General features: G+C 36.9%; 13 protein-coding genes and 1 non-coding gene across 26 annotated transcripts in view; 10 read left to right on the top strand and 4 right to left on the bottom strand.

Moving 5' to 3' along the window:
* The window catches only part of LOC113113737 (serine/threonine-protein phosphatase 2B catalytic subunit alpha isoform-like), a 42,017-nt gene extending 10,812 nt beyond the window's left edge, over positions 1 to 31,205 (top strand). For 2 of the 3 annotated variants that reach the window (XM_026280180.1, XM_026280181.1), the window contains exons 2-13: positions 9,071 to 9,271; positions 12,708 to 12,832; positions 12,963 to 13,074; positions 15,225 to 15,370; positions 16,381 to 16,520; positions 18,714 to 18,791; positions 22,601 to 22,695; positions 23,522 to 23,647; positions 24,035 to 24,112; positions 24,405 to 24,489; positions 25,088 to 25,185; positions 29,661 to 31,205. In XM_026280180.1, the coding sequence (XP_026135965.1) occupies positions 9,071 to 9,271; positions 12,708 to 12,832; positions 12,963 to 13,074; positions 15,225 to 15,370; positions 16,381 to 16,520; positions 18,714 to 18,791; positions 22,601 to 22,695; positions 23,522 to 23,647; positions 24,035 to 24,112; positions 24,405 to 24,489; positions 25,088 to 25,185; positions 29,661 to 29,839 (1,463 nt within the window). In that variant the 3' untranslated portion in view covers positions 29,840 to 31,205. Of the gene's footprint in view, positions 1 to 9,070; positions 9,272 to 12,707; positions 12,833 to 12,962; positions 13,075 to 15,224; positions 15,371 to 16,380; positions 16,521 to 18,713; positions 18,792 to 22,600; positions 22,696 to 23,521; positions 23,648 to 24,034; positions 24,113 to 24,404; positions 24,490 to 25,087; positions 25,186 to 25,530; positions 25,579 to 29,660 lie in introns of all 3 variants that reach the window. The other variant, XM_026280182.1, reaches the window with a different exon arrangement.
* A 4,106-nt stretch (positions 31,206 to 35,311) lies between these two features.
* LOC113114474 (stimulator of interferon genes protein-like) lies at positions 35,312 to 39,898 on the top strand. Its single transcript, XM_026281398.1, has 7 exons — positions 35,312 to 35,345; positions 36,401 to 36,627; positions 36,935 to 37,109; positions 37,895 to 38,003; positions 38,359 to 38,582; positions 39,062 to 39,248; positions 39,370 to 39,898. Exons 2-7 carry the CDS (start codon positions 36,401 to 36,403, stop codon positions 39,645 to 39,647), a joined length of 1,200 nt encoding a protein of 399 aa, XP_026137183.1. The 5' UTR covers positions 35,312 to 35,345; the 3' UTR covers positions 39,648 to 39,898.
* Positions 39,899 to 42,738: 2,840 nt separating this feature from the next.
* On the top strand, positions 42,739 to 45,116 carry LOC113113736 (DNA damage-inducible transcript 4-like protein). Its single transcript, XM_026280179.1, has 2 exons — positions 42,739 to 43,027; positions 43,650 to 45,116. Exons 1-2 carry the CDS (start codon positions 42,865 to 42,867, stop codon positions 44,096 to 44,098), a joined length of 612 nt encoding a protein of 203 aa, XP_026135964.1. The 5' UTR covers positions 42,739 to 42,864; the 3' UTR covers positions 44,099 to 45,116.
* Positions 44,951 to 62,598, bottom strand: LOC113113734 (bromodomain-containing protein 8-like). Of its 4 annotated transcripts, XM_026280175.1 has the most exons (20): positions 62,531 to 62,598; positions 62,034 to 62,130; positions 60,387 to 60,456; positions 60,243 to 60,292; positions 59,768 to 59,890; positions 59,610 to 59,690; positions 59,313 to 59,377; positions 58,886 to 59,028; positions 58,611 to 58,802; positions 57,588 to 57,690; positions 57,176 to 57,301; positions 56,192 to 56,376; positions 55,355 to 55,846; positions 54,112 to 54,314; positions 53,951 to 54,043; positions 53,799 to 53,867; positions 51,191 to 51,473; positions 49,048 to 49,140; positions 47,101 to 47,145; positions 44,951 to 45,886 (listed from the first exon to the last, which is right to left on the bottom strand). In XM_026280175.1, the coding sequence occupies exons 1-20, from the start codon at positions 62,547 to 62,549 to the stop codon at positions 45,827 to 45,829; spliced, it is 2,592 nt and encodes an 863-aa protein (XP_026135960.1). In that variant the 5' UTR covers positions 62,550 to 62,598; the 3' UTR covers positions 44,951 to 45,826. The 4 variants fall into 4 exon arrangements, with proteins under 4 accessions (XP_026135960.1, XP_026135961.1, XP_026135962.1 ...); XM_026280176.1 differs by lacking the exon at positions 47,101 to 47,145; XM_026280177.1 differs by lacking the exon at positions 57,176 to 57,301.
* A 74-nt stretch (positions 62,599 to 62,672) lies between these two features.
* trnaa-agc (transfer RNA alanine (anticodon AGC)) lies at positions 62,673 to 62,745 on the top strand. The gene has a single exon. It is a non-coding gene; the product is annotated as a tRNA-Ala (tRNA).
* A 46,293-nt stretch (positions 62,746 to 109,038) lies between these two features.
* gfra3 (GDNF family receptor alpha 3) lies at positions 109,039 to 139,448 on the bottom strand. Its single transcript, XM_026280174.1, has 8 exons — positions 138,829 to 139,448; positions 130,406 to 130,690; positions 126,264 to 126,356; positions 124,810 to 125,158; positions 121,952 to 122,061; positions 121,405 to 121,539; positions 119,356 to 119,486; positions 109,039 to 113,882 (listed from the first exon to the last, which is right to left on the bottom strand). Exons 1-8 carry the CDS (start codon positions 138,869 to 138,871, stop codon positions 113,652 to 113,654), a joined length of 1,377 nt encoding a protein of 458 aa, XP_026135959.1. The 5' UTR covers positions 138,872 to 139,448; the 3' UTR covers positions 109,039 to 113,651.
* An 11,364-nt stretch (positions 139,449 to 150,812) lies between these two features.
* Positions 150,813 to 156,021, top strand: LOC113113732 (dead end protein 1-like). The gene is made up of 4 exons (XM_026280173.1): positions 150,813 to 151,422; positions 151,584 to 151,689; positions 152,905 to 153,366; positions 155,343 to 156,021. Exons 1-4 carry the CDS (start codon positions 151,339 to 151,341, stop codon positions 155,882 to 155,884), a joined length of 1,194 nt encoding a protein of 397 aa, XP_026135958.1. The 5' UTR covers positions 150,813 to 151,338; the 3' UTR covers positions 155,885 to 156,021.
* An 821-nt stretch (positions 156,022 to 156,842) lies between these two features.
* LOC113113731 (histidine--tRNA ligase, cytoplasmic-like) lies at positions 156,843 to 164,389 on the bottom strand. Of its 2 annotated transcripts, XM_026280171.1 has the most exons (14): positions 164,231 to 164,363; positions 163,244 to 163,547; positions 162,087 to 162,176; positions 161,895 to 162,014; positions 161,713 to 161,808; positions 161,296 to 161,421; positions 160,933 to 161,040; positions 160,323 to 160,421; positions 159,323 to 159,416; positions 159,093 to 159,220; positions 158,483 to 158,755; positions 157,564 to 157,680; positions 157,327 to 157,473; positions 156,843 to 157,071 (listed from the first exon to the last, which is right to left on the bottom strand). In XM_026280171.1, exons 2-14 carry the CDS (start codon positions 163,352 to 163,354, stop codon positions 157,018 to 157,020), a joined length of 1,563 nt encoding a protein of 520 aa, XP_026135956.1. In that variant the 5' UTR covers positions 163,355 to 163,547; positions 164,231 to 164,363; the 3' UTR covers positions 156,843 to 157,017. The 2 variants fall into 2 exon arrangements, with proteins under 2 accessions (XP_026135956.1, XP_026135957.1); XM_026280172.1 differs by lacking the exon at positions 163,244 to 163,547 and having other exon boundaries at positions 164,231 to 164,389.
* Positions 164,390 to 164,975: 586 nt separating this feature from the next.
* LOC113113730 (trafficking protein particle complex subunit 11-like) lies at positions 164,976 to 181,698 on the top strand. Of its 2 annotated transcripts, none has more exons than XM_026280169.1 (30): positions 164,976 to 165,116; positions 165,608 to 165,831; positions 165,966 to 166,135; positions 166,774 to 166,844; positions 166,932 to 167,046; positions 167,304 to 167,403; positions 167,683 to 167,756; positions 167,842 to 167,938; positions 171,144 to 171,277; positions 172,001 to 172,148; positions 172,239 to 172,332; positions 172,467 to 172,546; positions 172,760 to 172,838; positions 172,942 to 172,996; positions 173,102 to 173,247; positions 173,330 to 173,391; positions 173,544 to 173,676; positions 174,287 to 174,417; positions 174,505 to 174,660; positions 174,758 to 174,945; positions 175,146 to 175,294; positions 176,972 to 177,093; positions 177,200 to 177,319; positions 177,466 to 177,531; positions 177,757 to 177,913; positions 178,003 to 178,114; positions 178,294 to 178,385; positions 178,981 to 179,114; positions 180,929 to 181,096; positions 181,331 to 181,698. In XM_026280169.1, exons 2-30 carry the CDS (start codon positions 165,628 to 165,630, stop codon positions 181,370 to 181,372), a joined length of 3,399 nt encoding a protein of 1,132 aa, XP_026135954.1. In that variant the 5' UTR covers positions 164,976 to 165,116; positions 165,608 to 165,627; the 3' UTR covers positions 181,373 to 181,698. The 2 variants fall into 2 exon arrangements, with proteins under 2 accessions (XP_026135954.1, XP_026135953.1); XM_026280168.1 differs by having other exon boundaries at positions 172,449 to 172,546.
* Positions 181,699 to 186,669: 4,971 nt separating this feature from the next.
* LOC113113726 (storkhead-box protein 2-like) lies at positions 186,670 to 247,633 on the top strand. 6 transcript variants are annotated; one of them, XM_026280159.1, is made up of 4 exons: positions 186,670 to 186,901; positions 231,467 to 231,619; positions 238,091 to 240,344; positions 244,665 to 247,633. In XM_026280159.1, exons 1-4 carry the CDS (start codon positions 186,850 to 186,852, stop codon positions 244,852 to 244,854), a joined length of 2,649 nt encoding a protein of 882 aa, XP_026135944.1. In that variant the 5' UTR covers positions 186,670 to 186,849; the 3' UTR covers positions 244,855 to 247,633. The 6 variants fall into 6 exon arrangements, with proteins under 6 accessions (XP_026135944.1, XP_026135943.1, XP_026135948.1 ...); XM_026280158.1 differs by lacking the exon at positions 186,670 to 186,901 and adding an exon at positions 206,196 to 207,719; XM_026280163.1 differs by lacking the exon at positions 186,670 to 186,901 and adding an exon at positions 225,641 to 225,842.
* LOC113113729 (storkhead-box protein 1-like) lies at positions 186,895 to 187,931 on the top strand. Its single transcript, XM_026280167.1, has 2 exons — positions 186,895 to 187,550; positions 187,813 to 187,931. The coding sequence occupies exons 1-2, from the start codon at positions 187,223 to 187,225 to the stop codon at positions 187,914 to 187,916; spliced, it is 432 nt and encodes a 143-aa protein (XP_026135952.1). The 5' UTR covers positions 186,895 to 187,222; the 3' UTR covers positions 187,917 to 187,931.
* Positions 247,507 to 253,892, bottom strand: LOC113113727 (cathepsin F-like). The gene is made up of 14 exons (XM_026280165.1): positions 253,450 to 253,892; positions 252,627 to 252,746; positions 252,240 to 252,321; positions 251,987 to 252,045; positions 251,342 to 251,414; positions 250,935 to 251,048; positions 250,596 to 250,744; positions 250,361 to 250,457; positions 250,068 to 250,148; positions 249,869 to 249,988; positions 249,268 to 249,332; positions 248,837 to 248,927; positions 248,617 to 248,675; positions 247,507 to 248,415 (listed from the first exon to the last, which is right to left on the bottom strand). The coding sequence occupies exons 1-14, from the start codon at positions 253,684 to 253,686 to the stop codon at positions 248,341 to 248,343; spliced, it is 1,422 nt and encodes a 473-aa protein (XP_026135950.1). The 5' UTR covers positions 253,687 to 253,892; the 3' UTR covers positions 247,507 to 248,340.
* Positions 253,893 to 254,274: 382 nt separating this feature from the next.
* Positions 254,275 to 256,414, top strand: trpt1 (tRNA phosphotransferase 1). Its single transcript, XM_026280166.1, has 7 exons — positions 254,275 to 254,538; positions 254,903 to 254,984; positions 255,162 to 255,331; positions 255,470 to 255,647; positions 255,842 to 255,898; positions 255,999 to 256,109; positions 256,279 to 256,414. The coding sequence occupies exons 1-7, from the start codon at positions 254,410 to 254,412 to the stop codon at positions 256,299 to 256,301; spliced, it is 750 nt and encodes a 249-aa protein (XP_026135951.1). The 5' UTR covers positions 254,275 to 254,409; the 3' UTR covers positions 256,302 to 256,414.
* Positions 256,415 to 257,890: 1,476 nt separating this feature from the next.
* Positions 257,891 to 266,498, top strand: LOC113113725 (mucin-3A). Its single transcript, XM_026280157.1, has 2 exons — positions 257,891 to 258,211; positions 258,599 to 266,498. The coding sequence occupies exon 2, from the start codon at positions 258,690 to 258,692 to the stop codon at positions 263,016 to 263,018; it is 4,329 nt and encodes a 1,442-aa protein (XP_026135942.1). The 5' UTR covers positions 257,891 to 258,211; positions 258,599 to 258,689; the 3' UTR covers positions 263,019 to 266,498.
* The last annotated feature ends 21,860 nt before the right edge of the window (positions 266,499 to 288,358 follow it).

The following is a 288,358-nucleotide window of genomic DNA, read 5'->3' as shown; positions in this document are numbered from 1 at the left end:
GGTTGGAGCTAGAGTTGGCCAGTTCACTCAAAACTGCTGCTTCTTTCTTTTTTTCCCTGTCAACAATTGGATTTATTTAAATGCGGAACATCTTTATGACCATATTAAACAGGTCATATTTAGATGCACACTCCACTTTGTCTCAGTGCCAGGCATTAGTCAAATGGTACAGGTGATGAGGAGCTTCAAGACAGCAACAGTGAATTGCAGTGAGATGAGATGCTGTCCAGCCATATGTCAGTAAAAACTAATTTTCCTGTGCAATCAGCCATTATACTGTGCTCGTAGCATGTGCTCTTCAATTGCATACAAAAATCCGGTGGTGTGTGCTGTAGCCTGTATCATTTCATATTAACGTGTGAATGAAACTATGAGCATACATGTCAGATCCACATCACATCACAGCAGAGGCAGGTGTTAAAGTAATAGCAGCCAAATAACCTTATTACAGAGCCCCACACATGGCATGCAGGAGAAAAATAGGAGGCTAAAAGTCTCCTCAATTTAAAAATTGTGCGCACAATTTACTAATTCGTTCCCTCGATTGGCTAAATCCTGCACATGATTTTATAAATCGAAAGAACGAATTAGTAAAATGTGCAGATGATTTAGCAAATCAAGGGAACAAAATTAGTAAATTGTGCACACAATATATTTATTTTTTTCTTACATCTGCTGGCTCTGTACTTTAAGACCCAGCTGCTGCTGTGATGTCTGTTATTCAAAGAAAAGATAAAAGAGGAAAGCAGTAAGTTTTGTAGCTTTAAGGATTCATCTATATTCAGTTTAGAATTTAGTATTTGATAACTTTATTCAATTTCTGTATATTTCTTGCTGAGGGGTACAGGTCGATATTTATTATAATGGTTTTATGTGAAGATTGTTTTAAGTTCACTTAAATTAGATTTTTTTTTTTATCTAATAAATGTTGAAGTTGATAGCTCTTGTAATGTTGAATGGCTAGTCAGTGGTTAAATATTGGGATAAAAAGAACCATTTTCTAGAGACATGGAAAAGTAGTATTAGTATCAGTGTCACTCACCTTCAATCATTAAAAAGGTGCCATTAAATAAATATAAAAAATAAACTGAATTTACGTTTTTTTTTCTACATCATTAAAAATTATTGGTACTAGTGTACCCATAGTTTCTCCTCCACAGCAGGGGTCGAAGACTCCAGAATCAAAGGCAAACCTTTGCGAGTGTTTCCTGTAAGTGGGGGTCAGGATGGGGCGAGGGCATGAGTGAATGGTCAGGAAGGAGAGGGAAGGAAAGACTGAGATAGAGAGAGTGAGAGAGGCTCTAGCACAGCTGTGACCTGAATGAGTCCCTCCCATCGTACCTCTAGGGTCCGGGAACAAGCGCGAGCCAGTCAGCGGCCTACTTTCCCAAAGTATGATTCTAGGCCGTTATCTGTGTTACCACTGGTGGGGCTCCAGTGGGCCCAACGGATCCACAGAACAATCCTTTTCATTGCCCTGAACACATGAAGGAGGGCCAGCCGTTTGGAAGTGTTACTCTGAGAGGAACGTATCTTACAGGAGGGAGTCAAGGTGAGGTCGACTACTGAGATCAGGACAGGAGGATAGAGAAAGAGACAGAAAAAATAGCAGAGAAATAAAAGGAGAGAGATTATCACCCAACTACTGCACATTGTGATTAGACTGCTGTTCACTGATATTATTTTATATAATGCAAATAAATTTATTCATGCATACAAGTTTGACCCGAGTCTATAAATACATACTTTGTTCTTTGAAACACACAAAATGTTTTGAAAATAAATTGGATCTCAACAACAGTGTATACAATATATGTATATTTTTGTAATTACCTTTGTGTTCCACAAATGAAAGAAAGTCATTTGGAATGACATGAGGTTAAAGCGTTAGTTCACCCAAAAATGAAAATGATGTAATTATTAACTCACCCTCATGTCGTTCCAAACCCGTAAGACCTCCGTTCATCTTCAGGACGCAGTTTAAAGGGGGGGTGAAATGCTATTTCATGCATACTGAGTTTTTTACACTGTTAAAGAGTTGGATTCCCATGCTAAACATGGACAAAGTTTCAAAAATTAAGTTGTACGTTTGAAGGAGTATTTCTGTTCCAAAAATACTCCTTCCGGTTTGTCACAAGTTTCGGAAAGTTTTTTCGAGTATGGCTCTGTGTGACGTTAGATGGAGCGGAATTTCCTTATTTGGGTCCTAAGGGCACTTCTGCCGGAAGAGCGCGCGCTCCCGTATAGTAGAGCACAGACATTCACTGATCAGAGCGAGAGCGTCGTGAAATGTCACAAAAGGAGTGTGTTTTTGGTTGCCAGGGCAAGACAACCCTGCACAGATTTCCTAAAGAGAAACAGCATTAAGGGACCAGTGGGTGGAGTTTATTTTTACAGAGCATCAACAGAGTTGTGCAAGTGTTTGTGTTTGTTCCCTGCATTTCGAAGATGCTTGTTTTACAAACAAGGCCCAGTTTGACAAAGTGGAACTTTTCCAAAACCGCTAAGCAAATATATACAGTTTCAGTACATACCACATAGAGACGCTGTTGTTGCTGCTGCTCTTGTTAAATTTCAGCCTTTGGATCTGATTCTGGATCATAAATATACGCTGAATCTGACTGTTAGCCATGGTTTGTTTTGGTTGGTTTTGTCCTCACGTAATGTCACAGCTTCCAAACGCTCTCAACGCAAAAGCCTACTGGCGCTCGTGATTCTTTAGCTCCGCCCACACCTCACGCCTCCAGCCGCTCGTGTTTTTCTGTGAAATTGGTACAGACTATCTTTCTCTTATGAATATAATAAAACTAAAGACTTTTTGGAGTTATGAAGGATGCAGTACTACTCTATAGGTACTCAAGATTAACAGGATATTGAGTGAAAACGAGCATTTCACCCCCCCTTTAAGATATTTTAGATTTAGTCCGAGAGCTCTCAGTCCCTCCATTGAAGCTGTGTGAACGGTATACTGTCCATGTCCAGAATGTAAAGAAAAACATCTTTAAAGTAGTCCATGTGACATCAGAGGGTCAGTTAAAATTTGTTGAAGCATCGAAAATACATTTTCGTCTAAAAATAGCAAAGCAGTTTGTCATATCCGGTTCATGAACTAATCATTTGATGTAACCGGATCTTCTTGAACCAGTTCACCAAATCGACCTGAATCGTTTCAAACGGTTTGCGTCTCCAATACACATTAATCCACAAATGACTTAAGCTGTTAACTTTTTTAATGTGGCTGACACTCCCTCTGAGTTCAAACAAACCAATATCCCGGAGTAATTCATTTACTCGAACAGTACACTGACTGAACTGCTGTGAATAGAGAACTGAAGATGAACACTGATAATGACTCGTTCACTCAGTTGTGAAATATTAACATTTTTATGTCACAATATTGTTAATATATTGTCAAATGTAATTTAATCCTGTATTGCAAAGTTGAATTTTCAGGAGCCATCACTCCAGTCAGTGTCACAAAAAACAGCATTTATTTGAAAAAGTAAAAACATTTATAATGCTGCAAAAGATTTCTGTCACTGTTGATCCATTTAATACATCCTTGCTGAACAAGAGTATGAATTTCATAAAAAATAAAAAATAAATCCTACTGAATCCAAAATATCAAACAATAGTCAATCAGTTTAACTATCGACACGTTCCACTAAGGCTTGACAACCACAATTCTAATCCAGATTAATTTAGAAAAGAATATTTTCTGTTATTATCAAAGCAGTTATATCTATACAAATTAAAACAGGATGCAGGAACAACAGCAGCAACTCGATAAAAATAAAATAATAATAATAACAAAAATAAAATACATTTTGGTTTCCAGATGAAAATTGTGCTGACAGGATGAAAAATGGTAAACAGCAAACACAATCAAAGAGTTACATCTTCCGCATAAAACTGGGAGTACCAAGTGGCACTGTCTATAATGCACAAACTATTTCTACCGTTTGACAGATTTAACGTTTTTCAAGTTTTTGATCTCCATTTCCTTTAGCAAAATAGTTAGATGAATTTTTAATTAAGCTTCAGACAACAATAGCTCAAATTGAACCATATGGTGCTTTTCTTTTCTTTCTTTTCTTTTTAAAAGCTTTACAGCCGCTGTTGATTGTATGTTTTCATTGTATAGAAAAGAGCAACATAAACACTCAACAAAATGTCTCCTTCTCTATTCAGTGGAAGAAAGAAAGTCATACAGGAAAGTGAGTAAGTCATGACAGTTTGGTTGTGCAAAGATATGAAATTCTGCAAAGTATCGGTCAGAAATTAGATGTGAACAGTCAGAGGTTTTTTCATTTTTCAATTTTTGTGGATGCGTTTGAGGCTTTTGTGAGTGCATTTGAGTGAGAGAGAGGGATCAGAGTGTTTGTGTGAGTGTGTTTGGTCTGCTGCTTGTTTTTCAGTCTCTAGTAGATGCAGAAGGAGTCTCAGCATCTGTCTCAGCAGCTGGAGGGTGTCTCACACGCACACACACACACACACACACGCTCTCAAACGTAGGTCAGTTATCCTGACCTCACACTGCCGCTGCTTGTCCTGCCTTGACCTGCTCTATCACACACACACACAAACACACATGCAGAAAGCGTACAGGCTGTGAAAGGGCTAAGGAAGTTCGACAGAGAGAAGAAGAAAAAAAAGCGCAGCGAGTATTCATGAAATGCTGATATTACATTTCCATGCCAGAGGTCAAAAGGTCAACACCACTGTTGACACAGAGCAGATGGCAGCTCCGTATTGGCATTGCTGATCAAAATATGCAAAACTTGTGTATGTGGTATAGCTGACATGAAATATGTTTCATATTTTAGGCAGTGTTTTGCTTACTTTTATAATAATTTTATAATTAATTATTTTTTTTACTAATTGTTTTGCTTGGTTTATCTTTATATAACTTTTTTGACTAGTTTTCCACTAGTTGGAATATTAGATTTTTATAATTTTTTTTTAATTTCAGAACTTTTTACAATAAACTGCTAAAAACAATAATAGTGAAAGTGTATAACCTTAAAGTCCAACTTTATATATTTTTAAACGTTTAAAAAGAATTTACGTTTTATATTCTGCACATTAGGATGTTTGGATTTGACTAAATTCAGCATTTAATATGGTTGACTTTAAACTGTGTTAAATATTATAATAAAGAATTTTAATATAATCTATTTATAATTTATTGTCCAGCTTTTAATTCAAATTTAAAATGCTAAAGTTAATACTTAAAATCGTTAATGGATTAATAGTCATTAATAGAATTAAGTCATTTTAATTCTATACATTATAATGATGTGATGCCAAAACAGCACTAAATTCAGCTTTTAAAGTGGTTGATATAAAATGTGTGTTTTGATTTTAAATAAAAAGTGTATCACAAATGTTAATTCTATACATAGTGACAGGTTCATAGACACATGTCAGGTATACTCGTGTGTTTATTTTTTAGGCTTGTGCTGTATTTCTGCAACACTCATGTTTATATTTAGCTCACATTGTTTTGTGCGGGTTCGTTCCGCTCTCTGATTAATGATTCATGGAGTTTCAATTCATTGTTGTGGTTCATAATCCAACATGTTTATTTACATTTAAATGCCTGTGAAAAGAAGCACCACACGTGTGTTTATTGACATGAGAGGGTGTGTGAAGCCCGTCGCTCTATGACTGTGTACGAGAATAATAATTATGCTCATGTTCAGAAAGAGGACAGCATACAGTATGTGCTTATTCAGAAGGAACATATGCAAATATCTGTACTGTAAAATTGTGTGTTTGTTTTCGCTAGTGTTTTAGGTAACCAAAAGAAAAAGGTTATTGCTCAGAGATCACTTAATCTCATATGATAATTTCTTTCAAGTTTTAAGATGTTTTTTCTGTAAAAAATCAAAATCAACACAAATAGGACAATTGGCTTGGGGTAAGATTACTGGGTTTAAATTATTGAGAATAGCAGCAGAATTTGAAGAGAAACATCATGCGAGTTGATATTGAATCTCCTTTGATTGCAGACTTTAGGGTCTGCAATAAGTTTGAGACATTGTTGAGATCTCTTGAATCTTTAAAGGAAACGAGAGATTACTGAGGTCTTTTTATTTTCCTATTTTCGAGTCTTTTTGAAAAATATGTGCAAATGCATGCACAAAATAATTGCATGCACATGTCTGGCTTTGCACGAGTCATGCATATTTCTTTTTTCGTGAGCATGTGTGTGTGAGTGTGCATTTATTATGTGCAAGTGAATGTTTGTGAAGTTGGCAGTGTGTGTTTGTGTGTGAGTTCAGTGCATTTGCCTGAGGAGTCAGTGTTATGTAAGTTATCTTTGCAGCATACTGCACTTCAATAATATACCCAAACTGCTAAATAAAGACACGCACACATTCACTGTAGAGCTTGTCCTAACAAACTGAGCCTAGTAAAATGCCATAGTGTTCTTATCAGCAGGAAAGAAAAATCACACATGACATCTCTTTGATATCTCAAGTGTTTCTCCTAGACTGGAGAGATGCAGACTTTCCTGCTTCTCAGTTTCTTCTGAGTAAAAGACCCTAATATCTCCTCTGAGGGTTTTAGAAGACATCTTAACTGTTTCTCAGACTATGCTAATATTTGAGCAGAATCAGGCTCAGATGCGAACTCAGAGAAAGTCATACTCAAAGGTTGCCCTTTCATAGTACTTAAAGGAGACCTAATATGCCCCTTTTTTAGTTTTCAGTTTCAGCTCAAAATACCTCACAAATCTATTATTAAATTTATTATATCATTTTTAAAAATGCCTGTTTTGAGTGGAAGCAGAAACACACTGTTTTTGTGCATGTCTCTTTAAATGCAAATGAGCTGCTGCTCCCCACCCCTTTTTCTAGAGTAGGGCTGTCTTTACAGCTCTTACCTCAGATACTCTGACATAAAACATCTGTTTGGTTCTGATTATCATGTCTGCCATGCTGAAATGCATTTTAAACCATATTAGTTGAAACTTCTGATATACGGTTTTCTGAGTGCACACATCTGAAGCACGCGTACTTGTTTTTTCACAAGCTTACGGAGAAAGGATCACCACAAATTTACTAGGTTGTTCTTTTTCACAATTCCTGGTAAATGCACTAAGGACCCACTTATATAGCATTTAAACATGGAAAAAGTCAGATTTGCACAATATATATCACCTTTATAACTTAATGGGTCTTAGATGAATTTCATGTAAAATGCTTCAGTTCAGATATAAATCTTAACTCATTGAGACATTGCTACAATCAGTAGTCAGATATTTAAATATGAACTCAAACTTTCTCAACAAATTCACCTATTTCCATTGGTTTTTATAGCTCTATATTTTCTCTGTCAGTGTTTCTCTGTCTCATTTGAGTCTCGTTTTATTGCTTGCAAGGAATTTAAGAATCCCCTAAAACAAAGTTGACAATTTAACATGCTTGAGAACTCAATTAAGTCATCCGAGCAGCAAAAGAGAAACTTTTGGGCAATACAACTTTTCTCTGTGTATGATCTGATGTTCTGCATCATGGAAGTGACTCCATTCCTTTGTTTCTGAAATATGTAAATGTTATCTGACTGAAATTAAGTTTCTAAAAACACATTTTTTGGATGTGGAAATGGGTTAGCATGTGGGCTGCTATGACTCAGTGTGTGTGTGTGATACGCTTCACTGGTGGCATGCCAACCTCTGGCTGCTGTTGCCCGGTAACACTTTGCCACAGTTTTGCTCTCATTTCACCTTTTTACAGACTTTTTTGTCTTTTTCTCGGTGTATCTATTTTTTCCCATTTCATCATCATTTCCAGCATGTTATGTAATGCTGAAATTATAATAAACCAATATCACTGTTGTTTTACTGGGATTACTTGCCTGTCCTGACCTTTTCTCTCTTTTTAATCATCAAACTCTAGAGTTTGTGTGCGGTTTTAGAAAGTATTTATTACATACTTTCCTAAAATATACAGTATTTCCCTAAACAATTTTGTTTCTTTTTTTAAAATCTTGAAGATCTATGTCTTGTCTTGCATTGCAGCATATCTGAGCAAATTTTGAGACATTGTTGAGTTCTCTTTTGAAACTCTGGAGGAAACAAACATGAGATAATATGATCTGATTTCATCTGATTTCTGTCTGAGGAGTAAAATTTGAGAGATGAGAGGAGATTTACTTAGAGGAGTTTTTCCAAGTCTATTAAAAAAATATTTGTAAATAAATGCATAAAATCATTATATGTATGTTTGGATTTGTTTCTGAGCAAATTTGTTTGAAGTAAGTGTCTTTTATGGTAAAATCCCAGTTGAATTAGACTGTTAAAACATATGCTCAGTGTAAAAAAAAAGTGCTGTTTCTACTGCTGCCTTAAAATATTACTTAAAAATGTACTGTTATAGTAACAGCTTGGGTAGTTTACTACACGTTTTTTTTTACTTACAGTGCTCTAAAAAGTATTTTTCAAAATTTTAAATAAAGATTAATGCTTTGTTTTAAAAGAAAATACTATTTGAATCATTCTACTTCAATTTCATGTTCCATTCATTTTGTTACTTGCCATTTCTTTGTAATTATTTGTTTCAATTATTAATTGAGTTTCAAAAGTAAATTCTACACCATTTATTTTCCCAATGTATAAGTAATCCGTATAGATATTTTGGTCAGTGTGTGTTTTAATGTGTAATCAGTACAGTAACTTTTACTGGTATGCGTGTCTCAGTATGCCCAGATTTTATGATTCGATCCTTCCTTTGTTGGAATTATATTGGATTTTTTTACTTGTTTTGTTTCCTTTGTCAATTAGAATCAATAGTAGAATATGTTTTATCAATAATATTTTGCAGATTGGTGGATATTACTGAGATTTAAACAGTATAGTCAGTCTGGTCTCTCATCCTCATGTTCCTCACAAAGTCATCTGGAGGTTTTTCATTGTGTATGTTTTATGTGTTCTAGCTTCACTCAGCATTCTGGATGTGTCACTGTACAATGGATATTTTATTTATTTATTCTGTAATCGGGTTCCCTTTTGGTTATCTTGAACTCAGTTCTTTTCTCTGTCCTTCTCTTACTCTCTCTGCAGCGGTGCCATTTCCGCTGAGCCACAGGTTAAGCATGCGAGAGGTGTTCGACTGCGAGGGGAAACCACGTGTGGACCTGCTGAAGGCTCACCTCACTAAAGAGGGCCGCGTGGAGGAGCCCGTCGCTCTGCGCATCATCAACGAGGGGGCCGCCATCCTCCGCCAGGAGAAGACCATGCTGGACATAGAGGCCCCTGTCACAGGTTACTGATATAGACATCTCTGACAAGAATCAATAGACACAAACAGAAACAGTTATTGTTCCCAAACACAGCTTAATATGGGTATTACATCCTAAGTGAGATGTAAACTCACAAGTGACATATTTGGATCACTACAATCAATGCATCATACAAATAGCTCTCCACACAGGAGACTCCACTCGTAATAGATTACAATAGGCCTAGAGTTTGATGTGAGCATGACGCTAAGCTTGCAACTTGTTATTCTAATTGCAATAAAATATTGCATGCATAAGAACACAGTGTAATAGTACATTTTTATTTGTCATTATTAAATTAAATATAAAAAGCCATCTTGTATTTACTCTGAGCTAAAGACAATGCATTCAGGGATAGCCTTCACAAAGAATATGTGCGACACTGCATTAAAATTGTCCAAAATAAGGCATCCATGTATAATTATTTGATGTTATTTGATTATATTCACTGCTCTGTTAGCTCTATTGCAAAATCTACTGAGCTGATAATCCCAGAATGCATTGTGTTGCACTCTGTGAAAATTCGGCAGAGGTCCTTGAAATAAAATGTTGAATTTAATATACACATTTGATTAATTACTGAAAATATTAATATATGCAATATTTAATGTAAAGTTTACAGTTGCACTAGGTTGGTGCAATTTTAAGAAATATTTAAGTAAATATATTTATAATGATACAAAAGATTTGTATGTTAAATAAATGCTGTTCTTTTGAATTTCTTTAATGAATCTGTTTTTAACATTGATAATAAAAATGGTTCTTGAGCAGAAAATCAGCATATTAAAATGATTTCTGAAGGATCATGTGGCAGTGAAGACTGGAGTAATGATGCTGAAAATTCAGCTTTGCATCACAAGAATAAATGACATTTTTATATATATTTAAATATAAAACGAATAATTTAAATTGTAATAATATTTCACAATATTACTGTTTTTACTGTATTTTCAATCACATAAATGCAGCCTTGGTGAGCATAAGATACTTCTTTCAAAAAACATTCAAAATTCTTCCCAACCTCAAATTTTCAAACAGCATCGTGTCATATGTTTTTTTATTTATGACAACAGAAATGAACATTGCTGAATATTTACCTTTATATACCCATAATCTTGAACAAAAGGATTTATTATATTCATGTTCTAGAGAAAAATAAGAGACATTTTGTATTTTGTGATTCAATTTAGACATGTGTCAGATTATAAAAAGATACATACACAAATACATAAATATACATAATATGAATATGAAATATATCTCTAGAGACAGGGAGTTTAAGATATGCATGTGCATGTATTTATGCAATTACACTGCATACTCATTTTTTTTTTTTTTTTACCCTAATAAAGTAGAAAACTTTTGAAAAGACAGGCTGAGAAGACGTTATGGAATAAATGACATTGTTAGGAGAGGTCAGATAATGAACTGCTCCTCCTGAACTTAATTTCCCATGAGTCAAAGCGTTGTTTAACATAGACAGCAGGTCTGACGCAGAATGAAGATACCATCATTTAGCAGGAACGAGCACATTTCCCTGCTCTCGCTGTCCTCACACCTGAGACCGAACTCCTCCCTCTGTCCCAGCATGCATTTCTGAACCCTCATCAGCTGGTGGCCTGGTGAATTTCACACACAGGAGTCATTAAACATTAACTGATTTAATTCCCTGGAACCCATTACAGAGAGAGATTGTTAGCTATGTGTGCTTTCAGTCGTTCAGACCTCATGGCCTTTCACCCTTTGACCTCCCATTGGGAACACACACTCACATGTGAATAGTTCCAATTAGACGTCTTCATTAAATCTAAAACGACTCTTCAGTCGCTTACTCTTTTTCTCAAATACACACATTTCTGTCAGGATGGTGATCAGCTATACAAGATCTTACAATGGTGACAAAACAACCAGACTTTGTATATCACAGAATAATCGCAAGAGGCATTTTGATGTTCTAATATGTACTTGTGTTCTAAAAATGAGGTTTAATTATTAAAAAAATATATATATAATTTCTCCAAAATATATGTTTACATGTTCGTCACTGAAAATGTAAGCTCAAATACTTATTGTGTGGCAAATAACTGTATAACAATCAGATATTATTTATTTATTTAATATACGTTTGTGTTTAAAACCCTATTAATCCCACTGTGACCGTAAAAAAGGTTTTCATTTATAAATCTCTAAAAACCTTACTGACACATGTGTAAGTGTACTTCCTGCAAATATGAAAAAAAATAAAGGGTCTCAATTAAATATGTGCAGTTTCACGTGATTAATGCAAATCATCACATGACCAGAGCAGTTTACTTCTTGTTTGTACCTTGAGAAGATGAAGGCTGCATCAAAGCTCCAAAACTAAAGGCTAGTAAAGTGTCTTAACATAAATATATGACAAAGATGTTTGGTTCACATGATCTTTAGGGTGTCTAATATAAATATTTGCATTCAAATATATTTCATTTTGTTGAGTGCGGTTATAGAATGAGTAAATACGCTGATGGTCACAATAGTGACCAGTGGGATAACAGTGAACTTAGATATACAATATTAATCTAATTGCAGTTGCTAGTGAAAATGACAATAAAATGTTTCAGTGACAAAATATAACGCTAAATTAAAAATTCAAATGTTACAAAAAATTTACAATAATCATGTTGTAATACTCTAAGCATTAATATAAGTATGTTATATAAATATATAAATATATATATAATATATAACATAAATATAATATGTTATAGTTTACAAAAAAGAAAGAAAAAAAGTACAAAAAAGTAAAAAAAAAAAAAAAAAAAAAATATATATATATATATATATATATATATATATATATATATATATATATATATATATATATATATATATTTTTTATCTTAGTGTTCATACGAATGTTGCATAAGTATTTTATGCATAACAGTAACCGTAGAATGTGATCAAACAGTTCAAAATAGCTGGGTTAAGATATCTAACCATTTTTATGACTGTAGAAATATTTTATTTCAGTACACTCATTATCACATAAAACATAAAACACACTTTTTCACACACTTTTCCAAAATGTAAAAAAAATAATTACTGATTATTTCAAAGGGTTACTAATGAAACATCATTTGGATATTTTCATGTCTGTGAAAAAAATGGGATTAAATGGGCTAAAATTATTAGAAAATTGTATAAATTAATAAATACATCTAATCCTAAAATAATAAATATTTGTAAGGTTTCTATTCTAGTTTATTTAATGGAAACTCAACTACAGTTAAGAGGCCTCAATTAGAGTCGTTCTCTTTTTAAACCGTCACAAACAGCAATTCTGCTAAATTCTTCCTACTATTCTACCTCTATTCTTTTACTCTTTTGCAAGCACTACTGTTTCCTTCGGCTATTGGCAATCTTTTTTTGTGTTGTTGCAGTATGCGGGGATATTCACGGGCAGTTCTTCGACCTGATGAAGTTATTTGAGGTTGGCGGGTCTCCTGCGACAACGAGGTACCTGTTTCTAGGGGACTATGTGGACCGAGGGTATTTCAGTATTGAGGTGAGTACATCCTAAGGTTCTTTTCATCGCTGCTTAGGGACCCTAGTTTGTAGGACACACCACCTCTGTCTAAATATCTTGATTTGCTCTGTGAAAGCATCTTTCTTTCTGTCTGTATTCTGTTCTTCAGTGTGTCCTTTACCTCTGGTCGCTGAAAATCCTCTACCCAAAGACGCTGTTTCTGCTGCGGGGAAACCATGAATGTAGACATTTGACTGAATATTTCACTTTCAAACAAGAATGTGAGTACTGACACGAGGAAAACTCTTCCTTGTCATTCATGGTGTCTCTACACTTACATTTAAGGTGTGAAACTATTCAGTTCTTATAAACACAACATTTCCCTTCCTCTCTCCTCTGATGGAGGTCTTTTCTGGAGCAGTCTCTTGTCAGATTGAAAGAGAGATGCAGTGAGAGAAAGAGGGAGTATGATTAGCAGAAAATTAATTTGCCTGTTAATGCTAGGCCCAGGGAGCCTGTGAGTGTGATTTCCCTGATGAGGGGAGTGAGGAGGAGTGGGTGCCCTCCTTTACCATCTGCTGACTGACAGAACACACACAAACACACACACACACACACACACATTAATATGCTCAAACTTGTAAACAAATGTTTACTGTGCTTTCTAAATTGGGACACACCATACACCCAAAATTAGTTTAAAATAAAACTAAATACTACTACTTCTACTTCTGCTAATAAAGTATCATTTAAAATAATCATAAAAAAAACAATTAATGTATTATTTTATAAAATAAAATAAAAATTACATTTGTCATTATTTACTCATCATCATGTTTGCGATTGAAAGTCATTATTCAATAATTATCTTCCTCTCTACATGGAGTCTGAAGTGTCATTAGCATGATAAAAAAAAATGAATATTAAAATTATTAATTTGAATTAGGTCCAGCTGAATTAATGATATATACTGATATATATATATACACTCACCTAAAGGATTATTAGGAACACCATACTAATACTGTGTTTGACCCCCTTTTCGCCTTCAGAACTGCCTTAATTCTACGTGGCACTGATACAACAAGGTGCTGAAAGCATTCTTTAGAGATGTTGGCCCATATTGATAGGATAGCATCTTGCAGTTGATGGAGATCTGTGGGATGCACATCCAGGGCACGAAGCTCCCGTTCCACCACATCCCAAAGATGCTCTATTGGGTTGAGATTTGGTAACTGTGGGGGCCATTTTAGGACAGTTAACTCATTGTCATGTTCAAGAAACCAATTTGAAATGAGTCGAGCCTTGTGACATGGTGCATTGTCCTGCTGGAAGTAGTCATCAGAGGATGGGTACATGGTGGTCATAAAGGGATGGACATGGTCAGAAACAATGCTCAGGTAGGCCGTGGCATTTAAACGATGCCCAATTGGCACTAAGGGGCCTAAAGTGTGCCAATAAAACATTACACCACCACCAGTCTACACAGTGGCAACAAGGCATGATGGATCCATGTTCTTATTCTGTTTACACCAAATTCTGACTCTACCATCTGAATGTCTCAACAGAAATCGAGCCTTATCAGACCAGACAACATTTTTCCAGTCTTCAACTGTCCAATTTTGCTGAGCTTGTGCCAATTGTAGCCTCTTTTTCCTATTTATAGTGGAGATGAGTGGTACCCGGTGGGGTCTTCTGCTGTTTTAGCCCATCCGCCTCAAGGTTGTTCGTGTCGTGGCTTCACAAATGCTTTGCTGCATACCTCGGTTGTAACGAGTGGTTATTTCAGTCAAAGTTGCTCTTCTGTCAACTAGAATCAATCAGCCCAATCTCCTCTGACCTCTAGCATCAACAAGGCATTTTCGCCCACAGGACTGCCGCATACTGGATGTTTTTCATTTTTCACACCATTCTTTGTAAACCCTAGAAATGGTTGTGCGTGAAAATCCCAGTAACTGAGCAGATTGTGAAATACTCAGACCAACAACCATGCCACGCTCAAAATTGCTTAAATCACCTTTCTTTCTCATTCTGACATTCAGTTTGGAGTTCAGGAGATTGACTTGACGGAGGGAGAGCTGGAGAGAAAATGCAGAGTGCTGTGGTGATGTGGCTGAACAGATTGGTAGATTTGGAGCAGTGAGATTGACACAGCACAGACTGTCTCTCACACATGCACACACACGCACGCACATCTCAGGTTTAGTGTCCTCTGAAAGTGTAAATGAATGCAAGAGCTTAATGTACTAATTAGTTTCATACAGAGAAAATAAACTCTTCAGAAGAAGCTCACTTCATATCTGAGCTCTGGAATGACATTACTTCTCATCCGTATCTCTTCTGCGCTCTCTTTGTTTGTCTCTCTCTGTCTCTTGGGAGAAATCAGATGTTCCGTGCAGGTGTGTGTGATCTCTGTCTCTCTTCCTTTCAGGTAAAATCAAATACTCGGAGCAGGTGTATGACGCGTGCATGGATGCGTTTGACTGTCTGCCTCTGGCTGCTCTGATGAATCAGCAGTTTTTGTGTGTTCATGGCGGCCTGTCTCCAGAGATACACACATTAGATGACATTAAGAGGGTGAGTGTGAGTTTGTATATATTTTATGCTTGTTCTTTTGAACTTTCTACTCAAAGAATAAAAATGTGTCATGGTTTTCACAAAAATATTAAGCAGCATGACTGTTTTCAAGAAAAATAAAAAAATTTATTTTGTAGTAAATCATCATGTTAGAACCATTTCTGAATTCCTTAAGGATCATGTCACACTAAAGACTGGAGTAATGATTCTGAAAATTCACAGGAATAACAGGAATAAATTACATTTTAAAATATAATACAAAATAAAAGCTATCTTAAATTGTAATACTATTTATCAATATTTGTTTTTTTTACTGTATTTTTTAGCATAGAAATGCAGCCTTGGTGCATAAGAGACTAAACCACTAAAAATCTTACCCACCCCAAACTTTTGAACGGTTAATCCAGTTCCTGTTCCCCAGAAATTCCCTAACAAGCAGTCCTAGATTATTTCAAATGTTTTACGTGTTAAGACTGAGCTCTAACTCTTTAGCAATAAACAGGCTGTGCACAAACACAGCACATAACACTGTTTATTATTATTATTATTATTATTATTATTATTATTATTATTATTATTATTATTATTCTTGTCTTCGTTACTTTATACAGTATATTTTTATTTTTAATGCAAAAAAAGGAATGCGAATGTAAATAAATGTAAATGGAGTAAAAAAGTAGTATTAACAAATTAAAACAATATTGTGATGTAAAATAAGATAATAATACAGAAAAATATGGTTAAATATTAATAATGTTTTTAATTTCTTAGTATTATTATTAACAAATTTAAATAATATTGAATTTTAGTGATGTTGACACTGAGCATATGACTCACTGTATTAATGTAAAAACTTTTTCAGATTTTAATTGTTAACTAATATAGTGCCACTCTTTTGCATTTAGAATAAAATAATAAACATGCACTCATTGTTATGCAGTATTGATTCTCGAAACAGAGCACATTTCTTATACTACTTATACTAAACTGTCTCTCTGTTTGTCTCTCAGCTGGACAGATTCAAGGAACCGCCAGCATTTGGCCCCATGTGTGATCTACTCTGGGCCGACCCGCTGGAGGACTTCGGCAATGAAAAGAATCAAGATTACTTCGGCCACAACACGGTGCGCGGATGCTCCTACTTCTACAGGTGAACACACAGCCTCCTCCGGCATCTCAGGGATTTCTCCTAGACAGCAAACTGAGACTCTCCTGTTCTCACATTTCTCCTCAGAAAACCCCAGTAACCTGAAATCTCATTCTCAACAATGACTCTGATGATCTACATTTATTTTATCAGGCTATACTCTTAGTGTCATTTACGCATCTTTACATTACCTCTTGGGAATTTTAGGAGAGCCATCTTAAATTGTAAATCTTCTGCACTATGAACGAGCAACCACTGAGCAAACCGATGTTCCTCAGGGACCGTTTGTACAGTCAAATAAAGGTGCAGATGAAAGTCCAGCGCCTGAAGTGCTGCACGAGTTTAACTGGAATGGTAAAGCAGTCCAAACAGTGACCAACCTCAGCACAACACAGAATCCCCACAATCCCACGGGAATCTGCGCTCTGCCGTTACCATGACAACTGGCTACTACTGCCAGATCCGCTGAGATATGAAGATACAGAGATATTGTGAGAACCTGAGATAAAGACAGAAATGATGGAGCAAAAGGAAGAGAAGATAGAAAAGAGGGCCAAGCGATTAATCGAAATGAAACTGAAATCGTGATATGGCTTAGTGCGATTATCAAATCACAAAGGCTCCTATTTAATTAAACAAGTAGTAAAACATTTTGTAATGAGAAGCATTTTTAAACCTGTAGCCAACAAAGGAGAAGCAGTTTTCCACATGATGACTGAACAATGGTTTAACATTTGAAAATAAAGACATTTGGACATACATTTGTATATAATATACACTGTTAAAAAAAAAAAGACCCGTAAAAAAAAGTTAAACGACTGGCGGCTAAGGCTGCCAAATTAAAAACGTTAAATTAAAGTAAATATCTTAATTGAAACAAGGAAAAATCTGTAAAAATAAAAATAAAAATATTTTTTTTCCTGTAAAACCTTTAATAAAAATTTCTGTAAAATGATTGTTTTTGCACTTTATTTCATTTAAGATATTTTACTTTAATCTTATGTTTTTTCTTTATATTTTTTACAGTGTAATAGTCTATATATATATATGTATATAATATTATTACATATAATATTATTATTTTTCTGTTATATTTTACAATAAATTAGTAATAATGTAGAATGTATGTATTTCTTATTTTAGTTTATTTTTTAAATAATAATAAAAATATATATAAAAATAGTTAATGAAATAAATATTAAACAAAATATGAAATACATTCCTATTATATTTTTTACTATAAAATAGTATTTAAAAATACTATTATATATGAATAATACTACTAATAACAATTATTATTATTGTTGTTTAGTCATTTATATTAATATTTTGGCTAAATTACAAGGAGTCACAGCAAATCTAGAGGAATCAAATAAAAAACAGATAGTATTTTTACTTTTAAATTACTTTTAGATTCAGACTTACTTAAAAATATACACAGAAAAAGAGCGAGTGAAAGAGGAGGTATACCACAGATAACATTGTGCAGAATGTGAATGAGAGCCATGGGGGTGAAGATTATTACCCACAATCCTCATTGTTTTCACTTCTTATGAAACCTTCTGAAATCAATGAAACACAGAGTGTGTGTGTCTGTATGCGCTTTAGGTCTCTTACATTTAATATATCAGTATAAAATAAGAAAATAATAGACTGCTAAGTTAAACTAACAAATAACATGCAGGACTATTTTTCAACATGCAATCAAACACCACCGAGTCTGAGTGCTCTTCTCTTTACTGGTATCACAGTTAGACCCTTCAGGTATTTTGAGCAGAAAATGATGCTGATTTCACTGTAAGCTGCACATTTTCATCACTGCTCCCCCCTGGTGGATGATAGCGGAAAGACAATAATAAACACGCTAACGGGTGAAGTCCTCTATCATAAATATCAGAAGGCTGTGTAATCAAATAAAACCTAATGAACTGGCAATGAGGTTTCAACAGATATGCTAGATCTAAATCACAAGTGCTAACTGGACTATTAGTAATGACACACTAACATTCTGCTGGAAAAAGCAGTCTTTGTTGGTTTGCTGGGCTTAGCTGGTTTTAGATGGTCTGTTAGCCTGGCTAAGTATGTATTTAGCTAGTTATTTAGTCAAATGAGTTGTGTTATTAGTCAAGGACTGTAAATAGTGTTTATCAAGCCTCATTAATGTTGGTTTTATCTTCTTTTTTCTTTTTTTTACAGCTATCCTGCAGTGTGTGAGTTTTTACAGACCAACAACTTACTGTCTGTCATCAGGGCACATGAGGCACAGGATGCGGGGTGAGAAACCAACTTCACTTCTGACCTCTTGTCTCTTTCTATGTGGCTTTTTTCTTCACCTTCCTCACCTCCTACAGATATGCCTGATGAAACACCCACAAAAAAGCAGTATGTGTACAGTATATTGACAGGCTGGTGGAGTTTGTATTGATGGATGATCGAGACAGACAGACGCATAGAGCCATTGATTCTCCATAATCCACATACATTACAGTACAGTACTGTTTATTGATCTGAGATTCCTGTGATTCATCACCTCAGCCCCATGCCCACTTATCGGTCAGTGAAGCTTTGAATGTGCAAAGATACTCTACAGTACTCCACAATAGTGAACTACAGCTAAACAAATGTCAGTAATGCATCTACAATATTCAGTACACAGGGATTAAAGTTATCCGTCGCTATGGTGGATTTCCGTTAATTGCAACGAGTCATTTGGAAAAAATTATTGGAAAAGAAACATGCAGTGTATTGTTGTTGTTGTTAACCCACATGGAAAGAACCTATATGAGGATATATGCGCATATATGAAACCTATGTGCCGTTTATATGCATATATATGCTGCATATATGCGTATATATGCCACATAATGGTGTCAGTTAGAGCAAGAAGTACCAGTCAGGTAAGAAAATCTAAAGTTTTCCTTGTGTTAAGTCAAAGTTTAAGGGTGCTTTTGTTTTGCATTCTAGTATTGTGTAATCGGTTTATTGCGCCGTTAATAGATTGGGAGATGTAAAAGCGCATGACTCTCTGTAACATATTGACTTTAGTATAAATATACTAGGGCAAAAAAGATAAGTCGACATTATTGACCACGTCGACGATAAAACAAATTGTCGGCAAATGTTTTTGAGTAGTGGTTTGATCTTGTATCTACCTAATGTGAGAGCCTGCAATAATATGGTTTGACCAGTGTGGCGCTGTAGCGCAATACTGTATTACTGCTCTCCTGATTCAGTTCAAAAGAAGAAGACAGCTCTTCAGTTGTACATGTACATATCATATAGGAAAACTGCCAATTTTATAAATTGTCACATATTTTAAAAACCTATATTAAAACATATGTTTATATAGGTTATTTCCATGTGGATTGTTCTGCCTGCACCAAAATCATCTCGCCATGGCTGCAGCTTCTTAGTGACAGTGTAGTGTAGACAACACGGAGCAGAATTTGAATTTCTACGTGTGATTGCGGCTGTTAATAACAATTCTACTCATTCCCACAGGTTCCGTGTTTATAACGGGACGACAGATGACGAAATGTATCATTTACATGTGCTTTTAAGTCTTAAGAACTCACTTGCACACTCTCATTTTTTTTTGTGCGCCCACAGATCACGATAAGGAGAGTGACAACTTTTGCAAACAAGGGAGTTTGCAAATGTGATATTGATTTAATACAACAGATCAATAAACAAGTACTGCCTGATTTTGCTCTGTCTTCAACGAAAATAGTTCTAAATATACAGGTGCATCTCAATAAATTAGAATATTGTGTAAAAGATAATTTATTTCAGTAAGTTTATTTGTGGGTGTTTTGAGTTGATTAGCTGATTGGCATGTCCCCATATTCTAATTTGTTGAGATCGTGAATTGGTGGGTTTTTATTGAATGTTAGCCAAAATAATCACAATTAAAAGAACCAAAGACTTAATCTACTTCAGTCTGTGTTCATTGAATTTATTTAATACACAAGATTCACAATTAAGTTGAATTACTGAAATAAATTACATTTTCCACGACATTCTAATTTATTGAGATGCACCTGTAGTAACAGCTCAGCCACTGCTCATCTCTAAAAGCAAACACAGCAGAGTTTCATTCATTCAAGGAAAGTGCATTTTTGAACAGTCAGTGATTCATGATTACCCATTCATAAAGACAGTCACTTGCTTCATTCCTGAATGTATCAGCCATTACAACGAATCAATTGAATGCATGATTCGGTGATAAAATCAGTTAATTTGCCTCTACCTGCTGGTGGATTTAGTTTCAATTTTTAGTGTATAATTTCAGTTATTTAAACCCTTTAATATTTCTGTATTCAAACTTTTATATTTAAAACATTAATCTCCACATGAATGGATGAATTTAATTGCACTCATGCCACCTCTGAGCCTCATTAAACGTCTCAAGATGTACCTACAAGCCACTTTTGTGTTCTTCTGCCCCTCTTTAGTACAAATCATTTTTTTATTAATACTATCATATGATTGGTAACTTATTTGTTACCAATTCTAGTTCTTATTATATTGTTTTAAATAAAAAAAGAAGCTTATAAACATAATTTTTTGAATTTGACAGATGAAAATTATGCCTTTACAAAGGTAAAAAGAAAATACCCCTGTAAGTCACTTTAAGGAGTCAAACGTCACCTCATATTAAAAAGGATAATTTTTGATCATAATTTTTGATTATTGATCAGAAGGTTCTCCTAAAAAATGTTAATTATGAGGACAAGCACTCCTAAAAAGAAAATTAAGCATAGAGCCATGTGTAATAGAATATTATATTAGTGCATGAGGTCTTAAAGAGACAGCAGCCTAAATAAACCTCCTTCTACCTCAAACTCTCTAACCACTAGGCCATGACTTCCCAAGAAGAAAGGGGTCATATGATGTTGCTAAAAAGAACATTATTTGGTGTAATGAAATGTGTTTATGTGGTTTAAGGTTCAAAAATTATTATACAATTTAAATTCAGGTCTCACATACTTCAATGAACTTTGAATTGAACATATACGTTCGCTCCGAACTGGAATCATGACGGAATACCCTGTGGTGTCCACTTTGCAGGGCACTTACTTTCGAATAGAACGAACTGCTCAAAACTTGTGTTTAAATCATCAGTGGCAAATCCTTTACATATGTAAAAATACTTACAGACTGTGAGTCAGAACAGCCGGCAATGTAGTATTCTCTCCCAGGATCAGGAAACAGTCTTCAATAAAATGCGCTGCACACATCTGAATATTTGGGTTGAACTGTTCTGGAACAGTGTTGTGGATACAACTTAACCACTGATTTCTAATTGTGTCCTCTTTTGGAAGGCCAAACAAAGTATTTTCGCTTTCACAATGAAACTCCACAACAGCGAGGATAAAAGTTATGCTTTCTTTCTTTGCGTGAACATTTGGGCGGAGTTATGCAAATCTTCCCACATAGTGATGTAGAGATGTGGGGGCGTTTTAAAACGAGACGTTTAAGGGGAGCGTGGACGAGCCTTAACTTTTATAAAGAATATCTCTTTGGATTTGAGACTTTAATCTTTGCAACTTTACAGTTATTCTTTATGCACCAAGAGCTTGTAACACTTCAAAGAGAAAGGAAAAATTAAAATCGCATCATATGACCCATTTAAACTGGGTGTATGACAGGTATGACTGTATAATGGGGTTTGGATGAGGATAAAATTTCAGTCAAAAAATTGTTTAGTACAACAGAAGGCAACAACAGACAGCATGTTAGATGAGTACATTCATTTTACACAGACTAATAATATTAATGTTCTTTAATCAAATTTAAAGCATTTTATGTTTGTTGTATTGCACACCTTTGCACATTAAAGTCCAAGTTCTTTAAAATAAACAGTGAATAAAGGCTTCCGAACAATCATGTATTATTATGACACTATGCTTTGAGAAACAAAACTTTTGGGGGTTTTAAACGGGGTCCACCACAAATAAGTACTTAATGTCTAGCAAAATCTGAGGAAGAAGATTATTTTTCCCTCACTTATTTCTTGTTGTGATTCTGATTGCCATACTCTAATTATGTTCCTTCTCTTCTTTGTTTTCTTACTCTCTCAGTTACCGTATGTACAGGAAGAGCCAGACTACAGGTTTCCCTTCTCTCATCACCATCTTCTCAGCTCCAAACTACCTGGACGTTTACAACAACAAAGGTCTGAATTCATGGGGCTATTTCATAAAAGATGCTAAGAAAAGTGGGAATTAAAGTCCAAAACCTGACTTGAAATTATCTAAGAAATCAGTCGGGACTAAAGCGGTTTCATAAATGACAATTTAAGTTCACACAATCTCACTAATTCGATCTAGGTTCAGTGAGTCAAGATCATTTATTGTTAAGCAGCCCTTAAAGGGAAAATCCACCCCAAAATTTTGTCATTAATCACTTACCTCCATGTCGTTCCAAACCTGTAAATGCTTTGTTCGTCTTAAGAACAATATTTTGGATGAGAACTGGGAGGCTTGTGACTGTCCAATTAACTGCCGAGTAAAATACACTGTCAAAGTCCAAAAAAGTATGAAAGGCGTTGTCAGAATAGTCCATCTGCCATCAGTGGTTCAACCGCAGCGTTATGAAGTGAGGAGAATACTTTTTGTATGCGAAGAAAACAGAAATAATCACTTTATCTCCTCTGTGTCATATCACCATAGCGTATGATATAATATAATTAGGAATTATATATATATATATATATATATATATAGAGAGAGAGAGAGAGAGAGAGAAAGAGAGAGAGAGAGAGAGAGAGAGAGAGATAACAGTTGTTTATAAATCTCTCCTAAATAAACCTGTTTTTTAACATTTATAAACACTCAAGTATGTCAGTGGCCATTGTATGTAATTCAAGGTTGCAAGGCTTTGTGTTTTCACTGTGTAACAATCATTACACAGAAAGTAAATTACAGATGCTCATTACAGAAGATACTTATGTAAATATGTTTGTTTTGTGTGAATATAACTGCTTTAATGCCTCTCTGCAGCGGCTGTGCTTAAATACGAGAACAACGTAATGAACATACGACAGTTCAACTGCTCGCCACATCCGTACTGGCTGCCCAACTTCATGGACGTCTTCACCTGGTCTCTTCCATTCGTTGGAGAGAAAGGTGGGAAAATTATAGGAAACATGTTCTTGAACAGTGTTGCTAAACCGCTTGGAGACAGCCAGGCTTTGTGACTGCACAAATGCCTTACGTTTTCTTCATTCTGGGTGTGTGAGAAAAGTGGATGCGCTCTTCTGTTGACTTGTTAAAACAAAGCAGATGGAATAGATCTATTCTGTCCCAACAAGTCAAACTAGGATGAAGCAATTGACCCATCCAAAAATATTTGACTAGATAGAGATGTAGATCAGGTTTATCCAGGATATCAATATTACCCTAGCATTTCTTGTTTCGGTGTTGTTGTGAATGTATTTGTTCAAAATTATCATTGTTTATGCAAAAATGTCAAAAGATCTTGCCTCTTTTTTTTTACCTTTGACTCCTCTACAGTGACAGAAATGTTGGTGAATGTCCTCAGTATCTGCTCTGATGATGAGCTTATGAACGATGGAGATGAGATCTTTGATGGTGAGGACTGCACATTACTCATAAGTTTTTCCTCTAATGTTTTCTAAAACACACATGACTAGATCATTTCAATTATTACACCTATAAACTTATTAAACTTAAGATGTAGTTCTCTAACAACTTAAATTGTTTAGCAACTGGACAATAAACATTGATGTACTGTAGTTTTAAAAATAAGATTTAGCCATCCCAAATTCATAGAGGAACAGTGCTTCGTTTTTAAAATCTTATGCAGAATATTCAGCTTCAGTATGTTGTTTATGAAATCTGTTTGTTTCCTGGTTCCTCTTAGCTAATGCTGCGGCCGCTCGTAAAGAGGTCATCAGAAACAAGATCCGTGCCATCGGCAAAATGGCCAAAATGTTCTCAGTCCTGCGGTGAGTCTGGAAGGGGTTGTGAACACATGTTTGTGTTTTTGATTTGTAGGACATTTAAAAAAAAAAAAAAAAAAATATATATATATATATATATATATATATATATATATATATATATATATACATATACAGCCATATGTGTGTGTTTGTGCAGTGTGAGACAGTGTTGTCATTGCTACCATTAAAATCATTTTCATTAAATGAAAAACTTTAATCTCAAATAAAGATTAGAAATGTTGCCTTGGCTACCAACTGAAATACATTATATGGACAAAATTATTGGGACAGGTTTGACTACTTTTTAAATCATGAGTTAAAGCCACTTTTAACATTGGTTAACACTGATTTTAACTCACATGTCTAATGCAGTCCCAAAAGTGACCAATCACAAACTAAACAATTATTGCATCATTAAATATTCATGTTTTGTATTATTGTAGTACTTTTCAGAAGACACATTTCCACAAATGGACAAGCGGTTGCATGCTGAGCTTGTCCAATTAATGTCATTAACCTTTTAATTATGCTCCTAACAATGTTTGTGTGGTGTACAGTATATGAGTGTTTAAATCGCAAACGTGTGGTTGTATATCGACAGAGAGGAGAGTGAGAATGTGTTAACCCTGAAAGGTCTGACCCCCACCGGCATGCTGCCGAGCGGCGTACTGTCTGGAGGAAAACAGACCTTGCAGAGTGGTGAGTTACAAAAACAAAACATCACTCTTTTTTTCTCTCCCATCACAGCCTCTTTTCTCTTTCAAGGTCACTAAGACAATGACTTACAAACTCATGGACATGTTTGCTAACCCCTCTCTTTTAGTCAGACATTTCCGTTTATTCTCTTCACTAATTAAACCATCAGAAATGTGCACACACATACAGAGACACTAACCGGCTAATGCTAACTGCTAACTGTCCGAGGCAGCTACTTGGCAGCTAATGCTGGGGAACTGTGCTGCGTGCATGACTGTCAGAATAAACTCCCCATCCATCCTCTCCCTCTCTCCCTCTCTCTCCGTCTGTCTTTCTGTGCCTCCTCAGCTACCATCGAGGCCATTGAAGCCGTGGAGACGGTTGAGGATGGAGAAGGTAAACTGGCCGGCCTCTATCTCTCTGTGCTGCTCAGAGGTTTCATAGCGACCGCTGTAACATGCTAGCTAGCTAGACAGCGAGCCTAGCTAACGGAGCGTGTGGGGTGCTATGACTGGTCAGGGATTGTTTATTTTTCACAGACACACACACAAAGACACATTTAGCTAGATGTGTAAATGGGAACATACACCATTTAAACGAAATGAATACATTTATTAAGCAAGGATTCATTAAACTGATCAAAAATGACAATAAAAACAATGTTACAGAAGATTTCTGTTTCAAAAAATACTGCTCGTTTGAACTTAATATTCATCAAATGATCCTGAAAAAATAAATATATCATGGTTTCCACAAAAAATTTGAAGCTGCACACTTGTTTTCGACAATGATAATAATCAGAAATATTTTTGAGCATCAGATCACTGGAGTAATGATGCTAAAAATTCAGCTTTTCATCGCAGGAATAAATTACATTTTAAAACTAATTCAAATAGAAAACACTTATTTTAAATTGTAATAATATTTAACAATTTGACTGTTTTTACTGAATTTTTATCCAAATGAATGTAACCTTGGGAAGCATAAGAGTCCTCTTTTAAAAACATTAACCATAAGCTTATATTGTTTTTAAGCTACATTGATGTTAATTACAAAGACTACAGACTAGAAATGAAAAATTTAATTTCTAGATAAAAAAGAAAAAAAAGAAACATGCTTTATTTAATGATCCTATTTGTTTATTTTTACTGCTGAGGGCATTCCTAATGGAGGTTCAGGAACGATTTCATAGATTTATGTTTTCTCCAATTTTACTATACTGTAGTCATCTCTGTTAAAAGTTATGGCTAAATTGTCTACTATTTTCAACTAATAAGTCCAAATAAGATTATGTAGCATCAAGTTTGATTATCATTTTAAATAATTCCTTCCCATAATAATATACATAATGTCATAATCGTGTCCCCACTAAAAGAAACCTATTAAATCACCCTAAATAGCTTTTCACCTCTCCCATGCCAGCCAAGCTGATCTGTTTTGCTAGTTTTAGAGTGGTTTGGGGCACTTGAGAGGCAGGGAGAACAACTAGACCTGCATAAACCAGCCAAAACCAGCACAGTTTAAGCTGTTTTTTCAGCATGGATATAATTCTTAAACATTGTAATGACATCCAGCCAACAGAGAATCCCATTCCAGTAAAAACTAGATCCCATTCTTGTTTAAATCAGTATTATAAAATATGTCCTCTGTTGATAACTGTAACTCAGAGGTTGTTTAAAAAGCTAGTCTGAATAGTGTTTTATAGAAATACACATAACCACACAAACACCTGTGCCTTCCTGCTTATGCAAATGCTGGACTCTGCTCTGCTGTTCTCCACCTTTTTTCCAACGGCACACATTCTTATGTACCTAATCAGCAAAGTTACAGAATGACTCAGCAGACGACAAGAATCTGGGCCATGGGTAGGTGAGGGCAGGCGCCCCTGCCTCTCACTAATGAGCCAGTATTCTTACAGCAAACACTGATCACCCCAGCGCCGCTCCTCGTGCACTCACTCTGGGTTTGGTCTGTTATGACCATGTGATCTGCAGGGATCATGTGACCTCTCTATGATAGGGTTTGTTTTTAAGGCTCGTTCTAAATGGTCTCTGGTTATATCTGGTAAACATTGACTGATATTAAATGCCATTTAAAATCTCCATACAGCAAAACTAGCTTTAAATCAATACCATAGCCTTGTGAGACTGACCTCAAGCTCCAAGGTTGTGAAACAATGAAATACACTTTTTTTTTTTTTAGAAGTGACTCTTACTTGAAACCAAAAGTTTCACATCTGAAATCCCTTCATTATGTTGTATTCATGATGACAATATAATACAAAACAAGTTGAATTAATTTCTGTGTAGAGCTTTTATTTAAAAAAAAATATAATGAAATGGGAACATTTATTAAGAATTGTTTTAGGAACAGTAAAAATAAATATATACAAAATATATTGTTCTTCAGAAATATATATATATATATATATATATATATATATATATATATATATATATATATATATGTATGTGTGTGTGTGTGTGTGTGTGTGTGTGTGTGTGTGGAAAGATGTTAAGTAAACAGCAATTATTTTAATATTATTTTACTTCTAATGTAGCATTATAATGATAATAATCATTTTCATTTTAGTTTTTAGTAATTTGGTGTTATGCTTTTGTTATTTTTAAGTACTTCAAATTCAACTTATTTCAGTTAGTTTCCTAGGCAAAATGTTTTATTTTTATAACGTTTTTTTTTTTAATGTTTTCTAATTTATTTCAGCTTTGTTTGAATGAATTGAAATTATTTTTATAATTAGTAAAGTTTCTAGTTAATAACAATAGTGCACTGTCTGTTTTTTTATATAACAGTCAAATAGTTATTAATGTTTTAGCATCATTATTCATATCAAAGTGAGTTGGTTAACTTCAAGGTTTACAGATACTTATCAAAAAATACCTGTGGAGAAAATCAGCAGCAAAAATACTCCCAAAAATCTTTTTTTCTCTCAACACACAGGGTGAGATGAGAAGAGCTTCAATTATATTTGAAACCGAAAAGCATCTCTGTTGTCTGAGAACAAACCCAAGAGAGAGTCTCACATCATCTCTGACTGTGATATAATGCACTATGTTTCCATCAGAATGGATCAAAGTACATAAAAAATTGACATTACAAAAAAAATGTTTTTGATGCCGGTGAAATGAGTTTGTTTTCTAATGGAAACATTGACTGTGCTATTGGTCCTTGTGAGGTTTTCCAGTTAAACTGGGAGTGAAAGTGATAAGATGTAACATCCATTATCATTGCCACAGCTGTTCCCTTGTACATCACATACAGTGTTGGGGAGTAACTAGTTTTTGATTGTTCTGAATTTCAGGAGTGTAGGACATAGGACATTGTCTTGGCATTGTTACATGCCAGTGTTTCCTGTCATTGCTATGCAGTGATTTAATTTCAGAAACAGTATTATAGCTATTAAACTATTACTCCATCTGTTTTTAACCTCAAAGTAAACCTCCACAATCTCAAAGTAAAAATAAGTGCTGATTGTGGTGGTTGTGCTTTCAAATAAAATTATTATAATCTTAATTTAAGTGACGAGCGATTTTGAAAGTGATCAGTGTTGAGTTCTACTGTAAGGTTAACCTGCCTGGTTTAAATGTCTGAAAATGATTTAAAAATGTATACATTTAGAAAAGCAATCAAATGTGATCACCTACATTACTTTTAATAAAGCTATTCAAATAGTTTGAACTAATCTATTACATTTCCAAAATAAGCTTCCCAACACTGACCATATATTGTGTGTGTTACTGGTTGTGAAATATGTGCAGTTGTGAATTTGTGCTTATAATGTGACTATTACATGGCAGAGTGAAACCGTCGAGTGTTTGAAGAGATATCTGTGTATGAGTGAAATTTTAAATCATACCAGATCACATTTCACTCCAATAATCAAAAGAAATACGTTTTCATAGAGAAAATATTAGTGTATGCAAAATATTAAATAAATGGATATTTTTGCAGTATTATTCACATTATTTATGTTGCAATATAATGCCCCTGAAATATTAATTCATATCATTTGTCCAATATTATAAAACAATGAATAAAATTCGAAGAATAAAAAATGACATTACAGTAATCATATTGTGAGGAAATTTGTATTTATACATAAATACATGCATTTATTTATTTAAAATAAATAGTATATTTTTTAATATTGCTGGCTATATATTTTATTTTTGATCTTTTTTTCATATTAAAGTAAAAATATTTTTTCGCCTAAAAAGAAAACGCTAAAAATGATTTTGAAGTGAAATATGACCCAGACATGTGTATGTGTGTATCTCTGGATAAAGATATATCATCATGTCAAGAGAACACTCGGTGACTGTATCCAATTTGTAGAATAATCCACTCATCTGTCCAACAGTATGTGATCATTTGTGATTTGTCTGCTTGTCTGGTTTAGATTTTGCCTATTCACAATTGGTGACTGCTCTTATTCTCTCTCTCTTTTTCTCTCGTAGCTATCCGTGGCTTTTCTCCACAGCACAAGATCACCAGTTTTGAGGAGGCGAAGGGTCTGGACCGCATAAATGAGCGCATGCCGCCTCGCCGAGACGTGGTCAACAGCGTGGGGCAGTCGATGGGCAAGATGAACATGGCCGAATCCAATGGCACGGATGACAACAGCAATATCCAGTGATTCATCTCCTCCTCCTCCTCCTCCACCCATCCCTCGCTCGCCCCTGCTCCTCCTCCCATAATGCAATTCTCCCCCTCCCCTCAATTTCACTGCTACTGTCTATGTAGCAGATGGATTATGTGGTATATTTAGACAGAACTCCCTGCTTGACGTTCAACGGCCTCAACGACAAACACGAGACGGGCTGCGCGAAGATGATCATGCGTGAAAGTTGCATGATGGGATATGTAGTTTTATTGATATGGGGCTATGAAATGGAAATACGAACACGGAGTGCATTTCCTGTTCCTTTGTCCGAAGAGATGTTTATTTATGCGTGTTTGCACTTTGCGTGCGTGTTTGTGTGCGTGCGTGGGCGACATGAGATATATAATTACTATACGATGATGATGATGATTATGATGATAAGTAGGTTTTCACAAAAGCTTACTTTTTCTTTTCTTGGCCTGACGTGAAACATAAAACACAAGGCCGACGCACTATTTATTCGAAAGCGTCGGAGCACACGTTTGCGTATGTACGTGTGCAAGAAGCTTGTAACCATTTACTTTCACACTTCTCTTGCAGTTCTATATTTTGCTACTAGTAATCACTATATCTATGGAATAACTAATATTACACAGAATAACTTTACACTGGTTATCACGATTAACCTGCAAATAATAGAGAGGTTTGGAGTCGCTGCAATGCCCCTCATGCTGTGTGCTCGCTGTGTTGAGTAAATCCGCCGTTGTCACGTCCTGCTGCGGTTGCTATGGCAGTCTGACACTTTCCCGCCTCCTCTGGTGCTCCGGAGCTGAGCGGGGGGAAGCATTCAGTCAGCTCTGTGTGTGTGTGTGTCTGTGTGTGTGTGTGTATGAGAGAGAGAGAGTGAATGCGAGAAACAGGGGAGTGATTTGAGCTGAGGGATTGCATCTGGCTGTTATGAGTGGTTTCAAACAGGTCCTTGTCTTGTGCCGGCGCACTAGACAGAACGGATTCCCAGCCACACATAATTCATGGGAGTTTATTTTGTATATAAATGGCGTATATTTTTAAGGACGGTTTTGTTATCGCTTATTTTCATGTCATTTTATTTTGTATCCAAGCTGTTTATTTATTTATTGTCTGTTGGGTTCTTTTTTGTTTGTTTACATTGCTGTACAGTTAATTAAGCTCAGATGAAGTGTTAAACCTTTTGCGTTTCTTTATCGATGTACAGAAATTATCCAGTAGTGTGAAGGAACATATAATTCTGTGAAAAGACATCCGGGCTGCCAAAGCATGACTGCATGGTTATTTCAAATGTAAATCGAATATGGACACACCTTAACGTGTCTCACATTTTTAAGGAGAAATATATTCTGATCATTATTCTAAACAATATTCTGGTTACTTATGATTATTATTAAGAGTTCTGCTGGTTGATTCCACTTTGCCTCATCCTTGTTTTGGTTGCTCATTGTGCTTTACTTTATGAATAATGAAAACGTTCATGAGTTATTTGTGATTCTATATCTTGTATTTTTCTCTGGAGCTTCATTCTGAGCATCATGATTTCCTGACCTACAGTACGGACAGTGTGAGCATGCCCTATGGGTCAAATCTCTTTTTTACTCTTGAATAAAATATGCATGAACCTTTTGGATTTTTCTGATTTATTCAACTCGCATTGCCAGCGTGTCTCACAAACAGTAAACGATAAATTAGCAAGGACATCAGCATCTCCATCAGAGTATGTGAGCGGAGTGGAGCGGCAACAATTTCCCCTCCGCGCTCAGAACATTTAATAATCACTCCGCTCCAGCTCCGCTCCGGGTTCACAATTTCCCGCTCCCGCTCCACTCCGCGCTCAGTGATACCAGAAACACCACTCCGCCTTCGCTCCGTGGCTAAAGTATTTCAGTATGTTTGAAACGTTATGTTCATAGCGTAGCCTATATTAAAATAGAGTTTCAAAGTGGCTTAGACTGTTGTGTGCAAACTTTTTTTTCCTACCACATGCCAAACTAATAACATGGATGTCAGCATTAAAAGGTATAATTACTGTATTCTGCTGTGCAAATTTTGTTTGTGATGAAAATAACAGTACATTTTTATTTTATCTACAGATCAATGCATTTCTTACAGATTTATGCTCATTCAAAATCAGATGAAGTAACACTGTAAGATTACATTTGTTTGAATGCATTATTGCGAAAGCGACTGCGTGTGAATGTGCTGTAACTGTTTAAATCATGCTTTGACCCGAAAATATTCAGTAAAAGGAACAGACAAACTCCTTGAGAACTAACCTATAACTTCCCGCTCGGCTATTGTCGTCATTGTAACCTTCTGATTTGAGAGATCCATCTCTATCAAGCTATAGTTAAATATGTTTAACGTGAATACTTGCGATTTTACTGGCCGTTGGCATGAATTGTACTCGTGATGGAGCGGTGGTGGAGTGCTCTTGGAGCGAGTGAAAACCACAACGCTCCGACTTTTAAAAAATCCGCTCCTCGCTCCTGTCAAAGTCACACCGCTCCACTCCACTCTCCGCTCCCACACTCTGATCTCCATAAAACCAAAAAAAGTGTAACATATGCTGCATTAGTGAGTGAAATCATGAAGAAATGACAAGGTCACGTTGCATAAATCAGTGGATCCCCACCACATTCCTGGAGGCCCTCCAACACTGCACATTTTACATCTCTCCTTTGTCTGAAACACCCAGTACAGGGGCAAGTTCAAACTCAAACCGGTGTGCACCATTTTGCTACAGGCTCCGGTTTGAACAACATGTTTCCTGGAAATGGTGTGCAACATTGTGCAATGGGATTCGAGATGTGTTTTATCTTGTTTGGTGGTATTAAAATTGTGATTTACATCAAAATAAATTCACAAGAGCAAGTATATTGTTTGCACATTTATTTACATAAAAGGCAAGATAATTCAAATAATAAGAGCACAAGTATAGATCTGGAACTTCTATACACATTTTTATATATTTTGCTATTGTAAATGAAAACCATTCCAAAGAAAGTCATTCAGACAGTTGCTTTCATTCATGCTAGAAATCACCTTTCTAGATCAAATTAGTTGAATGAATGATTCAGGACTTATAAGAACAGTTGCTTGTTTGTTTCTTGAATGCACCAGTAATGTTTTGAATGAATCTGCTAAATGTTTGATTAAATGACTCTTGTTTCTGAATGTAGCAGCATTCGTAGATTGAATCGTTGAATGATTCAGTGACTCTTTTAAGGGCAGTGTCTGCATCCAAAAATGCATACTTCTAAGGAGCCTGTAAAGGGACATGGTGGAAAAAACATTTTTTAACTGTTTAGTGTTTTCTCGCAAAATATTTGAGATCCCTCGCAACATTGTTGCATTCTCTCACAAATATATTTGTGTTCCTTTCCAAAACTTTTTGTCCTCCAGTGTCACTGTTTTAAAACATGAAGCGTTTTAGAATGTCCCAACACTATTCCTTGAACCAAGCACTGACTGTTTTTCTTTATTCTTGACAGGGGCGATTCTAAGATTTTGATTTTAGGGGGGCTCAGCCCCCAAAAAGGGTATGATTAGAAAATATTATTTTACTATTAGGGTAGGGTTGTATACTACTAACCTTATTGCAATCCACTATTCCATTGTATTCCCTGTATTTCATATATGGGAGTAGGAGTACTGACTGAGCCATATATAACACTGTAAAAAAAACTAATACAGTTTTTTACATGTGACCAGTCACTGGAAAATTTTGAATTGGGAATGTAGATTTTTTTATTTTATTTTTTATTTTTTTTACAATAAAGACTTCCTGATTCAGTATTAGGACATTCATGTTTATCCTTTGATGATACCACTGCTTTTTCTTATGAAATGTACGTGGAAATTGGCAGAAAATTAAAACAACATAAGGGTTCAATGACTGCAATGAATCTTGGGAACACAGTGGTATTGTGTGTGTGTGTGTGAGGCTGTCTGTTCTATTCTCACCTGACTGTTGCTCATTTGCAGACCTACTCCCGCACGACAAAAAAAAATGTTGTATATCCATCTACAATGAAATATAAATTATTATATTTTATTTTTATTATTATTATTATTAATTTTTAGCTTTTTAGCCTTTATAATCAACAATACGGTTGGTTATACATCAAGTCAGCCCATGAACATTTATTTCATTTCAAATCATTTAACTAACCAGCTAATATTCATTAAGAATATAGACAAAACATGTATTAATGTAATTGTCTATTGGCAATATGTTTAATCTGTTCTATATTTATTTATATTTATTAAAAATAACATCATTATCAATTTGCCACTTCTATAAATCAATTACTTAAAAAAAAAAAAAAATCACAGATCCCTTTAGCCTACTCTTACTCTAATATATGTATCATGATACACTAATGATTAATTATTACTTAATACAAAATTATGTTTAATGATAGAAAACAAAATAACTCCACATGATGTTTCTCTCTCTGTGCCATTTAGTACTTTCAGACAATGATGTGTGTCATTAATAATTTATTTTGCATGGCTGCATAATGTAATGCCGAAATACACAATAATATGTTTTCAATTTCAAAAAGTAAATTAAAATAAATCATGATCGTTTTCTAAAGTATGTTTTCATGGGTGTTAATCGCTTCATTTTTTGTTGGAAGAAAAAAAAAATCTGTCACACTGTGATAAAGGCTGAAAGTGAACGCAGCGAAGACGTATTGGTATTGGATGCGAGAACACACACACGCACACGCACACACCACACGCACACGCGCACACGCACACGCACACGCACACACACACCTTGTACTCTCTGATGTTCGCTCTGCTCAGCGCCCCTGTGGATTGAAAAACGCGCTGAATCCATGCAGACTCAGATAAGGGGAGGAGCCGGAACTTGATGCAGCTTGCCACCGTCTCAAATGAGTTTTTAAAGGGGACTGAAGCGATCACTAATTAATTAATCAAATAATTTTTAGGGGGGCTGGGCATAAGTTTAGGGGGGCTGAAGCCCCCCTAAAAAGGGCCTAGCGACGCCCCTGATTCTTGAGTCCAAGTTCAAAATAAAACTCTTGAACCGCTCCACTGTGAACATACAGAGCTGTATGAACCACTTCAAGTCTTTCAAAGCAAAACACGAGTCTGTCTCCTACCACAAAAATGAATCTCTGGAGCTACATGAAATATAATACAATATGTCCTCACTGGAAGGACATCTGATCCTCTGTACAGTTTACATTGTCAGTATCATGAATTGAAATATTTTATTATTCACTTAAAGTGCAAATCATTGTTTTTTTTTTGTTTTGTTTTTTTCATACATATGCAGGTTTAAGTCTGGAGTGTGCTTTAAAAAATAATTTGAAACACTCACAAAACTTCAAACATGTTTGGACAAGGACTATATAGGCAACTTACTGAAAAGTGAAAGTAAATGAAAAAAAATAAGGTGTGCTTAACTAACCCAATAAAGACAGAGCGAGAGAGAAAGAGAGATCAGAAGATTACACGGAAGAGAGAGAAGGTAAGCTTTGAACATGTGTTCAATTCAATTTCTTATCAATATTCTGATCATTTCAAATATCAAAATCAAGCAGAATAGGTGAAGGAAAGAACAGGCATAGGCTACTTTAAAACTTTTTATCTGATGCACTAGAATTAATAGCTAGATTCAACCCCCAAAACTCACGCCACATTATCTGTAAGATAATGGCACTGGGTAATGACTGATAGATACTGATAGTGAACACAGATAAAGCCGTTTTGTTTGCACATATCAGGGTTAGATCGAGTAATTTCTGAAATAAAGCAACAGGTGCTGAGAATCTCTCACACAACTGCAGTGGGTGTTTTCCCCCTCACTTATGATTTGTGTTGTCTGCAGTTCTCCATCTATCATATCTGAAATGCAAACAAGCTCCGCTAAATTATGTTTGTATAACCAAATGAAGCTTTAGAGACGACAGTGGCATAACAAGGAGTGGCATTCATAATGGTAATTTAAAAACTTGTAGTTCCCGTAAGCCCAGGTCATCTTTATGATTAAATACATTTTTACAGCTGTACAGTAGCTATATAGCCTACACCACGTTCAAAACAAGAACCAATTCAGAACTGAAAGTAAAAGAAGGATTTCTCTGAAATTTAGAAGTATAAGTATAGTTTTATTCTCTTCACATTAATAGAAATCACAGGGGAATTCATTAACATTTATTTTTTCTAACAGTATTCTGTAGTGGAAATATTAGTGATGCAAATTACATTTTCGGAATAAAACGACCAACGGCGAACTGTCTTGCTAAATAACGATAGTTTAATAATATATAAATGAAAAATAAATAAATAAATAAAATGTAATAATGATAACATGATAATTTCATTTTAGATGTCCTTAATAATAATAACATAAAAAACAATCACATCAAAATCTAAGAAATTATATTTATAAAAAATATATAGGCCTACAGTAAATAATGAAGGCCTGTTAGTTTTGAGAAAAATCTCTCTCAAAACCTCTGTGGAATGAAAGTGCAGTATATGAGTGGAGTTAAGGAGTGGGTGTGAATGTGATGTGTTCAGATGTCTGGTGTGATGGGAGAGGACGGTCTGGTCCCCAGAGCGCGCAGCAGGCTGCCGGTGGTGTGTTCTGCTGGACTGGGGCTTTTCATGCTGCTGGTCGCTTGGCTGCTGGACCCTGCCAGGTTCAGTGATCGAGCTGGAATTATCATTTTTTGCATCACAGTTGAAACGTTCATTCACAGTATGTGCTTGCTTGCAGAGGAGTGGCTCTTCCATTCAAAGCAAAGGTTAGAAAACAATTTCTATACCATGTATGTCCTTATTTTATGCAATTTAATTGCAGAATGTGAAGACACGTTATCTTCACTCTTAAAAGTAAATATTATAAAAGGTTTTTTTGTCCAGCAATGGCACAGAAGAACCAGTTTTGATTCCTCAAAGAAACAAAGCATGAACACATGTTAGACTGCAGCCCATAAACATCAAGCCCATAAGACTTTAAGTTCATCATGGAAACAGGCGCCAAAAAATAAATAAATGAAAAGTTTATTCAAAAATGTATTGTTTCAATTTATAATATGCTTTTTTTCCTAGGTATCATGGCAAAATAAATAAGATCTTTCAGGCTTGCTTTAGAAGGCATGTCGTTCTCGGAATGTGTCCAATATGCCTGCTAGTGTTGTGGAAAATTTCATTCTCTGGAGAACAGAAGAGCACCATTGCCCTCATGTGTGCCGTTTCCCTGTTACTCAAAAGCTCGGGGTTTCTGGTAAGATTCATCACATGCCAGGAAAGCAATGTTTACATCAGATGATTATATGAATAATATTCAGTATATACTTGTTCAACTGGTTCAGTTACATGCTAAAGGAACAATATGCATTGTGGCACAGCCCTTTGCATTCTCAGTGGTTTTCAAGTGGTCTACACAGTTGAGTCTATTCGGATGCTCAAAAATATCAGATCGTCACACTCATAAAGCACAGTTTGGAAGCTAAAAGACATTCGGTCTTGATTTGAAAAGCTCCACTTTAAAGATAAAACACACCCAGTACTCATTTAACACAAGAAAATCATTCAGGGTACACTGCATTATATAATGATCAGCTTAAGGTGCTGTATAATCTCAGCTTCACGTTTGCCTTCACAGAGACTGGTGGGATTTATCAGGACACCTGATTCTGATTTGTAATACTGATATAAATAGCTCAGAGATGTTCAGAATACCCCTGTGGTTTTCTGATTGCAGTTTCTCTCTTCAGTTCAGATTTCCAACTAAAACCACATCTCATTTTTTATATTTATAAATTGCTATTAATATTAAATATTAAACAATGTCATCCTCCACGACACCTTGGTTCATTACTTGTTCATACATACAGGGTTACTGTGGAAGCTAAAATTCCCATTCCAGCCATACCTTTATCTCAATTTCCCTTCTTGTGTTTGTATGGAAACATAGCTGTGGATGATCAAAAAAGAAAAAGGAAAAAAAAAGTACAAATTGAACAAGAAGGCCATATATCAAAATTGTATATTTCTGTGCTTTTGCAGGGCCCTGCTCCGGTTGAGATCTCAGAAATTTGTGAAATGAAGAAGATGAATGTGGCACATGGTTTGGCCTGGTCTTTCTATCTTGGCTACCTCAGATTTCTCCTTCCAGGTACATTCGTCTGCACTTTACCTGTGAGACGATACTTGTTGAGGCCTCTAGGGGACAGTAATGACACACGGTTCACTCAAAGGCTGCTCACTAAACAGCTGGATGAATTAATCATGCCTAGTTGTAACTTCAGAAAATTCTACATTTAGTGCACAAACTAATTTTATGTTGGTTTCGGGTCATGGTAGTCCCTGATCACTTTATCCTTTAAGATGGAAGTGTACACAGTCATCATAATTTCAAAGTCATGTTTCAAATGTGTAATTAAATTATGACCCTGAGCTTTAAAACCATCTGATCATTTGAAAGATTCTGCTCACTTTCTATTTTCACGCTTCTGTTCTTTCACCTGCAGATTTACAGAACAAGGCGATTCAGTACTCCTCCACCAAGGGGAAACTGAGCTCTCCACGTCTACATATCCTTCTGCCCCTCAACGCCAGGGTTCCAACCAAACCTGAAGATGAGGACACTAATGTGATCTTCAGCGAGAACCTCCCCGAACTGGAGCGGGACACAGCAGGGGTGCGGAAACGTAGCTACAAGAATAGTGTCTACAAGATCACTCAGGACAGAGAGGTGGGCTAATGCTGATTGCTTATAATTGATGTTTATAAAGAAAAAAAGAAATCATTGCAAAAATATGATATACAGAGAATTCAAACTAGCACCAGTGTATCCACTGATTGAGAGATAGATGTGCCTGCTAATGCTAATGCATGCTTCTAGTCTGGACTTCTCTGGTGGTCAGTAATTCCATAGTTTTAAGTAGGCTATGTGGTAAGGTTATATGCCAGAACTGATGCAGAGGTTTGCACGTCATTAAATATATAGTTCTTTTTTGTTTCTTTACTGTAGTAGAAATATACTTTGACGACCCACCTGAAATACTAGACACCATGCTGCATACTGTTTTCAATGAGGTGCATTGAAATAGCAGGGTTGGATGCATAATATGCAAATTAGGATGCAGCAACACAAACATCTCCTTGTGGCTAAAAGCTGCAGTGGCACTGGAAATAAATCCAAGGTCATACCTTCTCTTTGTGCTGCTGTAGACTTTTAGCTGTGTTCTGGAATACGCCACACCACTGCTGACGCTGTATCAGATGTCCCATGAGAGCAGTGCAGGGTTTGGAGAAAACGAACGAAAGCAGCAGGTCCTGTTGTTCTACAGAACGCTCAGCCAAATTCTGGAAGATTCTCTCGAGTGCCGGAACCGTTACCGTCTCATCCTGCTCAATGGTCAGAATTTCATTCAAATTAGAGTTTGACATAGACTTTAAAATGGTATCTGGATATAATTCTGTGGTTTTCTCTTATGGTTGTTTATTTCTATTATATTTCTATTTTATTTCTATTTCAGATGAGCACACAGGTGACCCTCATTACCTCTCCAGAGAGATCATCCAGCACCTGAAACAGCAGGACAGAGAGATTCACATGAATCCCATCCAAGAGCTACCGAATGAAGTCCATCCTGTTCCAGAAGAGGGTCCGATTAGGAATTTGAATGGTGCGCATCATCCAGAAGACCCAATAAGCAATGACCCCACCCTCATGTTTAGCCAGCCACATTCCTTAAGATCTGAACCAGTGGAGACCACTGATTATTTTAACCAACCTAATAATGCAAAGAGATGAGGCTGAATCATACAGTGCTCTGCATGAGATCATGGTTGCTTGTGTTCAGTCCTAGAATTATTCAACAGACCTTGATGTAATAATAATATTTAAGAATCCATTAAATCAGCTGTTCATTACCAGCCTCATTTTCTCTGTTTCCTCTCTGTCGTGTCTTGTTCTGTAAATATGAAAAATGATCTACCAGCACTCAAATATATGCTCATGACACATTCACACTTCTAGTGATATTTTACTTTTAGTATTATTTTTGTTTTAGTATTTACTTTATTATTTTAATAACACTGGCATTTTATTATTTAGTTTTATGTTTTTGTTAACCCTTTAACTGTCAACCCGTCCCGTATACGGGACACCTACATTTAGTTCAACATATATTACAATGAAATCTAATCTAATCTCGACAAACTATATTGGAAAGGTCTAAGACTCCCAAATATATATTTTACCAATGTTTTTTGTTAAAAATTATACAGGAAAAGTAATAGATTAATTTATGACAAGAGTGCACCCTCAAAAATCTAAATTATAACAGGAGTTTTGACCTTTGTTTAAAAAAATACTCATTTTTTCTAAATCACATTTTAGAAATCATCAGAAATTATATATTGACTGAAGACTTAAAATCTCAAAATTCATCCTTTAAAACCCTTTTTTTTCAATCATCAGAGCCATATGGATCTTTGAATATGTTGAAAGATATTGCAAAACACAGGACTTCTACTTAAAGATGGTGAAATTGTTTTAGATTTTACAAGAAAATAAAATGATTTTTTTTTTCTATTGAAAAATTATTGTCTTCATATATTCCTGTGTATGCTTTTTCCCGTACTGAAGAACTACGTATTCTCAATAAATGCTGTTGAAAAATTCCTTGCTTCTTCCAGTGAAACAGCTCTCTTCTGACTGACTGTTTTACTTTCCATGTCCTGTGGCAGAACAATTACACTGAATGAGAGAAACAAGTGTGAACAAGTCATGATGACGGAGGTGATGCATAACACATCCTTTAAGCTGAATCACTACACTCACTATAAATCTATGAATCTAACATTTATCCACATATCTAATGTCTAATCCAGTCTAGATAGGTAATTTAAAAAGATCTATTAAGTGCTTACTCTGAAGCTGAGCAATTTAGCCGAGTAATATTTTTTATGAAGTAATATACTAGTCCATCAGGTTCCTGCAGCTGAGCTGATGTAATTCGGCACTCAAATGATAAATGAAAACTAGAAGTTTTTAGGTTTATGGCTGGTTTGATCATCTTTTTATAGTGAATAATTATGTTTGAAAATGACTGAGGGGTTTCCTATGTAGTGGTCCATATATGCAGCTGATTAAAAGAGCTTGTCTATCAGCTTTTGATTTGACAGTGATGGATGAACTATCACGGGTTTCACTGTCTGTTTGTGATCAAAATCAACAAAGAGGAGCTGTGAACTGGAAAGGAGGAAAGAACTAAAATATTTCAAAACATATTGTTTAAGTAAGTCTAGTCTAAGGTCACATGAATGTATTGTTTTAGCAGCTGATTCAGTGAATACACACAATCTTTTTCTGTATGTCACATTAGGAAAGCACCCCATGGTCAGAGGTTTCTAGATAGTTTATTCTTCCTTCCTCGTTCACCCACTCATTGAAACATATACGAGATCTGTGATTCATTTATTCTCCCTTAATTTAGACAACATAAGTTCTGGAAGGATCTTCTACAGAAGTCTCTTCTAGTTCCTCAGTGAATTATCTTAAGATGATTCTCTACTTCTGTGTGCTTGAAGTGGGGCGATGTGACATCACAGTGCAACCGGTTAGTTAATGACAGAGAACAAAGGTGAGGTCACGAGGAAAAGTCCCTCGTCGTGACTCAGAGACAGACAGACGGCAAACAGACCGTTGCTAATGATGCCAGTAAAACTGTAAAAGCACTTTCTAGATCAAACCTGCAGCAGATCAGACAGACTTAAATCACAGATCTGCTTTCTTTTGGTTTATATTGTGGGATTTACTTCATTAAGACATTAATGAATGAAAATTTTCGGTAAAAGAAACAGGTAAAAAGGTTCTGTTTGTTTATGAATTCAATGCAATTTGAAAAAATGAGTGATTGTAATTGTAAGAGTGTAAACATGCTTCCTGGTTCAAAGAGAAGGCTGCTGAACTGGATTTTACTGACCATGTGTTTGTCTTTCTGGTCATGTGAGTCTCACCTGTGAATAATCACATCTAATCTCACACTGTCTGAATCACTTTCTGGAAAATACATTTTTAGTACAGCACACACTTGTTCTGTCTATCAGCATTTATGTGCATTGATAAATTATTAGGATAATATATGTTTTTAAGTTGTTTTTTTAACCAAGGGTCTAAAAAGTAATATTCCCATAATTGTCTGTAATAGGCTATTATTTGAGAAACTACATGTAAAATAATAAATAAATAAGCTAGGAAGCATTGGAAGGTAGATTTAAGATTGTGAAAAAAAAAAAAATTATATATATATGGCAGCTATGGATGAAAGTAGTTTAGTAACGTTTAGGGTATCATATTATTTTAGAAACTACATGTAAACAAACAAATACATCATTTAATGAATAAATGTATGAATGAATAAGCATTGCGGAACTACTTAAGTGAATTTCATCAACATTAAAGTTTGATTAAAAATTGTGGATAAAGAAGCAGTAAATAAAATAAAATAAATAAATGGGGGGAAATTATACAGTATACTCATAATTATCTACTACAGAAAGTAGTTTAGTAATGTTTATGAGCTCATATTATTTGAGAAACTGCATTCAGTAAATGTCCACATTTATTTGCCAACTGTTTGCTTAATATAATGTCTATATTAATATAATATAATATAATATAATATAATATAATATAATATAATATAATATAATATAATATAATATAATATAATATAATATAATATAATATAATATAATATAATATAATATAATATAAACGCAAGAAGCCGGTTCGGTTGCATGTACTCACGGCGTCTGCTCAGATGACATCATCTCTCTCGGGATTGCGTTATGTAGCCCAGCCCACAAACTTCAGCTGATGCAACATTACACTCAGTTTAAAACCGGCTGCAGTCTGAAGAGTTACACATTCAACCTCTCGCATTCATGGAAGGAACAAAGAAACACTCAGTGGAAGAGCTGGGCGAGCTGTCGGGGAAAATCTCGGAGGAAATCACTTTAACATGGTCTATACACAAGCTCTCGTGTTCGGTAACGGGATGTCCGTCAGGAGCGAGCTGGAAACCCTAACGTTAGCTGAGGACCTGAGCTTTCTACAGCACTTCAGACCAGACAGAGACAAACTCAAACACTGTGGCAGACTCATGAAAGCACACAGCTCATCAAGTAAGTAACCTATTGCTGTCTAAATGATCTATAATTGTAAGAGAAACCGGGGCAAGTTGTCACAACTAGGCGCTCTATCTCAGTAACAAAAACCAAAAGGTTTGGTTCTGAGCGTTGATTTGAAATCACCCAGCTCACGAATGTTAAATTGAAATATTTTAATAAAAAAAAAACAGGATGACACCGAAGCAAAGGTCAGCTTAAAAGTCCAATGAACATTGATGTCGTGTTTTGTGTAGGCCTAGATTTGATTTTAATATACTTTGAAAATTACAGAATATCCCCATTGTGACAACTTAGCCCTTATAGTGTATTAAATCTTTATCTAAATCTAAATCTCTTTTTTTTTTTTTTATGTTCAAAAGCTTTTAGATCAGACACGTGATTATTTATGAGCAGGGAAGCATTGTTCCAGTTTTTCAAAATTGCAACATATTAATTCTGCAGACTAAAGTCAGCTGATGGCAGCTGAGATCAGCTGATGACACTGTATCAGAGGCTGACCGTGTTAGTTTCAAGATCCTAATCTAATGAGCCACTGGTCACTCTCAAACTGCTGAGGTGTAAAGTTCCTGTCCGGTCAGCTGAGCCTCACACATTCTTCCCCTTTACTCATTCACAGGTCTGGGATCTGAGTGCAGTTTGGAAGAGGAAGGAGAAGATGCGTGTCTTCAATTCGACCTGGCCAAACGCATTGAGAAGTGCCTCTATGAGGCCAAAGAAGCCAGTCTGAGCTGCCAGGAGCTGCGCCTGCCCAGACGCATGACCGCACGTGTGGCCGGAGACATCCTGCGCTCATCCACCGATGAGCCGTGTGGGATACGAGGTGCACTGATCCATTTATTCATGGAAAGCAAGGGTACACTACTTAAACTGGGCACCGTCATTCCCGATCGGAGTCTCACACCCACTTTTGAGGTCTCCGTGGTGCTGCAGCCTGATCTGAGCGGATGGCCTCCACTGAAGATCCTGTTCGGAAGAGGGAAGGTCTTGAGCCTCAGACGGGAATATCGGCTGATCAAGCGGAAGCTCTACTCGTCTGCCACTCCCACTGTACTGGAGTGTTACTAAAAGTTTGCCATTAAGAGTAAAGAGAAGAAGACCATGCCTTAGGTCTTCGAGAAAGAGGACAACTTTAGGAAAAGCTCATTTTGCACATTACGATTATAACTGTTACATCAGTGTATTTCAGTTCACCGAATAGTTGATAATAATGTTCAGTTCAAAGAAAGAATGTGATATTGTACAACTGAAATTTCTAATACTGTACGAGCAGCTGTTATAATACTGCATTATGTTTCCTTAAAATATCATTAACATATGCATATACACAATCATTCAAAAGTTTTGGGTCTGTAAGATTTATACATTTTCTTTAAACAAGCCTCTATGCTCACCAATCTTGTTTTATTAGATTAAAAATATAGTAATATTAAAATAATGTTTTTATATATTTTAAGACATATTTGTTACTTTGGCAAAGCTGCATTTTCAGTCTGCAACCTTCAGAAATCATTCTGTTGATTTGGTGCTCAAGAAACATTAGCATTATTATTAATGTTGTAAACAGTTATTGCTTACAATTTAACATTTCATTAATATTACATCATTTGTTGATCAGGAAGTTCAAAAGTACAGCATTTATGAATAGAAGTAATAATTTCTTTCATTAAAAAAAAAATCTCACTGACCCAGAGCTTTTGAACAGTAATGTAGATTCCTGTATAACCCGGGATTTTACCTTGTCATATCTTGATGTTTGTGACAAACACTATTGTCAGGTGACGCGGCACGTGAGATCAGATCATGTTTGTGTGAGTATGATGGGTGTGTAGAGACTCCAGAATGTTCAGTTTCAGTTCTCACTATTTATTGTTTACTGATGTTCAGGGATATAGGAAGGTTCACATGGTGTATGAATCACGCCACTGATACATGTTGATGTCTTTAATGGATATTGAGTGTTTTTTTTTTTTTTTGGGTGTATGTGAGACTTTGAAAAGGACAGGCTGGTATTGTCCTCCCAGTTAAGCATTTGTACTAATATTTTTTGCTTTGAAGCACAAGTTGAATAAATTATTCCTAAAACGATATCTTATAATTCCAGACTTTCGTTTATTTATTAAATCATTTAATGACACAATATACAAAAACACTGTACACAAATACCCTGTACAAAACTATGTTCTTTCTAAACATACAGATGTCAAATTAATTATCACTTAAAGAACAAAAACAAACTGAACATAGTACAGTAGACCTTTAACTGTAAATCAAAGCATCCATAATCCTGACTAGGAAAAAATCAAGTTAAAAGAAGCTTTGTATCCATCTTCATTCCTATAGAAGAAAAAAGCTTACTTTTATTGCTCCCTTCTCCATCGTTCAGGGTTCCACATCATGAACAATGGCTTGTAAGATTTCATTCTTGACTCTAGAAAATAACATTCTGATTCATGACAGTGGTACATTCAGTTTTTTTTTTAAAGGCCAGTGATGACAGCTAGAATTTGTGACATCAATTTAAAATCTTTTAAGCAACTCCTAAACTCAAACAAACACAAGGTCAGTTTGTCCTGTCCCGTGAGTCTAGAATCAGAGCACATTTGGCCAGTTTTTCAGGTCTAGGACTGAAGGGTTTCTGTGAAAGGGGGTCAAGCCCTTAAAGTTTCCCTTCTTTCTGTGTCCTTCTGTAATTAGACTGTCGAATTGCTGTGTCAAGCTTAGCCAGAACTTCTAAACAAAACGGAAATAAATCCTATATGAACTTCCGTAACAGCAGCAGTGCGACATCTCCGTTCACTTTTTCATCTTCATATCGGCCTCAATGGCACTGCGGCGCCCTCTGGTGCCTCCATCCTGGAAGAGCAGAGAAGCAGGCCAGCCGTGAGAAAGTGCAGACAGCCTGTCATCCACTGCCCTAACACACCAGACCATCAGTGTGAGAAACTAACTAGTTTGACCTGAGAACACGAAGTGTGTGTGTGTGTGTGTGTGTGTTGTGTGTGTGTGTGTGTTAATAGAACAAGCACTTCATCTTAAAGAGAGGGTGACTTCAGAACTGTGCGAGTAGGCCTACAAGGCAAAAAAAAAAAAAAACCATTTGTGATAAGCGCATTAAAATGTAGTGCTTAGGTGTGGATGTGTTAATAGTTAAAGTTGCTCGTGGAGGTTTTGTGTCATTTATTGAAGACAAAAAAAAAGCTTTTTCCATCACGGTCATCATCAGAGCGCATTTTCCCACTACATTCATAAGCTGGCTCATATTAGCGATCTCAACCATATTCTCAAATCTCAAGTCAATTACTTTAAAAATCAATATTGTGATTGCTGGTAGCTTATTCACCACATCCGCCATCAAACGACAATGACACTTGTTTTAATTGCTTACAGTAATGGATCTGCAGTAAAAGCCATTCTAGCAGTTCAGTCAGGTTTAATACTACTGAAGATATTCTTTTGTTTTATGCCTGAAGTAATTAAGAGTAAAACAACGCCACCTTAAGGAATAAATGTGATCATTGTGCAATCACATTATTGTTGCTCAGGAAAAAAATATACTCACTTTTTTTTTAATCAGAAAACAATATTTTAAATTTGACTTTTTTCTTGTTATATTGTTTATAATGAATAGACTGAGGAATATGAAGAAAGTTGACATCTAACTTAAAAAAAATGGAGGAGGAAGAAGGTAGTAAATGACGTCCCTGGTCACAGAGACCCGAGGTACGTATTTAAGGGTTAACAGAATAATAATAATAATAATAATAATAATAATAATAATCGTCATCATTTATATTGAAAAAAAAAGTATTACATTAAAATATCTTGACTGTCACTTTCGATCAATTCATCACATCCTTGCTGAATAAGTGTTCAAACCTTAAAATAGAATACATTTAAGAACTAATGAAAATTTATTCACAACTTATTAACACACAAACCTGGAAGAAAGCGAGCGATCAGCTCTAACCAATCAGAGAGCAGTGTCAGAGAATAAATGTGTGTGATTGTGATTGGGTTTGGTAAGAGGGGATGGGAAATATCTTGTGATCTTGAGCCTGGATACTTACAAAGAGAGAGAGAAGGAAAGCGGGAGAGGCCATGGAGAGGCTGTCCTGTAGAAGGACAAACAGCACAGTGAGAGACAGAGAGAAAAAAAAGTTCACTATTTAAAACCTATTCTAGAAGACATGTACAATAGAGCAAAAGCAGGTGTTAGGGGAGCAAACGGCTGGTATACTAATCTTAACCCCTGATCATGAGACGGAAAACATCAGAGACACATGCAAAGAGACTAGAATGACCAGACATTTTATGAGCCATATAATTGATATCTTGATGGACTAACATTCACTTTCACATTTGATTTCTATGTAATGATTTGATATAGCCTTAAATGACAAAAGTGGATGGGATATCCGTTGCTTTCTCTTTACAATATGAAGAGATAAGATGAAAATATAGATCATGCATGTGCAAATTGATTGCCAAAATATTTAGGAGAAATAGATGCTAATTTTATTGTTCGGACAATAAAATCAGAAAAAAGAGATTAAATCATCTTCTAATTGTTTATAAAAGCAAACCTACTCATGATATAGTTGAATTATTTTCATATACACATTTAGCAGACTCGCTTTTCTTTATTCTGGCAAACCTTTTACATCGCCAGTCCTCTTAAAAACATCTTATAATGACTTCAGGTCCACAAAACATTTGCTTTCCTCTGGAATTTTTTCACAGATGGTTGTGCATTAAAACAAAAACATGAACTTTTACAGTGGAATGGATCTGAACTCTAAAGTTTCCGTTTTCTCTCACGGTCACCCTAGAAGCTTCTCTACATACAGACACACACAGCTGAGAAAGAAAAGGAGGATGCACAATGGTAAAGAGAATCCTAATCTTAATCCTGCAGATACTAAAGAGAGGATCTGAGGGGTTGATGAGTGGCAGTGATGTGTATATATGTGTGTTAGTCAGATGAAGACATCAGATGTTCATGTGTGAGGGAGTGTGTTGTAACCATTTGCATGATGACTGCAGCACTCCAACATAACTCAAACAGATGATGAAATGAGTGTCTAGTCATTTAAATGACCTCAATCACACTGTAAACAGCTCAGTGTGAAAGCATCACTGAGACTATAACCATGCAAAAAAAAAACAAAAAAAAAACACTTGTTTAACTTTGGTCTGGTGTGTGTTAAAAATAAAAACGGCACATGGATTCAACCAAAGAAACCATCAAGTAGGTGTTTAAGCCAACCCTTGCTCCACATACAGAAATATATTATTTACATGCTTACAATAATCACATTTATATTCTGTTTATAGTAAAATAATACACTACTGTTAAAAAATTTGGGGTCAGTAAGAATTTTAATGAATACTTTTATTCAGCAAAAAAAGATTAATAACGCTGCAAAAGTTTAAAATTCTATTTAAAACAATGCTGTTTGAAATTTGTTCATCAAATAATCCGGAAACCTCAAATTTTCCAGAAAAATATTAAGCAAGTGTTTTCAACATTGATAATAATAAAAATATATATATTTATTGAGAAGCAAATTAGCATATTAGAATGACTTCTGAAGGATCATGTTACACTGAAGACTGGAAATCAGCATTGCATTGCAGGAATAAATGACATAAAAAAAATAATATTAAAATAGAAAACATTTTTTCAAAACAATTTTATCACTATTTCACAATATTAAACAATTTTAACATTTTAAAAACTCTTACTGCCCCTAAACTTTTGAACAGTATTGTGTGTATAAGCAGACATAGATAAACAGATATTCTCCCATATTTCAGAAAACGTTAGATTACTCAATGATACAATCATTTCCAGGACAACTAGGACACAAATATGGTGCCATGTGGAAACCTGGAAGAGAAACTCGAGTGTTAGACTCAAGGTGTTTGTGCATGGGTTAGTACAGAAGTCCTCTCACCTGCAGTGCCCTTGATTCTCACCTGTGAGTGTGAGTGTGTGTGTGTACAGAACTGACCTTCTCATTAGTGTCTTGTTTGGAGTTGTTCCTTTTCCTTCTGGCTGGTGGTTCTGGCTCTAAATGAGGGTCTTTGTGTGCAGGACTCAGGGTCTACATACAAGACTGTGTGTTAATGCAAGTAACGCTAACCTTACTGTCAGGGACTTCAGCAGTTCATGTGTGTGTATTAGTGTGTGTAAGGGACAGAAAGTCTTTTATTTGGGTCCTATCAAAAGGGGTTTCATCTATGTGGAACGTGGGGAAACCAAATTGCTTTCGGATCAATCTAACACAAACATGTCCAGCCCCATTTCTACCCAAACTAAAAGGCACAGTGCATTCAGAAAAACTCAACTCACTTTTTTTTGTGTGTTGCAGATTATTATTATTTTTTTCTCACATCCATCTACACTCCATACACTATAAAGCTGCATTTTTTGTGCATATTATTTCAGTTGCATGATACTTTTCTGTTTAACTCTTTCCCCGACAGCGTTTAAAAAAAAAAAAGTAAACATTTCGCTAAAATTCATGGCCCTTGTATGAATGCCTGACCACGCAATACATGAAAATACAGAGAGCCTCTACTTTTAAAACGACAACAGCAACAACAATTTTATTCTAGCTTCAAGAAATCTTTTTTTTTTCTTTTTTTTTTATCAACACTTGAATGAGTTAATAAAGCTGTAAAACTTTACAAGTCTGGTTTTAAATGTGTTATTCTGGCTATAGATTTTAGATTGCTATGAAATTATGTGCAATTTAAGGCTGCCACACAATAAATATGTAAAAAATTAAGTGGTCTGAATACTTTCTGAATGCACTGTATTTGCCATAAAAATCATAACTATGGAAATTAAACTTGTGGTTCTTATTTTATGCTTCTTATCTTGGGGTGAAATATGATCCATTTTTGTGAGCTTCACCATGCAAACAAGGTTGCATTTGTGAGTTGTACAGAAAGTATTTGGGCAGTGACACTTTTTCCTGCACTTCAGCACTTTTGGATTTTAAATAAAACTTAGCTCAGGGCCTAAGTGCTGAAATGACAATTTGAGCGTAGCCATCCCATTAAGAGCTAGAAAATCAATTTGTGCAGATTACCTGTGAGTATTACAACGTCATGTGCAGTTTGTGGTCGCAAATCCATTTTGTGTGTATTGACAGCCATTAAGTCTGCAGGCTAAAGACATTACGAGTTATGTTTCCTGATGATGCTTCAGTTTGTGCTTTCCCGTTCATTCTCAGATGGACTGAAATCAGGTCAGTTTGTAGGTACTTTTGCTGCTCAGTGCCACTGCCAGCAGATAGTTAGAGGCAAATGGTTTTTTAAAAATGTTGTTTTCAGGACACTTTTGAATGAATGCTGCTTCAACAGAGACTGAAATAAGAGCCAATCCCCCAACGTCATCCTCACAGATAAAGCTTCATGCTGTGATGCACAGAACGCTGTTTTTTACTCTCCTTTTATGACTCGGAGCTTGCGCTTCCTAAACCGTTTCACTGTCTGCAATACTTCACTTCAGATGTCCGCAGACTCTTTGATGTACTTTGATGTCCTGTCCTTGAGACGTTTGAAGGTTCTAGCCTGCTCTCTGAAAAACAGCTCAGACTATATCCTGGAAAAGCATCAAGCAACTTGATTTGTTCTAGAGATGCTTTTTTATATATATATAACTGCACTTTTCTCTCAACAGTCCAGTGTTGTTATTCTGAACTAAAATGATTTTAAAAATCATTTTAGAGAAATGAAATATAGATGGAATAAAATTAAATATAAGTATTAGATTAAAAAACTTGCTGCCTTTGTTACCAACTGAAATAAGCAAAATATTAAAATTATTTTTAAAATTAACAACCAATTCAAAATATTAATAACTATAGTCACATGTAAATAAACTAAAATAACAGCCTTAAATAGCTTTTAATGTCTTCCTGCTGCTTTAATCGCTCTTTTGTCTCACTGAATAGTGATAAGTGTCACTGCCCAAATAATTAGCAGTGAAAGCATTGTGTGATTACTTCTCCCTATAGTGCTCACTGTGTAAATGTGTGTGTGTGTGTGTGTGCGCACCATGATGATATTCCTCCAATCTTCTCCACAGCGTTTTCCCTCCACTTTTGGTTTCATTGTGTGTGACTATGTATGTTTGTCTCTAACCTTTTCATTAGGGTCTTGTTTGCGGTTGGCCTCCCTTCCGCGTAGGCTCTTGGTGCCGATGCCTGATTCTGATGTTTGCATGATCAGCTGAGTGGCCAAGAACTGCTGGATCTGTTCCAGAACGTCCCTCTGCATCTCTAGGGCCATGTGGTAGACGTCATGATCTGAGCTGTTGTACATCACCGCGTTCTGGAACATCAGCATGATGTCACGCTGGAACTCCGCCGTTGTGCGGATCTGCCCAGACTCGATGTTCTTCTTGATGGCTGATAGGTCCATCGGTCTGAGATTGTGGAGATTTCAGGAAGGACAAGAACACAATTAGCCAACAGAAAAATTGTTAAAGGGAGGGTGAAATGCTATTTCATGCATACTGAGTTTTTTACACTGTTAAAGAGTTGGATTCCCATGCTAAACATGGACAAAGTTTCAAAAATTACTTTTCCAGTTTGCCACAAGTTTCGGGAAGTGTTTTTCGATTATGGCTCTGTGTGACGTTGGATGGAGCGGAATTTCCTTATATGGGTCCTGAGGGCACTTCTCCCGGAAGAGCGCGCGCTCCCGAGGAGCAGAGACGAGACATTCACTGATCAGAGCGAGAGACCGAATTGTCACAAAAGAAGTGTGTTTTTGGTTGCCAGGGCAAGACAACCCTGCACAGATTACCAAAAAAAAAAAAAAAAAAAACAGCATTAAGGGACCAGTGGATGGAGTTTATTTTTACAGAGCATCAACGGAGTTGTGCAAGTGTTTGTGTTTGTTCCCTGCATTTCGAAGATGCTTGTTTTACAAACAAGGCCCAGTTTGATGCTGGATTTCCACATCATTTATTTCTTAAGGATAATGCAGTCCCAACGAAAAAGGGTCACGATCGTGTGTTGGAACCACATGCGGTGAGTAAAACTGCTTCTAATATCTCTGTATTGTTAACTTAGCTATCGGCCCGTAAGCACATCAAGTAAACAACATGCGATGTTGTCATCAAACTGCACTTTCCACATGTACAGCTTAAAAAAAAAAAAAAAAAAAAAAAAAAAGACGACATACAGTGGAATTGTCCTTTTCCAAAACCGCTAAGCAAATATATACAGTTTAAATACATACCAAATAGAGACGCTGTTGTTGCTGATGCTCTTGTTAAATTTCAGCCTCTGGATCTGATTCTGGATCATAAAATATACGCTGAATCTGACTGTTAGCCATGGTTTGTTTTGGATGTTTTTTTTCCTCACGGTAATGTCACAGACGCTCCCAACGCAAAAGCCTACTCGCACTCGTGATTCTTTAGCTCCGCCCACACGTCACGCCTCCAGGCGCTCATGTTTTTCAGGGAAAAATCAGTACAGACTATCTTTCTCTTATAAATATAATAAAACTAAAGACTTTTTGGAGTTATGAAGGATGCAGTACTACTCTATAGGTACTCAAGATTAACAGGATATTGAGTGAAAACGAGCATTTCACCCTCCCTTTAATACTTTACTATAATGTTTGTTTAGTTGACATGAGTCAATACATTAATTCCTGGAGGGCCACAGCTCTGCAGAGTTTAGCTCCAACCAGCTACAAATCACACCTGCTTGGAAGTTTAGTTATCCTGAATACCTTGAGTGGGGAAGTCATGGCCTTAATGGTTAGAGAGTCGGACACTCAATCGAAGGGTTGTGAATTTGAGTCTCGGGCTGGCAGGAATTGTAGGTGGGAGGAGTGAATGTACAGCGCTCTCTCCACCCTCAATACCATGACTGAGGTGCCCTTGAGCAAGGCACTGAACCCCCAACTGCTCCCCGGGCACCGCAGCATAAACGGCTGCCCACTGCTCTGGGTGTGTGTTCATTGGTGTGTGTGTGCACTTTGGATGGGTTAAAAAGCAGAGCACGAATTCCTAGTATGGGTCACCATACTTGGCTGTATGTCACTTTCACTCACTTCACAAAAATTTCATTTTATACCTTTCTGGATAAAGTTATTTTTGGTTTTTATTTGTCTGGATCATGTTTTTTTTATGGTTAAATTAAATATTAACCATTTTAGTGATTAAAAAGCATATCTATTGCCTTGAAGTAACAAAATGTTTATTATTCAACAATTTATTAAACCAATTTATTAAAGGTTTAACCAAAATGAAATTTTTACTATCCCATGAAACCTTTTATTTTTTCCCAAACTGTGTTTTACTGGTTGCACATTCCATGTTTACATTTTAATATTTTAATAAATTAATTTAATATATTTTAATTAAAAAAATCATATTATATTAATACATGACACTTTAATTTAATAATCTATCATAATTTTTATAATAATAGGGCCCTATGAACCATTTCATTCATTAATTCATTCAGGAAATTCTGTTATCTGTTTTAATTTGGTTGGATTTATGATTTAATACAGCTTTATTATTATTATTATTCATACTTAAGATACTTATCCTTATCTTGATTTGGTTAATTATTCACAGATTTGTTCACCCAAAATTTGCCGTTTGGTGTCAAACAATAAATTGAGTTTTTATGACTGGATTCCATTATTATGGTCACGTTTTCTGTATCACAAAAATTACAGAGCCCTAGACACTCAAAAAAGTAAGAGAGTCTCATTTTGATACCTGTGTACAATATTGTGATAACCAGGGGCGATGTCATCAGACACAGGCTGCAGAAACACACTTGCATACCTGAAACAATAATTGACAAAAGCATACAACATTTGTGTCTACAAGTGAGAGCTCATCAGAAAACAGCAGCTGAGGTAGCTCACCGGTGATTGGCTGCTGCCCGCCACACCAGCATGATGGCTTTCTTCCAGATCTTCTGAGCCTGCAAGGCCTCTTGATCTTCACTGCACATGGAGCTGAGAGAGGGTGTTGTTAAAGGCAAATGAGAGATTGAAACACACAGAATACAAGCTCACACACTCACAACTGAGATGAGGCAGGGCTGCTGGCGATGGAGTCCGCTGTAGTGTAGCGCTGAGAGTGACTGCCGTATCCATCCTCACTCTCACTGGCAGGAGGATCAACCTCTGAGAGATACGGCCCCTCTCCGTCCCCATCGCCACACTCTTTCATCTCCATCCCTTCATCCACATCCACCTCACTGCCTCCATCCTCTTCCTTCACCTCCTACAGCATTTGAAGGAGGAATAATAAACAGTTACTTCTTCATCCTTCAAGTCATTCTGTGAGGGAAATGCATGGGGCTTGTGAGCTGATGAAGTTTACATTTTTTTTTAACAATTAAAAAAAGTAGTGTTTTTAATGGTTTAAAAAACACTACTTGTTTTCCCTTTATGTCATGTGACCATTAACCAGCATCAGAGAACCGAGAACATTTTAATTTATTTTTTAATTATTAAAATACTAACATTAAAATCTCAAAAGGTACCTATGTTAGGTCAAAAGGGTTAAAAGTGCCATTTTGGTCATTCTAATTCTTCTGAATTTCTTTTCTACAGAAAAAAAAGAGAGCTTTGTTTTTGCCGAATTTCCTAATTATGTTGTTAATGAATCGTTTTCTTCCAATTCACTACAGCTCAAATCTCATTTGCATTCCCAGTCTCTTAAATAAATCATGTCAACATGCTTCAGACCAGGTTTGATGTCCAATGTGTCTTTCATACATACTTGAATGCAAATAAGAGTGGGAGTTTCAAAAGGTATAATTTTTAGTGATTAATAACTTACATTTGATCTTTTACTCAAATAAAGCAATCTTATGACTTCATAAGTGCCTTTTTTTTACATTTTTGGAGGTCATCAGTATCTTTGTTGATTCCCTTTCTAGAAAAAGACATTTGTTGTTTTTATGCTTTCTATCTGACACTATAAATGTATTTTATAGTGTTTTTTATGTTAATATTGTGAACTATTGTTACAATTTAAAATAACTTTTATATTTTAAAATGTATTTTAATCCAGTGATGGCAAAGCTGAATTTTCAGTATCATCACTCCAGTCTTCAGTGTCACATGATCCTTCAGAAATACATACTAATATGCTGATTTGCTGCTGAAGTAGCATTATTTCTTCTTATTACCAATGATGAAAACAGTGCTGCTTCATATTTTTGTGGAAAAAATGAAACATTTTGTTCATAATTCTAAGATGAATAGAAAGTTAAAAAGAACAGCATATGCATAAGTCAGGTTTCATTTTGCTAATACCTTTGTGTCTTTCGCCGAGGCTGAGCTATCTTCTGAGTCCAGACAGGGCGTCATGGTGTCTGGCTGAACCCAGTCCTCCCCCTCACACTTCACGACTGGACTCAGGGTTCTGTTCTCCTGCTGTGCTTCCTCCTTCCCTCCTTCTCCGTCTCCTTCCCTCTCACCCTCAGTCTTAACCTCAGAGTCCTGGCTCTGCTCTGTGTCAGGGGCGGCAGGTGCCACAGTGTCCCCTGTCACTTCATCAACTGCTTCGGTTTCTGTAGCCTTCTCTACCAGAACCTCCATTTCTCCTTGCACACCCGCAGGCTCAGGGCTGCTCTGTGTGACCGCTGGGGCAGGACTCTGCTGGACGATGGGCTCTGGTTCGGCTGCCTTAAAGGTCTGTGACTCCCAAGGACTGGTGAGGGGGTGGCCATTGACCGCTGGGTCCTCACAGAGAGAGAGAGCTGCCTCCACTGCGGCTGCGTCCAAAGCCTCCACAGGATCGTCCACCTAAGACAGATATATTAGTTTACTTTTTGGCAACAGAAAGGAAAAGCTTTTTGAACTGTTTTCTGTTTTAGGAGTCTGTAATAAATTGGGTCAGAGAGATGAATGGTACCCGCGGACGTCCATTTTTTTTTTTTTTAATACTATGGAAGTCAATTGGTTGGTTAGCAACATTCTTCCAAATATATTTTTTGTGCTCAACAGAAAATAGAAACTTGTCCAGGTTTACTTGAGGGCAAGTATATGATGACAGAACTTAAACTTTTGGATAAACTATCCCTTTGACATGACATGAAGTAGCAACCAATCGCACATCCCAACCATACACATGTGTTTGTGTGCATATACCTTCTCCTCTATGATTGCAATGATGTCTCCCACTGTCTCCAGGTCCAGTTCGTGGGCCATGTATGACACTGACATCACTGTGTCCTCCTCCACCAGCTCTGCCTCCTTCCCCTCCACCTCAGCCGGCGTGGATGACCCTGACATTACTGCTTCTGCACTAGAACCTTCAGCAACGGCTGCAGCTCCTGCACACAACAGGAAACACATCACTTAGAGTACTCTTACTATGGTTCATTTCTTTCATGTGTGCCCTTTTTTTAAGAGGAAAAAACACAACGTTTTTAAGGGGTTAGGTTACCCAGAAATTCTGTCATAATTTTTTCAGTCTTATCCTTCTTCCAAACCCAAAATTGGCTGAATTTGGCCTTTGCCGTCAGTGCCATTACTTTGAAAGAAATTAATACTTTTATTCAGCAAGGATGCATTATATTGATCTAAAGTGACAAATACATTTAGAATGTTTAAAAATATTTTTTTTTATTCAAAGAATGCTGAAAAAAATATATATATTATGGAATTTTAACATGAATGGTTTTCAACATTGTTAATAAGAAGAAATATTTATTGAGCAGCAAATCAGCATATTAGAATGATTTCTGAAGGAATATGTCACACTGAAACCTGGAGTAATGATGCTGAAAATTCAGCTTTGCATCACAGGAATAGATTACATTTAAAAATATAATAACATGGAAAACAGTTATTTTTAATTGTACTAAAGTTTCACAATATTACTTTATTTTTGATTAAATAAATGCAGCCTTGGTAAGCATAAGTGATTTTCTTCAAGAACATAAAAAAATACAAAATCTTGTTGACCACAAACTTTGTTTGTATTAACTGTTATTCTAGAATATCTGTCAGTGCACTCGGAGTGATTTATGATTGGATGAAAATGAACTACACAAACAGGAAACAGACTGCCAGAGCAAAAACATACAGACAGTTCTACAGAGAGAGTGCGGAAGAGAGGAAATCAGAGACCTGTTTTGGGCACAGAGAGGTGGTCCGGGGCTGGGAGGACCACTGTGGGGGGCTTAGGGGGATCAGCAATGACAGGTGGCTGCGCTGGGGTGGCGCTTTCCAACAGACGAGATAACGTAGGAGCATCTGACACAGAGACACACACATACAGTGCTACAAACATACACACACTTAAGCACACAGCTACTCTCACAATAATCAAACTACATGGAAATAATGTACTACAGAGAGCATGAAATCTAGAACTTGCATGCAGGCCGCATTGTATAAATGCAAAAGAATTGTGCTAAAGTAAATCAAACCAAAACAAACAGCATGACTCAAAATTCAGTCTGTTCAATGACACAGAAAATGTTTAATGTTGAAGAGAGACAATTAAAACATACAGAAAGAAAAATGTGTCTTTGTTTACCAGCTGTAATGTCTTGATTAGCAGGCAGAGCGGTTGCAGCAGTGTGAAGCTCCACTCCGTGTGATCCATTACTCAAACATGTGGCCACATCACCTTCAACCACCTGCCCAACAGACACACACAGAGCAATACGAGAAACCAATCGCAAAATCTACAAACACACTCTCCACTTTTAATGCTAGGTAAGGTTTCTTGCATCAAAAACTTTCAGTATTTAGCTTCTACACTGGGTTTATTTCGTTAACTAAAAACATTTATGAAACATTTTTGTTAATTTAATTTTGTTAATTTAATTAGGCTGAAATAAATTAAAATAGCCTAAATATGATTAAAACCTTGCACAAAAATTCTAAATCTTGCCTAATTAATATGAGAAAACTACTAATAAAACAAGTAACATATATATATATATATATATATATATATATATATATATATATATATATATATATAACAAAAACATTAATAAAAACTATAACAGTACATAACCATAAAACAACACTTGATGTACGAGCTGCTTTCTGATTCTTATTAGTAAACACACGTTTTTTTCACAGCACCTCTCAAAATGCTGACCTAAAAGCAGCAAAGCACAATCTAAATAAAGTGTTTGGTGTAAACGGCCCCAAAAACAATAAATGTACTTTGTTATGCCCAGCTAACAGTGTTGCACATGAAATGAGTACTTAAAGCTCGGCCCTCATCAAAATGCAGAAAACTCAATGTAAGCCTTTGTTGTTAAATGTTAATGTGCTAATCTTTGTGACATAAATATCAAGATTTCTGATTGTCCATATCTGCAGTTTAGTTAGTACAAATGGGTTGGCCTGAAGAGGGAGCTTTACACTGTAAAGGTTAGAACCATGGGGTTCTGGTGACTTTATTTATAAGACAATATAAAGTAAACATGAATGTAAAGTCGAGAAATGTAAAATGGTTCTGGGACAGGCAAAATCCTGCTTGCTGTGACATGCCCCTTAAATCCAAAAGCTTAAACGTTGCTTCACAGTATCCCACACTCACAAGTCTAGAGCTGGCAGCGATGAGACTGCCCTTCTTCAGCAGTTCAGACAGCAGCGGGGAGGGAGGTGGTGTGGCTTTTGAAACGAGGTGCTTCTTCTGCGGGGAGTCATCTACCATAGGGGCCAGACCTGACTCTTTAGGCCCTGGACCCGTGACCTCAGACATAGCCATGAAGACGGTCAGTCCTTGAGCCTAGGCGAAGAAATCATGAGTATGATCTCTCATTAGAATCAGCTTTAAGTTTAAATGTTAATAAAACAGAGGTAGGAATTCACCATGGGACTGGCACAGGATTCATCTGTCATTGGCTGCAGTGTTTCTGGTTGCAAGACGTCCAGGCTTGGAAAACTAGCACTGGGTGGAGAACGTACGGTCACGCTGGGAACTCTCTTGGGTGTATTTTTAGCTGCCTGACGAACTGGAAAGAAAGAGAAAAATGTATTATTGTTTTAATGCAAAACAAATGTGTTTAATGTATTTATGCAAAATAAAAATTTCACTGCCAGAAACAAGCCCAAAGTAATAAAAACTGAAATTTCCTAGTATTAAACATGCAATGTTTTCAATAAGATGCATGGTAAACTAATATTATTTTCAAGTGCATCAGCAATATGTTACTCTGCTAAGTTAATTTAATTAAAACAATTGTTTCTTTTGTGGAGGCATTCACTTTTGAAAGTGCTGAGTGAATGTAAATCTCACCCTGATATGCTGCCTCAGTCGCCCTCTTCTTCTGCTCTGCCTGCTCTTCATCCTGCCTCCTCTTTCTGACAAGAGAACACACACAATCTCATTATGACAGAGTGCATTCATTTCATAAAAACATGTTTTTATACAATAAAGGGCTCCAGCCATTTCTTAAGGTGTTTAACCTAATGTGAAATAATGTTTGTTAAAGTGAAATCAGTACAAGGGTGGTTGAAACTAGACCACATAGAAAAAAAAATAGAAAAGAAAGACAAATAACAGAAATGCAAAACCGGTACAAAATTGTCTTACAGCTCTATATCTGCCCACAGCTCTTCCAGTGTAGGGTCCAGATGGCCTGCCTGAATCAAATCCACCTCTCTCTTCAGTTTCCTGAAGGGACAGCACACAGGTATCACATATGTGTGAAAGATACAGACAGTGAGATGAAGAAGCAGGTGGAGATGTACCTGTATTTCTCCTGTGTGTCTTTGATCAGCCTCTTGAGCTCCTCGATCCTCTCTGCTGTCAATCTACGCACGATCACATCCTCAATGGTCTCGACCACCTCCCCTTTCTCACCCCGTTTACGTCTGCAGGGAATGAACACGTCAAACTTACCAGTGAACTTGTGAATATGCACTATATATAGATAGTTTAGGTTTAGTACAACAAAACTACTACAACATGCTAACTGGCTAAGATAATAGCCAGAGGTTTAATTACACAAAGTCTGTGCAAAAATCATAAAATGCTTTTTCACATATTTACTGCTTTCCATGCACAAATATAAAGTACAACTTCTATGCTGATTATTAGTTTTCATTGTATACACAGAATAGGTCGTAAAATTTACCTCTTTTGGGTTTCGCAAGAACAATAAATATTTAATAAAGACGCTCAGCACAAATGTTTTGAGAATGAGAGAGAGAGGGATTTACTTACTTTGGGGCCTCTGTGGTTTCCAGCAGCTCAGAATATTGGGAGGCACAATGCTGCAGAGATCGTATTGACTTATTAAAATATGAATCACCAAGCAAATCACTAATACTAATAAAATCACTCCCAGTCACTCTTTATTTAAATTACCTTCTGGGAGAACCAGTCCGGGGGTCGTCCAGGCTCTGAGAAGGGCTTGATGGCTCGGCTTACAGACACCCTAGCAAAAAAAAAAAAAATAACATATTCATATATATTTATTCTTTATAAATAATTACATGCACTTAATATAATTTGGTACAGACAATCGCTAGTAAACTTCACAAACAATTACAAAGAAACAAGAAACGCGTTGAATTAAATTAGTGCTATCAAAATATTAATCGCGATTTATGGCATCCCCAAAAAAATTAAAATTGATTACAGAACAAATGTGTGTGTACTGTGTATATTTATTATGTATATTTATAAATACACACACAAGTGTGTAATATTTAAGAAAAATATGTTGCTTATATAATCACAATTTTAAGAATATAATATTTATAATACTATAATAGATAATAGAATATATATATATATATATATATATAATAATCTATGTGTGTGTGTATTAATATATAAATAAATATACACAGTACACACACATTTATTATGTAAACAAAAACTTTTATTTTGGATGCAATTAATTGCGATTAATAGTTTGACAGCACAAAATTAAATGTAAAATTTAAGTAAAAAGACTAGAGTTTTCTTGTAAAATGTACTCCAGTAATCTTTGTTTATTCACAACTTCTTGGGTTATAGATTCAAACTCTATTACTTGGAAATAAAAACAATGATTTACAATTTAAAAATCATAAATGTGATTTTTTCCCCCAATTCTTAAGCACAGAATTGTATTTGGAACATTTTCAAATCTTATTCTCTATGCTCATAACGTAATTTGTAATGAAACATGCTTTATACATTAATGAAAGCATTTTCCAACAGTCATTTCACTGCACAAACTACAACTGATCAGGCGTAACGTTAAGTTTCCCAAAAGCAACTATGGTCCCGAGTTCCGTCGTTTCAGTGGAACTAACTTTAACTACCTTAGTTAGCTAACAATGCTTTTGTGAAACGCACCGCTGTTTAGCAATGCTTGCTGATTACTTATAAGTGAATTGTAATATTAGAACTTTGTTATTTTAATGTGTTGTGCTGCACCGCTAGCTTATTTTATGTACTAAAACAGTATCAATTAAATAAAAAAAATCAGACATTTTCTTATTGGTAAATAAAAAAAAAATAATAATAATACAATTAGCTCAGACCAGACGGTCAAGCTTTTGGCCAAAAGTAAAAAAAGCGTTTGGTCCAAAGTAAGCCACAGGATAAATGCGATTGGTCCAAATTAAGCCACAGGATAAATGCGATTGGTCCAAAGTAAGCCACAGGATAAACGAGATTGGTCCAAAGTAAGCAACAGGATAAATGCGATTGGTCCAAAGTAAGCCACAAGCGAAACGAGATTGGCTCATGTAGGCTTACTCTGGCTCAGTCATTGGGACGCAAGCGAGAGCAGGATCGATGCCCGCATCTTCCAAAAAGTATCATCTTACATCCTAATCATAACTAATGACCACAATCCTCTTTTTTAAGTCCACGTCTGATAAAGGATGATTAGCAATGTACTCATACATTTAAGAAAAGCTACAAAACAGATATTGCTAGGAGTAGAGCTTTGCATTATTAACATCCTTCAATCTCAACACAGTTCTGTGATCATGAGCGCTAATTATCTATTCTCACCAGTTCTGATCGCCGCTTCTCATCACAGAGGAGGCGAGACAGAGCTTCTCCCGAACCGACCAGGGCTCAGTCGGACCCACAGACAGCATCTTGTGTTCTAGGGTTGAAAACACGAGTTTTATTCGAAGCTGTACTGAATGCAAATCTTTACACAAAAAAGTGGGGGGAAATTATGGTAAAATAAAAAGGCTGATTATAATGTAGTATGACGTTAGGTAAAACAAAATTTATTAAACACAAGACCATTTGTTAAACTAAATTATTTATATTACATATATACAACGTACAATTTCTTATTTTGTTCAAGGACTGAGATAATGTGTGTTGACAATGTAAACATTGATCGTCAACAACTAACTTAAATTGCTCGCCACGGCGTTACTAAGAGCATTAGCTACTCTGTTTAAACAGGATAAAATACTTCAAAATCAAATTTACACCGTGATTTGATTTTAGACAGTATTGTGAATATGTTGAGGAAATAAAATAACACTTACTTCCCACCCCGGTTGACATTTTGAGTGTATGTAGCAGGATGGTTCTACTCACTTCCGCCGGAACTATTATATTGTAACACCCGTATGAACACTATCAGGTGTCACATAAATATATTTCCGCCAAAACACCCATGCTAACAGAGGGGGATTAGCTCAGATGGTAGAGCGCTCGCTTAGCATGCGAGAGGTAGCGGGATCGATGCCCGCATCCTCCACTTATTGCTTTACTTTTAATAACTTAATAAAATAGTCAGTGGTGTATAAAGTACATATCTTACCAGAAAATGACTGGTAGAAGTTGAAGTCACCGTTTAGAATATTACATGAGTCTTAAAGTATGTGATATTTATTGTACTTAAGTATAAAAATTATTTTTTAAATCTTGAACGTACTTAAGTATTGAAAGTAAAAGTATAAGTAAATGCAAAAGAAAAGAAGCAAATAAATATCTAAATATGTTCATACACAGCTCGAGCAGCACGATTGTGTTCAGTTTTAACTATTTCTTCCATTAAATATTTTTGGGTAAGAATAAGAATCAGTTTATCCAATATTTTGTTTCTTTCATTTCAACAAAACAAAACATTTCTGGAACCTGCACCTGAAATAGCATGTATTTACACAGTTAATGTGTCTCAGAGGGGACATGGATGCATTTAAACCGCAGATAAAAATGTATAAAAAGGCCTAATGTTTTGTTTTTAACATAAAACTTTGAATACTGACATTTAAATAATTTAAAACAAGAAAAAAGTCGATATGTGAAATTAAAACCGCCAGTAGGTGACAGCAAGTGACTGTTAATGAGTGAGTCAGTGAGATTCAACCGATTCATTTAAATTGATGATTCATTCAGAAACAAAGCATTTGACCTTGTTCATGAGCGAATCAACCGATTCGTTCAAAAAGCTGATTCATTCAATAAGTGAACACCGTTTTTATTGCTCAGACACGCAAAACAGTGCTTGGAACTACTTTCGTTAGCAAAAACAAGCATTGTAATGTCTAAAATATAAGTCACTTATTGCTTTACTGAACTTATATAACACAGGGCTCTCAAGTCTCACGCATTGGGCGTGAGACTCACGCATTTCAACCCGTTCACACGCTCACACGCCACACCTTGTATTTCTCACGCAGAGACATTACGAGGACAACGCCCACCAAGTTGCGGCGCTATTTTTTTAAACAGTGAAACAGGTAACGTAGAGGAATCAAGTGAGTTCCCCGAAGGCCCTGACACGCACCTGCTAATCGAATAAAAAATATATAGCTACCGATCAGCCAATCAGAAAATAGCATTGCTGTATCCGGGTAAGATTTTTACAGGCTCGTGTGCAACACAGATCCAGACGCTCGCTGAAGTAGGTAACGTTACGGTTACAGACTTGTCAAGACAATGACACAGATTTTCACTATATGTTTTTTTTTATCAATATATTAATTTAACATTTTTTAAAAACAGTCTAAGATATGTTTTGGTCTGATGGTTATTATGACCCCGACACGCACGCAATTTTGGCCATTATACGTGGTCGGCCGTAGCTTTTGTGCCTATTATTAGCCCACTATTATTTTTTTATTGCCAAAGTTACACGTTGAAGAGGATGCGGGGCTACTCTGACAGTTTTATATAAGAGACTTCTATAATAGGCCTATCCATAATACTTGTATGGCAGTATCCATAATAGTTTAAAAAAAAAAAAATTTTCTTTCCTTTTATTTTTACTGCACCTCATCCTGGTCCCCATTTTCAAAACGTTTTGCCTAGGCTATTTCATTATATTTTATCCAATGTATAATATTGATTATTGCATTCGTCTATTTCAAAGATGTCAGGGAAGAGGCAAAGGAGCAATCTTTCATGCTTTGTTCTAAAAGATCTGGGCCCGTATTCATAAAGAATCTTAATGCAAAAAGTAGTTCCTAGTGACAAAATTCTAAGAAAATTCTTAGAAATGTGGGCGTTTACTTTTAAAATTAAAGAAAAAAATCCTAGTAAAGAAAAAAGTAATTCAGAAAGCATCTTATCCCTTAAAAGAGGTCTTAAGGTAAAATTTGTTATGAGCACAGACGAGGACTTTTAAGAGGCTTAAGAGTTTCTTTAGCAGAGGAGAAAATGGCAGAAAGATGAAGAGGCAGAAGAAATGTGTTGCAGACAATGGATGACAATGAGTTAATAAGACGGTATAGATTATATAATAATTTAATATAATATAATTTAATATATAAATTAAAGTAATCACTACATTACGATATTTGGCAACTGGGAACATGCAACAATGCAATAGTGATGATTTGGGTCTGTCACAACCTTCTGTAAGCAGAGTGATCACACAAACAATTACAGCACTTTCAGAACATCTTATTGTGTCACAGTTCATTTAGTTTCCACTGGAGATTCCCACCTTGCAGGCTCTAAAAACTGCATTTATGAATATAGCAGGCTTATAGGTGAACACAAGCAGGGGGAATGAACCGTTAATAGTTTGTCCTATACGCTCCCATGTCTGCTTCTTGTCCCTTGCTGTGTCTGAATTTTCCTTTAAGAATGGCCTTGTGTTCATCCACTAACTGGGCTAACAGTAAACACTGTTCCTCTGTCCAGATTGGCTTTCTCGCTCTTCTTGGCTTTGATTCCATGTTTGATACATTAAAACCAACACTCAAACCGCCACTTACATAGGACGGCAATCACTGTAATTGGAAAGAGTGGAACAATTTTTATCATTCTAAGCCAATCAAATACCTTATAGGAAATTAAAAGCATGGTAAATAAAAAAATAGAATTCATATACACACATATAATGTGTGTGTGTGTGTGTGTGTGTGTGTGTGTGAGAGAGAGAGAGAGAGAGAACGGTCAAATAGGAAAAATTACGCATGTAAATTTAAAGTGAGGATTAGAATAGACCCTATACTTAAAATCACTCTTTTTTTTCCTTCTTGGACAACCAGCCAATCAGAGTCTTCAAAAGATTGTGTCATACATAGCAACCGGTTCAACCCCGCCTCCTCACTAAGATAAACGTTTTTGTCTTTTCCTTACTCAGAGTTGCTCTCAGATCGGTCCCGAATCGCTTTTAAGCTAAGACTCCTACGTAAAAGTTTTTAAGCTAAATTAAGAGTTTTCTGAGAGGATTCTTAGAATCTTTATGAATGCGGGCCCAGCTCCCTAAAAAGGTGGCTAGGTCAGAGGAGGAGGCTGTGGAGAATACAGTAGGGGAGGGAGTTAGGGTGCCAGTAGAGGATGGGTGCATGGAAGAGACTGTGGAGGACCATAGAGGAAACAGTGGAGAACCCACTGGAAACAGGGAAAAAGAGAGGGTTATGTAGAGCAGCCACCTGTAGGTGTTCCTTTAAGAAGGAGTGGTCAACCCGATCGCCATTCATCACAATGGGAACCACCAGCTCTTTTTACTGGTGCTTAGTCTGCAGACAAGATAACTCCTGTGTCCATCAAGGTGTGAGGGACATAAGCAGGGAGGATTTCTAAAATAGCTGCATTAGTGTTAGTGCTTGCTCATTCAAATACCTATGCTGAGAGGGTTTTCTCCATGGTGGGATTAAACAAGACCAAAACCAGGAACAGTTTAGCACTTGATGGAACTGTGAAAAATGGCTGGCCTGGAACCACAGTGATTCAAATGGGAGCCACCAACCCCTGGCCTCAAAACCAGCTACCAACACCTACTATAAACAGCACTGACCATTTTTTCTCTCTCTCTCTCTCACACACACACACAAATAAATGCTGAATTAAATAAATATTATTTTGTTTGTAAGAATATGTGTCATTTATGAGATCAGACACCCGTCCCCATCAAACCCCTGCCGACATCGCGACCGCGGGCAAAATCTCACTCTGAACTCAGTTCAAAACTTGAGAGCCCTGATAACATTATTATTAAATGTGTTCATACATCATAGAGCTCAAATGAATCGTGTAGTTTCAATTGCAGCCACCAGGTGACAACAGCACACTGCGAAATAAAGCATTTGAACGCATCTATCATTCACACTTAAGAGGCCCCTGAAGATGCCTGCCTCAAAATCCCCGTTTATGAGAGGCTCCTACTCGATTTATGGTAAAGATGTGATTTATTGAAATATATAATACTTATATAAGGATTTTCACAGTCAGTGTTGTTATGCTTATTGAAATATTGCATATTTAGCTAAATTGCAATTTAGCTATTGCATATTTAGAAGCTCAAAAGAGAAATCATTACTAGTAGTATGTTGTGGCCATCAGAGCTATTACTCTTTTTAAACGATAAGAACATGACTTCACAGCAAACTCTACATCAAAAAAAGCTATAATTCTTAAATGATCAAGCCACCCATGATCTACCAATAATTTAAGCATGCATACTTGTCTGAGAGAATGTGGTTTGCCAGGATGAGTTACCATTAAACATTACAATATGAAAATTTTGTCAGCAGAATATTCTTATCAGGATGTACCGTGGTAAATGTGCCTTTGTCATAAAGAAACTGTTGTAGCCCTAACACTAAACTGGCGAGCAGTGCAGTAGCTGCAGTGACAGTTAGCTATGTTTTTGGCAACAAATGAGAAATATATTTTCAGTTAACAACATTGTTTTGCTAACTGACGATTTTTTGAAGAAACATAAAATGAATGTCCACCACAAACCTAGCTGTCAGTGGGCTGTAAAGCAGGTAAAACCAAATAGTACCGATTGTATAAGTTAAAGGAACTGTTTAACTAAAAATTAACATTTGCTGAAAATATACTCACCCTCAGGCAATCCAAGATGTAGATTAGTTTGCTTCTTCACTGGAACAGATTTGGAGAAATTTAGCATCACATCACTTGCTCACCATTGGATCCTTTGCCGTGAATGGGTGCCGTCAGAATGAGAGTCCAAAAAGCTGATAAAACTGTGAAAAAGTGCTCGATGTGTACTTATTTCTCTCCTGATTCAAACAAGATGACTTTTTTCACTCGAGAAAGTAGTATTTTGGATGTAGAACTCATGTTTTAGTTGGAAGCAACAAATGAAAGCTAAAAACATCTTAATGATGGATTTGTTTCTTATAAACATGCAGCGTTTGGCTGCACAAAATGTTAATCGATGGAGTGGAGTTGTGTGGATTAACTGTATATTGTGTTGTTTTTATCAGCTGTTTAAACATTATTTCTGACAGCACCAATTCACTGCAGAGGATCCATTTAACTAAATATATGGTTATGTAACTAATGCTACATTTCTGCAATTCTGTGCCAATGAGGAAGCAAACTCATATTGCATAGCCTGAGGGGTGAGTGCATTTTCTGCAAATTTGCATTTTTGGGAGGACCATTTCTTTAACATGAATTATCCACCAATTCTCCAAAACGTAAATTGCCACAAGTGTTGCATTTTTTAAAGCCTGAGCGTGGATAACATCCTTCTAGGTTCTCTTTTTTTCGGGACACCTGCCAAATATGCCAATCAGAAACGGTAATTGTCCAAAACAATACTGATATTCAGATCTATCTGAATTATGACTAATTAATATAATCCCTGAATTGCTGCATTTTCACAATTTGCGCTACTGAGCTGTAAGTTTATTCGTCAGCAGTATCAGACTAACAGATCCATGTTGAATTTCTGAGCACTCCACCAGAGAACCTGCTCTCTCTGTGTTCTACAGCAAATATTAATGAACGCATCGGCATAATACGATGTCCTCGGGTGGATCCACGGTTATAACACCATTCACTTGAATCAATATCGCTGTTGCATTTAATTGATGGGCTCATCTTATTCAGCGAAGGGCTGAGAAACACCCGGGGCGAAAGAAGAATGTGAGGTGAATGTGTGAGGATAAGCGCCCAGCCTTGTAGTGTGGGTTGAGTTGGTTGCGTTCACTTCTCTTGCCCGTAGGGGGTTTAAGGAGCAGCTACAAAACAACAGCTGTTTCTAGAGAGAGAGAGGGAGGTCATATTGAGACCAAAAGAGAGGAGTGACAGATAAAGAAATGGGATGTTGGAGACCAACAGCTCAGAGGCATAAACACAAGACCTGTTTTCAGTAGCTAATGAAACTACGGTTGAATATTGACCCATTTTCCCCTTTCAGTGCAGCAATTCAATTGAATTGGACTTCTAAAACTCTCTCTTTCTCTAAGGTGACAAGATTTCTGAACTGAAAACCGGGGACATTTATAGTTCAGCGATCAATTTACATTTCCAATTATATAAACTATGAATTAAATAATTAAATGGGGGACAATTCCGGTTTTGTGTACTTTGACTGTGGTACTTATGGTAATAGCATTGTAAACTACTTTCTTTACAGGACACTGAATAATCTGTTTTTAATTGTATTAATTTCAACAAGTATTTTCACCTAAAACTGTGTGAGCAGTTGATATTGAAATTACAGATTGTTTGCTGCGGTGATAAAGGGCTAATAGTTTGCATGCAATATCTAGCCCATTACAAATAATTTAACTTTTTAGGTTGTAGACACACAAGACGGCTCCAGACGGGGACCAAAAAAAAGAGGACTCCCCCCAGGAAGGCCTGGTCACTGTGGATAGAGAGTGGTTAGTTAGACATGAGCCAAAATGATTTTGTTTGGTCCTGCTGTGTTATTAATACGAGCCATTAATGCATCATACTTTCAATAACTCTTTCTCTCTCTCTCTGTTCATCTCCGCTGTCTTTTCTGCCCACGAGTCCATTAAGCACAGAAAGCTGAAACGGTGCACAGGCTGATGATAGTTTCTCTCTCAGCCTCTGGCCCTCTCCACTCCATCAACCTCTTTCTCTTTTTATCTGTCCCCCCTCTCTCTTTCTCTGTCTCTACATTTTCTGTCTACGCTTTCCTAAACTCAACCCCTTTTTGTGTTAGCTGAGGTTAGAAACCTCACTGAAGTATGTGTGTGCGTGTGTGCGTGTGTTCTTCATGTGTCCTCTGGGCCAAATTGTGTTGGTATTCCTGGCTGAAATCAGGGCATGCATCATGATGGCCTCAATTGGCTCATTAGGGCAGAACCCACCTGAGCCCCAGAATTACACACACAAACAGAGTTAACTACAGAGTTAAAGCAAGATATCTTCATTAGGGGCACTTACTAAGGCACACATTTCTATTACTTTTATTGCACATATTTAAGAGTTAGTACCACTGCACTTTGTGCTACAGACACGAATGATACCTAAAATTGTTGAGCAGAGGTGTTTTACAGAGTTCAACAGTTGGGTTCTGGAAGTAAAAATGCCATTTATTTCCTCTATATGGAAACAGATTTGAATAATAACATATACTGTAAACATTTAAAGCGATAGTTCACCCCCCCCCCTCCAAATTTTTTTTTAATTATGACGTCATTTATTCCTTCTCGTGTTTGTTTAAAGCTGTTTGACTGACCAAAAGAAAATAGTTTGATCAATCTTGGTGACCTAATGGTTTTAGTTCGCACTCACTTCCATAATATGGACAAAATACTATTCCTTAATGCTTCAAATCAAAGTATGGAATTTGATTAACCTCATAGCTGGTTGGTTTGGTTCACAGCTTATAACTCTTAAAGTCTTTTTTTAAATCTCTGTGGAAAAAAATAATTCCAGGAAATGAGGCTGCTGAAAAAGTAGACTCACTTTTGCGCACTATTACTTTTCTAAGTGACTGAACTTATGATTTTTAACCTTAATGCTATATGTGCTATAGAGATTCTTGCCTTAGCATGCACCACAAAAATACTAGGGTAGTATATAGTGCGCAGTAAGCAGTGCATTAACCATTTCGGATGGCATTCCAGGTGGCGTGTCTCTGTCCTCACCTTCCCCTCCCGCCTCTTCTCAGGGGGATTCTATGATGTCATGTCTCTGTGTCACCCCGCTCTGCCCCGCCTCTCTCCCTCGGGACATTAGCCAATTTGCCAAAGTGCCTGAGCTCCCCAGCCCCCAACACCCTCTTGCTCACACTCGACCTTTGACCTCACCATTATCAGTGTTGTGTGACACCACAGCATGACACTTCGCTGAGGCAATGGGCCCGCACGTGCTCGTAACAGCTACAAATCACCAACGCAGCCATTTGTGTGTGTGTGTGTGAATGAACAAAGAGGGGGAGTCGTGTGGGTTTGGATGTGTTGGCTTGTTCGAATGTGTGTAAAAATCTGATATATGGAACATGGGCTGACTAATGTTAGCACATATGTGTGTGGGGTGTAAAATAGATTTAACCTCAGTCAGCAGGGACTGCGCCATCTGAGAATTGTTCTCTGATGATAAGCTGTTTTGCACGGCTGGTTTTACACACGTGCGCCTGCACAAACACTCACAGAAACTGTCCATCCTAACTCACTGTACAGATGGACCTGACGGAGTGACGCGCACACACATACACACACTTCTTAGAGTGACGCCATCCTCAGCCTTCAGCTGATGATAAATCATACCACTATTCCACACTCCATCACACAAGAGAGAGAGAGAGAGAGAGAGAGTAGAGATGGAAAAAAGGAGAGATGTCACTGGGCAGTCCATCACCTTTTTATAAAAGAAACCAAAGGTAGAAAGATGGTGAGGGGGAAACAGAAAGCACTAGAGAGACGTTCCATCAGCTCTTTCCAAGGACAGGTGTGCAATCTTGTGAATGTCATAATTGAAAGCTGTTTTTTCTTTAAGCTGAGCCAGATCGAATTCTTTTCTACAGCTGAGTGTTTCCTGAAAATACCCACGTTGCACTGCTCTGCAGGAGCGCTGTATTACTTGAAAAATTCCCCAAGATAAATATAGGGTTATGTACGGTGTAAGTGGATAAGCAAAGTGCTCAAGAAAACGGATTGTAAAGAAACACATCAAAACAAAGCAAAGTGCCATGGTGGCTTTTCAGGCTGTGGGGTTTTATTTGAGTATTTTACCTGTAGACTAATGCAAATTAATATTATGTTGCAATTAATTCATTCTAAACCTTAATTTTTTTGTTGTTGTTGTTGAACACCTTAACAAATAAGAGTGTTCATGCTGAGTGATGTTAAGCTCTAAAAATTGCTAAATTAAGATACTATAAAATACTAAAAACTCCATTAAAGTGAGTGTTCACTCAAAAATTAACATTTTGTCACCCTCATGTTGTTCCAAATCTATATGAATTTGCTGTAAGCCATAGAAGACTTCCATATTGGTTGCCAGCATTCTTCAAAATATCTTTGTGTGTGTGTGTGTTTGTGTGTGTGTGTGTGTGTGTGTGTGTATGTGTTCAACAGAATAAACAAACTCATGACAATGAGTAAATGATGGCAGAACTGTAATTTTTGGGTGAACTATCCTTTAAAGTTTGTTATTCTTCTATCACAGCTTTCGAAATTCATTCACATATGTATAAACTGTCCAAAAGGTTGAATTTTTAAAATGTAAAAATGTTTTGGAAGGAAGTCTCTTATGATTCCCAAGGTTGTATTTATTTAATCGAAAACACGTAAGAACAGGAGTGTTGTAAAATCTTAATGTTTAAAATAACTGTTTTTTCATGTTTATAATGTAATTTACTCCTGTGATGTCAAAGCTGATTTTCAGCATCATTACTCTAGTCTTCAGTGTAACAAGATACTATAGAAATCATTCTAATATGCTGATTTGGTGATCAAGAAACATTTCTTATTATGATCAATCTTGAAAACAGTTGTGCTGCATAATATTTTTTGTGGAAACCTTTTTTCCAGGATTATTTGGTTACTAGAAAGTTCAAAAGAACAATTATTTAAAATATAAATCTTTTGTTACATTATAAAGGTCATTGCTGTCACTTTTTATCAATTCAGTATGTCCTTGTTGAATAAATGTATAATTTAAAAAAAGCATCTTTCCATCTCCTAATTTTGAAAGATTGTGTAAATTCAAATATTGTACATTTGATGTATCCATGATGCCAAACATCATAAGTTTCATCATTGATCACATAACCCAGTGAGGTGATTATTTCCAGTGAAGAAACAGAGCAGAGAGACCTACGTTCTTATTGGGATCTGAAAGTATTATCAAATTAGCCCAGATATTTAATAAACAAACCCTCAAGGGGAACTCTGGGAATAGCGAGCGTTCCAATTCATATTTGCAGCGATTTCTCTGGATACAGATTCTATGTGGGCCTGTCCAATGCATAAAACGAGGCATTGAGATCTGACCTCAGAATGCCTTGGAGCAAATGGCATTACCTTTGACCCCTGTGCCCTCTGCCACATTGATCTCTGTGCTGATTGGAGCGAGAGTTGAGGGTTTTGGTGGCTAAGTGGCAGAAATGAATGGGGTTTTGTTCTGAAATAAAAGAGAGGAAGCGTTTGGCCTGACTGAGCCATTGTTGAAGCGCTGCGGTTGTTTTGTTTTCCCTCATAATTCTATAATGACATCATAACGCTCATAACGATGTCATAAGGATAAAAGCCGCCCACTTTCGAATGCATTTAGAATGCAACTATTCATTCCAGGTGTCAATCATTTTTCCTTGTTCTTGTCACTATGCCTCTCCCTTTCTCTCCGCATCCCTCTTTCTCAGTGTTTCTCTATTCTGAGTCAGGTATAAGGGACAACGGAGAGGGACACGTGTATGTGTGTTTGTGTGTGTGCAGACAGTTGATTGGATTAGAGAGGGATGCGTTTGTAATCGGGGGGTATTATCTCTGTTCGTCTTGTGCATTAGGGAGCATTAGCTCTCTTGGGATGGGGTGGAAGGGGGGAGGTACTGCTGCGGGGGTACTGTACACTCTACCTGCCCTCCTGCTATCTATCTCCCTCCATCCGCCCCCGGGGGACCTGCAGATAGCACCCATTACTGTCAGCCTCGCCTGCCTCTAATTGGTCCAGATAGGAGCCCGTCGCCGCTGAGGGAGGGGTTTTAGATTCGATTAAGAGTTTTGATATGCCGTTTCTAAATGTTTAATGACCAGTAACTGAAAAACAATGCAGCACATTAAATGCAGCAGGGCAACCTAAGATGACCGAGCTGAAACAAAAACCTAGAGACATATGAGGCTGGGAAGACTTGATGTGCGGGACGCTTATGGCCCCCTGGTGCAAATCAGGAGTGTTTTAAGAGAAATTGTATTATTACGATGGGAGTTTGCTGAACTCATAAAGTCTTTACTGAAACTAGTGAGCTGCCTTGCTGTCTGCTGCGTAGACAGCTTCCTAACTGAAATTGACTGATAATAAGTGACTTTATTTTGTTTTGCATCTCCACAGGCCCAAAAAGCTCTGCTACACAGGAGACTTGACAGCAGATTCTGGTACAGTTTAATGTTAAAAGTACATATAACTGAAAAATTCAGTCATTAAAACATCTCTTATATTTACATTTTTATAATAAGTACCCTTCAATTATCAAGCATATTTATTTATTTAATTATTTATTTAGTTTTTTTTATGTTTTTGTTTACATGTGTGTGTGTGTGTGTGTGTGCAACAAGCAAAGCCAAATGATGCTGTCAAATGATTAATCAGGATTAATCCCATGCAAAATAAAAGTTTTGTTTACAAAATATATGTATAAATTCACATACATATAGTATATATCTTAAAAATATTTCCATGCATTCCCATGTATATATATATATATATATATATATATATATATATATATATATAAAAGATATTTGGTTGCACTTTATTACACAGTACGTGTACTTACATGTACTTATAGTGTACTTACAGTGTATTTATCTAAGAAAGTTCTGGTAATACAAGGTAACTACATGGGTAGGGTTAGGTTTAGGGGTAGGTTCAGGGTTAGTACCTAGTTATTACATAGTTATTGTAATTACTATAATAAGTACATAGTATGTACATGGGGAACAGGACTGTAAAATAAAGTGCTACCAGATATTTATATAAAAATATTTAAATGTATAAACATCATATTTTTTCTTAAATATATACATGAATATGTGTGTATTTGTACAAACCCGATTCCGATTGGCTCATTTTGGATTTCATGAGAGCTACACATTCCCAAAAAGTTGGGACAGGTAGTAATAAGAGGCCGGAAAAGTTAAATGTACAAATAAGGAACAGCTGGAGGACCAATTTGCAATTTATTAGGTCAATTGGCAACATGATTGTGTATAAAAGAGCCTCTCAGAGTGCCAGTGTCTCTCAGAAGTCAAGAAGGGCAGAGGATCACCAATTCCCCCAATGCTGTTGGTGAAAAATAGTGGAGCAATATCAGAAAGGAGTTTCTCAGAGAAAAATTGCAAAGAGTTTGAAGTTATTATCATCTACAGTACATAATATCATCCAAAGATTCAGAGAATCTGGAACAATCTCTGTGTGTAAGGGTCAAGGCCGGAGAACAATACTGGATGCCCGTGATCTTCGGGCCCTTAGACAGCACTGCATCACATAGAGAAATGCTATTGTAATGGAAATCACAACATGGGCTCAGGAATACTTTCAGAAAACATTGTTGGTGAACACAATCCACCGTGCCATTCGCTGTTGCCGGCTGAAAATATATAGGTCAAAAAAGAAGCCATCTAAAAATGATCCAGAAGCGCAGGGGTTTTCTCTGGGCCAAGGCTCATTTAAAATGGACTGTGGCAAAGTGGAACACTGTTCTGTGGTCAGACGAATCAAAATTTGAAGTTCTTTTTGGAAAACTGAGACGCCATGTCCATCCGGACTAGTGTGTGTGGCATGGGCAGCTTACACATCTGGAAAGGCACAATCAATGCTGAAAGGTATATCCAAGTTCTAGAACAACATATGCTCCCATCCAAACATTGTCTCTTTCAGGGAAGACCTTGCACTTTCCAACATGACAATGCTAGACCACATACTGCATCAGTAACAACATCCTGGCTGTGTAGAAGAAGGATCTGGGTGCTGAAATGCCCAGCCTGCAGTCCAGATCTTTCACCCATAGAAAACATTTATAAAGAGGAATATGCGAAAAAGAAGACCTAAGACAGTTGAGCAACTAGAAGCCTGTATTAGACAAGAATGGGACAACATTCCTAAACTTGAGCAACTTGTCTCCTCAGTCCCCAGACATTTGCAGACTGTTATAAAAAGAAGAGGGATGCCACACAGTGGTAAACATTGCCTTGTCCCAACTTTTTTGAGATGTGTTAATGCCATTACATTTAAAATCAATTTATTTTTCTCTTAAAATTATACATTTTCTCAGTTTAAACATTTGATATGTCATCTATGTTCTGAATTCCTTATGTAGATGTATTCTACATCATATTCAGATGTATTCTGAATAAAATATTGAAATTTGAAACTTCCACATCATTGCATTCTGTTTTTATTCACAATTTGTACAGTGTCCCAACTTAGGGAATTAAGAATTAGATTTGTATACACATAATAAATATAAACAGTACACACACATATAGTATTTAAACAAAAACTTTTATTTTGGATACGATTAATCATGATTAATCGATTGACAGCACTATAATATATACCAATTAATTAATCAAATACTCATTCAGATCATCTTTTTTACTGGTCTCGTAGCATTGCATTCTGAGATTGGCTTATCCGTGAAGGATGCATGTGATGTTGCCTTTGAATTTGGATACAGTGATCTTAAAAGGTTTAATTTTGTTGCACACCATTTTTGCTGCCTAACATTAAAATGCTTGTCTATAGGGAGCAGACACAGCTAGACTTGGAGCTGAAGTTGCCCTGACTGGAATATGGTTCACTAAGTTTTACACTGGAGCTGTCTGTTATTATACCTCTAACTTTGGACTTTTACTGTACACTAAAACTCTACGACTAATACTACGGTTTTCTCTGAACTCAGTCAGCAGTATGGACTCTGTACAGTAAAGAACAGACAGAAAGCGAGAACAAGATGCAGTAACAAGGAGATAGAGAGACTTTTCAGACAACGTTTTCTTTAAAGCTTTATTTGTTCCAGCCTAAAAAATGAAATAATGTTCAATCAACGCAGCGTTCTGTTCTGTGTCTGGGGTCTTTCACTAGTTCGTGTTTCCCAGTAGATTCAGACTTTATTTATTCAACAAAGCTCCGGCGCTCTCTGTGGATCGCAAAGCCAATATGCTAACAATGTGCAAAAGAGCTACAACATCTCTTAAATAATGTACAACCTTCAGAGCATCTGAAGCTAATATTTTTCATCTCATGCACGCTCTCGAGACCAGTGTTCACTTGTCTTTCCATCCTCATTTATGTTTGCTTTTCCCCATGCGTTTCAACCAAGTGTGTCCATGTTTGTTTGTGTACGTGTGTTTGAATGAGTCTTGAATGTGGTTGTCGGTGTGTGTGTGTGTGTGTGTGTGTGTGCGTGTGCGTGTAAATGATGAGTGTGTCAGCATCTATGTATGGTGGCATGTCATAATACAGCTGATACTCAGGCTATTAACTTGTTGACACTTTGGGGTCAGTTTGACAGAGGCCTAATGCTCAGTGTGACAGAGTGGAACCTCTTCATTATCCCCAATGTAATGGTCTCATCGCTGAGGGCTTTCTTCTCCTCTCTCTCCGTCTCCGGCTCTCTCTTGCTCGCGTTCCCCTCATTCCTAATTTGCAGCCTGGTTCGGTTTGGCAACATTCTCCTTATTTCCTTCACCTATATCCTTCCTTTCTGCTCTCGCTCATCCCTCATTCATGTCTGGTTCTCTTGCTCAGCATCCTGTCCTGGTCTTCTGGCCTTCATTATTAACCCTCCATCTTTCATTTCTCTCCTTTGGCTCATCACTTCATCTTTTACTCTCTTTCTTCCTCATGTGGTCTCTCTCTCTCTCTCTCTCTCTCTCTCTCTCTCTCTCAGTTGTTCATACATTCACCACCACATTTTTCCATCTTTGCTCATGTATTCTTTATTCCATCTGCAATATCAGAGAGAATCTCACAAAACCGTCAAGAACAAGTCAGAGTCACATTTCACCCCAAAAACAGGAGATTACATACACCAAGGAAGGTAACTATAAAGATAACGATAAAGATATAGTTCTAAAAATCATTCTCAATATTAAAGATTAGAGAGCCAACTCCACAACTATAACGATAAAAGCACAGAGAAACAATGTCATTGGAATCATTTTCAGAAAGGTTTTTTTCAGCTGATGAATGATACAAACATTGATAGCCAATCAGAATCCATCCTGCTGACGCGCGAGCGCTTATAATAAACCACTGGTGTGGCGTTAATTTTATAGTTATCATCCTTGGTGTGTGCCTTTACGGGCCTTTACAGTAATTATTTATTCTAATGATATAATCTAATGGGTAACACTTTTGAGAGTTCAAAAAATCTAAAGTAAAATGTCTGTATCCATTACAGTAATGGGATTTTGGTGGGAAAATGTGCTTAATTGTCAAGAAAATAATGTCTTAAAAATCTTAATGGTCCTTAAAAATAGGCGTCATTTTCTTTATTCAAAATGTGTTTTGCATTTTTTCTTTTGCTTTTGGGCCTAAATGTAATCTGGATATGTTTTTGTGCAATCTTCCTGCTCATTTTCACTCTCTCTCTCTGTGTCTGCAATTTTGACCCGCCTCCGTTTCCACCTTCTTTTCCCTTTCTATTTGTATTCCTCCTCTCCACCTCCATCATCTTCTCTAATTCTCTCTTCTCTCCCCTCCCTCTATTTTTTCCGCTTTATTACTTTCTTCGATTATCCACTCCTATCTTCCCCACTCAATACTTTCATTTCATGCTCCTCTCCTCTAATCTTTCACCCAATTTCTCCCTCGTTTGCTCTTGTCTTCCTGTTTTCTCAGTTTTAAGAGGGTGTCCCATGCTTGCCTGCCTCTCTTTCACAGTCTTCTCAGGTTTTCTATCTCTGGGAGCTCCACTCAGTGTTCTCCCCAACCGACTTTACAGGTGAATCTCACAACAAAATATCTGGGTCATATTGCACCCCAATATTGAAAGAGTAAAATAAGATTGAAATAATATTTTGTGTGAAGCTTAATCAAAATGAAGCCTGCTTCAGCACTATTAAGTTATTTTCTTTTTTTGTGATGTGGACCTGAAATAAAAATTTGAAAAAAAGAAGTTGTTTTAATTTTGGATAAAATATGCGTGGACAAACTTGAATTTTTTTTTAAAACCCCTGAAATCAAAACTGACTATGTGTGTGTGTGTGTGTGTGTGTATACAGTACAGACCAAAAGTTTGGACACACCTTCTCATTCAAAGAGTTTTCTTTATTTTCATGACTATAAAAATTGTAGATTCACACTGAAGGCATCAAAACTACGAATTAACACATGTGGAATTATATATGGAATTATATACATAACAAAAAAGTGTGAAACAATTCTTCAAAGTAGCCACCTTTTGCTTTGATTACTGCTTTGCACACTCTTGGCCTTCTCTTGATGAGCTTCAAGAGCTAGTCACCTGAAATGATCTTCCAACAGTCTTGAAGGAGTTCCCCGAGAGATGCTTAGCACTTGTTGGCCCTTTTGCCTTCTGTCTGCGGTGCAGCTCACCCCTAAACCATCTCGATTGTGTTCAGGTCCGGTGACTGTGGAGGCCAGGTCATCTGGCGCAGCACCCATCACTCTCCTTCTTGGTCAAATAGCCCTTGATGCCTTCAGTGTGACTCTACAATTTTCATAGTCATGAAAATAAAGAAAACTCTTTGAATGAGAAGGTGTGTCCAAAATAGAAAAGTAGAAAAAAAAGAAAAGTTATTTTCATTTGTGATAATATTTACAAATATTACTGTTTTAATGTATTTTTGATCAAATAAATGCAGCCTTGGGTAGCATAAGAGAAAAAAAAACATAAAAGACTATCACAGTTTCTGTTTCATGCTGACTTTAACAGTTTTTGTAGGATCCTTTCAACCATTACTGCTGTACTGCAATCCCCAGTGAAAAACTGAACCCAGTCTACTGAACTGACCGGGAAAAGGCTTTTAACTTGGGAAACCTTTTCACATGCCACTACATGCACACTTAAGAAAAAAAATGATGGCATAAACAATTGAAAACATGCTGTCTTGGCACAGCTAATACATTCACACACACACACACACACACGCACACACGCACGCACGCACACACACACACACACACACACACACACAACTTGATCTCTTTTCATCTGTGCTCTATCATTCTGTCATAGCATCCCTCCATCTCTGCAGGAGTGTATTTGCTGATGCCTGCAGACGTAATTTACTACGCTTCATACCCACATGGCGGCTGACTCACAACTTACTCACCGCAAACTTACCTTCATAAACGCTGCCTGTGCGTTGTGCAATGGCAATCACTTAAAAGGACGTTCTTATAAATATGTCACAGTGTGAGCCCATTGGGTTCTCAGAAGTTGCTCTGTGTTATTTAAAGAGACGTTCATGTTGCGTTTCAATTAAGTACTATCTTATTCATGGTTATCCAAATAACAGTGAATGTGACAATAACTGACATACAGTAAGAGTAGAGAGATACACAGCAAAAAAATATTTCCTAAGTTAGTTTTTTTATTATTATTATTTTTATTTCATCTAAACAAAACATTTTCTTACCATTTGCAAAATTAAATTTTCATACATTTATCAGAGAACAAGACTTATATCTTATGTCATTTTGCTTTTCAAGTATCTAAAATTAAGAATGTTTACATATATGTACAGAATTTTTTCTATATAAGAGATTGAAATTGAAACATCAATATCAAAGAGATCTCATTTGTGTTTGGGTTTCTTTGTGCATTTTAGCACAAATAAACATGGATGCTTAAACATCAGGTACAGTTGCACAGATGGCTACATTATCCCAATATGATCACATGACATGACCACACCTGTGATTTGACTGACACCTTCATTGACCAATCAGACGCCCCTGACTTCCCACCTAATCCTCAACATCTCTGATGTCTGTATAGTCCTGTCACCTCCCTGGACTCCTAAAGCCGTGCTAATACATCATGTGACGGTCTGTCTGGCTGGCCTGCATGTGCGAGTCATAAATGTATAGATCAGAAAGGGTGACAGTCTCACGGCCCTGCGGTAAAAACCTCACGGCAGTGATGGATGTGGACCCCAGAGAGAATATCAGCCAGCAACTATCAATCAAATGCACAACAGGAAACAGCAGTTCTGTTTGACGTGGGTTTTTGTGCTACAAGGTTTTTTTGCTACTCTAATTAAAGTATGAGACAGGAGAAATCAGATCACTCGCTGCCAAAAATCACTTTTTGGATCAGTAATTTGAGCCTGGTTTTATCAGAGCGGATGCTTCCTCCATTGCTCTGAGTTCTAGATCTGTGTAATGTTATTCTGGTTAGAATAAATATGGTTGTGAAAATTTGGAAAAAATGGTTTATACATCGAAATCGTCTTCCATTGCGCTTTCCTGTACGTCTAAATGTGTTTAGATCTTCACAGTGAAAGGTAACACCTCCGAAATCTCTGTGTAAACAATAATTGATGTACATGCGCGAGAGATCACTTCCAGCACTTGTGCAGAATAAGCCAGAACGCGGGTTCTTTCACATCTCTAGTTCGGTTCATTTGGTCCGAACCAAGGGCAAACAATTATACATTGTAGCATTTTTCAGCTTTTTTGGTTCCTTTTCACACCACACTGATTGCTTTGGTCCGAACCAGTTGAAACGAACCAAAATGCAGTCACATGACAAGATCCACAACACTCATTGGCCATGAAGTATTTCCTAAACTGCTTTTCGATTTGTCAGAATTCGGCAGCTGGTTTAGTCCAAAAATGAAATAAAATACTGTTTGTTTACTCAAACAAACCGTTTGTTTCATGTCTTAGGCCAGTGGTTTTCAACCTGTGGTCCGCGGCCCCCTAGTGGAGGATTTGTTTTGAAAACCTGGCAATCCTGATCTGAACGCACGTGCTGGAGATGTACTTATAATCACAGGAGCGTTTTTACTGATGAGATCCGCATGAAAATCGCATTCATTTTTTTTTTTTTTGCACAGCCCTAACATCTAGTTAACAAAGCAAAACTGCCCTTTGTGTGATAAGTTACAGAAACTGTTAAATGCACCAACTTAAATAATAAAATACACTTACCAGTTGTGGTCCATAAATAACGTCTTCTCCAGACAAAGAGGGAACTGCTCCATCTTACAAGAATAATCTTTGTACAAATCCGGCATTAAACTGATTGAGATTGAGGACGCTGTCCTCAGCAAAATGTGCTGCACATAGTTTTACATGTAGATTATAATTTTCGGGAACCGAGTTAAACATAAATTGTAACCATTGATCTCTACAGCGTCCCTGGGAAGCCCAAACAAACATGATTGGACTCAGAGATGAAAATAACAGTGTTTCGACGTCATGGCGACAAACACAAACGCAGCTCTTCCTCTTCTCCGTTGGAGCGCAACAAGACCACGCCCCCTTTTTTGTGTATTCATGTGGGCGGAGGTAAGTCAAAAAACAGTTTAGTGACGTCATTACTGCAGGTACTAGAGGGATGTAGTCCAAACGGGTCATTTTTTGTAGGCGAATTATGTTAAATACAATATCTCGCTTGGCATTGAACTTTGAGCTTTAGAATTTTACAGATATTATTTATACTCTAACAACAACATTACACACTTTTAAACTTTAAACTTACACACAGTTTAAAACATGGGATCAGGAAGAACGGGACCTTTAACTTTTATAAAGAATATCTCTTTGGATTTAAAACATTAGTCTTTGCAACTTCAGATCTTCTTTATGCACCAATAGCTTTTCTCCAAAGAGAAAGGATAAATTTAAATCATATAAATTTGCCCTTCCACAAATTAAGGCCTGAAAAAAAGTCCTACATTGGAGCATAAAGTCTTGGCATTAAATGTTGCATAGCAAAAAGTTATCTTTTTCAGTATTATTGTCTTGTTTTGAAGTACAAATATCTCATCTTTAAATCAAGACATACCTGAGATAAAATGAAATTAAAACAAGAACAAATATCTTCCGATATTACAGATTCTTTTGAAAATGTCATTTTTCTGACCTTAATGGCAGATATTTGTTGTTGTTTTGATAAACATGTCCTCTGTCCCCTTCCAAGTATTCCTTCCATTTTCTTTGCTTTGTCTCATAAATGTCTTAAAATGTCTTACATTTACCATCATAAAACCTGCAGAAACCATGCAGAAAAATGAAACTGGATTCACAATTCAATGCTTCATCTGACACAGTTTTGCTTCTCAAGTAAATATGTCTTGTTGTAAGGGTGTTCAGATGCATTACTGGAAAACAAGACAAAATACTGAATAAGAAAATGCCGTTTTACAGTGCAAACGACAGAAAGCAAATGAAGAGAGACGGAGCTGTTATATGCTGCCTATGTGTGTTTATGCCCGCTGTACAGCGCCAGCCATATGTCAGCATTCTGTGGTCACATCTGTCGAAGGGGGCACTCACAGATTGGGGGTGTGTGAATTTGTGAGCATAAAAGAGAAAGAGAAATAGAGAGAGAGAGAGATTTCCGAGCCCTATACGCCTGCCATATCTCATATTCATGTCTCTTTCTGTCACCTGTTCATTTGTATGGCTGTGACAGATCTCATTATGGCTTTGGCACCGCTTCAGCCCGTCTTGCCAATGCAGCATTCCGGGATGGAATTTTGAACGTGTGCGCTTGTTCTGCATCGCGTGCGCACGCACACACCCGCCCGCATCACCAATTACTGCTGTTGTCCGCTGCTACAAACATGACAGAAACAATAGCATTAATTATCTGTACACAGACAGCGCGATTTGAGCGTGTCGACGGTGACGCCGTCAGTTGCTGAGAGTGTTTTAATTGTCGATTAGCTAACGAGGGCCTAATTAACGGGAAAAAACTATTAGTACCATCTGTCATGCGAATGTCAGGGATATTGTCATGCTGCAAGATGTTGATTAGTAATGTGCTTTTGACCTGCAGACTGCAACACCTCGAGTTAGGGTTAGTCTCAATGACAATGTTAACCTGCTAACAGAATGTTAATTAGAGTGGGTTTAATGGCAATAACGAAACAATAAATGGGTACAAAGACTGTAGGGCACGTCAGTTGCAGGGGCTTGAACAATATTCTTGTTTACATAAAATATTTTTGAGCTTTACATATTTTCCTTTTGAAGTTTTCTTGAACTCTATTGGTTGTACTTTTATACTTCCTGTTTTTTATTTGTATTTTTATTTTTTTTTGTGCAAAGCACAAATATACTGCATGTGGATTGACTACTAAATAAAAGCAATCCGCTATATTACATAGAGTGCTTAGAAATGTCAAAGTTGCTCTTTTCCATAAAACAGAAATGGATAGCACTAGGTTACCACTAGGACGTTAAGCCACATTTATTTATTGTCATTAATTTTTATTTTATTAATTAGGGTTTTCATTATTAATTTTTTTTTTTTCATTTATTTATTTTCATTGTCCCATGAATTAATGAATAAATGAATTTATTTATTTATTTATCTATTTATACATTCAATTATTTGCAAACTTTGTTTATTTTCATTTATTAAATATATGTATTTCCATTTTTTATTAGTAAAACTATCTGTTTTCTTTTATTTTCATTAGTTAATTAACTTTTATTTACTTTTCAATCATTTTTCATGAATAAACTTTTATTCATTTTAATCAAGTAACTGACATTTATTTAAATTTTAAATAATTAATGTTTTTCTTTATTATTTTAGCTTCTATTAACATTTATTTTCTGTTTTCACCCATTTTAATTAATAATTTCATAATTTTCTATTAGTCACTAAAAAAATATTTATTTACTTATTTATTAATAAGTCTTGTTATTAATTAATTAACTGTATTTATTTATTTATTTTCATTAAATAAAAAAAAAAATATATATATATATATATATATATATATATATATATATATATATATATATATATATATATATATATATATATATATATATATATATATATATATATGCATTTATTAGGTTATTAATTAAACACTATTTCTCTTGCTGGTTTCAAAAACTACTGTATACTGTGTTATGTATCCTTAAGACTTATGCAATGCAGAGCAGTGCATTAACTGAATGAAAAAGAAGTGCTGCTGTTGTTTAGTGTATTTAAGTATATGGTTATGACCAATTATCCTTCACATACTAAAAGAATCATTAATGTAATCATTAAGGATCCAGAACTGTTCAGTGGATTCTCAACCAGAATCGTTAAAATCTTCACGATTTCCCATCCCTAATGGCAGTGTTGGTTAAAAACCATCTCTGACTTGGTTTTTGGGAAATGTCATGAAGTGCAGCGTCTGGTAATGTGTGTTAAGGTAATGGCTGTTAACGCAGCATTCTGCATTGTGAAGAGCGCATTTGATAACGTCAGACGGATAATGTATGAAGTGTCAGGGAAGATGATTTGCTCTCTTCTCATCTCTCAGTGCTGCATATGGCCCTTATTGATTAAGATTAAACCCTCATCCTTTCTGCTTATTAAAATATTGATCAGGGAGCAGAGAGCAGCTGATGGGGGAGTCCAAAATAGAACTCTGTGTGTGTGTGTGTCTGTGTGTTGTGTGTGTGTGTGTGTATGTATGAGAGAGAGAGAGAGAGAAAGAGAGATAGTGAGAGTGAGAGAGAAATAGATTTTTGAGCAAGTATCTGCATATAATGTTGTTGTCAGCTCCTTTTTTGTTGTGGGACAATAAAATTGTAAAATGACACATTAAAATGGTGTTATTAATTGTACAGTGAAAGATAAACAGATGGGGGTGACAGTGATAAATGCAGTGTGTGTGTGTGTGTGTGTGCATCTAGATACAAGTTAAAGCATGAGAATATGTGTGAGAAAGTGTTTATAAACGTGTTAATGTGTGTCTGAAGTGTGATTGTGTGTTGAATGTATGTGTATTTGTGTGTCCATAACTTATAAATCAGTCCAATGGAATTACCGTCATTTTTATGACAAAGGACCATGGTAATGCTATGATTTTCAGACATGCATCATCATAATCCTATAGTTTTTCAGACATAATACCATGGTTAGTTTTTTTTGGTTAATTTTTATATCTTACCATGGTATGTTTCCATAGTATCCTTTTTTAGAGATATTTAATGGTATATTAAAGGTATTCCAAGGCATTACCATGTTTTTGTACATGGTACCATACTAATTCAGCATTTTTACCTGTATGAACATGATATATTTACCAAATATATCATGTTACTATATGGTGTTTATAGTAGTATAAATACCATAGTACATGAAAATGGAAATTGCTTTACTACTGAGTATCCCTGTATTGGAGTATCACCACAACACTTATTTATAAAGACTGTGTGACAGTGTGTTTATGGTTTGTGTGTGTGTGTGTGTGTGTGTGGTCTGTAGGAAACATTAGGAGCTATTGTTTTGTGACCTGTGAGACCTCAGTTCTCTCTCTATAGTCCTCTAGAGACCCCACTGCTCCCTATTTACCTCTATGGCCTCTCTTTTATCACTCTCTGTTTCTCTCTCTCTTACACTCATACACACACATTCTCAAGTTAACCTTTATTTTCCATGCGTCCCATATCTTTCACACTCCTACACACACAAACTCTTTCACAGCAGGACGTTGGTCAAAATATGTCTTTGCAGAACAAAACACAAACGCACAAACTATTCTTTCTTTCTCCTCTCTATTCATCCTTATCGACCACACAGCATCTCTGTCCCTCTCTCTACGTCTCCATCTTTTATTCCGTCTCCAGACGTACCCAGAATGCAACAGCTCTTCTCTGCTGGATGACAGCAGAATGCTGCCATTGAAGGGATTTCAGGGGGTGAAACAGTGAAAATGTTGCATCCTAAACATGTACAAAAGCTTTCATTTGCACTTGTGTACCTCTGGTGATGTCATCAGCGATGTCAGTTTTCGGTCGTGTTACTCCCATTGGGAGGTGTGTGTGGGGTAGAGACGGTTTGTGATTGTGTGAGTGCAGGGGGGTTGTTGGTTTTTAGAGAGATGGGTTTGTGTGTGATAGGGAAGGTTTACATTTATTTGGGAAGTTTTGTGTGCGTGAGGTACAGTGTGTTAGTTTTGTGTGTTTGCTTGTGTGTGTGTTTTCCAGATAGAGAGGTTTGTGTATTTATTTGTGAGAAGTTGTTTGGAAATGTTTTGCATTATGCTGTACTCCCCTACAGAGGCAGTAACTGCACATTTCATGTAGTTTTGTGAATTATGAATGAAAATGTGTCTCTTAGACCAAGGGTTTTCCAAATGGGTTTGCAAAAGAGTGATGTTGGTCCACTGAGAAGTTCAAGGAAATAAAATAAAATAAAACAATTACTACTGTTGTTGTAATAATAATAATAATGTTAAAATGTATTGTATTTGATATTATTGCTATTTGATTTTTTCAATGACTAGAGCCTGAGATCATCAGATTAATCAAAGTTGTTTTATACTATGACATTATTATTTTATGTTTCCCTTCAAGTTTTTTTATGTATTAAGTAATTTAATGGTAAGTAGAAAAACAGCACCACTTTAATAGAAACTACATATTTAGGAATCTAAATGTTTTAAAGCCTTTGTGTTACACAATGAAGTGTAAAAACTGATATCAAAACAATAAACATTTAATTAATAAACCATAATGGCATTATAATTATTATTTTTTTTTTTTAAAGTGTTGCATAATTACTGTGTCCTGCCTTTTTGGGGAAAAACGAACCAAATGTGCACTAAATCTTAATAATCCTCATTTTGGGGACATAATTTGGAAAAACAATGTTTATATATATATATATATATTAAATAATGTTTATTTGTTATATTTATATACACTACCATTCATATGTTTGGGTCACTTTTTTTTTTTTTTTTTTTTTTAAATAATGCTCAAATTTCTTAAAGAGTTAGTTCACCCCAAAATTGACATTTGTCCATATTCTGCTAACCCTCAAAGCATCCTAGGTGTATGTGACTTTCCTCTTTCAGAATAATCCAATCGAAGTTGTATTAAATATTGTTCTTTTTCTTCCAAGCCTTTCACTGGGGGTAAGTGGGTGTTAGTTGTCAACACTCAAAAGATTTGAAATAAAGTGCGCGAATCTGTAATAAAATGTTCCTCGCAAAGCTCTGGAGGATGAATAAAGGTCCCCCTGAAATCCATGTGTTTTTGTAAGATAAACATTCAGATTTCAAATGTAAACACTTTTTAATAAGCCAAACATTTGAATTGTAGTGTAATTTATTACAAATTTTACTTGATTCTGTTTTCTTTTTGAGGTAGGGCTCTTGAGTTACTTTAGCTTTATATAAAAGTAAAGAAGTCTAAGTAAACATTTGTTCGTCGGCGTATTTGTTTGAAGTAGGGATGTGTTGGGTTACAGTGCTACTGTGTGTGAGTTGGGAGGGTGTTTTTATTAGTGCGTGTGTGGTAGGGAGGTGTTTTGTGCTCAGACAGGTGTGTAATAGGTGCATGAAAGCATCATGTTACACACACCTTTACACACGATCACTGCTGACTTGAAAAAGCATGAGAGAGCGAGAGAGAGAAAGAGAGAGAGGACACATATCACACATTGAGCTGTATTGAAGGAGGGAGGAGCAGATGTGCTGATAGAGAGATGCTCTTAGTAGAATTGTTATTTCAGATTGATGTGTTGAATAAATAAAGTGCTTCATCCTTTCCTCTCTCCCTCTTTCCATCCAGCCGATGAGTGGTATCAATCTCTCCCCGAGCATAATGAAATACCCTCTCTCATCATTTCACACACACATACACCCACGACTCTTTTGGTTCAAGTTCAATCTGATTATGGTCTGTCTAAATATTTTGCCCCACAGAGATATAATATGAAGATGTCTGTCCTGAGGAGCCAGAGAGAGAAAGAGAGAGCATGAAGAAGGGAGGAGTAATGATGCTCGGTGAGTGATAAAAAGAGACTCAACATTCCCCCGAGGACTAAACACACACACACACAAACATATTGACTTTTACTATATAACACAAAAATTTACACAAAAACGTTATTGTCACAAGCCTCACAGCAATAACAGTTCAAATTCCCACTTGTGCACACACTCTTTAGGGTAAAGTTGTTGTGGAGATGATGAGGATGTGATAAGGTTATTGAGCAATTGGTGTAGATTGGGGCAAACAACAGCAAACCGGAAGTACAAATCCCATTCATTTTCTTCATAGAGAAATTGATTTTTGTGATAACACATAAACCTTTCCAGACAGACCTACCATGAGCTCCAAGGTTATTAATCGATGGAGTAGGCCTACATCTCTGAAGAAGCCACATCAGTGTGAATTGAACTTCATTTTTCAAAGAAATACACTATCCTCAATCTCTATAGACCTGAAGAGAGAGCAACCAATCAGAGACGTTGTTGTTGCTGCGGTAAATAAGCTCAGCAGTGACTGTTTGCTCCCAATGCAGCTTTGTGAATGATGCATATTTGAATACATTTGAATATTTATTTATTTATCTATTTATGACTTATAGTCAATAGTTTGTAAACACATCACAATAATCTACAAGTATAATCCGCATGACCCCAGTCCATCAATTAACATCTTGTGAAGTGAGATGTAGGCTGGTGTTTGTAATAAACAAACCCATCAAGACATTTTTAACTTCAGATCTTTGTTTCTGGACAAAATATGAGTCCATAATCCATAATAATGCTTCATTCCAAATCTGATTAAGAAACCAGCTCATATACATCTTGGGTGACCTGAGTAAGTTTTAAGCAGATTTAAATTTTGTGGGGAACTATTCCTGTAAGTCTTGCACCCTTATTCTATTTCCCAAATTTTCAAGAAAGCTTTTATGCCTCAAATCAAATATTTATTGAGGATATTTTAAAATGCTTATGGAGAAAATGAATGGAAAAAAACATCACTGCTGAAAACGCGGCCAGTCCCTTTAGCTACCCTTGAGGAGACCTCTCAGTCACATCTGTTGTTTTTAATATAAACTGATGCTCAGTTTAACTGGATCAGCACTTCTCAACCGGCTTTGCTTAAGGATGCAGATTTTACATTAGACACAAATAACAGGGTTGAGAACCACTAATTAGACACTAGATAATTAGACATGACATGATGCCTAGGGACATGGTGCAAAATCAGTTTTCTTTTTATGCATTTTATGCATTTGTTCTAATTAAATTAAATTGAAATCTTAAAATTTCACTTAAAACCAAACATTGAAATGTATTAGTATTACATTACAACATATATAATTATTGCAAGTTTGTGTCATATTCTGAGTTTTCATTTCACTATTTTTATTCATTTTGAGGGATACTGAATCTGTCTTTGTGCAAGTAAGATGAATAAATACATGTCCACGTTTAGTCTAGAACTACAGTAACATGTTCACACAGCGCACACAACGCCTCTGCACTTACTCCCGATTTCTCTCAACATGTGGACAAAGAGCTGTCAGTCCATAAATAGATAAACAAAGTAACTAGCGTTACTTATTTGAAAAAGTAATTCAGATATTTTCTTGTAAATTAAAGAGTAGTGCATTACTTTTCCAGTTACTTGAAAATAAAGTTATCTAATTACGTAACTTGCATTACTTGTAATATAACACCCAACACTGAAAACAAGCATATTAACACTGTTGTTTTCTAAATGTTTTTTAAACTTTATAGTGTTTTATCAAAGTTGTAAAAAGAAATACGCAATATAACTGGAGTTCATTTTACAAGAAAATGCTTCTAGGGCCAGTTCACCCAAAATGAAAATTCTGTCATTAATTACTCACCCTCATGTAATTCCAAACCCGTATTACCTTTGTTCATCTTCCGAACACAAATTAAGATATTTTGATGAAATCCAAAAACTTTTCTGAACCTCCATAGACAGCAATGAAACTGAAATGTTCCCAGCTCCAAAAACATAGCAAGGACATCGGGAAAACATTTGTTTCAATGCAAATCCTACCCAACATTTGCCCTTTATTTTAAACATTGATAAGTGCATTTATTTTCTTATCCTAAATATGGTTTGTTATATAGTTAGTTCATTATTTTGCTTACTTTTTTTTCCTAATGTGAAAGTGACCTGCAAACCATTTTTAGTCTCTATTTTTCTAAAGACGTTTTCAGAAATGTCATGCCTACAGGAAAAACCAAAAGCACAGACGCACACATTAAACATTGCAGGATCCTGGCATCATTAATTTCTCTCATTAAGCCTCATTGTATCTAATGAGAGTCTTGGTGTCAACATCCCTGCTGTGTTAGAATGGCCCTCTGCAGACACTTACCATATCACAACAAACCTCTCGTTCATAATCGCATAAATGTCACCTGCATAAACAGAAACAGACTGAGGTTCGTCTTCAGAGCTCGTCAAACTCTCAGACGTGATGTGATCTGTCTGAGACGTGGCAGGATTGAGGTTGACGTTGAGCGATTGTCCAGTATCTGCCACCTGCCTGGAGCTCTGAACCTAATTCACATCTGCGTGAGTCTTTTTTTCCCTTCGTGTCACCCTCTAATGAGACTGCTAATGACTAACACCTGTCTGACAGTCCATCCCGATCCGGAGATCGGTTTCTTTTGCTCTGTGTCTAATCCCGTCACTAAGAGCCTCCATCGGTGGATCTCAGATCAGTCCTTGCTATTTCTCTCATTCGATAGCAGCATGAGCTCAGATTTGTGTTCCAGCTGATTAAACTCTCTTTCAAACAGGTGAGAATGTGCTTTAATGGAAATGGTTTGGAATAAAAGGCGGTGTTTTGTTGCAGACAGTTGTGCTGCGGTTTGGCGTGAAGTTCACAGCGTTGACGGAGGCCCAGGGGAAGAGCTCTATTCACAGCGAAGCGAGGTGGACACTGTTGTGCTGGATGAGGGAACAGCGGGAGGACTGAACTCTGAAGCTGTGTGATTGGTTGCCAGGCCAAAGTTTAGAGCTGGTGTGCTGCAGAATGAAAATGAGTGTAGGGTGAGTATCAATGTGTTTTAGTTCTGTGTCTGGAAACCGAAAAATGCTGTCTTTGTAGAGGTAGGAAGCAATTTTGGATTTTGATATTTGACTGTGATATCCCACAATCCTTACAGTGAGGATTTGCATTTGGTGGAAATAATTGAAATGGCGTTTGATGGGGCGGTTAACAGGAGTAGATTTATTTAACATTTCTGTTAACTTATGACTCCATATAGTGAGAAATCAGCAGTGAGGTCACTAAATGTTTACTTGGTTTTGATTGAAGCTCACTTGAATTTGATCTAGATCATTAGACATGACATATAATGGTGCCTTGGAACCCAGTCTGAAATGCTGACAGAATTTTTTTTTTCTGTGGGAATAATCCCTTTCAGGCAGGGGTTCTCAAACCTCCCCATGAAGTACCCCCAGAACTGCACGTTTGGTATGTGTCCCTCTATCTGACACCCACTTCAGGTCTCGCAGTCTACACTGATGACTTGATGAGTTGAATCAGGTGTGAGAATTGAGGGAGACACACAAACTGTGCAGGGCAGGGGGTACTAAATGACAGGTTTGAGAACCAGTGCTTTAAGGCATATGCCAAATCCCACTTGAGGGAATTACCTGTTACACACTCCGACAGAACACACACACCTGTAGAAATGTACGCACATACAGACACATCAAGAAAGCAAACACTTTACACCGCTACATCGTCTTCTCTTCCGTCTTCTGCCGCAGTCTGAACTTCCCTTGGAGCCTTGGAGACAAAATGTCCTATAAAATAGAGCAATTTGTGTGTGTTAGTTGCGTTTAATGTTTATTTTATCATCCTCAGGGAAAAATTACATTTGAAGAGTAAAAAAAGAACAAAACCAAGTGATGTGCGCTAGAAATTTAATTAGGCTGAATCTGTGTTTGTGTGGCTTGTGCAGATGTGCAAGTGTGTGTGTGTGTGTGAGACACTTGTATAATGGCTAGATCAGACACAGAGACAGGGATTCAATTACTGCGGCCTGTTCTCACTCACACCCCCTGGCGATACACCAGCTCTCATTTAAACACACACACACACACACACACATTACTCATTACACATTACTCACAGCTCTGTAATATTGCAGGAAACGTAATATATAGCTCGCTGTACGACAGCATAAGAAAATAAAACAAACAGAGAAAGCGCACAAATAATCTGAAGAGATCAATCGTCAGACCCCGGCGGAAGAGAGCGAATGATCGGTGTATTGGAAAGCAATCTGTGAGCTTTTTGTAATTATGATTATTTATACAGGCCTTTAACTTTGTATTGTGCCCAACATCAAATGAATATGACAATCGATCGTGTGGATTCCTCTGCAGGGCGCACATTTCTCATGGCCTACATTTCTCCTCATCCTCTTTCTCTGGCTCTTGCTCTTTCTTTAAAGAAAACACCCACCCACCCAAAGCTTACACGTGCAAACACACACACACACACACACACATCAGTGCAGCTGATGCTATTTTAATGGTAATGTGTATAATTTCTGTTTTACTAGCTTTGCCAAACAGAACTGTATAATAATTAGGGTTGCACAAAATGACTACCATATCGGTAACCAGTTGATATTAAGAATTTTTTTATATTAATAATAAATATATATATTATCTAGATATATTATTAAATATATCATATATAGTGCTACTATTAGTTATATATTAGTTGATTTTGGATGTTTAATTGTGCATGCATTTCTTCATTCTAACATTTAGATTCTCACTTAAAGTTAATCTTCCAAAACATTAATACTTTAGTAGCACTCTTAATTCCTTGGAAATTAATATAAATACTGTACATCATCATGTTGTGATGTGAGGCATAAAGGATTTAAAATAAATAGAATTATTATTATTAATATCTAATACACCTTATACACATAATTATGAGCGCAAATGTAAATTTAGCAATATATTTTAAATAACAAATATCATATATTTGCTGTAATTACTTATATAAAATCATAGCAGTTAAATAATAATAATGATATTTAATTTAATGTTATGATTCATTTTCATATATTTACACATTTATTTAAAATTGTATTTTAATGTAGACACATTTATGTAGAATAATAAGAACTATTTCCTTTATTTACATTTGATTCATTTAAATTTTCTTCTTTTTTTTTTCCTTTTTTTTTTTTTTTTTGGAGTTTTCGTATTTTTCCCTTTCTGAGATATTTATTGTTTAATATACAGTTATGTGCAGCATGATTTTAGACCAATGGCATTTGACTGTGGGTGGAGCTTTCCAGTGTGATGCTGCACGAATATAACCTCAGCAAAATATGAATATGAAAAGGGCTGTTTGCAGCTGATTAGGATCAACTCTGATTTAAAAAGACAAGAGTTTTATCTCTTTTCACTTATCATGTGGTTCGGTTTTCTTCTCTTGTTCTTCTCACTGATGCTGTTTTCTCTTTCTGTCTATTTTTCTCATTTAGTTTTCACTATGTTTCATATTTCATCCACAGGTCTTACTCGAAATCTCTGCCGCAGGGATAATCCAAAGCAACACATATGCAAACCTTCCTAAAATTTCTGAAAAAATCTATACGGGAGTGCATATTTGGTCCAAGGACATCTCACACACACACACTGAACCATCGGCTGCTGTTTATCAATCCTCAGTGCTGCAGGTCTGACAGCAGCTACACCTCCATCTCGAGCTGTCAGCTCTAACACACCACACCATCTGATGGAGAGAGGAAAACAGGTGAAGAAGGAACAGGAGGAAGATAACACAGTCAGATAGCATGCTAAAGGTCAGCATTGCTGGTGTTGCTTGACATTGTAGGTGTCTGGTATCTCAACATTATTCTATCAGCTGTGTTTGCTAGAGTTTATTCCTCCAGTGTTTCGACGCAACCCAGAGGAAAATTCAGTTGGCCTGAGGTTGCTTTCTCACAGATAGCTCAGTTATGAACTTTATTTGCTGTTTGCAGAAAATTGCGTAAATCTCATTTCTGTAGAGATTTGACATCAACGCCAAAACATTATTGGATCTAGTGTATCATATACAAGTAACATAGTGTAACATATACAGGATTTGATTAAATGATTTTTATCATCAACTTGGTCTCAGATGTTTCTTTAAAAAAAAAAGACATATAAGTAGAATTTTAATATTGATGAAAAAAAAACTAAAAATGTAAAAAATGTAATAATATATAAATATATATTATAAATATATTATCTTAATTTCAGTTCTAATTTTTATTCTATGCTATTGGTTCTCATGTCATAAACAGTTAAGATTAAAACTATAATAATAATAATAGTTTATTATTTATATAATAATAAATAATAATAAAATGATTATAATTTTAATATTTCTGTGATCTTTATATCTTTTCTGGTTGCAAGTATTTCTTTAAAAATAACAGAGGTACAATTTTAATATTGCAGAGATTAAATAAAATTTATTAAATAAAAAGTAAATTCTATATTAACTTTAAAATATGTTTAATTATATACATTTTATTTATTTTTTAATTCTTTAATCTCATTTCCATTCCAATATAAAGATGCCGTAGTTGTTTTGAAATCAACGACAAAATACTATTGGTTCATATATGACATCAAATATTTCATGATGAAAATAATTTTTGTGTGAATTAAGTATAAACTTGGTCTCAGTTTCGTATAAAATTTAAAATATAAGTAGAATTTTAATATACTGTGGATTAAATAAATATGAATATTATTTAAATTTAATTATACATATGAACACTTAAATCTTATTTCTGTTGAAATATGTTGCATACAGATGAATGTGGATAGTGTAGATTAGATAATTTGGTTTTGGGAGAATTTGACGAGATATTTGAGTTCAAATTGAGATCTCTGACTTTAGATCAATGAGAGACATTAGGATCTTCTCAGTTTCTAAAAGAGACCCATGTGAGATTACTGGGTCCTTTTTCTCAGGAGAAATAGTCCTCATGTGCTCTCCTAATCTAACCAAGAGACGCCATTGAGATATTAAGGGCACTTGTCATCTCCGTAAGGAGAAATGAAAGAAAGAAATAAAGAAAGTAAAGCAGAAGTGATCAAATGGATTTGGTTATAGTAGAACGAAGAGGAAGTCAGCATTTCTGTTCAGATCAGAGCAGAAGTTTGAGGCGTAGATGAGAGAGTGATGAAGTAGAATCATGACCTTGAGATAGCAGGCTGCATCAATTATTCACCTCAGTAAAAACACACCGAGAGATTTGCTGTACGTTAGCTGCTCTCAGTATCGACCTCTAACCCCTGCGGTGTGCGTCAGAACGACTTACTGGTAAACAGCCTCGCACTCGTGTGTGTGTGTGTGTGTGTGGGAGCCAATCTGTGTGATGTGACAGTGTGTCACGGGTGCGTGTGTGCTGTGGGAACACGTGTTTGTGCTTGTGTCCATGAGTAATGTTTTGTCTAAAGTTTCTGAATATAATCAGGTGATGCTCATTTCAAGGTCTGTTTTACATTTTTTGTATAGTGGCATAATTTGAGTTATGTTTCCAGATTTTGTACTTTTAAATCAATTTGTAACTCCCATTACTCTTATGTTTATATTTATCTTTAGTTTTTTATTAATGTGAAATATTAATGAAAATTAACCTATTTAGACATTTTGTCAAGCTTTATTGTCCAGTGTGCAAAATACAATTAATTTCTTAATTGAATGGGTCTTTAAGTCAATAAACATTTGTACTGTATATAAGTGCACACTAAATAAAATACAAAATATTATGCCGGTAATAAAGTAAAAAATATATATATATATGTAATATAAACAATTTATAAAATAATAATATAGTATGTCCGTATAGTTAAAAATAAAAATACTTAAATATTTTTGAAATACATTCATTTCATGCTAAATACACTACAAATACATTTACATATTTATGTACTTAATAAAAATGATATTCAATTGTTACTCAACTGATATAGTCAAAGTCTAAATTGGAACAACTCATTTTCTACTTAATGCACTTTAATTGAACTGAAGCCCAACTAAAGAAATACTGAAGTATATTTGATTGTGCTAAAGTGGAACTATTGCAAGTATACGTAAGGTACTCTTTAAATATTTAAAGTCCAATACTATTCAGTACATACAATCCTCATCAATAGTGACATTAAAACACATTTTAGGCTTAATATTAAGAGATGTGCATTGTGCACAATCTAGAACTCCAAATAAAGTTTCATTATCATTTTTATATCAGTAAGTCTTGAGCGAATATGTCTGTAGTTATGTTAATAGATTGGAACTATAAATGTATTTGAAATATATTACTTTTTTACTAGGGATATAATAGTAAATATAGTATAACATTACAATGAAAGATTAAATATTTACAAAAGAAATATGAAATGTAATATTATGTGTATATATAGGGTGAAGTATGACCGGGACATTTTCTTGACAGGGTTTGTGTCATTTTCCCAGGCTCTCTTCTCTGACAAGAGGAATGGTTTGCTGAGAGCCTGTGTGATGTGTATGTGCCCACAAATTTTATGGTTATATAAAGTCTCATCTCCTCAATGATCAGGCTTATATGAGCAAAAGTGACGACAAGAAAGAGACAGAGATAGAAACTGATGGAGAATTTCCGAACATGAGAGATGGATAATGTGTTTTATTCAGAAGCCCATGATTGACAGTCCATTTACCTCTTAAAGTACTGGAGAACAGTGAACGTCTCCGTCCTGATTGTTTCTCGGGAGAGGAATCTAAGGAGAGCCGTGTTCCTCCATTTCTCTCTCTACTCCCATCTTTTCACTTAAAGTTTCGCAGAGGCCTGGAGATTGACTCCTGTTGTGTCAGAGTGAAAAGCATGTTCTCCGAAAAGCTCATCATCCCATCCAGGAATTATGTGAGTCATCCGCAGGTTCTTGAACAAACTGCTTCTGATTGCATCTGCTCCTTTAAAAGATTACATCTGAATTTTCAAACTGTCCCGGATTGTGTAAAAATGACTGGAAAATAATTGGCTGCAGCTTGCCATGTGCTTTCCTCAGAATAGCTAAAAATATTGCAGATTTTATTATATTCTAGCATAGAATATTACAGTTTACACACCTGCTTTATAGGATCTACGTTACTGGAATTGCTTTAAATGTTGCCTGAAATTATTTTATCCTACAATTAGACAAAAAGGAGTGTTGTCATTCTTAATTTCACTTATTTTAACCCATGTTTCTTGTATAATTAATGACATTGACATTTCTGTGCAGGATTTCCAATTGGATTTTACATATTGCACAAATTAGAATAAAAACATTTGTTTTCCAATCTATTCTTTATTTTTTTCTATCTGTCTATAAATATTTGGTAACATTTTAGTATAGGGTCCAATTCTCATTAATAACTAGTTTCTTATTAGCATGCCTATTATTAACATATTGGCTGTTTATTAGTGCTTATAAAGTACATATAATGCATGACATCCATAATCCTACCCAGTAACCTAAACTTAACAACTACCTTATAAACTATTAATAAGCAGCAAATTAGGAGTTAATTGAGGCAAAAGTCATAATTATTGGTCAGTTAATAGTGAGAATTGGACCTTAAAATAAAGTGTGACCAAATATTTTCTTTATTATTAAAAAAACTGTTCAATTTTAAGATGTTATACTATGTGTGTGTGTGTGTGTGCGTGTGTGTGTGTGTGTGTGTGTGTATGTAATTATTTTTTGTGTTTCAAATTTATTATTCATATTTTTTTTATTTAAAATAATATCTCATATATAAAATAAAAATATGTATAATCTCCAACAACCTGCTTGTGCCAGTCAAAACAGGTCAGACGGATACTATATTTAATAGAAACTGACAGACCACTGCTGTTATGATTTAAATACATTGAATGTACAGATGAAAGAGCATGTCAGCAGAAATAAGGTAACTATGGGTAATGTACATTTAAAGTAAAAGCAGCACAGTTCTGGGTGCATGTGTGTGTGTGTGTGTATATACTGTATATATATATATATATATATATATATATATATATATATATATATATATATATATATATATATATATATATATATATATATATATAATCAACCCCCTCTAGCCTTTCGGTGCATGTATGGTGCTTTATTACTTCTATGTAAATAATAAAACCCGTCTGTCTGTGACCTTGACATTGTAACACTTATATATAATAAAGACGGATAGAAAAGAATAAAGAATAGATTGAAAATAATTAAATAATTAATAATAAAAGCAATATACATGTAGAAATGAGGTAACTTTGCAGAATATTGTTTTCATTTATTGTATTTTGTCTAGTGAACTTCTAGATATATCCCAGTATGTAAGGAGCAGCGAACACTCTCTCTATCACACATCTACACCTGGCCCTGTGACTACTGCTGTGTCTGGCTGTTCTGTGGATGCAGTAATGGAGTCCTTGAACTCGTTAGCTGTGAACAGTCTAATCCCACATGCTTTCAACCCCCAACAGGTGCTGAGTGCAACCCGACACTCGTTTGTGCAGGATGGAGGGAAAGAATGCTGCAGAGAAAAGAGAACAATCTGGAGGGCTGACAGGAAGAAAGAGGGAGGCCAGTTCTCATGGGGAAAGAGCAGAGAAAGAAACTTCAAAACCTCCTCTGTACAATGAGAAGTTCTCACACACACACACAAAAACTTCTGTCACGACTTTGTCGCCTTTTCTCTCCATTTTCTTTCATTTTTTCTTGTAGGCATGTGTTTGGATCATTACATGTGAGCTTTCTTTTCGCGGCTGCGTCATTTTGCCGCAGCTGGTGGTCGCATGCGAGCCGCAAGTGTCAGTTATTTAGATTAGGTTCGATAATATATCACAGTAATTGTTCACTACTGTGCAAATTTGTCTTTGGCTTTTCACAAGAAACATGTTTGCCAGCTCTGTGCAATAAAAACACCCCAATGACCAACTGAAACCAACCTAATACCAACCAAATGAAAAATAAAACACGTTTTATATATAGCTATCATTATATATATAGTTTTATATAAAGTAGTTATAAATATATATGGTTTCAAATGTATTTTAATACTTTTATTTTAAATAATATCTCACTTATAAACTGAAAACAATGTCAGATCTCCAACTGCGTTTGACGTATTGCAGAAAATAGATTAATTCATTATTTATTTTTAATAACTAAATCATAAAATGCATAAAAAAATGATATAGTCCTAATAAAAATGTTGAACTTGTGAATATCTTAAATGTGTTTCAATGTGTAACATTCCTTAAGCATTAAAATTTATAGGAAGTTGATAGCATTATGTGCATAAATCAACCATTTTCATGGCAGAAGGAAACCTGTTTGATTTTCTGCCAACTGTATAGACAAAATGTGTCTGCTCTTTCATACTGTACTCCATATAAACACTTTGAAAAGAGCACTTTACAGGGCACAATATCGGGCGATTGGTACGTACTCAGAGAGAGAGGTGACCCCCTGATGGAAAAAATAAAGAGGAGAAGAGCGAGAGGAAGTGAGAGCGATAGATCTGATGTCATCTTGAATTAATGACAAGGAAAGAGTGAGAAAAATGGATGGAAGCAGCGCACAAACAGAGTGATGGATGGAGCGATGGAGAGATAAAAAGCTCAGATATGCACAAGGTTCTGCAGATGGACGGTGCGGATGGGAAGGGAAGAGAAGAGAAGAGAAGAGAATGGAACGAAGAGGAGAAAAAATAAAAGCAGCAAGACAGAATTTTAGCGCCTGAGGTGATGGCATGAGCGAGCATCAGAGAGAGAGAGAGAGAGAGAAAGAGATGAGACGCTCTGAAGAAAGAGAGAGTGGCCAGACGAGCGTGACTGTGTGGAGCAGGTGTATTAAACATGCTGATGCCTTTAAAACAGACAACAGACTATAAATTACTGCAGCGGCTGTTATTAGTGCAGCACAAGAGCAGTGAAGTATAGAAAGACTTCAGTTACCACCCTACACCCATACTAATGCACCGCGAGAGAACAAGAGTAATTAAACTACAGAAAAGAAAGAAGTGGAGTGGAGAAGTGCTGGTCAGGTGATGGAGGGATGGAGATGGAGAAAGAGAGGGGTGATAAAGAAGTAATGAAGGGGACCGAATATGAGAGTGTGCAAACGGCAAGAGCTTAGTGCTCATTAAAAACACAGGCCCCATTAGAGAGCAAACTACCCGTTTGAAAACACACACTCACACACACCCTGAAAGAGTGCAAGAGTCTGAGGAGAAAAAGAGAGAAATCAGATTGTAGGACATTGTCATACTGTTTGGGAAAAAAAAAATTAACATCCAAATAAATCATTGTCTCATATCTGCATTAGCAGGCAAATTTACCCAGCCGTCCGCAAATGAGATCTCGTTAATATGTCAGGGTTTTTTTTTCTCTGGGAAAATAAATGTTTCGACCCCAGAATAATCATTTTGACATTGTTTACACACAAAAAAGCTTTTTTCTTGGCTGTTATTTTCAATATAATGACAGTGAATGAGGACTGGTGCTCGCAAGCTTCAAAATTACCCAAAACCTTCATGAAAGCACCATAAAGAGGTTCATATAAAGTATTTTGAATCGCGTGAAAACTTTTTGTGATAAACAGGCCAAAAAATGTTGACCCTAGTGCTGCATAGTGAGTTAATAACCCATTCAGTTGTCAGATTTGTGAATGTATCATTCTTTTGTGTCAGATCTTTTTAATGAAAAGTTGTTTTAAGGTCACAAAAACGAGTCAAACTTCTTTGGTTATCGGTTTCAAATATAGGTCTATATACCTTCACTTGTATCTCAGTATTTTTGTCTTTTTGTCTATTTAAACACTCTTAAAACAAGAAAATCACCCAAGATATGAAGTTTTGTTTTCTGAAAAATGCAATCAAAATAATGACTTTATGTCTAAAACAGGGAGAAAAAATACCTAATGGGCTTAGAAAAATAAACCTAGTCTTCCCTTTGAATTAAGTTTATTTTTCTTACCCCTCAGGCAGAATTTTTTTTTTAAGCACAAACCCACTTCATTTTCATGCATTTTTCAGAAAACAAGATTTAAGATCTTAAGGCACTTCCCAAGTAAAAAATATCTTGATAGTAAGATAGTTCTGATAATTAAGCAGTTGATTGTTTTTGGTGATTTTGCATATATTTTGAATCCTGAAAGCTCCATTCTTCATTCGTTTGAAAGTGCATGGAAATAAAAGACCAGTGCACACTTCAAACTTTTGCTTATGTATCCTGCCTCTCAGAGTGAACACTGTTGCTGTGGTTACTAGGGTTACTGCGATGCTGGTACTTTGATTTTTTTTCAGTGTTTTCTGGTGACTATAATTGGTCTATATTTGCTGTTTGTTTGTTTTATTTATCAACATTTAATTGGCAGTGTTATGCACTAAGAAATTCCATTGCTTTGGCAAAGCCATTGCAGAACAGTCAAACTAGATCTGAATCCAGACTATTGATGTTGTGCTGTCTCTTAATCAGATGTAGGAAGAGCAGCAGAAACAGATGGAGCCTTCGAGAGACACAGACCGACTGCTGAGCTACTGCTGTAATGAAATAAAGATGTTCTGGAATGATGCCTGGCACTCTGGACACCAGCGGGGATCTTCACAGAGCAAACCTCTCACAGGCTGCACTGGGCTGAACCACAGTCTCTCTAAAGCATCTCAGCTATGCTATTGTCATCTGAGTATAGGTTTGTACGGGAAAAGGATGAGACCTCCAATCATGTTTCCTAGCTTGCATCACATCTCTAATTAATACAACAAATAATGGTGTCTTGGAAATCATTTTTATTTTTAATGTTGGTTCAGCTCTTGGAGATGTATATATAACTAGAGCAAGCAATTCATTCCCATTTTCATTTAACTAAGCTATGACATGAACAAAGAAAAATAAAGGGCTATTTCACACCATAATAGGTAAAAAAATATATAAATACTATATTATTATAGTTATTATATGTGTATTATATTTACTTATTATTCATTAAATCTGCATTTTACATTTCACCATTGCACACACACATAAAGAGAGAGGCATAATTTTAATTATATTATAGTACATTTGTTTTAAAATTGTAAAATGTACTTCTGTTTCTCCTTGTTTGTTGCTTTTCATATTTCACTTTTCAAAAAACACCTTAAATCTGAATACACACAAAAAATTGTGCTCATTTTATCTTGTATGGAGATAGTGTAGTCGAGATAGCTGAAGTCAGTATGAATAAACCTTTAAGACATGTTCACACCAAAAACCATAACTGTAAAGAAAACTTTAACAATATCTATATTAGCGTTCACACCAATGCTTGATAACATTGTTTATTATATGTTTTGTCATCTCAAGCGCTTTTAAAGTTTGCATGGATTCAGATTGACTGTCAGTGTTTTTATTTTGTATTAGCTGGAAAAAAAAATGCTCTGAGATTCCAACGATATTGTTCCTCTGTGTCATTATCATCATAGTTGGCGTGAAATCTACTATATTCTCATAGAATTAGAGTGATTTCAACTTTATTGTTAATGTTATAGTTATTGTCCTTGGTGTGATCTCACCTTTATGCTGTCTGTGGCCAATTCACACAGCGCTACAGAAACCTAACAGCCCCGAATGAACCAGGTTATACAGAACTAGAATGACAAAAGACAAATGGATTCGGTCTGTGACTACAGGTCGATCAGTATATGACACAGTATTTCTTTGTTCTCATTGTGTTCTGTGAAATGGCTCACTTTGACCCCTGTCAGAGGGAAAATTCTGGATCATTTTCATTGTGTGTGATTCAATTAAGGGTTTTAATACAGAAAGTACCATTAAAAGAGCACATTATGACACGCTTCAGTAGACAGTATTGATAACGTAACTCTATCTCTCTCTCTCTCTCTCTCTCTCTCTCTCTCTCTCTCTCTCTCTCTCTGCAGTGCAGTGTTCTGTGTTTCCTGTGACAACCTATCAGTGTACTCAAATCTATGAGCCATGGAGATGCACGGCCACCTCCAGCCCTGCTCTCAAAAAGCATGACTCAACAATCCCGAGCTTCTTCCCACCCCATAATCCTCTGCCCAAGAGACGGCCACCACTTGAGACCAAAGCCATGATGCAGAAGGTAAAGCCTTGCTTGCGATAACGGATACATTTCGCAGAGCTTTGGTTAATGTGATAGCTCGCGAAAAATGTGATATGTGGACGCTAATTTTGTGAAAAAAAGCAATGAAAAAATTCTACTGTAAGCACTAACATCTGAGACCTCCACCTGAAACAGGTAAATGCATTACTTCTGCGCTAGTTTTATGAGAATCTGCTTGACCTTTTGACCCTGAAGGATTCTGATAGACGTGGAACTAATGCATGTAAGTCAATTTCTTACATAAGCCTGTGCCAATTTGTCAGCAAGTCATTTCTGTATCAGTGCCGCTGTTCCAGTTTCAGCATTTTCTAAAAATATTCATTTGTGAAGACGACGTCCTCGGGGAAAAAATTGAATAAAATCACATATTCAAGAAGAATAATGAGATATTTTTGTGGGTTATTAAGTGGACTTGAGGGGAAAATTGACTTTTTTTTCAGTGTAACAGAAAAGTTTGTGTCATGCAAAAGTGAGTGTCGAATCTAGTTGAAAACCTGATTTATTAACATAAAGTCAGATTCGGTTGGCTAAGGAATGTGTGCTGTGATTGCTGGGTAAACTGTGAATGAGTGAAGCGACCGGATATAAGCGTGAGACATCATTCATTGATCAAAAGTGACAATACAGACATTTATGATGTTGAGCTATTTTTTCTTCTTGAAAAAGTAATATTAAGTAGCAAAAATAAAAATAAAATTCCAAATAAGAAATGTTTCTGGATCATATGACACTGAAGACTGCGGTATGATCCTAAAAAAAGGTCATACCGACCCCAGACTTTTGAACCATATATTTCCTAATAATTTAACTCTTGTGGTCTTTGGTGGATGAACATTTCATTTCCCAAAATGCATTACATGTAATTAATTTTAATTTAATTTGTATTTCCATTGAAATGTAGTTAATTAAAATCTAATTCACACTTCTGAATTGAAAAAACAAATACTTAATTGTAAATCTGACCCAACCCTAATGTGAGCAGTCATAGGTCAGTTTCACAGTAAACTTGAGCAGAGGTTAGTCAGCAAAGTTAATTCATTATATAACTGGTTTAATGTATGCAGGCTAGCATTAAAGGGGCCCAGGGCCCTGCGTTGTGGATCTAAAAGTGAATCAGCCTGCAGTCTGAAGTCCAAATTGATACAACTAATGTCAAGTTTGCACTATTGTCTTCTGCAGCATTAGCCACATGAATGTTTAATACAAACCCAAACATTGTCTGTGCTTAAGCTATTAAATGAATCAGACCATCCCTCCATTAACAGATTAAAAGCTTTACATTGTCTCCTTGTGTTCTCCATCTCTACCTCCCTCCTCCATTTCTCCATTTCTAATTGACTGTAGATGGAGTGAAGTAGAATAAAGCTTCCCCGGGGAACCTGGCTGGTTACAGCAGGAATCTCAGTACTGAATCATCCCAATGTTTACACAGGAATAGTTCAGCCAAAGATGAAAACTCTGTCATCATTTACTCACCCTCAAGCTGTTCCAAACTTGTATGACTTCCATTATTTCCTGGAAATTTTTTGAATGATGTAATGGTCGTTCTTTTGAGTCACAATGAATGGGGACTGAATCTTTCAAGCTTCAAAATGGCAAAAGCCCCATAAAAAATAGTCTCGACTTGTGCACTCTGTTTCAGGTCTACTGAAGTCGTACGATAACTTTGTGTGAGGAACAAACTGAAATTAAAGTCATTATTCATTAATCTCACCTCCGGTAAGCTATTAATGGCAATTAAGGACTGGATCAGTTCTTTTTTTGTGTGTGAACTGGATCAATCGATTCATTAAAAATCTGACCTAAAAGAATGATTTATTCACAAAACTCTAATGACTTTCAGTGAATAATGACTGTTCCTCACACAAAGCTATCATACGACTTCCACAGATATTATTTAAAACAAACTATAAAAAAATGTCAATTTTAATAAAGTGTGATTGTGTGTGTGTGTGTGTGTATATATATATATATATATATATATATATATATATATATATATATATATATATATATATATATATATATATATATATATATATATATATATATATAAATACATATACATACATAATAACCCAAATAGTAATATTTAAAACCAAAACTAAAAGTAATTATAATCAAATCAAATTAAAAATAAAAATGAAATCTAAAAACTAAATGTAACAATGACAACAAAAACTGAAAAATAGAACAAAATTCAAAAAGCTGTAAATAATACTAAAATAAAACTTTGATGACAGGCCTGAAAGCTTCTCATGGACTGCTTTCATGTTACTTTAATCAATGAAGTTACACTGAAATTATTCATCAGTGTATTCTTAAAAAGTTCCCCATATGTTTTCCATGGAAGAAAGTAAGTCAGACGTGAGGTTGAGTAGTTAATGACAGTGTTTTCATTTGTGGATCTCTTTAAAGAAAAACAGAGAGAGAGAGAGTCTGACTGATGTAGTCGATTGCCTTATTAAATGATAAAACTATCAAGCCTGCCTTCTGGCCAGAGAAAGAGACGTCGCACAATTATGGAGCGAAACAACGAGAAGCAGAGGAGGGCGGCTGTGGGCAGAAACAAATCCTCACAAACACAAAACCCAAACATTCCCTGGTGTAAAAGTTGATGTCTCTTTGAAGAATTATGATCTGTAGTTCTCGTCGGAGGGCAGTGTTCACGTATGCCTGTGCTAACAGAGATGTATTCTGGGAGGGGAAAGTCAGAGATCGCAGACTGTGTGATTAAACTCAGTGGGACACAGAGAAATCTGATTAATAAATAAACGCTTTCTCAGCGGCTTCCATATGCCGGAGAGACTCCACCAGCACCTCGGCTGCCTTTATCAGAGGTGATGATGCTCTGATTAACCCAGATGCAATTAGAACAATGACACGCCCCAGGGGAGGTCACCGACGGCACAAACTCACTTCAGAGCCAGTATGAATCACTGATAATATATGCAAAACATTAAACACACACCCAGATCACAATTAAAACGGAAAGTTCACTAAAAATTAAAATTCTGTCATCATTTACTCAAACCAGAATGACTTTCTTTCTTCTGTCACTTATTGTAAACATGTTACAGTATGTCAGATTGCCTTTGCAAGCAAAATCATTCATGAGTGATATACACTATACTGTTTTGCAGGATGTATTTTATTTAGAAGAAAAAGATACTACGATTCAGAAAGAATGCATTCATTTGACTGTACAGACATTTATAATGTTACCATATATTTTTAAAAATCACTGCTGTTCTTTTGAATTTTCTATTCATCAAAGTATCATGAATCATGGTTTGCACAAAAATATTAAGTAGCTCATGTCATAATTTATAATAGAATACAAAACTATTCTTTTAAATTGTAATTATATTTCACAATGTTGCTGTTTTTACTGTATTTTTGAGCATGACAGACTTTTAAAAACAGTAGTCTAAGGATATCATTTGAATATGATCATTTGAACAGAGTTTAATGAGCAACGTTTGAGCTGGCGTTGAATCTGTTTTGATTGCAGACTTCATGTGGAGACACATGTGAGATAGCTGAGGTTTTTTTTCTCCAGAGAAACCCCTGAGAACAGCAGACTTATGCAAAGGTCTCAGTTTGAGCTCCATTTAATCTCATTTTTGCGTGTTCATGCTGACACGCGCTGCGTCTTTCAGCTACCGCAGGCAGAGAAGATGACATCTAGACAAGCACGGTTGATTTGTTTTCTTTCTTTTATTTGAGATGGTACATTATCATGGGTCACAGAAACAGTGAATTCTAATTTTTACACCTGATAGGAAACAGGGCACATTAACAGAAGATGAGCAGAGGAAAGAACCAGCACAGTTAAACAGGTCTGAAAAGTGACCCAGAGGGCAGTGGTCGAGGAAGGGTTCAGGTGTCTTTGTGTGGAGGGGGTTTGTTAAAGGCAAGTCCAACATGGCACAGAGAGACATGCTCGAACCACAGCACACGCCACAACTCCACTCAACCAGTCACCGAATGGCAAGTATTTCAAGTATAATGACTATTTCAAACTTAATCTTGTGTGCTATTTAAGTGTCTTCCCACTTCAGTTCCTTAATGTTCATGAAGTTTCACATGAAGCGTTAAGCATGACTGAGCATGTGCAGTAATGAGGGAGCTCTGATTGGCTGGCTGCATGATTCTGGGTTATGACTGACACAATCATCATTCAGGAAAATAATCAGGCCGGACAGAATCAGCGCACGTTTCTGCACTGGATTGGAGGTAAAAGCATGGTAAAATGTGTGAGGTTGTTGTCAAGCTACACCAATCGCTTCTATTCAACATTGATTCTTTGTTGATTAGTTGATTCTGCCATTACAAAACTCATATTTAGTCAACTCTGACCTGCAAATTTGTGAAGTGAAAAGATTTTTCACCAAAAATGTATGGTTTACTTGTTTTGTATTCCTCATTTGTGAGACGCTCTGGTTAAAACCGTCTGCTACACCACAAAGAATGATTTTTATGAGTATTTTTAACTGGTTTTACAGTACAAATATCTAAACATTCTTAAATTAAGATACATTTACTTGAGAAGCAAAGTTAATTAAGGTATAAAATCTTGTTTTCTGAGATATTTATCAAAATGAAGTGAGTTTATACTTAAAAAATCAATAGGGTGAAAAAGAACTTAATTCAAAGTGAAGTGTTTTAATTTTGATCATTTATTCAGAAAACTGCTCTTTATATCTTATATAATTTTGTATAATCTTCATCTAAGAATGTTTAGATATTTACCAAAGTACAAGACAAAAAAATACTTGGTTAGAAAATCCTTTTTTGCTTTGTAAATCAATACAGATAAATGTAAATGTAACATTATTGACCTCATATCTCAATACAAAGAATACAGCTGCATCGTGATAAAATAGTAGTTTAAAGGTACTGTATGTAGGATTGACACCGAGTGTTTGAACTAGGTATTGCAGTCCAAATTCAAAATATTGGAGAGGGTTTTTTTCCACTGACCCCTCGTTCTCACACTTGACGCACATGCAGGTTGCCAGATTGACTACACAAACAGGAACGAGCGCACTTGACCATGACGCTGTGTTTTACACCAACTGGCAACCCGGAGTGCCGAAATACATTTGGGTAAACTGGCAGTGGTCGGGTTTAACAAACCAAAACAAAGACCGACATTCTGGCCCAGAACGCACATTTTCAAAAGAGAATAACTGATTTAGCAAATCATATACTTAATTAGCACAATTAAAGCCTAAAGTGTGACTGCACCTTTAAATTTGGAGTTGGATAGATACTCACCTACAATTTAGTTTAATGCTGTTTCAATGTTGAAATACATTCCTGTTTCACCTGAATATACAGAGAAAACAATACGTAAGCAAATTTGAAGATTGCCCATTCAAATCATTGCTTTTTTTGTTAGTCTCCGGCCGACCTGTTTGAAAGCAATTTACGCAATCCCTGTGCAACCAGTCACTGATTTCACGTGGGCCTGCAATGTTTAAGAAGACTAGAGTGCTCATTGTTGAGAGTTTCATTAAAATGAACTACAAAACAAGACAAAATAAATCTGTCAAGCCATCATTAAAAGTGAAAATACAGTGCTGTGGAAAAAAAAACGTAAGTGCACTCCATAAAAGAAGATTAAATACAGACTATTTTGGGTATCTTCATTAGAACATCATTAGCAGTGGTGATTATTTTCATGCAATTGATGATGCATTGTGGGGTGACAAACAGTGGGACAGTCCAGTGGGCTCACAATGCACAGCCAGAGGAGAGAGAGAGAAAGAGAGAGAGACAGAGAGAGCGAATCAAGATCAGTACAACTGAAATGAGTTTCAGTACGGGTGCCTGCAGCCGCCAAATAAATCAGTGTCCGCATACTATAATAATAAAGCTATGAGCCTACAGGGTAAACTCCTCTCTCTCTCTCTACTGCAATCTTCCCGCTCCTCTCTTTCTCTCTCAATCACGCTCGCAGCTCTCTCGCCGGGGTGCTTTTTTCTCTAACCCATACTCTCGCTCTCTCTCCTCCACTTTCTCCATCCCTTTATCCCTTATTGTGTGTTTATCTCTTTTCCTGTCCTTGCTCCCCGCAATCTAGCGCTCGGCGCAGAGCCTTCGCTGTGGCAGGTTTCTCTTGTTTACACAGGCGCAGATGGATGCGGAGGAAATGTAAGACTCATATGAAGCAAATCTGTGTATGGGCCAAGTCGTGGTTGTAATGCGGCACACGCAAGCAAACAACAGAACTGTTATGGTTAATTTAGTGTGGGATCCGTCTCTCTAGCTCTGTCCCAGAACTGGGCATGTTTTGAACGCTGGTTCACGACACGGGTGTTCCCTGGTGGATCAGCTAGCTTACCCAGACAAGATTATGCTGGTTAACCAGATTTATTAGAGAAGTTGTGCTACAAGCATGAAAACTTGACTTACTATTTTGAGTTTGATATTAGCGTGCTGCTAAGCTAACAGGATGATATGCCAATACACATTAAATACAGTTTTGTTTTACAGTTAAAATATATAAAAATCCTTGAAACAAGATTAAATTACTTGAGAAGCAACACAGCATTGTTTGTTAGTTTTAGTTTGTTTTTTGTTTTTTTGAGAACTGGAGTGTATTATGTCTTGCTGCACTGGGAGAGTTAATGAACAGACAAAATACTCTAATATTACATTCAAGTTTTTATATCTTATGTGATGTTGCTCAGGTAAATATTTTAAGGGTTTGACAAATATTTCACTAAAACGCAAGTCAAAAAATAATAATTGTGGGGGAAAAGTTAGACTCATAGAATCCTTGAAACAAGATTACTTGAAAATCAGCAGAAAATATGTAGAATAATTAAACATTCTCTACGATGTTTTACAGTGTATGCACAGTAATTCGTTTGATTTAGTTTTTGTCTTGTGCTCCAGTTACAATTTCCAAACATCCTTGAACCAGATAACATCACTTGAGAGACAACACTGCATAAGATATTAGTATATGATTTCCGATAATACAAGTGTATGATGCACTAGCAGATTTATTTATTTTTTAAAACATAAATGATTTAAAACTCTTTAATACTCATTAAAAATAAATGTAAGTTTTAATGTCTTATGTAGTTTTCCCGGAAGGATTTTTAAATATTTTTATGGATAAGCAAGTTAAAAAAGACTAATTAAAAACTCATTAAGAAATCATTTTTGCAGCATATACAGAATAATTAGGTAAGATAGTCATTCTTTAATTAGATTGAACTGTTTTTATCAGTTTTTAAGAGTAAAAATATTTATAATCAACATTGTGTGAAAGTGTAGGCCTACTTTAAAATTTGACCAAAACAAGGTGTTGTATCTTATTGCATTTCAGTAGCCTTCAAACACTAAGTAGGAAGCTCGCTAGGTCTCAGAACAGAGCTAATACTTCTCTTCTGTCTATGCCTCCCAAAACTTTTCTGCAATGTGCATTTATTTAACGCATGGTTTATTTGTTTATTTTTTTTTAAATATTGTAATGAGAATCACTGACACCCATGCTTTTACTCTCCTCCTCCAATGTCACTCATTCTCTGCCTCCCTCTGTTATGGCTGGGCGGACGACACTGGCCCCCGATAACAATTAAAAAATAACAACAGCCATCATAAAGGCTGCCCGCTATTTCGACAGGCGCATCAATCCAAAGGCGCTCTCGTTTCTTCTCTTAATTAACCCTACTGATTGAGCGGGCGCGTTGCGTGGCTCACTGACCTTGCCACGGAGAAGAAAACGTTGAGGAGCACGACGTCTGTTCAATCAGAGCGCACCCCTCAGTGTTCCTCCGCATAATAGATCAGTTCTGAATCTGATTGTTAAGTCATGTCGGTGTAATCAAAGGTGCTTCTTGAGAATGCCAGATGAGATATGGGCACTTTAGCTAAGCTTTAATTTCTTCCAGAGAAGAGGAGGAGGAGGAGGAGGAGGAGGAGGGAGGTGAATGTGTTCAGTGGCACTCATGCTCTAAAAACCCATCTGGAAGGAAGTAGATGGAGACTGAATCAGTTTTTTACTTATCAGAAAAATATTTGAATATCCCTACAACAAGATTCATTTACTTACATTAGCACTTCATTAGATATTAAATGCGATGTATTTTTACTGTGAGTATTTTTCTTAAAACTAAAAATTCTACTAATGCAGTAAGACAAAATACATTTGTGTTTTTTGCATAAGTCTTATGCTGTGTTGATTTATCTTGTTTCAATGATTATTTGATGATTTTTAAATAAGTTTTTAATTAGTCTTTTGAACTTGTTTGTCAGTAAAAAAAAAAAAAATATCCTGTTTCTGTTCTATTCTGTATCTATTCGTCAAAGAATTGGTTAACACTTTACTTAACACCTTTATGTGTAATGCATTATAAAAGGTTATTAAAAGTTATAATGTGTATATAAAGGGTAATCATTATAACCAATTAAAAAGTGTTATAATGTATTAACTATGGATACAATTATTCAAGAGATTGTACAATACATAATGAATGCATTAAAACTGGCTTTATAATGCATTATACATAAAGGCATTAAGGAAAGTGTTACCAAATATCATATCACAGTAACCTTTAAAAGTTTAAAGAGAGAGAGAATTGTTTTGAATTGTTTCCAGACAAAATTCTTAGCAACTGAAAAGTTACAGAAATTACATTATTAGTGCTGTCAAGTGATTAATCGCGATTAAAGGCTATTTTGATTATGTAGATAATATTGTGATGATGTGTCATATTTTTGAACAGACTTTACAATGGGCTGCCACTTGCGGTCCAAGGGGAATACAATTCTGCAATTCTCCCCAAATCTTGTATTCATGCTACAGACCTACTGAACATACTCCTTCAACGGTCGAGAAGTAAGTTCTTGATCCAATCCACTACAAGTGCACCCATGTTCTCTCTCTCTCACTTCCACGGATGGACATGCACGGGAGCGAGGAAACGAAACGAGATTGAGAAAAAAGCATCGGTGTCAGCAAAAGATTTATAAGAAACAGAAAAGGCATGTGATTCTAGACTGTATGTTTTTTCTCTTCGCTGGAGGGTTTGAGTCTCTCCCTGTCTCCGTCTGTTCCCTCCCTTGATCTCTTTTTTCTATTTCGTTCCCATCACGAGTCATTCGTCCCCGTGAACACACAACAAGATAAACAGTTTGTGTTGTAAGCCATTATCTCTGTGAAAGTAAAACAACAGGCACAGGGAGAGGTACCAGGCGACAGGCGGGTGGAAAATGACTTCCTGTTTCTTCCCCTCGGGTTCTAAACCCAGACCGGACTCCGACACCTGCTGTGCGGGGGTATATTTATTTATTTAGTGTGTTTATTTCTTTATTTTCGCCTTTATTACTCATGTTTTTTTTCTGTTCGCGGACGTGTTTTTTATTTATGCCCCTGGTTAGAGTGCACAGTCTGTGCTGAGTCAAAAAATGAAAGCACATCGCAGATAGAGCAATAAATGGAAACGGCTTGCATCTGCGCGATGGGCTCCGCAGCGGGGCAGAGGCGTGTGTGTGTGATTAGGTGTGCGGCCTGATTCCAGAGACATGGAGGCGTGAGAAATGGGTAGATTCGAAAATCGTGCTCGACATGTTTTTTGCTCTCGTGTCAAGCGAATCACATACTTACAAACACATACATTTTGTCTCATTTCATACAACGACATGATCAGCGACAATAAACACGGCGGGTTTTCCAAACCCAAGGAAAGCCAACGCTTTCCTGGTTTAACTCGCTTTTCTGAAGCACATTGACATTATACAATAGATAGATACATGGCATGATCATTCGTTCACCATCGGCTACTGTCAGTCCGAGGAGTCGTGAGTCTTCTGTGTGATTCAAATGATTCAGGCAGGGAATCCCGTTCAGGAAGCGATTCCCTAATGAATAAGCATCTATATCTATAGCAGACCCTCTTCCCGAGAAGGAGAAAATGAATGAATGAAAGAAGGAAAGAGGGATAGAACAGTTGTCCGCTCGTTTCGCACTTCGATCTGTCGTTCTTGTCGTCCCTCGATGGTAGAGTCTGGATGTGAGCGAGTACTTTAGGAGGAAGTGTGTTTGCGTGTTTTGTGTAAGAGTGTGTGTAGGTGTGTGTTTGTGAGTGAGGGTTTCTACCCCCAGCTGAGAGCAATCAGCAATAGGACCGCGAGTAGGAAGTGAGGGATGGAGAGGGTGGAGGCCCAGCTGTGGACTCTTCCAGCCTCAGAGCCCAGGTTAGTGACTGTCGCCTTATCTGAGAACGGAGGGATGATGTTGAACCCTCCTCCTCCTTCGGTTTGGTCTTCTTCCTCCTCCTCCTCCTCCTCTTCTTCTTCCTCCACATCTTCTTCACTTTCAGTCACCTTTTGGAAACAGAGAAATGTCTCTTTAATCGGGGTTATGCACACTTGGTCAGTTTACGACTTCTGAGAACACTAATGCTGAGTTAATGCTTCTGGTCAAATGAAGTGAAAGCAAACCCACATGTGCTGCAAAGCATCTCTCTCAGTGAGAGAAATTTGCTTTATACAATGTTAAGTGCAAAACTTGCCAATTTGAAAGATGTTTCTGACATATGAAATAAAATGTTTTTTGCAACTTCTGTAGAACAGGTCACGGTCGCTTCTGGTTCAGGTCTTTTGTATGTGCTTTGTTAAAGGGGGGGTGAAATGCTATTTCATGCATACTGAGTTTTTTACACTGTTAAAGAGTTGGATTCCCATGCTAAACATGGACAAAGTTTCAAAAATTAAGTTGTACATTTGAAGGAGTATTTCTGTTCCAAAAATACTCCTTCCGGTTTGTCACAAGTTTCGGAAAGTTTTTTTCGAGTATGGCTCTGTGTGACTTTAGATGGAGCGGAATTTCCTTATATGGGTCCTAAGGGCACGTCTGCCGGAAGAGCGCGCACTCCCGTATAGCAGAGCAATGAGAGAACAACACTCATTCACTGATCAGAGCGAGAGCATCGCGAAAGGAGTGTGTTTTTGGTTGCCAGGGAAAGACAACCCTGCACAGATTACCAAAAAAAAACAGCATTAAGGGACCAGTGGATGGAGTTTATTTTTAAAGAGCAAGTGTTTGTGTTTGTTCCCTGCATTTCGTAGATGCTTGTTTTACAAACAAGGCCCAGTTTGACGACGGATTTTTTAAGGATGATGCAATCCCAACGAAAAAGGGTCACGATCGTGTGTTGGAACCGCATCCGGTGAGTAAAACTGCTTAAAATATCTCTGCCTCCTTGTTAGTGCGTCCCGCTCGGAGCGAGTCATTGCTGCTGCTGCTCTCGTTCAGTTTCAGCCTCAGGATCTGATTCTGGAACATAAAAACGGCTGAATCTGACTGTTAGCCATGGTTTGTTTTGGATGATGGTTTTTTTCCTCACAGTAATGTCACAACTTCCAAACGCTCTCAACTCAAAAGCCTACTGGCGCTCGTGATTCTTTAGCTCCGCCCACACGTCACGCCTCCAGCCGGTCATGTTTTTCCGGGAAAAATCGGTACAGACTATCTTTCTCTTATGAATATAATAAAACTAAAGACTTTTTGGAGTTATGAAGGATGCAGTACTACTCTATATGTACTCAAGATTAACAGGATATTGAGTGAAAACGAGCATTTCACCCCTCCCCCCTTGAGCTGTTTTGCTCAAGATGCCTTCAAAGGAGACACCATTCATAACCAGTGTCCAGACTGATTGGTGTCCAGATTGCTTCTCACTAACCTTTTGATATTAAAATTAAATAAAACAGAAAAAAAACACAAACAGAACTTCTAATCCATAAATGATCATGTAATGAGACCTGATTTTTGGTTTTGTCAGATGATGTAGTCCATTGCACTGTAGCTTAGCACTGGCTCAGCCAAGTGCAACAGTGCCTTCCAGCATTATTAATTAACTTAAAATAGAGTAAAACTAGGGAAAAAAATGTTCACTTGAAATAAAATAAACATTAACTTAAATTAAACAAAAATGTAAATAAAAAGACTAATTAAGACAACATTTCTCACTTTAATTTAGTTTAGATTGATGACTTTAGTTTAACTAGATCAAAAACTTATAAGATATAAACTTGGGTTGGTTTGGTTATAAGATATAAACAAAACCAACCAGCTAAGGGGTGAATCACAACATTATAAACTTTTATTTGAAGCTAAAATAAAAAGACAAAGGTACAAGACTGTGTACATAAAAGCTTCAATGAGGAAAAGAACTACAATCCCATGAAGCACTGCAAATGACAAAATAAAAAACAAAGGAGAAACATGCCTTGTCCCACACTTGCGGTCTTGGCCACTTTAGAGTGCATGCGCATAACAGGAAGTAAGTGTCCAAGACTGCCCAGATCTTAAAAATGCCAAAGCGCAGTGCCCTATATCGAATATCGCTCCAGAGCGGTATCCACAGCTTAGTGTATCCCATCATGCATCATATTCTTCAAGACGTCACAGAAACTTTTCTAATGTAAGTTCAATATTAATAATAATAAGATATCACATATAATTTGGTAGTAAAACAAAATGTAACACCTTATAATGTAATATAAAAATAACAATTTCATATATATTAAACTTTGTTAGATGGAGTTTTATGAGAAATATCTGAGACTAAATTAGTAGAATAGTGATATGAGAAATGAATCATATGAGAAATAAATGAAACACCTGAGAATTACAGTTTTAGAAAAGTAGGAGCAAAATGTTGATGAGCCTTTGTCAGGTGAGAGGGACGGAGAGATTGTGAGGGAGAGGGATTAGGAACGAACGATAAAAGAAGGAGAAAGAGAAGAAGAGAGTTAGCTAGAGAGACAGACAGATGGGTGCGAATACATTAATATTAATGAAGTTTGACTGATACACCGCTGCTTGCAAACACCTTTAGCTAATCCGTTCAGAGAGAGAGAGAGAGAGACAGGCCAAGAAAGTGAGAAGCACATCAAGAGAGACAGATCAGGAAAGACAGGGACATTTGGAGAGGAGAGATTTGCTGGAGAACACGAGTGCGAGAGAGAGTCTAGGAAAGAAATAAATGACAGCAGAAACTGAATTGAATCCTTTTTGTCTGCAGGCCCAGATTATCTCTAAGCTGAATGCTGTGGTCTGTGTGTTCTGAGAACAGAGGATGTGAACGCGGTCCAAAGTGAGGACATACAAACACAAAGACACACAGATCAGAGCAGCGTTTCTTGATAAAGTCTGTATGCCTATGGACGCCAAGGGATTATTTGCTTCTCTTTTATGTGGGCAGCAAATATACAATCCATTTTACAATACATAGTCAAGTAAGTGTTGCTATCACGAATGGTGTCATTCCCCGAAGCGCTAAAAGCTGATCGGCTATCAAGAAATTACTTCAGCTGGATATTATGCTATGGCTAATGCTAAAAACATGACCAGGGGGCCAGGGTTTAGCCGGTTAGCTTTAGCATTACACCACTGTGCTGTCAAAAAGCATTGATATCCATTCAAAAGTAGCTAACAAAATCACTTTTTGGAAGAAATCTGCAAAATAGATGTTTCAACAGTAACTAATTTTGTTGGATGGTGTCACTCCCTGTATCTCTATTAGCCTATTTGTCTATCAAGAAATGGCTCTGGCTCAGATTATTATACCAATGCTAATACCTTGTCTATGGGGGTCAGGGTTTAGCAGGTTAGCTTAAGTAATACACCATTATGCTGTCAAAAAGCATGTTTCTTTGTTGACAACCATTCGAAAGTAGCCAACAAAATGCTTTTTGCAAGAAATATCATTGATTTATTTGGATAGTGACACTCACTGAAGCTTGTCAAGAAATGACTTTGGCACAGATATTATGCAAATGCTAATAGCTTGTCTATAGGGCCAAGGCTGGCTAATGTTAACAGTTGGCTTCTACAGGTTAATTATTTAATTGAACTCAAGTTAAATCACTTTATGTATTCAGTTATTAAATTGCACTAAATAAAGATTTATTTATTTATTTGAGTTGGTTGGCGGGTTAGTTGGGATCAGAGCTGGTCAGTAACTTATAATATATTATCTGGATTACGTAATCATTCTTCAAAAATTAAGTACTTGTAATTATATTAAATTACAATTTAAAATACTCATAATCACACTTCAGTTACTTTATGGATTACATGATTACTTTACTATGTATAATTTAGGAAAGTGTTTGTCTTTCAAACATATAGAGCTCTGCACATGCCATGGAGGAAAAAACAAATTTGTTTGCACAATTTACTAATTCGTTCCCTTGATGTACTAAAACATGCACACGATTACTATTTAGTAAATCGAAATAGTAAATTAGTAAATCTTGCGCACAATATATAAATTAAGGGAACTAATTAATAAATCATGCGCACAGTTTATAAATCAAGGGAACTAATTGATAAATCATGCGTGCAGTTTATAAATCAAGGGAACTAATTAGTAAATCCTGCGCACGATTTAGCCTACTATTTTTTTCCTGGATGCCATGTGCGGGGTTCCGTACAAACACATTGAAATGCACAAACTAACTTTTTTGTCATCTGAATCCTCTTACACCTAATATATTATTTAAAGTATCCCTGAGATATTAAAATAAATATTTTTAATAATGAAGTATCACATTTGTATGTTCATGGTTCTCTGGCATTGGTTATGGTCACATGACATACAGGTAAACAAATAAAAAAAAATTGTGTCATGTAATTTGGTATCAGTAATGGATTACAGATTGTAAGTAATCTACCCAGTTCTGGTTGGGCTGGTAACTTACTATCACTAAATGTCTTTGCAAAATAATATGCTAATAACTTTTCACTTGAACACTGTTTCAAGAAATCGTATCTCAAGCTGTACAAAGTATATGGTCACTTTCAGATACAGCATAAAACCAAGGCAACCGCAAGATTGAGGACAATTAAAGATCTGATTCAGTGACGCTGCCTACTAATTCTCCTTGAGTCATTTAAAGTTTGGCGGCCGGCCATAATGAAAGAAAAATAAAGCTGACACCCTCATTCCAAAGCACAATATAATCTGACTAAAGGGAAGAGCAAATCGATATAGATTTAATTCCTTACCATGATTGTGTTCTTGAGGGCCTGTGGGTTGTGTGATTATTTCTGATTGAATTGAAGGTGGCAGTTTCCGACCCCACACTGATCCCTTTAGGTGCATGTGGCATTTATTTACCATCTTTGTGTATAGACGAAAACCAAGTGAACATATCCATTAAAACCAGTAAAATCCGGCATTTTAATAAGGTCATGTGAATATAGGTCAGAGGTGGGACCTTTAATTCAAAGCATCATGACCTATTGATTAGATCTAATAAATGGGTCTTTTTTAACAATGCTAAAGAGACAGAACAAGAAGAACTTGCATTAATTAATCTTGTTCCAAAATATATGCACCACAGTTGAATCAATACAGTAAATTAACAGGGAATGTTTAGAAGCATCCCACGACATATCCAGGAAACCAAATTAAATGCAGGAGGTGGGTTTTCTGAACAAGCGTTTTTGTGCTTACTGTAGCGACTGCAGGGCGACGGTGTGTGACCGTGTGTTTCTGCAGTGACACAATCAGCCGCACATTAACGTCTCAGTTCGCTTCTCGGATCCATCAGTATGCTCAAAGCGCAAGGACTGCGGGTTTGTTTGGCTCGTCTTTTTGCAGATCTCACGTATCAAAGGCCAGAATTAACCACAAAGCTATGACGGGAATAAGAATCAGGTTTATCCTGATTATACAAAAGTTTTATAAATGGTCCTTCTGTGTAAATTATGTTGAGTTAGCATTGCAGCTGGAGGAGTTTGATTGTGTGGTGGCTGTTTTAAGAAAAAGTGTTCACTGCTTACTGCGTTGGGTTCAGGCAGGGTGTTGACGTTCAGCTCATCCCGCTGGACCTGAGGGGAGGGGCGAGGAGGAGGAAGGGGCGTGGCTTCTACTGGGCGAGGGGTGGAGCTTCCCATGTTATCGATGGCATTACCTGTTAGATAAAGAAACCGGGTGAGTTTAAGGCTTCATTTACTTAAAGATTACCTTGTGTTTTACTCACCCTCGAAGCATCCTAGGTGTATATGACTTTCTTCTTTCAGACAAAATCTGGTCGGAGTTATTTTTAAAATTATCCTGGCTATTCCAAGCTATATCGTTGTAGTCATCAAGTGTTGTAGTTGAAGAGTCCACAATTCGTCAAATAAAGAGTACGCAATCATAATAAAAAGTGCCGCAGATGGCTCCGGGGGATGAATAATCCATGTGTTTTTGTAAGAAAAATATCCATATTTCAAATGTAATAAACACTTTTTTCTCACTTCTGCTGACTGTCATACACTGAAGCAGTTCCAGCGAATGACGTAAGACGTGCGGCATTGTGTTATAAGTGACGAATGAGAGGGATCAAAACAAAACGCCAGTCAGGAATTAGAAGTACAAACCGAAGATTAGTAAAGAAAAATGTTGAAGGTTTTCGATATAAACCAAGAGGAGACAGGCTTTCCTTTGCTAAAGTATGGAAACCTTGCTTCTTTTGCTCCTATAAACAAACTCGCGAGACTAACATATCAAGGGCGGGAACACTGCACATATTAAGTGCTGTGACATCCACTGGAACGGATCTGCGTATGACAGATAACGGAAGTGAGAGCAAAGATTTTATTACATTTAAATAACAAATCTTCTTACAAAAACAAAGCGATTTGCTACATGGTGGCTTTATTCATCCCCCGGTGCCGTCTGCGGCACTTTTTATTATGATTGCACGCACTTTATTTGACGACATGTAGACTGTTCATCTGCAACACCTGCTGACTGCAATGATATAACTTGGAATAGCCAGGAAAATGTTTTATGTAACTCCGACTGGATTCGTCTGAAAGAAGAAAGTCATATACACTTAGGATGCTTCGAGGGTGAGTAAAACAAAAGCTAATTTTATTTTTTGGGTGAACTAACCCTTTAAGTCCTATTTGCAAAATAAGAAAGGATAATGATCTAAAGTATAAACATTTTAAAACCAATTATACATCTCAAGAAAATTAAGAAATGTAAATTTTGTGGGTTTTAGTTCATGTCTGTTATGCTTGTCTACTCCGAAGGTTGACAAAATATACTTAAAGTCCATACCCACATTTAACATGTACAGTCGTCTGATAAAATGGATGAAATATTGATATCATCTTCTGTGCAGGGGTGTAAATAAATACATAGCTCAGATCATTTTGTTGAATTTGATGATAAATGCTTCAGTTCATATTGAAAACTTGACTGCAGAGAAATAAATATCATAGTTTAAGCATTGTGTTGATATTTTAGAGCAGACATGCACACTGTTTAAAAGTTTGGGGTCAGAGGAACATTTTTAAAGAAGCCTTTTATGCTCAACAACACAATAAAAACAGTGTTACTGTGAAATAATTTAAAATAACTTTTATATTTGAGTATATTTTAAAATGCAATTTATTCGTCATATTTAATCAAAATAAGTTGAATTTACAGTGTCACACTATCCTTCAGAAATCATTCTAATATGCTGACTTACTGCTCAAGAAACATTTCTTATTACTATCAATCTTAAAACAGTTGCTGCTTGATATTTTTGAGGAAGCTGTTTAAAATATTTAAAATTATATAAGTAGTTGACATTATAAATGTCCTTACTGTCACTTTTGATCAATTTAAAGCACCTTTGCTCAAAATTAATGCAGAATTCGAGCAGCTTCTACAAGGACCTGTGCCAACTTCCTGTTTCAATACGAAATATGTCATACACAAAAGAAAAGTGTGAACGTTAAACCTTTTAAAGGGGTCTGTAAGAAACAGCAAATCTGTCAGAACAGTTCCATATTTACACTCTTCTTGAAAAACATTAAGATGATGTGTAAATGATATTCTGGGATGCTCACGCAGGCAGTTGTTGCTGTTGAACATGTGCAGGATTCGCAGGCAGTCTTGCCACTGATTCCCGCTGCCTTCGCAATTACACCACTGTGACACCTCTGTACTGCTGTTACTCACGTAGTTTGGTGTCATGATGGTTCCTGTAGAGTGAGGGAAGGAGCAGAAAAGAGGGGATGAGAGACAGCCAGAGGAAAAGATCCCATGCCAATTAGCCCCAAGCCCATCTGGGAGAATCTCCAACCAGTGTAGTCTATCCACACCCCTTCCAGTTTAATTATGTGGCCTCAGGTTGTCCTTTTAATTCAATATAAGTGGCACACTGGGTTAAAGTAAAACCATGGCATGAAGTTGAACCCAAACTGCTCTGACCAATCATTCCCAACACTGTTTCCAGTTTCAGTGAACTCACTCCAGCAGGACGCAGAAGTGCTTGACATTAAAAATGTAATATTCTTTAAGTACAGACTGTGCAGTGACGTATCGATTTGTGCGTTTTGTACTCTTCATTAAGCTTGCATCCATTTTTCAAGGTCATCTGAGATGGTTTCTCACCGATGAGCCCGGCGTAGGCCTTGAGGCACACGGCTCCACTTTCCCGGAGACAGCCGGAGGAAGAGTAAGAAGACGGCTGACAGTTCTGCTGGAAATCAGCCAATCTTGACCTGACAAGACCAGACAAATTTGAACACGGACACAGGATTATTAGAACATACGTGTATGTCAGATTCTGACAGATTGCATGATCAGTTGCTCAAATCAGTTTTTTTTTTCTGATTTATACCATGTGCTTTTGTTCTGTGGAATGCATATGTTTTTTTGTCATTGACGTCAGAACGGTTTGAAAAGTAAGGGGGATGTGTTATAAACTTTATCGGTGTTGTTCTTGAATATTAATTAGGTGATGTAATGAATGCCTTATGGTCCTAACCTATTTACTGGTTTACCTTATTTGGTTCATTGTTTACCAGTTGCATGCACGTCATTTAACTGCTGATGCAACTGTGGCCTCTGCTTTGTCTTTAAAAATGCACTAGGTTTTAAACATTTACATGATATTTCAAAAAAAAAATACATAAATAAAAAAATGTTTATGAAAGGTTTATCTGTTTGTGCTGCTGTAGAATAGTGGTACTTTAGAACAATTTAATTTTGATTGATATATATATATATAAAATATAAATATAAATTCATATTTTGAATTGGCTTTATAATATATTTTTATTTTTATTTTTATATTTTCTATTAAAGGGGGGGTGAAATGCTATTTCATGCATACTGAGTTTTTTACACTGTTAAAAAGTTGGATTCCCATGCTAAACATGGACAAAGTTTCAAAAATTAAGTTGTACGTTTGAAGGAGAATTTTTGTTCCAAAAAAACCTCTTCCGGTTTGTCACAAGTTTCGGAAACTTTTTTTCGAGTATGGCTCTGTGTGACGTTAGATGGAGCGGAATTTCCTTATATGGGTCCTAAGTGCGCGCTCTTCTGCCGGAAGAGCGCGCGCTCCCGTATAGCAGAGCACTGAGAGCACAACAGACATTCACTGATCAGAGCGAGAGCGTCGCGAAATGTCACAAAAGAAGTGTGTTTTTGGTTGCCAGGGCAAGACAACCCTGCACAGATTACCAAAAGAGAAACAGCATTAAGGGACCAGTGGATGGAGTTTATATTTACAGAGCATCAACGGAGTTGTGCAAGTGTTTTTGTTTGTTCCCTGCATTTCGGACATCGTTTATTTCTTAAGGATAATGCAGTCCCAACGGAAAAGGGTCACGATTGAGTGTTGGAACCACATGCGGTGAGTAAAACTGCTTCAAATATCTCTGTGTTGTTAACTTAGCTATCAGCACGTAAGCACATCAAGTAAACAACATGCGATGTTGTCATCAAACTGCACTTTCCACATGTACAGCTTAAAAAAAAAAAAAAAAAAAGACGACATAAAGTGGAACTTAGTCATTTTCCAAAACCGCTAAGCAAATATATACAGTTTCAGTACATACCACATGGCATACCGCCTTTGCTGATGCTGCTCTTGTTAAATTTCAGCCTCTGGATCTGTGTCACAGCTTCCACATGCTCTCAACTCAAAAGTCTACTCGCACTCGTGATTCTTTAGCTCCGCCCACACGTCACGCCTCTAGGCGCTCGTGTTTTTCCGGGAAAAATCGGTACAGACTATCTTTCTCTTATAAATATAATAAAACTAAAGACTTTTTGGAGTTATGAAGGATGCAGTACTACTCTATAGGTACTCAAGATTAACAGGATATTGAGTGAAAACGAGCATTTCACCCCCCCCCCTTTAAGTGTTCTTGATAGAAAATAGTTTAGTTGCCTAAACTATTTGATCTTATATTTAGAGATTTTATTTTAGCTTTATTTTAAAAAAATTTAAAAGCTTTGGTTGACAACACAAAAAAAAATTAATTAATAGGGATTTAGCAGTTTAATAAATCATTAGGTTTTTTTATATCTTATGTTATTTTGTACTATTAATTTTGTAATTTTATATATATATATATATATATATTACTGCCACAACCTATATCTGTCTTACTGCCTCTTCTGAGAAAATGCCTTTCACTGATCATATGTGTCCATACTGAAGGATAGTCTGCATTCTTCAAACATTTCTCATTTTTATTCTTATTTAAATACAAGATGTGTCTAATCATATAATATGCGACCTGTTGTCCCTTCTTCCATCCAACTCTGCTTGTTCTGAGCTATTAATGATGCTTAGGTAAGCATTACTGCCAGAGACATCTGTTTCTAGAGGAAGATAAAAAGGAAGTCTTGTATTTCAAGAAGAAGGGTGGAAATGATCATGCTGCGCTGTTATCAAAGCTGAGAACATCAGATGAGAGTGTAATATGTCACAATCAGTTACACAAATTGGTTATTTCAAAGAACCAATTTAAAATATTGATTCAGCAGATATTTACATCCTGTTTTTTACAGAACAGGTGTTTGTTGTTATGTGTCCCAGTTCAGTTTGTTGCAGCCATGAGCTATGAACAGAAATATGATTTTCATTTTCACATGCAAAAAAACTAAGATTCATGCATGTTTTATAAAATCCAATTAAATACATATAATTTCTTACCTATTATTCTAACATATGTAGTTTATTTATTTATTTATTTATTTATTTATTTATTAATATATGCTAGGCAGCAAACATACATTTGAATGTTACTTTTATTTATAATCTTTTTTGTTATAATCTCTTGATGGTTTAGTTTAATGCGTTTTTTGAGTTGTTGAATGTAATGTTGCTGTATGATTCACATATGTTTTGTGAACTGGTGTTGCAGATTGATTTAAAATCTCAGATGGGAAAACATGGCTGATTCACAAATCAGATATGTTTAGTGTGTCCAGCTGCTCACAGACATGTGTCTCACCTGCACAGGTTGTCTTTGAGGCAGTAACTCTCCAGATTGAGGCAGTTGGGCTGTCCGTCTCGCTCCTCATAGGAACAGGAGGGCACAATGGTTTTTCTCCTTCTCTCCCCGCACAGAGTATCCGAACAGGGACAAAATAAGACACCGAAGCTGTACTCCTCTGGAACTCGCTCCAGGAACCTCCGCAGGGCCCGGTGACATTTGTGCCGGTTACAGTGGTTCGTGCCAGGTATGATCTTAGTGCAAGCTAAGGCGTACTCAGAGCGCAGGGAACCACACTTCTCGTACAACCCACAGTCCTGAGCTGCTTTCAGACACTGGTTCTGGTCCGTCAGAGGAAGGGAGGACACTGAGAAAGAGGAAAAAACACTTTGAATTAAATGTCCAAATGCTTTCTGGGCCTGTATAGAGCAGTATGTTACACCTTTTAGATTTCACACACACACAGTAAAAAAAATGGGGGGGGGGGTTTAAATAAAACAGTTCACCGAAGGATGTTTTGCAAGAAAATATTAATTAATTTTTTCTACTTCAACATTTTACAATCAAAAGAAATGGTTCACCCAAAAATAAAAATTTGCTGAAAACTCCCTCACCTTCAGGCTATCTAAGATGTAGTTGAGTTTGTTTCTTCATCGGAACAGATTTAGAGATATTTAGCAATACACTTGCTCATCAATGGATCCTCTGCAGTGAATGGGTGCCGTCAGAATGAGGGTTCAAACAGCTGACAAAAACACCAGAATAATCCACAAGTAATCCACACAACTCCAGTTCAACATTTAATGCATTTCAAATTTTGATTTGAAAAGCATCTGTAAGAAACTAATCCATCATAAGGTGTTTTAATTTTAAACTGTAATTTCCGGGTAACATAAATTCATAATCCAAAATAACGTTCATCAACTTTTGTCCTATAACATCAAAATCCACCACTATACTTAGAACTGTTTTAAGATAATAATAAACAACTTGATGTTTTGTTTTTTACAAAAACGTAGCTTTTTCACATCACAAGATGTTAACTGATGGACTGGAGGAGTGTGGATTATTGTGATGTTTAATCAGCTGTTCGGTCTGTCATTCTGACGGCACCCATTCACTGCAGGGGATCCATTGGTGAGCAAGTGATGCAATGCTCAATTTCTCCAAATCTGTTCGGATGAAGAAACAAACTGAGAACATTTTCAGCAATTTCTAATTTACTTTTGAATAAAATTCTCCTTACATTCAATGTTACTTGCCATTTCTTTGTAACTATTTGTGAAAGTTACCAGCAATTTCTGAGTAAAAAAATGTATAAAGTAAAACCTACACCTTTTTTCAATGTAGAAAAAACAACTGCAAGACAAGCACAAACATACAAGCATACACTTCTGTACGTCATCACAGTGCATTCAGCTGTGGAGGAAAACACATTTAGTTTTGTCGGATCACTGATGTGGCTGCAGTACCTGAAACTATTGAGGCTAGTTTTGATGTTTCGCTATTTCTCACAAGTTCCAGTTCAATGTCTTCGTATGGGGACGTCTCAATGTCATCATAACCTGCAATACAAACACACACAACCGTCTGAGACTAATTAAGCTCACCAAACTGCACCATTACCTTATCATTACGCCTAATTAACAGCACAGCATATTATCAAATTTCATATGGTATTTCTTTAATTATCCACAGTCTTACAGATTTTAATAAGAGGTCAGTGTTGAACTGTCAATGTCCACAGATTGAGGGGTCTGGATCAAGACACAGTTCAAACAGAGACCAGTCTATTTGTATCACACAACCCTGGGGATGCTGCATGCCAAGAAGACACAAATACACACACACACACACACACACACAAGCTTGTGTTGTAGGGTTTTCTCTTGTGGGGACTTTCTGTTCATATTATTATATTTTTTAAATAAGATAATGTATGAGAATTTAAAGTATTAAGCTATTAAAGTATTAAGTATTAACACATCTATATTTTTGCTAGAAACATGAATGATATAGTAATTGGAAATAATTCACTTACAGTACATTGGGGGGGGGGGGGCATTCATTACAGCATATTATTATTTTATTAATATGTTCTTTTTCTTTCCTTTTTAATAATTTTAGATCATACTTTATTAGACAGACTTATTTATTATTATTTTTATTATTAAGATATTGTTATTTGTTTTTATTTATTTGACATTTATTTTATTATTTTTATTTAATGTATTATTTTATTTAGATATACTTGTTTCATATAATTGATTTACATTTTATTTATTGATTTTAGATTTTTACAATGTATGATTTATAAAATGTCGATTTTTTAAATGTATGTCTTTTATATTATTTCTCTTTATAATGACTATGTAGATTTATTATTTTCATTTACTTTAATTTTTAAATTGAACTTTTATTATTATTTTTGATTGTTATATTGTACTTCTTACTATACTACTTTATGATTTTTTTTATTTGTTTGAATCTTTTAATTAAACTTTTTTATTATCCTTTTTTCCTTCCTTTCTCACTCTTAAATGGTGTTAAATTTAGTTTAATGTGTCGTTTATCTTTCTCTTTCATTTGTATGAATTACCACTATGTATGAAATGTGCTACAATTATATAAATAAACCTGCCTTGCATCATCTATATGTACAGATCTGAATATCACAGAGATTTAGCGAAGCCATAGATCCAACCTAGCAATAACTTCAGATGCCTTAGCAATAGATTAGCAAATACTGTAAACATTTGTCAGCAAACACCACTAAATTTTCTTCAAAAAGTCACGTTATAATTACTACACTCTTAGCCTTACTCTAAAATGCACATTTTGTCATTTCACAGGCCTGTTATTTTTGTGCCAACATCCCTAAAGTTGTTTTTTGTCATGTTGTGATATTCTTTCGGGGACATTTTCTGAAATTTCGGTTATATCAAAACCTAGGCACACACAGACTCTTCAAACAAATGCAAACAGGCAGAATCCTTCCTGTCATCTTTTTCGCACGCCACATTTCAATCTACGGAGGCGCCACATCAAGTGTGCTACATTCACAATTACGTGCCTTGCGTATTCCGCCGCTGACGGTTTTCATTTGCAGCACGCAGGAGAAGAACACTTGACATTTCCAGTTGATGTGTGTTAAAAGCACTTATTTCTGAGACTGTTGATCAGGCTGGGCCCTTCTGGCCCCTGCGCTGCACTCAGACGCATGACGAGTTTGCTGCTGGAGAAGCCTGGGATTAGTCAGCATTTACAACAGCTCTTGATGAGTCGCTGTGGGAACCCATCTTCCTGTTTCATAAGGTTTAATATTAATAAGCCATATTGGGTGGGAATATGGACTCTGAATCAATTAATTTTGCAGCCGTGCTTTGACGATCCCCCGGACGTCATTCACCAGTAACTCCGTAATCTCTTTTGCTCATGAGCAAACACACGAACGTGAAACTTCAGCCGTGAGACAGAACCAGACGCCCTCGACGGAACGTTACATATTTGGGTTCCTGCATGTATGCGTCCGTCCCGCCGAGCGTAATGAACAGATGAGGGACTGGCGAGATTAATCACGATAGCACTGTCAGGGAGCCAGTAGTTTGTTTAGTGTCTGACTGGGTTTTATGCCTCCTTGCCATCTCATACACATTACTGAGCACTCATTAAATGCTATTACTGCCTAAATCTAAATCCTCTGGTAGCTCACTCAACACTCTCATTAAAGCATTTTGGCATGTCCTGAAAGAACATCCACTGAGATCTGTGAGTACACTGTTTATGACCGACAGAACAAAGGCAGTCATTTTGAAATTGATTTAACTGAATTCTTTATGCATTAATTTTCTCTGGAGTTACCTACTCCCTCTTTTACTTTCTTATTCACTTTCTCCTTTCATCATGACATTCACTGGTTGGGGAATTGCTGGACATGAGCAGTTAAATCAGGGAATATTCCAGGGAGTCTTTAAAAAAACATGAAACTACATTAGCAATTTAACTTCTATAATATCTTATAATATAACTATATGTATATATATTTACACCCCTCAAAAGTCAGTAAGATTTTTTTTTAATGTTTTTGAAACATTCACGAAGCCTCTCTTTGTTTAAAAATACAGTAAATTTTGATACTGTGAAATATTATTACAGTTTAAAATAGGTGTTCTGTCTACACTACAGTTTTTAAAGATGTCTCTTCTGCTCACTGAGCCTGCATTTATTTGATCCAAAGTTTTTTTTTTACTATTTAAAATAACCATTTTCTTTTTGTATATATATATATATATATATATATATATATATATATATATATATATATATATCCATGTGATTTCAAAGCTGAATTTTATTGCATTATTACTCCAGTCACATGATCCTTCAGAAAGCATTCTAATATTCTGATTTGTTGCTCAAAAAAGATTCATTTTTATTATGTTGAAATGTTTTATTGTGAGTAGAATGTTTTCAGTTTTCAATAGTTTTCAGAAGAACAGAATTTATCTGAAATAGAAATCTTTTGTAACTATGTTGTTATCATCACTTAGGGTTAGGGGTTTGATCGGTTTAAAGCATCCTTGTTAAATAAAAGTATTAATTTCTATATTTTCTTTCCCCAAAATATGTATATACTGACCTCAAGCTTTTGAACAGTGTTGCGTATGATGTTACAAAAGCTTTTTCTTTCAGATAAATGCTGATCTTTGGATCTTTCTATTCATCAAAGCACCTTGAAAAAAATGTACTCAGCTGTTTTAAATATTGCTACTACTACTACTAATAAATGTTTCTTTAACAGCAAATCAGAATATTAGAATGATTTCTGAAGGATCGTGACTGGAGTAAGAAATGATGCTGAAAATGTTGCTTTGATCACAGGAATAAATTACATTTTAAAATATTTAAAAATAGATTTTTTTTTTTTATTGTAAAAACATTTCACAATATTACTGCTTTTGCTGTATTTTGTATCAAATAAATGCAGGCTTGGTGAGCAGAAGAGAATTCTATAAAAACAAAAAATTCTTACTGTTGAAAAACTTTTGACTGGTAGTGTACTTTAAAATATATTTTATTCCTGTGATGCAAAGTAGAATTTTCTGCATCATTATTCCAGTCTTCAGTGTTACATAATACCTTCATAAGAATATTCTAAAATACTTATCTGCTGCTCAAAAACATTTCTTATCATCAATATTGCAAACAATGCTTACTATGATTTTTTTTTTTTTTTACCTTCAATCTTTACAACTTCGGAGTTTATTTGAAACAGAAATCTTTTGATCAATTTAATGAATAACGATAATGTAGTTTTACAATGGGATTTTTGATCATTTAAATGTATTTTTATAGTCCTTTTAACAGTAAATATTGGTCTATAACTAAAAGTATTTGTATTTTGTTTTGTACTTTCCACAGACTCCCTAGAGCTCCCTTTGCAAGAAACCATTTGTAATTCAAACAGGACTTTTATCGAAAAAAAATAATAATAGGGTGGAACTAAATGAGAACAGATCCAAGTGGTTGAAGAGGAGAGGCTGAAATATAAGAGGGCTTATTGTTGACAACAATCATCATACAAAAAGTAAAAACTCTCTCTTCTGCCTCTTACCCTGTGGAAAACGGACAGTCCAGTAAACGCTCAGGCACTGTTGCTCCAAGCGAGAGCCTCGCTGACACTTGCATTCTTGCAGGTTCTGATAGTGCATGAGGTTGTTCTGGGCATCGACGCAGACCTGCCGCCCCTCCAGACTGAGGGGAGCCACCGCCTCCTCGTCCACGCAGTACTCCAGATGCCGGAACTGCCGCTTACACTCAGGGTCCACCATACATTCATTTACAGCCTCTATGCAGTCCACAGTCCCGGGGAACACTGGCACCACAGAGGGAACAGCCCCTGGAGGATGGTGAGTAAAGTTCCTTTTAAAATCAATAAACCAAGTGTTTATTAAAAATATGTTTTTACCAGTGAGCTAATTGATTTAGCAGACAGCATTTGGCTCCACAGACAGGCATTTGGACACAGTTGTGGGTAGGCCCAGATGGAATCACACATTTTTTTATTGCCATACATGCTTTTTTCTACATGACATTTCAGTAAAAAATCAACAGTGAAATGCATTTAAACATCACAAAAAGTCTTTAAAGGAACCAAGAGCAACTACAACATTATAAAATCAATAGAGAATCCCAATATTCCCAGTCAGTTCCTGAATTTGAATTGAATTGGAGGTACATTAGCAAAGAGGTTGCAGAATTACTCAACCTCATGTTATTCTAAACCCGTAATACCTTTGTTCCTCTTTGGATATTTTTTAATTAAATCTAAGAGCTTTCTGACTCTGCATAGACAGCAATGCAACTCACACGTTCAAGGCCCAGAAAGGAAGTAAGGACATTGTTAAAATAGTCCATGTGGCATCATTGGTTAATTTTATGAAGCTACAAGAATACTTTTAAAATGAATGTCTTATGGGTGAGTATTAATTTGCAGAATTCTCATTTTTGGGTGAACTATCCCTTTAAGTAGAAAAACAAAATTTGTTGAATGTTGCCTTGACAAAGCCTTGTTTTGAAAAAAATAAAATACATAGAAGTCTTTCAAGTTTATAGGCCAGATAGTTTATAGTACACTTTATTTCCCATAACACATTGCACATTACATTTATTTGAACTGCTATTTCGTAATTTCTACTTCCTGTCTTTGGGCCCTATTTTAACGATCTGAAACGCAAGTGTCAAAGCGCGAAGCGCAAGTAACTTTGTGGGCGGGTCTCGGCGCTGTTGCTATTTTCCCGGCGGGATAAATGGCTCTTGCGCCCGGCGCAAATCTAAAGTGGGTTGGTCTGAAGTAGCTTCATTATTCATAGGTGTGGTTTGGGCATAACGTGAAATAAACCAATCGGAGCGTCATCCAACATTCCCTTTATAAGCAGGTGCGCAAGTTCCATTATGGATTGCTATTATTATGGCGTATTTACCAGGCGCACGCCAGGAGCGGTTCACAGCCGAGGAGACTGATGTTCTTGTAAGAGCAATGAAAGACAGAGAAGTTGTGTTGTATGGGGATGGGAGAAACCCACCCAAAATAGCGTCGGTTAAACAGGCGTGGGAGGAAATAGCCACAATTGTTTCATCGATTTTTTTTTCCTGGTTCTTGACGGACAAACAAATTTGTCAGATGTCCTTATATACATATATGACCTCAAACAGGTCTGATCCTTAATTACTACAATTAGCCTGAATCATTTGTAAGCAAGATTTCACAATGATTTCCGTCATCTCATGTGTTAATATTTTTTTAGTGTAACAATTTATGATTTGCAAAAATAACTGTTGCATCTGTGTAGATTACATGAGCAAAGTGTATGCGCGTTGTGCACGCTATACATTATGGTCAAGCATGCGCCCTTAAAATAGCATAATGAACAACGCGCAACGCGCCACTGACTTTAGACTAGGTTTTTCTGGTCAGTGGCGCAATTGTTTAATGGAACAGCAAAATAGCACCAGGGATTGTTTGCGCCGGAACACGCCTCCTTTTTTGCGTTGAACCACCCAGGGAGCGCAAGTTCATTCACTAGTTTAGCGACGTGCCTCTGTGGAGGGAAAAGCGCGCTTTGCGCGGGTGCAAAATAGGAATGACACATGCGTCGGTGTACAAAGTCAATTGCGCTGGGTGCAAGATAGGGCCCAAAGTCTTCAAATTCCAGTTCAGCTTCCTGTTGGGTATAGCCAATCCAATTCACACCTGATTTCATGAATTGGCTGACCATAAAACAGAGATTATTAAAAAAGAGAACACACACAAATATGAAGAATATGTAGAACTTTGTGAGTGAGTTTTCTGTTCAGGTCTGACTCCCTGTGGACCTGGTTATGACGAATTACAGTTTGTGAATTTTCATCACTTTCTCTATACTATATCAGAGTTATAATATCTGCATTCTAGACTCATAGAAAACATTCTGACAGTGGCCGTGTAAAAAATGAAGATCAAAGTCTCTTAACTTGCACTCAAGGGCAGAATTAATAATGTGTAAAATAATTTAAAAGAGACCTCTTCTCTGAAGGGAATTTCCCGGCTCGCTATTGCAGGAGGACAGATAACTTAAACGAGCAGAAAATCGTCATTCACCAACTTCATACATCAAGAGTTTCAACGCAAGTCCTTGACAACAGACACTCTCAGGACTCACACTTCTCAGGCTCAAACCTGACAGACGTCATCAACTCCAGAGACCCTCGCCGTCAGCCGGGTCTCAGGGTGACCTGAGGGGAAACTGTGACAGGGCTGTGTAATCTCATGGCTACGTTTGCTGTTTTTCATTAAGTAGCGAGAGAAAAAGCCTTGCACTCCTGTAGAAGCATGAGACATGTGTTTCTCTTTCTTGTATTTCTCCCCCGACCCCCATCCCCCTTTGTGTCTGTTTTCCTTTCACAGCGGCAGGGGCTGTAATTGCGCTAGGCCTCATTTTAAAGCGCGTGGTGATTGAGAATCCACGGCTGTGGCCGGCAGACTAAGCGTTGGTCATGGCTCAGGACTCCACTACCACAAAATGGCACCTCCTTCCACAGCTCACAGAGCGATGATCCATGCGTGAAAGACCATCTACTGCGGCGGTCGAAGTTAAACGGACAAGTAAACACACTTTGATCTCACACATATTTGACAAACAGTTCAATATTGACATGTTACGTGCTAGTTTGAATTTAAAGACAGGTGTTTGATCTGCCACTGTTGACGTTTTTCTTCTTAAAGGTGAAGCGTGTCGTTGCACTAGTGTCACCAAACAGAACTGCAGAATTTATGTCTGCTTCCAAACAGGTTTTCAATCTGCCATTAGATAGCCCCGCCCTAAACTCACGCCATTGGCTGAGTCAATGCTGCTGTATTCAATGCTTGTTTGATAGCTCAACAGAGCCAAAGTGTACATTTTTCAGACAACCACTGAATGTCTGCATATAAAGATTAGATACAAGAAACTATTTGAAAAGTAAGAAAACAAAGAAAACCAAATGAAAGTTAAAATAAAATGTGTAAAAAGGAAACAAAAATAAATGAAAGCCTATATAGATGTTTAAAAAACACTAACTCATAAAAATGACAAAATTACTAAATCTTTTTATATGAAAAATACAAAAGTAAAGTCTCAGTTATACTAGAATAACACTAATTTATGTTAATATTTATTTTGGTCTCACTTTATTTTAAGGTCCAATTCTCACTATTATCAAACTATTAACTATGACTTGTCTCAATAAACTCCTAATTAGGTGCTTATTAATAATTAGTAAGTTTTTAGTTTTTAGGTTTAGGTATTGGGTAGGATTAGGGAGGTAGAATATGCGGATGCTTTATTAATACTAATAAACTGTGAATATGTTAACAATAGGCATGCTACTAAACAACTACAGTAGTTAATAGTGACATAGTTCATTTACTATTACGAAATCAATAAATAAAACAAAAAAATATCTAAAATATCTCATTTCTGTGTCTTTCTTTTTGTAAAACAGGGAACGATCCAGAGAATGACAAGTGCACAGATGAGTTGAAAAGTGAGCGATGGAGTGAGAAAGAAACAGAAAGAAAGAAAGTAAACAGAATGACAGACAGCAGACGCCTCACACAATAGGAAACCGTCTCAGTATGGAGGCTGATGGCAATCAAACACATGCTGGCCGGGTATTACGAGATATGTGTGTGTGCGCGCACTAAAATCACATTTAGCAAGTGACAGTGACACACACACACACACACACACACACACACCTTGAGGCTTTAAGTCTCATGCACACACTGAGAGAGAACGACAGACGCAGTTTCTGCAGTGAAGCTCAGCTGTACAGGGGAGTGAAAGAAAGAAAGAGGTGAGTGAAATAGAGAAAGACAGCGCGAGCACGTACTGTAAATCTAAGTATCCTTGTGTGACCGTATTTATGGCCAGCGACAGCAAACCGGCTCCAGCTGTCGATATTTGCGGGTCTAACGTGATTAACTAATCAATGTGTACAGCGGTCTGAACCTCTGTGGTAAACCGAGCTCCACTATATCAAGATGCATATCAAGAAAACGTCTCTTCTGTCGATCCACACAAAACTGAAGTATCCATCAGCTAAATTACAGCATGCTGCATCTCAGGACCTAAACCAACAATTTAGACAAATTACTCAAGAAAAACACACACAAACAAACCCTCATATCCATTTAAAACAGTGAATGACTGTTTTTCAGCAAGGATGACAAATGTCAAGGAACAAAGAAGAAGCCATTAACACTATATTTAAGTGTCTTTCCGACAGCAAATATGCTGTATAGACTTCCAGCACACACTGTTATTTGCTGCATTGAGGGTTTTGTCAAATGTGGGTCACAGCTCCGTATCTATTCACTATTGGTGACACGTCAGATCAAAGCATGGCGGCGATATTAAAAGAACCGGGTCGGATGGGCCCGTGTGATTGACAGAGAGGAGAAACGGAAGACAATCCAAAAGCCCCGGGAGGAAGGAGTGCACTGCAGGAATGTGATGCTGAGACGGTCCTCGCCGCTAAATCACAGCGCTCAGTGCCTTTAATGAAAATTGGCTACAACATCATCATAAAAGCCGTGTGCGAGTGGAGCTCACGCACACACATGCTCGCACGCGCTCTTTCTGATTCTGTCGCTTGGCTTGAATCTTCCAGGATAGGCGAGAGAGTCCAACACCATCTGCTGTCACCGTGTTTGCCTTTCCAAATCCTGGTTATCAACAAAACACACACGTGACCCTGAAAAGACCCGAAACGTCCCCTCATATGTGAAGAAAACATGCCCGGAGGGAAGACTACCTTTTTGTTAACTAGTCCAGCGTGGTTTGTTGAAACCGTTTTCTTACGATTCCTCTTTGATTAGCTAAAAATGGCTGTAATTAGGCTGTCTGCCTGTCCCTGGGTATGTCCTTGGCTGGGATGCATTATGGCATATTTTTCTCCATGCAATTAGTATATGCGCTGACGAAGCCTGGTTCACCTGTGTGTATTAAAGCATCCCAAAACATTTCTTAACTTGTGCAGCTCATGCTTTCCGCAAGAATCTCATTTGGGTAAAAGCAGAAATGAGGAAGAAAGCATTACGCAACAAAAAATATTTTCATACTCAGTATTTTTTCACTTGTTTTACAGTCCGAGTATCTGAAGATACATTTACTTGAGCAGCAAAAATTGTTTTAGGTATTAAGTCAACATTCAAAGATATCAAAGATACCTGTTTTCTTTCAATTAGCGCAGGCTTTGCATTTCTTTTGGACCTGACAGATCATAGGCCTCACTGATCTGAGCTTATGCACAAAAATATTATTTCCGAATGATTTTGGCAATGTTCACTCAAAAACTGATGTGCAGAAGCACAGATCAATGAGCTCTATGATCAGTCAGGTCCAAAAAGCAAAACTTGTGCTAATTAACAGAAAACAACTTTGAATCCAATATTTGGTTGCAATATAATGAGAGATTTATAAGTGTTTGTTAGGTTTTAGTTTTTTTGTAGGGCAGTCAATTTTGTCTGAGAAAACACCTTAAGTATAATAAGATGGGCAACAATCCTAAAAAAAAAAAAAAAAAAAAAAAAAACTAAAACACTTATGCAATTTTCCATGCTGTTATACCCTGTGTGAATAAAGTCTGTATATATTAGTCTAATATGATAACATGAAGATGACCGGATAACAAGACAGGGGTTAAGCATAAAATCACTTAATTTTGATAACTTTTTCAAATTAAAATGTCATTTTTATTTTGCTTCTCAAGTCAGTATTTTGAGAATGTTTAGATATTCTACTGAAAAACAAGATTAAAATGCTCATTTTTTTGTAGCGGATCTGCCAGTCATGTTTTTCCCAGACCTGTCAGCATCTGTCGCTGGCAGATGAGTTGAAGCTGCCAAAGTCCAGAGTAGCGCACGCGTACCTTTTCTGAAACACACCTGGGCACGCGGCTGGCACGAGTTCGCGCATGCGCACCTGCCCGAAGGCCGTCAATCTTTGACTTGGTATGTTTGTACACATCTTTCCACCTCAGGTCGCCTCTTAAAAACATATTCAAGCATGCGAATCTTTATGCAAATACACTGTGGAAATTAAATCTTTTTGCCACTTGATATCCGTCAGGGGGTCCCTTTGCGATTTGTGTGGCTGATATACGACCCGACCCCCGGGGATACACACAGCACGAGTGAGCACATCAAATCTGCAATCATTAACACAGCTAATAAATAAACCTGTCGATCAGCGCACACATTACAGCGTGTTCTCGTGGCACCAGGGTGCGACAAACACCACTCATGATGATGAATGACACTTGGGCTACAAAGCACTCGCACATGACACTTGCAATATTGCACCCTGTCGTCCCAGGTGGGGAAAGAAAGTCAGATCCCTAAAATGCTGGTTGCTGTGCTACAGGAACACCATGGAGCTGCCCTTTACCAGCCTAATCTGTCTCTGTTTATATCTGTGTGCGTTTCTGCCATCAGATAATTAGGATAATATTGACTGTGACAGATGTCTCCTAACATACAGGTATTTGTTGACTGAAATTGTATTTTTAGACCTGGCATGTCCGGATTATCATTCTCGGAAGAGCTCCTGTAATGTCTAAGATATTAAAACTATTATGCTGTTGTGATTCAAATGTGTGAAGAAAATAAACACAGGGCTGTAAAGTACATCTAATTGGCTGTAAATCTCAGTGTTGTATTTAACTATTAAAAGTACTGTGTATGAAGGAAATATAATTACCTATTGTTGAAAGCATAATGATGAGCTCAGAGTGCTACATTAAAGGAGGGTCTCTTAAAGGTCATTTTTGTTTTTGTACACATTTAACAGTAAGTGATTTTACTAGTTAAGCTCTTTTATGCTCTTTATGTTGGTTTTACAACATAAAGGGTTGTGCTATTGTTACAAGCTGCATAAAAAGATAATCCGGTGGTATTGGGGATACTCTTAAAAGTGTGCAGTGTTTGTTAAATGTAATAAGCAAGTACAAAGATATGTGAGGGAGTGACAGACACATCTGTTCTGCTCAGTGTACAGCACTCTAGAAAATGAAACCCTTTCTATTGTTTCAGCATGAGCACATGGCACAGCGGTCACCCTAAAACACACCTGTGCAATAAGTTTCCATGCAATTGTAATTTAATCACTGCTGTTCTGGCTTTTACAGATGATCTGCACGTTATGGTATGACCTATACATGACATATATAATATAATGCATGCAAAATGTGTATAATACATCCAATACACAGCATACCGCGTGCAACCAGTAAAAATGTATATGTGTACGATAAAAACTTGTTTATGATATCTGTTTATGATATCTGTTGTGCTCATTCTTCTAACTTGGTCTGTTTGTCTGTAATATATTGTGTATTGTTTAAATTGTTTATAATGTAGATGTCTCTAATCTTTCTATATGTATTGTGTTATGCTCTATACTGTATATTTCTGCCTGTTAACGCAACCCAAAAATTTATTATCTATCTAGCTAGCTGTCTTTTCTATCATATTTTCCCTCAGACAATACTTCAATTTACAATACCATGGTTTTACAATAGTATCATTTAGTTAAGTTCACCACCAAAGAGCCATTCATAAAAATATCTATCTATCTATCTATCTATCTATCTATCTATCTATCTATCTATCTATCTATCTATCTGTCTATCTATCTATCTTTTTCATTAGAATATGTACAATACCATGGTTTTTCTATAGTAGGTAGTCCCTATAGTTTGCATTCATCTTTCACCTCACCTTTATATTACTGTATATATGTAAATATAATGAATCACAATAGTTATACAAATAAATTGTTTATGAAGGCAGCTCTACAAAACAGCTGAATATTTTTCAGGCTGTTCATTAATTTAAGTAAATATGCGATGTAAATACTTATGTATTCATGTAAATGTAATGCATAAACACTGCCATTTAAAGTTTGACCCTAATGTGTCAAAATAAGTCATAGAGGCTGTTTCTAAGAGTCTTACCCTTAATGACGAACAGATTTAGAAGTATTCCCAGAAGGATCATGTCGACTGCTGCTGGATGCGCTCGGCTGGACGGTGATGCTGCTGGGGAATCTCGGGGAAGCGCGTCTGGAACCCCCGGATCGGTCCGACTCAGTCCGAGTCACTACATCCATACAAGAGGACCACCGTCCGAATGATACAAATCTCCAAAACGACGTGTCCGAAAACCAGTTCCAGTTACAAACTTGTGCGATATCGGAAGCTTTCTAATGCGTAAGGGGTGTCCGAGGAGCAATGATTTCACACAACAAACAAACGGGGGAAATTACAAACTGTCAAACGCAGCTGATGTCCGTTATACTCACGATCGGAGTCTGTCTAAAATAATAATCCTCGATTTAAACGCGTCTCACCGTGATAGAAGCGTAACCGAAGGCGCGCGTCAGATGTGCCAGTGTGCGCATTAGTGCGCATCAGTTTAATACAGTATATGTGAGAGCGACCCCAGATGCTTGATTCCTGCTGTCCCACAGCACAATGTGCTCAATCCAGTCCTCAAACTCAGCGGCGAATTTTACATGCAGCTGCCTCCCTGTGATTGGCTCGGCCTTTCTCTGTGGCATCCATGCAAAATCCCTGACCAGCCTTCTGGAGAGCTGGGTCGGTGCTCCTATAGGCTAGAGAAATTCAGCCTGCTCTGCAAGTATCTAAGTTTGCAAGTGAATCTTTCAGCAATAGTAAAATGTTACGGCGATTAAAAAAGTGAGATAAAGGACAGTCAAACTGTGCAATCTTAAAAATAACTGTCCTTTTTAGGATTCCATCACTCAGAGGTTTTAAAACGGTTCATAAGTTTACCAAATAATAATTAACTCTTTTAGACTTTAATTTTTTAAGATAAAAAAACCTCTTATGTTCTTCAGCTTAGCATATTTACAAAATTTATGAAAATTATCCTATGGTGTTTTTTTGTACTACTGAGAACCTATGTAAGGGCACAAAGGCCCATTCACAGCAGAGCAATAACTATAGTCCACAGCACTGAATGATTTCATTCTGTTTACTGTAGACAGACGCTGCAGGTTTGCCGTCTGTAGCTTTAAATGCTGGATCTCTTCAGAAGCAGGATGGATTCTGGTTGGCTATCATTGTTTTATCATTCATCAGCTGGAATAAATCTTTCTAAATGTTCTTCAGTGCCCTCATCCTTATGGTGCCATTACTTTAAATTTATAACCATTTATAAACTATACCTTTATCATTATAGTTAACGTCCTTGGTGTGAACAAATGTTAAAATAACATTTAATAAAAAATCTAATAAAATCAAGCTACGAAATTCCACTGCTTTGTGTATATCTATTTCTGTTTAAAACCCATATAAATTAATGTTATATTTAATTATAATATTGAACAAACCCAGGTAATCTGGATATAAGTATTGAGATCACCCACAAAACAATATTTAACAGTGCTACAAAACATAAATATGGGAACAGGCGAGACTTCATTGAGAGAGTTCACAGGGTATTCCGTTTCAGTTTGTTTACAAAACTCCATACAGAGAAATCCCATAAGGGCCATGAGCTGTCCAGACCGTGGATACAACGAGCACAACACCGTTAGAACTTTAGATTCTGAAGTTTAGTTGGCAGGACTACAGAGATATACCAAGGCTGTATTTCTGTTCCAATTTCAGGATTTGCGAATGAAACTTTAATGAGAATTTGATTTGTCCAAGTGGTCTGACTTGGCCCAACAACTGGGTCTATAATCAGGAGGCTTATGAAGATACACATTCGGTTGATTACTGCAGTGCAACAGCCTGCACGGTCATCTGTGTGCGTGTGTGTCTGTGAGAGTGGTTTGCTGAGCGGACAATTATGGCCATTTAACTAATCAGAGTAAATGCCATACAGAGCCATTGCCCTGATGATGTCACAGCTCTGGAGTGTCACACTGAGTGCTTCCATCTGGTTGGGCTTTTTAGTGGCCGGAGAGCCACACTTCACTTTTTCTTTTGTTCTCTCTTATTTTCATGCAGTCTGGTCATACTGTCCTCTTTTCAAATGCAAGATGCAGCTTTATCCCCCTTTTTCAAAGAGCAGATGTAACTAGATTTTTACACTTTTTTAAAAAAAGTGTTTAAACTTGAAACTACTTTGAAACTGTGAGCTTGTCAAGTTATAACCTAATAACAATTGTCAGTAAACTGCAGTCAAGATGTATTGGGGAGGTTGTTAGCTGCATTAAAAGCTTCAAGAAAAAGTAGTTAAATACATTATGATGTGTAATTTTCAGTTTTTGAATGAACAGTTGCAATTAGGGTTACAGTATCAAATCTTAAAAGTAGGCTATATGTATACTAAATCAAATATGGTCTCTATAACCAAGCTGAAAATACAGTTCATAGTAAAGGGAGCTGAAGTTGTTAATTCATTCATTTGCATGAATCATCGCATGACCCGATTCTCTAGAATGATTCAGAATTTCCAACACTACATAAGAAAGAACGGGCCTTTTAGAACGGACCAATTGACAAGAATCAATCAGACTTTCTAACTCAAAATACAGTATGAGAAAAAACATTTAGAAATGAATCTGACTTTCCATCTCAATATATAAAAGGGCGGACCATTTAGGACAAACCGATTAATTAAAACGAATCAGACTTTCCAACACAGCGTGTGAGAGAGAGCCATTTAGGGTTAAACTGATTTACTAAAATGATGAGACAATCCATCACTATATATATATATATATATATATATATATATATATATATATATATATATATATATATATATATATATATATATATATATATATATATATATATATATATACAGTATATATATATAGTATATATATATATATATATATTTATATATATATATATATATATATATATATATATTTATATATATATATATATACAGTATATATATATATATATATATATATATAAACTGATTTATTGGAATGAATCAGACTAACCAGCTACTGTACATATGTGACCCTGGACCACAAAACCAATCTTAAGTCGCTGTGGTATATTTTTAGCAATAGTCAAAAAAAACATAGTAGCCTATGGGTCAAAATTATATATTTCTCTTTTAAGCCAAAAAACATTAGGATATTAAGTAAAGATCATGTTCCATGAAGATATTTTGTAAATTTTCTACTGTAAATATATCAAAGCTTAATTTTTGATTAGTAATATGCATGGCTAAGAATTCACTTGGACAACTTCAAAGGTGATTTTCACAGTATTTAGATTTTTTTACAACCTCAGATTCCAGATTTTCAAATAGCTAGTTGTATCTCGGCCAAATATTGTCCGATCCTAATAAACCATACATCGATGGAAAACGTATTTATTCAGCTTTCAGGTGATGTATAAATCTCTTTAGCATAACCACTCTAGCAGTTAATAAACAGAACTTCTTGCGTCTTGCGTAAGAACATTGTAGCCGGAGCTACTTCTCTGTTTATGTCTATGAAGAATCACAAAGGTACTGGGTTACTCCGCCGCGGTACACCTGAAGCAATCTAAAATAGTCAGAATATAAATAATTATTATAGGTGTACCCCAGTGATTCAGGATTCAGTTTGGAAAATGGATTTATGGTGTACTTGCTTATTATATACATTTCGTAAATCTTGAACACAAAAAAAGTTACGGACCGCAGCTCTGATTGGTTGTTTCTTACTGGGAGCGGTGTATTTCTGCACATGGCAATAGGGCCACTTGGAGGACCCAGAGGAGCTTGATTTTTTCACAGATTATATATCTCATATTCTACTGTCAGGACATAATGACAGGTTTCACAAAAATGTAAAAAATACATTTTTACAAAAGTTACCTACTGCAGCTTTAACACTTGTTTTGTGGTCCAGGGTCACATATGAGAGGAGTGGTTCATTTAGGACGAATCGATCCACTTGAAAGAATCAGACTTTCCAACACGACATATGAAGAGATTCATTAACTGAAATTATTTGGACCGATTCATTATGAATGAGAGGAACATTTAGAACGAACCGATTCATTAGAATGAATCAGACTTTCCAGCGCAGCATCAGAGAGGAGCATTTACGACGAATCGATTTCTCTGAAATGAACCGGACATTCCAACGCTATGAGGAGGACCGTTAAGGTGATAGTGTTTTCTTCTCCTCGGTCGCGCTACTTCACCATGAAGGTTTCGCTAATGGAAAAGCTACACTCTGACAATAATTAATGTGTCAGACTACAGAACAATATTCTTTGCTACTTTTAGTAAGCTACTCATCAAAACTGTAATGGTTTGGGGTGTTGCCAGGGTTGCGGTTTTGTGCTTGATTGCTAGTGTGAATGCTTAATAGTCCGAATCAAAAGAGCGCGCCAAAAGTTCTTCAATGCATTGTCCATTTTATTAAACATATGTTTATGTTTTACCTTCCCCTGTTTCCACACCGTTTCTTACTTGCAATTTCTTCCCTTCACCATCATCACAAAGATCTTTCCATTCGTCTGTCTTCTCTGGCTCTCTCTTTCTCCTCCTCTCCACTCATCCCTCGCTCAGCTCATCATTGCTTTACGATAGCTGTGACCTTTTCAGTGGCACTCCACTATCAGACTCTTATCTCACTGCCAGTGTAGCCGAGCGGTCATTTATGAGGTCACTTCACAGAAGTGGACATTAGCGATAATGTACTTCCAGTGACTCAGGTGTCACACTAAAGCGAAGGCAAGCGCGCGCGCACACGCATCAACTACTGCCCGGCATATAATCAGCCGGCTCTGTGTACATGACAGAGATGTGGACGTCGTAACAAATTAAAATGTCCGTAGGTGGAAGGAATATTTCGCTTGATGAGAGAAGAGAAAAAAAGAGACAATATATTTTCTTCAGAGTATTACAAACGCACGCACACACACGCACACACACAATATCTCGATCCCACTCGGTTTGTACGCTTGTTAGTTCCACTTGAAATGGCAAATGACAAACAATCAGAGGCAGTGAAGCAGTGGCTTACCAGCTCACAGAACCAGCCAAAACAAAACAAACAAGGCAATTACTGCAATTCACACTACACCAGTTCTCCATGTTAAACACACACACGCACACACAGATAAACACAAAGGCCTTTGCAATTATAAACATTATTCTCATCTCTTGCAATCTATTTTTGACATGCAAACTAACACTACACATATACATAAGCTCGAGCAGCGGGGATGTACACGGTATATTAAAACGACTAAATCCACTGAATAAAATATTTTCTCATCTTCAAGGTTATGAAGGGAAAGTGGAGAAAATCTCCAAACTGATTTTTTATACATCACTGGCTTTGCAGGGCTTTGATAACCTGAGGCCAAAAGAGGAAGTTGGCAGATGTGTTTAGTTTACGGCCCGTTTGAATGTCTCCCTCACAGATAGAGAACAACTTTATGTCTCTGTGCTACACAAATGCACACAAAATATAAAGTTTTTTGTTTGTTTGTTTGTTTATGTTTATCTCTCACACATACTTGTTAGACTCTTTTGACTGGCAGTAAATTATAGGCATAAAACAGCATTACATGAACCGTGTAACAAATAAACAGTTGGCAAGAGAGAGCTAAACAAGTTCAAAGCTTTGTTTGTCATATATGAGTCATTATATGAACACGATCAATCATTTTAATTAGAGCAGTAAACAAAAATTTGCTGTTAAATGCTTTACTGGCTAAAATATCAATATATTTTATTGCCATTTTGGCGTGTATGTGTGTATATACATATTAGATATAAAATTATATTTAATACAATACAAAAATAATAATAACCCACCTGAACATTACCGATATCAAATATGGAGTGATTTTCTCTCTAACACTATATAAATAATGTCTTTTTTAGTCCAGTGCCGAAGACAAATTTGAACAGAAAATGAAAACAATTGAACTGAAAAATTCATTTTAATTAAAACAATCATTTATGTGTCCACAAATTCTGATTAATTCACCATCACATCACTACTGTAACAATAATAATGAAAAGACAAAACTGTAGCCATGTTTAATTAATATTATTATTCATTTATTTATTTATTTGCCTGGCAGGTAAAGCAGAACATATCTACCTTGTCAAATAAAATAAGCAGGAAATCTGTTTATTCGGTTATTGTAGCTATTATAGAAAAGTCCTGTTGAATCTTAAAGCTAATGAGAAAACCTCATAACCCAAACATTTGGGTTTAAAACATTTCATCCTGTCACATTCAGAATAACCCAGCTTATTTTTTATTATTATTATTTCAGCATATGATGACAGTACAACTTGTTAACACTGAAAGACTTTGTCTTTGTCTGGTAGAAGTTTTAATTACTTGGAAATTAAGTTTCATATTCCTCTGATAGAGTATATGGAAAGGAAAGGGCATGACGTATGGAGTGGTAAACAAACACACACCCCAAGCAGCAGTTGAGGGTTCAGTTCTGTGGGGTCAAGGGTCTCACCTCAGTCTTGGTATTGAGGATGAAGCATTCACTCCCACATACAATCCCTGCCGGACCTGAGACTCAGACCCCAGACCTTCAGGTTACAAGTCCACCTCTCTATCCATTAGGCAACAACTGCCATTGTTTGTTAATGACCTAAAGCCAAATATGCAAAAGCACAGTGATTTATGCAAGAAGATCAAATTAATGTGTGTAAATGCTTGTTAGTAATGCATGATGTTATTGGCATGTGTGGTTGCGGGCCCCTGATTAAGGATCTGGATGGCTTGAGGGAAAGTAGCTCGTCCTGACCCCTGCTGGCCGTACAGCCACAGAAGAGCTTTATCTGACCACAGCAGAGTGAATGAAATCCTTAGTCAATTTTCTTGCCATATAATCTTGCTTAGATGCAGAGATGTCCCACAAGCAGGCCAGAACAATGGAAGCCTGTTTTATTCAACAGTCAGGGAAAAATCACAAGTTTGCTAACTTAAAGAATTAATTACACACTTCTACTAAACATACTTTCATGTACATTATTTGCATGTCATGTTACCATTAACCAACATCAAAGGAACTGTGAACTAGTGTTATTTTAGTATAATTTGCATACTATTATATCAATATTTTGAATTCGTTTTTGGTTTTTATATTATAATTTAGTTAAAGTTTTAGTTATTTGTTGTGTGTTTTTGCCATTTTTTTTAGTTAATGTTTTTTAATGTCTAAATTATTTAAAGTAATTGTTTGCCTCAAGTTGTATTTAACTTAACATTTATTTTATTATTTTATGGTGGTTAGTAATATTAACTATAATTATCTTGCGAACATGAAGGTGGTGTTAAATTATTGAAATATTAACTTCAATTAGTAAATATTTCATGGGGCTCAGCTTAAGAAAACATTTGGAAACTATATTAGTAAATGTAGAAGTTAACTTTAACTAATATTGATATGTGCTTTAGCATTAGTGTCAACAAATGGAACCTTATTGTAAAGTGTATCCTGTAGAAAGGCTTTTTCTTGGCTGTCAGCATCAAACCCATCACAACAGAGCGAGAGAGAGAGGGATGGCAGAGAAAAGGAGGAGGGTGAGGTGGAGGAAGAACAAACATGTCCTTTTGAGATAGACTCTAGTACTAATATTGACCAGCATGCTTCAGAAAACACAGATGCACGACTCTGCTACATTAATGAAAACCCTACAAAGGACCATCGACACGTTTTATCAGCAACCTGAATTAGCAGCGTCTGTTCACCTTGATTGCTAGTGTTCATATGTATCACTTTCACATATGTTTCACACACACACACACACACACACACACCACTGCACATGCAATCAGCCAGCAAATAAAAGCATGTGGCACAAAAACTAAAATAAAAACACAAAACATTTCACATGTTAAGCAGGGACAAGTCCAACTATTAAAACACACACAAATGCACATGAGCTCATAAATTAGAAATGTCATTTCAGACTTCATCAGAGGCTCCAGTAGGTCCATGCAATATTTTTCGGCCTAATAGATTTGAGGTGTCATTCATATTTGTAGCACAATTTTAAAGTGATACTCCAACCAAAAATGAATATTATGACATCATTTATGTCACCCTCATGTGGTTCCAAACCTCTGCAAGTTTATTTCTACATTAAAGAAGATGTTTTGTAGAATGTCAGTAATCAAACAGTTTCCCCTTGACTTTTATTATATGGCTACACTGTCAGAAAAAAAGGTACAAAAGCGTCACTGGGCTGGAATCTTAAACTTTTGGACCTTTTAAATCAAGTACTTAAAGTGTGCATACCAGTAACATATTTTGTAGGCTAATTTTTTTTTCAATTGGATACAAAATACAGTGGAAGTCAATGTGAATTTAAACTGTTTCTTTACCAAGACTTCAAAATATTTTCTTTTATGTTCCACAGGGGGGAAAAAAATGCACCCAGGTTTCTAAAAACAAGAGTATGTATGTGTAGCCTAAATGATGACAGAATTTTAATGTTTTTGGGTGAACGTCCCTTGAGTGAGTTACACATTAAGGTTTAATGCTTCTTATGTTTGATGAAACTCCTAACCTTAGGTATGAGCTATAATAATAATGACGATTGCCTCAGCAAACACACTTTAAGTACGCATGCGGTAGTTTGTGCTGCGAGAGTCAGGTTTTAGCGGGGCTGGAGGGAGGAACGCACAGAAACGTGAGTCATGTTTATCCCAGGTTAAAACATCAGGGAGCCTCTAAGCTATGAGCAAGCTGTTCCTCTCTTTGAAACAGTTACTGTTTACTATTTATTGTGGCGCTGATAGGCTTTTAAGAAATGATATCTCTTCCTGCATTTAAGATGGAAGCTGCTTTATTACCTCCTGAATGAATAAATGAACGAATACAAAGCTAGTCGAAAGAACAAACAAAAAGAATGTGATGTTAGTGTATAAAATCAACATTAATCTGTAGAGATATGACATAAATATATTTTTGAGTTTACATAAATATATTTTTGCGAAATAGATATGCTAGTTGAAAAGTAAACTGCATGGACCGATATCAGGCAAACCGATATTCTACCACTGTGACATTATCAATTTAACATTACCGCCCTATAGTGACAGTTCAGATTAACCAACTCTGTCAATAAATAATAGACATTTTGTTATCAATATTTGTATTGAATTTTGAGCTAGAATACATCCTTGTTTTTTTTGTTTTTTATATAGACAACCACGTGACACTAGTGTCACTGAGTAATGACTGCTGAAAATTCAGTTTTAACAAGAATAAATGACATTTTTCAAATCTGTTAAAACAGAAAATAGGATACTTAATACTGTAATAATATTTATAATATTTCACAATATTACACAATATTACCGTTATGTATATATATATATTTTTTTTTTAAATTACAAAAAAATCCAAAAATAAATTATATTAAAACAGAAAATAGTTATTCTACATTAGAACAATATTTCATAATATTTCTGCTTTTCTTTGTTTTTATTAGATAAATGCAGCCACACACACACACATTTATTTCTGTGAATTGTCTGGATTTTCCATAGACTTCTATTATTTTTACAATGTCCAAACAATATTTTCTATCCCCTAACCCTAAACCTACCCCTTACAAGAAACCTGTTTACATTGTTAAGCTTGCAGGTAAACATCATTTACAATTTTTAAAAATGTTTTTATTTATTATTTATTAAAAATTCAGGTTTTACTATCCTTATGGGGACATTTGGTCCCCACAATGTAGTATAAACAAGTACACACATGCACACAAACACACACACATTTATTTATTTATTTGTATATCAAATCATACATGTCACAATTATTCATCATTGTCTAGAAAATGAATTTCACAGCAGAAACATAGAACTCTATATCAGATCAAGCACTCTTCCTAAATGTCAAAAGAAGATTAAAGTTAATTGAGACGCCCTGAAAGTTAGTGTGAGTGTGTTTACAGGATGAGTGACAGGACTGAGGATATGAGTTTTGACATTGGACAGATTGCGTGTCCCTCGGTGAGCCCCGGGGTGGCAGAGGGGCTGGGATCAGCCCTCCATGAGGCGGAGCGGCTGGGGTATGAGCGCGTGTGTGTGCATTTCAGGACAGGCTCACAGATGTGCGTGACGACCCCACGGCGAAGGAACTGCTGTCGCTACGCAGCACACATTGCATAGCAACCGGATAACATCAGTCAGATAGGCCCAATTTTAATGTTTAGATGTAAAAGGTTATGAATTAATTAGCCAAAGGCAGAGACAAGGCTCTGGATAAACAAGAAAGACCGTAATATCCGAATACAACTTAATTATAAAACTCCCTATGTATGATGGGTTTTTATCACCTTCAAACCTGGTGCTGAATAAAGCCATCAATCCACAGGCGACCTGACTAGCATGTCACAATTTCCGCACGTCCAATTTGTGAAAATGAATTGCATAGTCTCTAAATCAAATGAAGTGTTTAATAATATTATCACTGTGACTGCAGTCAATGTGACAGTGTGAGGTGGCTTTATGACCTTCACTACATTAGGAGGTGTTGATGTGTTTATTTCCATGTAAACAAACTGTAATAAAAAGACGAATCGCACATCTCACAGCCCGGAAAATAGAAAGATGCAAGTGATGAGAGGTGCAGAGGGGAGCAAGAAAAACATATGGTAGTTGTCTATTCTGTCTGTTTTTCTTTTCAGAGAATTAAAAGGCTGTGAGGGAACGGAGGGATTTTCTCCTGCTAAAAAGTCAGAGCTGGAGGCCACACTGAGAACTAAGCCAGGTTCTGCCTTTCATCTGGCACAGCAGCATTTTACCCTGACAAACTGTGTACCTGCACTCATGCATGTGCTAAGCTGGTGTTAATTCAAAAGTCACTGCATAAAATACTGTCTTTGATCACTTTCATGTCATTTGTGCTCAGACCTACATTTTATTGTAACTTGGCCAGAGCTGTATGACACACTAAACTCTTTAATTCATCTGCTAACATCTGAAAAAAAAAAAAAAAACTCAGATGGTGTTTATCTGAATTAGGCATATGCATGATCAAACACAAGGTGTCATGATTGCATACATTTTTTTAATTAAAAAATCAAGATGAATCTGAAGACAGTTCTTTATGTACATAATAAAAAATGCATGCTTTAACAAGCATGGCTTTTGAAGCAGAGTTACAAACAGAGTTACCTTGAGATTATTTATTCACACTTGACAGCTTAAAATGAAGGTGAAAAAAAATATGTTCAGAATGGAACTCTTGCTTTCATACTGATCAGTGTTCAGTGTTACATACGATTTGGAAAAAAATATGATGATGCTTGTTTCAAATGAGTTATTATATTGTTATATGAACTTAACTTGTCGTTAACATAAGCAAAAACAACAAAAAAGTTAATTAGCTCATGAATAAATAGTTATATTGTATTGTAATTTACATTTTTGTCAAATTTGATTATATTAAAAAAAATTGGAATATATAATGTAATATAATATCATACATAAATCTACCACATCTTAAAGTAACACATATATTGAGATTCACAATTGACATCTTAATATTAATTAATAAAATAAATGTTTGGAATAGAAACTCTTGCATTCTGTGCAGTGTACACTTGCCTACTTTAGTTTATTTCCGTGAGTGGCATCCACTTACCCTAAACAACAACAAAAATTAATTAGTGCATTAATAAATATAGTGTTATTGCATTTTCATTTAATTTTCTGTAAAAAAAAATAATAATAATACACATAAAAAAAAAAAAATATATATATATATATATATATATATATATATATATATATATATATATATATATATATATATATATATATATATATATATATATATATACACACAAACAGCAAGACAAAAACAAAGAAATGGAATGTTCAATAACTAAACACAAATCTTGAAAAACATTTGTTTTTCTTAATCCAATTTCCTGTGGAATAAAAAGTAAATAAAGCATCAAATGTCCAAGAAAAACAAAACAAATCTTTAAAAAGCGTCCACTTTCTGTGTCAGGAGACAGTTTTATGGCGCAGGGGTCATGACCTGTGAAAACTCAGCCCAGCAGGACACCCAACACAACACTTTTCAATGGAATAAAAACACTGGAAGATCTCCATATGTCCTGCTGTTTTGTACGCATAATAACCAAACGAAAAAAGTAAACCGCATTTGCACATATTGTACACGGCTCTCGAAAGGTGAAATGAAACGTTTTTAAACAGTAACAATGTTGCCGAGGCTGAATAACGTTCACTCTAATGATGCAAAGCTGCCACCTGCTGGTGAAGAGCGGAACGTCTCTAATTATTGTTCTCCCAATTAAACCGGTTTTAAAAATGTATATAACAGATTTATTCATGCATACTTGTACAATTACAAATGTAACGTCTGTCTTTAAAATATTAATTGTGTAAGTATCACCACAATCTCTGCTTAGGAGTGAAATTTGAGCGCGCTGCGCAGAATCCGCCCCCTTTCCTCAAGGGTGTCCAATAGTCTCCAGAGAGACTTGGCATTGTTTTAATGACCTTTGCTAGACTTTTCCACCAATTTACAGGTGTGCCATCGCAGGTGGACGGCGACATGGAGGGACAGCAGCTACAGCAGGTCAGTGAGTTTATTTACATTTAATATTTATAAATGGCACACTTGTTTGCCAAAACTTAGCACAGTAAGAGTGTCATCATAGTTTGGCGCTTGAACGCACTTCAGCTCACCGATATAACACGGCAAGCGTTACACCACCTCTCTAATTTGATTTCTGGCAGCTTTTGAACCCGCAGAGACTGAAGTCACTTCAAGAATGGATGCAGAAAAGCTCAATCACTTTAACACAGGTCAATGGGCAGAGGAAGTATGGTGGTCCTCCTCCGGGTAAGTGCTCTTGAGTGAACCGAGATGATCAGCCTTTCGGAATTAAACCACAACATGTGGCATTTAAGATCTTTTATGTCTCATAGCTTGAGACTGAAGTGTGATGTGGATGAAGACAGAGCTGTGGCACATGGCTTCTTAATTTTCCTTCATAAGGTTCAGCCGAGCAGAAACAAACCGTTTATCTTCATCATCTTGGGTTTAAAACATCTTGTCATGTAGAACTGATAGGAACGTTTAAACCACGCCTCTTTTGTGCTTAGTCTTTTCCTCCATTAAAACATGAACACCTGGAGCTCAGTTAGACTGCAAGTCCTCATTGCTGCTCAGTTAGTGCTGATTAGAGGGTTTTCATTATTGCATGATGGAAATGATTAGTTCAAGATACTTTTTAATGTAAAAAATTGTAGACTGGTAACTTAAATTTGAATGTGTTGATCACTTTAGATGTAAATCACGTTTAAACCAGACACCAACAGTGTTTTCTCCTGAAGTAATATGTGTTTTAGTTGTCACACTTAAGGAATACTATCACCTAATGAGTTCATTTTAAAAGTAATACATATATACATATGTATAAAATGTCTTTTATATGTAACAAATCTTGAGTGCATAGGTAGTACTTAGTATTTATTTCTCAACGAGTACATTCAGCTTTGGTCTGAAACTCTGGTCAGTGCTTGTCATGTGATGTTTTCATCAGTTTTTCAGAATACGATTATACTTTTAAAGGATCATATTGTGAGGATTTTTATTTGCCTTGATCTTTATATCTCCAACAGCTGGGTGTACTACGAAATATATCTCAAACTATAAATGCTTTATATATATATATAAGATCTTGACAGTCTGAGCATTTCAGTGTCTGTGATGGTTCATGAAGCTTTGAAGTTACAGCTAACCAGGGTTTTTTATTTTTTTATATTGTTTTATTTTATTTGTATTTATTAAAGCACCTTCAAAAAGTGTATTTTGTCAAAAGTGTGTGTATATACATGTAAATTAATATATAAATGAGAATTTCTATCAGTCTATGTGCATAACACACAAGTTTGTGTGTGTGTGTGTTCATGAATGCATGTCACATATGTTTTTCAAACGTGTAAATTTCAACTTTCCAACATTTGTCGTGAAATATTTTTGAAGTGCAATCCCAGTCACTTTTGTTTTTGAGAAAACATAAATTATCACTCCTTTTGACTTTCTTTCCTCCAGGCTGGCGAGGTCCTGTTCCCGGGCCGGGCTGTGAGGTTTTCATCAGTCAGATCCCGCGCGACGTCTACGAGGACCGCCTGATCCCTCTTTTCCAGAGCATTGGCACTATTTACGAGTTTCGTCTCATGATGAACTTCAGCGGGCAGAACCGAGGCTTCGCCTACGCAAAGTACGGCGACCCCCTCACCGCCTCTACCGCCGTCTTGACCCTGCATCACTACCGTCTGCCGGAGGGGGGCTGCCTGACAGTGCGCAACAGCACAGAGAAGCGGCAGCTGCGTCTGGGGGATCTTCCGACTAGCATAAATCAGGTGGAGTTGCTGAGGATGCTGCGAATGATGTCTGAAGGGGTGGAGGAGGTCCTGCTGAAGATGGCCGGGCCCAAAGGGAGAGAGTTTGTGGCCCTAGTGAACTACTCCTCCCACTACGCCGCATCCATGGCCAAGAAAGTGCTTGTGCAAGGTATGCCAGGGCATGGAAATATTTGGATTATTAACTGAATGACTATTATTTAAAAAAGAAAGTAGTATGCAGTATGTTGTGTGTGTAGTATGTGAATTTACAGAACAGTATTTTATATACTGTGTAGTATGCATTAAGCAGTACACCAAGGTTTATAAATTTTATTAATATACTCGTGTGTGGATTTTTAATTAATACTTTTTTAATTAATACATTTACTCCGCAAAGATGCATTTGATTGACAGTGTCTGTTTTAAAGGGGTCCTATTATACTTTTTCACTTTTTGAATTGTAGTCATTGTGTTGTGTTTGGGCATAAGGATCTGAAAAGTTACAAATCTCAAAGTCCACTCCATCGGGAGATATTTCAATAAAAAAAAAGTTTTTAAGAACTACAATTTATGTTTATACTAAAGATATTAGTTTCTTCTCCGTTTTGTGATGTCATAAAGCCACATATTAAAATATCATTAAAATATGGAAATTTGAATGTTTGGGGGTTGGGGAGGGGCGAGGTCGAGGTTAGAACTCTTGGTTGAGTGCATCGGACAAGACGACAGCGTTGCAATTATGAAAACATTTAATAAATTGCTGACAGTACCAAACTGGACAATGAAGTAATCTGCAGAATTTACACCTCAATTATGAGACTACAGTGTTTCCCATACATAGATTTTTTTGTTGCACCACAAATAGATTACCCAGAAATCTTGACGTAGTTGAATAAACATGAGTTCTGTATGTTTCAAAATCGAAACCCGGTGTGGGTTTCTTAAATATCACTGTATTTCTGAAGGAAAATTCAGAAAATTTTGGATGTCATTATCATTTAATTTTGCATGTAATGTCTGATAAAGCAACGTTTGTGAGTGGAGTGCTGCTTTGTGTACAGCCGTTACCGGGGAAACCTTGATCTCTTCCATTCCAACAGCGCCTCCTGCTGGCAGAGAATTAATTTGCATATTTATGCTGCCTCCCAGTCTGTGGAAGCCTGTGGGAAACACTGGACTATGGTATAAATACAATTATAACAGTTTCACTGCAATTCATGTTATAATGTTAAAATTAAAGAACAGTAAACATTACATATTACCGTTGGGCTTATCTGTACATAGTAAATGCAGTTATTTTTAAGCGGTTTTTGACATGCTATCTAAAACGTGATTTATCCAAAAAACAACAACAATAACACTTCCACCATAGATATGTTTATGGTTACCACTCTAATATGTCTTGCATAATCCATGCGTGCAATGGTTCTGTGCGACCCTCTTGTTCAGTATTCTTGGAAAAAGAAAAAGTTTTGTAATGATGTAAATTATGTGACAAAGCCTGAGAGCATGTTCTAGTACACCCCCAAAACAAACTCAAGACTTTGTAAAAAAGCATAATAGGACCATTTTAATAAATGCTGTTCTCTTAAACTTTCTATTTATCAAAAAATCCATTTCAAAAAGTATCACATTTTCAACCAAAATGTGAAGCAGGTCAGCTGTTTTTAAACATTGATAATATGAAATGTTTCTTGAGCAGCAAATCAACATACTAGAAGGATCATGTGACACTGAAGACTGGAGTAATGATGCTGAACATTCAGCTTTAACATCACAGGATAAATTAAAATTTTACAATTTATTAAAAAATAAAATTGTAAGAACGGCAGCATATGAAATGCATAAATATTCAACAATTAAAAGCAGTTAGAAACGGGGTGGGAATCCTGTGTATTTATGTTATGTATTTTTGCTTGTATCTGAAAACAGGATGTCTTCTATTTTTTTTAGGCCAGTAAATGAGATGGCAAAAATATGATGAGGAGTGGTGCATCTTTTAACAATATGCTGTCTTCTAAAATGTACTCATATATACATTTTTATGTAATGTTTTTTTTTCTCTGGAGTAAGAGAAAGTATTGTAACATTCAACAAATTATGTTCAAGTATTCAAGAATTATTTTTTACCCCTTGTCTTTTCAGCTTTTAAGAAGCAGTACGGCATTTCTATAACTGTGAAATGGACGTCCTTCTCCAAGAAAAATCATGTATCTGAGACCGAACAAGAAGACGGCACCTTTACCCCACCTGGTCCGAGCCCCCTCCCCAAACCCTCCATGACCCCTCCCCTCCTGCACCCTCAGCCCTCCCTCCACGATATCCTGGCCCACCCCTCTGTCCAGTCCTTCTTCCGGGCCGGTGGGGGTCCGGCCGGCCTGTCGAGAGATGAGATGAAGCCTCAAGGCCCCGTGAACTGCGACGCCGTGACTCTGCTGCAGTGGATGTGCGAGGTGAACAGACTCGGTGCTCCGAAGTATGAAGTCCGTTTCCATCACGCCAGCTCCGACGGCTTCCTCTGCTTCAGCTACGAAGTCCTGATCCCATGCTTTCTTATTCCCCTGTACGGGGTCATCCAGGTCCTTCCAGGCCCCAGCGCTCAGGCCACGAAGGAGGAGGTTTATCGAGCCGTCGCCGAGCTGGTGATCCAAACCATCTGTAAAGTCTCAAATCTGCGACCTTTCTAAAATTTGAGCTGCTAATGTAATGTACCGTTATCAGTTTTACGTTCAGTATTCCAGTTTGAAGGCATGTACTGTTCCATTGTCAGATGAATGAGTGGAAATTAATGATTAAACAAGTATTTAGTTTGTTGAAGAAGAAGAAGGAAAAAAAAGGCAATCTGGGCAGTGAATAGTTTTGAAGTATTATGTTATCGTTGTTATGTTTTATTATATTTTAACAATGTAATATTAATCATTTGTTATTTTAGTCAGCCTCATCACAGTTGGATGATTGCATGTTTTCACAACTTCTTATTTTGAGTGTTTTTCACCATATTTGATTTTTCACGATTTGTTTCGATTGTTTGTAGACTTTGCATGGTGTGCTCTTGTTTCCTTGTTTGATGGGTTGTACTGACTATATAAATGACTTTTGTACAGTAAATAAGTTGTTCAAGAAAGAATTATTGTGTAGGCTATTGCTCAAGTCCCTGATTATGACTTGGATCGATTGCTATTGTTCATACTTGTGGTAAGAAGTCAAAACTTTTATGCTGAAAATGGCTAGATATGAAGAGAGGTCTTTCAAAAATGTTGTGATTTTATAAAATAAGACTAAAATAATCAATTCTTAATTTTATTATATTCTCAATAAGAAAAAACAAATCGTAATCTATATATAAAATTGTAAAACTAAATATTTTCTAAAATGACATTATCTGTAAAATCACAACTTGCATAATTACTACTGAACAATTAGAAAATTATTTAAAAGCAGTAAAATTAAGACAGTAATTTGTCTAAGAAATATTACTTCTGTAATTTTTTTTAATTTACAATAATTATAATTTGCATTGGCAATACTAACATTCATGGCTGTCTTAAAGACACAGTTACACAGAATGTAGACCATATAAATGTAGCATCTTGCATGTGGCATTAAAACAAATATAACTGACACAAATATAAAAGACAAACAAAATATCTTCGTTACTCATTTATTGATAGATCTGACATAATCCAAGCACATTGTGAAAGAGCAGGCTATGAGCTGAATATGCTTTCTCCTTAAGTGTCAATGTTTGATTACAGACACAATTGTAACTGGCGTTTGGTAAATGGGTCCACTGTCGTCCTTATGGTGACTGTTTTCAAGACTACAAGGTCCTTGTTTTGATCTCATCCACCAGATCTGCTCTGGGCACATCAACCTACAGGAAACCAGACAGCATGTTAGTGATTTTTGTAAATGTTCTTCATTTTTGTTTGATCGGACTTCCGAAAATTTAGGTGTAAAAATGTTAAATAACTTTATTTCCATGAAGATAAATAAGCATGCAATGCAATATTGTGTGACAAATGTAGCCTGTTCGAAACGTTTAGTTTGAAATAAGGCATACGACTGTTTTATAATCAGTTAATCAAAATTATAAATTGTCAACAATCTGTGAGGCTATCAAACGCACTTCTTCTCGGCTGGCCACATTACGCAGTTTGACGACTCCATCTTTGAGCTCTTGTTCTCCTAAAATAGCCACCAGTGGAATCCCGGTTTCCTCACAGTGCTGCAGTTGGCTCAACAGCTTCGGGTTTTTCTTATATAAAACTTCAGCCTGTAGCACATAATGCATAGCTCAGAGATCCATAATACAACTCCACATTCATTTTGGTTTTCTTGAAATGACATTCAAGCATGTACCAACCTTGATTCCAGCGTTCCAAAGCTCGCTGGTCAGTTTGAGTCGCTCTTCTAGAAGGTTCTTCTGCGCTGAGGCCACCAGCACTTGAGTTTCAGTGGTGCGCACCTTCACTGAAGATGCCTGCAGGAGATGACAACATTCCACATTTCTATTGAAATACTTTTCATTTAAAACACAGCGGCACCATTCTAAAAAATGTTCTTAGTGTAATAAAAATAGTTATATAACTAAAAAACTTTAAAAGAAACCGTTAATCTGCACAGATCATAAATAACCTTTCATAATAAAAACCAGTGGCACCATTCCAAAAAAGGAAAATCATTTTACAAGGCATTTATTAATTTAAACTATTTTTATCACAATAATAAATGATTAATATTGTTTTAAAAGTTTTAAAATTTAAGATTTCAAATAACTTTAATCATTAAAACAGTGGCACCTTTCTAAAAAATGTACTCCGTGAATAAAAATGTCAATAGTTTTAAATAAATATATATTTTATAAAATTTAAAATTAACTCTTAATATATATTTCATAAATATATTTAATTAAAGTTCAAACAGTGGCACCATCCTAAAAATATCCTTAAAAAAAAACTTTTTATAATTATAAAAGATTATAATGTTTTAATAATTTAAATATCATTCATACTAAAATACAGTAGCTCCATTCTAAAAATGAATGTAAATCTGAAACAGCATTAATTAAAATAAATATTAAAAATAAACCATTGATCTCTCTAAATGTTTAAAAAGCATTAAATATTTTAAAACTAAACATTAATATACCCAGTTTTTTTGTTGCAAATGCCATTTTATATTATATCTAAATGTTCTCTTAAAAAACAAACTTCCAAAGCAGACATAAAAAAGAAAGAAAAAAAAAGGCATTATATACCCTCCTGCCCCTTTCTCTCACTCACCTCGGCCTTCTGCTCCATGATGGAAAAGATCCTTTCAATCCCAATGCTGACGCCAACACAGGGCACTTTCCTGCCCTTGGGGTCAAACATACCCACCAGACCATCGTATCGCCCTCCACCAGCCACGCTCCCAACACTCACGCCAGCCTCATCCGCCCCGTTCTGCTCTGTGGGCGTGCACACCGGCGCTGGGATGGTCTGGGACAGAACGGCTTCATAAATCACACCAGTGTAGTAGTCCAGTCCTCGAGCCAGACTCAAATCAAACACCACCTAGAGTGAGAGAGAGAGAGATTTAAAAATTAATGAGGGCAAACGAAAGGAACAAGATCACAGAGGCAGACAGTGAGTGGGTGTGAAAAAAAAAGAAATTACAGCTGCATTTACTGAAATGAAATACCGGTGAAATAAATTTTATAGGGTGTGTATTTCTTCTATAATGGATTATAAATAAACGTAAGGAAGATGTGTGTGGAGCATACAAAAAAAAATATGTTGTGACGTGATACAGACAGCATCTTAATTTTGTTACACACCTTTGGCTTAGTATGAAGGACAACAGGAAATAACTGAATTTTCTTTCGACGCATTCTTTGACCTCTGACCTCACCTTATCTGTGACCTGGAAGAGCTCCAGGTAGCTGAAGAGCAGCTTCATATCTGTGAGCCCAGCGCAGGCCTGTTTGTTCTGGGACAGTTTGGGGTCCTGAAGCAGCCGCTCGGCCAGATCCTGTCCACCTGGAGGTCAGAGATGTCAGCAGATGTCGGAAGATACAAAAGGGAACACATCTGGTCAGGTAAAAACTGACGGTGATGTGTGTGTGACGAATGCTTACTCACCCTGCATGCTCACATACGCTCCGATCCGATCGGCCACATCCTCTGAAAGACCTTTCTCATTCACCATCTCCTTTCTTACATCCTCCCAGGCCGTCTACAAACACAACGAGCACGTCAAACATTAAACTGGGCCTGGGTTCAATCATATCAACCCACTATTCAATAATCCCAACAAGCTTTGCTACTTTAGATATGAAGTCTCAGCTTTTAAATTCGGTGCAATTTGAAATGTTTATGAGCTGGTTTTGAGAGTTGATTGAATATGGACTGTTATTAATTTTAACCTTCAATATTATAGCAATGTACCAACCAACAGGGTTCCCTGTATAATTTACAGCTTTAATTAATAGATTGTAGAGTAGGTGAAATGCACTGTACATCGCAGACCTGCCAACCTTGGAATGTTTTTTTTGGGGGGGGGCTTACAGTTTACTGTTTTTACTGTTTAGCGTCACTGTTTAGCTCATTATTGCGATTTCGTTTTTTTTTTTATTTTTATGCAATTTCAAAAAGCAAAAAAACTAAATATTCCAGTACAGTCCAGTACAGCGTCTCTGACAGCCTCACATGCAGCCTTTCTGTCAGAACATCTGACGGGGCGAACGCGAACCGTTTTGAACTGAAACTATAAACTATAGGCTACTAGCTGAGATATAAAATGCAAAAACAAACAAATGCTCTGATTGGTTGAACTCTACATCCTTTTTTTTTTTTTTTTGCTTGTTTTGAATACTGCGCGTGAAAAAGGGCGTCACTAGATTTTTGCGTAGTTTAGAGTGACAAATCATACCAGCGTATTTTAAGGTCAAAATGCGTACAGTTTGCCAGGTTATACATTCCAATTTATGGCTAACGAATTCAAAGGCAAAACTTTGATAGATAGAATTGATTCCTAAAATCTGTCTAAACCCTACCTTAAATGCATTCTATTATTTCAAACATTCACTAAGAAAACATTCTCTTGCAACAGAAAGCCTAATGTTAATGTTTGATCTCTCACCTTGTCCAGTTTGTCCACTGTGGAGCAGATTGTGCGGAACTTCTCGTCAGGAACGCCGCACACAGCAAACATTCCATCTAGAATTCGTCGGTCATTCACCTGAAACACCACTACAGTGAATATCCCATCTCAAGCTGATAAATGCACAACAAGAGGTTCTACAGAGACTGCTTCTGAAGGCTGACATGTTTCCTCACTGATCTGCAGGCACAATTCAGGACGGGCTTCTGAGGCAGCATAGTAGTTTAATGATATACATCAGCATAGAGAGAGTTTTGGATTATAACTAAGAAAATATTAAATTATTTAAATACTAATTTCTTACTAGAAACAATATCAAAAGTGTGCAAGGTTGGTTACACACTGCAACATTTAGACGCCATTTTTATTATTTGAAGATCACCTGTCACTGAATGGAGTGCACAGGATAGTGGGATATCACTAGCAAAGGATGCATCGATGCTGCCTTCAAAAATCAGTCAGATGAAAGCATCTCCGCAAACAGGATGTGACAACATCACTGGATTATGACGTGCCTTGTTGCTGAATTTTTCAGCTTTCAGACACAGCCCATAGTACTGTCAATTTCTCATGTCGACCAGCAACCAACCTTGATACGAAAATCCCCCAGATCTAATTCGTTCAGGATCTCGTAGACAATTTTCAGACACTCGGCATCAGGGATCATGGCATCATACTGACCTGCAATATCGAAATCCTGCAGCCACAAAGATCAAGAATTATTTACATTCACATGAATAACAACAATTCTATTACTACTACAAGTAGTAGTACTATATGTTTATTTAATGACATGTCAACATCTTAGGCTATTTTCATGGCAAAAACAATAAATTAAAAAAATACAAGTTTAACAAATTCAACCAGCAAACAAAGATTTTTTACGTTAACATATACTACTCCAAGTAATACTAATAATAGTAACAGCTGATTTGAGGATTGAGGTACTCACACACTGGTAGAACTCCCTGTATCTGCCCCGGGTCATGGCTGGGTTGTCTCTGCGGTACACTTTAGCAATGTGGTAGCGCTTAATGTTGGTGATTTTATTCAAAGCCAGATAGCGAGCAAATGGGACCTGAGGAGAAGAAGTCAAGGAGCCAAATGCTGACAGCACTGTTGAGATTGTTATGGTGAGATTGTACACACATTCTAGTGATTTAAGCACAATCCAAAATAGCTTTTACAGAAATAAAAAAAGCACTCTGATTTCTGTTGATGCTATTTCTGGATTTCACTTGATAATTTCTGTCCATTTAAATCAAAATCAAACAAGCTAACAGATGCAAATCAATCTGACTTTCCCCACCCAGCTATGTGTCTCGAAAAGATTCAATATTAGATCAATAAACGCATGTCTGATGGATACAGTGAGGTCATATCTCAGAGACAGAAGTTCTCCTCCCTGGTCCTTCAGATCGTAGATGAGTTTGGAGTCTTCGCCATACTTCCCCGTCAACGTTTCCTACAGAAACACAAATAAACAGGGTCATTATGGTGAATGAATGCAATTATGTGATGCACAAACTAATGTGTAACTGCTAAAGAGACCTTCAGCTCAAAGACGGGGGTATCGATGGTTTCAGCACCATGGCGTTTAAAGCAGCTGACGATGATATTGAAAACCTTTTCTCTGATAGCCATTTGCTTGGGGTTATAGTCCCTGGTTCCCTACAGAGAAGAAACGAAAGATATTGCACACTGCGAACAAACCTGTGTCTAAAATGTCAGTGGTTTATGTACCTTGGCTGTCTTGAGAACAAACACATGTTTTCCCTCATCTCCTCCCAGCTGAGCTTTGAGCTGCAACAGTTTGGCCACTTCATCATCAATCTGAAAAACAAAAAAGAGTTTTTACCTTCAGAACAATTTTTTTTCCTAAAAAAATAAAATAAAAAATAAAAATAAAGATATATATTTTTACCCCAATTCTCTTGTAATGCAAAATTGTTCTAAATTACATTTAAATTCTGATTTAATTTGTATTTATTTATTTACTATTTTGTCCAAATAGGATGACTTAAATTTCTGTCTGCATGAAGGAAATCAAAATTGATTTCAAGTGACCTGTTATTTTCTCAGCCTTTCATTACAATTTAAAATAACTGTTATTATTCCTGTGATGGAGTAGCATAAATATATATATTTTTACCCCAATTCTCTTGTAATGCAAAATTGTTCTAAATTACATTTAAATTCTGATTTAATTTGTATTTATTTATTTACTATTTTGTCCAAATAGGATGACTTAAATTTCTGTCTGCATGAAGGAAATCAAAATTGATTTCAAGTGACCTGTTATTTTCTCAGCCTTTCATTACAATTTAAAATAACTGTTATTATTCCTGTGATGGAGTAGCATAAATTTACAGCAGCCACTGCTTTAGTCACATGATCCTTCAGAAATTTTTCTGATGTGCAGATCTCCTCAAGAATTGGTCTTACAATTATCATTATCAATGCTGTGAGCAGTGGTGCTGCTTAAAAATTTTGTGAAAAAAAACAATGATACATCTTTACAGGATTCATTGATTAAAGGAAAGTTCAAAAGAACAGGTTTTATTAGAAAAATAAATTATTTGTAACATTACATGCCTGCACTGTTACTTTTTAGAAATTGAATGCATCTTTGTTGAAATAATTTCTCTTTTTATTACTAATCCCAAATAGTACTGTATAAATAGTAACAAATTAAATATATACATATATATATTTCTTGACTTTGAAGTGAAAGTTGACCTGCTATTTTCTCACCTTTAAGTACATTTATTTTTGCTCTTCAATAAGTTCAGTATTGTTTTTGGATAGGAAAATAGGATGTGAGCAGACTACAGGCAGCATGGTAAACTAAAAGTCATAAGATGAGCAGTGACTGGCCTTTGACTCAAATAAAAAGGTACCTGTGATAAAGTCATTCCAGAGGAGAAGCGCAGAAATGGCAGGTTGACAGCAGAGCGACGGCCCATGAGTCCAGCACACAGCCGCATGGAGACCAGCCCCAGAGCGTTCATTATGCACAGTCCAAACACACACCAATCACAATACCATACAGTCCAAAAACAGATCCGATCCGATCCCACAAACAGCGAGGATAATCCAGGTGTGCAGCGATGATGATGATGATGATGATGGTGGAGGTGGTATCCGCGCCAACAAGCAGGAAGAACAGGAGAAAAGTGGTGAGCAACCCTGTCACTACGGGCCCTTAAGAGAGGCATCACAGCAATGAGAAAGCAAAACATGAGAGGAGGCTGTCAAAATCAACCAGCACCCCCAAACTGAGCTAGAAACACCCCACACCTCTAAGATGAGCACATAATTGTTTATAGGGCCTTTTAACACCCCATGAATCAGAGATACCCCATATATGACCTAACTTGCCTCTCTTTTACATAGACTTGTCGTTGGTCTTTTTTCATATTTTCATTTTTCTATTGTTTAAGATTTGTTCTACAGATATACTGAAGTACAATAATGATTTTCAATCACGTGATTTATCACTGGACACTCATTAGCGTCACATTTCCATTCTAAATCAACAGCAGTCACTGTAACTAAATATTATTATTGTATTATTTCATAATATCGTTACAGATACATCCTCCATCCACATACAGTAATGATGTCCACCATGACGGACAGATTGCATCAGCTGGCTAACAGTTAGCACCATGCCGTATGTCTAATACAGAATAACATTCATTAAATACGGAATTACGACAATGGAATAAATTAAAACCAATAAAACAGATCATAACCTGTCCTGCAGAGGAGACGTAAATATTTATGATGTCCCGTTTTCTTACATCAAAGATACAGCAGGCAGCCACCGATCACTTCATGTGTTCCGTCATTAAGCTTTGAAACGCTTCAAATCGCATACTAACCTGTTCTTTACTCGCTTTCTCTGATTTCAGTTTCCTGACGACCTCTCCTTGTGTTTTAATCGCCTCCTGTAGCTGTGCTTTATCGGCCATGGTGCTCCAGACAGACAGCCGATGATGAACCTGGGACGCATAGACGGAACTGCAGCTACTGCGGCGCACACCTTAAACGTCACTGCGCATGCGCCGATGAACACTAGAGGCGCTAAGAATTTCAATGAAGATAATAAAAATTGCTTTTTAAAAATTGCAATTATTATTGTTTGTTGTTGTTGTTGTTGTTGTTACTTAAAAAAAGGAATGGAACTGTATTAGTGCTTGAGCTAGTTTAATACATATTTATAATATATTCATATATATAAACATATTATTCTCTATATCTTGATAAATTGATTAACAAATACATTATTGTTTATAACAACAACAACAACAACGATGATGATGATGATGATAATAATAATAATAATAATAATAATAAGTATTATTATTATTATTATTAACATTTTTGTTGTTGTTTAAAAAGAAAAGTAGTAGTGATCCAGCTAGTTTCATGCATATTTATAATAAATACTTGCTCAAGTTTTATTTTATATATTTTATATTTATTCTTAATAGATATTAATAGAATTTTATACCTAAAAATATATGTATTATTATTAAAGTCTGTGGAGTGGCTGTAAGAACAGCATGAGTCCAGCAGGTGGCGGTAAAAACACGCGTCTCCTGCAACACGATGCGAAGAGCCGCCGAAAGAAGAAGCAGTCATACTCATATGTCATGATGAAGGTGGGGTTTACATTGAATTAAAAACAAGAGCAGTACATAAATGTAACGTTAGGCATTAGGCAAGCCTGCTGAAAACCGAGCAAAACACTACTTGAAACTAAAGGTAAATACATCCCAGCTCATACACCAATATTTACTTGTTATAAGTGACAGCGGTGCGCATGTTAATGTTTAACAGGCTGTTACTGAGCGTTAGCTTTAGCATTCACAGAGTAGCATCAGCCTGTCACGGGTGATAACTGAAGGATTCAGATGCTTTGCAGTTTATCCTTTGACAGTTTGCAAAAAAAAAAAAAAAAAAACGTCATTAGATTTATCATATATATAATGTAATATGAATATATGTGAATCTAATGACTTTTTTTTTTTTTTTTGCAAACTGTTTATATATAGATTAATATGTGTATTTGTCAGTGTCGTTTATTTCCTGTCTTCATATCCCGAGATTTCTGTTGTTCAAGTCTATGTCTGCAGGATACTTGAGAACATAAACCATGGTCATCTATCTCCAATGAACAACCCATATCAAATTAAAGAATCTTGCCTCTCAGTCTATAATATTGAGTTGATGTGTGTTTATTTTGTGCTGGTCAGGGGATCTGTTGGCCGGCATCATGAGTCCAGCTCAATGGGATCTTCCCCCAGAGCTGTGCTGCAGGCCTATGGCCTTTGTGGCTCTGACAGGACTAGACGTGGTTTATAATGCCATCCACAGAGCCATATGGGATGCCTTCTGTGCCAACCGGCGGGCAGACAGAGTGCCCATCTCTTTTAAAGTTTTGGCCGGAGACCACGAGTATCCAAAGTGCAGAACCAAGGTGAGACAAAAGAGCTTTGAAACTATCTAAAAATATACTAAAAAATATGCTTTATGCTCTTTATAAATAATTCTTATGATTTGGACACTACTGGGCTGTTGGGTAACCGTGTTGACACTTTCTTTTTATGTTAGAGAACATCATATGAGTGGTACATCCCTAAAGGGATACTGAAGACGGGCTGGATGAATAAACATCTCAATCTGGTGCCTGCGCTGGTCGTGCTGTTCTATGAGCTGGACTGGGATGATCCGCAGTGGAAGGAAAAGCAATCCGAATGTGCAACCAAAGTGGAAATTGTCAGGTATAGTTTTATGAAGGTCACAATGCTCAATTTGGTGCTAATATTAAACTGTTAAAATAGTTCCTGGATATTGCAGTAAAGCTCATATATATGTATATTAGATTAATAAAAAAATAAATAAAAACTCAAATAAATAATTTGTAGAACTAAAATGACTAAATCTAGCTTTTAGTTAACTGAATTAAAAACCAATGAAAGCTAAATAGAAATACTTCTAAAATCTGATACAAATGGAAAACACATAGTTACTAAAACCTAAAATGAGATAAAAATAAATTAACGCTAAATAGAAATATTTACAAAAAGACAAAAACAAAATGTCAGAGGCAAAATTCTAAAGTTACAAAATTAAAAGGTAAAATATACAAATTAAAGTTAATTCAAATAATAAAATCTATATAAAATTATTTAATTAAATTTAATATAAAATTATAGTATATATATATATATATATATATATATATATATATATATATATATATATATATATATATATATATTCTTTGGGATGGGATTTGTATGTAAATAATACTAAAATACTATAAATAATACTAAATCCAAAACTCTTGGGTGAATAGACAAATCCAGGTGTTTTTTTGTTCTTGTTTGCTGCTTTGAGATATATCTGTTTCTCACAGGACAAGTTTACAAGGAAGAAACACGAAGGTTGCTGTTGTTTTGATTCAGAAGAAAACTCCTCTCCCACCAGGTATTAAAAAACTGAAATCCATGATTCAGGAAGTTCAGTGTATGTCTTGAGCAGATGTTGATGGGTGAAGATGTGGTTGTGTCTCAGGTGAAGATCTGGTGGCATCTGAGAGGGCTTCTGCTCTATGTGCTGCCTGTGACCTGTCTGGGAAGTCCCTGTTTGTCCTGCCCCATACTGACCACCTGGTGGGATACATCATTAGGTTAGAGTCTCTCTAGATGCAGAGTGTATGTTTATTATCCCCGAAAGACCTATTCAGATCTGTCTTTGTATGTGATCAAATCGAAAACGACTTGCTTATGCATCCAAATTACAAATGGCTGCACCTTTCTTGTCTTTTAGAAATATGGTTAATATAGCCTCGATCGCAGCCTAGATTACATGACAAAAAGGGACCGAAGCGACTGACTTGTATATTCACACGTTAGTTTTGTGTGTTATATATTTATATGCCTGCAGGTTGGAAAACGCATTCTACGAACATGCACAGACCTACTATTATAATGAGATCAGGAGAGTGAAATCTCACAAGGAGTTCCTCAATAAAACTACACACCAGGTAACCAGGACCTGACTGCAAATATAAAACCTGAATTTCTTTATAAAGAAGTTCCTAACACTCAAAAGAGGCATTACAACAAGTATAAACAGCAATAAATTAATTCAGGATTCTTTTGAATGCGAATCCTACACAAAGATTGTGGCATGCAGTTGCCACTTTCTAAATAAGTAATTAACAATTGTTATTTTTATTGTGATTCTTAATTTATTGGTCATCTGTTTAGTGTGAAAAAGCTCAACTTGCACAATAGTAACCTATGAATGCTGTGAATTCTAGTTGCTGTTTGTCAGGCACCAGTTTAAAATGGGCTTCTTCAGTGAACTAAAGCAGGACACTCAGAACGCCCTCAAGTAAGTGCTCTCAACAGCAATTTTGACGCTGCTTTTTTGTTTTAATTTATGATAACTCACACACATTCCATATGCTGTGTTACAGATATTACAGGACCGCGTATAGCCTCGTTCATGAACTCAGAGCTCATGAAACCAACATGCTTGAGATCAAAACCATGGCTGGATTCATCAACTACAAGGTGAACTAGATGTCCTGAACAAAGTGTGGATGGTGCTTGCTTATTGCTTTGAGGGGTATCATTTTAGTGGCATTGATATTATCGTTGTATCATTGACAATATTTTGAGTTCAAAGTTTTTTAATTACAATTTTTACGTGTTTTGTCATTTTTACAGTTTTTTTTTCACATTTATATATATGAATATATATGAATATAAGTTTTACTTTTTTTTTTGTGATTTTTATTATATGTACCTTTTATTGTGGATATTTTTAAGAATTCATAAGCAAATAAGCAGGTTTTATACATTATTTCACCTAAAAACAAAAAACAAAGAAAGATCCAATTTCAATTCTGTTTCTTCTAAAAACAGCAGATGGCCTTGGAATTGAGTTAATATTATGAGCCTGTAACACTACTCACAACGGCAGTAACAGTAGCACCTAGTGGCAAAGAATGAATTTGCATTTTCATTCAGACGAAGCAAAAAGACCAACAAGTGGACGGACAATAGGCTAATGTATCATGTTGACATCAACTTAAAACAACTTGGGATTTGTTTTAAAGGGGTCATATAATGTGATTTCAAGTCTTCCTTTCTCTTTGGAGTGTTACAAGCTGTTTGTGAATAGATAAGATCCATAAGTTGCAAAGACTGAAGTCTCAAACCCAAAGAGATCTTCTATTTAAAAGTTAAGACTCATCCACTCCCTCCTAAAACTCCTTGTTTAAACACGCCCCCGTATCTACTTCACTGTGTGGGAAGTTTAAAGCTTAGCAGGATGTTTTCATTCACTTAGAGCTTTGTTACACACACTGCATTTTCAAAAACCTATAATGGACCTTTTTTCATATTTATGGGTTTTTCAGCAGCTGAAGTCGTCATAGTTGGGTTAACTTGGAGACCAACAAATAGGAGAGTGCCAAAAATAAATGTTTTGCATTCCCATTTGCTCAAATAGTAAAAGAAATCAAAAAACAAATCTGATCTCCTTTTTCCGGTGTATTTAGTCTGTTTATACAAGGCATTGTCCCCCTACCTGAATGCCTCTCCAAACAAGCGTTCACACCATTCATAACTCCTGTAACCCCCCTCTCCCCCACACCATCAATACAGATAAGCAGGGATGCTGTGTGCCAGGTCTTCCGGAAGCAGAAAAGGAAAAAAAGCACCAGGCCCAGATTGTGTTACACCAGCCTGTCTGATATCCTGTGCTGACCAGCTGGCCCACATCTTCACACAGATCTTAAACAGATCACTGGAGCTGTGTGAAGTCCCTTCATGCTTCAAATGCTCCACCATCATCCCATCCCAAAGAAATCCAAAATTACAGGACTAAATGACTACTGGCCTGTGTCATGAAGTCATTTGAAACACTGGTGCTGGCCCACCTGAAGGACATTACTGGACCCTTGCTGGATCCTCTTCAGTTTGCCTACAGAGCAAACAGGTCTGTGTACGATGCAGTAAACATTGGACTAAATTATGTTCTGCAACACCTTGACAGACCGGGGACTTATGTGAGGATCCTGTTTGTGGACTTCAGCTCGTCCTTTAACACTATCATCCCAAACTAACTCAGCTCTCCGTGCCCACCTCAGTCTGTCAGTGGATCAACAGCTTCCTGACAGACAGGCAGCAGCTAGTGAGGCTGGGAAAATACACATCCAGTACCTGTACAATCAGCACCGGAGCTCCCCAGGGCTGCGTTCTCTCCCCGCTACTCTTCTCCCTGTACACTAACAACTGCACATCTAAGGACCCCTCTGTCAAGCTCCTGAAGTTTGCAGATGACACCACACTCATCGGCCTCATTCAGGATGGTGATGAGTCCTCTTACAGACAGGAAATTAAAGAGCTGGCTGTCTGGTGCACTCTCAACAACCTGGAGCTTAACACACTCAGAACAGTGGAGATGATCGTGGACTTCGGGAGAATCCCCCCTGCACATACCACACTCACTATCATGAACAGCACTGTGACTGCAGTGGAGTCAGTCAGGTTCCTGGGCACCACTATCTCTCAGGACCTGAAGTGGGACATTCACATTGACTCCATTGTGAAAAAGGCCCAGCAGAGGTTGTACTTCCTTCGCCAGCTGAGGAAGTTTAACCTGCCACAGGAGCTGCTGAAACAGTTCTACTCCACCATCATTGAATCCATCTTCTGCACTTCAGTAACTGTCTGGTTCAGCTCAGCTTCTAAATCTGACCTCAGAAGACTACAGAGGGTAGTCCGGACTGCTGAGCGAATCATTGGTATAACCCTCCCTTCTATTCAAGAACTGTACTTATCCAGAGTGAGTAAAAGGGCTGGCAAAATCACTCTGGACCCCTCACATCCAGCACACTCCCTCTTTGAACTGTTGCCTTCTGGTCGACTCTACAGAGCTCTGAGAACCAGAACGACCAGACACAGGACCAGTTTCTTCCCTCAGGCAATCCATCTAATGAACACTTGATAATAACTGTGGAATATACTACACTATTTATATTTATATACACATACACTTATTTATCTAACACACATACTTAGTGTACACTTATATTTTGCACATAATATACCTGTACATACATAACTGCATTTTGTAATATACCTGCCATACAATTGTCAATTTGTATATTGTCATTCCTTACCTACTTATTTGTATTTTTTGTATTTTTTATTATTTTATTATGTGTTTTTTGTTCTGTCGCTATCATTCTGTTGCACTGCAGAGCTTTAATCATGAAAACTAATTCTTTGTATGTATAACATACATACTTGGCAATAAAGCTCATTCTGAATCTGAAAAACTCCACAATGCTGTTTTCATGACTTTCAATAAAAAGAAAAAAAATTAGAAACACCCTCGTTTTTTTTTTTTTTTTTTTTTTTTTTAATGAAAAGGTGATATAATACAAAGAATAGTATTATAAATGTACATACATAAAAAAATTAAAAAAAGACACATTTGAAAAACCTTTGAGGATTTACCATTCTAAACACGCCATCACAGTCTTGGGAAAAGGGTCCATAGGGGCACATTAAACTAAACGAAAATGAGAAATGTGTACATCGCCTGTATGAGGTGTCATCTAATCAGCTGTAAACACCACACAGGAAACTGGCCCGAGTTCATTTCCTGTTTTCATTCTTTTCTAAATAGCATCGTCACGTTCAGTTGTGTTTTGTTCAGAGTGTTTCTCTTCATTGAGTGTCTACCCGTGGTCTTCTCTCACAGATCTGCAGGCTCTGCTTTCAGCACAACACCCCGCTGGATGCCATTGCTCAGTTCCGCAAACACGTCGACCTGTGCAAGAAGAAAATTGGTAGCGCTGAGCTGGCGTTTGAACACACGGCCTGGATGTCCAAACAGTAAGATTCAACCCTGCCACGTGCACACATTTTTATTTCATGTTTTCGGACAAAAACAGTATTTCAACTGTTTCAAGGGGTTTTTAAAGTGTTTAATTGCAAATCTAAAAATGTCCATCTTTCAGTTAGAGTTTGTTTATGTCCTGCCCATTGCATAAACATGAATTACTTTGTATTATTTTTGATTGAATGTTATGCATTAACATGGTTTTTCGTATTATTACTGTTGTTGTTAGCATATAAAACCATAGCCTTCTATTGAAATATAATGCAAGATCTCTGGATCAGAACATTGTAGAGTAAAGGGAGTGGGCTGTTTTCACTCAGAATGCAAATTCTTTAAAAATCACACTGGCAACTATCTAACCATGCCCTATTAACCATTTAGAGCTCTCTTGCAGTAACCCATTTGCCATGACAAGCACCACTCATGTTTTCTTCACAAAATGTATGTGTTGAGTAATAAATTTATTATGAAGATAGAAAACATAACGTCTATGTAATGATGTAAGAAAAACAAAACCAGTGCACCAACTGACTCATTCCACAATGTTTGAGCATGTTGCTCAACAAACCTAATACACGGGAAGAAAAGTATAGAGAAAAAAAAAACATTTTTATATTACATTTTATAATTAATTTGATAAGTGATTCAACTAATGGGTGACCTCTGGTCTTGATTTTATACATTCACTCATTTGCTTGTTTCTTCCATCTCTGTAGGTTCCAGTCATTTGGTGATCTGTTCGATGAGGCCATTAAACTGGGCCTCACCGCTATTCAGACCCAGAACCCAGGTTTCTACTATCAACAGGCTGCTTATTATGCACAGGAGCGCAAGCAGCAAGCGGGGCAGCTTTGTAGTCATGAGGTATTTGCTACCCACAATGCAATGCATCATTAATGTTATCTGAGTTGATTTTATTTTGTTATGCAAAATCTCCAACTCTTACTGTTCCAGCCAGGCGTGGGCTACCCTGCACCTGGCCCATTAGAGACCATCTCCGGAGCGCTAGACTTTTACGGACAGAGACCTTGGAGACAGGGACATCAGAGTGAGAAATGCATTAATAACCATATATATATATATATATATATCATGACTGTAATCGTCACAGACCTATATCCAGGTGTTATGTAGGTGTGTTATGTTGTCTTCTTCCTGATTTAGTGCACTTCAATTCCTCAGGCATTGATCCTCCAGATTCTGAGAAGGAGAAACAAGGCATCCTCGCTCTTCAAGTTAAAGAGAGGGACATCCCTCATTCGGTGGGATTTTCTTAAATGCCTGTTATTTCATTATAAGTTATAAGTTCATGTTCATTTTAGAATTTGACTTCAGACTCATGTTTTAAGATGCAAATATTCAGGTCTGAATTCTCAAAGAGATGAGTCAACAATAATAAATCATGCTAAGAGTCTTGTTTAGGGACCAAAATGTTATGTTTCTTACAGAATTTGTTTTGTGTGTGTTTCTGTCAGGAGCTGATCATTGCCCTCCTCAGCAATGCTGTCGCTCAGTTTAAGAAGTACAAGTGTCCACGGATGAAGAGCCATCTCAGTTAGTCCAAAAACACACATATTCATCTGCCAGATTTTCTGTTCTGTATTTAAATGCATAGTAAATCATTTTTGTTCTCTCAATTTTCTGTTTCCCTCCGCAGTGGTTCAGATGGGGGAGGAATATTACCATGCAAAAGACTACACCAAAGCATTAAAGTGAGTTAAATTCGGTATACTGTGAGTTTGACCTATATAAATGGAACTCTGCTTGTGTCAATGGCATGCAGCTGTACATCTAACTGTTGTATTCTGACTCCCCAGACTGTTGGATTATGTGATGTGTGACTACCGTACAGAGCGCTGGTGGTCTCTGCTGACGTCTATATTGTGCACGGCTTTGAAGTGCTCGTACCTCATGGGTCAAGTGAAAGACTACATCACGTACTCCATGGAGCTCGTGGGCAGAGGTGCATAAACGGCATGTATTGACTCTCAACTTCACCTCAATTAAAAGTTACTGCATTAACAGAATCATAAATGTGTGTTTAGCCTCTATCCTCCCTGAAGAGCAGAAGTCCAGGATTGAGAAGAATCTGATTAAAGTGCTCATGGTATGTATGGAAATATAGCACACTGGGCTGAGTGATACAGCTGAAAATAATCCTATTTATGCATGAAATATAGTGTCTTACTATTCTGTAACTTCTGCTATTGATAGAGTTGTAGTTCTTATGAAACTGACACTTTATTTTCTGATTGTCAGAATGAAGTCCCAGAGCCTGAACCGGACTGTGACCCGTTGTCTGTGAAGGCGGCCCAGTCTCTGTGGAGTGATCGCATCTCTCTGGCCGGCAATAATGAGTTCACCATTGAGGTCCAGGACTATGTGCCCTTTGGTAAGCACTTTTGGCCTGATTGGTCATAATCATCGATTGGAGAACTGCAATCCTGGCTGTAACCCCTTTATTTAAATATATAGTTCACGGCCCCCAAAAATTTAATTAATGTAATAATGTTGCTCCAAACCCAACATAAGAAGATATCTTTTATGCTTATCAAGGCTGCGTTTATCTGACAAATCGCAGTAAAATAGTAATTTTGTGAAATATGATTCATATTTAAAATAACTGTTTTAATATTTTTATGTAATAATGTAATTTATTCCTGTGATGCAAAGTTGAACTTTCAGCATCATTACTCCAGTCTTCTGTGTCACGTGATCCTTCAGAAATTATTCTAATATGCTGCTCAAGAAACACTTCTTCTTATTGTCAGTTTAATTGTAGAAACTGTAATACTTTTTTTAAGTGTTCTTTTATGATCAGAAAGTTAAAAATCTTTATAACAAATATTTACATTTCAATTTTGTTAAATATAAAGAATTTTTAATGAATAAAAGTGTGAATTTCTTTTATTTTCTTTTCTTTTTTTTTTTACTGTCCCCAAACTTTTGAACGGTGGCATATGAATATTATTTAATATAAAATATTGTTTGTTTATTTTCAGTTCAGTGCAAAGCCAAGTTTGTGTCCCCTAGTTTCCACATAGATGAGCCTGTCCAGCTACACGTCTATGTGAGAGCTGACTGCCCACATCCTGTGTGCTTCTCAAAACTAAGTGTCTGCCTCAGCAACCAGGTACAGCACACCTAACACACACACAAACACACACACACACACACACATGCACAACTCCATTTCTCAGTGGATGTGTTTGAATTGCAGGAGTATAACCAGTACTGTTTGCTGGAGGACGCCTCTAAAGGGAAGGATATTCTAGAACTTTCCACCCAGGAGAACATGTGTCTCGTCCCCGGCAAGACTCGCAAATACTGCTTCAAATTTGTAGCAAAAACAGAAGATGTTGGAAAGAAGATTGAGGTGAAATGAATATTTTCATTTATTTTATATCGACAGATTTACTGGTGTCACAATTAATCACATAGTATATTTTGTTTTATTTTTGTTTCTCTTTCAGATTACGAGTGTGGGACTCATGTTAGGCAGAGAGACGGCCCGATGTGTCTATCTGAACTGGCGGGGTGGTTGGGGGGATGCTGCCTCTTCCCATGAAACTTTGCAGGCATGCCGGTCCTTTAAGAGGAGGACACGCCTCCCAGAGCAGCAGGTGGATTGGGACACAGTTACTATACAGTCCAGCACTATGTAAGTAAAAAAAAATAGATACATATATAAAAAATCTGGAAATCTATTATGTCTTTGTCAGTATAGTACAGAAATATTTAAATCAATTCGGACCTCATTTAATTTCTTAATACACATTCCAAGAAGCATTTCTTTAGTTTACAGTTAAAAAATTATAAACATAAACCAGCAATACTTTCCTTCCTATCATGCCCTTTTAGGATCCTTTCCAGAGTGCCCAAAATCTCTGTACAGCTGACTCATGAGCCTCCAGCACTGACCAATGAGATGTATTGTATGATTGTTACCATCCAATCAGAAGAGGACACTGTGGCCAAAGACATTAAACTTACTGCAGGCCTCAAACCAGGTACATACTGTGTTGTCTTGAACAAAACCCATCTTTACGTTTAAGTTTAAGCCTCTCTAAAGACATGATTTGAGGTTTCTTTTTTAGGGCTGCAAAAACTAATCGATAATAAAAATCATCGACGACAAATGTCATTATCAATTAGTCGCATCTGCACATCATACATGAAAAACATCTGTGTATTTTGTCAAAAAAAGGGCTTTTATCCATATGGTCAACAAAAAAAAATTGCTCCGCTAATTTGATTACAGTAATAATGTGAAATATTATTTCAGTTTAAAATAATTGTTCTATTTCAAAATGTAATTTATTCCTGTCATAAATTTTCAGTATCATAAGTTTTCCAGTGTCTCATGATCTTCAGAGACATTTCTGTTATTTTCAATGTCGAAAACAGCTGTGCTGCACAATCTTTCTGTGCAAATCATGATGCATGTTTTTCATGATTATTTGATGAATAGAAAGAAAAACACCATTTATTTGACATAGGGGTGTAACGGTACGCAAAAATCACGGTTCGGTAAGTACCTCGGTTTTAAAGTCACGGTTCGGTTCATTTTCGGTACAGTAAGGGAAAGAAATGCAAACATTAAACTGCAGGTTGTTTATTACTAGAAACTTTTTTTTACAATTTGTTTACACTTTTTTTTTTTAAATACTTTTAATAAAATATATATAAAATAAAAAAAAGAATAAGAAATAAAATACTGCTGCAAAGTTCTCCACTAAATAATATACTCTCAGTCTCAAACCAATATCATATAATAAAATATAATGAAAAACATAAATAAATAACTATGATTACAGTGCAGCATTACCAATCCCAGCTTATAGGCCTGCTCATATTTAAAAAAAATATATATATAACTTTTGCAGCATCAACAGTTTCAGTTTTTAGACCAGCTCAGATTTTGCTATTGCGTTGGACCGATCGTAATTAAGAGCAAAGGTCTGTTTTAATGCCGACGGGAGTAGCGTTTGAATTACTATCGTTTTTATCCTAGTTGTAGTGATGTTCACACTCGCGTGATGCCTTTGAAAACCGTAGGCCGGTGACACACTGGCATATTGCACCTGTAAAACATAGGCTTTTTTGCCGTCAATACTGTTGACGGTGTCCTTTATCAGTAGGCTTTATATTTATGCTCAACATGAAGTATAGATATTGTTGTCGTGAAGACAAGATCCTGGTCTGTCGGCGGACTCCCTCTAGTCACCTACAGTAGCAGCAGCGTGCCATCGCCGCGTCAGGCACGATTCTGGCGTGTGAAGACACAGAAAACGCGAAGCCACCGTCACGCAACTGACACGCAGCATAAACGCCATGTTCACGCCACGCAGCCAGTGAGTCACCGGCCTTAGAATCAGCTGCAGGGCGGGATTTGCGCTGAACGCGGAGACTTCTGCCACTTAATATGTTCGTTTGGAAACACGAAAATGAACCTACATTCCACGTACAAAATATTGCATTCGGTCATTCGGTACACACGTGCACCGTACCAAAAGCCCTGTACCGAAACGGTCCGGTACGAATACACATACCGGTAAACCCCTAATTTGACATATACATCTGGTCCAGACTGTCAGTTTTGATCAATTTAATGTGTCCCTGTTTTCGTATATATATATATAATTTAATTGAAATGTATTTGTGTTTATTTCTTTTTTTTCCATTAGGTCAGGATGCCAATCTCACACAGTCAACCCAAATCACACTAAACGGCACTGAGGTGTGTGATGATTCTCATCCTGCCCTGCTCCCTGACATTCCCCTCGGAGATCTGCATCCTGGACAGAAGGTGCTGCTTCTTTTCACTGAGTTTTACAGACTGAATTGATTAAAACTGGTCATCAGGTGATCTTGACTTCAGTGTAATGATGTGTACATGTGTTCTTGTGTGTCAGATTGTGAAGCCCCTGTACATCCACTGCGTGAGCACTGGATCCAGAATATTACTGTTTCACGTGGCTTATTCTGTGAGTGCCACGGTCGAGGGCAAGGACATCCCCTGCAAATGTCACAAAGTACGCAGAATCCCAACAGCCTGTCATCGAAACTTGCTACAGAAAGATTTTGTGAAGATTAAGTCAAAGCCAGACAAAAATTTCACTGCATCTAGTTTCCTGAGGCATAATCTATACATCGTTGTGTGTTTGTTCTTCGCCTGCAGGATGAAACCATCACATTAGAAACGGTTGTTCCATTTGAAGTGGCTATGAAGTTTGTGTCCAGTAAGGTAAGAGCTAAGTGAATATATTAATACTTAAGTTATGAAAATTCTGTCATTATTTACCCAGTCTTATCTTGTTCTAAACCTGAATACTTTTTATACATGGAACACAAAAGGAGATGTTTTGTAGATGAAGATGAATAAATGATGACCGGTGTTTAAATTTTGTGTCCAGTTTTTAAAAGAACACATATTTTGTAAGGTTGCTACAGTTTTCTGTGTGTGTGTCAGTTTGAGAATTTGGAGCACGTGTACGTGGACATCCCCTTCTTGTTGATGATGGATATTTTGAGTGCGTCCCCTTGGCCGATCGAGTTGGTGAACAGTGAAGTGCAGCTGGCCTCCAGTATGAATGCCATCGATCAGCCCCAGAGTCAAGTAGAAGGAGGTGGGAGAACTTTATTTCTGAAGGCGGTATTTTTAAAAGAATACATTTATTTAGGGCCTGAGTGTGTTTCATTTCTGCTGTGTGTCCAGTCACGCTTCAGACCAGCGAATGTGCCAGTGAGTGTTTCCTGCTCAAATGTCCTCCTGTTCAGAACGACACCAGTACTGTGGCATCTGGACACTACATCATTTCCTGGAAGAGGTGACAGCACTCACTTTTACCCTGCATATTTTATGCAAGTGATGACTCTCCTTTTCTCATGCTATTGTCTTATGAGGCATTTACTAAGAATGTTAAAGTTCGTACATTTGTAACTTGCTTAAATAAATACTCACAAAGCACACAGCCTTTAATTTCTTGAATGAATTTTTTTAATCCAGAAAGTCAGCATTTGCTGAGACATCATTGGTGAGAACGATCATTACTCTGCCACATGTGATGGTGGAGAATATTCCTCTTTATGTCCATGCAGGTCAGTCTGTTTTTATATTAAAATCAGTAGTGTAGTAACAGCAGAGGACACTGCAAAAAAGCTCTACACAGCTTGTAAAAATACAATTACCTCACTTAGTTAGTGCTTGTTCCGACAACATTATCTTGCCTCCTTTGCTGCAGTGCAAACTGTTGTGTTCTTCTTTTTTCCACTACATTGACTGTTAGCTAAATTCACTGTTGGTTCAGATTACACTAGCTAGTTTCACCGTTTAGATGCACTCATATGTAGCATGCTGAGGGCATCTGCTGCTTAAAGCTGTGTAAATGCAACAAGAAGCTGAAATTGATACTGACTCATGGAAGTATGATCTTCAAAAACTAAACTTTTTAAGCAGAGTAACAGATTCTCCCAACTCCTTTTGTCTCGTATACCCAAAAGCACCTGTTTTTGCATAATTTTGCGAAATTGAAAATTAGTTGCAGGTCAACTACATCCACTTCCATTTTTTTGAAAAGGCAGCACATAAGCTTAGATTAAACAGACCGTTAGTGTTGGTTGGTGATGATGGAAATATAGTTATAATTGTTATCATTCTTTCTGTTGAATAGACCTTCACCCTCTTATGTTCTAGAGCTGCCATCGTTTGGTTGCGTGCGTGAGTCTTTACCTGTTCGGTACCATCTGGAGAATCGAACTGGGTTGGTTCAGGATGTCGAAATCAGTGTGGAGCCCAGCGATGCTTTTATGTTTAGTGGACTCAAACAGGTCAGTGCAGAAAGTGGCTTCATGTTTCCTTCACATACATTTTATTTGATGAATACTTAACTAAATGGATATATTTGCTTTTTCCCTTTTCAAAAATAAAGAAACTTTTAATTAGAGATCGACCGATATGGGTTTTTCTATAGCCGATGCCGATGTTTAGAGGTCAGGGTCAGCCGATGGCCGATATGTGCTGCCGATTTTTAGGGCCGATATCTTGAAGTTTTCCCCTTCATTTGCATGTTTGTCGATCATGATTATTAGTGTCAATCATTTACATAAAAGTTTAAGAGCATTTATCAAGGAGAATTTTTCTATTTTTTTGGAACATAAATGTAAACTTAAATTATACATTTAAATAAAATAAAATAAAATTTTATAAATATGAATCAATTAAACTGAAAAATATAAAAAATAAAATATATAAAAAATAAATAATAGTAGTTCTGCAAACATACTAGCAACCAGCAACATTTGTGTTTGGTATAAATGACACAGAACATCTGAAGTTCATTCTAATTTCAAACTTACATCGCAGTGTGTTCATTATTAATATAAAGTACAGTCAACCATATATAACATATATATAAAAAGTTACACTGGCCAGTTTAAATAGACCGTAGTATACCACTCCACTCCACCCTTTTGCTCATGTGAAGAGAATGATCTTTTCTGTCTTGTTTACATAAAAAAAAAATATATTATAGTTTAACATTCAGATACATTACGAATATGGAAACATTGGATATGTGGAGACGTGAGCAATAACCTCCAAATACATCTAGCCAAACCTGCGCTCACTCATCCTCGTATGCAAGCACGCATGCACTGTCACAATCTAACGCACTGTAAATACCGGATTTTTTAAAACAATAGGCCTAGCGGAACGCAAAAATTCAAGATCGAACATTTTGCAGAACAGGATCAAATAAAGTACTACTCATAATACTTGCATAAAATGTTTGATGTGAAAAAAGAGGTTCACTGACTGCGCAGCACAGCCACAAGCACCAGAGTTACGTTTGGAATAATTTTATTTTTAATACTACAGTGTCATTTGAAAACATTGCAATTGCATTTTAAAATACAACAACGAGCACCACGAAACCATTTAAATCACATCTATTCATTTAACAGTCCTGCTACTAGCATTTTATTCGGACTAAAACCGCTTTAATTCGGGTGAGAAAGCTTTTTTTCCAAGTGGCTTTTGCACATAATAATAATACCGCTGCAGATGTATTTTGCAGTATTAAGGTTATTAATTGATCTTTAATTTATACAATGAACGATCATGGAAATTATCGAATATTAACATCCCTGAATGCAAATGAGTTGGATGGAAATCTGACTATTGTCTGCATCAAACCATGCTTCTGAACAAATGTGATTCACCGATCTGGGCAGCATCAGGACAGCTGTCTCTCCGAGCACAGTGCTGTCTGTGAGCGGGGGGGAAGTAACATAGCCCTCAATTACGATGCTGATGTCGATATATAAAAAAATGACACATATCGGCCCTATATATCGGCCGATCGATATATCGGTCGACCTCTACTTTTAATGTGTCTTAATAAAAACTAATGGAAAAAACCCATCCAGATGATCCAGAGTAAATTCACTCACAGGAAGTCTAAGGTTGTCTGAAAGCTATACATAGTGGGAAGCAAAATTCTCTTAGAAGAGTAATCAAACAAGTAACAAATAAAATAAAAATGTATTTGTTCCTCTTTACACAGTGATTATCAACAAGCCCAGGACCCTTAAACTTCTATTCCAGCTGCCAGGTCTCGCTCTCATTCTGTGTCTGTGTGCAGGTGCGAATGAGGATTTTGCCCGGTGCAGAACAGGAGATGTTGTATAACTTCTATCCTCTGATGGCGGGATATCAAGGTCTTCCTCAGCTCAACATCAACCTGCTGCGCTTTCCAAACATCTCCAATCAACTGCTACGTCGCTTCCTGCCTTCACGCATCTTTGTCAAGGTAAAGTTTTAAACACACCTCAGTTTTATCCATCAAATGATTCTTGACGTCAGAAAACATTGTGTACCAATCAGAATTGAGCTGAGCATCCTGTGAGTGTGACCAGTTCCATTCAAATTCAAACTGAATTAAATGGGATCATGGATAAAAGCCTAATGGATGAAACTAAATTTGTGTGCGAGAATGTTTCAAGTTCGTAATGGTCGCTGTATCGTGTCTGTTCTGATTTCTCAGCCTCAGGGCAGAAGTGGAGACACTTCCATAGAAGCAGCGTGAGGAAGAGAGAAGCACATCTCCCAGCTCAGAAGTGTTGTCATGAATACTATTGCAGGTTGAAGGCTGAACATTCCTCGGAGAACACGTGTTTACAGCTTAATGATTTGAACTTAACTTTAAATATGAAGGATTTCAGCTGATTTTGTTGTCTAGATTGTTGCTTGTCAAACAAGACTGAAATGTAGCTTGCATGAGATTTGGTTTTTAAATAACAGATTTCATCTACAGTCCTCCTATTCTCTAAAATGTTTTTGAAAAATAACCTTGTAACTAAAACTAAATAACTGCTAAATAATGTTAGAAATCATTAAACTGACATGAAACTAGCTGTTGAATAAACTTTTTTTTTTTTTGGTTGTTGTTGCTTGTGTCCCTCAAGAGGTGCTCTGTGATTGGACAGAAGTGTAGAAAATCTCACCATATGTATACACTGTAAACGATTTTTATATTTGATTATACATTTTAATTACACAAACCTTCATTAATTCAGCCATTTTTTAATCATTTTGCTGTGGTTATTAAGAAAGTGTCATGTAAAAAAACGTAATAAAACACTCCAGGATTCAATCCGATCATATGATAATTTTTTTTGGCTTGTGGAGGTAAAAAGAAAGTTGATCCTAAACAGAATCCAGAGCACTTCTCAGCTGGTTTCAGATAAAGTTTAGTTAAAATTGGGTGCATTCACCAGTTTGTGCAGTACCTCTCATCAGCCTTAGCATAGAATTTTAATTTTGAGGTGAACCATTCCTTTAAACTTAATTCACTCTGTAGGCAACCTCACCTTTAGGTAAAAATACATTGCCTCTACAATACAAACCTGCTGGGTTCCTATAAAGCAAAACAGACACCAGAGTTTGATTTTGTTTCCTAGGTGAGAAGTCTCTTTGTTCTCTTATCCTCTTTTATAGCTCACAGACTTGGAAACAAACCAGGCTACGTGAGGTTATGGCTACTTGGCTTCCATTAAACATATTACCTTACAATGATGTGGACATGTGGGAGAGTTTGTTTGACAGGAGGAGGAAATTACTGTCCGAAAATCGTCAGCATGAGAAAGCCCAGATTCCTTACACCCTGTCTAAATCTGTTAAACCATTGTTATAAGATTCATGAAGCTTTATTGGCATGGAAATATATGAACATCGCCAGAGAATAAAAAATGTACATTGACAATGTGTCTGTTAGCAGAGCCTCACAATTGTTTGAGATTTTTAGGATCTGATTTCTGTTTAGGTGAATGTCACAAATCATGTCAAACTGTAAGGTACGGTCATTTCTCACTCTAACACTAAGAAGGGGAAAAAATAGTATTTTAGAGAAATTAAGAATATTTTAAGCAACTCTAGCCTCTAAATTCTCATCAACATAATGGAAATAACATTATTGAAACGTTGAACAAATTTAAAAACATAATTCTAACTGTATTATATAGTAATGGAAATGAAAAATTATAAAAAAAAATTACATCTAGATGTATTATGATATCGAGAGTTTCAGGGCAAAATGTGCTAAATTGTTTTGAATGTAACAATTAAAAAAATGTATCTAATATATCTTAATTCTTTGAGGCAAAAGTATATTATATATATATATATATATATATATATATATATATATAAACAGTAGGTGTGTGTGGGGGGAGGGGATAATGATAACATATTTATTTTAATTAATTCATAAAACAAGATATACACAGAATGCTTGTGTGATAGTGGATTGAGCTTAGATTCTAGTAATAACTGACTACATTTACTGAAACAAAGGGAAACGATGGGTTAATTAGCCTAAACCTGTTTTTTTTTTTTGATAGCAGAGTGAGGTGTTTCACTACGGGGGATCGCTTTGGGCATGACCAACTGTGTAATCTCCTATGACATCCACCCAGAGCTGCTTCCGTGTACAACAGTGAGCACAAACTAGATTAAATTAATAACGTTTAGAATATGGTTATTTTTCTTACAAAAATGAATCGATTCACTACAGAATTACTTTGTTCACCCCCTAGAGCCTTGTGAGACACTTTTTTTTTTATTAAGAATGAGCACTTTTTATTTAACCTCTTTTGAACTGATGCACTGCAACACCTGCTGAGCACCTTTTAAACAGCTTGAAAGAAAGATCAAAGATCATTTTTAATATAACTCTGACTGGATTGATCTGAAAGAAGAAAGTAATATACACCTAGGATGACTTGAGGGTAATTTCTAGGCTAATTTAAATTTTTTTTGGTGAATTAACCTTTTAAATGGGCACCGACCTACTGGCTCATAGGGATGGCTCAGACATGTCCAGTCTATGAAACCACACAAAACTACGAGGCATAGCCCAACTTGCTGCTCCCTTGAGGGAGGCCCATGATATAGACATCCCCAGAGTGGAGTGGGCTCTCAGGCCCTTGGGAAGTTGAATACCCTTGCAGATAAGCTAAAGATATAGCATCTATGATCCAATGAGACAGACGTTGACAAGACAATGGCTTCCCTTTGTGAGGAGTAGCCCATAACACAAATAGCATAGCAAATACACCTTAATGGTGGAGAAAGCCTTCCCCTTATCTAGAAGATCTTGAAGAAAGCATAAAATATCCTTCACTGAGCATTGAAAAGGGACAATATGACCCTGATGAGACCATTCTTCAAAGATTTGCCATTTATTGCTATAAAGTGAGTGAGTAGAGGAGGCTCCTGCACTGTATAGTGTGTATGAACAATGGAGGCAGACTTGCTGCATTCAAATTCCACCTCTCATGGGCCAAGACCAGAGAGATATCCTCTCTGGGTGAGGGTGGTAAATTCAATTTCAGCCGTCAGGACACAAGTCGATTCTCTCTAAGCCACTGACACAATCACTCTGCTGAATCGAGGTGGTTTCTTGGCAAACTAAAGTCTGTAACCCTGTGAAGTCATTGACATAACCCATGGGTGAACTGCGCATGCATACCAAATGGCTATTCAGGCAGAGAGAAGTCCTCTGCCGGGTTCACGTCGCACAGTGATGTCATCATCACTGCCACCCTTCTCCTCTTTGAACCGCATGGCGGGAAGAATGCAGAATCATTCACCATGCAAATTTCGTCCCAGAGTGCCAGGTTCGGCACTCCTGAGTCCAGCTGCTGCCCCATCTCCGGCAAAATCTCCACTTGAGTCAACGGGTTCAGCAAGCATACAGGCTTCCCAGCGTATTTATACATCCTCTGATATATCGCAGTCAGTCGCTCCATCTTACTCGGCAGCGGAATCTGAGAGGAGGCAGAAATTGAGCACCAATTTGGATGGAGCTGATAGGCCACTAAAGTCTCTACCATTGGGGGTCCAGCCTACCCCAGCTTCCCCATCCCTTGAATCTCCAATATGGAATACCCCTTGGCAGGGAGTTTGCTCTTAAAGGGGTTAGACCAGTAGCAGGACATTTTCCTTATGCAAGCATGCAGGATTGTCACCCTCCTCCTATGTGAGCAGGCCCTCAAACAGCGGAGGCGTTTCCGGGGATTCGGCTTCCATCATGTATGCACAACTCGTACTGGCTTGCATCAGATGGTCAGTCACCACAGACTGTGTGGCCGCTCCAGACAGACAAGGGTCCTGCTTGCTAGCCATAGCCACTCTCAGGCTCCTTTCTAAGATTTTCACCAGCAATGACACACAGTGAGCACATGTTTGTGGATCTGCCAGCAATGTTTGTGTGCTTCGGACCCATACACATGATGCACATGGGGTGAGGGTCCCTGCCCGAGATGGTAGCTCCACATGTGGATGGAGATGGGAGGGATGCAACCTCCCTGATCTTTGACTCTTTCCCTTTGGCGAGGGTGATGGCTGTTGACACAACAGCTGCGAAGTGATGCAACCCTCAGACTCGTCACAACCAGGTGTCAACCTGACTGATATAGGTGGGGCAGGTGGTGTCATAGGAGCTTCCACAGTTGCTCACGTCTGAGAGAAGCTAGAAGAAGAACTGTTGTGGAGACAGCAGGCAAGTTTAACATCCTCCTGTAGGTTAGCAACATGCTCCCCATCTTCATACTAAAGCATTAAATTACATACCACCTGTGGCTATTTTGAAACAGGAGAAGCAAATAGCACAGCAGAGACATGTTTACATGTCTGAGCCTGAGTAAAAAAAAAAAGAACAAAATCTCCAAACTGTCCACCCTGCCTCTTCTTGCTGCAATAGATATCATAGGGTAGTAACATAAGGTGAGTCTCTATAGTCTGAATATTGTAATTGAATTGATAAATTTGTCAGGATATCTGGATTTTTTTTCTTTCCAATTGTAATAGAATAATTTCTGATGGTGGTGAGTGGGATGCAACCTCTGGTAAATATATAATTTTAATAAATATATAACACAGTAAAGATTTTTATGTTTGATCATAAGAGTTTATGCATTAGAGTCTGTTTATATAGGAAATCCTTTAAAGGTGGGGTATGTATTTTTTCAAAAAGTCGGGTTAGTACCAAAACAAACTTGTAGCCAATCAGCAGTAAGGGGTGTGTCTAATCATGATGGGGACGAGAAAGAGCGCTCAGTGCACCTAAAGGACATTAGCCAAGTCTAACAACAACAGAGAGATAGAGATGGCGGATAAAAAACAAAAGAGGAAAATGTATGTGGAACAAAAGAAGGCTTACGATAAGACAAGGAATAAGACCGGTGTAAATGATCAGCTTTGAAGAGCAGGTAAGAACTCAAGGAGCGGGAAGTCCTGCTATCGGAATCATGGTTGCTTTGTTTCTTCTTGATAAATGAGTGGTTTTGCTATGTTTCACATAGCTAATACATGCTGTCAAAACGCATATATGCAAGTTAAAATACACATAATAACTTCGAAATAACTGTGCACAATCACTTCAAAGAGCGATTAAAACGCATGCATGGAGCCGGTGAATCGGTTCGCAGATGAATCGGATCTCAAGTTTAAAGTACTGACAGCTAACAGTCAATAACTGATATCTGAAAGGAGAATATTTAATGAATAATAGTTTAATTTCAGTCCGTTTTTCAAGCAAAACTATCGTATGACTTCAGACAGCTTGGAATATGTTGCACTTGTCGAGTGGTGATTTCAGGCTGTATCTCACAGACTGCTCATTGACACTATTTTGAAAATACATTCTTTAAACTTCGTTATTCTGTGTTTCGCTGAACGAAAAAAAAAAAAAAAAAAAAAAAAAAACTGGTCTGTAACGATATGGATGTGAGTAAATACAGAGCATCTTTATTTTTGACTGGGGATTGCGCCTGCAGTGCCTCCCCTCCGCCGTTAGAGGGCATCGCTATCAGAGCTGCGGGAGCTTCAAGGTAATAACCTGCTTTACACACCGTAAACCACACAGGCATCGTCACGCACCGGCCTGCAGGGATCACCGCATCTCGACGAGGGAAAAAATAAGACGAGAATTCTCATTTTTGCTTTTGACGCGAGCCTATTTTTCATCCAGGGACGTTAAGGTAATGTTTTTCTCCATCCCGCATGCCTGCTGGAAGAGGATGTCATTATCTTCACGTCGTTGTCTCTGATCAAGGTGAGGAATGGATAATATGCGGCGATTTCAGCGGAGAATAACATGATCACCTGCGTATTTTACCCTTAAAATGACATTCCGCATCCACCCGAGCCTTTGTTTGAAATAATAATGACCTTATTCCTTTCTATATCACCATAATGTTCTTTTATTACAATAACTGCAGACAGGCAGGTCAAATGAACTAACGCGCAAACGCGCTCTTTGTTTGGTTGCGGGCGCGCGCTCAATCAGTCAATCAATCAATCCATCCATCGCCTTATTTGCGCTTTCACGCGCGTGGAATGCGTCGAGTCTAACGAAGCATCTTCGAGGAGAGCAATGGAGCCTTTCCTGCAGATCGCGCCGCACTCTCTGGCCATCGTGCTGTCGCGCGTCGTGGCGGAGGACGCGCCCGGAGTGACGGAGAGCGAGCAGCCGCCACAACATCACACCGGCTACGAGATATTCGCCGACTTCAAATCCCTAAACATGAAATATTTCTGGAATAAGATGGTGGCCGATGCCATAGCTGAGACCTTCTTCCTGGGCTGGATAGACGAGCATGTGTTGCTGATCCAGGGGAAGGAGGATCACCTGGAGGTGTTGAGGGAGGCTTGGATGAGGAGGTCCCTCAAACCACCGCAGGGCTTCGACATCAAATACCTCGGTAAGAATCATCCATGTGCTGCATATATGATGTTTATGCAAGGATGAGGGCTTCATTAGTGGCCAGTCTGGCTCCTGGTGATCGTCCGTTGAAGTACCATGGTGTTACCATGGTTTTGAACATGGCACCAGGGTAGGGCCACTGGTTTTTGGATATGTTCTGTGATCATTTCATGCCGCTGTTTTGGCCTGTCATGCTGTATGAATATGTTAATCATTTAGTGCCAGGGTATATATCTGATTGTGATGTGATTTATTGTTAGGTGTTTTGGACAAGCACCATGGCAGTGCCATAACTTCTTTGGATATGTGGGATGGTCATTTTATGGTGATCTTCGAAGTACCTTGCTGCACCATGCAAATATAGCGGTCTTTGAATCTTACAATCATTTGCTATGGTATATATATCAAAGTAGCTTTGTATTACTATGATGTTTTCGACATGGTGTTATGGTTTTTGGAAATAAACCATGATGATGATGATGCCATGGTTTTTGGATATGTGCCACTTTAATTTACAGTTTTCTTCGAAGTACCTTGCAGCTCCATGCAAATACTATTGTATTTGAAAATGACATTCATTCATTACTGTGGTATTATGTACTTTTTGCGTAGGTACAATTATGGTAGTGCCATGTTTTTTTAATGTACTATAGTAATTTTATAGTTCTCATTGCTCATGAACACCATGTACATACTATAGTTTATGAATATTTGTGTAGTAAATAAATGTGGAAAGTTGTATTTCTAGCTGAGCTCTAAACTTTTCATGATGGAAGATCTCCAGGAATATGACTGACCTGATGTTTATATTTAATTGTACATTTGAGTTGACACTATCTTCATATGCAACCATTTCTAGAACAAATATTTCATTTGTTTTAGAAAACATGATTTGCTTGTGCTTGCTTGTTCTGTGATCAACATTGAGGCTGCTGTGTTTCTGTACAGTCAATGATTTCTTGCTTTTGTAAGAAAAAACATGGTTCAACAACTGACAAGGCTATAATGTCAACTCCAGTGATCTCCAAAAAAACCTCAATTGACCCTTAAATAAGCAAGTATACTTTTAAGTACTGCAATTCTCTGTAGAAATTGTTGATTTCATTCAGATGTGCAATGATGGTCACAAACTCCCTACATATGCAGCGTTTTTCAGGTTTCAGACTCAGCCTTTGTCTTCAGCTGTGAGATATTGAGGAATTTGATCACTGTAACCCGAAACCTTCTTTTGATCATTAAGGCAGAGGATGCATGTGTTTGTTCTTCTCTTAAAGGAACAGGCCTTCCCTTAAGTGCTGGAGCTATTGCACATTGTGAGAATTATAGTACATGTCTAGTCTTAACAACTAGCATAAGTTTTGGTTGTCTCCTTGAAGAAATTCTGAGTTTTGAAGTTGTGAATGAAGCTAATATACTCAAGACCTGTGACGTTTGGCTTCATTATTCAGACTAATTAGTGCAGAAAACTGCTGTCCCATATTCAGCCCCATGGACACACACTGAGGACAGCAGCACTCTTTATCAGTAGCTATTACTGTTACTGCAGCACTGTAGATTATGGGACAGGTCTGTGTATTGTGGCATATTCTTAGTGTAGTTAAGGAAAGAGGAAAGGTACTTGACAAACAGCAGGTTTTTGAGGAGTGTCGCTGTAGGCATCAGGGTTTTCTTTCTTCTATCCTACTCTACTTGCATCTCTCTCTCTCTCTCTCTCTCTCTCTCCTATTTTTTCAGGAGAAAAAGCTAGGCTGTATCCATCTCTTTGTGTTTGACATGTCTTGCGGAACAGCTGAGTTGTAGAGGAAAAACCCTCTATTGATGGACAGAGACATTCTTTGCATGTTCACTTCACAATATAGTTCATTTTGATATTACATTACAGACTTTGAGACAAGAAAAGTTCAGAAAGTGTGATAAGTAATTATATTATGATATAATTCATATATATCATATATAATTTCATATTATATATGATATATATGAAAAAATTATACTTATACATAATATAAATTTTATGCAAGTATATATAAAAAAAAATTATGTATACATGTGTACTTATGTATGCATAATATACACAGTACAAACACACGCATGGTATAAACTTTTTTTTATTTATTTTTTTGAATGCGATTAAATGCCCTAGGAGGGTTGCATAATTTTACCAGTTTGATTTTTAGGCTGAAAATTCGGTGCATCCCAAAAAATGAAGTAGGCCTTTATTTTGGCCTAAAGCCCAATAGGTGTGTTTGAATAGGTTCTGTTCTTGTAATATAAAAAGAGCAAGTCAAAGTAGAAGGAGAATATAATGGTCTTAAGACAGATTTAAAAGTTAAAGTATTATTTTTAACTTGATGCGGCATCTTCAAGATACATTTTAGGAAAAAAAGATACTTTAAATTGATGATAGATGTGCTATTGATAAAACTTAAGAAATGTAACAACTTTAAGAAGGGACATTAGAATATCACAGAGACTTGGGGCCTGTTCTTCGTACGTCGCTAACTCAGTTAGCTGGATTTGATTGTTGACGATTTGGCGTGATCTTGGATCGTTTGGTTCTTCGAAGCTCATCCTGGAGCTGCTGTCATAGCAACAGGTCCGTTAGATTAAACCTGCTTGGGAGCAGCTTATTTCATGTAAACAGGATTAGATCGCTTCTTTTCAACCAGAACTGATACTCAAAATATGTCTGCTTCCACCGCTACTTTATTACAAGAGTATATCGTACTGATCCAGGGACAATAATTTAAAATAATAATCATTAAAAAAAATTATTTAAAAATAATATAAAAATGCTGTGTAGTCCATAACAGACTACTATAGACAGCCAGTTTTACTCACTGAAATATTTATTTGTCATAAAATTATTACTTCATAATTGTATTCTAACAGAGTCTAACACACATGCTATACAGATAATAGAGTCGTGCATTATTTTGAGTGATGACTGCTAGTATAAGAGTGGCTTGACGGAGCGCAGGAGATGCAGATAACATGATATTGACCCTTAAGAAACTTTCATCAATGCTGTCACGTAACAAATCTGTCCAAATATAAAATTAAATGAATAGATAATTTCTACATTGAAATAAAAATGTAAAGACTGCACAATTATTATAAATTGCGAATCTAAATAATTGGGAATCATGAAAAAATTTCTAATAAAATGGAAACATGTATCTATCTCTTTCATGTATCTATTATAACATTTATGTTGTTTTGTTTGCTTGGCTGTTTCCTTATAAAAGTCCAGAAATTTGTCAAGTTTTTCGTCAGGTGTCGTTTTAAATTATATGACGTCATTGCCGTCTTGCCACCAGCCAATCGCTGGTTTCGAGTATCGATACATATCCCCTTTTAAGCCAACACATGAACGTGCAATTATTTCAGTTAACTCAATCCAGCGATACTAATCATACACAACAGGTGTGTTCGAAGAACCCAATTAGCCGGATCATGATTAGCACGATGATATCATCTTGGATGTGTCATTTGATCTTAGATGTAATAAGCGACGTACGAAGAACGGGCCCCTGGTCTGGTGACCTTCTAGCAACAACCCAGACCAGATCCTCCTAGAAACACCCTGACAACCACACAGAATAAAAACATCTGTCTGTTCCTTTGCATCACACTTTGAGTCTGAAGTGTTGAAAACAGGTGGATGTTAGCATTCTTTGTTCCCTCATGAAGTGAAAGCCAGTGTTTAATATGAAAACATAAGCTCAGATAATATTAGGTTGTGCTGTACAGTTATGCAGATTATGCACTTTCTAAACTGCAGCTTTTAAATTACTAAAATTACTTTTGGCAAATTATACTGTGACTCAGGCAAGCATGCCTTAACAACATTGATTGAGTCTATGTGTTTGTGTTTGAAAAATGTGTGCAGGAATGAGCCATTTCTCATTTGCCCATGGCTGAATGAGGGCTGTGTGGTCTCACCTGTGTGTGTGTGTGTACAGGCTGATTCCGGGGGATGAGAGAGAAAGGCCATGCCCTCAACTGACTATACTGTTCATAAATCTCACCCCGGTTTGAGAGTTTCCTGTGCAATGATCCAAGACCTTTTTATTGCAGTATCATCCTGAGCTTCGTAATTATAAGAGAAACTAGAAACCCACTCAGAACAGAATGAGAGCAACATTTAGCTCTATACATTTAGTCAGTGCTGTTATGCATTGCTTTTAACTTGTGACCTGCACTTTGAGCAAACTCGAGCAAACCTTTCTCAGCCTATGTTTCAAAATGTAATTAGCTTTTCCTCCAATACATGTACAGTATATCCACACATGCAAAAATACAGAATTATTGTAAATTAAACATTTCGTTTAGAGACGTAAGAAATTTGACCATTGACCTGCATTTTCCATATTGATGCAGTGTGTGCAAAGCCAAAAAGATTAATGTTTTAAAAGCGTGTGCAAGGTTAGGACTCTGACGTAAGCAGTCTGATGTCAAAGAGTTTGAGCCAATCACAGAGTAATTAAGGAGCTGATGCAATTACCTCATGCTTTTAGTTGTGAATCTCTTACATTTTATTTCAAAATATATATTTTTTTTGTTACATATATTTTTTTTTCTTAGTAGTAGCAATTGTAGTTAGTATTAGTTAGTAGTTGTTAGTATTTTTATTTATTTATTAGATTTTTGCATAAAGGAAACATACATTTAAAAAGCAAGTTTTTTCCGACTGAAAAAGTCATGAGAAACATAAACATGAAGCGTATATATGTTACAATGTTAAAAATAAATGCTGTGAAAGTCACAGTGCGAACAAATCTTAAAGACCGTTTGTTTTTTGGATGAAATATGACCCAGACATTTGACAAGTTTTATGAGATTGACCCCCTCAGGCTCAGTGATTTCAGGATCAGTGAACGGTCCACTTGTAAGGACGAGAGAGTCGACTCATTCTCATGCTGTTCTTTTCTGTTTGGCTTGTATTGACATGGCAACTGTTGTTGATTGGCATCTTTTCAGATGCGGGCTGCGGTAGCTATACCAGAATGCCATCTAGTTGGTGATTTATGGATGACTAACTCCAGTCGGACACATTCCAAAGCGCCTGGTTTGTCGGGGGTGGATATTACCACGTTTTCACAAGTCATAAACTCATGGAGAGAACGTGTTTGGCAATGCTTGCACTCTTGACTCCATGTGTTTTTGTTTGTCAGATTGCTTTTAAAAACGGCATGATATGAACATAATGATATTTTATAACAAAGATTTTGACAGGCTTCATTTAGGCGAATAACTGCGGATTAGGCTGTAAATCCATAACTGAGTTAATACTAGTAAATGGTGTTACATTAGCTTTAAAATCATCTTCATTGGATAATTGCAAGGCGACTCAAACTTGCTAGAGAGGCAGTGCTTGTGATGACTCAATGGGCCGTCATGAAGCTGAGACATACCAGAGCGGTCCTGTGGTGTCTGGTAGTCCCAGCGGTGAGGTCATCTACATCTCATCCACTTAAGAAGGATCAAAAGCTTTGAGGTGCACTGTGCACGGCTCCTCCTGCTGGTGCAGTACTGAGAAGATTCATCAAGTGCTTTGCACACTAAGCTAAATCCGCCTTACTCATGGCAATCTAACACATCCTGTGATTGCATACATTGTAATGCCTTGAGATTTACCTAAGAGGCTTCGTGTATGGGTGAAGTCATTCCTCTAGCTGAGCATATATTTGGACAATATTGAACATCCTCCGGCTCTAAACCTCATGGAGCCAGCGCTTGTAAAATTAAGTTTTCAGGTAATTTAATGCTAGTGAGCAGTGAGGTCATGATGACATCATAACAGTGTCAATCTTCATCTTATATATCCAGGAAAGACCCTGCTGGTGTAATTCACATGTTGCTGTGTCTTGTGGTGATGGACTGCTTCTCCCCACTAGAGGGCAGAGTCAGATAGCAATTCATTATCAGTGTTTAGACTCAGGGACTATTGATTGTGCATAGTGTTTGAGAGAGATAATAGTTCATTGGTTCACTGTTGGTGTGATGCTTTTCACAGTATAATGCCAAGAGTGACACATCAGTACCAGTAAGCTTTTGCATTTTGTACAATGTTGTCGCAATGTTCCTAAGTAGTCCTTCAACAGTCACAAGGTTGCCCTGTTTTATATCTAAATTTCCCTTTTTTTTATTTCTATTTTCTTTAATTGTCTCCTTCCTCTTTCCATTTTCTAAAACATGCGGTGGTATTGACATGGTATATATCATATTCATAATTCACTCCACTTTAAAAGTTCAGTATTTGCAAATGGTTGTCCTATTTTAGACATTTTGTACTCGTCGCAAACGAAACATCCACTCCTGTATGTTCGATCCTCACAGTTTGTGCATGCATAATTGCTTTCCATATTCACTGCGTCTGTCTCTCGTTTGATTAATAGTAGAGATAATCGATAACAGTCCAGTGTGACCCAATTCCAGCAGAAGAGATGACATATAAATCAGCTGTGTGAATGGTGGTTGTCCTGTTGTGTATATCAGTAAGTACATTGGTGTAGTTTGGTGTTTTTGTAACTGATATTCAGGCAAATTATCTGGAGAACATGTGCAGGCAACATCAAAATCTCTCAGACACCAAAGAACAATGTGTTTTGAATGAACTTGATTAGAAAATGGCACTTTAGACATTCATAAAGACAGGCCTGCTTTTAGTTTTTACTGGAGTCTTTACAAATGCATTTAGTTCCAGTCAAAGTATTAAAGCACAGTTTAATACAATTGCGAACTTTAAAGATGCAGGGAACTTGATATTTAGAAGTCATTGTGTGATGTCAGACCATGTATGAAATATGTTATTAAAGACGAATGCGTTACATGTTGATTCACTTGGTCTCTACACATCACGTTGTAGTCTGTTACTGATTACAAATTACGTACATGCTAAAAATTGTGGTCAGTAATTTAATCTAGATTACTCATTTTAGGTAATGTATTCTGACTACTTTTGGATTACATTTGCCCTAATTTTTATAGATTTGAATGGGATTATTATTGTTAAAAAAAGCTAAGATAATAAAACCCATTCCATTCTCTATCAACATCATGAAATGCATTTCTCCAGGTTTTCCCAAACATGGCTGAATGAAAGAACTGCAGAGGGTTTGAGTTCATGAAAAGACTATTTAATCAAATTATAAAAATGTAAAATAAAAAATGAATAAATTCAATTACATTTGAAATATTTTATTGGTTTACCTGCATGTCTCTGTGACCATTAACTGACATCAGAGAACTTTGAACATGAATGTTGTTAAATTATTAAAGTATTAACATGTTATAATTAACTTAGGTGCTTTTATCCCCTTAGATTCAGAAGTATGGGGCACAAATTAATTTACATGGCCATTCTATATTGTGTGTATTCAAAGCTAAACAATATGACTAGTACGTTTTAGAAAGGAAAATTTGATAAGATAAAAAAAGAAGAATTGGGAATAATCGATAAATAACCATTTGCTGTTGATGTATTACATTTATAGAATCTGATACGTAATCCAGAATCCATTTAATCAGTTACGACAGCTGACCACTTTTTAATGTAAGACATGTTGAAATTGTTTTGTTTTCAGTGATGTGGCTTTACAGCACAACAGGGCTTGTGCAATATAGCAGAATATTTTCATCCTTTTGAATATTTTATCATGATGAATTTTAATATGTAGCCTGTTTGCCCTGAATTGCCATGTAGAAAAACTTTTTTTTTTGGTGCCAATCAAAATCAGTTTAAAATGTTGATGATGTAAGAACTAAGATACAATTTAAAACACACAACCCCCCCCCCCCCAAAAAAAAAACATTTTTTTTCCCCTACACTAAATTTACACAGGATAAAAAATATTTAATCCTTTATGTATATTCACTAATATAATAACCTAGTAAAATATGTTTAATTAAAAGTTGTTGTAAAACTTTAATATAAACTATCTTTTAAGTTTATGTCTGTACATTTTTTTTTAATGCATGTATACATGCATTGTTAAAATGTATGTATACACTACCATTCAATAGTTTATTATAAAATAATGCCTAGAACTGATTCACTTAAATGGACCATTTGAACTGATTCTTTTGAGGCAAAAAAGTTTTTCACCACAAAAATCAGCACTAATAGTTCATGAATATTTTCTTAATGGCCTAGTCCTTGGACACACATGCCTTTCATTGCAGCATCGCTCCAGTGGCTTCCATTGAGTTCTTATGTCATCTGGAAGACATCCTGTGGGCGCTATGGCAACTGTGGAACAGGGGACACTGGCCAAATGATTCCGGAACTCAATCCCAGGTCTTCTCTCACAGAAGAAAAACAAAGCTTTTAATTCTTGGCACAGATTTCTTTGTTTTCTTTTACGTTGTGACCTGAAGTTATGAATGGGCTGCTGAAGGGCCAGATGACATTCACTCACACATTGGCTTTCACTCACTTTGAATGTCCTCGCTTCTCTTTCTATCCTAGAAATTCAGGGTGGTCTCCAGATTTGGAGGTTTAGATGCTTTCTTGACAAGAGTAGGGGCTCAGCATAGCATCTAGTGCTGTAATCAGAGGTAGATTTGTACATTCTGTGTGGGGCACATACAGGGTGATATGGGTGCTTGCTAAAGTGTTGCTCACTGTCTCTAGATATAGCTGTCAGCTGCAAGACGAAAATCATTAATCGTCTTTTTATATTTTTTTTTACTGAAGGCATAATTCTTATTCATAACATTTAATTCTTTAAGATGACATATTTCAAACATTTCAAATGCTACTTGTTTCTGTAGTCTGTCTAGGGCTTTCAAATGTCTGGATACAGCATTTAACAGTTTCCAAGAAAATATCCGCCATGCCTCATAAAATTCATAGACTAACATAATTCAGCCGGTTAGACGGCGCTCGAATGTTGTGAGTCCTGAATCACTTCTCCAGTGAGTGAGAACAAAATCATCAGGTTTTCATTATTCCTGCAATTTTGTGCCTGAATAAGGAGCCTTTTGATAATGATAATTATACACTAATGACTATCACAACAATGATTGAATCTGTAGCCTGGATTCGTACCCTTATTAAATAAAATAATGTATATGAAAAGCTTTCCAGCTTGTTGGAACACCATATGTGTGTTTGTGAGAGAGATGTCTTGTTATTCTAGCTGATTAAAGCATTGATTGCAACCATTTTTAAATGTTCTGGTTGCCAGTTTGCTGCAGGGTGTTGGCAAATCTCTTATCATCCATCACCTGGATCAGAAACAATGCAGAAATTGAGTAGCTCGGTTAAAATAATGCACATTTATTCCCCATCCTGTTATTCAAACTCTAAATTGTCTATGTTAGGCAGCATATCTAAGCTTCTCTTTTCTATAAAAAGAGCAAAGATGATCCTAAAAAAAAAAAGCTTGAAAATTGTCTGTACAACTTGTGAGCTATATGTAAAAATACCAATACCATGTTTTGGGTCAGTAATTCATTTTCCTAGTAAATTAATCAAAAATGACAGTTAGGCATGTTTCAAAATATCTATTTTAAAATATTTTCTATTAATCGAATACTAAATCATGTTACTTGAGCAGCAAATCAGCATATGTGACCCTGGACCACAAAACCAGGCTTAAGTCGCTGGGGTAAACTTTTAGCAATAGCAAAAAAAAAAACATAGTATGGGTCAAAATTATACATTTTTCTTTTATGCCTAAAATCATTAGGATATTAAGTAAAGATCATGTTCCATCAATATATTAGTAATTAGTAATATGATTAGTAATATGCATTGCCAAGAACTTGATTTGGACAACTTCAAAGGCGATTCCAGATTTTCAAATAGCTGTATCTTGGCCATATATTTTCTGATCCTAACAAACCATACATCAATGGCAAGCTTATTTATTCAGCTTTCAAATGATGCATTAATCTCAATAATAAAAAAAAGTATAATTAAGACTGGTTTTGTGATCAAATAAATGCATCTTTGTTGAGCTCAATCACTTTTCCGTATTACAAGATAATCTCACAATTTTTAATTTCATCCATGTATATGTATTTAGATCTGCAGTAATGTGATGGAAAACAAAAAAATACATGGTCAAAACAACACGAGGGTGAGTAAATGATGACAAAATGTTCATTTTAGGATGAACTATTCCTTTAATTCCTAAAATATTCTGTCAAGTCTAACACGTAATGAAGATATGTATGCCTCTGCTATTGCTTAGTGAAGCCCATTTTAGGCGATATAAAACAATTTCTCACTTTTGAAGCATTTGCTCATGTCTAAACTGTATTTTTATGAAACTGAGCCGTGTTTTATTTTAATCGGAGCCTAAAAAAAGTTTTATTTTCTTTTAATTTTATTCTATTCTGCCATGATAGTGTGTTTCCAAACTACACGCAGCTGAGCTGAAATTGCCCTATTCCAGAATGTCTGCCGTGAGTTATAACAAAGCAGGGACTCCTAAATCAACCCTGGATGCGAGTCTGGCCCTGGACCCCGGGAATAAATTACTCAAATATTATATTGCTCAAATCATGATGAAGTTTCCTCTCTGGGCTGCGAGCCAATGCCCATGTGCTTCACCGCTGTGGAAACAGAGTTGAATGAAAGCAGTGGAGATTTCAAAGTATCAGTGACCATATCTCAGACGATTCTGACTGTTGATGAACAATTCAAGAGAAAGGCAGGACTTTTTCGTTTAAGTTTTTTTGGACACAACTCAAATTGGCCTCGCCAAACGTATGGTGCACTCATTAAGACCTCTGCGATAAAAATGTTGCCGCTGCGCTCATTGCTAAACCATGATTAGCCTTGGCAAGAAGCGCTTCGGAGCCCTCAGAGAGACACGGCATATATTAATGCCAGCCAAGTGCTTAACTTAACACCACGGTGCCATGGAGAGGTTTTGGACCAAATCGCTTTACAATCAGACCATGAAAGTAGGGCTCTGTATGTTTGAAGCTAGAATGTATCGATTCTATGGTGTTGATTAGGAGCGTGCAACTCAACAAAGATGTAGCGGTCATCTCACGGCTGTAGGGTGTCAGGGGGGCAATAGAGATATCTGTTCCTGCTCGTTCCCGCTGCCTTTGAAGAGCAGAGGGGTTTCCCTTTAATAGCTTGGATTTCAATCTACTTCACATGATGGATTCTGTTTGAAACGGCTGCACTGTGCTCCCTAATGAAGCAGCGAGGAGCGCGCAGGCCCTCGCTCGGTGGCAGGCTGCCTGACTGAAGCCGTCATTCGTGCGCGGGCGACCTAGTTGCATTAATTCAGTGCCGCCTCTGAGCCAGAGTTCGAACGGAGTTCACTGCCACTTTCACAGCTTTTGATCTTTTTTTTAGGAATCCTCTAATATTTATACTAACGGGTAAAATGGCAAAAAAAGATGCCTCAAACAAAAACTCTGTAGAACATGCCATAGAGGGGTCATATGTCAATTTCTGTCCTATTATTATAGTACTGTTATTACTTTTTTTGCATTATGACATTATTTTCAAGAAAACCAAAAAAATTTAAGTTCTGTCATCATTAAATCATTCTCAAAAAAAACCTGTACGAGTTACTTAAGAAATACCATGGAAGTCAATGGCTATCATCAGTTTATTGATTACCAACAGCATTCTTCAAAATCTTATCTTTTGTGTTCAACAGAATGAAGAACTTCATACAGGTTTTGGAACAATATGAGAGAGAGTAAATTATGACAACTGATATAAATGATAATCCGTTTTGAATCGGATAGATGCAAGCCTTCAAATGTTAGCAGTTAAATCCTTAATTCTGACACTCAAATCAGTTTTTGCTTTTTGAATTTTGTTTTGACCTTAAGCCAAATGTTTTGGTATATTCCGCCCAAAAACAGAAATTCTGTTATCATTTATCAGCCCTCATTTCTTTTTTTTCATCTGTGGAACATTAATGGGCTCCAAAGTTGTTTGGTTTCCAACGTTCTTAAAAATATCTAGTTTTTCACACACAAAAAAAAAAGTGAGGATTAGTAGATGACAGAAGTGTCTTCTTTTTTGGGGGGTGTGTATCCCTTTAAATCCTGTGGCCTAATATACAGGCCTATTATAGGCCTAAAATGCAAAAATGCATCTGTAGCCTAGGAGATGACAACAAACAAACCTGAGTGCTTGCATCTGTCAAAAAAGTTTGGTTATGTGCATCTACACCAGACACGAGTGAAACTAGATCGCTCCCATTACAATCAACAGAGCCGTCCAAACTGGAAGCGGCTGTTCAGCTGGCGGTCGCCTTTTTTCTATTTTTGATGTAGTAGCTACTTTAATTCATCTGTCAGAAATAGACTTTATTTATATGCATGTGAATTGATTGCTTTGTATTATAGTACTTTTATATATTACCAAATTTTGAGTGTAATGAAAACCTTTTTTTTTATGGTAAAATACTTATTTTATTGCATAGGTTGACTGTAATGACAACAATGATAGAACTCAACAGGAATATTTTTAACTAACAGTAACAATCAAGCAATTTCTTTAAGCAAAATGTAACTTCTCCTTGTTCTATTTTAATTTGGGGCTTAACAAATGTGCCAGGCAGCTTCATTTCTCTTTGTTAAAGCCATGTTTTTGTAATAGACCAGCCTGTTGAAAGATGTAGTCCAGGATTAAAGATCGCGCTTGTGTGCGGTTTTAGGGAGTGAGGGTGATAAAAGTTTTCCTCGGGGATGGCCAAATAAATGTCAGAATGCCAAGATGTATGTGACGTGTCGAGGTCTTCCGAAGCTTTTTGTGCATGGAAAATGGAAACAGTCATGTCCTAATGTGCACAGCTTGACTTAATATATGGCATGTATCATCTGAAAATTAGATTAAAGAGTTTGGGGTGTTTGTAGATTGTGTATATGAGTGAAAGAAAAAAACATCAAGGGTCAATGTAAGGCCCATGTAGAGTCTTAAAGGCATCGTAGCAAAAATATTTTTAAAGAAAGGCTGATATTTTATCAGTAACGTCAGGGAAATAAAAATGGCTTTAAATTGGTCAATGCATTTTAAACCTACTAACACAATCACAGACCTCTAATGTACTTTGTGCACCATGTCATTTGAAACCACCTTTAGTCCTCTGCTCTTTAATCTGTACAATATGATCACATTATTTCACATCCAGAACTTCTAAACGCATCAGTCTGCCATCCCTTGAGAAGCACAGAACTGTCTAGAATGGTGAGAACGTTGCGCTCAGGTACCTAATGAATGTTGAAGTTCCTCCTGCAGGTTTAAGGTTGGACTGAGGCCATGCAGTTGTGGTTTGGCAGAGGTCATTCTGCGCTGGCTATTTATTTCATGGAGGGCTATAATTGCTCATTTTTACTGAAATTAGGCTGCAGCAGGAGGAGTCCAGAGGCCTGGCCTCATTGGCAGCAGCTTGGCATCGGTTCTTTCCTCTCAGGACGTGCACATGGAGAGCTCTCCTCATTCAGTTTGCATGCAACATCCACATCTATTGCATATTGTACAATTATTAATGCTTTCAGTTTGAGACTCCTCTTTTTTTTTTTTTCGCCTGGTGATTTTAATGTTGGTCAAGGTTTCCCTTACTGTAAACAGTTATGATTTAGAAGCTGCGTTTAATTAGAAACAGGCATTTTTCAATCATTTCAAACGTTTTTTTTTTTTTCCTGCAGTTTTTCTCCAAAATAAAAGCTCTGATTTAACATTTGAAAGAAAAAAGACAGCCATAAATTAGTATTGTAATTGTACAGTTGTTATATAAAGTAATAATTAAATGAAAATAAATTATTTTATAGCTTAAATGTATGATATTGTTGTATATCATACTATAGTATTATTTCCTTAGTAATAAATTTTTTTTAATTTGAGTAAATAAAAATCATATTTTTTTGTATGAAATAATGTATTTACAGTTTCATGGCAGCTACAAAATATTTAAGGCGGTTAAATTTCTCAAGTCGAGGGACATTTAGGTGTGGGGGATTGTTAGTTTTAGGTCCTGATTAGGAACATGTACAGTAAATAACATACTCATTGTAGCTTCACAGTAGTCATGACTTCTCGGTGACCTGCAGCTTAAATGTTCTGGATGAACTAGGGAGGCAACTTTAAGTTGTAAATATTGCATAGTACATAAAAATAATTTATTTCAAAAGAACATAAACATTTGTTTTCCATGATATGACCCCTTTAAGGGCTTATACTTTGATATATGAGGGAAAGAACACATTCGGTTTAAATAAAACTGCATTTTTCAGAAATATGTCCTCGTACCAACTTTATAATCCAAAACATTCACCCGGTGTCAGTAGAATCAAGAGCAGCATGCTTTTCCCATCTTGTCTTCATAATACACACCACATCTTACATGGACTCTTGTAAACAGACATTACTGCTGATTCTTTCTGGTCAGATTGTGTAGGGCCACTAATGGAGATGGTTCTAGATCAGTGTTTCTCAATCAAGCTCTAGATTCCTCTGCACATTTTACTGCATGTGTCAACTGGTGTGAAGGTAAGACATAAATATATATCATGTCTTATTTTATATTATTTTATTTTTTTTCAGTGTTGTCAAAAGAAAATCATAAAGCATGCCGAAGACAACCACTCTTGCTGTAGCTACATTTTACAGATGCTCTTTAAGCAGCAGGCCGCTGGGGTTTTTGGTGATATTGAGCTGGTTTCTTCCACACCAGTGGACATGTACCCATTTCAGCTCATGTGCACTTTACTAATGAGCTGATGAACTACTGAATCAGGTGCCACATGAAAACAGGTTAGATAAGGAAATAGGCCCATGCATTTCTCATGGGAGCAGAGGCAAAGTGCCAGGATCAAAAAAGTACAATAGTATGTCTCATGACTTAAGCTGCGGATTAAACTTTATCACCGTTTGCATTGTTGCTGAAAGCCGACACTATAGAGTGGCATGTTAGTAACTTCAGTCGTTGATAGACATTTTATTCAGGTAGTGAATCTTATTCAGCACTGAAAGTTATTCAGGTATACAAAAAATAATCTAATGGCAGTAAGTAGTTTTCTTTTTTCTTTTTTCTTGTTAATTGTCTTTTTTTTTACTTCTGTTGTGTTCAGGGCATTTTTGCTTTTGAAATCCTTAGTCCAAAGACCTGATGTACTTGTGATTGCATGTTCAGACTGGTGCAAAATAAGAGGCAACTTCGTTTCAACACGCTGATTCCTATAGTCAGAGAAGAGCTTGTTTAATTGTTTCATTACTATTGCACATGTAAGAGTGATTTGTGGTATTTTTGAAGTTGGAAAGGCCTAAATATGGGCAAACAGAGCTGTCTGTGTAGCTAGGAGCGCTTTCTGACACTCACTAATGGAGGTGTGTTTGAGATTGTTGGCGTGGGAGAATCAACGGTGTGTTTCTTACAGTATGGGGTGCTGCGAGGAAGGAGAAGGAGATTGTGATGTTCCTGGGAGAAAAGAGGGTGAGAGAGAAGGAAAACAGTATGGTTTGCAAGCGGGGGGCAGGGTTGATAATTCAGAACACGTTTTTCTCATGCAGTGGGGGGAGTGGATTAAAAAAAACCTGCAGCCTAGCATAAGTGTGGGATTGGTCATATGGAGAGGACCGGAACAAGTTGACAATGGCTTGACAGAAACCAATAACATTGTCTGGAAATGAAGAGAGACACTTTAGATGGCTTTTCGTTATTGCACACTGAATCTGAAATTCTCGTCTTTCATTCTGCATTCCCGTCATCACTGACATATTACAACCAGAAATATGAACCATAACAGACCCATAATGTGAACTGGCACCATGGCCCGACCCGGAGATTACCAGACTCAGAGAGCCATGGAAGAATGAAGCTTTAATGGTTTGTAAGGCATGAAACGACAGCAGAGGGTTTCCCAGCGAAACTGTCATGCCATGATGTACAGACAGTGGAACGTTTTTATTGGCTGAGTTGAATACATTTGGTGTTGTAATTGGTCAGAGAATGTTAAATGCAAATTCTGACAACCTCGGATTTTTTTTGCATTCAACCTATTTATTCTCTGGGAATCAAACCCATGACCTTAGTGTTGCTAACGCCATGCTCTATATCCAAATAGATAAAACTAGCCACAGTGGATGCGTTGTCTTCCTCAAAACGGTCCAGACCTCATGGAAAGTTATAAACCACATTTGCCAAGACTCCTGCAAAGTCTGTACTAGTGAGCCAAGGTTGCATTTGACCTACAGCAGGTTTCTGCTCTCCATGACTCTATAGTGTTCCATTAAGAGCTGTGTAACCCAACACCCTCTGCCTGCAAAGCATCAGTGCTCAACCAAACCATTTCTGAAGCTCAAAAGACACCATTCAGTTCCTCATAAATACATTATTTGTTCCATTTTTTGAATAAGTTACCTTCATCCTTTTGTTTCCATTCAGGAAACACTGCTGCCAGTTTGTTTGCTGCAAGCCGTGGGCACAGATTGTTGATATTAATGAGAAAGATGGTGATGGTCTGCTTTATTGTGGATGGGTGACCTTTTGATCTGTGGCTTATTGGAAAAACATTAGTTTCTCGCTGCTCATTTGGCCGGACAGAGAGGGAGTCCTCCCTCTGATTAATGATCTGCCCTGCGGAGGTAAATGAGTCAGAAAGACAGAGCAGCCTTGTTAAATACAGTTTGTTGAAACGTAGGGCCAAATTCAAACATCTCACACACAGAGTATCTTAAATGGTGTTTAAGGTGGTTCCTAACTAGGGATGCACCGGTTGACCGGCCATAAATCGGAACCGGACGTTTTTTTGCAGAAAATACATGATCGGCAATCCGACGGTTTTTGGTAATTTTTTGGCCGATTTTTCCAGAAGTGCGCCCGGGTGCACAGACTACATTGTAATCATTCGCTATCATGTCATTTGTGTGAGAGAGTATTTCGAAATCTGTGCACAGGACACGGCAGCCGTACAGCACTGAAAGTGCAGGGCTACATGTCTGAAGCACAGATAGCAGGAAGCAAACAGCAGCTGGTGTACTGGCGCACAAATAAGAGCCTCGTTCCTGCGTGAGCGTACTGTACCTGTCCCTACAGAAACGGAGACAGTGAAGCGATGTTCAGCTCAACTTCTCGTGTGTTGGATGAGAAACGAAACAGACTAAACTGTGACAAAATTGATTTTTTTTTATTTTGATTTTTTTATATAAAGTAAACCTTGCATACATGTTTGAAAAGCCAGAAGTAAATGTCAGTTCTGTATAGGATGATTATTTTTATTTTAACCTAAAAATACATCGACTTGATTTAAAAATCACCTGCTGTAGTACCCTGAAAAAAAAAGTTTCATTCATCCAATTAAAACATTTTATGGTAATGATTCACATCTATATTTTTTAACTCGAGTCAATAGTAATTTATTTTTCATTGGCTCAAGTAAAAAATATAGATGTGAATCATTACCCTGTTTATTTTATTTTTGTAATTAGACGAATGAAACACTTTGATATTTGTTTTATTCGCACCAACATTATTTGATTTTAACATTTTGGAATAATTTATTTATATAGCATACTTTTTTATTCTCACTGGTTAGGCTTTTTTTTTTTTTACCAAATTTTAAAAGTAAAACAAATACTGAATGCTGATTAAGAAACAGCTTATTGAATGTGTGTTGATTGTGTTGTTTGGATTGTAGAACTATGCACTGGTTGCTTTTAATTTCACATGGTTACAATTATTTTTTTTCATTTAAGGGCTGTTCTATGTAGTTTCAACCCAATTAAAAAACAAAAGCTAAATGCTGATGTTTTGTATTGAATGTAGGCTACTTACTATGCAGTTACTGCTGTTAATTTAAGATGGTTACGGTTATTGTTTTCAATAGCCAAAAGCCAGTTTGGACTATTAAATATCAAATAAACATTTTGTTTATGCATATTTTCCTTCTTTCTTGTTTGTTGCTTAAAAAAAAAACATCGGAAAAAGGTATCGGAATCGGCTAGTTTGCTTGTAAAAAATCGGTATCGGTATCGGCCATGAAAAATCACGATCGTGCATCCCTATTCCTAACTGTGGGTGCCATTGGCCCTGTGGACTTTCAGAAAACAATACTTCTACACTTTTACTAGTCTAATTGTGCACTAACAATGTGCAGTCCCCTACTATTAGAATTTTTTTTTTTTTTTTTGAAAAAATGTATCTTAAAGAGTACAGCTTGTTGTGGGACACTGCCCTCAGTTTAATAATCAATTATTAATAACTTTTTGTGACAGCTCAAACATTTTTTGGATTTATTTTGGATGGATGATTCAAATTACTACTTTCATAGAATTTTATTATAGTTTTATAAGTTATTATTATTATTATTATTATTTTTTTTTTTATGAATTTTAATTTTTGCCTTTGATTTATTAAAGGATAAACACACCAAAATGTCCAGCATTTTACTTCTTGTGTGACTTTGTGTGTGATCTCCAACTCTGACTAAATAATGCAATGTGTGTTTCCCATGCATGAAAGCGAGAGATCCTGTCACAGTCTGCTGACATGGAGTGTCTGGCTGTGTTCTCAAACAGCTGCATGTTTGCGCTCCTGTCAGGAGAGGTAGGGAGGGATGACAGCGTGACAGAGCGAGAGAGAGAAAGGGAGGGCGGAAGAGATCTCCATTCACCATTCCACGCTGCTCTCCGAACCCCCTTTTTCCCGCTCACGCTGCCGTGGAGGGATCTCTTTAATTGCATTCAAGAGGAATTTCTCTTGCAGCTGGTGCTTCAACTGACGAGAGCGAGTGGGAATTGTGAATGACTTTGCCTGGAGAATGAAGGGATTTTTAGTGAAAAAAGCAGAGAAGAGAGAGAAAATATGTTGTTTTGGAAAAGGCACTGCAAGACTCAACTCTTTTGTCATCCATCTCTTGCAGATAAGGGACCCCTCGTTCTCATTTCTCACACGCTCTTTACTGCGACGGTTCGACTGTCTGGAGAGCTTGCGAGGCAGCATATGTAAATAAAGCTCAGGGACTCTATAGGCTGGGCGGTCTGCCAGAAAGTGAGAACCTTCAGGGCTTTCTCTCGCCGTCTCTTTGTGGCGAGAAGCGCACCCTGACTGGATCAACAAGTCTGAAGACGGACAGCTCTTCAAATCATCAGGTGAAAAGTAGGAGCTGTATGCACCAACCTCGCTTTTACGAGTGCTTGGTGCAAGAGAGGCAGGTCAGACAACACAGCCTGGAGAAAGACTAGAAGACGGACTGACCTTCAACGCGTCAGAAATCTCCAAGTCTACCAATGCACCCAAGCGGGTCTCTATGTGACATGTTATTTTTCTTAAACCGATTGAGCTCTTTCCTCAATTGGATTTGAATCAGAGGAGGAGGAGGATTTGGATCTTGTCTCTCACATATAGGTTTTTTTGCCCCCCGCTTGTCATTTCTGCATGGTTGGAGGACCCTTGCCCTGCACACGAAGACTTTGTCTTCTCTTTGGTTTCTGGTCTTAAAAGTCTAATTTGTTATTGGGGGTCTCCTTTGTCTCGATGGCTCTGCACTAGTGGAGTGAAGCGTGACTGAATTGATCTTTTGTCTGAAGCTAGGTTTCTTCTCACGGTGCGAAAACTCCGCAGCCCCCACACCGACCCCTCTAAAACCCCCTCCTTCCATCTCTCCTACATGAGTCCCCTCGTACCCTTCCTCCCTCCACTCCCACACACCTCCTCGTCTTCCATCCACATGCCACTGCGATCGGCGAGCATGTGAGAGTTCTGTGCATGTGTGCTTCTGTTTGCAGAAAGCGTAAGCCAGGATTAGGTGTGTAGAGGGTGATGTGTTGCTTGATGCATCTTCAGTTGACCAATTCAGGACCGGGAGGACCCCAAACCATTCCTAAGGGATTCCACAACCCGAACATCTGTGATTGAGTGTGTGTGCGTGCGTTTCACTGGATGCACTTACATTGGACTGACAGAAGTGGGGAGAGGTGGATAACGACGGTATCCCGCCATGTTTGGAGTGTGATCGCGGTGGTGTGATATCAGAGCTGGTGCCGGCACGCTGCGTTTATCCAGGCTCATCATGAAAAAAACACGCAGCACCACTTTGCGCAGGGGCTGGCCCAGTTCCGAATTCTCGGACCGAGCCTCCGATCGCACGCGGTCACGGAGCGAAAAAGACTACCGGCTCCACAAACATTACCCTAAACACTTCATCTCTCACTGCCCTCAAGGATTCATGATAACAGGTCAGTTGTCTTTTACGCTTCTATGGCAAAAGCGACACTTCGTAAATTTGTGCATCTGATTTTACAGCCATCCTACATTTTGTGTTTGAAGAACCAATGATTTTCACTAGATTTAGGGCTATGAGATGATTATGTCTGTTGCATTACAGATGCAGGTCAGCTATTTTTAGCATTTGCTCCACACTGTCTGAACATGCAATTGTGTGTGCAAGTGTTAGCCGAGTTTTGTTGCATCTGGAGCTTGTGTTGAGCGGCTACTCCACGTTTTAAGAACACTTGATTTGGAATTTGTTTGCTTTTGTTATTTCATATAGTTTGTTATTTAACAAGTTTCTAGAGATGGCTCAATGAGGTTGACAAGTTATTCAAGATTTTATTCTATTTTTGCTTTTGCATTATTATTTTTAGCAGCAATGATTTGCAGGGGATTAATTTATAGATGCAATGTTTTGGCTTTCTAGTTTTATTGTGCTGTTAGAATCTCAGCATGGGAAGCTCTCTTAGATGTTGCATCCATAAATTCATTCTCTTAAAGCAGATCAGCTGTAGCCATCAAAGCGCAACTTGTGAATTTCAAGATAATTATTGTTAGACTTCAAGTAGTTTTGTGCATAAGTTTATAGCCTACATATTTTGAATATGTCAAATATCTTGAATGCTATTAATTTTGTCATTATTTTAATGTTGGTTCATGTGCACAGTACTGTCTCATACAAAAGCTAAAATAGTTCAAATGTTTAAAAAAAAACATCTTAAGACTATTGCATTCTGTGCCTTTCTTTTGCACTCTTTTCAACTGCTTCTGAACAAGAATGTGTCCCTTAAGAAATGCATCTGATCGAGGACCAGTGGATGTGCCCCTAAATCAACCTAATTATACAATCAGTACTTCCACAGGGAATTTCGGGATTTTGATTTCCATGCCAAGAGAAGTCAGGAAAATGATGAAATGGGCTTTTGGAGTTGAATATAAATTGTTCTAGCTGTAGTAACACAGCTTTAAAATATTTTGTCAATGATGTAAATGAAGTAAAACCAAATCATTTTTAAATTCCTCATCCAGTAATAACTGGAAAAATGAAAACTGAAACTCATTCTTAATGTCAAAAAGATTTGGTAAGCCTTTTAGTCAGTCTAAAGGAATCTCTATCCTTAAGAGTAACTAGTCATACAGACAACTTACCGACAAGACGACAAAGAAAATGTGTAGTTTTGCTCATCTGTATTCCAAATCTAAATTTGCGTTTATTATATGATGTACTGGAACCAGATATTCTGGATGTGCTGGGACCTGTTGTCACGATATGATAAGCTAAGTTGATTTCACATGTGCTCGTTTTGTGATACTTTACCCAACTTGTTCAGACCCAGATGGCAAAATATATAACAGGATAAACTGCATCTCATATTTTGATCAGCTAATTAAGGTTTCCTGTTGGATGTCATTATACCAAATCACTGCAGAGAGATCCCAGACCCAAGCTCAAGGCCTGAAACAACAGAGTGCTCCCATAAAAATAAATACTCTTATTGCCGCTGTGCCAGAACCCCCTCATTACAGCCGCTCTCCTCTGCGCTAACGAGAGAATTAAGAGGCGATGACCAAGGATTACCCAATCCCAGTTTGATTGGTCTACATCCAGCAGTCTCACCAACAAAGTCCAGAACAGACGTGTAAACCGACAGTTGGAGGGAACTTGAGCCTGACATGAAATGCACCACTTGATGGTCCCCTAAAATGTTTTTGCCTTCCATATTTGGTGTCAGTGGTATGTGAATTATGGTTCACTCGTTGATGCACATACATGAAGGTGCACAGCTCAAATGCACACTGGCCTGTGAAAAATGGCTTTGTTCAATTTTGAAGTGAGAGAGACTTGAGGTAAAGCTGAATGGTAATGAATAAACCACACTGGTTTGAGGATCCTTCATGCTTCCTAGCAACATTGGGTGTCAAAGGTTAAATAATGTGGTCATTGTGGAGTTTGGGTTATCATTTGGTGCACAAAGCACTAGCATGCGATTCAATGTGTGGGGCTGTGAAAGTTTGAGGTTCTGTTTTAAAGTTGGTTAAAATGATTGGACTGCTCTCTCTTGATGTATAAGCTTTGCTAATCTCAACTTTGATTGTAATGTACAGTTCCTTTAAAACAGTGAAACTCCATTGAAAGGACATAAATTAGTAATTGTTTAGAGAGTTGTCATGACTCATATCAAAGCACTGGTGTTTGGTTTTGGTTGCAAAGCCTGCTGTTGGTTTGTTGAAGAGGCAGTTCCTGTTGTTAATGATTCCTGCTATCAGAAGGAATCCTAGAAACAGCTGTTCCTTTCAATCTTAAAGGCAAATCATTGTAGCTACTCCAGATTCAAATGCAAGGGTTGCATTTAAATCATAACTACAATCATTGTCTGTATTTGATCGTTGGTAAAATTACAAAATGACAATGTAACGCTACAATACAGATCGGAAGATGTACACTAGTCAGTGAAGTTGGTTAAAGGAGATGATGATGAACAGTACTTCTATTTTATTAATTTTGAATAAAACTGCACATAGTTTTGCATTTCAAGTTGGGTATTGTATGTATTTTAAATACATTTATTTAATGCAAAGTATGTTGCAAATACATTTACATATTTATGTGCTTAATTATACTTTTGGTATACTAAACTGGTATACTTAAAGTCTGCAAAATCGGAAGAATTTTGTACTTAATGCACAACAATTGTGTGGAAGTAGAGATATAGAACTAAAGATATACTGAAGTAGATTAGATTGTACTATAGTGCAACTATTGCAAGTGTACTTTTTCATTTAAAGACCGTTATTATTCAAAGGTCATATAATCCTCATTAATAATGGTATTAAAACACATTTTAGGCTTAATAACAAGAAATATTTGTTGTGCACAAGAAGTGCACAAATTAAGTTTATTTTTTATATCTGTAAGTCTAGAGCGATTAATCAGTAAATATGTTATTGTACTTAGTATGAAATGAATGTACTTTTAAACTTACATTTCTGGACTGTATTTATTTCTTTATTCATGCAGGAAAGAAATGACCATAAACTACTGAAATACTATCATCTTATTGTACTTCTTCAGACAAATGTTGGAACCCTTTGCTCCCCAATATTGGTTAAAACCCACAGAAATCAAATGACTCTGAATTCCTCACATGCTCATGCAATATTTTTAGGTGGGTGCTGCCGGTCGAGTGAGTTTGCGGATTGTAACAAACTCCTGACTTCTGGCTTGCATTCTCGTGCAGGAGTGTTAGTTGGGGGCGGGAAGCTAAAAACTATGAAGTAAAGGTCGCACAATCATCTGCATTGTTCAGAGATAAAGTCGTAAGCTTTGGCTTTATGGTTGATGCTGAACTTGACCTTGTGTTTTCTTGTCTTTCATTACTCTTTTGCATTTTCAGTAACACATGCCTAGCGTGGAGTGCTAATTCATGCAGGTCAGTGAGGGAGTCATGGTATGCAATTATCCACATGCAAATCAGTTCGAGGGATGAGGTTGACAATTTACAGCTGTACACAGACACTTTTGTGGGGTTTTAGATTTTGTTATTGATTTGTTTTGACTGGCTCCTCTGTTAAGTCCAGTCATATTTTCTGGTTTCCAAAGTCTTTGCTCCCCAGTTTAGTGTTTTTCTCAGACAAGGAGTTTTAAAACAATTATAGGGAATTTTATGCTGTCATGGGTGAGTTGGGAGAGAGATTTACTGTTATCTTACCTGGCTGTCGCTCAGCACAAAATTACACTGACTGACTATAGGGGGTTTTCTGGAGAAGTTCCCAGAGTCATTAGGAAAGTAAGGTTAGGGAAGTCTGCATTGGTTTCAAATGTGTAATTAATTTGAGGCAATAAGTAATACGTTTTAGTTGCAGCCTCTGAGAGAAAAATTGTGCTACAGTAGGAGGAAAGATTTGTGCATTGCTAATTTAGGAAAACCTATCATATCTTGAAACCTAAAATGGAAACTTCTAATGTGATTTAAGCTGCTACACATCTTGAGCCTTTTAGATCCACTTCGAACGCATACACATGTTCTCTCACTCGATGTCAAAGCTCCATGTCAGCTTGTGGATTTTGGAGGGATTCACTTAAATGGTGGCGAAATCCCAGACTTCGGTTCAGTAGATACTTCAAATGGGACATCTGTTGTGGGATAGACTTCCACCTGCAGTTCCTTGATGGCGTTTGAAGACTTGCGTCCCATGCTATTCAAAAATTTTCTGAATTAAGGGACCTTAAACTTTGTAATGCTTTTAAATTAAAAATAAGACGCCAATTTTGTGGCACATATGGAACTAGATACCTTGTCATTACAGTATTAAGAGATTAATGATTTGTAGACTATTTATTCTAAATCGCTAACTGCCCTGATCAGAGACTTTTTCATCTTGGAAAGGCATCGTAATGCTGCAATCAGACTTGACTGACTTTTGGTCATTATTTCTAATCTGACCCCACTGGTATCAGACTGGCTGGAGTGTCACATAGCAGCTCTAAAATAAATAACAGCTGGTCCTGCAGTTCAGAGCATACCGAGTAATTGTTGGTTGATTTTCTAAAAGCAACAAGCTTAGATGTCAGTGAACCATGTGACTGGATCTGACCAATTACCCTTATCAACCTCTAGAACTCTCTCTTTATACAATGTGAAAAATGCTTTATCAAAGAACTACTTACTAACACATAATCAGGTTAAGCTTCACTGCTTATCATAATAATGTTGTAGTGATCTAACAAAATTAGTGAGCACTGATATAAGTGAAATGTTTTAATAGAATGAAAAGTATGGTAGTTTTTTTTTTTTCTCAAAAGCATGTTAGGACATGATGAATGTTGAATCGTTACGGATTAATAGACATTCAGTAATGAGCACAGAAGCATTATCTGCAAGCGTTATGATTACAAAATAATAGTTTTGCCATAAAACTTGACTCCATTAAGGATTTTTCTTTAAGGCTTTTTGTGCACATAACAAGCTGTTTGGATTAACTTTTCCATATGTTTACATCTTAACCACAGTTCAAAGTCTCTGTCATATGTGCACTATTATGATCTTCCAAAAAAATAAAATGTCATGAGTTATAATGAATTAATGTATGTTTATTGGAAAGCTGCTTCATTGTGTCATTCCCAGTCATTCATCAGATTGGCTTTTGAGTATTTTATTTACCACAAGCTGTTTGATTGTTAGAGACTGTTTGAGCTTGATTGTCATTTTTGAATGCTTTTTGTTTGTTGGTGCTCTATGCATTTCCTTCCAGACTCTTAGAGAGCAGCTTTGGATGCCATGAAAAGGAGCGGTCCTCTAGTCATTTGATTTGGATGGGAACGCTTAAGTATTGGCAAGCCACTCAGAATTGCCATGTACCCACCACACAAGTGCACTCACACACACTGGAACACACACAGTTGCACACCATGTTTTCATTGTTCATGATTTATTTGGATTCTGAACATGTCGCAAAGTTCTTAACAGTCTCCCTTTCTTTTTTTCAGTCTTTCTAATAGTGTGAGTGGCTTGGTGTCTAGTGACGCCAGTTCAGATTCAGCATGTGAAGTTCAATGATGTGTTAAATGAGGGGTTTGCAAACTGGAAAGTTTGAGAGAAAACAAACTGTATTTATGGGTAACATACTTGACATTATTTTAAGATAATGTAACACTTTCTTTTTTTTGTCACTTTTAGGTTGTGTCTCTTGTTTTGAATAGTGCAACAACAATGGTAACACTAGGGACCAATTGCCATTATTAACTAGTTGCTTACTGTCATGCCTATTATTAATATGTTGGTTGTTTATTTTACTTATAAAGCACATAATCTTCATGACCATATTCTACATTTTCAATCTTACCCAATACATGAAATTAACAACTGCCTTACTAACTAAAAACGGCAATTTAGGAGTTTATGAAGGCATAAGTCGGAGTTCAAGTTTTGATACTAGCAAGCATTGGACCTTAAAATAAAGCGTGACCACCAATATAAAAACATGTTGCGTTTATAATATAAAGCTTATTTTTATTCTCAGACTGTATAAATGATTGAGATATATATAATATATTAGCTGTTTATATAATATTTATAACTTTTTTTATATTTTAGTAATGCAATCACTTCACAGTATTGCAGTCACAGGAAATCTTCCTTTTTTTTCTTGGCTAAATAGAAATTAGCAAATATCTCTATCACATTTATTATTTATTTTGGTGGGAAGTACAATAGATCCTAATGGTAAAACAGATTAATTGAAGCTATGAAGTAACACATACTGGATTCCCATTTACGGTAATCAACTTTGTTAAAAGCCTTAAATCCAGAAAAAGGCTGTACAGATCTTTATACAGTCCAGAGCTCTCTCTCCCTCACTCAGATATCTACATATTGGTCTTTCGCATATTTTTTTACCATTCTTTCCCATCCCTATCCTAGACATCACACAGTCTCAGTAAACTGTAAGATGTCAGTGGGCCCCAACTTAGAAGCCTCTGTTAGTTCTCCAGCTAACTTAAAATCTGCTGTGCAGCCCTTTGGCATTTTATAATCACGGTTTTTATTTCTATCGTCTTTTGGTCTTCCAGTTATTGCGGAAGCGACTGAAGCTGTAAACCTTGAAGTTTTCAAAGATGGCTTCAGCCTGCTAATGTACTTTCTTTTATTTGAACACTTTGTTTTGCCTTTCTTTATGTCTTGGGTATTCTTTTAATCTTTCATTCATCGAGCCTACTTTGAAACTCCATTCAGGCCATAAATTGCAGATTGTGCGACAAGAATACAGGGATAGAAAGCCATTTTAAAACAGACAAGGTTGTCATCACCTCCTTTTGAGTAGGGCTGTGCAGTATTATCCAGCATTTCCATTGAGAGAGTGTTAAACTTCAAACATATCCAGAATTCTTTGTGGTTTTCTCAGCTTATTGCTCTGTAAAAGACAGCATTCATTTTGTAGTATGTCATGCTTATTGCTGTTCAAGGGTTCTTGCCATTGAATGAATGAATGCTGCAGTTCAGTACACGTCCTGATGTCCAAGTTAAAGTTTTGACTGTTAATTGAAAATGGGTTGGAATCGTTGGTTCTTTTTTTGTAAAAATTGTTTACATTTTAAATTTGGTTTTGAGGGTTTAGAGAGATGCAACCTCTCTGGGTGAGTTTTAAAATGCTATGCTTTAGCTTGTTAAACTGTAAAAGCAAATCTCAGCCTGAATGCAAGAATGTGCATTTAGCTTCAGTATTTCTTTAGTGCTTGAATTTAAAAGGGATGAATTTTCACATGGAATGCTTAGAAAGTGTTTGACCGAATGTTCGGCAAATGAAATTATTCGGCTGAAAATGACAAAAATGAATACGCGAAAAAGACAGAATAAATTGTAATGAGCAATGACATTTTTGGTGACGCAATCACACTGCAACCAGGGTAGAGTGAGAGACGCGCACTCTTTATAATGCAGCAAACTTGTCGGCAGTGTGGAAGCATTCAAAACTGTTCGAGAAAGACGCAAAAATCATTACAAGCACTGAGAGAAAGAAATAGTTTGGTACTGCATCACATGTCTTCGATGAGAAGAGGAAGCAGTGGTTGTTGGTGGTAACTGTATGTAGGCTTGTCGCGATAGTCGATAAATCAATTAATCGCACAATAAAAAAAATTAGCTCGATAATTTTCTCGACCGCAATAATTTATTTTTTACATTTTTTAACTAAAAAATGTAACGTCACGATGTGGGGTTAGTCTGGAGCGCAGTCCGCGGTAGCAAACATCCTCTCCGATGGCACAGATGTCCCGGGAATAAAGAGATAACGTCTCGCTAGAGTGACCAGCTTTGGGAAACGCCTTTCATTTGTTTGTGGATGCTCAAGTGATATTGCATTGTACTTGCACTACTGCTTTATTTTAATACCGCATAGCATATTTTGCAAGTAACTTCGTTGCCCTTTCTCTCGAAATGGGCCTATTTTTCGCTCGCTTCATTTGGCTTGCTCGGCTGTGTCAATACGCCCAGTGAGTTCACACACACACACACACACACACACACACACATACATCCTGAGGTGTGTTACATCGGTCAAAATGTTTACTTTCGGTTGACGGTTAAACTGTCAATATGAGCATCCATAACTGGCATATAAACATAATATAACATACAAAATTAATACATTTTAAGTCACACAAAGTCAACATGTTGGTATTTCTTGCACTGAATCTGCCATAAAATAAAATAAGTTTATTGATCTTTGAAAAGGTGTACCTGCGTTATGCCATTATCATTATATTAGTTGAAACTGGTCTTAGAATGACAATAATATCGTTTATCGCAATAATTTCTTTGAATTAATTTATCGTCCAGCAAAATTTGTTTTTGTGACAGCCCTAATTGTATGAAGATTAAAATCGTGACAAATCATGTGATAATGTGATGAATGTGAGGAACATATTCGTAATAAGAATCATTTATAAATCTTCTGTCAACAAAAAGAAGCACTGAGGTTTTCCATCCACATTCTTAAATGTTAGTATTGTAATTTTACTGTTTTTCTGTAAAATAAAAAGACAATAAAAATGGTAATAATAATTACAACAGGTCTATTAATGTTATTATAGCATTGACACAGTGTTCAAATTGGGATCTGTAATATTTTCTAATGTTTTAAAAAAGAAGTATTTTCTGCTCAGCAAGGATGCATTTATTTGGACAACTAATATTAAAATGAACTAAAAATATAATATATATATATATATATATATAAATATAAAAAAGGCCAGTGTTAAATTGCCTTGATTTTTTTTCTTTGAAAAGCAAGACAAAACAATAGCCAAAATGTGCATTTTTTTTTTTTATTTTTTTTTTGCGATGGTGAAAAATTTGGCAAAATACACAGGGAAAATGTAAATGGGCCGTAGGCCCAGTGTTTCATTTTGTTTGGTTTCAGCTTTGGACAAGATTTTTCTTTTCTGTACATCCCTAGTTTTGCATCTCCCTGGCATTGATAGGATGCCCTACTGCAGTATTTCAGATCTTGAATTACATTTGGTCCTGGTAAATGTGAAGTTTGTCGTTTATGCATTGTGAAATGAGGTCATAATTCATATGATGTCAGATTAATTTAAATGAAGATTTATTTACTAAAGCTCTGCCTCCCTCTTACACTGAAAGTCTTTTATTCCAGATGTTTCTACTGATGTTTTGGCATCATCAGCAGACAGTGACTGGTTTGATCGTAAGGAATTGTTACTTCAGCAGGCTTGGCGAAACCTGTATTTTGTTAGCAGTTGCTCAGTTAATGTGTTCACACTGACAGACATTACACTGTTGAAGGTCAACAAGTTTATTTACTGATTGCCATTCAAGAACAATATACTGTTCATAAGTTTGAAGTTGGTGAGATTTCTTTTAAATGTTTGAAGTAGGGCTGGGCGAATTATTTATTTTTATTTTCTGATTTTTATTGATTTATTTAAATTGCATGCTTTGCCACGATTTATTTAAATTGAGAAATTGTGATTTTAAATAGAAATATTACCAATTGTTAGAAGGAGACAACTGACAGTATGCAAATCAAATCAGTAAAGAGAGAAGAACGATTCAACCTCATGTCGGCGCACGTGATTAACCGCTCACGTGTGACGCACTCATGTCACTAGCTGCCATTCAAACTGAATGCACTTTTTTTGTTAACAAACTTGCGGCACGGGCAGTGGAATAGGAAAAACTTGACCTAATTTTATTCCTTCATTCATTCTTTTAACTTGAGCCCCGTTTATTTAGAATGTCGTTTCATGCATGAGACGCTGCAAGAGATGTGAGTGCAACAGTCAAACACAGAAAAATCGATGGGAAAGCAGCGTAAGCGGATAGAAAAAAACATAACTACTGCTGTATGTCTGATCTTTCATGTTTGCATCATGGTGACAGGCTGAAAGCTACTGTTGTTTTTACAGAATATTTATAGTTAATAATAGTCGAATGGTGTTATACCTTGAACATAATCTAATATGTATAAGACAAGTTTGTACAAGATGTAGTTGTAGTTTTTCCAAGATATTTAACAAGTGATTTGTTTAACATTTACATCATGTTGACAACTTCATGTGTGGTTGCACTATAGGGTTAATAAAGAAATCATGTTGTAGTTACTTTTAAGATGCCTCGTTAAAAATCTCAAAAAATTGAAAATCAGTCAAATGTTCAGATTTTTTTTTGTTTTTTTGCCATATCGACCAGCACTAGTTAGAAGTCTGTAATGCTCACAAAGCCTGCATTTATTTCATTGGAAATAAAATACAAATAATAATATAGATAAATATTACATGTAAACATTATTTTATTATTATTAATAAAATTTATTATTATTATTATTATTATTATTATTTTAAAAACATCATTTATCTATGTGATGCAAAGCTGAATTTTCTGCATCATTACTTGTCTTCAGTCTCACATGATCCTTCAGACATAAATCTAATATGCTGATTTGCGGCTAAAGAAACATTTCTTATTATTAATGTTGAAAACAGTTGTGCTTAGTGGTACATTTTGTTTCCAAAGATTTTTCAATCAATGGAGCGTTTTAAAGAACAGCATTAATTTGAAATTGACATCTTTCCAACATTAATGTCTTTTATTGTCACTTTTTATCAATATAAAGAATTGCTGAGTAAAAGTAATTTACAGCAACAACTGACCCCAAACCTTTGGATGCTTGTGTTTTTATAATATAATGTAATGTATATGGATAGATGGATGAATGGATGCAAGAAGAAGTCTATATAAACTAGTTGAGCTCACTAATTGACCAGTCAATTTTCAGACACACAGTTGATTAGTTGACCATCATGACCCATGACTAATGTGCAATGACATTCATTGGTGCCTCAGGTCGTGAGCGAGGCCTGAGCATTCACTATTGGCAATTCTGTCAATATTGGCTTTATCAGATGTTAACACTGTTAACAGCATATTTATATGATTTCCCTGCCGTTGAAATGATGCAGTTGCGAATGGATTTCAGTGTCTATACCATCAGGTGTTCAACATCAGCGAAAGAAATTCCAGTATTGTTTTTGACTGCAAAAGATGCACACACACATTTACCTATACGCACATCATCATCTACTGACATGTCTGCTCCCACGCATACACTGCGACATAAAGGATGTAGCAGTGCATGCTGGGATACAGAATGAACCCGTTAACCCATCGTGGCCCCTCTGCTGCCTGATGCAAGAATGCCCCCTGTGGAGAAACACACACATGTACTTTGCACATTTACCCCAACACATACTCCACTTTTTAATGTCTGTTTTTGAATATCTCAATAAGTCTTTATATGCACCCAGCCAGATGAGACTAATTTGTTCTCAGCTCATATAATTAGTTAATGGGGTTTATTTGAGTGTTTTTCAGTCATGAGATGCAAGAAGAATCGTTGTTTAGAAAGGGATCAATACTTTTGTTTCACAAAGATGTGGTAATCCATTTGCTTTAATGAATAGTTTACCCAAAATGATCATTTTGAACAGACTGTAAACGAGTTGTGAATGGATCCGGCAGACTAGATTTGTTAAAAAGAGTAAACGTTTTTTTATACGAAACTGTAACTTCTAACTTAACAAAACTGTAAATAAATGGCATATGAGCTTATTCTTTGAAACTTTAGAATTCATATGGTTTGAAATTTAAGGGCGAGTAAATGATTTCTATATTTGGTCACCTATTCTTTTCATGTCTAGCAAACTAATGTCAAACAATTAATCGCGATTAATCACATCCAAAATAAAAGTTTTTGTTTGCGTAATATGTGTGTTCTGTGTATAATTATGTATAAATATACTCATGCATGTATATATTTAAAAGAGTTCTGATGTTTATATATTAAATATTTATACATTAAATCCCGATAAATCGCTTGACAGCACTGAATGTTTTTTATGTCATTATCAGAATTGTCAGATGCATATTTAAATCAAATGGAAAGCACAAGAGTGTATCTGCTGGTGTTTTGACCTGTTTTATGTGCCGTGTTCGAGACACTGTTGCCTGTGCGTGATTTGCCCTGTGCATTTCAGCATATATTTTTAACCCTCCAGCACACTGGAGAACATTTGTTAAATGATGGATGGAAACCTGCAGCAGCTGTGCGTGTGAGATGCATCTGTGCATTTATAACTGCAGAGCATGCAGCTTAACGCCCTGCTTATAGTATCTCACATGCAACTTGTATATGAGATACTAGTATCTAAATACATGTGTATGCATTAAATTAAATGTGCAATACCATATGAACAACTTTACTTTATTTGTATTTTTACTCCACTTTGATATGTAAAATAACTAGAGTGAACCAAACACCCCAGTCGTCATCAGAGATATGGAGCACTAGCACAGAGATTAGTGTGTTTTATAATCCGGCACTATGTAGAGCGATAGGAGTCAAATCCTCAGTTCTGTCCGGCATCAGAGCTGAATCTGATCTTGCTGTTATTGTCTGAGCTACGCATTACAGTTCAGGAACAAGTTATACTAGGATCTCATTAGTATTACTCACAGTGTTTACTTTAAGGAGTTCACCTTTTGACAGAATCCGTTTAGAATCAAGAGACTTTTGCACAACCAAGCATCACATTTACTGTTCTGTTAGATGTTGCTGCTGTTTGTTTAAAGCACAGATCTTCAGTTCATTCCTGCAGCTGCGTTTCAGGCTTTTAAAATAAAGTTTATTTAAAATCACATCTGTTAAACCATTCTTTAAAAGAGATTTGTGTGGTTTAAAAAGAAGTTGTACTGATGCTTGTTGTTGGTTTTCTTTTTGGTAAGCAGAGATCCAGTCTGTTTTAATGGTGTGAGGACAATGTAAACACTTCTCACACAATCATACACATACCTTTTCTAAGTGTTTGCACTACATTGGTGGAGTCAAGTGTCATATCCTCAGGGTCATGCACCAGTTCAGTGATATCATTCTAGCAAGCACATGAGAGTTTTTGTTTGAAAAAGAATCTGAAAACCTGTATATCACTCTATATATTTTATTCATAATAATAAATATTATAATAATTTTATTGAATATATATTTTTAATAATGTTATAATATTTGTAAAAAGTTTTACACGTCAGTTGTGCAAATGCAATGTTGAAAGTTATTTATTTTATGTATTTACTTTTTTTTTATTGTATTATTTCATATATAAAATGTATATTAGATTGTACATTTCCTATTTCTGCTTTCACTGGATGCATGGAAAATTCAGGAGGTTATATTGGAGAAGGGATATTATCAAAAATCTGCAAAATGTAGGATGAGTCGGAGTGTTTTCCCAGATGAGAAAGATTGTACATTATTAGTTTACAATTTCACTATAGCACGTAGGTGGGATCAAAGCTAACAGACTGAAATCCTATTTCTCATGGGGTATTTAATATCAAACCAGTGTATATGTTTGGTTGAGTTTGTTTGTTTAATGTTGCCATAGTAGTCTGTCATTCAAATGAAACCCATTCACAGACCAAGCAGCAAACGGAAGCCCCTTCTGCACTGTGGGGTATTGGCAGTGGATCTGAAATCATTTACATCAAAACATACAGTATTGTTCAAAATAATAGCAGTACAATGTGACTATCCAGAATAATCAAGGTTTTTCGTATATTTTTTTTATTGCTACGTGGCAAACAAGTTACCAGTAGGTTCAGTAGATTCTCAGAAAACAAATGAGACCCAGCATTCATGATATGCACGCTCTTAAGGCTGTGCAATTGGGCAATTAGTTGAATTAGTTGAAAGGGGTGTGTTCAAAAAAATAGCAGTGTGGCATTCAATCACTGAGGTCATCAATTTTGTGAAGAAACAGGTGTGAATCAGGTGGCCCCTATTTAAGGATGAAGCCAACACTTGTTGAACATGCATTTGAAAGCTGAGGAAAATGGGTCGTTCAAGACATTGTTCAGAAGAACAGCGTACTGTGATTAAAAAGTTGATTAGAGAGGGAAAACCTATAAAGAGGTGCAAAAAAATTATAGGCTGTTCAGCTAAAATGATCTCCAATGCCTTAAAATGGAGAGCAAAACCAGAGAGACGTGGAAGAAAACGGAAGACAACCATCAAAATGGATAGAAGAATAACCAGAATGGCAAAGGCTCAGCCAATGATCACCTCCAGGATGATCAAAGACAGTCTGGAGTTACCTGTAAGTACTGTGACCGTTAGAAGACGTCTGTGTGAAGCTAATCTATTTTCAAGAATCCCCCGCAAAGTCCCTCTGTTAAAAAAAAGGCATGTGCAGAACAGGTAACAATTTGCCAAAGAACACATCAACTGGCCTAAAGAGAAATGGAGGAACATTTTGTGGACTGATGAGAGTAAAATTGTTATTTTTGGGTCCAAGGGCCACAGGCAGTTTGTGAGACGACCCCCAAACTCTGAATTCAAGCCACAGTACACAGTGAAGCATGGAGGTGCAAGCATCATGATATGGGCATGTTTCTCCTACTATGGTGTTGGGCCTATTTATCGCATACCAGGGATCATGGATCAGTTTGCATATGTTAAAATACTTGAAGAGGTCATGTTGCCCTATGCTGAAGAGGACATGCCCTTGAAATGGTTGTTTCAACAAGACAATGACCCAAAACACACTAGTAAACGGGCAAAGTCTTGGTTCCAAACCAACAAAATTAATGTTATGGAGTGGCCAGCCCAATCTCCAGACCTTAATCCAATTGAGAACTTGTGGGGTGATATCAAAAATGCTGTTTCTGAAGCAAAACCAAGAAATGTGAATGAATTGTGGAATGTTGTTAAAGAATCATGGAGTGGAATAACAGCTGAGAGGTGCCACAAGTTGGTTGACTCCATGCCACACAGATGTCAAGCAGTTTTAAAAAACTGTGGTCATACAACTAAATATTAGTTTAGTGATTCACAGGATTGCTAAATCCCAGAAAAAAAAATGTTTGTACAAAATAGTTTTGAGTTTGTACAGTCAAAGGTAGACACTGCTATTTTTTTGAACACACCCCTTTCAACTAATTGCCCAATTGCACAGCCTTAAGAGCGTGCATATCATGAATGCTGGGTCTCATTTGTTTTCTGAGAATCTACTGAACCTACTGGTAACTTGTTTGCCACGTAGCAATAAAAAATATACTAAAAACCTTGATTATTCTGGTTAGTCACATTGTACTGCTATTATTTTGAACAATACTGTACATGCCATAGGATCATTTGGTCACCATGATTTCTGTATTATATTTAAATCTTAGTGCCGATTTCGATGTTTTCAGCTACAATTGCATCACAGACGTAGTACTATAGTGATCTGTAGAGGGTATGTGGAGGGCAGTCATATTTTGAGCTAGAATCGTTTTCTTTGATGTCTCCCCTAGAGCAGAGCCATGAAACCTAGTCTTTTTTGTGTGTGTGTGTGTAAGATGTGCCAAACAGTCTGAGCTTCTGTTTTCTAAGAGACACACATCTCATTCATTTAGGTTGTGCCGTGATTGAAGTCAAGAAAGATCCATGGGGCATAAACATGCTGCCACACGAATTTGAGTGGAGTAGCAGAAAAATGCCGCCTGACAGCTTTTAGATGTTTTGATCCATCCTGGAGATGAGACTCAAGACTCGCAAGAAGTAGCCAAAAAATTGGAATTCTTTCAGATCTGTGGCAGGAATTGCTTTCAACTTCACTATCTTGCATGCCTAGACTTTCTCTCATCACCCTCTAGTGTTACAACCATAACAGCAACTAGAGGATCAGGGAAACTGTTCAGATGGTACAAGCAATTCAAGCTGAATTAAATTACAAAAATTATGAATGTGACAAAACTCGTTTGAAAACATTGTTTACACTTTTGAGGAAATCAGCATATGGCTTATTTATAATTGTCTCAGCACATTTAGCTGGGATTCAAGAGAATTTGGAACAAATAAAGAAATGGCATTTCGCCTTTTGTGTAAATGTTGTTTGTGTTGGGAGATGTTTGATTAGTTTAACTGGGTCTATTGAAAAGGTTTTGTTTTTTTGGCCTAAGTGTGCACTATTTTTGGTTTAAAAAAATGGTGCATTAGTGATTTTTGTACATTTTAGGTTATTCCATTTCTTCAAATCAGTTAAAAAACAATTCCAGAGATAGAAGATGATCTCCTTTTAAATAAAACAATCTCATTGTTTAGTCCCACCCTCTAACACAAGTCACAAGATAATTTGTTGTGGCATCTGGTCACTCCTGTTAGAAATCCTGACACGCAATACCAGAGTGACAAATGTGCTCTTTCTGTGTGTGTGTGTGTGTGTGTGTGTGTGTATGGGTGTTTACAGTAGTGCCTCTGTGTCTTAGTGTTTTTAAGCAACAGTGTATCTTTTTTTTTGTGTGTGTGCATACAGGAAAAGTTATTGTCAGCACCGACATTTGTTACTGTATTTATATTTATGGAACTAAACTGCTTAATTTGTATCTAAGATGTCAGAAAAGTGGCAGATTATTTCTGAATATTTCTACTTAAACATATGTTGTAAGACCCCTGAAGTGATTCAGTTCGTGGTTTAATGGTTCTAGTTTTATGGCAAGTTTAAAATTTTAAATCATAATTTCAGATTTATAAAACAATGCAACAGTAGGGGTATTTTCAGCCAAACATGCGTTTGATGCTTTCCTGTGTTAAAATTGCTGTTATGATACTGCGTTCCCATAGGTCTCGCTGTAGCTTTCTCATTATTTTTTCTTTCCCATTTGTGTTTAACAGCAAATCAGTGTGTGTGTATGTGTTTATATATTATTTTGTTTTATATTACCATTCAAGAAATTTAGGGTTGGTAAACTATTTTTTTAGGTTTTTCAAAGTTGTCTCTTACATTCATCAAGCCTGCATTTATTCGGTCCAAAATATATGAAAAGTTTGATCCAAAATGCTATAAATCCATTTAGATTAATTCTAGGGCTACGCCGATCACAATCGGCCGAACGTTAAGCGTATCTCGTCAGTAAAGCCGGTTCTCTAATCAGTGGTTAATTCCATCATGTGCGTGATTTCACATAGAGCAGCTGTTACTACACAGAGCCGTTGTTAACAGAGAAGCTGCGCAAATCCACGTTCATTTTCAGCGTTTATTTGCGCATCTTCTCAGTTAACAACGGGTCTGTGTAGTAAGAGCTGCTCTATTTGAAATCACGCACCTGATGGAATTAATCGCATTGTTTACCGTGAAGGTGTGTGCGAAACAACCAATCAAAACTATGTTAGTTGACCAATCAGAACACAGTATGCTACCGAAAGGTGGGGTTTAAGGAAACTGAATCTTTTGAACAGCTTCGCGCGAACCGTTTGGGGATCTCTGAGAATTGAGGTAATTTTAAAATGATATTTTAACAAAATGACAATGTTTTTTAACCTTGGATGGATTTAAACCTAATGTACAGGACTTATAAACAGTGATAGGAAGCTTAGAATTTTCATCTTACTGGCTCTTTAAAAGGAACCTTTAAAATGCTTTTAAAAATGTTCTATTCTTTCCCATTAAAATAAGCCTGTTAGTAAAAAAAAAAAACATTTTCCATTTTCTATTAAAAAGGGATTTACCATGGTTGGACATGAAGCATTTATTCACAAAGTGATTAACGATTCCTTCTGTAGGGTATCCTGTCAGTCAGCCCTGGGAACCTGAATTCATTTCAGGGGCCGACAGCATGAGACAGCAGATCCTCTGTGTTTCTGAATAAAGCCTGAGCCTTTTGTGATCGCCCATGTGTCCTTTAAGAGACACCCCTCCCCCTCTCCCAGCGATAACCCCTTCCCCCTCTCTCTGTCCCGCTCCTCCTCTCACACCCCTTCGCCACATTAACAGCTACCATGATGATACACACTCATCGTTTGCCTTCAGATGGAAGTGACGTTAGATTCGGGACGATTGTGATGCGTGATGTCATTCAACGTGTGTGTATGTGTGTGTTTGTCGTCTTCCTCACAATACAGGTTTTTGCATAGGAATGACTGCATTGAGCCTGATTCTTTAAATTTTAATTAGCAGAATCTGGGGAAAATCGGTGGAAGCTGAAGCTGAGCATCGGAAAGAGAGAAAATATGGCTAGCGGATGAACATGCACTAGGTATGTTCAACAGAGATGCGTTAACATACCTTTTCTGAAAGGGCTGCCCACTAGACTGTATCAGTGGGCATTCCTGGTAGTGAGCAAGTGTTGTAAGTACCCCCACCTCCCCAAAAAAAAAACGTGCAAGTTCAGCCCCAATGTGATTGGTCACACCTCCCATCTCTTTGTGTGGACCAGAGCATGCTGGGTAAGACCCTGGAGTGAATGCTCATTTGTCTGTGGAAGGCTCTCGGAAGGATCCCAAAGTCTGCTTGGATTTTAGGAGCTGGAGCCGCACGGAATAAACCAAGGTAGAGCTTGATCTTCTCTCTTTGATCGCAGGCACGGCTGATGCGTCTGCACACTGTAATTAGGCTGCGTGCCGTGCCGTTGTCAGAATGAATCACAAAAGAGGGGGTGGGGTTGATCTGGAAGTGTTTGGACAAAGAGCCCAAGCTGTGGGGTGATTGTTTACTACGGCAGCGGCAGGCGTGAGCGCGTCTTCTGCGTACCTCCTCCTCCATTATTTGACAGCGAAAACGCCTCCGGAGCAAAATACATTCATGTTCAAGGATGGTTGTCTCTCTATCATCCTCTTTTTTTTGTCATGTCATGCTTGATTTTTTTGCACGCTTGTGTTGTATTAACCCTGTCGGGGAGGTGCTGATCTCACCAGGGCTGTGATGCAGCTGTTGCAGGCGCGATCAGATAAAAACAGACTATGCTTTTAACCCCTCGGCACTTGTGTCTGTGTCTTCCCCCCATCAACCATCAGGCGAGCCCCCTGCTCCGGGCCTACTGTTAGAGGGGGGTGGGGGTGGACAAATGGAGCAGGACGGTTTGAAAATGTCTGCCCTTCTCTTCCTGTCTCCCTGCTGGGGGTTAGAGCTGGCAGCAACATCACATGTTTTCCATTTTGCTTCTGATAATGCAGCTCTTTGTTGTGTGTGAGGTCACTTCCTGGTTTCCCAGCTCTCTGTGAAAGTTTCCACTGTTTATTTCCGACAAGCTTTGCCATCCAGGGCGTCTGGAAGTTTAAATCAGTATTTCTGTTTAGAGTTTTTCCTTACTATAAAGTAGAGCGCAGTGATGATATCAGGTGGCATTGCCATAGTATTTTAATATATACCTTGGTACTGAATGCATATGCATCATGCTCATATCCTACTGGCATCTAAAGTAATTTTAAAAAAAATACTATTTTGTAACAATTGTTCCTCTTGACCTTTTTTTATGAATATATACAGTAGAGCAAGAAGCTTTCAGAACATTTCTATTTATATTATTAATAGCTAATTATGAACTTACCCTTGTTTTACTGTAGCAACAATATGTGCTTATTAGTTATCATAACGAGTTGTTATAATGTGCCATGTAAAGCATGATCATTGTTTTTCCATGTAGTTAAATTCACAAGCAAATGATCTTGTCAAGTCTAATTTTTGTATACTGCTTTTCACAAATACAGAAAAGATAATGATATTGCTTATAATATCTCAATGTATTTGTGCCTCAGTCGGATTAAGCAGATTAAAGACTCTTAAGGCATAGTTTTTCCTTCGGTCATCTATTATTTTTTCTTGTGGACTATATGTAAACACCTTTTATGTGAAATATCTTATTCAGGTCAGTACTAAATAAATACAAACAATAAATACAGATACTGCAAAATGTATGTAACATTTTGATAACGGCTGTATTTATGCATATGAACATGCTTATCTCACTGTTTTTTTAAATAATTTGTACAAAGTCTCAAACTCAGCATTTACCGCTTTGAATCATTTTGATGAATTTTTCTCTAAATAAACCCACTGAATCGACACGAGTTATTATTCTCAGTGTCTGTCTCGAAATGAACCATTATTATCGGGACTCAGAATCAAGTATATTTGTTGTTATTTTTTTCCCAGTAGTTTTTCATTGTTTTTTTCTCTTTTTCATCGTCTCCTAGTAATTCTGCCTGCTTGTTTTTAGTCCGAACACAGCATGACAGTTTGATGGCGATGTTTGAGTTTCAGGACTCATTGTAATGCAGAGAGCTGCTGAATGCTATCACCACCATCTCAACACGCTCGGACCATCAGAGAGATCAAAGCTCACTCAGGACGCAGAGAGCAGCTCCTCCCCTCTGTCCTCTTTCACTACTGCTGTTGTGTAATGAAACCAATTCTTCTGGAATAAGACCCAGCTTGATCTGAAAGCAGCGTTTATGCCAAAGTACACTTGTGTGGTAAGGAAAAATGTAATGATTGTTTGAAGATTTGGATCAGTGTTGCCTTTTCTTAGTTTCTCGATGGGAGCTTTATTTTTAGAAGTGACTCAACAGCGCATTTGTCTTTTTTGTTTGTTTGTTTTAAACCTATGTAGTGTGCTTTAAGGCAAACATTGCTTAATTCCCTCTTACCTGACATTCAGAAAATCACTTGATTTTGCAAATAAAATAAAAAGTCACCTAATTATTCATGGTCCACCCTGATAAGATTTATGTGTCCCCTTCACTTCTTTTTCTTCACACAGATAAGGTTTTCTAGTTGAGGAGCTCTGTGTGAGATGTATGGTAGTGATGAACTGTGAGATATTGCTCTGACCGCTGGCGAAGTGATGTTTGGACTGCAGTGTGTTTACTATACAGGGTCTGTGGTCACGAGTGACTGGGCCGCAGGACCGCAGTCCCAGTCGGGCGGTTGGAGCTCTTTCCTGGAAGGAGAAGAAAACAGTGATGTCAGTGTCTGTGAGGAGAGGTGGTCTGGCGTTTAATATCTCTCAGGGGAGTTAGAGAGTCCTACACCCATGAGGGTGAGGGAATGGCATTAAATGACTTTAATGTATCCACAATTAGGCAGTTTAAGCCTGGTTAAAGTTTTGTTAAGTAACTTTCGCTTTATGTGTTGGTTCATATTTATTCTCAGTTTATTTTCATTTGGTAATTAGTCAAAGTTTTTTTAACTTATTCTGGCCAGCAACGTCCCACTTATTCAGAGTTTATTTATTTATTTATTTATTTTTTTGGCAAGCATGCAAAGTAAGTAATGTTTATTTTGTTGTTGTGCTTTTTTGGAGTGGGATTTATATTAAATAGATAATGATGCAATAACAGACCTGTGTGGGAAAAACTTTACAGTAAAGTACAGTTTTGTGTGTTAACATTTATGCAATAGCTAACAGTGTGAATTAACAGTGAAGTTGAGACATGGTTTATTAGTATACTTTATCAGAAGATTAGAAGACTTTATTAGAAAATACTTTATTATATATTTACCTTTAAATTCTTTTCAATTAAATTGAGTTTAACCGTTAATGTATTATGATGACTGAACACAAACTAGCAAAGAACAGTAGTTCATGAACTATTATTAAACATAAGTTTGTGATACTTGCTGCTTATAGATTTTATTTTATTTTTTATATTTTAATGTTAATGTTTTAGTAATTTTGTTGTTTTTTTGTCAACCTTTTTTAATATATATGTATACATACAATTTAAAAATGGTATACAGTGTTTATATCAGTTTTATCAGAAGTATCAGTTTTAGTTTTAGTACATAAGGTTGAACTGAATAAAATATTCCTTTGGCAAATAGCTGAAATAAAACTTTGTGTTGACTTCAAGATGTGTGAAGATTTGAAGGAAAATAATTAGTACTTGATTGCCTTTGGTCAGACAGAATTTTAGATGGGGCAGAATTCTTACTATGTTCCTCAAAACTGAGTATATTCAAAGGATTTAATGTAACTTACCAAGACATATCTATTTGATTTAGTTCTTCCTTGTAGCATGACTTTGTTTTCGGGTACATGAAGCAAGTTTCAGCCAGCGATTGGTATGTTTGTGTGCAGTACGCATGCGGTCTGTGCAGGTTATTCACTATTTCTTTAGACTCTTGTTTTGCCCTTAACTCCGATATTTCTCAAGTGATCTCGTACTAAAGGATATTCTTAATTCTACACATGTTTGTGCCTGGATCGCCTTTGAACCCAAACTGCTCACTTTTTTAGTGTCCTGTTAATCTCGTGTTACTTGAACACCTGGGTTATTTGAGCAGGTTTGACAACTTTTTGGCACCAGACCAGAGTGTAAATGGGACACCTATGCGTATCTACAGTTCATGTCTCCGCTAGAAGAAACATAACCTTTCATGTTCATCTACAATCAGATTCCTGCATCTACTGTCCCTGATAACCTGCATCGAACAGATCTTAGGTCAGTGTTTCATCTTTATCAGTCTGCCCACCCTCAGAGTGTCAGATTGTTGCTTTCCATCTTCACATGGACACTCCTTCACTTTGTGCACATGTGTTTTGTCTTAATCAGCTTACCCTTGTTCTTCACCAGCCAGGAAGGTAAGGTGCATTACCAGTATGTTTCTGTCCTCACTTTGCACACCTGATAAGCCTGATTTGGATTCTAAGAGCCAGGGATCCATGCTGAGCTTCTTACCCAGGTGCCAAGGCCTGCTGGCTGGTTGTGTTGCCTCATCTCTTCAGGGTCTTTACTGGAGGTTCTAGCACTAGATGTTCTGTGCTATTTTTGGGAGAGGTCTTTGAGTAGTACAGAATGCGGTTCGGTCCTGAGAGCAAGTGTTCAGTCAGTAAAGGATGATAGAGTTGTGTCAAGGGCAAAGATTTAATCTCAGTGGGCTAAAGGTGGGTTGTGTTATTTCTGCTGCAGCGCTTTTCAAAAACAGACTGAAGATTAAAACGTTGGAAAGTGTTTTTTGTTGCACTGCCAGCGATTTCTCGCCAAGGTGCGGTTTCGAGAGTGTGTTTTAGTGATCAACTGATAAGGTTTTTTTTTTTTAAACGTCATTGCCAAAATTTCTGACTAGTATAATGCTGATATTGATAATAAAAAATAATGACAGAAAATGAGATTTATAGAAAAATTGCTGAAATGAAGTAAACACTTACTTGCTTATCTGGGTATGAACAGTATATTGCCACCAAATTGGTATACGTGACCTTTTTTATTTATATTTAATTGGGCATTTTTGCATATTTTTACATTTAGATTGCATTCTGATTAGATTACACTAGATTACCTCATGCTCTTTGCTTTCACCAAGCACTCGTTTATCATTTTTAAATATTGTTAAATATATTATAAATCATATCTCATAGTCTCTGTTATATTGTGTTGCAAAAATTTACTTTTCATTTAAAACTCTTTAGCATTGAAAAATATTTTCTATTGTTTTTATAATAAAAAGTCTTTTAATTGTTTTTTAATTTTTATTTTAGTTTAAGCACATAATAGAGAATTTAAGTAACAGCCATTTATTATTTGCCATAACATGACAATAATTGCTGACTTATAGTTTTGTGCCAGAAATGTATTTCTATCTATACATCCATAGTAGTATCTTTTTATTTTATTTTATTTTTTATTATAATTTTTTTAGAGATTATATCGAGGGATGCAGATAATCTCCAAATAGTGAAATATCGGGCACTTAATTAATTGTTCTGTTAGTTTATTGTGTGTGTGCGTTTTTAAACATGACCTTACACATAACTTTTGATCAGCTCCTCTAAAAAGTCATGGCACACGTTCTGCATTAAAGCCGGCACTGCAACCTTTTAACCTTTCACCTCTGCTACACTGAGCTGATCTTTGACCTTTGATCTTTGTCCTTTTGTAGGTGATGTGTCTCCCATCAGTATGTCTCCCATCAGCCAATCCCAGTTCATCCCACTGGGAGAAATCCTGTGCCTGGCCATTTCTGCCATGAACTCCGCTCGTAAGACTGTCACACAAGAGACTCTCATCGAACACCTAGCAACATGCTTCCCAGGTAACATCCTTCAATGATATCACAGAAAATCAGTAAAGAAAATACACTTTAAAATAAATGTCACAATAAATCGTAATGATCCTAAAATATGCTACGGTTAGCTTTTTGCACATTATTCTTTTAATCTTTCTTTTGGCTCAAACCATCTGTAAGTTTTACATGCTAAATCTGTTTTTATAATGGTTCAGTGATTTTAGTTTCTTCAGTTTTGGCCAGTAACACACATTGTAACCGTTTACACAGCCATTTGCACATGATAATAGCCATATCCTGCAACGTCTGGCTGAAGTCTCATATTTGGAGCTTTATAAACAATGATGTGGTCACAGCAGTGATACGGAAAGTTTAACATCCGTTGTTATATACTATTTTGCAGAAAAACAGCACAGGATAATTTTAAATTAGTGGTTGGATTACGAGGGAAAATGTGTTTTAGTATTTTCTCAGAGGGTGTGGTCGTAACAGACTTTACATTTACATTTAGTCATTTTGCAGACGCTTTTATCCAAAGCAACTTACAATTGTGGCTGTTAACAATACACGCATACATAGTGAATGAATATACCTAAAGTGAGAAACACACTTTTTTCCCCTTTTTATAAGAATGTTGGTTTGGTTTAATTAAATATAATTAGTTCTGTCAATTGATGAAAGCATTAATTAATCACACTTTTTTTAATTATTATTCGCAATTAGGTGGAATTAATCCCACCTAACATTAAAGTTTTAAAAAATATTATTACATTGCAATCATTTCACATTTAATCTTCGAATCAATGTAGAAACAACAATGTCAGTTTGTTTAATGGCATTTTTTATGACTGAAGGAGAGTATCACTGAAACCAATCATGGAAACTGTTCTTTTTCCTATGATTTAACCATTGACTATAGCCATTTAACATTACAATGTATAATTGAGAGCTATCTATTTTAACATTTATTTTATATACACGGTAGTCAACATTTGAAGTAGATCTAAAAAGTTCTTCAAAGTTGTCCTAAGACAAGAATTGTTATTGTTCAAAATCAATGTATAACATGTATGCCAGCACAATGGTCATGCACTGGATACTGTACTGTACACTACTGTATTGTAGTCACTCTGTGTGGAGCATCAGAGCTTGAAGCAGGACCCTGGAAAGAAAGCTTTTTCAGTTCAACAAAACAAGATGTTACAACCCGATCTCACGGCAGTTCGTACATTTTCACAAGGTGGCTTATTCGTACGAATTCGTACGACCTCACTCATACCTTGTTGCCAAATCGTACATATTTTACAAGTTGCACAATTCGTATGAATTTGTACGAATGACCTACACCTAACCCCGCCCCTAAACCTAACCGTCACTGGGGTTTAGACAAATCGTACGAGTGAGGTCGTACAAATTCGTACGAATAAGCCACCTCGTAAAATACGTACGAATTGGCCGTGAGATAGCGTTGGATGTTACTGCACATGTTACAGCAGCTCAAAAATCTGAGTTCATACTGTAAAACATTTATGAATTGTAAGTCATGAACAAGAAACAACAAAGGTTTTGCATTTAAACAAAACAAGCAAGTTGTCAATGTGCCCACCTCTGATAGTGATCACACCCTCAGATCGCCTGTGCATGCTTGAGATACATTTTTGGATATTGTGTTGAGGGATAGCTTGCCATTTCTCCAGCAAAAGACTTGAATGTTATGCATGAATTGCGAAAGAAACACATATTGGTTCTAGGACAGCTTTGATGAAAGGTTTTGATTCACTTCAAATGTTGACTAGTGTATATATTAAGGCTGCCCTCGACTAAGGATTTTCCTGGTCGACTAGTAGTCATTCATTTTAAGCATTAGTCAGATAATCGCAAGTATATTAATAAACCATGTAAATTCTTATAATGAGCCTTTAATTGCCTACATAGCCTAATAAGCGTTCAAGCACACATAAAGTTTGCCACAAGTGTACTGCAGAAGTAATGTTAATGTGTCGCGGAAAAACAGTAAGGAAATTGCATTAACATTTGAATAATTTGATAAACGTGCTTGCTTTGTTTTTGGCTTAGGACATGAAGTCGGCAACACTGGCTCGTCATCTCCACAGTAGTGATGTACCTTTATGCATTTTTCATTACATAAGAATATTTTTATTCCATTTTAATTGGTTCATTTGAAAGTAGACATTTTACTCTGTAATGCCTTACAGACATTTAAATTGTATATTATTGTATTTTATAATAATCTGTTGTTGTTGTGAGTGCACCCAAGTCTTTAAAGATTCGAAAGATGTATTACACTTTATATCCAAAAATTAGGGAGTATTTTTAAGAGCAAGCGACCGCACCGAGGCCTCCATCTGTCCTGCAGTGATCGCTACTGTTCAGCTTCCACACTCCACACAGACACTTGAACACTACACATTTCTCTTGGTTAACATTAGATTTAGCTGCCGTGTAAAGTTGCTAATACTTACACATTTCAGATAAGTTATATTTGAGGTGGATGAATGAAAGACGAGTATTTGGATGTGCTGCATTACCACAAAAATCAGCCATTAACATTCTGCCCATCATAGACTGCGTGACTTCACCTGTGGATTTAAAAAAAATAATAATAATAATTCAGCGACTAATAAAATTTTGGTCAACCAAGCCTCTTCTAGTTGACTAACGGATAGTCTAATATTAGGGGGCAGCCCTAGTATGAATTATAATAAATGTCATATTTCCCTTTGCCCTTCAGCAACTAGGAAAGATGTAGAAATTTTACATTATCATACACTAAATTCTAAATTAAATATATATGAATCCATAAAGCTACAAAAATAGATTTCCATATTTTTCTGCTTTTTTTGTTCTTTGAATAACAGACATCACAGCTGCTGGGTTAACAGGTTATTTGGCTGCTATTACTTTAAGAGCTGCTGCTGCTGAATGTGACACAGATCTGACATACATGCTCATAGTTTCATTCACACTTTAATATGAAATGATACAGGCTACAGCACGCGCAGCCGTATTTTTCTGTGTAATTGAAGAGCATGCGCTACAAGCACAATATAACTGCTGACAGGACAGGAAAGTTAGCTTTTACTGGCCTGAAAACATCTCATCTGACCACAGTTCACTAATGTACTCTTGAAGCTCCTCTTCACCTGTACCATTTCCACGTCGTTTGACTAGCACCTGGTGCTGAGGCAAAGTTGAAATCACATCTGAAAAGTATTTTGTTTGATGTGATCATAAAGATGTTATGCATCTGAATGAATGCAATTCTTGTCATGATAAAAAAAAAAGACAGAAGCAGCAGTTGTGTGTGGGATGGCCAGCCGTAGCTCCACCCCGCTTTAAATGCATTAATATTTTTAATGCTGTTAAACTGGGAAAATTAATTGCATCCTTTAATGCAAATTTTGACATCACTAATAATCCTTTGTTAATTGAAGTGTAAACTATGCAAATGTACACTATGACTGATTGATAAAGCTAAAGTTCCTGGTTTCTGACTAGATAGTCAAGACATTTAAATCAGAGGTATAATATGCAAGAAACAAGGAAAGATTGTTAAGTTGATCTTTAGTACATTTTATGGTAAATATTCAACATTCATTACTATGACATTGTCTAGAAAAATCATAGCAAATACATTGTGGTTCATTCAATATATTGTCTAGCTCAAATTTAATTGGCACTGCCCTAATTGTTTCATTACATGCCAGTCATGTTTTTTTGTACCAAACAGATTTGTAAGATTCAGCAGCTCATACAGTAAGTGTGATGTTGATTGTCATGTGAGAGTGAGCTGAAGATGCTGAGTCACAATGAGCTCTGTGTTCCTTATGTTGTGAGGCAAATGCGGTTGCTATAGAATCATGACCTCATCCTTTCAGCTCACTCCCTGAACACAAAAGCTGTATGTTTACACACCTGGATCATAACCTCTCCACTTGGGCGATAATACTAGCATCGGGAAGGCAGGTCAGAATCTGTGTGTGTGAATATGGTACCTGAGTTGGTTTCGTTTGACTCGGTTTGTAAGGTAACCTTGAACTGTCACTTTAGATAAAAGCATCTGCCAAAATAATACATGTACTGTATATATGCATTCCAGAGTCTTTGTAAAAGTCATATGGAGATTGTTTTGTTATGTTAGACAGATAAAAGTCTGTTGGAGAGAGACTCGTATGGGATACATTGGCTGTACAAATAAAGCATACAGGCATCATTGAAATGTAATATGTTATTCCACAGAGTACATTTTCATATGACTCATGTAGCAGTTCATCTCACTGCAAGTATTGCAGGATAGAAAATCACCCCCCCCCCACCACCACCACCATCATGAAGTTTCGGTTTTGGCTTCAAATCCATTGATGTTTATTTTGGAGAAAGCTGCTTAGGATGTTGCAAAGATCCTGTCATAAAAAGAAGTCTTTATTTTGGTGAGGCACACAGCATCATATTCTTATTGCTTGGCTCCTTATTCTCCAATTCAGTTCAAAGTCTGTTTGTTTGGAGAGAAAAAATACACCCTTCTTCTGACATCTGAATGTAAAACATTGAGATGGAAAGTTCTGCAACACAGGCTCTGTGTATTCTTCTGATGTTTTTTTCTGTGTAATCTAAAAGAGAAAAAAACTAATTGTTTAGTTGAGTTAAAGGTATCTTTTTGTGTAGGAGTGTATCCTTACACTTGAAAGAAAATGGTCATTGGTTAGTTAATAGAGAGTTTAGGATGTCTTATGGTACACCCATTGAACATTCATTGGATGCTGCTATTGATGAATAATAATAATAATAATAATAATAATTATAATTTTATTTAACACTCTGAAGTGTTTCCCAGTATTGGGTTAGAAAGAATGGACATTTGTCTGTGTTGATGCATCAAGATGGCCTTTTCTTTTTATATCAGTTTTACACAAAAATGTCTGCTGGTTAGAGATGTAGTGTTGTTGAAGTCTAGCCATGGTCATGTTCCCATCCCATTCAATAGTTCCATTTGTCTTATTTCATATTTTTTAGAATAAGGAATAGGTGTGTACAAACTTGCAAACACGTTCAATAGTAATTTGAATGTAACACATCTTTCAAGAGATCTTGTTGAGGAACTTCTCAACTCAACAGCTGTAGACATTTAGAACTAAAGTGAATTTCTGCAGTAAGTGAAAGGCTGTTGTTTTCTATTGGATTAGACAGTCATTTAAGTGTGTGTGTGTGTGTGTGTGTGTGTGTGTGTTTGAGTGAGGGAGAGTGTGTTTGTAAGGTTGAATTAGGATTGCACCTCATTGACAGGGAAACTAAGCAGCAACTATGATGTAAGTACAAGCAACCCTTCTCCACCTCAGTGTCTACATATAGAAGTGCTCTGGACTACAAATGTAAGTGACAAAGCCAAACCAAAACGGCAATCAAGCAACTCTTTAACTCCATATTTGACACATGTTGAGGCTTCTGTACTGTTTGAAAAGAGTTCGGGAGTGGAGAAAATGCTCACAGACTTTGTATTTTTCTTTAGAAGTGTGATATCTCAAATGCACAGAAATATCTCTATTTGGACCACATAGGTATATAGAGCAGACACATACAGAGACATATCCTGTAGACCTTCCTCGCCCTCGCCCCCCCCCCCCAAAAAATGTTGATGTGTGACTGGGGTGTTGCCTGCTGCATTTTAGCTGCAGCAGGTGGGAGGGGGGTGTATTGCGTCACACTAGGCTGGCTTTAAAAACTCCATGATGTAACGGGGAGTAATCCCAACAGAGGAGCAAAGCAGTGAAACCAGTCAACCAGATATGGAGGGCAGGCAATGAATAATGCACAGTAATACAGTTATTAGGGCGATATGACCAAAATCCTATATTACCATATAACAATATATATCACTATGTAGTCTAAATAAAATAAAAAACTCACTGATCAAATGTATAAAAACACTGCATATTCTTCACTGTGTTAATTAAATAGATATGCTTATTAAAGTTACAAAAGTGATTCAGTCAAGAGCAGTAAGAGATTCTCTATCCCTTTTTTGTTTGATTAACATGAATGAAAGAGCAGGAATTTTAGATTGCTGTTACTTTAAGAGTTCCCTTTCACTGCTGACTGCATTTCAACGGCTTATCACTTTTTAATGAGCAATACTTAAAAAATGTGTGCAAATGATACGTTTTCATGACCACATACCACAGCAATACCACATGACTGTTTAACTATGATAGAGACCACATTAATTTCTGACAGTTAATCATGACTACCAGTATATCGCCTACCCCTAGTTGTTATAAATGGAAGAATTGTAATGTAGTGAAGTGTAATGTAAATGTATTTTTTAAATCCCATTATAATATTGGTCATCATGTACAAATGCACCTTGTGTACAATCATATTAAGATTGTGATTATCAGTGTAATATGGGTGTTGTTGTTATCAAGATGTTTGATTTGGGGCATTGGACCTGATTGTCTTCTGTCTCTTTCTATCTGGTAGGCGTCCCCACTCCAAGTATGGAAATCCTGCGGCATACGCTCAACATGCTGGTCCGAGAGCGGAAGATCTACCCCACCCCAGAGGGTTATTTCATTGTTACCCAGCAGACATACTTCATCACCCCTTCCCTCATTAGGACTAACAGCAAGTGGTACCACCTTGACGAGAGGATACCAGAACGCATGCAGCAGCAGCAGCCGTGTACTTCTCCTCACTCGAGTACCATGACACCCTCCACTTCGGGATGTGTCCGGGAAAGGCCTCACCCCAAGAACCACAGTGACTCCTACAACAGCTACCGGGAGGACATCCCTAGTACGCATACCTTAACCTTACAGAGAAGGTCTAAGGAGCATAAAGAGTCTTCTCCTGTGTCTCCGACCCCTCAGCAGCAGCCAACAGAGAAGAGTAAGAGTTCGCTTAGTTTTCCATTTAAAACCGAGACAAACAGTAAAAACAAAGACGGAAGCAGCAGCAGCGGGGAAAAGCAGTCTAAGAAGTTCGGCCTAAAGCTTTTCAGGTTGAGCTTCAAGAAGGACAAGACGAAACATCTAGCCACATTTTCAGCCCAGTTTCCACCTGAGGAGTGGCCACTGCGGGACGAGGAGACACCGAGCACTGTTCCTAGAGAGGTGGAGATGGAGATCATCCGTCGGATCAACCCAGATCTCACGGTGGAGAACCTTGCTCGTCACACAGCTGTAATGAAGCGGTTGGAGGAGGAGAAGGCGCAGCGGAACAAAGCCAACTCCTCGGCTCAGCAGAGTGCCCGCAGCAAGAGGAGCCGCAGCCATCGAAAGGCCCAGCAGGGCAAGGCATCACGTTCCCATAGCAAAACACGTGCATCCAGGGGGGATCCATCTGAAGGATCCAATCTGGACATAACCTATGATCGGGATTACAGATTCTACAGCTCCTCATTGGTACGTTCACCACGCGAAACCATGATGTCCATGGAGCGGAATAGGGGGAAGTATATGGTTCACAGCAACCCCAATATTGTGGAGTCTCATTTTACCACCGCTCCAGAGTGGGATGTTTCTGGGGAACTGGCAAAGCGGCGGACAGAAATGCCATTCCCAGAACCATCTAGGGCACAGTCACATTCCAAAGTCCACCGAAGTCATAGTCATACGCAAGAGAGAAAGTCACGGAATGAGAGGTCGGACAAGGCCAAAGAAAGGTCACGTTCCATGGACAACTCCAAGGGACCACTAGGTGGTCCATACTTGGGAGGCCCAGAGAACTTTGAGTGCAGTCCCGATGACAGGAGTCGGTACTACACTGATGACGGTACTTTGAGGGCATCTGCACAGGCGACCCACTATTCCCGCATCATGCTCTCTGCTGCTAGATTACACCCTGACGTTTGTGTGCCTGATGTTGGAAGAGGATCCTCAGAGGATGCTGTGCTTTACCGGACGCTGGAGAAGAGTAAAAGTAGGGATAGTCTTCCTGCTTTCAATGACTTGAAGTCTTGCTCTCCCAAAACACCGGTAGATGACTACTTCCAGTGCACTGCAGCAAATGAAGTCTCTCTGTCTGCCCCACCTTCTCTTGCAAAACCCAGCCATGACTTTACAGATAGTGTCTGGCAGGGGATCTCCTCGGAACGACTGACCCCTCATCTTACGCCACCTCACCCTACAGAATATAAAGAGGAGTCAGCAAAGGGACAAAGTAGCATTTCTATAGGGTCAACGAGCCAAACCCCCGAGCATCTCCCCAATGGACGACTGTTGCACCAACACAATCCCGACTCAGGTGACTTGGACAAAATGCCAGAGGTTTACAGCCAAGAGACTTTGTTCAAACCTCCAGACTATGTTGAGAACAGCTTCTCAAGGCCAGGTACGATAGGTAGGTCCCCTCACACCAAGTCGACAGAGGTCCTGGAGACTCAAGAGCATTTTGATAAACCTCTACCACTGACCGTGCCACCATCCTCGGCTCAGGAGCAAGCTTCATGCGCAGAAACCACCTTCGACTATTATAATGTGTCGGATGATGACTCTGAAGAGACTAGTCATAAGAACCGGGTGGAAGAGAAAGTTCGAGAAGAGGGAGGGACAATGCAATGGCTGCTGGAACGGGAGAAAGAGCGGGATTTGCAACGGAAGTTTGAGAAGAACCTTACCTTTCTAAGTCCCAAGGAAGGTGAGAGCAACAACAGCCAAAAATCAGTCCATTCTACCCGATTGGACAGTATGGACTCCAGCAGTGTGACTGTGGACAGTGGATTTAATTCCCCACGGTAAGGCACTCAGGGCCACGTTAAGGGTTTGTCTCATTTATTGCGTTGGCAATGGGGTGAGTCTGAAATGAGGGGTATGCTATTCTATGAATAGACATACGTTATTATCCTTGTTTTTAACTCAGTGTTAACTCACAGGAACATTTAGGGTTTTATGCTTTTATAGGCATGAATTCTGTAGAGCGTTAGTTTAATCCAAATACATGCAAACCTTACATTTTCTTATTTTAAGCAGTAGTAACTACCCCTGTGAATGACCTTAATGCCAGAAACATACTTTATGCAAGTACAAAAACACAGAAGCCTAGCTAACATGTTGTAGGCACACTGTCCTGTTGTACATGCATAGCATATATATTGCATTATTGTGGCAGTAATTAACCTCAGTAATTTAAAATGTCTGTGCCATTAAATCTGATGGGTTATATTTCAGATAACTAGCTCTAAACACCAACTGTTTAAATAACTTTAACTTGCTTTGCAAGATTGTAAAATTGTTTTTTCTGCTGTTGACTTAAAATATAACTGACCACTATAGTGGCCCATGCAGAAGTAATAAGAATGCATTTTACACATTGCATTACAAATATGCATTCTGACACATTTATAAAAAGGTTTGCTTAGAGTATATTGGAGGCTTAATACTACCATGAATCACATTTTCACTAAAATGGAAGAGGCCCTAACATGTAAGAGGTACCGAAAACACCTTAATGTAGGTCAACCACTACCAGTTCTATAACTGCAGTCTTTGAAATGGTTTACACTATTGGTTTTGTCCTTAACTGTTTTTTTGTTTAAATAATGTTGTATTGGGTACTCATTTTTTAATTTTTGTGTGAATTGAACATCATGTTTGTATGGTTAAGTGCTGCGTTGTTGCATTTTGTTCTCATCCAAAATCCATTGGGTTAATTGACATTGTTCTCAAAATGATCACAATATAAAATGGATAAGCACATGTCTGTCACTTTATCTATTAATATGTTTGAGGCCTTACTTAAAGAATGAATTGCTTTGAGCACATGATGCAACTTCCGTTATCCTTGTCCTCCCCTTCAACCTGAACCCAGACCCTTTGATTGCATCTCCAAATGTCTGAAACCTCTCATACCGCAAACTTATTGACTCTTTAAAGTTGGATGATAAGTCTGTTCTGTAGGCAAAAATCCAACATTAAAAAGGCTCAGTGACATCCAGAATGAAGTTTGTGACATCCATTTGAGGAACTATACCTTGTGTTTTAAAAATCGGACTTCTTGAACTGCTGAAATTGATGAAGCGGATGTTTTCTGACTTTGTTTAGAAAAATGTGATTGGGTGAAGAAAAACGAGCACTGTGCTGATACTCAGGTCACCCTGCGAGGCAGAGCGTGTTAGGAGCGCTTCACTACAGTGACGGCGACCCCGCTTAGTGCCAAAAGCCTGATGAGACATTTCAAACATTTGAGGAACAAAATGTGCCCCCGTGATATCTTTCTTTTTTATTTTTTATTGTGTTTTTAGTTTGTTTGTTTTCCCAGATTAAAGTATGTTGTTTTTCATGCAGTGGTTCAGTTGCAATTTTTACCCTGTTGGTGTGTGTGTGTGTGTGTGTTAGTTTTGTGCAAGTCCTTGTGTTTTCATTCAAGCTAAAATTGTTTCCAGCAGTATGTCAAAAGTCTTCTAAATACTTATTATTGTTTAATATATTACCTAGATTAAAAAAGGGCCCATCCAGGAAAAAATAAAGAAATAAAAATGAGACAAGATCAACTTTTCAGCTTTTACTTCCATCTGGATCTGATAATCTTCGAAGATAGCACCTTTTGTTTGAACCCACCCATTGCTCATGTGACCAGAAGTATTTGAACAGATTGACAGAAGTGAATAAGACTTAATATTTAGTTGCAAATTATTTTTGCAATAACTGCATCAAGCCTGTGACCCACTGACCTTTTGTTCTTTTTTTGTGATGCTTTTCCAGGCTTTCACCACAGGTTCTTTCAGTTTTGGGTGATGGATTTCAAAATCTACCAGCCACTCAATGTTTTTACCAGGCACTTTCTTGTTTTTAACCAGCAATGTGTAACTGCATATGAAAATCGACAAATGAACGCACAACATTTTTAATACATCGTTTTTACGTGCCTCATCACGCTAGAACTGTCAAACATGTGTAGCGATACAAAATTGAACAGTGTAACAACTTACTAGCCACAGAGCTAACTGCTGAGTTAGTACTTGAGGACTCGAAAAATAAAATGCATCCCCCGGACAGCAGTTACACGCGACCGATAATGCTGTTAGTTAGTTTGCTTATTATGCCTTTAAAAACAATAAGATAAACACAAACTGTCCTTACAATCTAAAATGTTGCAAACCAACAAATATATCACTCTGCCAGCAGCACTAACTTCAGCTGCAAACACTGTAACGTTACTGGGAACAACGCCGCCGTTTCGAGCCCAGTATACACCGCCTTTCTCCACGGATCTACTTCAAATGATATTACTTTATTGCTTGTTGTACACACACCAGGGATGGAAATTAACTTTTTTGTCCACCAGCCGGGTGAAACAGTATGCTATTTTTATTTACCTGCTATGTTGGCCGGTAGGTGAAGCGAGTTTACCCGCACAACACAAAATCACCCGCATTTGGCTGGTGGCGGGTGCTAATTTCCATCCCTGACTCATTTGTTGCTTTGTCACTATGTTTTGGGTCATTATCTTACTGCATGATATTATGAAAATATCTCTGTAGACTTCGGAGTTCATTTTGCTGCTGCTGTCATGTTATATCATCAGTTAAGATTAATGAGCTCGTCTGGAGGTGGTTGCTGATGTCACTAACTGTTGTTTTAATGTCTTTCTTTACAGCGGTCACAATGTTTGTGTCATCAACTGCCGATCTTTTTTCTTGGTCTACCTGTTGGTACATCAGTGGTTTGTTTCTTCCTCAGGACATTACAAATGGTTGTACTGGCCAGTGTTTGTGCAATAGCTTTGATTGATTCTCCATCTTCTCTCAGCTTCACAATTTCTTGTCTTTCAACCATAGACAGCTCTCTGGTTTTCATGTTGGTTATGCATCTAACTTTAAATGCAGTCTGCACATGCAAAATCCAAATCTGAAACTGAGCACAGATATACAGTGCTGCTATTTATTGTTTGAATAATCAATATAATAGGAAACACCAGGGCAACAAAACACACCTGTCAGTCATGTTCCAATACTTTTGGTCACATGAGCAATGGGTGGGTTCAAACAAAAGATGCTATCCTAAGTTGTGTATCAGATCCAGATGAAAAAACCTGGAAATAAAAGCTCAAATGTTTTTTCATTTTATAGTTTGTTGGACCAACAACACTTTTTATGGTAAAATGTCCAGAAAGGGGAGGTGGGTGTTATAATTACTCTCATCTTGATATGAGATTTTGGTCATATTGCCCGCCCCTTCACCCCTACCCAACAGAAGTCTCTATCAAATGTATGCTTTAAATGGTTAAAAGCTAATTCATTATTGCAATAACAATATATATATATATATATATATAATAAAATAAAAATTAGATGTGTATTTGTAGGGGGAAAAAACTGATAATGATGCTGATATTTAATATATGTGCTAGTTAGTTGAAGTTTGGCCGTGTGTTACCTGAATGGATTCCGCTTGTAATTTGATTTATTAAATACATTTTGGTTCCCCCTTTGAAATTTAGGCAGTTACATTTAAAATGAGCCGAATAATTTGATATTTTCAAATTCTTTTTTATTTTTTATTTTTTAAATGAAGACTTGCATTCCCAGAACTCTCACTCAGTCATCCATCTTACTTTGGGAAGGTTTGGCTTTTCTGAGAGTAGCATCTGTTGACACTGGGCTTTTAGACTTAACATATAAATCCATGTATCATCACCCTTAACCTTTATAGATGTTCTGTCCCTTCAGGTTTGTATTCCTCCCTTTCTCATCATTTTAATATGTCTTTACAGCACCACAAGAATTATCCACTGCATTGTTTTCCTGATAAAATATTGACAAGAAGACTTATGCTTGGCTTCATTTAAAAATGTATTCCATTTTAATTCTGTGACTTTATAATCAAATTCTACATCCTGTTTGCAAATTCAGATGCAGATTCTTTGGAAGTCAAACTGCGTTCAGTTGTGAATGGTGCACAACCCTGATCAGCATTAATAACAAGATTGTGATTGGTAACCTTGACTAACCCCATCTTTGTTCCTTTTTCAGCCTGTTACTAATCGGTTTTCCATTTCTGCTTTCTTCATAACACTTTCATTCTCTTTCCCTTTCTGTCCTTCTGTACTGCTTCAGCACGCGGGAAAGCCTTGCTTCGAACACCTCGAGTAATGTGGAAAATAGCAGGCGACAGAATATGGCTTTGAGTCCAGGACACATTGGCACCAAAAGACCCCCGCCGCCCTACCAGCCCCCCAGCTTCCGCACCATCCGTGAGCCGCCCGCCAACCGCACGGAGAAGCAGGCCTCCATCACCAGCGTGTAGTGATGGGGACGGCCGCCAAGCGCTCGTGTGACGCCTGTTCCTGCGCTTTTCTAATGTAGACGTGTTTCAATTCATCACCATTCACTGGAGGTGTCTTTTACTATTTGGGATATTTGTAACAAATACTGCTGCAGACAAACAAGTCACTTCATTAGGACTAAATTTACGCCGATCTCTTTGGGATGAAATCCTCGATCAAACTCATTTGTAGGTGTCCTTTATAGCTTCATGCATCCTCTACGGGTCTTAACTGTCTTCTGATCCAAACTTGGCTGCGTTGCCTCTGCCTGTTCATCCATCGCTCTGTCTGGTGTGTCCCTCTGTACGCTCAGGTCCCTCTGAACTCTACTGACTTTGGCCGAAATTTGAAGGCCACGATAATCTCCCTGGAAATCATGTTTCTGCTGGAATCGTTCTAGCGCATCCTTGTGTATCGTCCTGCGTCCTGGGATCTCTCTGGGACATTTATGTAGAATCGGAACAAAACATACCACCGCTAATGCATTATTTGTTTATAAAAAAAAAAAAAAAACCAATTTAAATATTACTGGTGCTTTCTCATTGAATGGAGCATTATATTATTTAAAAAAGAAAAATAAAACATTTTGGAATCATTTTTCTTTTTCTTATCTCCAGAGTTACTCTTTTAACCAGGTGCTCAATTCCTAGATGACACAGAATACACACATTGCTACCTCCACTATTTGTACAGCTGTAGAGGGAGACATGAGAGACGTCCACCCCACCTTACGCCCGCTGTATTAGACCAACCACTATCAGCTTACAAACTGTGAATGTACTGCTAGTGCTTTTCAATCACATCTCCATCATCAAGCGTTAGGAATCTACTGTTCTCAAACTAATAGAGCCAAATCTCATCGTAATAGAAAGGAGACTTGTGTAGAGTTTGGAATCATATAGGACCCCTATAGAGTGGATCATTTAGAACTTCATATCTCTGAAATGTCCTGCCATGTTCAGTTATTTATTGTTATTATGATTATTGTTATGATTACAATGTTATGATTTTTCTTCAGTTATTTTAGTGCACAAATTCATGGTAAGCATTTAGAACAATATTTCAATGCTTTTTGAGATGTGGGGCAAAACGTAATTATTATTTTATTTATTTATTTATGGGGGGGTGACTGCATTGTTTTTAACACTTTTAAAATATGAAAATAGAAAATATTTATTTTAAATATTAATAATGTTTCAGTTTTTTATATTACATTAGTTTATATATACATCAACTTGTTCCCTTTCTATAATTTGCCACCTCTATCATAAAGATCGCAAAAAAATTAAAAAAAATTTGGATCCTGTTACTATTACCAACACTAGAAAACTAAAGTGGCTACAGCAAATTAATACATATATGGTTATGATAGTGTGATATTTTCTTCATTCTTAAGGTTGAATGCTCAATTTGTCAGTATTTATGATAAATATTTGACATCAGTCAGCTCATTTTTATAAATATTGACAAGTCTAGTCACGTGACCATACACAATTTGTATCTGACCTGTGAACAAGTCTTGAATAAATTATTAATAAAGCAACAAAGCCAGAAATCATGTTTTCAAACAAGTTTACACAAAATAATTATTTGATGCATTAACGTTTGTTCTTTGCCCTGTTTTGCCCCAATATTTAAAAACCAGTGATTTCTAAATTTTTACATTTAAGTTATAAAATTGTATTTTTTTTATTCTGTGAAACAATGTTTTCTGCTCCGTTTAGTGAACATCTGTCATATTCATCTGAGTACGAGTCCCCTCATGAGTCTAGAGGACTGTAAAATGTCATGCTCTCCAATAAATGGATAAACTGCAGCCAGGACTACCTTGTTAAACCATTTTTGCACTAATGCCTGTTCTCTGGTGACTGTAAAAAGAAGGGGAAAAAATCATCCGAATGGATGTTCTGTTTATAATGAACATATTTCATACGAAATACTGATAGTCCATGAAATGTCTTCCCAGAACATGATGCATTTCTTATGGTTCTCAATAACATTGTTCCTTCTTGTGACATTATGTCATTCTGTAAGAGATTGCCTATCTGTCAAGCGGAGTATAAAAACCTACAAGGGGGATTTTTTTTTTTTTTGATAAAGTCTATCATATTTAAAAAAAGAAATTCCCCATTTGTGTAGTTGTGCTGTTAAATGTTTTAGTGTACTAAATCCCTTCCTTGGGGATTGTGTAACTTTTTAAGACAATAAAATAACATGACATGTTTCATTTAACTGTGTGTGATCTCTGTTGAGGTCAATGCCATATATGGAAATAAAGTACCACAAATAATCACTAGAGGGCTTCACAAAATCTGCAAACTCAAAGCATTGACCTTGGATGAAAAGTATTTAATAATTTATATATTTTCGTTTTTTTTCCAGTGATTTTTGCCGTTTCATCTAAAACCATAAAACCACCCAGACAACACTTCAAGTTCCACTTTTAACTCGAAACAAACCTCGGAGGTTACCCATTGTTCTCTTGCTTCATTTGTTGTGTTTGCTTTCATCCTGGGTTGCACACATTTTAAAGTGACTAAAATTTGAAACCAATTTAAGCCTTGCCTAAATTAATATTGCTCATTTATTGCACAATTGTTATTTCAGCATAAAGCATGACAGAAATTTGGGAGTTTATTCACCATTACAGCTTTAATAATGCATTAGAGATACAACAACTGAGGAATGCATATTTTCTGCCACAACTTGGAAGAAGCATTAGCAACTTTTTCCTATGCAGCAAAATATGGTAAAAAAAAAATAATTGTGCGGGTAAAAACAGCCATACTTGCATTAACGCAATGATCACAATATACTGTGGAAATTCATAGTGTGCAAAATCTAGTTTCCAATAATAGCAGCTCAAAATACTCAGTAAAATGCACTTGAAAAAAAATAAAATACACTGTTAAAAATGTATAACTGCTAATCTGTTCAGCATGGTTAAAAGCAAATACGACACAGGCTCAACTCATTGTTTTAAAATTAAATTAACAATTAGATAATAAAACACAGAATAAGAAAACTAGTTAGAGTAAAATACAACTAAATTACCTAGTCTAAAATCACAATAAAACATGGACTAGGTAATGTTTTAGTAGTAGCATGGTAAACTGCTCTTATCTTGTACCTATTTGCTATTTGGTCATCTGCTGTGTCTGTCACATCACATGGGATCTGAGGTAATGTACAACAAATTCAGCTATAGCATTATGTAACGGAAAAATGACTGCTAAATAAAGCGCATGAGCTCAAGAGAAATACTTCATTTATCTGAACTACTGAGAATGATGTGCTTACGAGGATAATATATGTGCAGAATGCGTGTTTACCATTTGTTCACAGATCACATGATGACCGAAACAGAGTGAACTCTCTGTGCACGATCATCAGATTCATGACTGGGCTGTTTTCAAATGTTTGCTTGCTTGCTTGCTTGCTGTGTGTGTGTGTGTGTGTGTGCGCATCTAATTCACAATTGCAGATGAGCACATCTTGTTGATTCCACACAGTCTGGATCCTCTGTACAGGTAATAGTAACCCTATAAGAGAAGTACAGGAACAATTTGAACATTTCTGTGTTATCACATATTCTACAAACACCTACATGTAAGTTACGAGCAGGGCCAAATGTTTAGTTATTTTTATAGCAGTTTTCATATTGCAGCTCAAAATGTGATCAAACGTCAAATAATGATTGGTGCTGCCACTTTCTTGCACATTGTTGAGGTGACTTTTCATACCTGCTCTCCATAGTCCTCTCCCCAGCTGTTCTTGATGGCCCAGAATGGAACGCCATCACCTGCACCAAAAAGCAGAAAGATAAACACCACTCTGTTGACTGATTCTATATGCCTGTAAATGTATATCCATTCCAAAGTATTCTGAAACCATAGCCTTGGCATTTAAACAACTGAAGTTCTCATCTGTATCAGTACAAACATTGAAATCAATAGAACTCACGTTGTCCGAATCCCACAAGCAGCACAGCGTGATCAATCATCCAGGGGTTGCAGAAGATCTTTAGAGGATGAGACACTCCCTTTCTGTAGAACTACAGACAGTAAAAAAAAAAGGCAACTTCAAGTAATCAGTTAATGTATTTTTGTTTCTGTAGGACCAGATATACTGTATATGCTACTTTTGCGTACTGCATTAGAAACGTGTTGCTTATTCTCTCTCTCTCTCTCTCTCTCTCTCTCTCTCTATATATATATATATATATATATATATATACACACACACACACACACACACTTTTTTTTTTTTTTTTTACTGTTTTCTCATCAATTACATTACATACAATTTTTCCCGAAACATTAAAGGGAAATATATTAACTCATGCTTATGGTATATTTTTCCAGTGAGGCAGCTCCATGGTGTATTTGTTTTACCTGCATGGCGAAAGCATTGAGTGCAGCAGAGACCGGACCGTTCTCAGCCAGCCAAGCAGCAATCTCTACAAGACAATACAATAAAGACATTTTTCAGTTCTACTGTAACAAAAAAATCTTTAAATCTCTGCTGTTCTTGTAAAATTTGTGTAAATACAGTAAAACTATTTAAAATTGATATTTTAAAAAGTTGTTTCTTAAGCAGCAAACCATCATATAATGATTTCTAAATAATCATGGGACACTGAAACTTGAATAATGATTCTAAAAATTTAGCTTTGTATCACAGGAATAAATTGTGTTTTGATATATAAAAATTTTATTTTAAATTGTAATAATATTTAGCATTTTTGATCAAATAATCTAAATGCAGCCTTGGTGAGTTAAACATTTAAATAAATCTTACTCAAATGTTTGAACACAGGAGTATTTCCATTTCAAACACTCAAACAGCTCATATTTCTCTGCAAATGTGCTGATATAAATATTTGATATTTTTAATTTCCTGCTTTAATTTCCTCCAGTGCAGGTATTTCCATCATCAGTGTTGTTTGAATGAGTTTTTAACTGAATTGAGTTTATTGACACATCTCGCTCTCACCGTTTTCATTGTCAGGAAGCTCAACAGAGCTGTTAATGAATGCGGCCACCTTCCCTGAAGAGAAATCACAGCTCTGCTTGTGTCCGGTGTAGTTGTAGTCCGTTTCTGTCTCAAGACCTCCTTTATAGGTACAAGAAAGAAGCCCGTTTATATTAGACATGTTCATTGAAATTGCCTTCTAGGGAATGTTATTTCTTACCAAGCTTCTCAATGGCTTCGTAAGCGTTAGACGGCAATCCACCTCCACACGCCTGGTCCAGTTTATCACAGTCCACTAATTCTGTGAGAAAAGAAATCAATCTACCTTTTCACTGAATTTGCTCAGGATTCTTTGCTGAATAGAAAGTTCAAAAGAACAGTATTTATTTGAAATACAAATCTTTTGTCATTCTAAATGTCTTTACTGTCATTTCTGATCAATTTGAATGCATCCTTGCTGATTAAAAGTATTAATTTCTTTAAAAATACAACAGTAGTGTAGTTTATATTTACCCTGCTCAGAGAGGGAAAGAAGCTGTCCGGTTTTCTTGAACCACTGTCCCTCAATGTTTCCAGTCACAGAAAATGCCCAACAGGAGCCACACATGCCCTTCAACAGACGGTCAGTTAAAATGTTGAACTAATTATAATAAAACCTTTTCATTTGAAGTTCAGTTCTGCAGACGTACTCCGCCTGATATTTCACTGATGGGCTCTCTATTAAGCTATTCTGTGCTCATCATCATACCTGATCCTTCACAGGACTGACTGCCCCGTGCTCCCTCCAGTCCCAGCTGTCAGGAGCAGCCGAACTAGCCGGAGTCGCTGGCTTCATCTCCTTCTTCAGGCTCCACTGACTCAGCATTGGGTTCAGGTACATCATTCTGAACTCATCCTCTAAACACACAAAGGTTGGGATTAGATGCTTTGATAGGATCTTATACTCAATATATATTAGACAAGTGTTTTGTTAAAGCATCATTGTTAATAATGTTCATTTTGGCTTGGATTGGACTTAGTTTTGACCACTAATTGGCAATTTTTCCTCATTTTATTAACAGAGTAATTAACAAATCCATAAACAAACCTGTGAGGTCACTGAACTTGGTGACCCCGTACTCAGCTGAGCCCTGTTCCAGAGACTGCAGCGTTTGAGCCGTTTTCATATTCTCCTGGAAAATGCGCAGACGCTTCTCTGCCTCTGTGGAGTTTAATGGATCAGTGCTTAAAGAAGGGATTTTGATTGTGTTATGTGTATTACAAATAGCCATTCAATTACATACTAATGTGGACAACTAATATGGTAATAGTTTACATTATGGTATCTAGGTGAGAGGTAATAAATATATGGATACTTATACAATTGCACAAGATTACAAACTGATTACTTGTTTATTATTACAAATTTGTGTCTGGGAAATTACACTGTAAAATGTAGAATAAAGTACAGGTGCGACAGATTCATAGTAACGTAAAGTATGTTCTGTGCTTTACCTTCTTGGGAGCTGTATGTTCGATTGTATGTGATCATAAAGTTTTTAAACTCAGTCAGAAGCTCTACAGTTTCCTGAAAATAGCAAAAAAATTAAAAAAATAAACCATAAAATGCTTGATTAAAAGCTCACAAATATTTAACCCTGTAAAGCCAGACATTTGAAATAATGGTTCGAAAAACTAAATTTGTAATGGAACTGTTTATTGAATTCTATATGCAAAATATGAAAAAGATCTTAAAGTCTGCATGTTTTTTCGTTTATGTTTGTTTGTCATCAGGCTTTTACATAGCTCATATAATATAATAATGAGAATATAGAGCTCATAATTGAGGAGGAAAAAATATTTCTCAAAAGCCTCATGTTTTATATTTGATACTCATATTGTACCATGATTTTTTTTTAAAGTGAAGTATGGATGCATCGGTCCCCGGTAAGCGTTCATCTCCTAATATTCCTAACAATATAAAAGTTATTCTTACATTTACTTGTAAAGCTGTTTTATGCTTATACTAATAATCAGACAAACCGATAGCATGTAGAAGATAGTGCACAATAGGTATTTCAATATTTGATACAGTAGACTTTATAGGGTTAATTGCAATTTGAATTACATTTTTGGTGTACACTGCACACTTATCCATACCTTCATGGGTTTGCCATAGGTTAGAGGTACGGCTGCAACCTTTCTGAGCTCCTTGGAAACTAAGGCATGAACAATATTAATTTATCTACAAATGCATGTGGATGTATGATCAAAATCACTTGATATACTGTCCTAAAACATTACAATGAGTATGCATGTCTCTGTGTTTTACACCACAGCAGTATATCAAGTGATAAAGATGATTTGGACTACATGAGGCTGACAGATCTGCCATCTGTCCCAGGCTACTGACCCGCAGGCTGGCATTTCTGTTTAAGTAGGGTGGATTTATTTTCCCAGGGAATGTCCCAAACCTCAAACAAACAAACCTCCGTCTGTGGAGAGACAGACAGAATGGGGTGATTAGAAGAGGGAATATGCATTGTACATTCACAAAAATGGGCATGTTGAACTTTTGTTAAACTTCTAGCTAATTTTTTAACAAAAACATTGGGTTATCATACTGGATTTGAATTATTTTTAACATAAAATCTGAATCAAACCAGGAAAAATGCTAATAATGGACAAAATGAAATGGGTTGTGTGCTGTGTATCTACTGTTACAGAATCATCTGAATTGGCCATCACAAGACACGGAGTAGTAATGTTTTATGTGATTTAAGAATTAGTGTTTGCTCACCTTCTGTTTGTGAGGCTCTGGGGAAAAGTCACAGGTGTCCACACCACTCAGCTTTAGGGATTTCTTACACTGAGTGTTTCCGATCTCAACCATAATACTGTACCGAACACCTTTTACCAGCTGTGGAAGACACAGAACACAAATTAAAGATTCTTATATAATTATGGTTGTGGAACATTAAACTTCTATAAATAATCTTAATACATTTGTTACATATTTCAATAAAGACTGACATTTAATAGATAAAGATTTATAGAAACGTTCTAATAATTCATATAAATAACTGATATTACAAGCTGCGAGAATTTGTGGTATTTATACAACAGTAGGCTTTTTAACAGATTTTAAATATACCAAATTTAAAAAAAAATTAAACTTTGTAAACATTTCTTGAAATACATTTTTGCCTTTTATTATTATTTTTTATTGTAATCATTGTATAAGAAAAAAATTACATAAAAACATTAGTATGTGCTCAAAAGTGCGCTGCTTTCATCTCAACTACCCTAATGAACAAATGCGTAAAATGCGCGCAGTGTTGTTCTGTTTAAACAAGCTCAGCACTGTTATGTATTTGAGGGCTCTGCGCACGTTTGTCAAATCACATGAATGCGGTAAAAATAGCTCCTTATAATAAACTTGTTGTCCAATATCAGAATCGCGTAAATCAATAAGTAACGTCATAAATAAGACATTAACAATGACATATATCAACAATAACATTGAACAACAATATTATATAATGTTACCTGGTTTTTTACCCGTTAATAACATAAATATTTGACATTTTAACGAATTAGTAATTTATAATTCTACAAATTACCTGTTTGCGGGCCGAAAGGATTTTGCTAACACGGCGTATGTGCATCGCGTTAGAGCCCATATTATATCGTTCCTCTGCGAATTTAACTGCTTTCATAACCCCGGGGTCTGACTCCGACAGACGGACCGGGGATCCCGGAGCTCCGGTAACCGGGCGATCCGCGCCATCTTCTGAACCCAGAATTAGCCCGACCAGAGCGCAGAAGGCGATGACAGGGTAACCGCGGTTAAAGTACATGTCGAGCTTTAGCAAGAGAAAGCAGCGAAGTAGGATCCGCGCAGGTCTTTATTTTTAGATCGTAAGCTCGTAGTGTTTTGTTGCTCCACTCGGAGTCGGCACAGCGTCAGTCTGAGACGCCCCGCACAAAGATGGACGACTGAAAGACACATGCCCCGCACAAAGATGGACAACTGAAAGACTCATGCCCCGCACAAAGATGGTCGACTGAAAGACTCAAGCCCCGCACAAAGATGGACGACTGAAAGATGCGTGACACCCATAGACAGTAAAAGAAACCACGCACAAAGATAGACGACACATGCCCCTCTGGGAGGGGCGGGATATATTTTGGTTAAAAAAAAATTAAATAATAATAACAACAACAGCAACAATAATTTGTTTGTAAATCTCAAAAATTATGGATTTCAAGTGAAAGATTTTATTTATTTTTAAATTGTTGGCCAGTAGTGAAAGTGTTCCAAAAATATTATTGTAATTTCTTGTTATATTCTATTAATAATCTCTAGTTTACACTTCATCTAAAAGATCATACATACGTCAAGGCATTTATCACCGCTAGATGGTGCAAATCTCTCAGAATATAGATAAAACAAAGTCTTTCCTGCCCCTTGCTGGCCGCTCGTTAATACTTCTTTCACTGTTTCCGCTGTTCCGGTTGTCACGTGAATTTCAGCAACGAAAGCATAAAGGAGTATACATGTATAATATTCGTTTAGATGAATGGTTGTAACTGCATTAGGTCATATATCCGATAGCTGTGTTGGTGAAGGATACAATAACAACGAGTGTTTCATAATGGACTGTCAACCTCGAGGAGGAAGACGAGGAAAAGGAAACCGGAATGAAGAGGTGGGAGAAACAGTGATTTATCACTTCTCTGATCTTCTCAGAGTTTATTATTGTTCTGGTTTAAACATTTTTGTCATTTTGTTAATTTTATATTTTGGTACAATAAGATAAAAATAAAAAACATGATTTTGGTTAAGTTTTATAATTTAGTTTCAATATAAGTCCATAGAAAACAAAATAACTATTATGAATTTCATTATGAAAAACAAAATGCTTTTATAAACAGTTACAAGTATAGCAGGTCACATCTCATGTGTGAAGTGTGAATTGTAGACTAATAACAGTATTTTGTGTACATTTTCTGTGTTAAAGTTTTGAAAGAATTGAATTGAATTGAATTATATTTCTATTTTGCATCTTTCAGAGCAGAGATGTGCGTCTGTCTAAATCTCTGTCTTACGCATTACGCCATGGTGCCATTAAGATGGGTCTGCAGTTGAACTCGGGTGAGATGATATGAAGTGTATGATTGATGATGAGGATTGTACACTCATCCTGTCTGCTTACAAAGTGAGCGGAGGATGATTACTTTTGTTGTTGGACAAGAAAACAATTGATTTATTCATAAATTATAATTTAAATCATCCCTTTTGTCAATCCTAATGATGTGTCCTTGTCCACAGATGGTTTTGTGTTTGTGGATGAACTTCTGGCTCATCAGCAGTTCCGCTCGTTTTCACTGCAGGACGTGGAGCGAGTGGTGGACAGCAACGACAAACAGCGATTCAAGCTTTGCAACCACCCCGAGGATGGTCGTCTTCAGATACGAGCCAATCAGGGCCACTCAGTGCAGGTCCGTTTGGATCAGAGGTCATGTGAAGACTACAATAGACGAATAGATTTGAAATCTGAACATGGTCACTGGAGCATTTGTTTGACACAAGTTTACATATACTTTGATAAATGTTGTTACAGTATGTGTCTCAATCAGGTTACAGATCTGGAGCTGAGAGCAGTAGCACTTGATGATCCGGACTGTCCGAGAGAAGCTGTTCATGGCTCATATATGAAACACTGGCCCTCTATACGCAGTCAGGGCATCAGCAGAATGAACAGAACTCACATACATCTGGCACCTGGACTTCCTGGAGAGGGCGGAGTCATCAGTGGTGCGTGACATTCAGATTAGATTCATTTATAGAGGTCTTTATTACATTTTTTATTTTGATGGTAAAACTAGGATAGCAGAAAGCAGTTCGGAATATGAGGAATATGTCTACAAAATATGCAAATATGATTTTTAAACATAATTTAAATACATTTGGTTATTTACAATTGTAAATGGTCTCTTTTCTGTTTTTAGGAATGAGACCGAGTTGCGATCTAGCGGTGTATATTGATGTTGCGAAAGCTATGTCAGGTATTAAGAAAACGTTTTTAAAACCAGTTTAAAGGTGAATAGGTTTAACAATGTTAGAGCTGGAGTTGAAATGATCCCTCTCCCCTCTGGTTGGTGTTAGATGGGATTCAGTTCTTCTGGTCAGACAATGGCGTACTCTTGACCCCTGGAGATGCTGCTGGGATGTTAGCACCGCGCTATTTCTCTCGAGCACAAAGACTGAAGCCCTCACGTGAGTCACTTTCACAGCCAGCTCATCGAGTTTTACTGATAAAATACGATAATCGGTATGATAAGACTTCCAGTAATCTTACAATATTCCTTTGTGTGCATTTGATATTGTACAGGTTGATGATAACTGGATTTTAAGAAAACATTAAGTATGTTTTTTTTTCTTTCAGCTTGTGAAATTGAACTTCATTAGCTGTCGGAGAGGATCTCGTTCCGACCTCAAAACCAAAAGCTGGAGATTGTACTTTTGAAAACATTAAAATAGAACATCTTCTAAATAAAAACTTTTTGTTTTTTTGTTAGAAACAATTATGTTACATTATTTATTAACAGAGTTGATTATACTCTGACATCAAAAAAAAAAAAATAGAAATGTAAATTATTGAGATAAACTGAACACCCACAGATCACTTTTAGAAGGGTTCATGGGAAGACAAGGACTGATGGTCTTTTTTTTTTGAGTGCATTTAACCTCATATATAACTGCCGTGCAGTTAGACAGTAGTCACCGAATATGCTTTGTTAGATTGAGACATGATGTTATCCAGAAAGTTCCTAAGACAGTAGTAGAAGTATTAGATTCAATGCATTGAAATAGACATTTTATTATGCAATTATGCTTTGCAGTTAGTCTGTTATCTCCAATTAAGGACAAAATCAGAATTTCCTGCACTACATATATAATGGAGTCAGTGGTGTATCTACAAGGTTATGTGGTGTTTTGTATACAAATTGTCAAGTGACCTCCTAAGCCTGTTTTATTTGTGGGGCAGTTTCTGTCCACTGCATATTTGTCAAAAAATAGAATATCTAAATACACTGAGCTCAAGATAGAAACGTGTCATGTTTCTGCAGGGGGATTTCTGCAAGCATATTTATGTACAGTGTGTTAGGTAACAGTGTGCTAGAGATAAATAACACCTTTTTTTTGTGGCGTCTGCAATTAATCTTGTTTCTGTTCTGTAAAAGCACACTACCTTTCAGTCAAAGGTATTAAATGTCCAGTGGCTCCATGATAATGCAAGTCTATAGCTTTTATTCATGGTCATTCAGAATTCTGTTTTGACTGTCCATGAGTTGATCAAAGACCTATTCTTGGTATTGTCAAGCTGCTGTGCTTTTGGATTTCTGTCAGTAGTGTGGTGTGAACACTAAATCCCTGCATCGCAGAAGTGCTCAGCATTCTTTCCCCATAAGACGATGGACTAGTTTGTAACCACATGGAATAAAAATACTATGATGCACTGAAACAAAGGGCTGTAAAATGTGCAAAGAAGCTAGCTCAAGAATTTCAAGCGGTCATTAGGTTATATTTTATGCATTTTTTTTATAATGTTCAACTGTCAGCATTTTCAAGCTAAAAGCAAAGAATCACTTTCCCAAACTTATGTTTATAAAAGAAAATAAAAAAACCTATTGGAGCTCTTTAGGTTGAATCACCTATGCTGGGGTCTTTATTTGTAGACTCATAAGGTATAAGCAAGAGTTTTCAAGAGCTGGATGTTGCAATCTAATATTAAAGTTCAGTTGGTGTGTACTTTGTAAAACTGGCATTTTGTGTCCTTATCGTCTCTAGGCAGCCTCTCAAAGCAAAGTTTCCCCTGATAGAAGAAGTCTAAAATTAGTGAGCCCCTATGACTGTCTTGGCCTAGTGTGTCAGATTCCACTCACAGACTCTGTCTATCCTATCACAGCACCTGCTTCTAGCTGTAACACCCTGTAAAGCTTGGCAGAGACATACACCCATGTCCAAGCCTGATAAAAAAAAAAAAAAAGCTTCTTTTTTGTGCATGCTTCTGTCTTTTTTTAAAAAAAAAAAGTGGTGTCAATTAATGTTTGAAATAGCTGGGCTCTATGAGCTCAGACGCGGCTAATGGTACTGGAGTCGTAGCATTTTTTTTGGACTTAGCTTGAGGGGCTGGACATATCTGGGCACTGAGTGGCCTGTTTCGATGAAGGGTCAGTTTGGCACTCACAGGAAACCTGGACCCCCCAGTTGGAGCCTCATTCACAGCTCATGGTACAGTGCATAACTGTCCCCTGTGAATGTTCTCTGGAGTGGTTGTTTCATTCAAACTGGCCACATGGAAAACAGCAAAAATGGCAAGTATCATATCTGATGACTTTTATGTGAACTTTGATTTCTGCATGTGAGTTGGAACATGTTTAACACCGGCAAAGTTACTGTATTTTTCCATCAAGTAAGTTTTCTTTGATTTATATCTATCAGTAGTCATAAGAGTAATCCTGTAATCTTAAAAGTAATCCTGTTTACTATTACTATTATAATTTTGTATAAGCAAAACTTTAAAATGTATTTTATTTGGAAGACACATTTGTTTCAAGTAGCTATAATCTCAGATAGACTGTCGCTTTCAAAAACTTTGTATAAAGCTTACAAAACACTTTCTATATAAATTTTGGGATTTGTCATGAGAAGTATCTTCTTAAAGTACCAAGTTTTCATGGTTGTTTCTTTTTATGTTTCAGGTCTAAAAACATTCAACAACTGATGAAGTGACCAGTTCATGTCTTTATAAAAGTGAGACATCCCAATGTCTGTGGTCTCTGAAGTGAAGAAATGGAACGCTGGGTTCTAGAGGGCGACAGCTACTCGTTTCTTCGCAGCGCTCCACACACGTTCAGCCTGCAGAGTCATGAAAGGCCAAATCGTGTGGAGATCTTTGATATCACTTCAATCCCTAGCCATCATAATGCCATATCTGAAACAACCTGCCTGTGTGACATTTTTGGGGATGAAGGCGAGTCTCCGTCACTTTCCAGCAGCCCATCCTCTGCCACATTTATCAGGAGGGAAGTGGATCAGTCTATTGTAGTAGATGATACCAATGACTCTTCGGGATCTTACCACACTGCCAATGGATCTGACTTAAGTGACAATGCTGAATTCACTTACAACACACCTTCTCCAGAAAATACACCGGATTTTTCCACATCTGAGACCAGGGAATCACGTTCACCACCAACTAAATCACCCATCTTGTCTGATTCCAAAAATGGACTTAACCAACTAGACTGCACACCACCTGCATCCAAAGTCAATAGTAATGACCTTTCACAAACAGATAACTGGGAAGAATCCCAAGTGTCAGTAATCACTGCCCCAGTGAATGAAACGGCAATCACAAATGCATCTGAACCACAGTATGTGAATTCAACACCAGCTACCACCCTGAATAATCCGGCAAATAACCCTTCTAATCCTACATCCTGCTCTTCAGAAGAGAAAGAACCTGCTGTTTTTGAGCAAGAAGGAATTAATAAAACACCACAACATATAAGCACAAGCTCATTTTTAGATAAACGAATATTTGAGTCAGATTGTGAATCTTTGGCAGCATCTCCACTTAAACAAAATGTTGTGATGTCTTCTGAGGACAAAGAGAGTATGATCTATTGTAGTCCACAAGAGCAAAACATTCTCTTTGTGCAAGGAACAATGAACAGTGGCTCTGTATCAGAACTATCAAACCCTTCTCCAACAGAATGCAGCCTTAAGCAGGAAATGTTTACTTCATCTTCTAACAAAGATATCAACTTTCTACCCATACCCAGTGTCATGCCAGTACCCAGATTAACCTCCACCTCCCCTGTAAGCAGGAAAACTACCTCCACGCCTGCGTCCACAGGTAAATCTTCACCTGAGCTGCTGAATTTGTGTCCAATTAAATTTAGGAACACATCGGAGATTCCAGACTTTGAGGACACTAATTGTGCTACTTTATCTGTATCTACACTGCCTACCAATGATAATGTGGAAATAGATTCCCTAACTGTGTCTGACATTTCTACTGAAACAAGAGGACTGGTAAATTCATCCATAGATGGAAGAGAAAGACTGGAATCACCTGCGATCAATAAAACCTGCTCTTCTCCTCATCACTCAGCATCTGCTCACTCACCAGAACAAGTAATGATTCACTCCCCTGTGGGTTACACCATCAGCCCATCACCTACAAATGAGAGAACAGTTTCTTCGACTGAACCTGAAGACTCACCATCCTTCCCTGAAGTCACAAGGATTGAATACAGTGATATTTGCTCTTCTCCTGATCACTCAGAACCAGTAATCATTCACTCATCTCCATGCTACAACATCAGTCCATCACCTACAAATGAGAGATGGGTTTATTCAACTGAACCTGATGCCTCAACATCTTCCCCTTGTGGTCACAGTGATATACACTCCTCTCCTGATCACTCCATTCCAGCTCACTCGCCAGAACCTGAAATAATTCACTCACCGGTGGGTTATACCATCACCCCATCACCTACAAATAAGAGAATGATTTTTTCAGTGGAACCAAATGATCTGCCATCCTCTCCTGCCATCACAGGAACTGATTACACCGCAACACCGACAAGCAGTAGAGATTCCCCACCTGCGTTAAGGAGCATTACCTCCACTCCAAACAGCAGAGAAAATTACCTAACACCAGAACCCAATTCCCCAGCCCCTTCACTGGAATTGAGATCATTTACCTGCTCACCTCAAATCAAAACAATATCATATAGTGTTCTCACACAAAATACAAAATCCCCAGGCATCACATATAATGTTACACCAACCGAAGATTTAACCCAATCACCTGCAGTAGAAACAAATTTCTGTGGCAACTCTTCTGAAACTTCCAGCTATCTTTTTGGAAATGACACCTCTGTCTTACCTAGTTCAAGGAACTTTTTGCTAACACCAGAGAGCAGATCAAGGCCCTCATCAGCTACATCAGATCATACCAAACACAAAACACTATCTTCTGATTTCCAGCCGGAGCCTGCCATTTCTCTTGAAAAGGCAGAAAATCAGAGTTTATCCATAATCTGTGATGGAGTTAGTCATCCTTTCTCTAACCCAATAGACCAATTTGATGACCATGTTGACTCAAAGACCCTAAAAAGCCTTTCATTTGTCCCAGATGAATGTAAACGTAGTGGACCACTAGTTCAGACTCTGCAAGATTCAACCTCTAAAACCTCAGATTCTGGATCGTCCACAGAAAAAACTGAGGAAAGTCAAGAAAATGTAACTGAAAACACAACTGATTTAACCTCCATGTGTCCATTGGATGTATCTCTGCCAAAGCCAGTGGCATCTGTAGAGAACAAACAATGCCATGTTGAGGTTTTTGATAGGAACAAGGGAACAGAAATGTTGAAAAATGATTCCCCAAGCAGTGACAAGAGGCTTAGTCAAGTGCCTGTAGCATTAAGAGAAAGCCCAGAAAGCCTTATCAGTAAGGACAATGGTGGTGAATTTGACAGGCAACCATGCAGGCAAAAAGAGGAGAGTGGAAAGAAGGAGGGAGAGGGGGAGGAGACTATTGGAGAGTGTAGTTACAGAGGGGAACAGGTTGAACTGTCATTCAGTGCCAGGAATAGAAAAGAGCCTGCAGGCCACAGCCCAGCTCTCTCAAGTCGAGACCCAAAGTCGGGAATTCCAGCTCGCTGTTATTTTGAGTCTCACCCAACAACTTTGCAGCAACAGTGTCAGCTCAGAGCTCAGGGCTCACAACAAGAGAACAAGGTCGGCGCCAGGAGGCTCCAGTCAGCTGCCCAGGGTAAATACAGCAGTGAAGGCTTTCTTCCTCCAGAATATACTGGTGAGACCTCCAGCATGGGAAGTGAATTTGATGAAGCAGACAATGAAGTTAAGTGGTTTACAGATCTGGCTTTCAGAAGCCTATCTAGTCCTCAGGTGGATTATTTGGATGTGTACAATTCAAGCCACAGGTCCTCTACAAATGTTTCACAGCCATCGACTGTAGACAGCCCTGGTGCTGTTGCATGGATGACCTATGCAGATTTACGTGGCTCAGCTTTACATGAAAATGATGGTTCATCTTTTTTACCCCATGACAGCCTGTACCCCAACAAACGCTTTGAAATGGGGAGTTTTGAGTGTGTGGATGTTGCATTAGAGAGCAAGGAAGAGTCCAATAGAGGAAAGAGGACCGTACCTAAAAGGCAGATCCAGCTGTTAAGGCGGAACACAGATGAATCTAAGCATAAAGGAAACAATGAAAATATTATGAATTCACCCTCCACATATAGACGCTCGAAAGACTCACTTGTTCGTCAACATAGCATGCCAGCTATTGTGCAAGAGGAAGTTTCCAAGGAGGTGCCAAATTCACCTCAAAATGACAGGAAAAAGACCTTGCAGAAGTCTGTGTCTTTAGATGATGGCTCCCCTAAGACACAAATGGCATCTTGCATTATCAAGAGTGTATTGTCAAAGAAAATGCAAGATGTGCAAAAAGAGACATCAAAAAGCACAGACCCAAGTCCTTCTGGAGATAGAAATAAACATCCTGATGTCAGCCCCAGCTCTTTTGATGGCGTACTAAGTACCATGGAGAAACATAGTTTAAGCTCTAGCCAGCATTCTGAATGTACTCTTTCATCTGAAGATTCTGCTGTCGGAGAGAAGAGAGTTTCACTTCATCAGCCGAAGAAGTGTGCTCCAAAAGTTCCTCCAAAGCCATTCTTAAGACCTGCATTCTTTAACACTGGGGAAGCTCAAATTGCTGGCATCATTGCAAGGGAAGAAACCAAGCCTATAGTGGCCCTTCCACAAGTTGATGACAAAATAAAAAACAGCAAGAGTGATAGGAAAGAGGGAGGAGGTAGCAACCTTGAAGAGAAGTACAATAATGACTCAGCAAATGCCAGTATCAGTAACACAAGTCCTGTTGTTGCTACACCAGCAATAAGCATGCAGAACAGAATGACAACCAGAGACATAAGGAAGCGCCAGATGACACCGGAAAAGCCAGGAACAACTGGCTGGAAAGAGTGTATTTATGTCGAAAACCCCAGAGATAACTTTGAAACCTTCTTCTATCAAAGGAAAAAAAACATCTTCTCTGAAAGTGTCTTTGTCCCCTGATCTGGAACAGTCCAGAGAAATATCCAAATCTCAGGCAATAGAGAAAGCTGCAGAAGATATAAACATAAAGTCTACTAAACTCATAGAGACTGAAGACGATGATGACAGCAACAAAAAATCTGTTATACACAGAGTTAGGGATGTGAGGAAGTTAGTGAAAAACACATACAACCTGTCTTTCAAAGCATCAAATTCAACCTCTACTGCAGAAGACGCAGTGATTCAAAGGGAAAGAGAGAAGCCACCGCAAACTCCTCCAGCCTTACACATTGAATGCAAAGCCATCAGTTGGAAGGACAAACAAACATCAGGCAGCAAAGCAATGCACTGTCAAGATGAAAAACTGCCTGTTGACATATCAAAAATATCACAACCATGGGTGAGCGCAGAGTCAAAAAGAGATGTTGACATCCCTGAAATAACATCCAAAGGCTCTTCACCAAAGACTGAGTCAAAAGAAAAAACACCATATTCTCACTCTACAACCTCAGATGCAGTACCTGAATCAGAAAGTATCAATAAAAGATCTTACGTTCACTGTGATCAGAGTTCTAAGATGCCCCCTAGACCCCCAAGTAAGGAGCGAGAAGTTTCTGCGTTGGTGGTTCTACCAGATTGCACATCCAAGACAAAGACCGTTTCCCCTACAATTCTTGACTCTACTCAGATGAAAGCTGCAAGCAACAGCCACTCTGTATCCATGCTACTGAAAGAAAAAGGGATGCAGGCTGACATTGGAGTCTGTGATGTTCTCACTGAAGGTACAAGTGCTACCGCTAAACATGTCAACAGGCTTGAGGTACCGTTACAGGGGTGTTTATCAGAAAGCATTTCAAGTGAAGTACAAGTAAAGGCAGAAAATACATCATTGCCTTGCAATCCAACAGCTTTTGTCAATGATTCGTCGACAACATCTCAACCAAGTGAGAGTCCCAAGGGAACACTGACAGAAGAACCTTCAAAGGAACAAGAAAAAAAGAAAACTGCCACTACGACTATGACACAAATTCCAACTTATTTAGCAACATGTGGCAAACCAGAGGTGAGGTCTTTTTCAAGCATTACAAAAAACAATGCCACGCCAGTGAATGCATCAAAAGAGATTGAGTTACCCATACAAGTGAGATCAATATCCACTGATAGACTAAAGCCATTTGTACCACCAAAACCCAGCTATAAACAATCATTTGCAGAAATTAAGTCTGCGCCAAGTGACCCATCAAAAGCAGATACTCAGCCATTGTCTGTTATTAAACAGCAAACAATATCAAGTAGTGAATCAAACAAAAATGAAACACCATCAACAATGACACACAAGGATCAACGAAACGAAACTTCATCAAGAGATACAAAAAGACTGGCTGTATCAGCTGTATCAAGCTGCAAGCCACCATCCATCCCAGTCACTAAAACTCCAAGTCTTGTGCAAAAATCCACCACAAAGACACTGGCCAGTCTGGATCAACAGCAATCTTCTGCTTTCTTGCAAACAACCAGCACTTGCCAGCTGCAGACCCCATCATTCAGTCAAGACCAGTCGATACTAGATAGTTCCTTTGCTTCTAACTCACCAGGACCACAAGCGCTTAACCACACACCATCTGTGACAAGAGCTTCATCGAATAATCGTTTTCACACACATGACAATCTTTTCTACGCTTCAGATGATCCTCCCAGCTATGATGAGCGAGAGAGTTTCAGCCCGCTACGGCTCTCAGACTTACCCCCACATAGCCCATGCAGGTATCATCCAACAACTAAGCAATGTTCTTGTTCCTGCATGCCAAGTTCTCATTCGCATCAAGGACATCCCAACAACAGTCCACAGGAACGGGTACCAGCAGCCTCTCGGTCTCCAGGCCAAGTCCTTACCTGTCCCGGTGGTCCTCCGCAAGCTCAAGTTCGTCCTCATCAGTGCAGACCAGATGGTCTACCAGTCTCCAATACCACAATACCTCATGCCTCAGCTTTGATTCAGCCTCTTCAGCATCCACGAGCTTGCCCTGTTTCAAACTCACAATCCTATGGTGATGACAATCCTCCAGTTTCTGGGCTGCATGCAGATAGACGGCCGGCCAATCACCCTTCACCTCAGGCAGCAGGTCCTGCTCCCTATCATGAGTATTCTCATTCAGCTAACATGTCTACTCTGGATCCCCGGCCGCAGTTGTTTAATCCTCAAGATTTGACACCATCTTTTGGCCACGATTACGCAAATGAAGGTCCAGGTGGAGCTGGTGTATTGTATCCAGAGAATGCAAGTGGGCTCAGCTGTGGCCAAGGCCCTCGTCGTGTTCTTCTTGATCCAGAGACTGGCAAATACTTCTACATTGAGGTACCAATGCAACCACTCAGAAAAATGTTGTTTGATCCTGAATTGGGCCAGTATGTAGAAGTTCTCATACCACATCAGGCAATGTCCCATTCAGGGCTATATCCACCAGCTGCACCGCCCTACTCCTCTCTGCACAGTCCTGGGTTGTATGCACCACAGTACCTGCCTTATGCAGTGCCATCTTATCCAGCAATCTCAGGTACTGCCCCGCAAGTTCGCCATCCGGAGCCACCTCCTGTGCCCACCACACTTCACCAGACTTCCTTAAGGTATGGAAGCCCTGCAAGCCAGATGCCAAAAAATGAACCGAAAGGCCATTCATCACTGGATCAAAGCTATCTAGAAAGCATGTATTACATCCCCACTGGGATGAATGCAAGCCCAAATGCAACCCCTTCAGAATGCTACCACAAGCCATCAAGCATGCCTCCTTCAGGGGGACGAAGAGCATGAAACATCAGTGGATACATATGGTCTGTTTACATTTGAAATCTGTTATGGTCGACAGCATTTTGAATTTTAGTGGGATATAAAAGTGTAAAATGTCTTGTCAAAGGCTGTAGCTACTCATTTACAAATAACAATATTTTACTGCTCATTTCATTTAAATATTTACTCTGAAAGTCTCCTCATGAAGACCCAAAACAGATTTTTTTTCTGACATTGACATATCATGGTTGTCATTGTCTGATATAATTTCAGTTTATCATTTGGACAAGCCCTAGCTTTCCTTGTATAGTCCAGGCTTATGCAATGGTAGGCCTTATCTTGCAATAGCTGTCAGGGTTTAAGGGTTTAATAAACAGTGTCTTCTTTTAACACCATTAAAAGTTATCTTTCTGGAGGGATTTATTTAGCTGCAATAATGTGTTTGGCATTTTCACCTTTAAGGGACATTATTTAACAAATACATAATATGACGTGTAATGAATGACATGACGTAATTGGTTTGTGCAACACCTTTGATGTGCATTGGGACATGCATATAGATGCAGTACATCTGGATAAATTTAAAGAATGTGGATGAGCAAAATCCACAAGTTCATGAGTATTACAACCACAGACATAGTTTCTATCTTCAGAAGATTGTCATTTGCTATTTTTTACACACAGATACACCCCATTAAAGATAACTGTCTGCAAAATCCAAGTCTCAGTCTTTTTTCTTCATTGAATGTCAACTGCAACATATGACTTATTTCAGTATGCATAAAGCTAAACTTGTACTTCAACTTCTGTAATTACTGTTTTAATCATATGATCACAGTGTAAAATATTATGTCTACCACATATCTTTTTTGTCACATTTTGTGTAACATTATAAAGCGCAGATGTAAAAGAAGAGTTTCCATTTTGGTAAATCACATGGCATCCAGTTTAGGAGAACCACATTTGCTAGCCACAACATACTGTAATAAAAGATGATCCACTTATAGAATATGGACACAGCTGAGCTGTCGATTTATCTCAGGATGACACCTAGTGGACAAGGTCTAACATCCTGTCTAACGCTTTCTTTGGATGTGAATGGAAATGATGTGGTGTACTTTGTGTAAGGGAAAGAAACTAATTCTGGCCTAATGTTATAGCCATTCTAATAATAATTCATGATTCAGTTAGATTAATCTGTAAATATATAATATAGCCACTTTTTATGTATTTCTATCAACTCTAAAGTCATTCTGTCAGCTAAGTAGCTCTTGTTTTGACTGGTGTGAACTATTTCTGGGTGTTTCTTTTATTTGGGTGTTCAACACGGCCTATGTGACATAATGGACCACCATGGTCTAAGCTGTGACGTTTTGTGGAATATGTTTCCACTTATTCAAGTAAACAGTCTTCTCCCTTCTCTCAAACTGCAGCCACACCCATAAATGACTGAATTTGATTTCCTGACCTGTCTGATCATACTGTAAGAAAGGCTAATGGAAGTGTCTGTGTGGGCAGACAGCTTTGTAGGGGAGAGGGCCTTGACTCTGTTTGTGGGGTGTTTGACTGAAAACACAAAGATATTCGAGTTTGCCAATGACTTCATTCAGGATCCTCCAAGCAGACAGACAAGGGGAGTAGAGTGGAAATTAAAACAAGAATGTCTTGGTGCAAGGACTGATCTTTACATAAACGTTTCCTTATGTGCTGTTCCATGATGAGTAAGAGAACTTATAGACAAAACAACTTTACTATACCATTTCTCAGTATGTAAGGGCAAATCTCGAACAGCTGGCCATTCAGTATCCTTCTGGTTTGTGTGTGATAATGACTGTATCAGGTTCAGGTAAAATTCAAAAATGAAGAATTGGAATCCCTTTCAAAACATGAGTTGGAATTTCAGCAAAATCCTAACGGAAGTTGAATCTGAATTAAAGGAGGAGAAATTTATTGAATTGTAATTTAGAAAAATGCAACAGGGAATGGGGAATGAAGTGTTCTTCCCCTATAATTGTGTAGAAATATAAAGAAGAATAAGTACAAATTCCTGTAGCTCACATTTCAAACAGACATCTGCTTGTCTAGTCTTGCATAGCCAGAGCTTCAGGCTGACGGCAGAAGGTCTGGAAACCTTGGCTGCTTTGAAAGGCCAAGGACCACTCAAGAAGCCAAATGACTGACAGGTAAAGCAACCATTCATGTTTCTCAAGAGTCTATGCCCGAACTTCACACGTTTCACATATTTTAAAAAATTCAGCATTTAGTTGATCCTGATAAGTTCTCAATGTCGAAGTTGTAAATACAATGGCCTTTTTCTTCGTGAAGGGGTTTGGCGCCATCGCATCTTTGTTTCCAGGCAGAAAATTAAAGAACTCTATAAAAACGTCTCCCAGAAATACTGTATATGTCATACTGTATGCCAACCAATCCGACGACTTCGAGACTCCTGAAGTGTTTCCAATTTTGTGTGCCATGAGGTTGAGACTAGTTATGGTCTATAAACCCTTCAAAACTTTATCAATTTTCAGGTAAAACTTTGTAATGCAAAATGTATAGTTTGGTGTTGACAAACCTTCTCTTCACTGAAACAATTCCAGTTATATTTCTTTAATTACAGTTATTAACTAAACTTTGGTTAATAACTTATTCAATTTGGTGGTGATAAAATATTTGACTAGAATACTCAGGTTGACATTTTTACAGATTTTTTTAGATGTACACTGAAGTACCATGCACACCATGTGCAAAATTTACTAGCAATTTCTGAGTGAAATTTATTTGAAAGTAAATGTTTTTCAAACAATTGCAAAGAAACAACAAATCACACTGAATTAGTGTTTTGTATATATAGTATTTTCTTGTAAAGTGTACTCCAATTTATTCACAACTAATATTTTTTTTTAATGTATAATAAAGTGGCACTATGTATTTGTTCAAATCTTAAAGGAAATCTTTATTCAACTTCTTAAATATAAAAATTTATGTTTTAAAATTAAATTCTAGCAGAGATGAAGATCTAAATCCCCCCAGGTGAGATTAAGGATTAACGCTTTACCCTCACCACAACTGCCTCCTCCAGCATGGCGCTTAACCTTGCTGCAGGAAGGGAATTCCCTAACGTTTTTGTAGGGTTAGTCGCTTCGTATTTGTAATTTTATTTAATTATATATATTTATATTTTTCAGACAAAATTACCAAAAGGAAGCAACTCCTTAGATGAGTTCAGTTGCCCTTGGGAGGTGAGTAAATGCTATTGCTACATAATAGCTCATTACTCACTAACTCACATACTAAAAAACACAGCAGAAGTGTTAACAACGTCTTGTACCATGTTCTGCTTTGAAGGATAGACCATATATGGACGCATTCCGGGGATGACATCAGCAAGAAGCGCAGTCATGAATGAACTTGCCTGCAGGATGAATGAAGTCTGTGTACCTGCCGGATGAATGAATCAGGTACTCAGGTTAGATTAGGAAACGTATTTCCGCTGCCCTTCCGGTCGGGTCAACATAGCAACAAATGAACCAAACAATGCTTCCGTTTGCAGGCCCAACCCCGATAGAGGGCGGAGAACAGACTGTTTGCTGAGGTACCGGCAGGTGGTGCAGTCACACCCACAAACATACACAACCGAGAGAAGAAGCTTCACCTGCTTATATTTCACTGAAGAGCTATTTTATTGCGTCAGGCATTTTTTAAATTCCTGTTTGCAGACATTGACTTATTAACCACAGTCACATATACAGTGGTCCCAAAGTTTTGCTATGTAAGTCACACATAAAAATGTCTGAATTTCATTGCATTTGCATTCCATTTTAATTTTCTGAACCACTATTTTAAAATAGTGTGTGAATGTATGAATTCAGTTCCCATTAGGAAAACATAATATAACAAACCTTGTTTTTATTATTACTATTATTATTATTATTTAATAAATGCCACTTTTTGGTGATATAATACAAATACAATTATATCTATGTATCTTCAAAAACATGAGGTATATGTAAATAATATATAAAATAAAGTAAAATAGGAAAATAAATCCCTTGCTTTTTTTTGTTTTTGGTTATACAATACATTTGCATCGGTTAAATAGAATTAAAAAAAAAAGTTAAATCAAACAGTGTAATAACTTAAAGCTCTGACTGATTTACTCTAAACAGATTTACTTTCCCTTTCCTCAAGAACGTACGGAACATATTTTGAATGTTACTTAATGATGTAAGCACTTAAGCACTTCTTTCGGTATGTCTTTTCCACAGGACACTGGACTCTCACTGAGGCCTGAAACTTGAAGGGTTGGAAGGAATTCGCAGTGGGACGTTTCCCCTAGAGAGCCTCGGTGTGTGTTGAGAGAATAAAACCACTAAACTATCAACAATTACAGGACAAAGGTGAGGGGAAATTAAGCTACTATATGTGTGTGTTATGGCAACACGATAATTCCCTTGTAAAACGCACATAAAATGAGAAGGAAATGGCTTGTGAAGCAAGAGGTTTTAATCAGTCAGTGTTATACACATGTGAAAAGTGAAACCCTGTTTCCAGTGACACAGTTCAGACGAGGGGATTCCCCTTCCCGGCACTGCTGAGGGATCAAATCTGGATCTCACATTATTGGATTTTGTTATATATTAAATGAAAACACAAGGTTAGACTGACATTATAGTTCCAGAAAGATTACAGAACAGGAGTCTGGACACAAAAAATAGCAGAGTGTGTCACATTTATGGTGACTTATGGGTAAAAATATGTCTCCCTTTTACTTCTGGATTAGTGTATCCAAATACTGACTTCATCTATGAAATCACCCTTTCTCAAGAACCCTGATGTGTCACATCCCCAGTTGTATGTTTTACAAATATAAAAATTAGGGTGTCTGGATTTTTATTAAGTATTTTGTTTTAGTGTCTGATCACAACCATATGTAAGTGAGCATGTACAGTGCTTCAGAATTGATGTATTTGAATTTCATTGCCTTATGGTGGCATGTTTCACCGCCAGTTATTCTTAGAGACACCCACGATTGGTTTCTACTACAAAACCCTTATCAGTAGGGTGCCGATAATCTCGGAAAGCATGACAGATGCATTTCTTTTTGATATCTCTTCTTACCTCCTGCAATAATAAACTGCTTATTGTTGATGCCCACTCACTCACTTTGATGTCAGTATGGCATTTGATCAACACAGCCCCAAGGAATGCTGGGGAAGGCTTTGAAATTCTGTGGTGACACTATAAAGCAACCCAAAGGCATGTCAGAAATTTAAAGTCAAATGCTTGAGCTGAAAGAGTGGGTGGTGGCATGCTGCATGTGACTGTTTATTCAAAAAGTCTAATTTTGAGGATGTATTAGGTTGAGACAGATTGATAAGGACAGCGATCGATAAATAATCTTTTGATTTTTAATAGTAAACAGAAATAGTGGTTATAGTTAATGCAGTGTAGGCAAAGCTCTTGGATTGATGACACAGCACTGAGAATTCCTGTGAAATGACAGCATTTACAGTGAGGTCAACTCACTTCGAACACATCACTAGTTATTGTTAGGGAAATTTCTTTTTTGTTTTCTTTTTCCTGTTTCTATTCTTTGTCTTTCAATTCTTCCCTATTTCCCTCTCCTCTTATCATGTCCACACAAATGCTGACAAATCACTTTTCAGAACAAAACACTTTCTAATTTCCGCAGATATTGCCCTGCTTACTCAGTCAGTATGACACCATTAGTGAGGAAAGTCCAAGTGCTGTGTTAAACAATCGCAAAATAATTATATTTATTACCAGACCAGAGATGTATCAAACCAGTCACGCCACAGTAATCATGCCACACAAACTGATGCATCTTGATTTGCATCTGTTGTTAAAACATTTTTTTATTTACATTTTTGAGATTCAAGTTTTTCTTTTATAGCTCAGGAGTCCTACACTGTAAATTGTAATGTTTACAGAAAATGACTGTAAAAATGCTACAGTAAAAGAACATGCCATATACAGTACTGTATGGTGAAAACATGTTAAGTGTTAACTTCAAGTTGCTTTGCCATAAATGGTGAAAAACTGTAAATGTTTCAAGATTGCATTAAATGTAATGTTATTGTAAAATACTTTCACTATGAATTACCATGTAATTTGTGGTGAAAAATAGCACAAGGACATTCCTAGATGTTCCTGTGTGACACATCGCATATGGTTGTGTTTAAATAGTTTTGTTTCTGATTATTATTCTTATGAGTAATTCTGTAGTTTATTGCATTATTTTAGCATCATGTGTGTTACCTAGTTGTTGTATTATGTTTATGACCCTGTGCTTCTTCTGTACAAGAATACTTGCTATGTTTTATGGACAGGCAACTTATGATAAGCTCATCATGTGGCTTTCTACTGTGTCACCTGTATTATGGTGGTTATCAGTACATTTTAAGATACAGAGAAGATTTTAATAATATTTTTACAGTGAAAGTTTTAGTAACCTTTCAGATTCTATGAGAGCAGGGAAGTCCACACCACATCTATGATAGTAATACAGAGGAGCGATATTGTTGGAATCACTTTAAAAATGATTTCGAACTAATAATTGATAAAAACATTTACAGCCAGTCAGAATCCACCGCACCTTTAAGGGTTAGTTCACCCAAAAATGAAAATTAGCCCATAAATTACTCATCTTGAAGTCATCCTAGGTTTATATGACTTTCTTTCAGACAAATCCATTCGGAGTCATGTTAAAAATTGTCTTTGATCTTTCGAGCTGTTTCATGCCACTCAGTGGGTGTTGCATGCATCAGTCCAAAAGAAGTTACAAAAAAGTGTCTCACATGGCTCCAGGGGGCGAACAAAGGCCTCCTGTAGTGAATCGATGCATTTTCGTAAGAATAATATCCATATTAAAAACATAATAATCCCTTTAATCTCTCTTGTGCTCACAGTTGTAAATTAAGCAGTTCTGGGGAATAACGTATGAGGTCAAAGTTGCGCATGCTCCAGTGAGTCTCGTGAAAACCAATGGTGGTTAACAGGAGCAAAGGAAAATTAGTCTTCTCTTGGCTTATATCGAAATCCTCCAACATTCTTGTTTACAAATCCACATTTTGTACTTCTAAGTAGTGACCATTGTTTTGTTTTGGTCTCTCCCCTGCGTTTCCGCATTCATCACTTCTGAGCAGCGCATGTGCAAAGCTGACCTCCATACGTCATCCACCCCTAGCTGCTTCCGTGTACAACAGTGAGCGTAAGCTACATTAAAGTGTTTATTATATTTTGAATATGGATATTTTTCTTACAAAAACAGATCAATTCACTACAGAAGGCCTTTTTTCTCCCCCCGTAGCCGTGTGAGACACTTTTTATTATGGAGAGACACTCTTATATAACTTCTTTTGGACTGATGCATGCAACACCCGCTGATAGTTATCGTTATAGTTATTGTTCCTTTCATCGTTTGATCACCCTGATGCCATTGTAAATCTGTTTGATTTCTCTAGAGAACATTGGAGTAAAAAAACAAAACATATATTTAAAGTCTTAAAGGAATGGAATAACATGAGCGTAAGTGAAATTGTGTTTAAAGTCTCCTTACATGCTCATTATTGTCATGAGGTGTCATTTTTAGTTTTTCTTTCCTATGGGTTTATTGTTTACTCAAAACACCTATCCATGACTCCTGCATCAGTTTCCTGTGGTCACTGTTGTGTACATCCTGCCCGCCCCCTGACAAAACCCCTTCCTTCTGAGAATTCTCAAGAGTGGGCAAACCAACAGCGTGAGTCAGTTCTTCAATCATCACAATGCGGCTAAAAGAGTCTGCGAGAAACAACCTTCCAACATCATATTTAGTTCTCACTCACTGTCCTTTTACGCAAAACACGCGACCACATCGTTTTTGTTTCCAGCAGGATTTGAGTCCAGGTTTTTCAGTTGGCCGCTCACAGAGTCTGTGAATGTTTATGCGGCTTGTATATCGAGTTCATGATGGCTGGCTAATGCTATTCCAGCCATGATAATAAGGAGGGAGCAGGCTATATTTATCAAGTGGGGGAGTGTCCATCACTACAGCAAAGCTTGGCGCAGGTTGTGGCCACAGAGGGGTTCATATGGGCCCCATAGCAAGTCTTAGTGTTTGTGTTTTTTCCCACCAGACATTATTCCTGCAATTACAGTCTGAGGTTTACACGTCTAATTATTTTAAGTCTTTGATTATTTGTTGGTGTTTACAGTAAATTCTCATATGTGGCTTTATATATGTGTGTGAGTGGTGGCAGATTTATGCTGTGCAGGATGTGTTTGTCATTAAGGCATTTGCTAATGGCCTAGTGCTAATTGGCTGGTGGTATTTTAAAAACAAGGAAAACTTTTTCTGTACTCTGTCTCCCAAGATTGTCACTCCGCTGTCAGTCAGTAAATTCTGTGTGGTTTCTATTTGCACCATACAATATATATATATATATATATATATATATATATATAGATAGATAGATAGATAGATAGATAGATAGATAGATAGATAGATAGATAGATAGATAGATAGATAGATAGATAGATAGATCGATAGATAGATATTTTTTGTTTTGTTTTGTGGAGTAAATATAAGTCATTTTTTCTTGTACAAAAATGCTACTAGGAAATTTCTATGTGGTTTTCAAGGTATTCTGCTTTTCAGTGGATTGTAAGGTATTCTCTTGAATGTTGCAATGCAGTTCTGTGTGGTTTTGCACGGTTGCTTAACCGGCTCAAAAGAGGCTCATGCACTCAAACAAAAGCTGATTTAATCCAGGTTTGTTTTATGGCATTCTGGTTTGGCTTTGGTTTCTCATTCACTGTGAGACTTTTTTTTTTTTTTTTTTTTGGTCCTTGCGTCATCCAAACATTTGACTACTATAAAATTACTTTCTGCAATTGTAAGCATTAACCCTTAGTCCTTAAGGACACTGCTTTTTTTGCAAATCACTCAAGAAAGCTGAATAAAGTCATCTGCGAGATCGAGTAGAAAATCTGCCATTGTTTAAAACAATCATACATTCTTGAATTTCTTGAAGAGTGAGTAAACTTCAAGAGTCTTTGAATACTCAATAAATCTCTCTCACAACCTCGACAGGGGTCCCATTAATTATACAAATGTCACTCTTTCTACAACCACAAGCCCAGTGACCACAAATACTCTCTGCCTTCACACATGCTGAGAGCTGGGGGGTTTGCACCCATCTGACAGGTGTTGAAACTAGATGTCATCACCCATCACAGACCATAGACACCCTGACTGCCAGCACAATCAGGTCATAGTTGAATTGAATAGTGACACCTCAGCAGACTGAATGCCCGAATTTACATTTGAGACTTGGACAGACTCACCCATTGTCTGGCCAAACCATGCACAGAAAAAATTTACAAAAATAAATATATTCATTGCAAATTTGCAATAAACTAGTAAAATAAATGCATTTGGATACAATTATACCCCAAAGTTATATTCGTATAGTATATAATTTACTTTTGATCTTTCATTACTCATGAATTGACTTTGGTTCTACTAATGGCATGAATTTGAGGCAGAACTATCTGATTATCTCACCAATGAATGACGCATGAAACCTGTTTGCAAGAATCATTATGCCTGCAATCCCGCTTGGTGCCACTAGAGGCACAGAAAACACACTTGAGCTTTAAATTGTGTACATTATTGTAGGTCCTCTATGCACTGCCTCTCTCAAACGTGTAATTTTCTACAAAGTCCATCTTTCCGACAAGCATGGTCTGCTCTGATTGGCCAACTGACCCAGTGCATTGTGATTGGCCAAACACCGTAAGCACTTGTCGGAAATGTAACGCCCCTTTCCATAATCACGAGCTTCATCAATCAAAATAAATATAAAGACAGTTAATAATGTCCTTAGATTTACCATTCGTTCAAGCACGAAAGTAGAACAGAGTCACGTGACAGACACAGTAATGAAGCTCCTATGTGTTTGTAGTACACAAGCCACGGACGGTTAAGACAGCTGTCTCCACTGTGTGACCATCTCTCTCTCTCTCTCTCTCTCTCACACACACACACACACACACACACACATGACGTGCAAAACTCCGCATTTGAACATTCTATAGCAAATAATTAAACTAATAATAAAACATACTTCCAGTAGCTGATACAGAAGTGCCAGATTGTCGTAGCAAAGTCAGAATTACTTCCTCTCCTAGGTTCACGACGAACAAAATGCTTTGCTGTTCTGTTGTAAGTAATCTTAAAGATTCCTAAATGCATGTACTTTCTGAAGGCCAAATAAAGTGCTTTTGCTTTCACCTAAATACACACAGCATCTCCCTGACATGGCTGCTTCAACACTAACTGCAGTTACTGAAACCACACCTTCTTTCTTTGCATGGTAATACGCAAATATTTCCACATAGTGATGTAGACATGTGGGTCGTGTTTGAACGAGACGTTTTATAGCGGCGTGGCACTCTTAAATTTAATAAAGAATAACTTTTTGGATTTGAGACTTTAGTCTTTGCAACTTTACAGATCTTCTTTATGCACCAAGAGCTTGTTACACCCCAAAGGGAAAAGGAAAAATTTTAATCGCATCATATGACCCCTTTAAAACAACAAGATGACCTCAGTGAACAAGCACGCTCATGTTTGAATTGTAAAACACCAAGTAGAAACATTCTGTCCACTGCATTTCTGTGGCAACCCACTTCCAAAAAGTATAGCTTTATTTATATCCCATTTCAAATCACATTCAGATCTGGAACGACATGATGGGTTGTGATTGATGGTGTAAGTCACACATGAATCTCCTTCCTCAGACCAAAGTAAACTCTTGGGGGTCATTCCAATGATGAGAGTATGAAACCCTCTGTCACTGTGCCAGGCAGTTGCTGCTAAATCCAGTTTTGGAAGGTACGAGGCTTTCATTTTGCTGAGTTACAGACTGTAACACAGGCAAGCATTACTAATATTATTGCTTAAGTGTATTATTTATATAATATATCCCTAACCATGGCAACACCACTAATAATTTAAAATAACAGTGCTGGAAAACAGCAAAAGAATGTTCTCCACTGCATTACACAAAATTAAATATGTTGTCACAGTAAAACAACGTCTAAACCTCCCTTATATGTTAAGTCTGATGAGCCACAGTCTAACCAATCGAAGTATGTAAGTTTACTTGCTGTATTTTCGCATTCATTTATTTGTGGGACAGTGTGTTCCATGGTTAGTACTTCTATTTGTTTCTGGTTGAACATCCTTGCCTGACACGGTACAGTCAAATCACGAAATAATCACAGAGCACTAATCTAAAACTTGGTGGAGTCACATCCAAGGTGCCATATTTCCCACAACAGCATTGCAGTAGCTTAAAAATTTCAGGAACTGTTTATTGAGAATATCCAACACACAACCTGAAAATAATAGCTGTATTAGAAACCAGATTCATTTTGGGCTTTGTGGAAATTTTGGACAGCATTCCAGAGTTGTGAGAGCTTCGCAAAGCTCAGGGAGCACCCAGCATGCCTAGGCAGATCCTTACCTCCACCCAAGCCATAATTATGATCACTGAGCTTCTTCATACCAGTTCCCTTAACCACTGATGCAAACAGGAACGATTGTAAAAACAAAAATATGCTCTTTCAGATTTTCATATCTAAATGAGTGTATATTTGGATGGTCAGCATAGGGGTTGAAGTCTAAGTTTGTGGCCCACAGGTTGTCTGTATAATGTGTCGAAAACGTATCACAACCATAAGGAGAAAGAGAAGTGCTGGAGTGAAATCGCCTCAGTTTTGAAAATACCGGGTGAATGCAAAAAGCTGCTAGCTATATTACATGTAAACATCACTGAAATATCAGCACCTGTCTTTGATATCAGTAATGATCTGCTTGCTAAAATCACGTGAGGCTCTCACTCTGGCATGATAATCTTAATAATATCTTGTAGCATGTGATGTGCCACAGTTTTCAAATCTTGTAGTGTGTGCATGCTTAAGATTTGAGGGAGGGTAATCCGCAAAGATTCTCCTTATGTTTTCTGCAATCAGATTTCATAATCGATTAGGATTTTAAAACTAGTGTGAGCTTAAGACCTGACATATGGTGTGAAATTTGTTTTTTAAATGATATTTGGAAGTATCTTTAACATCTTGCAACTTAAAAGCCATGGCCATTTTATATAAAAGAAAAGCATTAACATTGTTTAGAATTTCTATTTTGCATCCTATAAAAAAAGTAGCAGCATACAATGCCATGAGGGTGAGTAACAGAATGATGACAGGATTTTTTATTTTGGGTGAGGTATCCCTTTAAGACCCTTTGGATAAGAATAAATGCTCGCTAAATAAAGAATAATAATGTAGTGTCATACATGATGTAACCTCTGTGTTTGACATTAGCACACATTTCATTTTCTTGGTTGTTACTAAGCTGTCAGCAATGGAAAAATATAGCTGTCAAGGGACATGTTCTATTGTGTGTTTTGACTCTCAGTAACCCTTTTTAAGAAACTCTAAAATGCAGCACTTGCTAGAATGATCTTGCTGCAAGCCCTGATATGGTGTTGTGGGATTTCACAGGCCACATTGTGTGAAGGTCAGGAAACTCTGTGAAGCATTGATACAGTACACTGGCCTGGCTTTCCTCAGTATGGACAGCTGCTCTTGATGACACCATGGCAGGGTAAGCCAGACAGAGGTCTTTACTTTGGGTTGTGGCCTTTTTTATTTATGCAATATGCACACTGTGTAAGCTTACAGCATGTTATAATAAATTCAGAATTGTCATTTGCCGGCAGTGAATGGAAAGTCTGGAGCGGAGGTTAAAGTCCAGCTGTTCTGAGAAACTAAGAGCAACAGAAATAACATGCCAAAACAAAACCGTATGTTTTGCTATCAGTCATTAGGGTGTCATCACGATAAACCAGAAGGGAACCTCTTTTATTACAGAAACCTGATGACAGGTTTGCCAGACAGATGTTACAGCAATCGGATGATGTGGTTGGATCTCGCAGAATCATGCCCAAATCATATTTCATGTCAAAATCATATAATCAAAAATTGCATGGAAAATGTAAGACCATGAGGATTGCACTGTAGCATTGATTGAAGGAAAATTAAGAACTTTTCCATCCAAATTCTGGTAGCATTAGTCGCAACTGTGATCAAAATAATAATTATAAGCATTTATGTTTAGAATTATATTTTTGCAATACTTTGCTGAAAATTTTTGCCGATTTAAAATAAATGTTTAAAAAATAGACATTTACTTAAAGTATAATATTTCTTTAATTTAATTTTCTTTAAGACTAGGACATTTTCTTGACAGGTTCTCTAAAATTAACTCTTATAGATAAACACACAAACACTCCTATACCCAATAAAGATTAACCTCCCACACGAAAGCTCCTGAGGCTCAATTTGACCTTTGTACACTGGTTAACATTAACAAACCTTGAGTACGACCTTCATTCTTTACCTGTTGTAAATATTTGACACCTGGTAAAAGAACACAGTTCACCGACTCTGGGTTTTGTGTTAGCTTAGAAAAGAACAATTCACTCTGTGATGACAAGCATCCAGTGAGGCCAGAGTGGGCCTCTCAATAAACAAAGGAAACGTGATAAGTGTGTCGTGGGTGTTCAGGGAGTTCCTGGGCTTCCATTGCTTGAACACCCCTGATGAAAAAATCCCTCCATTGACGCTACTGGCGTTGAAAGTCACAGCATTAGTCATCAGTCTCAGCTTTGTAATAAAAGGTCTCACCGGAAGGGTTTATATCAGATAAAGATCTGATAAAGAATGTAGCCCGTAGCAACAGATTACACATTCTGTCTTAGCATGTAGGTGGCATTCTTCAGGAATGACCTGCAGGGAATCCGAATGCGTCATATAAATCGTTTTTCATTCCCAACAACAACAGCTATGTTTTCTGTTTGTATGTACAAACAATTCATTTACTTATTCCAATTTTTTTGCCCAAAACACTAAATCAAAGTAATGTAAACACTGTCAGTGTCCGGGACAACCACATTTATAGGTGTGAGTTCACATCAAGCCCATATTCTGTTGATTTTAACCATAGCGACAGTGACTAAATTAATATGACAAATGTCCATAAAACTATAAAGTCTTATCACATATGAAGCAATGAAAGTCCAGTCGAGACGAGAGTTTATCCATCAGATCTAAGTTAATTTTCAGTAGCGTTTATAGTATAAATCACATTCCGGGAGGTAAAATATATATTTTTTGGCTTTGGTTCTGCTGGTAAAATTCACATTCCAGGGGCTAAATATCATGTTATTGAGGTTGCAACAACCCTTGGCAAAGGTGTTAAAGAGACATATTATGCCCCTTTTTACAAGTCTCTGGTATCCCCGAAATATGTCTGTGAAGTTTCAAAATACTCCAGAGATCATTTATTATTACATTTTGAAAATGGGTATTTTGAGTGGAAGCAGAAACATGCTGTTTTTTGGGCCTGTGTCTTTAAATGCAAATGAGCTGCTGCTCAAAATAAACACAAAACAGTGTGACAGCTCCTCACAGATGACTGTAGTGCACAAACAGAACCAAAACACGAAATAAAATCCAGGCCTGGGCACCAGTGTAACACAGTTCATAGTACGGGAAGAAGGAGGCGGGAACTAGTGAACATTTAAAAAAATGTAAATAAATAAACACAAATTAAAGGCCTAACTGCCGCACACAACAGGTGCTGTGGGTATAAACTTACAGATTGAGGGGAGGTAATATTATAAAGAGCTCCGTTTGCCACGTCACCAAGGGAGCGAAATCTGACACGCTCGTAATCTTAGAAGCTTGCAGAAAAATATTTTCCAAAACAAAGTTACTGGGTTCATTTTTTCCATTTCTTTGATTGTTAGATTCCCTGGGGACCTGATTATAGCACTTAAAACCTGGAGACTTTTCTGAGTCATTTTAAAATGTTCATGATATGTCACCTTTAAAGTAGCCCAATTTCACAGGAAAACCACAGACCTGGCAAAACTACACAAAAATGAGGGGAGCGGCTTGGATGGAAGATAGACAGAATTTATGTGACTGACAACCACATAACCAGACTCACCCTCGTAGCCTATATTTTAGGTCTGACAACCGTATTTTCAGCCAAGCGCTAGTGTGAAAGGAGCCATACTACATAGGTACAGGACATTTCGTGACGCACATCAGTAATTAAAGGGATAGTTAACCTAAAAATGTAAATGATGTTCAACCAAACAGTTGCTGGCATTGACTTCAGTAGTGTTTATTTCCCTCAAACTATGGATGTCAATGGCTACCATTCTTCAAAATATCTTCTTTTGTGTTTTTCTGAGTGAGCCATTGATTTGTTCATTGAACTGATTCATGATTCGTTTGCGGATGACACAGAACAGCGTAGACTGTTTACATTCAGTGGAAAATCTCCAAAATGGTGCTAGGGTGACGCAGAGGAGATGAATTGTTTAATAAAGTTGTTATTTCTGTTTTCTTAGCATACAAACAGTATTCTCGTAGCTTCGTAATATTACGGTTGAACCCCTGATGTCACATGGATTATTTTACCGATCTCCTTGCTACATTTCTGAACCTTGATTGTGTTAATTACATTGCTGTATACGGGAGGGTCAGACAGCTCCCAGAATTCATCAAAAATATCTTACTTTGTGTTCTGAAGATGAACGAAGGTCTTACGGGACATGAGGGTAAGTAATTAATGAATTTCTGGGTGAACTGACACTTTAAAGGTCTGAAGTTATGTATAGAAAACCCAGAAGGGGAAGAACCCTGCCTCAAAAGAAAACCAAGAATAGATCCCACAAGGAGAAGAAAGATAGCATAAGCTTCTGGTGAATGGAAATGGGAAACAACTGCTCTCATTTCTAAAAAAAAAAATAAAGGCTGATTTTATGCTGCAATTTGTCAGAGCTACTTGTTGACAGTGTTTGTTGAACGCTGAAAGGAGACGTCAAAGTTTGTGTGCCTTCAGAACAGCTTTATGTATTTTTCACTTTTATTGTTAAGGTTTTTTTTGTACCAAGATAGCCATGAGTTTAGTGACTGTTTTTAACCCTCTCCTGACCCTTAGAACAAAATGGACCATTTTCTGATGCTGTGCCTATACTTCTTCAAAAATGGATTGATTGATTGATTGATTGATTGACCGCAAATTATGCATTACATTTGATAGAAAAAAACATGCACTGAAATGTTCTACACAAACCATTAAAATACTGAAATGATGCGGAATCCTGTTAAAAATAACATTGGTTTCTATCATTTCGGGGGACTTTCCCATGTGGCTTTAAGGTTAATAGTATATATTCAACTTTTTTTTTTTTACTTCCTCACAGTGATTAGGCGGGCCATGTTTCTGAATTCTGAATAGGCGTTGTTGGATGTGTAAATGTTAATTTTTTATGTATTTGACATCTGTAATCCAATGATTTCAAAGTGAGGCATTTTTCTAGATAGTTTCACTTATTATGCATTTTTAAAATGGCAAGGAAATTTTGAGTTACAGCATGTTATCATAGTTTCATCTTAAAAGATTAGGGAATTTTTCATGTTGCATGATCTAACACCTTTAATCTGACACTGAAAAAGGAGAAGTGAAACAAAAAAGGCCAAATATGCAGTTAATAGTCAATTTACAGAAATACACTACAGTTCAAATGTCGTTGTTTTAAAACAGTTTAAAATATTTTTTTTATTTGAATATGTTTTTTTATATTATTTAAATACAATATTTACTCCTGTGAAGCAAAGCTGTATTTTCAGCATCATTACTCCAGTCTTTAGTGTCACACGGTCCTTCAGAAATCATTCTAATGTGCTAATTTGCTGCTCAAGAAACATTTCTTATTATTATTGATGCTGAAAACAGTTATGGCTTTTAATATTTTTGAGTCTTTGCTAAATATATGTATTAGTTTCTTCCCGAAAAAACATGACATACTGACAATAAGGGCTCTCTTTGACTCTTTGTGTCAATCAGAATCAAATATTCCAGAGAACGTTTCATAACATTTCATATTACAATATCAAGGAAGGGCATCTACACAGGATCCACCTTTTATTCTTGTTATAGGCCAGCTGGCGTGAGAAGCAAAAGAAAACAAAAGCCGCTTCTCAGTTTCTGTGACCATCCCATAATATCAGTCGAGCCTACACAAGGAATGCTGGGGAATGACCCGTAATGTTAGCAGGGAACAGACTCATTCCCTTAATCTCCATTGGGTTTCTTTGAGCCAGGGAGTAAAGACTCAACATCAACCTCAGCAGATGTGTGTTTTATGCCCACAGATCCACCTGCACAGTGTTTAATCACCAGCTAATGACTAGCTATAAAAGTCTGTCTTTGTATTCTGTTCCATGGTCTCGTTCCTGCTTTCAGTACAGCTTTATTAGCAACGGAATATTGGTTTTACAGCAAGCCCCTCCTCTTGCAGGTGGTCTGGAAACTGTCCTCAATCTTTCAATATTATTGGTTGATATACCAATTCAAAATGCATTTTCTTCTCATTTAATATCCTGTTTAAGTTTTAAACACATTAAATATGTCTACAGATTAGTTTGGAAGTTTGTTTCCAAAAAAAAAACTAATATAAACAAAGAAACAAACAATTCTGTTTATATCTTGCAATTCCGTTTTTATATCCCAAAATTTTGACTATTTCCTCAGAATTGCAAGAAAAAAAGTATTGTATTGTGCGAAGCTTGCATTTCTGAGATAACATGTCAGAATTATTAGATAAAATCAAACAATTATCTTTAAATTCTTTTAATCTGTGGCAGAAACCCAAAGATGACAATCACACACAGACACAGAAATGATATATAACAAAAATTTATTGTACAGTTAATGTTGTACAGTTGTACAGTTAAATTGTACTATTATACAGTTTTTTTTCTTTCTCAGAATTGTTAGTAAAAAATAAAAATGATAGTAATAAAAAGTCACAATTACCTTATTTATTTATTTATTTTTATTCAGTGGTGGAAACGGACTATCATAGATTTACGTAGAACATGAATGAGACCCCAGAAACAGTCACAGACGCAAGTAGTGGGTCAAGCTGTAAGATAACACACGGGTCCAATATCTGAATATAAACCATGGCACATTCACAGGTCTTTGTTTAGAGCTTTTATGACGTGGACCCAGAAAGGATGGAGCCTCAACATTGATCTAATAATGGAGTCAGTGTCAATATTGCCACTCTCACCATGTTTATTTAGTATTTGCATAATCAGCTTAATTGTTCGTAGCTGTGATTCAGTCGTGTTTCAGATTCACTGAATGAAATTGTCCGTTGACTCACAGAACGTACGAGGTCATCAGTGTAACATTTGCCTGATGCCATATATTGTGGTGAGTGTTTGATCCGAGTTCATTGATGATGGGCCAGACCTGTACAAGCCTACATCATCTCATTGTCCCTGGGGCGACTCATCTGCCCGTCAACCCTGGAAAACACAACAGGAGGCACCGATTGGAAGAGGTTTCACATGGAGACACAAAAGCTGGGTGCTCTGACTCACGCTTACACATTCACCGGGGGACATGGCTGAGTAATCAGCGCTCACCACAGATATTTTCAATGATCAATCAGGTCTAAGTGACTGTTAGCAATAAAGCGTTTTTCATATTTCTGTCCAGTCAGCTTTTGAAAGAGTAAGAAGTGTGGAGCACACAGAAAAAATGACTTGTAAGTGCTCTGAGCCAGGCTTTGTTCATCCCTGGAAGAAATGCCAAAACCCTGCGCTGTGACATTAGAGTCGATGACTCTGGGATCTGTGGTTTGTGGTCAAATTACGGCTTCCGCTTATTGCAAAGGTCGAAAGTTGAGGGATCTGGGACTAGAATGGATGTTGTACTTACTGTAGAAGTGTATTGTTGTAAATCGTGTTATGATTTTTCATGTTTTAAGCACTTTTACTGCAAAACGTGACAAAAAAAAAACTGATAAAGGAAATGATGCATTGATGTAAAAACAAAAACACATGTCTGTGCTGGTCTTTTGAACAGGGCTGCGTGCAGATGAAAAACCTGGACATTGTTCTAATACTACAGGGATGGATCACTCCTTAAAAAGCATGTTGATGATTCTTGCCATTACTACATCTCTTTTTTGTAAAGCCAAGCTTTTACTGGAGAGCAGTGAGCTCACAATGTGAAAAATCCCCTCCTAACATTCCTCGGGCCATGACTACAGCTCCCACCTCTCTGTGGCTCGCTGTTCAGAAACCAGACAACATGCAAATCAGAGAGCCAGACTGATTCAGGCTTCTTAAAGGAAACTTCTTGGAGTTTGGCTTCATCAAGTAAACAGAAAACAGAGCCAAAGTACCAGAGCTTTTTTTACTTTCACAGTTTCCACAAATATATAAGTAGCAGCACAACTGTTTTCAGCAACTGATAATAATATAGCCTACTGATCATTTCTTTAGCAATGAATCAGATGATTTATGAAGGATCACGTGACACTAAAGACCGTGATGATGCTGAAAATCCATGCTTTGGGTCACAGATATTCATTTTAACAGATATTTTAACTCTATGTTTGATCAAATGAATGCAGCCTTGGTGACCATAAGACACAAAAATTCAAGGATTCCTTCATTCACTGTTTCTCTCCAGACCCAATTTGGATTAACGGGGGATCTAACCAGTAATAATGGGGAAATCTACCATTTTGTCCAACAAACAAATCAGACGGGAGAGTAGATTAACGTCAGTGGACTTGAACTTGAAAAATGGCACACAGTGCATGCTCTTGTGCTACAACTCTGAAAATGCTCTGAAATTTTTGTGATTGGAAAAGATAACTTCTGACACTCACTCATGTTTATTTTGTGCTATTACTAGTAAAGAGGAAGATATCAACGGTTCACAAGCCACTTTAACTGAGGCACTACAGAGATCTGTCACGACACATTAAAGAGCCCAGTATTTATTGTTTGAATTTCTTACTAAATGAAATAATTTGAATACTGAGACTTTGTTTCATACCAAAATTAATCCTGCTCTGTCTTGTCTGTTGGTGCATTGTCATTTCCTCTTTGCTCCGTGATGTATTTTTCACGTGAACTCATGACGTTTGGCGTGAGATGGTTTCTTTTAATTTTCTTTAATTTGTTTTGTTGTGTGTTTGGTCATTATTCACTAAGAGGTTTTTACTTATGTTTGAGTCCTCAGTGGGCCAAATTCACTAAACAGTTAAATAGTATTTCAGCACAAAAACCTTTTTCTTATTAATTCCCTCCTGTCAGTCTTTTTACATGTTTAAAAGAGCAAATCATATTGACTCATACTACGATATGTTCATATGAACAAAATGTGCTAACATTTATTGTGTACTTGCCCCATTGGCTGCCACTGTCTGTTAGTGGACTTTTTCCCTCTTGTTTTTAGTATCTGTTCAGAAGTGAGGTATAAGTTGCGATCTTTTTTTTGCCATTCAACCATAGCTGTAACCTAATGTGACATTTTCAGAAAGTCTGACCTGATTAACAGTTTAAAATCAGCATGCTCTGCAAAACAGTGGCTCATGGAAGAATCATCCTGGAAGAAAGGCATGCACGCTTTAGCCTAATCCTGCCCAACCGCATTCACCGGAAATGTGAGGCTGTGAAGGGGGTGGAGGCTCTTGTTTAAATTTGTGAGTAAAGTGCAAGACATCCTTCCCACCCTTCTGACTGAATTCTGCAATGTGGTAAAAATGCTCAACACAAGCCACAGCCCTGGAACACAATCTGATTTCCAACATGTATTGATAGCGTCCACTGAAAAAGCAACTGAATTTGTTTGTGCAGGATCTGGAGCAAAAAAAGAGATGGCTTCTTAGTCATTTTGTCTCCTCTCTGCTCCTCTCCTCCCAGCGTTATCATATCCTCTCCTCACATTTGACATACAATCCGGCTCGGACCCCCCAGGGGATCTAAATAGACGGGTGAGAATTTAATAACGTGATAAAGATACAGAAGTGTCTGTCCAGCAGCATGAGGTCATGGTGAAAGAATTGATGGCAGCTCATGTGGGCCATCAGGACAGAAGATGAAGTGGACTACTGGATCTCTAGTAGAAAAACAGACAGTGGTCAGACAGTTGTTGTTTATGTAGAGATGCACCATGAGACATTAGAAGTCTGATTACTGTAAACATTCAATTCCTACCCATAATCCCGAGCCTGTCTATGTCCTCAGACTGCCATGTGCTTTGGATAATGCAACTTCATCATTACGTATTATATCAATATTGATTATAAAGATTTTATATATATATATATATATATATATATATATATATATATATATATATATATATATATATATATATATATATATATATATATCATAAATATTTTATATTTATATGTCCATTATGGAAAGGCCAATAATATTGGAAGCCCCTTACCACCACGGAATAATTTTTTTAAAAAAGTAATTGCTACTTTTTATCTCGCTGCTTCTATTTTAAAGGACTATGGAAGCAAATTTTGTGGCCACCTAGCAACCACTTAGCAACCTGCTGATGACCACCGAGAACAATATAGCAACACATTGTCACCCACCACTCACATCTCCCTATATTTTATATCCTACAAATGCAAAATTCTGCAAATGTTCAGACAGTATTTCTAGATTCCCCTTTGAGCTGTAAATAGTGAACGAGTGTCTCTATCAGGCACCTTCAGTGTTGAATCACAATGGCTCTGTCGACACCTCATCCATCAGATCTCGTGTTTCACCGGCGGAGTGACTGTGTGTCCGACTCTGCGGCAGCTGCTCTTCTGCGCTGCCAGATAGTCAGTAATACACCACATGCACACCCTGCTCAACACAGGTGAGTGAGTGAAAACAGACACCTAAGACACAACACCTTCTGGAGACATGTATAAAGAACCTTTAGCCCAACACATTCTGGTGGCCTAATGAGATCCCCAACTGTCAGCGTGCGCACTTCCATTGTACATTGGAAATGAGCCATTGTTACAGCAGGAAACACCTTGCTCAACAAATGGGTTTTGAGAAAAGGCACGTTTTTACTGGCAAACAATAAATGTTACTCAACTGAGTCATCTTACTCAACCGGTGGAGATGTCTCAAAGGCAAAGCCACTACAAGAAATGTCTGAGTGTACTTCAAGTCACCTTTATTTATATACTGCTTTATACAATACAGACTGTTTCAAAGCGGATTCACAGTAATAAACAGGAAAGTTACAAAATCAGTGATGCGAAATTCATCAAATATAAAATAAATTGAAATTCCACTGTAAAGCAGCTCAAGTCAGTTTTGCTAATTCACTTCAATTCAATGGCTGTGTAAAGTATATCAATTATTAAACAAGTGCAAATTAGCTATAAGCACCTTTACAGAAAACAATAGGGTTATTATTTAGATTATGCCAGTTTGGTGGTGATTCAGTTCATATTCAATTTTTGACAGGAATAAAAATTAGGCTTGAGGAAAAGAAGTGCAGTGAATTAAATGGATTGAACTGTTGCGTTACAACATGGCTACCGATTGTTCAGTTGACAAAATATCCTTCCAAAAAAAACTTTAAGTCGAC

The sequence above is a fragment of the Carassius auratus genome, chromosome 14 (assembly GCF_003368295.1).
Source record: "Carassius auratus strain Wakin chromosome 14, ASM336829v1, whole genome shotgun sequence".
Taxonomy (NCBI): Eukaryota; Metazoa; Chordata; class Actinopteri; order Cypriniformes; family Cyprinidae; genus Carassius; species Carassius auratus.
Note: the sequence above shows the minus strand (reverse complement) of the source record. Positions and strands in the feature narration are given on the sequence as shown.

Bases quoted from the DNA above. Each gene is read 5' to 3' on its own strand.
- LOC113113726 (XM_026280158.1), top strand. From the start codon at position 207,554: ATGAAAAAAACACGCAGCACCACTTTGCGCAGGGGCTGGCCCAGTTCC. The intron at 207,720-231,466 runs GTCAGTTGTCTT...GTCCTTTTGTAG, and splicing joins TCAAGGATTCATGATAACAG to GTGATGTGTCTCCCATCAGT. The intron at 231,620-238,090 runs GTAACATCCTTC...TCTATCTGGTAG, and splicing joins CCTAGCAACATGCTTCCCAG to GCGTCCCCACTCCAAGTATG.
- LOC113113734 (XM_026280175.1), bottom strand. The intron at 55,847-56,191 runs GTATATGCACAC...TATCTGTCTTAG, and splicing joins TTGCAATCATAGAGGAGAAG to GTGGACGATCCTGTGGAGGC. The intron at 47,146-49,047 runs GTCAGTTCTGTA...GTCCTTCTACAG, and splicing joins AACAAGACACTAATGAGAAG to GACAGCCTCTCCATGGCCTC.
- LOC113113736 (XM_026280179.1), top strand. From the start codon at position 42,865: ATGGTCTATACACAAGCTCTCGTGTTCGGTAACGGGATGTCCGTCAGG. The intron at 43,028-43,649 runs GTAAGTAACCTA...ACTCATTCACAG, and splicing joins GAAAGCACACAGCTCATCAA to GTCTGGGATCTGAGTGCAGT.
- LOC113114474 (XM_026281398.1), top strand. From the start codon at position 36,401: ATGTCTGGTGTGATGGGAGAGGACGGTCTGGTCCCCAGAGCGCGCAGC. The intron at 38,004-38,358 runs GTACATTCGTCT...TTTCACCTGCAG, and splicing joins CCTCAGATTTCTCCTTCCAG to ATTTACAGAACAAGGCGATT. The intron at 38,583-39,061 runs GTGGGCTAATGC...GTGCTGCTGTAG, and splicing joins AGATCACTCAGGACAGAGAG to ACTTTTAGCTGTGTTCTGGA.
- LOC113113731 (XM_026280171.1), bottom strand. From the start codon at position 163,354: ATGAACGCTCTGGGGCTGGTCTCCATGCGGCTGTGTGCTGGACTCATG. The intron at 162,015-162,086 runs GTACATAAACCA...TCTTCTCTGTAG, and splicing joins TTGTTCTCAAGACAGCCAAG to GGAACCAGGGACTATAACCC. The intron at 157,474-157,563 runs GTTGGTACATGC...TATGTGCTACAG, and splicing joins TTTGGAACGCTGGAATCAAG to GCTGAAGTTTTATATAAGAA.
- LOC113113729 (XM_026280167.1), top strand. From the start codon at position 187,223: ATGGAGCCTTTCCTGCAGATCGCGCCGCACTCTCTGGCCATCGTGCTG. The intron at 187,551-187,812 runs GTAAGAATCATC...ATTTATTGTTAG, and splicing joins CTTCGACATCAAATACCTCG to GTGTTTTGGACAAGCACCAT.
- LOC113113727 (XM_026280165.1), bottom strand. From the start codon at position 253,686: ATGTACTTTAACCGCGGTTACCCTGTCATCGCCTTCTGCGCTCTGGTC. The intron at 252,747-253,449 runs GTAATTTGTAGA...TGTCTTCCACAG, and splicing joins TCCTTTCGGCCCGCAAACAG to CTGGTAAAAGGTGTTCGGTA. The intron at 251,049-251,341 runs GTAAAGCACAGA...TAAACTCCACAG, and splicing joins AACATACAGCTCCCAAGAAG to AGGCAGAGAAGCGTCTGCGC.
- gfra3 (XM_026280174.1), bottom strand. From the start codon at position 138,871: ATGATCCTTCTGGGAATACTTCTAAATCTGTTCGTCATTAAGG. The intron at 130,691-138,828 runs GTAAGACTCTTA...ACCATCCTCCAG, and splicing joins AAATCTGTTCGTCATTAAGG to GGGCTGTTCCCTCTGTGGTG. The intron at 125,159-126,263 runs GTACTGCAGCCA...CCTCTTTCTCAG, and splicing joins ACTAGCCTCAATAGTTTCAG to TGTCCTCCCTTCCTCTGACG.
- LOC113113725 (XM_026280157.1), top strand. From the start codon at position 258,690: ATGGAACGCTGGGTTCTAGAGGGCGACAGCTACTCGTTTCTTCGCAGC.
- LOC113113732 (XM_026280173.1), top strand. From the start codon at position 151,339: ATGACCTTTGCTAGACTTTTCCACCAATTTACAGGTGTGCCATCGCAG. The intron at 151,423-151,583 runs GTCAGTGAGTTT...GATTTCTGGCAG, and splicing joins AGGGACAGCAGCTACAGCAG to CTTTTGAACCCGCAGAGACT. The intron at 151,690-152,904 runs GTAAGTGCTCTT...TCTTTCCTCCAG, and splicing joins GTATGGTGGTCCTCCTCCGG to GCTGGCGAGGTCCTGTTCCC.
- trpt1 (XM_026280166.1), top strand. From the start codon at position 254,410: ATGGTTGTAACTGCATTAGGTCATATATCCGATAGCTGTGTTGGTGAA. The intron at 254,539-254,902 runs GTGGGAGAAACA...TGCATCTTTCAG, and splicing joins AAGGAAACCGGAATGAAGAG to AGCAGAGATGTGCGTCTGTC. The intron at 255,899-255,998 runs GTATTAAGAAAA...GGTTGGTGTTAG, and splicing joins TGTTGCGAAAGCTATGTCAG to ATGGGATTCAGTTCTTCTGG.
- LOC113113730 (XM_026280168.1), top strand. From the start codon at position 165,628: ATGAGTCCAGCTCAATGGGATCTTCCCCCAGAGCTGTGCTGCAGGCCT. The intron at 166,845-166,931 runs GTATTAAAAAAC...GTTGTGTCTCAG, and splicing joins GAAAACTCCTCTCCCACCAG to GTGAAGATCTGGTGGCATCT. The intron at 172,149-172,238 runs GTATTTGCTACC...TTACTGTTCCAG, and splicing joins GGCAGCTTTGTAGTCATGAG to CCAGGCGTGGGCTACCCTGC.